Source organism: Sorex araneus, chromosome 6 (genome assembly GCF_027595985.1).
Source record: "Sorex araneus isolate mSorAra2 chromosome 6, mSorAra2.pri, whole genome shotgun sequence".
In the NCBI taxonomy this organism is placed as follows: Eukaryota; Metazoa; Chordata; class Mammalia; order Eulipotyphla; family Soricidae; genus Sorex; species Sorex araneus.
The window spans coordinates 146,144,709-146,428,896 of NC_073307.1; the positions used below are offsets into that span (position 1 = coordinate 146,144,709).

The window sequence follows — 284,188 nt, forward strand, 5'->3', positions numbered from 1 at the left end:
CCTCCTTTACTACGTTGCATTCCCTCTGTCCAGTTATTCTCTAAGCCGCAGATAAGCAAGCTCATCCTGTATTTGCCCTTCTGACACTCAACATGGTATCTTTCAGTTCCGCCCAGGTTGCCACAAATTGCATGATTGTATCATTCCTTGAAGCTGCGTAGCCCGGGGCTGTGTGAAGATGCTTCATCTCCAGGACCCATTCATCTGTTGAAAGGCATCATTTCAGTAAAGGCGTTTCATTCCCCTCAGATGAATGTGCAGAGAGCATGGGAGCACCGGTGTCTACAAGGGCCGCCACCAGACACCCCAGATTCCTCCTCCATCCCACGATGTGAGAGGAGGGTGCCTGGTCGGGTCCTCCTGAGGGTTGGGGGATGAGAAGGGTTCAGGGTGGGGCCCTCCCCGGAGCTGCTGGTGACCCCAGCACCCTGAGCTGGGATGAATAAGCAGGTGGGAACAGCCAGGAATGAATGGATCCAAGGAGCTGCTGCATAGGAGAGGAGATTGGGGCCTTTCTGTAGAAATTTGACAATTTCTAATTGTCTAAAATCTGTGCGACCGCAAACAGGCTGTCTTGGACTCTTGCTTGTACCCACAATCCTGTGGGACCTCCACCCCCCGTACCGTATTTCACCTAATATCACAGTGCCCAAAAAAACTGCTTAGGATGTGGAGTTCTTGCTAGTGTGAGAAAGATTTGGTACAGGGAAGGTGGTGTGAGTCATGGGTGTGCAAATGACTGTATCAACGTAGAGATGCAGCTTGCATCCCAGACCCACTGAAATAGTCACAGCTCTTCACAGAGGCCTGGAGGGCAGACAGGGCCAGGGCCAGGGCCAGGGCCAGGGCCAGGGCTGAAGTCTGCCTCTCTGGCAGCAGGAGCATGATGGAGAATGCCCAACCGTGACACGCTGCACGTTCAAGCAGGGCTGGCGCCCCGGACGCTGAGGGCGGAATGGTCGTGGGGAGGAACAGAAAGCAGACAGGTGCTGGAGAGGGGGCCGTGGAGGGGACCAGGCTTGGGAAGTCGTGCTAACCCACCTCCCAAGCCAGCAGACTGGCCGGCAGGGCAGGGCGGGGCCGGGGCAGCTGATGCGGAAAGCAGGAGATGCAAATAACCATGCCGGAATGAGCCCAGACACGGCTGCAGCCTGCAGGACCCGGGGCCAACATCCGCTTCCTGCTGTTGACTCTGTGCTCTGCAGGCTGGAGATATTCTCGGGGAGGCTGGGGAGATGGCTCGGCAGGCTGGAGTATCTGGGGGAGGCCCAGGTTTGATCCCCAGCACCACCTGGTCCCAGAGCACCCCCGGAAGAGAACTCTGAGCACTGAGAATGGAGCAGCCTCTGAACACTGGCAGGCAGAAAAAGAAATACTGCTTGCCCTGCACACTGGGTCAATCTGGTTTGATTCTTAGCACTGCAGGGGGCCACCCTTGGTCCCCCACATCCCTTCTCCCCCCTCCCTGAGCCAGAGTAGTTTTAGAGCACTGCCAGGTGGGGAAAAAAAATGGTACTTGCCTTGCCTTGCACTTTGCCAAGCCCAGTTTGATCCCCGGCACCCCCAAACGGTCTCCTGCGACCCACCAAGAGTGTCCCTGTGCCCAGAGCCAGGAGTAAGTAAGTCCTCAGCGATGCTGGGTGTGGCCCCCAGACAAATCAACAAGACCCTGATACTCTCACGGGCACGGCGCCATGGAGGGCACGTAGGAGCGAGAAAGGGCTTGCAGCATTTTTTGAATTCTGAATGATCTCACACAGCAAAGTTCTGTAGACGAGCAACCCCTCCGCGGCGAACACACCATCCGTGAGGAAGCCTTGAGGGAGGGTCCCCGGTCCGGGTGCCCCCGGGCCCCCGGCTCCCCAGTGGGTGCCCGAGCCGGTGTGGAGCCACCCGTGAGGGCCGGGGTGTTGGAGATGAGGCTGCGTGGAGCAAGGCCAGCACCTCGACTGCCGTCTGCCTCTGCAGGAGCGGTGTGGGGCGCTCGGGAGGAGAAAACACAAATTAAGCCATAAATATGCCGCTGACACTGTTCCTTCAGAAGGGAGGAAGAGCCTGCCAGTCACGACCTGGAAAATGAGATTCACTCATGCCATCTGCGGGCGGGCGGGCGGGCGGGCAGTTGGTTGGTCGCTCGGTGCAGCTGGAAGGAGCAGCCCCCCGCACCCCCCACCCGGGCAGTCTGTGCGGTGAGGGGCACAGCTCTGCAGCTGCAGGGGCTGAGGTGCTCTCGCCCAGGCCAGAAGGCTGAGTGGCACCCCGTGCTGAGGCCTCTCTCCCGGTCCATAGAGCGAAGAGGCAGGAAGAAGGGGGGTGGGGTGGGGTCAGACCCATCTGGACTAGGGCAGCCAGACCCCAAATCCAATCAGACTGTTTGGCCTTGAGTGATGCCTCCAAGTTCCCGAGGTTCCTGTTCTTTACCTGGAGGGGGGTGTGTGTGAATGGCTGGGGGGAGGGGGTGTTGGGTGGGAATCAGCAAGTGGCTGTTTTATGAGTCAGAACTGTGGCCCAGAGAGGGCGAGCGGCTTGCCTGAGGTCACACAGCCAATTCAGGGACCCAGGCTGGATCAGAATCCGCCTGAAGGGATGGGTCTGGAGTGTGGCACCACCAAAAGCCAGGCCTTCTGCGGTGTGGGGGGGAGCGGCTGGCCCGGAGCTCTATGGAGGGCGTGCCAATTGCCAGGAAGGCTGCTCGCGTTGGTCACAGCAGCAAAGGCAACCCATCTGCGCCCTGGAGAGGCTGGCTGGCATCGCGGGGCGAGAGGGCATGTGCATGGTGAGCATCTGTGCGCATCTGTGCGTCTGTGTGTGTACGTGAATGTGTGTGCCTGCATGTGTCTGTGTGTCTGTTTCCGTGTGTCTTGGTGTTTGTGTCTGTGTGTGTCTGTATCTGTGGTATATCCCCTGTGTCTGTATCTGTGTGTGTTTATGTTTTGTGTATCTCCGTGGGGTGTGTCCGTGTGTGTGTGTGTGTGTGTCTGTAACGTCTGTGTGTATGTGTATCTGTACGTGTCTGTGTCTTTACAGTGTGTCTGTCTTTGTGTGTGCATCTGTGTGTGTGTCGACAGTTGTGTGTTTCTGCCTGTGTCTAGGTGTGTGTGGAGATGACAGTGTGCATGGGCACGGCAACGCCCCTGAGATCCTGTCGGTAGAAATAAGGACCAGGGGAACTGGTCCACGGTTGGAAGCTTGCCCCAAGTGAGAGGGCAGAGGACGGGGGCAGTTAGGACAGAGAAGGGACCGCTATGACAATGAAGTTGGAAATGATCGCTCTGGACAAGAACTGGGTGCTGGAAGGGTTGTACGTGATAACCTTTCGGTAAAAGTATTGCAAACCACAGTGAGAGAGAGAGAAAGAGAGAGAGAGAGAGAGAGAGACAGAGACAGAGACAGAGAGACAGAGAGAGACAGAGACAGAGAGACAGAGACAAAGACAAAGACAGAGAGAGATACAGAGACAGAGACAGAGAGAGACAGAGACAGAGAGACAGAGAGAGACAGAGACAGAGAGACAGAGACAAAGACAAAGACAGAGAGAGATACAGAGACAGAGACAGAGAGAGACAGAGACAGAGAGACAGAGACAGAGAGAGAAACAGAGACACAGAGAGATACAGAGACAGAGAGACAGAGACAGAGAGACACAGAGACAGAGAGAGATACAGAGACAGAGACAGAGACAGAGAGACAGAAAGAGACACAGAGAGACAGAGAGACAGAGAGAGACAGAGAGACAGAGAGAGATACAGAGACAGAGAGACAGAGAGACAGAGACAGACAGAGACAGACAGAGACAGAGGGACAGAGACAGAGACAGAGAGACAGAGACACAGAGAGAGAGGTGTCTGCCATAGAGGGAGGCTGGGGAGGTGAGGAGGGGATGGCAGGAGGAAAACTGGGGTCGTAGGTGGTGGGAAAGGTAGACTGGTGAAGGGATGGGCATTGAAACATTGCATGACTGAAACCTGTGTATCTCATAGTGATTCAATTAAAGAGAGACACATACACAGAGACACAGAGAGAGACAGAGACAGAGAGAGGGAGAGACAGAGTCAGAGAGTCAGAGGAACAGGGCGCATCCTGTGCCCCCGTGCCCTGGCACACAGGGTGAGGCTCCCCCCTGCATTGCTCAGCCCCGACTCCCTCCCCGACCCATCCCCCCTCTCATCTCCATCAGGCGAGGGGAAGGAGCTCTGTAGACCTGTCTCTGTCTGTCTCTGTCTGTCTCTGTCTCTGTCTCTCTGTCTCTGTCTCTGTATCGCTCTCTGAGCCTGCATTGGGCCCGGCACTGCTTTGTGTTCGGTTGTTCCTGAGGGCCCAGTCGGGAGATGGTCTGGGGCAGCTCGAGCCTGACGGTTCTGTGTTTCTGCCTGGTGGTGCTCAGGGGTTTGCGATGCCGGGGGTGGACCTCAGGGCCTCTCACATGCTCACCCTTGCTCTGTCCTGGCGCCCGCTCCTTGACCCTAAAGCCTGCCTTGGCCTCAGGCCTGTATAGCCACACCGGGTGCGCGACTGTTTCTCAGACACATCCAACACCTTCCAACCCCAGGCCCTTTGCTCGGGCTGCTCCTGCTTTCCTACCACACCTGTATTGGTTCGAGTCCTGCTCATTTAACTGATTTATTTGGTTTTGTTTGGGGCCCATACCTGGTGGTACTCAGCACTTACTCCTGGCTCTGCATTCAGGGGTCACTCCTGGCGGTGCTCGAGGACCATGTGGGATATCTGGCTCAGTCGCCTGCAAGGCAAGCACCTTCCCGGTGCACTATCACTCCGGCCCATTTTTTGCTCATTTTCTCATTTTCTTTAAGCCTCCAGTTTAAAGAGCACTTTAGAGCGGGTGTCCCCAGGTCGGGAGGGGCCCTTTCTGGCAGCTCCTCGACACTCTCCGTGTCCCTCCGATCCACATGCTCCTCCTGAGACTCCTTCTGAGACTTCCTGCCTCAGTTCTCAGCTGGCTGGAGCCCTGTTTCGTTCCCAGCCTCTCCCTGCGAGACCACCCCTCCCCCACCCCAGCGTCACACTCCAGAGTGCTGAGTCAGCAGCTTGAAAGATGATTTGCCGCCCGCCCCCACCCACCCAGAGTTCCCCAGGACCCGGGGTGTCCTCAGCTGCTCTGCCAGGGACACTTGGGCAGCCAGCTGAGTCAGAGCTCTGCCCCTGTGTTCCTTCCCGTCGGGGTAGGGGGGTTGGGGAGGGGAGGGGAAACCTCCCAGTGAATTCAGGGTGGTCACTCGGATCCCAAGTAGGACCCTTGCCTTGCCTGCAAGAGGAAAGGAAATGAAGTGGAGGTGCCTTGTTTGGGCCACTCTGCTGGAAGGTTCCACTTGAGGTGGGGGTAGCTGGATCCCCTGATTAGCCAGATGCCCCACGTGACCAAGAGACAGAGGCCAGCCACAGAGGGGAATTGGGGTGGCCTCTGGGAAGGGGAAGGACAAGCCCGCTGCAGCAGAGAGACCCAGAGGGACAGAGGGGCGGGAACCCCCAGGGGGCCAGCAGGGCTGGGGAGGTAGCCAAGGGGACTTGGGCAGGTTGCCCTCTGTTGTGGCTGAGACCAGTTGGGGCCAAGGGAGTCATGACCTCCTGAGCTGGTCATGCTGGTCCAGTGGCCTGTGAGGGAGCGGTGAGACCGTGCTGCATTTCCATGGAAACCTGTCGCTCTTCCTGTTACTAACCGGCCTCCTCAGGTCTCACATCTGACATCCTCTGGCCCCGCTGACTGGCTTCCTGTCCTCAGGGAGTGGACTCGCTTCCCCTTCTGCTCAAACCCTGAGCCAGCTGTCAGGGAGGAGGCAGGAGGGAGGCACGCAGGTAGCACATGCAAATACACACACACACAGATACAACACATGTGCACACACAATGTACACAAATGCACATAAACCAGCACATTCACACACAGGCACACAGGCACAAACATGCACACACGTAGGCATGCATATGCACCCAAGCATGCAAACAAAGGCAAGCAAATACATAGGTGTGCACACAGGCACCCACATACAGGCATGCGCAAGATCAGGCATGTACATACACACTCAGGCATGTACACACACACTCAGCCATGCACACACAGGCATGCATATGCAATCCAGCATACACACACAGACATGCACATACACAGGCATGCACAAACTCAGGCATGTACACACATACTATCAGGCATGCACACACATTCACGCACACATACAGGCATGCATATGCACTCAGGCATGCAAACACAAGCATGCACATACACAGGCATGCACAAACTCAGGCATGTACACACATACTATCAGGCATGCACACACATTCACGCACACATACAGGCATGCATATGCACTCAGGCATGCAAACACAAGCATGCACATACACAGGCGTGCACCCACTCAGGCATGCACACATACTCAAGTATGTACACCCAGGCATGCATAGGCGATCCAGCATATACACATAGGCATGCACACACTCGGGCATGTACACACAGGCACGCATACGCACTCAGGAATACAAACACAGGCATGCACACACACTCACGCATGCATGGACACACAGACGTGTCCATTTACTTGCTCTAGCCCAGCCACCCGGCCAGCCGGGCAGTCACAGCGCACGTCAAGGCCCGGGCTCAGGAAGCAGCTGGCTTCCCCCTCGCACACCTGCGGGAAGCAGCAACTTTGTCGGAGCCCAGGGGGCGGCGGGCAGCCCACTGCCTCGGACAAAGGAGCTGGCCTGAGACGCTTGAAGCCACCGGGCCGAACACTGGCACAGTGACAAGTGCTTGGGGCGGAAGGAAACGACATCAGCCCCCCCACACACAATAGCTCAGGGAGCGGCCGCTGTGGGGTGCGAGAGGGCGGAAACCCAGGCCATACCCCAATCTGCACAGGCGCGTGGACATCCGGGTGCGCACACGGCCCCACCTGGGGAGGTCGGACCCGCCCCCCAAAGGTGCTTGCGAGTGAGACAGACACACGCAGAGCCGCGCGCGTGCGCGGCTGACGTGTGAGGGGGCCCGGGCAGCGCGGGGTCCACGCGGACGACAGCAGACGCACACGCACGGCTCCGGAGAGGGGGCGCGCCAGGATGCGGGTGCAGCCCCCTCCTTTCTGCCTGGATAATTGCGCCGGAAAATAGCAACACCTGCTCCCCGCCACGTCAGCCCGCAGCGTGCGCGCGGCTCATTAAGCCTTCACAGGAGCCTGGCATTTCCCTGGCAGCCCCGCTGCCGGCGGCGCGGCCACCCGCCCACGAGGCCTTTGTGATGCACCCCGGGGCGCACACGGTCCAGCCTCTCTCCCCCTCCTCCCTCGCCTGGAATGACCCCCACCCTCTGCCAGGGCCCAGGCTACCGGGAGTTCGAGGCCCAGAACCGGAGCGGGAACCCCCCACAGACTCCCTGTGAGGACGGCTCTGCTCCTCTCCTCCCCCCCACCCCACCACCCCGCCTCTGCCCTGTCTGTTTGTTCCCCCTGGACACAACTCTCCGCAGCTGATGGGCTCCTCCATCTAGTGCTTCTGTCTCCACTCCAGGATCACCTCCTCTGAGAAGCCTGCCTTGATCCATCCACCTGGCAAAAAAAAATGGCTCTCCCGGCGGGGTAGATGCAGCAGTTTCCTTTCCCATGCTGGTGGTTCTGTCCTGGCTGTTAGAGTTGGCCCAGGGAGCCTTTCAAAACTCCCTGCATGCCGGGCCTTGCTCATCGCCAAGGACGTGGGTCTTGCTGCAGGGCGGGTCTGGCTGAGAGCAGGTAGCTGTGCCAAACCTTCCTCAGGGTTTTCTTTGTCAGTGCCAGGGATCGAACCCAGGGCATCACGCTTGCTGAGCCCACCCCCCGGCTGCCGTAGGTCCCTCTGATGCAGACTCAGGATGGGGAGCTCTTGGCCCACACACAGTTCAGCTGCTGAGGGAGGAGCCAGCCCCTTCTTGATGGCTGCTGTGTAGCTGGACCTACCCACAGAGCCCCAGGACGGTAGTGGACACGTGTGTGCAGGTGTGGGCGAGAGAGAGCATGGGTCCCTGCACGCATGGGCTGGACCATACGGGTGCAGGGGTGAGGGCACGATGGCTGCGGGTAATGCCAAATACTGTTGGAAGGCTTTGCCGGGGAGAACTCCTCTCCTGGGCCAAGAGTTCTACGGTGTGGCAGTGTATGCCCCCCCACTCTCCACCCCCCCTGTGGTACAGAGGGGGAAACTGAGGTCCAGAGAGAGAAAAGAACCCTGGACCCTGGAGTTCTTTTCTGGACGGTGCCTTCAGAGCCAGCTTTGACTCTCCTTGGGGCGGGCCTGGAGCAGCATGTTCCAGGACCCCCTTCTGGCTCCCCGCATCCTTGTTTTTTATTTTGTTTGTTTTTTTGCTTTTTGGGACACACCCGGCCATACTCAGGGGTTACTCCTGGTTTTGCACTCAGGAATCATTCTTGGCGGTGCTCAGGGGACCATATGGGATGCTGGGACTTGAACCCAGGTCGGCCGCGTGCAAGGCAAATGCCCTACTCATTATGCTATCACTCCAGCCCCACTGCAGCCTTGTTTTGCCACCTCCGCCGCGCATCTATCTGGTCAGAGCGACAGTTGGCACCCCCCGAAGCGCCCGCCCCCCACAGACTCCAAGGCGCCCTTGAAAGGGGCTTTTGTGGTTCCCCACAGGGCGGGGCATGCAGGGTTCCACTGCTTCCCTGGGGGCCGCTGTTCCCTGCCCTGAAACTCGAACACGTGTCTGCGGTCAGGACTCTGCTCCCTGCCTCCGCCGTCCCTGGGAGTTTATCGGAGCCGCTTGAAACACTTTCCCGGGAACGTGAGAGAGGCAGTCAAGTGCGGAAGGCACTGGCTTGTCCCACCTGGGGTCCCCTGAGCGCTGCCAGGAGTGGGCCCGGAGCACATCCCTAGAGGCCTCCAAGCCAGAAACAAAGTAACAACGACGACAAAAACTCTGTTTCCTCTTTGCAGGGGTGCATGAGAGGCACCTCCTTTGGAACATCCCGGGCCGGTGGGTGGGTGAGTAGCGGGAGCCCAGGCTGGGCGGTACACAGGTGACCTTGGCAGGCGGTCAGGGGCAGAGAGGACGGCCAATGCCTTCCCCTGCGTCTCGGTGTCCCAGGGGCTGCGCTAAGGGACGTGGACACAGATGGTGACATTTGGAGGCCTGGCTTACCCCCCCCACCCGCCCCGGAGGCCCCCCCCCGGCAGCCCCTCCCCCCACCCGGAGGGACTGCGGGCTCATTCTGGACACCTTTGGACGCCCGGAAACAGCCCGCGTGCGTCACCGTGGACCCTGCTCTCACGTGTCGCTGCTCTGGCAGGCGGGCGCTGTGTTCTCGGGAGTGAGATTTACCGCCGAGCAGGAAATGGTTAGGCAACAGGCGAGGTGGGGCGGCGAGGAGCAGGGGGCCGGGGTGCGGGGGAGAGGAGAGAGAGAGAGGAACACCGCGTGTCCTCGGTTGAACTCACCACCTGGCCTTCAGGGGCCGGGCCGCGCTGGTCCGCCCCTGCGGGCTGCTCCCCCCTGCCCTGCACGCTCTGGAAATGCCAGCCTGGGGGGGACTCTGAGCCCCAGCTCTGTGAGGACATGCAGGCCCCGTCGGAAGGGCACAGCTCTGGGTGGGGGGGACTGGGAGAGCTTTGAGGAATGTGTCTCCGGAGACTCTGCAAGGCTGCTCTGGGCAGTGGGGGGGCGGGGGGCAGCCAGGCTCCAGCGGGACCCCCCCAGGAGCCCATCTCATGCCTCGGCTGAGTGCAGCGACCCCCCCCCCCAAGAGATCTCCAGTGTGTCCACGCCAGCCTGCCCTGAGCCACACTAGCCCGCGGTGCCTTGCAGGGGTCCCTGGGGGAGGTTGGGCAGGTGGGCACGGGGCGGGACGTGGCCCATTTCTCTCTGGGCTCAGCCGCTTCCTCTGCTGGAGGTCCCCGAGAGTCGCAGATGGGCAGGCGTCTCCTGCTCTGTTGTTTTGTTTTTGTTCGGGGCTAACAGCTGTGGTACTCGGGGCGCACTCCTGGCTCTGTGTTCAGGGCGCACTCCTGGTGGGGCTCAGGGGAGTACTTGGGGTGCCAGGGACTGAACCCCGGTTGGCTGCACGAAAGGCAAGTACCCTCCCCGAGGTACGATCACCCTGATCGGCATCTCGTGGTCTTAGAGGCCACAGCTGTGTAATGTCTTCTTTATTGCTATCTTTTTTTTTTTTCCTCTCGGAGAGCCTGGCAAGCTACTAAGAGTATCCCACCTGCACCGCAGAGCCTGGCAAGCTCCCCGTGGCATATTCGATATGCCAAAAACAGTAACAATAACGGGTCTCATTCCCCTGACCCTGAAAGAGCCTCCAGTCGTTGGGAAAGACGAGGAAGGAGAGGCTGCTAAAATCTCAAGGCTGGGGCCCACTCAAGTAAATTGATGAACAACGGGATGATGTGACGATTACTATTTTTTTTAATTTTAAAAGTTTTTAATTTTTTTTTAATGAATCACCATGAGATACACAGTTAGAATTGTTCCCTATTGGGTTTTCGTCATACAATGTTCCAAGACCCGTCCCTTCACCAGTGTATGTTTCCCACCACCACTGTCCCCGGCTTTCCTGCTACCCCTGCACAACCCCCTCCCCAGCCGGCCTCTGGCCGACCTTTCTATTTCTTGTTTGTCTGGGGACCACACCCAGCGGTGCTTGGGGCCTCCCCCTGCTCTCTGCTCAGGGGTCTTTCCCAGCAGTGCTCGGGGGGCCACGCATCGATGGGGATTCAACCTGAGGCCCCCCTCTTGCAAAACCTGTGCCCCAGCCCTTGGAGAGGCGCCCCACCCCCAGAATGACCTCTCTTGGGAATCCTGTCTCCTCCTCCTCCTTCTCTTCCTCCTCCTCCTCCTCCTCCTCCTTCTCTTCCTCTTCTTCCTCATCTTCCTCCTCCTCCTTCTCTTCCTCCTCCTCCTCCTTCTCTTCCTCTTCTTCCTCCTCCTCCTTCTCTTCCGTCTTCTCCTCTTTCTCCTCCTCTTCTTCCTCTTCTTCCTCATCTTCCTCCTCCTTCTCTTCCTCCTCCTCCTCCTCCTTCTCCTCCATCTTCTCCTCTTCCTCCTCCTCTTCTTCCTCTTTCTCCTCATCTTTCTCCGCTCCTCCTCCATCTTCTCCTCTTCCTCTTCCTCTTCTTACTCTTTATCCTCATCTTCCTCCTCCTTCTCTTCCTCTTCTTCCTCCTCCTCCTTCTCCTCCATCTTCTCCTCTTCCTCCTCCTCTTCTTCCTCTTTCTCTTCATCTTCCTCCTCCTCCTCCTCTTCCTCCTCTTCCTCCTCTTCCTCCTGCTCCTCCTGTGCCTCCTCCTCCTCTTCCTCCGGCTCTTCCTCCTCCTCCTCCTCTTTTCCTCCTGCTCCTCCTCTTACCCCCCAGATCTGGAGGATCCCTTCAGAAGCTTTTGCCAGAGTTCTTTGAATTCTCTTCCTTCAGGTCTGCTTCCCCGGGTCAACTCTGGGCCCATCGTGAAAGCAGCAGATATGGCGGAACAGAGGTTCTCAAAACTCAGCTAACAACAGTATTCCCGGGAAATGCAAATTCTCAGCCCCTCTCCCAGCCTAACTGTCTCGGCCCCTGGTAGGGAGAGGGGAGGTTTGGGGGGTGCCGCCCGGACCTTACAGCCAGGTCCCTGCATGGCTGCGTGCTGGAGCTTCCAATCACCTTGCAGGAGGAAAGTACCAGTACCCGGGCGCCGAGCAAAGAGGACACAATGCAAGTAACATCAACAGCAAACGCCCCCCTGAGCCTGCCTCTGGCCACTTGTGAGGAAGTGCTTCATCGACCCCTTATGTGGGTGGAGAAAACTGAGGCCCAGGCTTGCCCATGGGTAGAAAATAACAGCTGGCTGGTGGGTCAGTTGCAAACAGGCCGCCGGTGGGTGGCGATTGAACCTGAGGGTGTCTGTGGGGGGAGGACCCACACCCCCAAGGCAGCAAGCTTCTCCTCGGGGACCCACCTCCAAGGTATGACTTTAAAAGGTCAAGAGGGCCTTTGGGACGAAGGTCACGTGTGCTCTCTCAGAAGCAAAGGCTTCCACCCCTTGGTGGGGGGGAGCTGCGGGTGCTGGCTCCTTTCTGATTTAGCCTCTGTGCGCCAGGCTGGAGAGACAGAACAGCAGCTGAGGCTCTTGCCCTGCATGCAGCTGACCTGAATTCGATCCCTGCCACCCCTCAGGGTCCTTCAAACCCCACCAGGAGTGACCCCTGAGTGCAGAGCCAGCAGTGAGCCCTGAGAACCCCCAGTGTGGCCCCCAAATTTAAAAATCAAACCTGTGCATCTCTTCATTCAGCTTTCCCAGACCCAGGCCCCTGCCTTAGTCTGGGTGGGGACTTTTCTACTCCTCTAACAGCCCCCTCCCCTAGCAGCTGTCCTGGGTGGAACCTGAAGACTCTGGGAGAATTTGTTCACATTCTGATTTTTTTTTTGGGGGGGGGGTGTCACACCAGGAGATGCACAGGGGTTATTCCTGGCTCTGCACTCAGGAATCCTCCTGGCTCAGGGGACCATATGGGATGCTGGGACTCGAACCCGGGTCGGCCGCATGCAAGGCAAACGCCCTACCTGCTGTGCTATGGCTCCAGCCCCAAATTTGCTCACGTTCTGAACAGTGGAGATTCTCCTGCGGATTTGGAAAAGTTCCTCTGAATGGCCTTTTTGATTTTGAGAGCCACACCCCGTGGTGCTCAGAAGTCACTCCTAGCAGTGCTCCAGAGACCGTGCGTGCCAGGGACGGAAGCCGGACTCCCTTGAGCCCTTGAGTGGAGGAGCTGTAGTGCTAGAACCCAGGCGCCCCAGGCTTGGTGAGGAGGGGACCGTTTCTCTCACTGCCCAGCAGGGCGAGGGCTCAGGACAGCTCCCACCCGCCTGGTCCTGCCGTTCCCCAGCCCCAGTACACTAAAGCTCTGTCTACCTCTTAGTTAGGCTGGGGGCCAGTGCTCGCGGTCTCTTCCTGGCTCTGCGCTCAGGGCCCGCCGGTGCTCAGGGAACCGTAGGCGGTGCTGGGATTTGAACCAGCATCGTGGCTGCCCCAACCACATGCCGGGCCAGTGCCCTCATTCCTGGACGGTCCCTCTGCTCAGGCCCCGACTTGAGGAACACGCTGAAGCTCAGGGCCGGGTGGGCGGGGCCTCTGCCTGATTCCACGTCCCTCACGCCCAAGCCCAAGAACAGGGTGTGTGTGTGTGTGTGTGTGTGTGTGTGTGTGTGTGTGTGTGTGTGTGTGTGTGTGTGTGTGTTGGGGTGAGGGGGTGCTCTGTGTGCAGCCAACATGCTGGCCAGGGTGTAGGACCCCACGTGGCCTCTGGTTTCCTGCATACGTTCACATCTGGTGATAGTCTTTCCTTCCCTCTCAGGGCCCTGCCGGCTCCGACCTGTTCTCCTGGGCAGCGGTGCTGGCTGGACTCTCCCAGCAGGGACCCCCTGCGGGGGCCGGGGGGCTCGGGGACTCGGGTTGCTGCGGTTTGTTTATGATTTGGAGATCAAAGGAGCAGGAACATTGGAACCAGACGAAGCCAAACAGAACACACGGGGTGGTATGTGTGTGTGTGTGTATGTGTGCGCAGAGGGGCGGGGGGGGGGCGGGGGGGCTTCCAGCCCCGTCCCAGCTGGCACTGGGGCTCCAAGGAGGAGGAGGAGGAAGAAGCAGCACGTGGTCTGTGTGGGGGGGGAAATGTTTGGACAAGGGGGAATGTGTGGGCCTGGGTCCAAGGCCTGCGGGTCAGGGGGTGCCTCCTGTGAAGGGGAGGAGTCGGCAGATCTCAGGGTGTCCAGGAGAAGGGGAGAGGAAGCAGGAAGGTCTGCGTGGAAGGGAGCTGTCTGCTTTGTGTCTTGTGCACAGCGACCACCAGGCGCTTGGTGACAGGAAGAACAGGGGACACAGAGGTGGCTCATGAACCGCGCACAGGCTGTGCATCCGGAAGCCCAGCTCCTTCCCCGGCAACACTGGGCATTGTCAGGAGTGACCCCAAGCACGGAGCCAGGAGGAGCCCCTGAGTACTGTCTGCTTTGGCCCAAACAGTAACGAGAGAGGGAGGGAAGGGGGAGGGGGTAGGAGGGGTGAGAGGGGGAGAGAGAGAGTACTTCTTTCATTAGTACTTGGGCCATACCAGACAGTACTCTGGGGCTCCTCCGGGCCCCGTGCTTGGGTCACTCCTGACAGTGCCCAGTGGTGCCGGGGAAGGAGCTGGGCTTCCTGGAGGCGCACAGATGCCCCCACCCGGGACTCTGACAAAGCCTTGGACTTGATTTCCCTCCACGTCCCTTGTCAGGGACCCCCACAAAACAGCAGCTGCAGACTCATCCCAGGCTTGCCTGACCCCAGGATTCAGCCACGGGGGCCAGGACAGAGCCTGGCACTAGCCACTGAGCTGGCCTTGTGGGGGAAGCGGAGAGTGGCCACTAGCAGCTGGACCGGAGGGAGGGACCTGTCCTTGGTGCCTGGGAATCAGGGCTGCCCTGGTGACCCCAGAGCCCGGCACGGGGAGCCCGGCCAGCTTCAGAGCCTTCAGACGGTCTCTCAGCATCGGCCCGTGCCCGCTGGGCGCCTTGCCCAGTGGCCGCGGTCCATGCCAGGAGGCCCTGGGGGCTGAGGAGGAGGAGGAGGAGCCGCCGGGGCAGGAGCTCACTGTGTGCCTGAGGCCTCTGGGGCCGCCCAGCTGGACAGTGCTCCTGGGGTGCAGCCCCCAGTCCAAGAGAAAGAGCAGTGACACCCCTCCCTCTTAGCATGACTACGGCCACTCAGCTGGGTGTTTTGGTCTTTTTATATTGACTTAGGGCTGGGGAGGGGACACTGATGGTTCTCAGCCTGCTGGACCCAAGGAAGTGATATTATTCAGGTTCTGCAGAAATTCATGGACCACCCCAGAACTGAGTCTCCGGGGCCGTACGTGGAGATGCCCAGGGCCTTCCAGGGACACACCTGGTGACACTGGGGCCAGGAATCGAACCCGGACACAGCAGAGGGGAGAGGCAAGTGCCCTTAACCACTGTACTCTCTCCTTCCCCCAGCCCCCAGGGTGGAGTGGATGGGGGTGGGGGTGGGGGGTGCCTGTGACTTCCTTCAGAATTTTATTATTGTTGCATCATCGGTGTCTGTCTGGGAGCGATAGTCCCTGTCACTCAGAGCGAGGCTGCGAGCACGCACGGAGTCGGCGGCCCGGGCAGCTGCGGAGGCGGGAAGGGTCTGAGGGAGCACAAGGTCCTGGCGACCAAGGAGGAAACTGCCCCCGGGGCGTGGACAGAGCAACTGGTGTTCCGAGGGGGCAGAGCAGGTCGCCTGCAGAGGCAGGGACGGCGGGGGAGGGGGCCGCCTGCCCTCCTGCGTCTGGCTGAGGCGCAGGGAGCTGAGAGCAGGCGAGGTTGGAGCCGGCGAGCGGCAGAGAGAGACTGTTGTACCACAGCAGAGCTGAGAGGCAGATGGAGCCGCCCAGGACCTGCTGAGTGGGAAAATAAAACTTCTTCATCCCTGTGTCTCCTGGCAAAAGATTTTCACAGTACTTTTTTTTTTCTTTTCTTTTAGCAGGCTCAGGGGTTTGTTTTTTTTTCTTTAAAGGAATCCAAAGTATGGCTTTAAGATCCTTTATTTATTTGTTTGTTTATTGTTTGTTGGGCCACACCCAGCAATGCTCGGGGGTTATTCCTGGTTCAGCACTCAGAAATCACTCCTGGCAGTGCTCAGGGGACCATATGGGATGCCGGGGATCCAACCCAGGTCGGCCGGCCGCGTGCAAGGCAAATGCCCTACCCGCTGTACTATCGGTCCAGCCCCGATCCTTCATTTGTGACCTCAGAATAATTTTAAACTAAACCCATTAGGCATCCTCGTACTAAATAGGGCTTCCAGGGGCCGGGGAGAGAGTGCAGTGGGTAAGGGGCTTGCTTTTGCAAGCACCGCCAGCACCGCCAGGTTTCCCCAAGCACCCCCAGGAATGAACCCCGAGTGCAAAGGTAGGAATGAGCCCCGAGCACCACCAGAAGAGTTCCCACTTCCGTCAAGAGTGGGTTTTGGGGGCTGGAGCGATAGCACAGCGGGTAGGGCGTTTACCTTGCACGAGGCCGACCCGGGTTCGAATCTCAGCATCCCATATGGTCCCCTGAGCACTGCCAGGAGTGATTCCTGAGTGCAGAGCCAGGAGTAACCCCTGTGCATTGCCGGGTGTGACCCAAAAAAAAAAAGTAGGTTTCTAAGGAACCAGGGAGATAGCTCAGGGGCCACAGCTGCCTTCTTTGCACGTACAAGGTACCAAGTTCTGTTCCCAGCTCAGCACCTCCCGGAGCACTGCCCGGCAGTGCCACAATAAAAGGTGCCAAGTTGGTGTGGGTTGTCAGGCAGCAAAACCTGGACTGAAATAGCTGCCACCACGTAGTAACCATAATGACTGCAGTGACCGCTTCCCCCAGTGCCCGGGGCAGGGCCCCCAGAGAGGGGAGCGGCAGAAGGAGCTGTGGGTGCCGAAGGCAGGGGAGCTGGACCGTGTGGCTCCCTCCTTCCAACCTCCTGTGAGCAGGGAGAAAGGGGGGAACTGAGCACCACTTCTGGGTTTCCCACTTGGAACCAAACCGTTTTGATGCTTGGGGGTGGGAGGGGGGTTGTTTTGCTGATGGTGTCATTCCGGAGCGTTCAGCTCTCTGAGTCGGCTGAGACCAAATCCAGGAATGAATCATCCTCCCTGCCAAATTGCAGCCACTGAGTTTTCTGCCAGTCTGGGTTTCTGTGATTAAAATTAATCCATTTAATGAGAAAGATGAGCAGGGGAGGAGGCGGGGAACTAGAGGCGAGAGGCAGAGGAAGAAGGCTTGCACCAAGGCTGAAAGATGTGGACTTGGGAGAGAAAAAAAAAAGCAAAACAGATTGCTCAAGGTTTCTGATACAGCAGTGGAGGTGTGGAGTGGATGGAGGAAGTCAATTCTCAACCACGCTTGGACAAGAAGTTGAGGCTGTTAGTGCTGAAGCTTACCTTCCACTAAATAGGATTTGCTTTTGTGCCTCTCCTCTTGCAGTCAGTGAATGGAGTGGCCATCCAGGTCTCAAGCAAGCTACCAGCATCCCCAGAATCCCAGCTGGCCCTGGGAATACCCTTAGCTGGTTAGCTGATTTTTCATCTTCATGCTATTAGGGTATCCCAAAGAGGAATCAAAAGAGCTATGCTGGGAATATCATGTCTCACTCAAGTGAGAAAAGGAATCCGGAGTTCTGACCTCCATCGACAGTCAAAAATCAGGGACGCTGGGGCTGGAGCAATAGCACAGCAGGTAGGGCGCTTGCCTTGCACGCGGCCGACCCAGGCTGACCCAGGTTCAAATCCCAGCATCCCATATGGTCCCCTGGGCACTGCCAGGAGTAATTCCTGAGTGTAGAACCAGGAGTAACTCCTATGCATCGCTGGGTGTGACCCAAAAAGCAAAAAAAAAAAAAAAAAAAAAATCAGGGACGCTGTCTCGTTTGCCAAGGCATCAAAAATCAGATGGGCCGGTCATGTAATGCGATTCAGAGATGACTGCTAGACTAGAGCTGTTACAGACTGGATTCCACGGGACGTCAGAAGACCTCGTGGCCGCCCTCCAACTAGATGGTCAGATTTCTTTGTCAAATCTATGAATGAATGATTTGAGGCTCTTTCTGTTCCTGGAGTGAGCAGGTATCATTGGGCTACACTAGCTCGCGACAGGGACAAATGGAGATGTTACTGGCGCCCGCTCAAGCAAATCAAAGATCAATGGGACTACAAGTGATGCTCGAGGTCTCATGGTCACAAGACGGCTGCTATGGCAACAGAACTCAGGCCTGTGCTTCAGAACGGTGAACAGGAGTTCCTCTGTGGGCTGGGAAAGTCTGAACTCTTTACCAGGTATCCAGAGCTTTTCTGAAAAGCCCCAACTACACACACTCCACCACGGCTTGGCCACGTCCCTTCCAGCAGGCTGTCAGCCAGGTCTACGGGGCCACCTCTACCTGGGAAATAGGGCTTGTCACTTTCTCACTGCTCGAGAATGTCGGAAGGGTAGAAATAAGACCGCAGTGTCTGCCATGGTGGGGAGGGTCTCTGGCAGGTGAGTGAAGTGTCGGGGAGGAGGTGCAGTCCGGGAGAGAGCTCAAATGGTGGGGAGTGTCAGCCTTGCATATGTGGGGATGTCTATTCCCAGGTGAGTGGCTGGGCCCCCCCACCCCTGGGGACGACCCTACTGCAATGCCTAGAGACTAGTTTTTGCTGGAACCAGTGGGGCCATAGTAGGCCCCCCCGTAGATGTTCAGCTCAGGAGCAGGTGTGGAGCTGAAAGCTCTGACCTATTCAGCTTCCTGGTGGATGATACTGAGCCCGTCTCAGTTCTCGGATCTCAGTTTCCCTTCCTGTAGAGACAGCTGGTGTGCCAAGTGCCCCTGCTGGCTGAGCCCCTCCCCTAGGCGAGCTCCACGCTCAGTCCTCCCCCTGCGCCTCGTTCCTTTCCCATGATCATCGCTGGGGAAAACTGAGCTTCAGGTGAGATTCTGTTTCTTTATTGTCATCAGGAACATCCTGGACAGTGCTCAGGGTACCATGTGGTTCTGGAGACCAAACCCAGGGCCCACATGTGCCAGGCGGGTGCTCTGTTGTGTGAGTCACAGCCCCAGTGCACAAATGAGGCGTTTAAAGGCATAGGCTGGGGACTGGGAGGTCCCTCGGGGCTTCAGGGGTACTGCCAGGTACGTGCAAGGCCCCAGGTTTCACGCCTGCTGTCACACAGTTGGCCCCCTGAGCTCAGCTGGGCATGGCCCTGGGGTGCCCCGGCACCACCAGGCTGGACCTGTGGCGTATCACCAGGCACGAGCACTGAACCATGGGCCAAAACCACCAAGTACCACCAGGAGTGGCCACCTAGCCCCCGAGCATTGCTTGGGAGACCACAAAATAAGTAAATACATAAATAAAAATAGAAGGTAAAATGAGGTCTCAGGCCGGTCAGTGAAGAGCAAGGACTCAAACCATGTCTGCTTTGCTCTGGCTGGACCCTAGCCACTACGCAAAAAAAAAAAAATTGTATTTAAAAAAAGAAGACTGTTTTAGGAGGCCAGAGCAATAGTACAGTGGGGAAGGTGTTCACCTTGCATGTGGCTGTCCCCAGCATCCCATATGGTCACCTGAGCACTGCAGGAGGAGTTTCTGAGTGCAGAGTCAGGCCCCCGAGCATTGCCAGATATGGCCCCCAACCCCTAAAATTAATCAATGAATGAATGAATCAATCAATCAATCAATTAATTAAGGCTTTCAGAGAACAAGCAGGTTTGATCCCCAGCATCTCTGTATGGTCCCCCAATATCAACAGGAGTGATCCCTGAGCACTGAACCAGGAGTGAGGCCTGAGCACCGCTGGGTGTGACCCAAAAACAAACTAAAAAGAGGCAGGGGGGTGTGGTTGGAAGGGCTGAGTGTCCCCTTTGCTCTTTCCCCTCTGGCCTCTGTGCTTCATCTCCTGGTGCCTGCGACGTTCCCATGTGTGGGGGTGAGACACAGGCGCCTCGAGTCGGTTGCAGGTTCTCTGCCGGCCGCAGGGCAGGACCAGGATGGACGGAATAAATAGTCCAGGGGCCTGCGGAGGCTTGGAGAGGCCTGAGGGGCCGCCTGCCTGCGTCCACCTCCTGGGGCTGGGTCATGGGAGGGTCTAGAGAGTTCCTCGAGGGGGGTGGGGTCGAGGGAGGATGAGGAAGCCGGAAGAGCAGCAGTGGACAGAAGAGCAGCAACGGGGGTCCCCAGATGGGCTCCGTTCACCCCACAGGAATGGGGGCGCCCGTGGGGGTCTCAGGGTCCCGGCAGCTGAGGCTCTGACGTGGGGCTATAGAGGCTCCGGTCTCGCTCCCCCACCCTTGAGGCCAGAGGGCTGTGGCCCGGGAGGCTGCGGGCGGGGGTCCCTGCTGGCCCCTTCTCCCCCAGCGCCCCAGAGCTGGCTCCCAGGCCATCTCCCTAGGGAGGCCCAGGGCAGGCGGGACCCGAGCCAGGGGCGGCCGCCGGAGCAGGGAACCCCCACCTGGTGGAGGCAATCTGCCCATGGAGGCCGGGGCATGTGCCAACCCGGCCAGCAGCTGTGCCCGAGAGAGAGCCTGGCGGGGGGAGGGGCGCAGGTCTGGGGAGCCTCGTGCCCCCGTGTCCAAACCCACAGGCAGAAGGTCTCGGGGAGGTCCAGGCTGAAAGGCCTCTTGATTTTTTTTTAATTATTATTTTTTTGCTTTTTGGTTCACACCAGGCAATGCACAGAGGTCACTCCTGGCTCTGCACTCAGGAATTACTCCTGGCGGTGCTCAGGGGACCATATGGGATGCTGGGAATCGAACTCGGGTCGCCTCGTGCAAGGCAAATGCCCTACCTGCTGTGCTATTGCTCCAGCCCACCTCTTGATTTTATTAATCTGATGGTTTCAGACAATTTTGTGTTGGCGTTGGGACTCTATCCGGCGGTGCTCAGAGGTTACTCCCGGCTCTACACTCAGGGGTCACCCCTGGCAGGGCTTAGGGGGCCCTATAGGATGCCAGGAATCGAACCCGGGTTGGCCAGGGGCAAGGTAAATACCTGACCCGCTGTACAGTCACTCCGGGCCCCCTTTTGACTTGATTAATCCAATGTTTTCCAGTTTTTTTATTTTTTTAAATAAAGCTGTTTGTGTTGTTCTTGGAACCCTTGAAAATAAGAGGGTTTTCCTTGGGGGCATCTTTGAGATGCGGGTAGGTACAAACCCTTCCCCGGCCCCGCAGCCTCAGGAATGCCAACACTCGTTATGGCCAGTGCTGGGGACTGAGGAGCCTGGACTTTGGAGGAATAGGGAGTGAGGCCCCAGGACACTGAGGGCTGGACCACACCCCCCAGGAGGCCCCTCCAAGGCACCCCCCCAACAGATGGCCAAAGTCAGGTCTTGGGGTGATGGGAAGGCCATTTCCGCCTAGAGGGGAGGAAAGGGTTAAAGTCACAGCTCATTTTTGAACCCCTGGGAACCACAGAATCATCCCAGGGCCCTCCACGCCAGCCAGGCACACACTCAAAGCTGAGACAGGCAGGGTGCAAGTACCAGGTCCAACCCCCTGCCAGGCTGTGTGACCCCAGGAAAGGCGCGTCACCTCTCTGAACTTGCCTTTCCCCCTGATCACTGCCCAGCCAGCCACACTTCCATCGGTGATGGCAGGGGTGTGTGTGGGGGGGGGGGCGGGAGGGTAGGTGGGGTGATGGTGATGATGGCAGCCATGACAGTCACCCCCACACCCCCCCCACACACACACACCTAAGTCCTTCCCACAGAAATCTTGGGCCCGGGGCCTGGACGTTTGGAGAAGCAGCAGAAGATCTGGCGGTGTCTGTGGCATCTCCTGGAGCAGGGAGGGACCGGCAGACTCCATGCGCCTCTCGAAGCCCCGTGCTCCCCTGCTTGCTGAGACAGGGCCATGGAGACCTCTTCCAGTGTCCAGGGCCCCGGGGTCGCTGCACCCGGCTGGCTCCCCAGAGAGGAGAGGGCATGGCCACACCCCTGCCGGCCCGGAGGTGGACCCTCCCGGGGGAGCACAGCCCAGAGCACGGGGGCGGAGGGGTGCCCGGTAGGACCTTCACCGTCTGTGTCTGCGTGGCGCTGGGCTCCGTGGCCCACACACGGGAGCCCCCGGGAGTATGAGCCCACCTAGCCTGAGTGTGCCCGCCAAGCTCCGAGGAGCACAGAGACGCCTTCGGAATCACACAGGCTTCGGGTCAAACGCTGTGTGCCCCGGAACCAGAGGCCCCCTGAATCCAGTTTCCTCCTCGGCACTCACTCCTCTCCAGGGCCCCGGGACCGGGATCAGAGCAGGGATTGTGTGACGAAGCCCACACGGCCGATGAACGGACCCCAAGGGGCTGCTCTGCGTGGAGGCTGAGCCCACCAGCCAGGGCAGGGGTGGGGTGGGGCGGAATCCCCCGGGAGCGGAGTCACAGGCTGAGCAGCAGGAAATTGCCGGAGACAACCACAGCCCTGAGGACCATGAAAGCCTGGAGGGAAGGGGTGTGTGTGGGTGTGGGTGTGGGTGTGGGGGGGCGGGGGGGTTGCTTTATTGTGGTCTGGAAGCAGAGCACTCTCTGGATGTCTGCTAAACCAGCCCCGGAAACCAGGGTCAGAGCAGAACCCAGCTGGGAGTTTTGCAAGGACACGACAAGCCTGCTCCCGGCGGATGGGCAGGGAAGGGGAGCAGGCCCGGGTCCCCGGTGGGGGAGAGGAGGGGGGGTGGCAGCCCAGGGGTGGGTGGGTGCTCTGTGCCCTGCTGGTGTCCGGGGGGGCCCATCGACAAGAGGGATGAATGACTGAGTTTTGCCTCCCTGCTCCTTCCCGCCCCAACCCCTTGGAGCCTCAGTTTCCCCACCTGAGAGAAAGGAGAGCAGCCCAGTCAGGCAGAGGGCAGAGAGAAGAGGAGGGCGCGTCGGGGGCAGAGGCAGGGGCTGGCACTGAGAGGCGGAGTTCTCGGGGCCACGCCAGGGCCAAGACTCCCCTTGTGAGCTTCTGCCTCTGCCTCTGCTTGGCTCCTGGGTTCCCTGGGGGTCCTGGGTGGCAGGCGGCCCTTGTCAGGGGCCGGAGGCAGAGCCTCTGGTGGGAGCAGGGGCGGTGGGCCAGTGAGCCTGCCCGAGTTAGTCAGGCCAGGTGGCATGGGCGACGCCAGCGGGCGCTGCTGCCGGATGGATCGAGGAACAGAAACGCAAAACAGGATGTGGGAATCGCAGCTCAACGGCACATCAGAGTGTGTGTGTGTGTGTGTGTGTGTGTGTGTGTGTGTGTGACTCGATGATGCTCCCTAGAGGGAAGGGGTGTGTGTGGGTGTGTGGGGGGGGCGGGGGGGGGGAGCAGAGGGAGCACCATTGAGTCACACACACACACACACACACACACACACACACACACACACACCCCAAAACACTCCTAGACACAATTCTTGGTTGTCTATCAGAACCACGCACATAACTGGGCCTCGTGGGCAGAGACAGCGTCAGGACCCCCCACCCCACGCCCTGCTCTTAGGCACCCCCCCCAAGCTGGGGGGAGGGGGAGAGGAGGTGTACAGCGGACTCAGTGCCTCAAAATGGACTTCTCTGTTCCCGAGCGGGACTCAAGGACCCAGAAACTTAGCGCAGGGGGAAGGCGCTCGTCTTGCCACCCTGGTGAGACCCCCTCACTCCGCAGATGGTTCGTGTGCAGAGCAGGAGACACAAACAAGCCAGACACAAACAAGCCAGCAAAATAAACAGGGCCAACCGCCCCCGCCCCCCCTTCCCTGCTTCTCCCAGGACCAGGCGGTCACTTACTCCCCCAGCACCTGCGCCAGCCCCCAGACCTTTCGCCTTGGCAGTGCCCTGGAAGGGGGGTCAGTTCTTTCCACCACCCCCCCGCCCGCCCCCAGCTCCCCAACTTCACGCAGCCTCTTGAGAGGCTGACTCTTCTCGTGCAAACTTCCGCAGGAAGTCATCCCTCCGTGGCCCTTGGACCTTCCTTGCGTGCCAGGTGGGGCACTGGTGTCTCCTGGCGAGCCCCTTCACCTCCCAACACCCTCGTATACCCCGACATCTGACCCAGAGCTCCGCGTAAGCAGGCACTCCAGGCACCTTTGCTGCGTGAACAGTAATGGTTCCTGGAAACGGGGTGCAGGCAAGAGAGCACTGCAAGAGAGCACTGCAAGAAAGCACCTCCCCCAAGAGCCAAGACCGTTTCCCACAGCAAGGTTGGGGTGGGGAGGTGTCTCCCCCACTAGGCTGTGATCTGTGGGGAGTCATGGTGGGGGGGGAGGGAGCAGAGGGAGCACCACCGAGTCACACACACACGCGCGCGCACACACACACACACACACACACACACCCCAAAAACTCGGGAACTCTCTTGAGTGAATGAATGGGCAGACAGCCATTTCTTCCACCTCCTGTGAGTTTTTTTTGGGTCTCGAGGGGCAGGCGGCGGGGAGAAGAGAGACAGCAGAAGGCATCACTGGGACGACCCGAACTAAGAGTGCAAACAGGGTATCTCTAGCCAGATCTGATGCCATCCTGGACCAAAGCCTGAGGGTGGTGACATTCCCAATGTGGCTGGCATGAGTGTCAGGTTACAGCAAATGACAGAACTAAAGAGGGGGGGCTGGGGTTGCTGCTCTATATTTGGTGCTGGCATGTCCGCAGAGCCAGCCAGAGCCTTCTGGCATGTCGCTCCCACACCTGCTCACAGTCAGCTGGGGCCAGAAGGGCGCCTGCACCCCCAGATGGTCCAGGCTCCCACAGGCAGGAGGTGGAGACCCCGGGAGGCCCCAGCCTTCCAGTTCCCATGAACTGAAATCAATGCCACCTGGGGCCGGGAAGGGGAGCGGCAGCTGGCAGAGACCGGGTGGCCAGAAGGAGCTGCTGGCTCCTCTGCTGGGGACAGATCCCACCCAGAATCCGAGGTGGGGATCTGGGGAGGGGGAGAGGGAGACATGGGCAGAGAAAAAGCAAAGAGAGGAGGACAGTGTGCAGAGGAGGGAGGACTCCGGGGGTGGAGTGACCAGGGCAGCCCCGAGGCGTGACTCAGAGAAGGATGCTCTCTCTCCAGACTTAATTCTTGCTACCTGTGGAGGACATCTGGTGTTTCTGTCTCCCAAGCAGACACTTCCCTCCTTCTGGAAACGTCCTGGCTTTCCTTTGAGAATCCGCCGTCTCCGGGCTCAGCTCATCATCATCACCATCACCACGATGGAAGTGGGGTCAGGGGAGGTCAGCCAATTGGCTCAAGTGGAAAAGATCTGTGCTTTCCCAAATGCAATTAAAGCCGGGGGAAGGCTGAGACGTTGGCTGAATGAAACCAACCCAAGGAAATCGGAACCAGGTGAGGGAACAAGAAAGACAGAATCCAAATGACATGGAGGGCCTGGATCCAGCCGTACCTGAAGCTCCTGCCCTGCGTTCCTTTAAAGACACGTGGCAAAAACTCTTTGAACTGAATTTCTGGAACTGGCAAAGAACTCTACCCAAGACATATACAACTCGTGGCAAGTCATTAAACTGACACCACCATCTCTCCCAAGCCCCAGATTATTCTTCAATCTGATACCTCAACCAGAAATGCCATCTCTGCCTCCCAGCATCATACTGAAACCCTACTCTACACAACACTGAAATAACATCTGCCTTAAGGAGACTCTCAAGACATTGGAGCAGTTACCTTATCTTCATGGGGCCAGAGAGAGTGTTCAATGGGTTGAGCCCTCTAGCACTTTGCATGTGGGTTCAATCCTGGCACCACATGGTCCATGAGGACTGTCAGGAGCAACCTACATCACGGAGCTAGGAGTAGCCCCAAGCACAGTCAGGTATGGGCCCCCCAACAAAAACAGAACAACAACAGAAAAACTCCACAGCCAATAGTGTGGTTTTTATGATGGGGCCACTGCAGTCGCACTGTCTGCACCACTGAACCCTCCACTCTGAGCCCAGCACGGGGGAACTGTGAGCCTGATCTCACTTCATCTCACACCCACCCCTTGAGGTGGCACCTTTACTATCTCCATCCCACAGTTAGGCACCGATGCCAGGAGAGTAAGATACCGATCATGTCTGAGGTCAGAGGCAAGAGGTCACTCTACCCTCAGCCCCTGGTGTTGTGTCTGCCTGCTGGCGTCTCTGGTCCTCTAGTTGCCACGGTGAATGATAGGGAAAGTGTCAGATACAGAGAGGAAGCAGTGAAGTCACTCTACTTGGGGTTTGGCTTGGGGTATACTGCCTAGAAATTGGGAAGCTTGGGAAAATTACTCCTACTCTTCTGGGAATTTCCTAGAATTTCCTAATGAATTGCCATTAATGATGGCAGGGTGGTGATAATGACGGTGCTGGTGATGGCGATGAGAGTAGAGGTGATGACAAAGGTAATCAGTGGTGGTAGTGATGATGTCATGGTGGTGGTGATAGTGACAATGATGGTGATGTTGGTGTAGGTGGTGGTAGTGATGACATCATGGTGGTGGTGATGATGGTGACAATGATGGTGATGGTGGTGAAGGTGGTGGTAGTGATGATGTTATGGTGGTGGTGGTGATGGTGACAATGATGGTGATGGTGATGAAGGTGGTTGGTAGTGATGATGTGATGGTGGTGGTGGTGATGGTGACAACGATGGTGATGGTGGTGTAGGTGGTGGTAGTGATGACATCATGGTGGTGGTGATGATGGTGACAATGATGGTGATGGTGGTGAAGGTGGTGGTAGTGATGATGTTATGGTGGTGGTGGTGATGGTGACAACGATGGTGATGGTGATGAAGGTGGTTGGTAGTGATGATGTGATGGTGGTGGTGATGGTGACAACGATGGTGATGGTGGTGTAGGTGGTGGTAGTGATGATGTCACGGTGGTGGTGGTGATGGTGACAATGATGGTGATGGTGGTGTAGGTGGTGGTAGTGATGATGTCACGGTGGTGGTGGTGATGGTGACAATGATGGTGATGGTGGTGTAGGTGGTGGTAGTGATGATGTCACGGTGGTGGTGGTGGTGATGGTGACAATGATGGTGATGGTGGTGAAGGTGGTGGTAGTGATGACATCATGGTGGTGGTGGTGATGGTGACAACGATGGTGATGGTGGTGTAGGTGGTAATAGTGATGATGTCACAGTGGTGGTGGTGACGGTGAAAATGATGGTGATGGTGGTGAAGGTGATGGTAGTGATGATGTCACAGTGGTGGTGGTGATGGTGACAGTAATCATGATGGTGGTTAGAGCGATGGTAACAACGCTGATGGTGATGGTGGTAGCGACGATGACATCATAGTGGAAGTGGTGATGGAAGTGATGAGGGTGGTAATGGAGATGATGCTGTGATGGAACAGAGGTGACGATGATAGCAGTGATAGTGATGATGGCAGTGATGGTGGTGGTGGTGGGTGACGACTCCGGAGGCCGTGATGCTAAGGGTGGTGAGAGTGATCATGAAGATAATGATGATGGTGATGATACCGGTGGTGGGGATGGTGGCTATGACAGTAATGATGGTGCTGATGCTGATGGCGATGGAGGTGGTGGAAATGAGGATGTGATGAGGTCAAGGTGGTGGTGGGCATGGTGTTGGTGATGGTAAACTACACCTATGAAATGCATCTTCTTAGCCATTCCCAGTGGGCTGTCCCATGGCATTGCAGCCCCTCATGTTACGGTGCAGTATGACCCAACACACCCTTGGCCTAGCTCCCACAGCCCTTGGCAACCACGTCCACTGTCTATGAATCCAATGGTGCTGGGTCCCTCGTGGGGGCGAGGGTGGTGTTATCCTGCTGTGAGCAGTCTATTCTAAGAAAACAGTGTCCTCAGGTTCATCCATGTGGCCCCTGTCCAGAGTGCTTTCCTCTCGAAGGCTGGCACTCCATTATGTGTATTCACATAGCAGATACACCATTGTTCATAGCCAAGCTAGAGCCAGCCTCTGCAAAGCTCTCAGACACTGGGATGGGCAGCGTGGCCAGCCAAGCCCTCAGCAGCCCTGTTGGGCAAGGAGTTTCTAGAGATGGCCAGCCACAGGACAGGCTCATGTCGATCGAGCCCAGCATCTGCTCGCTTTTCCCTCTCAAACCATCCCCTGGGGAGAAAGAGAGACAGAGAGAGGAAGAGAGAGAAGGCAAATTGGCAGCATCTCTCCCAATTCTCAGGTCTGCGTGGGGTGAGGGGATCCCACGGTAAGCACATTCTAAACTCCCAACTCCTCTCCCATCTGGGGACCGTCTGCTCCCAGCCAGGAGCTGTGCTGGGGGGCCGGTTCCTCAGCTCCCCAGCTCTCCTCTCCACTGCCAAGAAAACACCCATCTGGGGAAGGCAGCACCCAGCGTGGGCAGGAAGCACCCCCACCCTCACCCCCCCACCCCAGTGAAAAGGCTGAGTGGCAGCTTCTCCGAGGGCTCTGCAGGGCGTCCACACAGTGGAGAGAGAAGATGAAACACCCTGACGGGTTCTGGGAGTTGTCCGAGAAAGCCGGGAGGATGGGGAGTGGGGTGGGGGAGGAAGGTGCCCTGCAGACCTGCTGCTCCGGGCCAGAGATGGAGGGCGCTGGGGCTGTGAGACGCACCTGTGCAGACGCACGGGCCGTGCCAGGGTGGAGGGACGCGTGGGAATCCCTCGTGGTCTGCTGGCAGTGCCTATGAGAGTCTGCAAGCCCGGGATGGCCCAAACCACCGCCTCCTCCCTTGGACTAGTCAAAAACTTGGCATCGAATGGGAGCTTCCTGGCCCAGCTAGGTAGGGAGCTGGAGCAGGACTGGGGGGACTATTCCGAGGTGCCGCCAGTGATGACGGAGTTCGTAAACTCCTCTCCAAACCTACGCCCCTAGAATCCCACTTGCCCGCCTTCCCTAGGGTGACCAGGCCAGGAGGAAGCGTGTCTATTTCTCCGCCCACTCAGGCACCACGTGACTTGAAGGAGCCAATGGGACGTGAGCGATCTGAGTAGGGGGCGGTCTAAAGGGCTCTAAAGGCGCTCCCATCCCTGGGCTTGGTTGATCTCATTCTCTTTGCCATCTGTCACCAGGACAACCTGTCCAAGCAGCTGCCAAGTCAGAGGATGGAACCAGTTGACTATCCTGAGCACAGCGTCGGGCCCGGGGCTGCATCGGAACCAGCTGAGCAGAGGCCAGCGGTACCCATCTGGCCGCCAAGCCGGCGGTGGAGGCGAATAGCCTGGCGCAGCCACCAACACTGAGGACCATGGCGGCAGCGCCCCGTGCCCACCACTCCACCGGGGACAGACGTACCTGAGCCTGGCGAAGGCCAGTTCCCTATGAACACACGCCCGGTGCCGCCCCGTGAATGCAGGAACAGGCAGGGAAATGCACCCACACACCCTTCCTGCTTCCTGGAGCTCAGAGGGTGTGTGTGGGAGGGGTCCCAGGCCTGGGTCAGCATCTCCGCAGCCCCCACCAGGCCTCAAAGCCAGTCTGAGTCAGGAGCCGGTAAGGGGTAGGAAAAGGAGGGGTGAGAGGTGGAGGGTGGGCATGTAAATTAAAGTGGGAAGCTTAGAGGCAGGACTCCGAGGGACACTTTGGAGGAAGCTGGCAAAAGTGTAATCTGTCATAAATCACACAGGGATGGCAAGAACCGAGCAGGAGAGCACATCTCATCAGGTTGCTTGAACAGGAACGGAAAAGGGGCCCAGGGAACAATTACTAAATGTCTGTACGGAACTAAAGCCAAGTGTGTTCATTCCTGAGCCTACCAGTTCTTGTGTATGCTAGCCACCAGTGTATATGTTAGGTGGGAGATGTTGGCCTTAGAAGCATGTAGCTCCCTTTCCCCCTTGGGTCACACCTGGTGGTGATGCTCAGGGGTTACTCCTGGCTCTGCACTCAGGAATAATTCAGGAATGGTGCTGGGGGACCATGTGGGATGCCAGGGATTGAACACAGCTCAGCTGCATGCAAGGCAAATGCACTACCCGCTCTACTATCTAGTATCACACACGAAGCATGTGGCTCTTAACTAGCCTATAAAAGCCCCTTGTAGACTTACAGCCTTGGTGACTCGACCCAATGGTGGCAATAACCAGGCCGAGTCCACGCACCTTATTATACTAGACCCCCTCCCTCATGCTGCTCGGGTGCCCACGGTCTCTTGGTTTTCTGTGGCTCCAGCACATATTTGGTACTTGGCTGTGGTTTGGCTGTAGGGAGAAGGAGGGAGAGCGGAGACTTCTGCCAGGGCCTGTGAACCCACTCTGGAGTACAGGGGAGCAGCTCCTGTGATTGTCATCACTGTCACCATCATCATCCCCATCATCTCCTCTCCCCTGCCCCCCACCCCCTACCCCCATGCAGAGGGTAGGCTGAGAGACCAGGCCGGCTCAGGAGCACGGAGCACAGTCGCAATGCACTGGAATCCCTTCCCTGCTAGAGGAGCCCCCCAGCCCCAGGTGATATCTGGAAAGCTCAAGACCTGGACGGTCTCAGATAAGTGATTTCAGACTCTGTTAAGGCGCTTGCCTTGTGGGCAGACAACCCCAGTTCCATCTGTGGGACTGCATCTGGCCCTTTGGACACCTCCAATAGGGGCCCCTGAGTTCAGAGCTGGGAGTAAGCCCTGAGCACTGCTGGGCGTAGCTCAATTTCTTACCTACCCTCCCTCCCTCCTTCCCCCCTGCCAAAAGGGAATTTTTTTTTAATGTTTTAAATTTTATTGAATCACCGTGAGATAGTTACAAGCTTTCATGTTTGGGAGATTGTAACCCAAACAAAAAGGATTTTTTTTTTTTTAAAAAAGTGGACAAAGAAGGCACCATCAGTATGTCAAGGAGCTTCTAGAGGAAGTCTGAAGCCTTCCTACCCAACATGTTCCCCCCAGTGCGATTTGGAAGCTCGAGGCTGCCTCCCTCTTGCTCTCCCCATTGTACATCGAGCAAGGGGGCCCCGGAGGTGGCGGGTGGTGGCGCCTGTCCTAAGGTGACAGGGAAGAAGCTGGCCCGCCGTCCCGCATCCTGGACACCCACCCTCCGGCCTCCATTTTCACAAGGAGCACGTTCCTCCTCCTCCAAGAGCCTCTCGCCGCCACCCAGCCCACTTAATTGAAGCCAATTATTTCTTATAAAAGAACATAGAACTCATCAATTCCTGCCTTTGTCCTGACAGCAGGGCCCGAACAAAGAGCACCAGCTGTCTTTGTCCCCAGAGCAACTCATTAAGGACCAGCTGAGCTCGCCCCCCTGGGGCAGACTGCGCCTGCCAGGGGTGCCCTGGAGTGGCCAAAGCCAGCCCCGGAACACTGCTGGACAGCTCTTCTTCCGTCATGGAACAGAAGCTTCCAGAAGGCTGACAGGCTGCGGGGTGCAGGGCGCTAGAGAGGCGGGAGCCTCAAGCACATCCTTCTCGCCGGACCTGTCCGTGGCCTGGCCTAACTAAACCTTGGGGACAAACCCAGGAGCTTGCAAATTAAACCTGCGAGTGCTTGGCCTGGCTCCTGCCAGAGACAACTATATTTGTGGCCGTTCATGACGGGAGCCTCCTTGTTTTCCTGAAAGCACCGTATTTTTCCTGAGAGGGGAGGAAGCACAGGGGTTAAGGTGTTTCCTTTGCATGCTGCCTGCCCAGGGTTCAATCCTGGCATCCCGTAGGGTCCCCTGAGCCCCGCTAGGAATAACTAGTGATCCCTGAGCGCTGAGCCAGGAATAACCCCCGAACACTCCCGGGTGGGGGCCCAACCTCCTCCCTCGACAAAACAAGCTTCTACATGTTTTCCCCATAGCACTTGCTGGGCCCGGGGAGAGCATTTGTCGTCCCCCCCCACTGGAAGATGCTGAGGAATTAAGCTGGAGATTGCTCTCTGACTTCTCTGCCGGTCCTCACAGAATGACAGGACGGAATTCGTCGAGTAGAGCTGTCCACGCCACGGCAGGCCCAGCGATGTCCGCCAGAGTGTCCCCTGGGATGGTTGAACAGTAAACATAAGGCGGGGCGGGAGCAGGGCTGAAGACCCTTCAGAGGCTGCAGGTCGGGTGAGGAGGCAGCGGGGTCACTCCCGTTCTGGAATAGGCCCAGTGACATCAGCCAGGGCAAGCCTCAGCTTGAAACGGGTGACCTTGGCGTGTCCCCTGTGACCTTGAGCGTGTGCACGAGCTCTTGGAGCTGCAGCGTCTCCGTGGCGACTCAGTGGTAGAGCTTTGTCCTGGCCTCAAAGGCCTGTGGAGGACAGAGTATGGCAGGCAAGATGCAAGACAAGCCTGCTGGGCTACTTACGAGCCGGCCAGGGAGGAACCGACACTTAGAAAGGACCACATGGGGCCGGAGTGATAGTCCGGTGGGTACGGTGTTGCCTTGTCCGCGGCTGACCCGGGTTCCATTCCCAGTAGCCCATTTTGTCTCCCGAGCACCACCAGGAGTAATTCCTGAGTGCAGAGCCAGGAGTAACCCCTGAGCATCACCAGGTGTGACTCCAAAAATAATAATAATAATAAAAGGAGCAAGCAGGCTGGATCAGCCAGGCACCAGCAACGCCAGCCAGGAAAGGGAAGTACTCACACCCACTTCTGACAGATGCCGTGTGTAGGATAACATGGGGTTTGTCCTTTTAGCCTTGTCTTAGGGAACATAGTTTACCTTAAAGCAATGTCCTTTCTGTATGGACACAAGAAGATAATATTGTGCTTGCAACTTGGGAGTTGATTGACTCCAATAATATTTACTCCTGCGCATCTGCTTTCTTAACTCAGTTGTCCTCAGTTTCTAGTACCCCAAAAGCAGGGTCCCGACTAGGGACAGGACGGATCCAGGGCAAGCGGTGAGTTATGTGCTACCCTGGCATCGAGATGAGCCAGACTCAGGAGAAGCAGAGAGAACGAAATAAACTGATCGAGCAACCAGTTTGGTCTTCTTCCTTCCGTCGCCTGCCCTCGACCGACAGCACACACAGCGGTTCCGGAGCACTGGATGCAGGCAGTGAGACAGAGCTGTCCGGAGAGCCCAAGAGTACACGTGCCCCTCTGGCGCGCTTTAGTTTTTTACAGCCGTGCCCCTGGGTGACCATGCAAGCCTCTCACCCCGTCCAGCCTCGGTGCTTGCTCTGGGCACAGTGATGCCAGTGAGAGCAAGCGAAGGTTAGCTGTGATGGAACACCCCCCCCGCCCCCGCCTACCAAGGGGCCGAGCTTTGCAGATACATCCCACCCGTCCCAGCTGGCAAATCGTTGCCCGGATGAACAGCTTCAGTACCTGTATAGATCAGAATCATTGCGTCATCTTACCGATGACCACAGAGGTACCTCAGCAACCTTCCCAGCAGCCCTGCAGGGCACCTCATATCAGATATGATTGAAACGGGGTTCAGCCAGGCTGAAGAAGCCACTTGTCCGAGGCCGACTAAGCAGCAATCAGGAGGGCACCCGTGCAGCAAGGGAAGTCAAGATCTGTGCATCTTACCACGGTCCCTTATTGCGCCCCACACACTCCCTCCAATGGGCAGGAAACTCCCTACCTCCACCCAGCCCCGTCAGTGCTGTTAACTCCTCGAGAGGAAACCAGGGCCAGCTTCATGGAGGAAGCAGCATTTACGTCTTGAAGGCTGAGTCCGACAAAACGAGATGAAGCTCTTGCTAATGGAGAGGAGATGGCTCTGGGCTGGCGGGTTCGTACCTTGCCTGTATGAGGGCCTGAGTTTGATTCCGGGCACCACAGACCTTTGCCTCCACCTCGCCTCCACCCCACTCCCCCAGCCCTGTCCCAGCAGACGAGGCCCTGGTGGCCCCCAGCACCACTGGAACCAAGCAGTGTCACATGACCGGGTCAAACACTGAACAACCCGCCTGGCTTGGTCAGGCACTGCCAGGGGTAGACCCCATGCTCCCCCAACGTTGCTGGTGAGACCCCAACGCTCCCACCCCACCCCCAAATCAGTCGGGCGCGGGCGAAGGGAAGCGCAGGAGAAGGACAGTTAAAAGGCCCAAAGGCCAGGAGGCCAGCTTGAAGGGACCACCTGGTTCTCTGACGGAATGGGCGGGGTCCCCGAACCTCAGAAGGCACAAGGCTGGGGCTGGAGCAGTAGCACAGCGGGTAGGGCGTTTGCCTTGCACGCGGCCGACCCGGGTTTGAATCCCACCATCCCATATGGTCCTCTGAGCACCGCCAGGAGTAACTCCTGAGTGCAGAGCCAAGAGGTAACCCCTGTGCACTGCCAGGTGTGACCCAAAAAGCAAAAAAAAAAAAGGAGGCACAAGGCCGTCTTGTCCCTTGAAGCCTTGAGTAGGGCCACCGCCCCACTTCCCCCCACCAACCCCCACCCTGACCTTCTGGGCCCAGTGTGGGCTGACACCATGGCACCTCCCCTGGGCTGGTGCCTCACCCCGCACCTTGACTGCTGCCCAGGCCCACCGGCAGAGCCCACGAAGCCTCAAGGGGAGGGTCCTCACCCCGTGACCCCAGACTCAGCACTGCACCCTGGTCCCAGCGCCCTGGCCTCCAGCCACCCCCAGGCTGATGCCCCCACTTGTACCCATACATCACCAAAGGCCCCCCAGGGGACACTTCCTCCAAGAAGCCCTCACCTCTAGCCTCTCCCTTCCTGGGTGGGTCCCCTGTGGTGAGTGTCCTAGACTTTCTGGCCCAAGCAGCACCCTCATGTCCTCCCTGGGGGCCGCCCCTGTCCCACTTTCAGCCATTTTTAGGGGCAAAGACCAGATCCCAGGAAAAAAACAAACAAACAAACAAACAAACCTTTCTCACTGGGCAGCTAGCTTCCTCCTCCAGGGTGAGCCGATCTCCACAGGAGAAAGGACCGTAATTGTTTGGTGTGTGTCGGGGGTGAGCACCCTGCGGTGGTGGCGGTGGCGGTGGGTGATCTGTTGTCACCAGCTCTCATTCATTACTGTGCAGAGCGAGTCCTTGGACAGGAAGCAGGGGGCGCGGAGGTTAGTAATAATGACAAATCTCCTTTATGTTCCTTTGGGGCAGCGGGCCCCGGGGCTAAGAGGTGACTCAGCTGCGGCACTGATCAATGGCCTCATCACCTGGCACAGAAATAAGGCCTCACTTGGGATTCGGGGGGCGCGGCAGGGGCAGAGTTTTAGTCCTAAAAGCAACAGCAACCCAGAAAGTTGGAAGAAATCCTCAGCCTTCCGAGAGGCCCGGCTGCCAGCCAGAGCTTTCCCGACAGTCAGAGTCTCGGCTCCCACTTGTCATGGGTGGGGGGCGGAGGGGAGATGATTCCATCAAGGCGGCCCCCGTCCTAGAGCTCCAAAGGCGCTTGGGGCTCTAGGCAGAAGAAATGCATCTCCCCAGAACCACAGACGTGGAGTCTGCCCCGCAAACGGGCTTCCTTTCGAGTGGTTTCAAACTGCCTGTAAGGCCAAATGCAGTTGTGGGCTATAGACCAAACACGATGGCCACTTACTACCTGTGTTGCAAGCCGTAACACCCAAAAGGAGAGAGAGAGAGAGTAGAAGGGAATGAACCTGCCATGAAGGTGGGAGGTGGGGGGGTGGGGGCGGGGATGGAGTGGGGGTGGCGGAGGGCTACTGGGAACATTGATGGTGGAGAATGGGCACTGGTGGAGGGATGGGTACTTGATCATTGTGTGACTGAAACGTAATCATGAAAGTTTGTGTCTGTAATTGTATCTCGTGGTGATTCATTATATATATATGTATGTATATATGTATATATATATATATATAAGCAGAGTTTCCTGCCCCCACTCCTGGCTGTCTTCACTGGGGCCCCTCAGTGGGGGGCAGGTTGAGTTTCTCATCCCACCCTGAGCAGAGCGCCGGCAGCTGAAGACCTCCAGAACCCAGCCACAGCCATGCTCAAGGCCACTCTCCACATGCTCAGACGAACCTCACGCATGAAGGAACTGGCAGAGGAACCCAAGTGTGCGGGACCCGGGGCTGAGATCTCCAAGCCTGCTCAGACCAGGACCAGGCCTCCTCCACCCAGATCCCCTATTTTCCTGTAACTTGGCAGTCATACCCACAAACTGCCCCCGGCGTCGTGTAATTCCATCACAGCCAAGATCCAGAGACTATAAAACAAAGCTCCCAGAAGCGAATGCAGCTGCAAGCAGCCTCTTATTGTATAGTTCTCACTCTGGAGAACCCAGCAAACTACCGAGAGTATCCTGTCCACATAGCAGAGCCTGGTAAGCTCCCCGTGGCATATTTGATATGCCAAAAACAGTAACAACAAGTCTCACAATGGAGACGTGACTGGTGCCTGCGTGAGCAGAATCAATGAAAAACGGGACAATAGTGCTACAGTGCTATATATATAAAGACCAAACTAAGCTCTTCTGAGGCCTCCTGCCCAGAGCACCTTCACTCCCCTACAGTCCGGGTGTTGACACCAAGTCACAGCTCAGGGGATGGAGAGCTCACGTCTTCCCCGGGGCTCGAAGAACCCGCGGCCCCATGAACAAGCATGTGGTGTTGGCTCAGTCTCGGGCCTTAGGAGTCAGCTCAGCTTCTCCGTGGGCTGGAGACCCCGACAAGGGCACAGGTCCTCATGGAGAGATGCCACTATTTTCACACAACTATTTTCACTTCCCAAAGCATTTCTTGATCATTCCGTTAGTGGTGGTGAGCAGCGTTAAATAAATTATTGTGGTGGGGCTGGAGCGATAGCACAGCGGGTAGGGCGTTTGCCTTGCACGCAGCCGACCCAGGTTCAAATCCCAGCATCCCATATGGTCCCCTGAGCACCGCCAGGAGTAATCGCCAGGAGTAATTCCTGAGTGCAGAGCCAGGAGTAACCCCTGTGCATCGCCAGGTGTGACCCAAAAACAAAAAAAAAGAATAGAAAAGAAACAAGGGGTTTGGGAGGAGGCAGGCTGTGTGCTCCTTGCAGGCCACCCTTGAGATCTGAGTCCGTCATTGGGGCCAGACCTGCGGAGTCTGAGCGTAGGGCTGTGTGTCTTCCCGCAGGGAGAGATGGGGTCGGTCCCTGTCCTGCCGAGGATGGCCGACTCTTCCCGGGACTGGAGAGGCACACCGCGTGGGGGTGCATAGGAGGGGGCTCCTGGCCTGAGGGACTCCGTCTTCATTGCCCTCCTCTTCGTTGTCCCAAGGCACAGTGGAACCCATTAACAAGTACAGCCCGTGAACAAGCTGTTTAGCTCCCCGGAATCATTCCCTGCTCCCCACCCACCATCGCGGTTGTCCCCCAACACCTCAAGTCGCCTGTTCTCCGTGCCACAAACCAGCTTTGCCACTAACCAGCTTGTTCTGTTCCTGTAACGTGCCTCGCTGGTCCCAGCTCCCGAAGCCCTGTCCCTGTTGTTTCCATTGTCTGACTAGCAAGGGACTTTTGACTTCATAAACGCGTCCCTGACTTTATACACTCTGGTATATACCTGTACCCGTGGTCACTGGCTTCTGTCATAGAGGCTCCAGATCGGGCCTCTCTGAGCAGTGCTCATCCGTGTCTGGTGAAAGTCCCTTCCAACACGCAGTAAGCAGTGTGGACGGGGCGTGGCGGGGAGTGGGGGTGCGGCCGGCTGCCGTGCTCAGGCGTTTCCTCCGTGAGCTTGTGGGGAACCCTGACTTCCTGCCACTCTTCCTAACTGTGAATAAAGGGGAACTCCCGGGTGCCCTTGGAGTGACCTCAGTTCCAGGGCAGGGCCAGCACGTTGCACAATACCTCCCTATGGTTCTGCACAGCATCCGCGGGGACGGAAGCACAAAGCCAGGCCCGGCTTGGGGAACAGCAGAGCGGGCTCAGGGGTGCAGACTGAAACCCAGTCTGGAACAACTTTCTAACTGTCTCATGGGGATTCCATTTTAAAAAACTAATTAAGATATTAAAAAAAAACTGATGAGGGGCTGGAGCGATAGCACAGCGGGTAGGGCGTTTGCCTTGCACGCGGCCGACCCAGGTTCGAATCCCAGCATCCCATATGGTCCTCTGAGCACCGCCAGGAGTAACTCCTGAGTGCAGAGCCAGGAGTAACCCCTGTGCATCGCCAGGTGTATCCCAAAAAGCAAAAAAAAAAAAAAAAACCTGATGAGGTAAGGGCTGGAGCGATAGCACAGTGGGTAGGGCATTTGCCTTGCACGTGGCCTACCCGGGTTCGATTCCTCCATCCCTCTCGGAGAGCCTGGAAAGCTCCCCGTGGCGTATTCGATGTGCCAAAAACAGTAACAACAAGTCTCACAGTGGAGATGTTACTGGTGCCCACTCGAGCAAATTGGTGAGCAACGGGATGACAGTGACAGTGACAATGATGAGGAAAAGCCTCAACCAGAAGCTGGGAATTTTCTTAAATTTACATATTTGCAAAAGGGGACCTGAAGGAGAAGAAAGGATGGATGGGCTGACTCCAGCCCCTGAGCTGGGCTTTCTAAGAGACAGGCTTCTCCTCAGCACACAGCAGTGAGGTCCCCGTCCGTGCAGGTATGTGAGCAGGTGTGCGATGGCTGAAGAGGGACTGAGGGTCAGCCCAGCTGACCAGAGGTTCCAGTGGCACTTCGACCCTCCCCGCTGCAACCTGCCATGCCAAGGAGTCACCATGCCTGGGGGCGCTTGGCTCAGAAGGGAGGGACAGGGGCTGGAGCCATAGCACAGCGGGTAGGGCATTTGCCTTGCACAAGGCCGACCCGGGTTCAATTCCCAGCATCCCTTATGGTCCCCTGAGCACTGCCAGGGGTAATTCCTGAGTGCAGAGTCAGGAGTAACCCCTGTGCATCACCGGGTGTGACCCAAAAAGCAAAAAAAAAAAAAAAGTGGGGAGGGACAGGTTACCTCACTTTCGGGGGGGGGGGCAGCACCAGCCCCCTCTCAAGCATCCCCGAGCACCCTGGTCCCATGACTTCATCTGCCCTCGTTGGTCCCCTGAGCAAACCCACTTCTGCCCAGGGTCAGGATCTGCCCCTTGTCCTTGCTCCCTATTACCATCCGCTGTGCCCAGTGTCCTCAAAACCTTGTGTGTTGTACTACCACACTCATTCATTCATTCATTCATTCATTCACTCACTCATTCACCCATACAGACCTCCCCGGCTTTCCCTGCGTTTAAGATAAAACCAGGGACCCAGAGAGATAGCACAGCGGGTAGGGAGCTTGCCTTGCACGGGCTGACCCAGATTCAATCCCCTGCGCCCCCTTAGCTGCCCACCTCCCCACTGCCCCGCCACGCCAGAAGTGAGCCCTGAGCTCAGAGCCGGGAGGAACCCCTGAGCACCGCTGGGTGTGGCTGCCCCAGACCCAAACAAATGAACTAAATGACATAATATAAAAAACAAATTGTGGCCGAGGAGATGGCTCCAATGTTGTCCATGCGGGGGGGAGGGTCGGGGCGGGGCTGGCTTGCATTCCAGCACCACACCGCGCCCAATTTCCACCTGGAGGGACCCTGAGAACCAACTGGGCCCCGACACCGCTGGATGTGTCCCCAAATCCATTCCGAACCAACCACGCAACCCGACCCTCCCGCTGGTCTCCCAGACCCTTCCTGAGCCCAGCCAACCCGAAGCCCCTCTGCCCCCCACCCTCCCTCCTTCAGCTGCACGCTCCCACCTCCGGGGGCTTTGCCCAGGCTGCCCCCCCCTACTGAGGAAGTGACCCTCCCCCATCACACAATACAGTTTAAAAATGAAAGAGGAAACAGGGGCGCAGCCAGGACGCCCTGAAGCTTGAGCGAAGGCTCAGGTCCTGGGCACTCGGCCAGACTTGCTCTGGGCTGTTTGTTTGGTCGTTTGGTTGATTTTATGTTGTCGTTAGCAGAGATGCCCATCAATGCCCCGAGCCTGCGTCACTCCCGGTGAGCTCAGTGGCCAGCAGCAGGACCACACCAGGTGTCCACTGTCTGGTATTCTGCGGTGCTGGCCGCTAATCCACGTCTCACGCATGTGCCCCTCTTTTGTCCCTCAGATCCAAACCTGGCCCCTGCACGGCCAGCGGCCCTAGAACTGTGGGACAGGGAGAGGGGCTTGAGGACACCGGCCAGGCCCCAAGGAGGGGGCCTCCGTTTCCTGTTGCCAGGCGCAACCTGGCCCCACAGGCACAGCCCAGTGCAGGAAGGAGCTGGCTGCACGGGCCCCTGGAGGAAGCAGGCCTGGTCTGAGTGTTCCTGGCAGGGTCTCTCCGGAAGGGCTGGGAGGGACGTGTAGAATCAGCATTCTGAGGCACGCCAAGGCTAATCACAGATAATCACGGCCTCGGCTCTCTTCTCGGGCAGAAGGTGCTCACAGCCCGATTATGGGTAAGAACAGCTGCTGACAGAGGCCAGCCCCGGCTGACCAGGGCCACAGCCTCCAGAGCCACGCTCGTCCCCAGCCCATGCCCGGGGCTGGCACCTCTTTGCACCCCAGCTGGGGCCCTCTTCTTTTTTTTTTTTTTCTATTTGGGTCACACCCGGCGATGCACAGGGGTTACTCCTGGCTCTGCACTCAGGAATTACCCCTGGCGGTGCTCAGGGGACCATATGGGATGTTGGGAATCAAACCCTAATCGGTCGCATGCAAGGCAAACACGCTACCCGCTGTGCTATAGCTTCAGCCCTGCTAGGGCCCTCTCTTGCAAAAGAAACAAACAGCTCACTGCATGGTCCTGGTGGTCTCAGGGGCCCCTGGGACACAGGAGCGACCCAGTCATGCTCCCATTGTGCGCCAGAATCACCAGCTAGGCTCCCCCGCAATCCTGCAGTTCCTTACTGTGCACCCCCAAGCGGGGAGAGAAGAAGCAGCCGCGTTGGGTGAGAGTTTGGGACTCGGCATCAAGTCAATCCTTTATGGACCTGTCCCGTACACGCTCACACCGATCCCGGGACAACGCTACACATTTCCAAGCTTCTGAGGGAAACACAGACACCTAGAGAGGTTAGGTGACATGCCCAAGGTCACACAGCAAAGGAGTTCAAAGCGCCAGCCCCCCACCCAAGTCTTTCCACGTCCTTTCCCATCTCCTGCAACACGTTCAAGGGTGCAGGAAAGCTCAGCGCGGAGGCAGCACAGAACTGGGCGCCGGCTGGGTGGGAGAAAGCGACCCGGTTCCTCTGTAGACCCTGGAGAGAGAGTGGTGCTGTTGGAAGCATGTGCCAGGAAACTGCATTAGGGGACTGTATATGTGAATGCATGTATATGTGAGTGTACATACATGTATATGTATGGCTGTGAATGTGTATGTGTGAAGGGTGTGTAAATGTGGATGAGTGTGCATATATGAGTGTGCATGACTATGTATGTGAGTGTGTATATGGGAGTGTGGGTAAATGTGTATCTGTAAGTGTGCGTGTATATGGATGGGTGGGGGTGAATGTGTATGTGAGTGTGGGTGAGTGTGCAAATGTGAGTGTGTACATGCGAGTGTGCACTTGGGTGAGTGCAGTTGTGTGAGGACAAAGGTGGGGCAAACACACAGCAGGCGTTGGGGTAACCTGGTTCTTTTGTGGCAAAGACTGAGCAATAAAGGGCTCTCTTTTTTCTTTTTCTTTTCCTTTTTCTTTTCCTTTTTCTCTTGGCTTCTGGGAGGCGTGCAGCTGTGCTCAGGAGCTATGCTGGCCAGTGATGCCAAGGATCAAAGCCAGGCCCTGAATCTGAAAAATCTGTGCACACTGCCCCTTTAGCTAGCTCCTTGGTCCCTTGAACCTTGAGCCCCTTCTCCCCTGCTTCTAGATCATTCCATGAAGCCACTGGCCATCTCATGCTATTCCCAGCAAGGTGCTAACAACCAGTGGGGCTACTCACTGCCTCAAAATTCCTCCCCAAGGCTTGTGTGCTTTGTATGCCAGAGCTCTGGGCTTGAGCCTCAGAACCACATGGCTCCCACCCCCAACCCCCAGCACCCTCAATACTGAGCAGGAAGTGACTCCTGAGCACTGAGCCTGGAGTAACACCCCTCCAACACCTTCCAGAAATACACTCAGAAAACATTGTTCCCGGGGTTGGAGCAATAGTACAGCGGGTAGGGAATTTGCCTTGCACGCAGTCGACCTGGGTTCAATTCCTAGCATCCCATATGGTCCCCCAAGCACCACCAGGAGTAATTCCTGAGTGCAGAGCCAGGAATCACCTCTGTACATCGCCAGGTATAACCCAAAAAGTAAAAAAAAAAAAAAATACATTGATCCCAAACTACCATTGAGTTTTGTCACCTTTTCCCTCCCCCCTTCTCCTGCTGTGCCAGCCACAGCTTTGCTCTCTGTCACCAAGTGCTGACCACCTGCCTGGCCCAGTGGATCAGGAAACCGGCAGACGGACAGATGGACGGAAGGACGGGCGTGAAGCTAAGGCCAGCCTGTGGGAGATGAGGGGAAGGGAACCCTCAGAACATCTGGGGGTGGCTGGGGTCCCAGTGGCAGGAGATGCTCCTGTTCGAGAGCCTGGAATGTTCCAGAAGCTCCTGGGACAGGTGAGTGTGGACACTTGGGAGGGGGACCTTGAGGATTCAAACCAAGGGGAAAGGTCTTCAGAGCCCCCCTAAACTGCCCTGCTGTGTGTGGGCGGGGAGAAACGAGAAGGAAAAGGCTGAGCGGAGGTCTGGGGAACTGAGTTAGGAAGGATCTGCATGAGACATTCGCAGCCACCCCCAACTTCCAGCCCGGAGAGTTCTGGAAACTATCTTGGGAGTTCGGGCTCTGCATCCCCAAAGTGCTCCACGTGGTGGTGAGGGATTTAAAGAAAGCTGCTAGATTTCACGCTCTGCCTTTGAATCCCCCTGGCCGTTTAAGTTTCCTGCGGATTTCAGGAGGGGCTCTTAACACCCCTCTCCAAAAAAGCAACAACTACTACTCAGAGGTTTCCCCTGGGTGGAGGTAACTGCAGCTGCATGAGGAAGCAGGCTGATCGGAGCCCCTTTTCCTCTTAAGCTCTCCAGTCTGTTTATAGCAAACTCGGTTCAGCAGCTGCCTCTGAGCGGGCCTGAAACGTCAGGTCCTGTTTACAAGCGTAAGTCGTTAATGGCACATCCTCCAAACAGTTTACATTGTGTTTATACATGTGAGGTTTCGACTGAGGGTTTCCCTGGGGAGAGGGGAGGAGCAGGGGGTGACTGGGGCAGAGACAGGGTGTGTGTGGGGGGGTCGGGGGATGTTTCTAGAGTTCCAGCAACTTCCGTGTCTTGACCCCCAAGTGGCTCACTGTTTTCTGGGGCCTTTTTGATAGTTCAGCAAATTTCCCCCCAAAAAAGCACACGGGCATCTATTGCATTTCCTGTTTGAGTCATTTGCCAGTTTTTTGTTTTAGTTTGATTTTTAGTTGGTTTTGTGTATGTGGGGGGGGGCAGGGGGAAGGATTTTTGTTGTTGTTTTATGTGTCTTGCAGGGGGCCACGCCCAGCAGTGCTCAGGGCTTACTCCTGGCTCTGCACTCAGGAATCACTCCTCCTGGCAGTGCTCAGAGGACCATATGGGATGCTGGGGATCGAATCCAGGTTGGCTGTGAGCAAGATAAGCACCCTACCTGCTGTACTCTCTTTCCCGCTCATTTGCCTTTTTTTTTTTTTTTTAAATAAAATCTCCCTGGGTCCTTAACCAATTCTTATATGTCTGGTAAATTAAATGTGTCTGCTTGGTGAACCTAATATTCCCTGAAGGATTCGACAACCGAGCATAAACTTTGTAAGCTTTCAACTTAAACTCTCCCGGCTAAGTTAATTACCCAGGAAGGCTTTAAGTGGGAACAATTAGACTCTTGCTTAAATAAGTCAAATTATCTTAGCACGACGGTAAAGCACATCACAGAAAAATTTTGTTCTCCAGTTTCGATTCCCACAGGTCTGTCTAGATGGAGCCCCGGGATCCTGAGGGCGGCAGCGACTCCCTCATGAGCTGGGACTTGTTTGGACCCCCGGGGCAGAGCAGCAAGCAGGAACTCAGTTGGTGACTTGCTATTAGGAAAGAAAATTTCTCCAGAATGTTGATTGAATTCTAATCGAAGCCCCAGGGGGCCTCCCTGAACCCGGGTCTGTGTTCTTTGTCACTGCTTGAAGGGGGGGAGCAGAAAACCAAGGGCTCGGTTTTCTCTAGCTCCCAGCCCTGGTCTGGCCACCCTCTCCGGGACACAGGCCCCCTTGCCACCTGTCTCTGCCACCCCAGATGCCACGACCCCACGCAGGAGCCTCCCCATGTGGACCTGCCCTTTTTCCTTTTAAAGTCTAATGACTTCCGAAGCGGATGGAATCTGCTTTCTTGTGTGCCTCTTGGATGTCACTGCTCTTAGAAACGTTTCTGTAAAATGCTATGGAGTTGAATTTCTCCTCAGCTTGGTCACGCTACATCACTTATCTAAGGGGGTGTGGGAGGAGGGAGGGAGGGAGGGGAGGAGAAGGGAGGGGGAGAGGGGAAGGGTGGGGACCAGAAGAGGAGGAGAGGGAGGGAAGGGGGAGGGAGGAGAGGAGTAAATGGGATGGGGGAATGAGGAGGAGAGGAGGGGAGAGGAGAGGAGAGGAGAGGAGAGGAGAGGAGAGGAGAGGAGAGGAGAGGAGAGGAGAGGAGAGGGGAGGGGAGGGGAGGGGAGGGGAGGGGAGGGGAGGGGAGGGGAGGGGAGAAGAAGGGAAAGGAGGAAAAGGAGGGGAGAGAAGAGAAGGAGGGAAGGAAAGGGGAGGGGAAGAAGAGGAGAGGGGAGGAAAGAAGAGGAGTAGAAAGGAAAAGGGAGGGGAAAGAGAGGGGAGAGGAAGAAGAGGGGAGGGGAAGGGAGAGGAGGGTGGAGAAGGAAAGGGAGGGGAAGAGGAGAAGAGGGCGGAGGGGAGAAGAGGGAAGGGAAAGGCAGGGAGAGGGAGGAGGGGAGAAGGGGAGAAGTGAGAGGAGGTAAAGAGGGAAGGGGTGGGGGAAAGGAAGAGGGCAGGAGAGAGGAGGTAAGGAGGGAAGGGGTGGGAGGGGAAAGGAAGAAGGGAGGACAGAGGAGGGGAGGAGAGGCAAAGGTGAAGAAAGAATGGGAGAAGGGAGAGAAGGAGGGAAAGTGGGAGGAGGGGCAAGAGGGGAAAGGGAAGAGTAGAAAGGGTGAGGAGGAGCGGGGCCAAGGTGCAGGGGTGGGAGAGCAGAGCCTGCGGGGAGTGTGGACACTGCAGCCTATTTGGGTCCCGCAGAGGACGCCCACCCTGCTGAGAAGCCCCATCTCAGGGCCAGCGGGTTGGGGTTCGACCCGCCATGTCCAGGGTGCGCTTCCAGGGGAAGCAGGGGGTGGTGCCCCGGAGAGGGCAGGGGTCCCGCTGAGGTCTGGGACGGGCTCTCCCCGCCCCAGCCCTGCAGACGGCCCTTGGCTGAGCTCGCTCGCCCCCGCGGCTGCTCAGCGGCTGTTCTGACGCCTGTGTGGGCGCCTCCACTCCCCCGTCTGCTATTTCTTTCTACGCCCCCAAACGGCTGCACCCCAGCCCGACCCTCCCCGCCGCCACCGCCGCCGCACCCAGCAAGCCACGTGCTGACACAGGTGTTCAGCGAGCTGGGGGAGGGGGGCTCTGCAGATGAGCCTGGGGGCCCCCAAACTGTCCCCAGCAGGGGGTGGGGGCTGGACGGAGGCTTCCTGGAGGAAGGAGCTCGGGCCCAGAGCACCCAAGAGAAGGGATCCAGACTCCAGACAGAGACGTGCCCCCGCAAGGTTCCGGCGGTCACCGGGCCCGGGTGGGGGCGGTGTCTGTCTGAGGCAGGAGCCCCCCACCCGACAGCTCGCAGAAGAAGGGGTGCGCAGAGCCCCGCTGGCCCGCGGCTGCCTGGGAACGCGGCTTGCTGGAGAGCCCCTTTTTGAATTTAGAAACTGCGGGGAAGGTGTGAGCGTGTGGGCAGCGGGAGAAGGCTGAGCAGCCTGGATGCGCACCCGGAGGGGCGTCTCCGGGGGTGTCCTTCTCACACAGGGGAGGCCTGATTTCCTTGGAGGGGTGCCTGGCTACTCTGCAGCCTCCCCCCCCCCTCCCTCCATGAGTCTTTTGCTGCATCAAGAGGACGGACATCTTTTTTTTTTTTTGGCCTCACCGGGTGATGCTCAGGGGTTCCTCCTGGTGGTGCTCAAGAGACCATAGTGGGGCTGGAGCAATAGCACAGTGGGCAGGGCGTTTGCCTTGCACGCAGCCGACACGGGTTCGATTCCCAGCATCCCATATGGTCCCCTGAGCACCGCCAGGAGTAATTCCTGAGTGCAAAGTAACCCCTGTGCATCCCCGGGTGTGACCCAAAAAGAAAAAGAGAGAGAGAGAGAGAGAGAGAGAGAGAGAGAGAGAGAGAGAGAGAGAGAGAGAGAGAGAGAGAGAGAGCACAGGGTGCCAGAGATCGAACCCTGGTGGGCCACTTGCAAGGCAGACCCCCTCCCCCTGGTTCTATCACTCCGGCCCCAAGATGGGGGCATCTTTAACGACTTGGAGTGGTGGTCTTGGAACCAAACCCAAGAAGCCTTTCATTGGGGTGTCTCCCCCCAAAACTGGAAACAGGGGAGTTACTCTGGAAGTATTCAGGCACCCGTGGTTGGATACCAGAGGCCCCCACACCCGGGAGTGTCCCTAGAGGCTGGCTGAGGTGTGTGTGTGGGGAGAGGGGGGTGCTGGGGGTAGGAAACACCTGGACCCTGATGAGGCCCCTCCCTCGGCCTCTAGGGTCAGCAGCAGGGGCCACAGTTCCCGGAGGGCCCCAGGGGCTCCTGAGAAGGGGCAGAAGGAAGGGAGGGGCTAGGGACATGGGCAGCAGCCCCCAGCAGAGGGGGGCCGTGCTTGGAGGGGGGGACTCCCCCAGCCGCCTCACTGGGGGGGCGGGGCTGACCCCTCAGGCTGATTCTGTGACGATGGTGTAGCTCTTAGAGGGTCTTCCACAGAAACGCCCCCAGAACTTGCTGTGTGACATCCATCTTGGGGTTCAGTCTCAGGAAACAGATGCCCCCACCCCCCCCGGGGGGCCGCCCAGGGTGAAGGCGGCGCCTTGCAGCCTCACATACCCTCCGTATGTGGGGGCGAGTCCTGCCAGGGAAAGTGTGGGGACGGGGGGAGCACCTTGGTGTGAGCCCCGTTTGGAGGGCAATGGACTCGGGGGACCTGCCCAGTGTTGCCCTCAGCATGCCCGAGCTGCTTAATCCCCACCCCAGGGCTGGAGCGATAGCACAGCGGGTAGGGCGTTTGCCTTGCATGCAGCCAACCCGGGTTCGAATCCCAGCATTCCATGTGGTCCCCTGAGCACCGCCAGGAGTGATTCCTGAGTTCAGAGCCAGGAGTGTCCCCTGTGCATTGCTAGGTGTGACCCCCCCAAAAAAAATCCCCACCCCAACCCCACATGATTTGTTTATTCTTTTTTTTTTTTTTACTTTGGATCCACACAGGGCAGTGTGAGGGGCTCACTCCTGGCGGGGCCCAGGGGGACCATGTGGGGTGCCGGGGGTGGGGACCAGCTGGGTGGGTGCAAGACGAGCACTTTTCACGCTCTGTCTTACCAGCGGCGTTGGGAGCTCGAACCCAGGGCATCACTCACGAGAGGCTGGTGCCTTCCTGCCGAGCCACATCCCCGCCTGGTTCCTGGTGGTGGAGCCCGAGGGCTCAGGCCCCCAGCCCAGGGCTCCCCGAGGGCCGGGCTCTCAGCTGTGCTGCTCACATCCTGGTCACCGCACCTGCCCAGGATTCCACTGACCTCATCTCCTTGCAGTGCTCACACACGTGGCTGGCCGTGCGGGGACCCTCCCAGCCGGCCCAGCTCCAGCTCCAGGCTGGGCATACGGGGTGGCCCCCCGGGGGGGGCGTGGAACTTGCCACCTTGCCTGTGGAGGGTGGGCGTTTCTAAGTCTGCACAAAGGTTTAGTTCAGGGAGCACCCGGCAGAGTGGGGGTTGGGTCTCTGCAGGCCTGCCGGGTGCCACCCCCCACTGGGCAGAGCTCATCTGGATGGGTGCGACCACTCGCAGGGCAGGACCCCGAGAGCGAGAGGGGGGTCTCGTTTCCGGCATGTGCTTCCGTCTTCCATCAACAAGCCCTGAGAGAGGGGAAGTGGGGAACAAGATCACAGCGTGTCAGGGAGCACCCCGGGGTGGGGTTCCTCCTGCTGTGGGTGTCCCTGGTTCCTCTTCAGGCCTCAGGACGGGCCGGCGCCCGGGGAGAAGCCTCAGGGGCTGCTGGCCACTCCCCGAGGAGGACGCCTTTGCGTGTGTCCACTCCTTCCTCCGAGAAGGCTCGTTCTCGATCCACAGCTGAGCTCAGGCGGCACTTCCTGGGAAGCGCTTCCTCTGTCGCTTCCAAGGTGGCACCACCTGCCCCTGTCAGCAGCCGCTGGAATCACATCCGGGTCACAGCCCCACACGCAGGGCTGCGTGTGCTGGGCAGATGCTGTCACTGTCACTGTCATCCCGTTGCTCATTGATTTGCTCGAGTGGCCATCAGTAACGTCTCTGTTTTGAGACTTGCTGTTGTTACTGTTTTTTTGGTATATTGAATATGCCACGGGTAGCTTGCCAGGCTCTGCCGTGCAGGCAAGATCCTCTCGGTAGCTTGCCAGGCTCTCCAAGAGGGACCAAAGAATCGAACCCGGGTCGGCCACGTGCAAGGCAAATGCCCTATCCGCTGTGCTATCGCAGAAGGACAAATCTCATCCAACTCTTACTCTTCATCTCCTTTCTTTATAGGCAGAGCTTCTTGCTTTTTGGTTATACTTTAGTTAAAAATTGTGTGATTGAGGCCAGAGAGCTTGCATAGGGCTCAAGCACTTGCCCTGAATGTGGTCGACCCTGGTTTGATTCCCCCCCCCAACACACACACACACACACACACACACACACACACACACACACACACACACATATACACACAGCCTATCTGCCGCCCTGAGTGCCACCAGGTATGATTCCCCGAGCACAGAGCCAGGAGTAATCCCAGCACAGCCAAGCCAGGCACAGCCCCAAAGCCAAAAGAATAAGATGAATTAAATAAAAGATGTGCTATTACCTACGGGGGCTTATTTTCTTCTTCTCTTCCTTCGGTTGCAGTGGTTGGGGTCACCCACTCCTGAGGGGGTGCTCACACACCTGACTGTGGAGCACTGGAAATTGCCACCTTATTGGGGGCACAGGGCCCCCCCAAACTGGGATTGCACCTGACATGTGGGGCAGAGCCAGAGATTAAACCTGAGGACTCCAGGAGGACTGGCCCGTGGCTGGGAGTGGGCCACAGGGGCGGGGCGGGTGGGGGGGCAGTTAGACAGAAAAGAGAGCACTGTGACAATGGGTCATTGGAAATGATCACTCTGGACAAGGACAGAGTGCTGAAGGGAGGGGCACCTGTGACAGCAAATTCCAGACCTCAAGGGATTAGTGACAGGCCAGTTCTTCCCGTCTCTCCATCCCCACGGGGCCCTGGCTGTCACACCCCTGAACTGCCTCTAAGTGCCATTGAAGTGCATTAATGACCATGATCCAGAGACTCACAAATGCAGGGTCCTGGCTGTCACACCCACGAACTGCCTCCGGGTGCCACTGAAGTGCATTAATGACCGTGATCGAGCAGCTCGCTGCAGAGACGCCTCTGGACCCTAATTATTTAAAATTTTAGAATTCCAGGACGTCTTATGCTATTCATAACAAGCAATGCAGAATAAAATTATCTAGCATCTGCCTGTGGGGCAGGCTTGCGTGGTGGTGGGGAAATTTGAAATAATGGTGGTGGGAAGGGTGTAAGGGTGGTGGGATTGGTGTGGAAATATTGAATGTAATCCATTATTGTGAACAACTTTATGAAAATAGAATTTAAAAATAATAATAATAATAAAGGATGAGGGGTTGGAGTGATAGCACAGTGGGTAGGGTGTTTGCCTTGCACGTGGCCGACCCAGGTTCGAGTCCCAGCATCCCATATGGTCCCCTGAGCACTGCCAGGAGTAATTCCTGAGTGCAGAGCCAGGAGTAACCCCTGTGCATTGCCAGGTGTGACCATCCCCCAATTAAAAGGATGACAGGAAGGGTGTTGGAACATTGTAAGACTGAAACCCCTTCATGAATGACTTTGTAACTATGTATCTCAAGGTGATTACCACAAGCAAACAAGTTGAGGACTCCCGCCCACAGGCAGACACTTGACCCCTGAGCCATCCCTGGACCCTTTAAACTTTTCTTACACGAAGAAGAACCAAAGGGCCCTAGAGGCGGTACAGCTGGGAGAGCGCTTGCCTTGCATCAGTGGATACAGGTTTCATCCCTGGTACCCCGTCTGGTCCCCTGAGAACTCCAAGCCTCTCAGGCCAGGTCCTCCGAGCAGGGACTTAAAATCACACCAGCCCCAAAGCTGCGTGCTTTCTCGGGCTTCCTCCGCCAGCGTCCTCCTGTGGTCACGAGTGGGGCAGAGGAGAGTAAGAACCCCTCCCAGGCTATCAGAACGGCTAGCGGGCACAGGTGAGCGCAGCCCCTGCGTGCCCGTCTGTGCCAGGGCCCTGGTGGAAAGGAAGTGGTGGTGGGAGGCCAGATGGAGTGAACCAACAGGAACGACTTTGTAACTATGTATCTCTGCTCTCAGCCTGCTCGCTGCTGCTGTGCAGGGCTGGAGCAGGCAGGAGAGAGGGAGGGACAGGAGGGATGGAGGGATGGAGGGATGGGATGGGAGGGACAGACAGGCCCAGGCTGAGCAGGGAGGGAGCTCCACGGGAAAAGCCACGGCAGAGCCGGCAGCCCATGGCAGCTCTGACCTCCCCCAGAGGGAACTAGGGACCCCTCTGTGCCTTCTCCCCCGAGCCCCCAGTCCCTGCGCCAGTGGCACACCCCTGTGATGTTTGTACACTCTCCCCCAGTGACAGAGCATCCCCGGGAGAAGCCTTCGGTCCGGGAATGAATGAATACATGAATAAATGAATGAGTGAATGAGTGAGTGGTGGGGCAGGATCAACCGAATGGCCCTTGGGCTCAGCTGAGACCCCCTAGGCAGCCCTTTGAACCTGGCATGGAATCCACGCACCCTCTGTTTGTTATTCTGCCTCTTTCTGCCTCCATGAAGCCCTCCAGGATGCACAAGCTCCCACCTCCAGGCACACAGATCCTGCCGGTGACGGACACGGAGAGGGTGATGCAGGTTCCCTCAAGCACACTCGAAGCAGAGGTTGCACAGGCACACCCTAAGACAGGGGGCCCCGAAGGCCCGAAGCCCAGTGGGCAGCTTCATGGGGAAAGAGGCCGGGGACTTGGTCCCCGAGAGAGAGCGAGCTGGAGCGGGCGGACGGGCGGGGGGGGGGGCGGGGGTTGCTGCTGCCCGAGGTGGCCATTCTCACAAGCTTGGCAGCGTTTCCTCCTCGGATAATCAGCCGCTCAGCAGGCCCGGGGCAGGGCTGATTGGGGCGGGAGCAGCCCGGACCCTGCCCAGCCCTGGTCAGCGGCAGCAGCAGCAGCGGTCAGTCTGGCTCAGCGGGGTGGGGGGGGACCACGCGGCAGCCTTTGCTCCCTGCCCCCTACATGCCCGTCCTGCCCTCCTGCTGCCCCCTTCCCCAGCCCCGCCCCTCACTCCTCCACCCTCCCTGTCCCCAGCCCAGCTCCGTGAGCTCTGGCCGCCCCCCTGCCCCTCTCCGACTCAGTTTCTCTGTCTTTCGGTGGAGACATGCAGGTGTTCTGTCCCCGGACAGTCTGTGCCCAGCCGCATCCTCACCGCCCTCGGTGGACTATCAGGGAGCCTGAGGTCAGAGGTCACGGGGAAGTGGCCCAAGGGGACCTGTAGGGCGGGTCTGGGGGCAGCTGCTGTTCTCATCAGTCCCCTGTTCTCGGACCGTTGCGAAGGCCCCAGCTGGGCCCAGGTCCCGGTCAGCTCCGGACGTGCGTCCATCTGCCTTCCCTTCTTCCTCAGAGGGCCCCTCGGCATCGGAGCTGAAGGCCCCGGACGAGCGAGGGAGGACCCCCCCTCCCCCCCATGCTCACGACCCAGACCAGGCTGACACGCCACCCGGGGACCAGCCAGACCCCTTTCCTGAGTGCCCTCCTCCCACACGTCCACCTCCTTGGCCAGCTTGAGCCTCTGCCCCGCCTATATTCTTGCATTCTGCCTCCTCCAGGAAGCTCTCCCTGACTCCCCCCAGGGCAGGTGGAAGTTGGGATTCCCCACCTGTTCCCTTCCACTGGGAGTGAAGACCAGGCGAGTTCATCAGCGCCTGCGGTGTACCCCTCCTCCTGCAGGGGAGCCGTAGACCCAGTGGGTCCCCCCAGCCCTGAACAGGAAGGGCAGGGAGGGCTGGTCTCCACGAGGGTGCAGACAGGGCTAGAGCGACAGGACAGGGGGTAGGGGGGCTTGCCTTGCACGCTGCTGATCTGGACTGAGTCCCCAGCACCCAGAGCCCCCACACGGGTGAGCCTTGAGCACTGTCAGGTGTAGCGCCCCCCCCCCCAAACAAAACAACCACGAAAACCAGACTGAGGGTGGCAATGCTGCCTTCCCGCCCTCCTGGACCCCAAGAGGGCATGGGGGTGGGGGGGAGTGAGGTGTCCCCTCCCCAGGTGCCCTGCCTCAGACCAGCCCCCCCTGCAGCAGCTGGAGCTGGGGGAGGAGCTCCATGGGGCAGGGCGCCCTCCTGGGGGTCTGCCTGAGGCTGCCTCTCTGGGGGGGGGGTCTGTGGGCTGTCTCTCCTCTCTGGGTGGGGGTGGGGGTGGGCGAGGTCTGGCTCTCCCTCTCCCTCCCCAGGGCTCACCTGCCCTGGGCCCTCTCTACCCCTCACTCCCTTTCCCATCCTCCAAGACTCTGGACCAGTCTCTGGGCCGCAGCTCCCTTCCCTGCTCTGCTTTTCTCCAGCTGCAAAAATGGGCCAATTACAACCAGGAGGCTGCGGAGAACAAGAGAACAAGGAGGGAGCCAAGAGAGCCGCAGGCTGGGGAGGGGGGAGTGAGAGGGGGAGAGAGAGAGAGAAACAAAGACAGAGATAGAGACAGAGAGACAGAGAGAGGGAGGGAGAGGGAGAAAGATGGGAGAGAGAAATATGGAAAGAGGGGGAGGGGAAGGGGGAGGGGAAGGGGGAGGGAGGGGCAGGAGAGAGGGAGAGAGGGAAAGACAGAGGGAGTGAGAGAGGGACAGAAAGAGAGAGAGAGGGACAGAGAGAGGGAAAGGGAGAGAGAGAGGGAGAGGGAGAGAGAGGGACAGAGAGGGAGAGAGAGAGGAACAGAGAGGGAGAGAGAGAGGGAGAGAGAGAGGGACAGAGAGGGAGAGAGAGGGAGGGAAGGGCAGAGGGGGGAGGAGAGACGGGACAGAAAGGGAGAGACAGAAGGAGAGAGAGGGAGAAAGACAGGGAGAAAGAAATATGGAGAGAGGGGGAGGGAAGGAAAGAGAAAGGGAGAGAGAGGGAGAGAGAGAGAAAGGGAGAGAAAGGGAAAGAGAGGGAGAGACAGGGAGAGACAGGGAGGGAGAGGGGAGAGAGGGAGCCAGGTGAAAGCCGAGTTCAAAGTCAGACCTCATGGTGGGGACAGGGCAGGGCTTCGTGCCTGCTGGGGTGTCCCTGCTCTTGCTTGCTCCTGTCCCTGCCTTCCCTGCTGCTTCTTCCAAGAAGCCCTCCTGGACGCTCCTGAGGGCTCGCTGGGGATGACCCCTCCCCGCTCCTTCCCACTGAAAGAGCCGGTCACTTTGCCCTTCCCTGGCCTGGTCACTTTGCCCTTCCCTGTCCAGTGCCTGCAGACCCACCACTCTCCCACCCGGAAGCTCAGAGCCTCTTCACGGCCACAGCAGGCTGGGCCCCCCCCCCGCCCCGTGCCCAGTGTTCAGGATGGGATCCGGCCAGAGACAGAGCGGCAAGTGTGGGCCCGGTACGGGACAGCCAGTGAGCGACAGAGAAAACCCCCGGGGACTAAGGATGCCAAACCCCCAGCAGCATCAGGAAGACACGACCCCCTCCGGGTCCTGCACCTGCTCACGCTCCGGCCACTAAGTGAGCACCTGCCGTGGGCCAAACAACGCGTGGCTACCGGGCTGGGGTGGGGGGCGGGGGCAGGAGGGCTTCCGGCCAGGAACAGCCAGCCGCACACACAGTGCCGGGGCCACACATGGCTAGTGCAGGGGGCAGAGAGCCGCGGTGTTGTTCAGTAGGACCAGGGTGTTAGGAGAGAAAACCAGGAAGCCGGCTTAGCCAAGGCCAGTGGCACCCTGCCCTCGGGAGCTTCCATCCAGGAGGACTTCCTGAAAGAAGCAGCATGGAAGCTGTTCCAACAGAGCAGGTGAGTGGAGGTGGGGTGGGGGGGGGTAGCAGGTTGGGGAGCAGGAAGGGGAGAGCTCAGGACAGATTTTGTCGAGGGAATTAGAGGCCTGGAGCCCGGAGCAGCAGGAGGCAGACCAGGAAGGAAGGCGGCAGCCAGGTGATGGCCACCGTGACTCAGGAGTCCAGGCTCTGTCCCAGGACAGAGGAAAATCCCTGGGAAGTTTCCACGCAGGGAGGACCCTGGCCCAGGACTGCAGAGAGACACTTCACGGAAGGATGTCCCTGGAAATTCCTTCTGTCAAGGCCAGAAGATGATTTTTTTCTCCTCAAGTCTTTCCCGCGAATAATGTTGTACTAAGTCTATAAATCATCTGGGCCAATAATAATAAAATTTTAAAAAAAAGAAACCAACAGGAAGTCCTGTACTGCTTTTCTTGGCGATGAAAAAACAAGGGAATAAAATAAAAACAGAACTAACCTCCCCCCTCCGCCCCCCCCACCCGCCTTGTCCCATGGACAAGCTGAAATCGGTTTGTTTCCGTTTTTAATAGAAAAAAATGGCTCCGTTTCCTCTCTCGTTTGCCCAAAGGTAAAACGTTCAGAAGTCGAAGCGCGCGTTGTGTTAAAACAGGAGTGAGCGTCACGGGAGACGGCCCCTGGCGCGTCACGGCTCGTGTGTGTGTGTGTGTGTGTGTGTGTGTGTGTGTGTGTGTGTGTGTGTGTGAACTCACTTGCTCCCTGGCTCCGGTGCGTCTCAGAAACGCTTCGGAAGCCGATTCTAACGTCAGAGTCAGCCTCTGAGGGAGACCGCGGGCGGGCTAAGCGGGCGCCCACTCCAGCTGCCGGTGTAAAAGCCCCCACTTGATTATCTGATGTTTCGGGAAGGCGGAGGGAAGCCGCCTCCCGCTTCAAGAGCCAGGGGGGCCTGGGCCGAGGAAGCCCCGGCCTCAGCACACCCCACTGTGTGGGAAAGAACCGGCAGGCTGGGGGCAAGGCGGGGGAGGGGGGTCGTGTAAAGCCAGCAGGGCCGACCCGGGTCTCATCCCCGACACCCCAGACGGCTCCCTGAGCCTGCCAGGGCTGCCCAGGAGTGAGCCCTGAGCACTGTTGGGTGTGGCCCGACCAACGCAAAACCAAAGGAGAGACAGAGGAGGGAAAGGGGGCAAGGACAGGGACAGAGAGAGACTTGGCAGCGCCGCCTGGGCAGGCACGGGAGGGCGGGCTCTGGTCTTGCTGTCCACTTCCGGAAGAGGAAGGGCCCCCCTGCCCCGCTGCTCTCTGAGACTGAAGCCTCACCACTGCAGAGGGGAAAAGATTTGACTTCTGAGTGGAAGAGGAGGGCTGCCTGGAGGAAGAGGCCCGTGCAGAGGAGGCTCTGATTAGCTGTCCCCTCTTTGGAATGGGGAGCTTTCGCCAAAGGAGGGACTTTTACATAAAAGCCACTGAGTGTCCGTCTTCTGTGGGCGCGGGGTGATTCCGAGCATCCCGGGGAAGGAGAAAACACAGATTCTGAACCTGTGACTCTCTCCTCCAGGAGCATTTCCCATGAGAGGAAACGCAAGTGGAGAGACAGCAGTGCAGCCTAGAGGTTAGCGCTGCGGGCACTTGGCCGCTTCTGTAAGGGCAGCCAGGGCAGGGCCCAGCTTCTGAGTCCAGCGGGGAAGGTTTCTGCTGTTTCTGTTGGACCCAAAACACCAGTCGGGGCCAGAGAGATAATGTAGTAGGAAGGTGTGGTCTGCAGGAGGCTGGCTGGGCTAGACCCCCGGCACTTCAGGGGGTCCCTGAGCCTGCCACGAGGGAGCCCTGAGTGCAGAGCCAGAAGTAAGCCCTGAGCACCATCAGGTGAGGGGGGGAGAGAGAAGGAGAGAGAGAGAGAGAGAGAGAAGGAAGGAAGGAAGGAAGGAAGGAAAGAAGGAAGGAAGGAAGGAAGGAAGGAGAGAAGGAGGGAGAGAAGGAAGAAGGAAGGAACGAAGGAACGAAGGAAGAAATGAAGGAGAGAAGGAAAGAAAGAAGGAAGGAGAGAAGAAAGGAAGGGAGGAAGGGAGGGAGGAAGAAAGGAAAGAAAGAAAGAAAGAAAGAAAGAAAGAAAGAAAGAAAGAAAGAAAGAAAGAAAGAAAGAAAGAAAGAAAGAAAGAAAGAAAGAAAGAGGGGGCTGGAGCGATAGCACAATGGGTAGGGCGTTTGCCTTGCACGCGGCCGACCCGGGTTCGAATCCCAGCATCCCATGAGCACTGCCAGGAATAATTCCTGAGTGTAGAACCAGGAGTAACCTCTGTGCATCACCAGGTGTGACCCAAAAAGCAAAAAGAAGAAAGAAAGAAAGAAAGAAAGAAAGAAAGAAAGAAAGAAAGAAAGAAAGAAAGAAAGAAAGAAAGAAAGAAAGAAAGAGGAAGAAGGAAGGAAGGAAGGAGAGAGAGGGAGGAAGGAGAGAGAGGCTGGAAGGGAAGGGTAAGGCAAGTCTGTGAATTCACCTCCCTGCACCAGTGACCCTGACCGGGTGACCCCGGTCCCCCCCATCTCCAGGCTGCATGACCTTCCCCCGTCTCCCGCCCTGGCTGCTCCGGGCCCGTCTCAAACCCAGCCATCTAAGGACACGAGTCTCTGAGCAAGCATGGAGAGCTCCTGGTGTCCCCGAGGGAGGTGGCACGGGCCCGAGCCAGAGGCTCGGGTGGGCGGGGGCTGGCGGGAACCCCCGCTCCCACGCTTGTTCCCCCAGGCCCAGGGAAGCCCCTCCCGGGGGCTGGCCTGCTGGTCTCGGGCCCAGAGTCCTCCCCTGGCCGCTCAGCATGGCCTCGGCTTTGTCTGTCCCTGTTCAGATTATTCCTTTGTCCACTGCCCCCCGGTAGCCGGCCTTGCCAGCTGCTGCAGGGACCCCGCCCGCGCCGGCGGCCACAGCGGGACCCCAGCCACCTGCCACTCAGCCCACGGGGACAATGGGGATCTGTCAGGGGCCCCAGCTCCTGCCCTGGGCCTCGGGGCCAGCTGCCAGCCCAGGGGGCCCCGGGGGGCCGGCCAGGGGGCTGCTCTCTGCTCGGCCCGCGGGAAGAGGGGGCAGCGCGCGGGGTGAGGACATGGGCCTCCAGTAGAAGCGTCCACAGTGCGGCTGGGCCGGCCGGCCCACCCCCGCCTCGCACGGTGCTCTCTCCCCTGCGAGGGGCCGGGCAGCGGGCACAGTCCCACTGCCGTCCTCTCTGTGGTGACGCTCCGGCCACAGGTGAGGTCCTGGCCAGCACTCAAGCCTCAGAGCAGCCGGGCGCGCCCTTCCCGAGGACAGGCCGGGGTTTTGCCCTGGGGCTGGGGGAGAGTTCGTGACCGGGCAGCCCTCGGGGTCTCGAGGGCCACGGGAGCCGCCCCGCCAGCCCGAAGTTACCGCTCTCACCCGCGGGAGAGAAGCGGCTCCTGTGCGCCGTCACGGGGGGCCCTGTGCTCGCAGGGGGCATCACTCGGGGCGGGAGAGAGGGTGCGCCCTGAGGTGTGAGCTTCCGGGGCGAGGCCCTGTTCCAGACAAGGGTTGGGGAACCCAAGGGACAGCTCCAAGGACTCCCCCGGGTCTGAGGTTCCAGGGTCGGGGCGCAGGGCAGGACGGAACTGACTCACCAGCGAACACGAGGGTGGGGAGGAGCTGGAGACCCACTGAGAGTTAGGAGGGAAAGGGGGTGAGGGAGAGCGGGGGAGGGAGGGGGAGGGAGAGGAGAGAGAGACACATCACAGCACACACACTCACACACACACTCTCATACACACACGTACACACACTCATACACATACAAACACACATGCACACACTCACACACACATACACGCACTCATTCACATGCACACACTTACACACACATGCACACACACTCTTGCACACACACGCTCATACACACTCACACATGTACACGCACTCATACACACACAAACACACATGCACACACACACACGCATGCACACATGCACACACACTCCTGCACACAGACTCACACACACTCTCATACACACTCACACACGTACACACACTCATACACACAAACACACATGCACACACTCACACTACACACTCACACACACATGCATGCACACATGCAGACACACTCACACAAACTCATACACACATGTACACGCACTCATACACACAAACACACATTCACACTACACACTCACACACTCACACACACATGCACACACGCACACACACCCCCATGCACACCCATTCACACACACAAATGTACACACACACCAGGGTTCTGGCAGGCCTGTTTTGGGGACTGGGATGCTCTCAGCCTCAGTGTTCTCATCTGGAAAATGGGAGTGAGAAAAGACACCCCCAACACTGGTGCTGGGAAATGTACAATGGTGGAGGGATGGGTGATGAGGCACTGTATGACAAAAGTCTAATCACGAACAGCCTTGTAAGCTTTGTGATCTCATCGATTCAAAAACATTTTTTTAAAGAAAAAAAGGGAAAGTGTTGGCAACGTAAAATAAAAAGGAAGGAAGGGAGGGAGGGAGGGAGGGAGGGAGGAAGGAAGGAAGAAGGAAGGAAGGAAGGAAGGAAGGAAGGAAGGAAGGAAGGAAGGAAGGAAGGAAGGAGGGAGAGAAGGAAGGAAGGAAGGAAGGAAGGAAGGAAGGAAGGAAGGAAGGAAGGAAGGAAGGAAGGAAGGAAGGAAGGAGGGAGGGAGGGAGGGAGGGAGGGAGGAAGGAAAGAAGGAAGGAAGGAGGGAGAAAGGAAAGAAGGAAGGAAGGAAGGAAGGAAGGAAGGAAGGAAGGAAGGAAGGAAGGAAGGAAGGAAGGAAGGAAGGAAGGGAGGGACAGCCCCAGCCTGGCGGGGTCAGGGGTGGAAGCCAAAGGGGATGGAGGTGGAAGCACCGACGGGGTGTTTCCTGCTGCTGGGCGGGGCGCCTTGCTCTCTGGCCCGTGCAGTCAGCAGCCCGGGCTCCAGGCGGTGGGTAACACATCAGGCCTTACTCCGCGGTGCCGGGCACCCGTCACAGGTGCAGAGCAGGTGACCCTGCGCTGTCTGCCGGCAGCTCTGGGGTCTGAAGGCGCTGACCAGACCCTCCCCACCGGAGAGGGTTGGAGCCCACCTTCTCCCAGCTCTGCAGGGCTGGGTCTTCTTTATCAAAGACAGGCACCACGAGGTGAGCGACTCTTGCCCCCCCCTCCCTTTCTTACCTACTTCCTCCTCCTTCCTTCCTTCCTTCCTTCCTTCCTTCCTTCCTTCCTTCCTTCCTTCCTTCCTTCCTTCCTTCCTTCCTTCCTTTCCTTCTCCTCCTTCCCTTCCTCCCTCCCTCCCTCCCTCCTTCCTTCCTTCCTTCCTTCCTTCCTTCCTTCCTTCCTTCCTTCCTTCCTTCCTTCCTTCATTCCTTCCTCCCTCCCTCCTTCCTTCTTTCCTTCCTCCCTCCCTCCCTCCCTCCTTCCTTCTTCCTTCCTTCCTTCCTTCTTTCCTCCCTCCCTCCCTCCCTCCCTCCCTCCCTCCCTCCTTCCTTCCTTCCTCCCCTCCTTCCTATTTCTTTCCTTCCTTCTTTTTTCCTTTATCCTTCCTTCCTTGCTTCTTCCTTCCTCTCTTTCTCTTTCTTTCCCTCTTGTGCTCAGGGACCACTCATGGTGAGGCCCAGGGAGCCGACTGGAGTGTGGTGTTTAGGGATCTAAGTGGGGCCAGCCAGGTGCAGAGCGAGGGCTGTATCCATGCCGCTATCTCTGCAGCCCCTGGTGGGCCCTTCCGATGCGCCAGCTTCCATTCCTTGTCTTGTTCTCTCCTCCCCACAGCCCTCAAAGAAGGGAACATTATTCCCACTTGACCTGGGAGGAAGCAGGTGCAGGGAAGAAAGGAACCACCCCGGTCACCCAGGAGGGAGGGCGTCAGACCACCAGAGCCAGTGCCACCTCCCGCGGCCGTGCATGGGTCTGCACTTAACTCCCCCCGGACTGATGGTCAAGTTTCTCTCCCTTTGCTGCCTCTTGAGTCGGGGAGTAGCCGGGGGAGGGGGGCTTTGAGGTTGGGACCTTGGCAATCGGACACCGTCCAGTTGCTGAACACCCATGGCTGGCCAGCCACTGAGCTTCAGTACCTGCCCCTGAATTTTGATGGAGGCCTCTGGGTGACTGCATCCCAGCTGGAGGGGGCTGGGGCTTGCGGGGAGGGAGGGGAGGCTGGAGAGCTATGATCCTTCCCCGGGAATGCAGGAGTGGCGGGGCGGGCAGCATCACGTCACAGGCCAAGGTGCCAGGGAAATGCCAGAACAAAATGTGCCGGCTGAGCCGCGGAGACGGAACCGTGTTCTGGCCGGCCTGAGGCGGTCCGTCCGTTCCCCCCCCCCCCGCCCTTCCCAGCCTCCGGCACGGGTGACTAGTCACACGGCAGTTCTCTTCAGCACCATGGACAGGACCCAAGATTCCAATCCAGGTGCCCCCTGCCAGCCTGGGCGTGCCAGGCCCACTGGCCCCTACCTGGGTACTGGGAGGAGGTTGGGGCTGGCGCCCGCCAGTGTCAAGACAGATGACGCTCCGACTCCCCAGCCCAGCTTGGCCTCGACGCTGGACTCCAATGCCCGCACCGGGCTGTGGTCGGGCCGCACCGTCGGACGCCTGGAAAGTGCCCATGAGCATGAGCAGCCCTGGAAAGGCGAGGGACGCCGGGAACTGGCCGTTCCAAGACGGAGGAGCCGGGTGGGGGGGTTTGCTGGGAGCTGCGGGTTGGGGCTGCCCAGGGCACGCGGCAGGGTGAGCCCCGTTGACAGCTGCCGGGAACCAGGGCCACCATCTCACACGGGTGAAGAGGACGCGGAAGCTGGGTTTGCACCCGGGTGGTCAGGCTCTAGAGTCTGGGATTGGAGCCCGGGCCATGGTCCAGGGGTTACCGAGCAAGTGCCCAACTTAGGTCTGAGCCCCAGTGCCATGGTATGTCACGGTCCCACCTGGGAGGGCCCTGAGCACCGCCAGGTATGAACTTGGAGGCTCCCCCGGCACCCCCAGGGTGCCCAGGTGCCCTCAGCACCCCAAGGCCTGCAAGCACCGCATCCTCAGACCCTCACATTGAGCCGCCGGCCCCCATGGGCTAGGAACTGTCAGCTCCGAGCACCGCTCAGGGGCTTTCACCCCCAAGGCAGACTCCACAGCGCCATCTCTGAAGACCACGGCGATGCAGGAGAGGAGGGGGAACGCTCTGGAATGCTCCAGGGGCAGGTGGGAGATTCCGAAGAGGGGACCCTTGGGGAGGACAGAGAGAGTCTCATGCACAGGCAGAGAAAGGGGGCACCCAGCCCCGGTGCCGTGGGAGCAGGGGTGTGGGGAGGAGGGGGCAGGAGAGGCCAGTGGGGCCCCCAGGCGGAGAGCCCTGGGCTAGGCTAGGGACTCGGGGTCCATTCTGAAGCACAGCGGAGATGCTGGCTTCAAGGACTTGGGGGGAAATGTTCTGTTCCCACAAACCTGGATGGAACCGGGCCATCAGAAAGAGGGGTGGTGTCTGGTACATTGGGGGCTATACAGGAGCATCGGAATGAAGGGGGTGTTCATGGGGGAGGGTCTTCACACCCCCAGGGGAGGGAGTGTGAGAGGCCTGAGGGGGCCCGTGTGCAGGCCAGACCCCAGGGCCCCCTGAGGAGGGCACAGCCCTTCATTCATACCAGGAGTGGGACGCGGCTGCGGTGAGCTCTCTCCGGGCGCCCTTCTGCTCACTCTCACCCTCACCCAGCCCTGCCCGCCCTGGGCCAGGACCCGGGCTCACAGCTCAGAGCAGAAGGTGAAGGCTATGGGCACGAAAGCTCGGGGACAGGAGCCCAGAGAGCCGGGAGCAAGGACAGTGGACACAGGGAGCCCAGGACGTGGGCGGGAGACAACTGCCACCATTGGGGCATCTGCTGTGTCTGCACCGTCCCCCAAGCACTGCCAGGAGCGACCTCTGGGCACAGAGTCAGGAGTCAGCCCCTGAGTAGCACTCTGTGAAGCCCCCAGAGGAAAAAGAAACCCAACCTTTCCTGGGGGGCTGGTGACGGCCATGCAGTGGCTGAAGCTTCACCCGGGGAGACACAAGCTCAGAGACAAGCACAAGAGACAAAACTTCTCTGAAAGCCCCAAAGGTTTCTAAAGCGGCACCATTTGGTAGATTTTTTTTTTTTTTTTTGCTTTTTGGATCACACCTGGCGATGCACAGGGGCCACTCTTGGCTCTGCACTCAGGAATTACCCCTGGTGGTGCTCAGGGGACCATATGGGATGCTGAGAATTGAACCCGGGTCTGCCGTGTGCCGCGTGCAAGGCAAACGCCCTACCCGCTGTGCTATCTCTCCAGCCCCCACCATTTGGTAGATTTTTAAAAGTGTCAGTACGGGGCAGGAGAGAGCACAGCGGTGGGGTGCTTGCCTGGTGTGCAGCTGAGCCGGAGCACAGCCGGCGTGGACCCCTCGACAACCAAAAACCAAAACCAAACCCAAAAACCAAACACTAACCAACAAAAGACATCAATACCACTTACCTTGGGGACACTCATTTAATAAAGCAGGCTTGCTTGTTGACTTTTAAACATTTCCATCCAAAGGCTAAGATAAGATTGGAAAGGGTTTTTTTTTGTTTTTTTTTGTTTTTTGGCTTTTTGGGTCATACCCGGCGATGTACAGGGGTTACTCCTGGCTCATGCACTCAGGAATTACTCCTGGTGGTACTCAGGGATGTACCATATGGGATGCTGGGAATCGAACCCAGGTCAGCCACGTGCAAGGCAAACGTCCTCCCCGCTGTGCTATCGCTCCAGCCCCAAGATTGGGAAGTTTTGAGACGCTGAAATAGAAATTCTGGGGAGACAGAGACAGATTAACAGCGGGCAGAGCCCTGTCCATGGACCCCCGCCCACGGACCCAGCCCTGTGGGTCTTTCAGAAGCCTGTCCTGTCTGTCCCTCTGCTCTCCTGACAGTCATACCAATCCCAGGAGGAAATCAGGCCCAGGGTCAACCCTACACAGAGCAGAAACACAGTGAGGGGGGGTCCCCAATCTGCCCTCATCTTTGCGGCAGGCTGGGCGGGGCCTGAACTTCCTTTCTCCTCCCCTGTCCTCTCAGCCTTTCCTGCACAGGCCACACCCACCCACAGGTGAGCCACACCCGCAGCTACTGGTTGGCAAGGGAGACAGCCCTGAGCGCCAACAACTCATCCATTGGCCGACTGGGGAGACACCAGGGCTCATTTGCATACCCATCCGCCAATCAGCACTCGGCCCCCCTAGAGCTGGGAGCCCGCTCGCTGGGATGGAGTGTCGGAGCATCCCCCACAGCCTTGGTTGCATGCTCTGCAGCCAGACCCACGCCAATTCTGGTGCATTCTCTCACTCGCTGTAGGGGGAGCTGCTGGCTGGGGGTAGGAGGTATGTTTGTTCCCATTTCTCAGAGAAGGAAGCCTCCTGAATGGAAGGGTTTAGCCAGAGTCATGCAGAGGAGAACGGTAGAGAGGAATTTAGATGCAGGTCCGCACGAGCGCTGCTGTCTTTCAGCAGTGGGCCTTTGCTAGGGCAGGCGGGGACCCCACCGCCCTTCTCCAGACCCCGTTCCCCACTGCTGCCTGCCCACGAGGGAGAGGGGCCCTCACTGTCCGCTCTGTTAGGAGGGGCTGTAGCCAGCACTCGGGGCCTGCTGGGGACCCCTGAGTTGGATTCTTTTTTTAAAAAAATTTTATTATATCACCATGTGGAAAGTTACAAAGTTTTCAGGTTTATGTCTCAGTTATAACAATATTCAAACACCACCCCTTCACCAGTGCCCATATTCCATCACCAAAATCCCCAGCATACCCCCCCGCCCCCACCCCCCACCCCCAACTGTATAACTGATGAATTTCACTTCATTTTCTCTTTACCTTGATTATGTTCCATATTGCAAAACAAAACTCACTATTGTTGTTGGAGTTTCCCCCCAAGAAAGACAGCCCTTCTAAGGAAGCATTTGATAATTGGTTTTCCATTAAAAGATTGTATGTTTTCAGTTTTTAGAAAAGGTTTTTAACTTTTTAGAAAAGGTTCGGATGTGTTCCAGTCCTGCAAGCCGGAGCCATGTTAGTTGCTGCTCAGTGTCACCAGGACTCCATCTGGAGAAGGTGTACCGGCTGTACCTCCTCCCTCTGGATCCCCGGTGTTGCTGGCCCGGTTTCGGGTCCGGAGCATCTCTCCGGCCGTGTTGCTCACCAGACTACCTGGCCTCTTCTCTCCCCCTGAGTTGGATTCTGAGGCAGAGCTGACCCACAGGCTTGTCACCCAGGTGCCGGGTGACCCAGGGCTCTCCCTGACCTTTCGAGAACTGGTGATGGCCGGGGCCCATCGGACACAGACAAGGAGACTTGTACAGCCTCTCAGCACCCCCTGGGCTGGCATGCGGCAAGGAACCCCTCCTGGGCATCATGTCTACCGCCAGCTTCAATCCATCAACTCCCAACAAAGGGAAGGGATGGATGGGCACCAAGAGCCTCACTCAGGCTGGGTCTCCCTTCCGTGAGCCGTGACTTGGGACAGCCAAGACACACATGAGTCAATGACAAGGCAGTCAGGGAAGTCCTCCTGGGGGTGGAGGCAGAGAGGGGGGATTCTTAGCTAGCTGGTTGGAAGGGGACACTCTGGAGGGTAGATCCTGCAGGGCAGTGACAGTCGCAAAGGCGGAGAAACACGGATAGGAGCAAGTTCCCCTTTCAGCAGGAATCACCCAGAAGCCAGGTTTCCTTGCTCTGAGCCTAGAGTTCATCTCCGTGGGGAGCCCTTCCCTGTATCTGATGGCAGGAATGCGGAGTCAGGATGGACAGCCTCAGCTGTATCACCGTTGGGGCGCCGGCAACTTTCTCCTGCCTCCTCACCTAGCAACGCCGAGCGCTGGACCAAGGCTCCGGGATGCTCAGAGCCCGGCCTCCATCCAGCGTTGGTCCTTTGGCGCCATCTGGTGGCGAGACTCTGAAATGACTATAGGTGGCCCTCGGGATGCAGGGAAGAGATTCTATGTAGCGCCTGGGGCTCCAGTAAGAGACAGACTAATCTTGGTTTCTTAGCACAAACTCTGTCGGAGACTTGCTGAACTCATCTGTACAAGGTCATCCAACTCTGGTAAGTTGGTTATGGGCTTTCGGGATGAGGGGGATGGCTTCAGGGGTTGGGGTTCATGCTGTGGGAGCCCCAGGTTTATTCCCAGAACCAAATGGCCCCCCTGAGCACTGCTGGGAGCCACCCTGAGCACCAAATCAGGAGGAGCCCCTGAGCACTTCTACACTCAGGTTTAGGTTTTTTTTTTTTTTTTTTTTTGCTTTTTGGGTCACACCTGGCGACCCTGAGCACTTCTGGGAATTGAAAAGCAAAACAAAATATGGGCCAGACGGAAGGAGGAGGTGCCGCCAGCACACCTTCTCCAGATGGAGCCCTGGCGACACTGAGCAGCAACTAACATGGCTCCAGGATTCGGGACTGGGACACATCTGAGCCGCGCGGCCGCAAACCTAAAAACATACAATCTTTTAATGGAAAACTAATTATCAAATGCCTCCTTATTAGGGTTATCTTGTTTGGGGATATAACTCCCACAACAATAGTGAGTTTTGTGTTGAAATATGGAACGTAATCAAGGTGAAGAGAAAATGAACTGAAATTCATCAGTTATACAGTTGGGGTGGGGGGCGGGGGGTATACCGGGGATTTTGGTGGTGGAATATGGGCACTGGTGAAGGGATGGTGTTTGAATACGGTATAACTGAGACATAAACCTGAGAACTCTGTAACTTTCCACATGGTGATAAAATTTTAAAAAATAAATAAATAAAAATAAACAAAAAAAAAATGGGCCAGAGAGACAGTAGAGCGGGTAGGGCCCCTGCCTTGCAAGCAGCTGACCTGGGTTCAATCTCATATGGCATTTCATAGGGTCCCCAAGTACCACCAGAGGTGATTCCTGAGTGCAGGGCCAGGAGTAACCCCTGAGCATTGCTGGTGTGCCCCCCTACAATAAAATAAAGAAAGTAGCCCCTAGAAACTAGACTAGTCATTTGGTGATTATCATAAGGTAGTAGGGACAGATGTTGAGTTATTTATACTACTGTATACCAGGGCTGGGGTGATAGTGCAGCAGGTGGGGCATTCGCCTTGCACATAGCTGACCCGGGTTCAATTCCTCCGCCCCTCTCGGAGAGCCTGGCAAGCTACTGAGAGTATCTTGCTATAGAGTATATATAGAGTATATCTGCATGGCAGAGCCTGGTAAGCTGCCTATGGCGTATTCGATATGCCAAAAACAGTAACAACAACTCTCACAGTGAATATGTTACTGGTGCCTGCTCGAGCAAATTGATGAGCAATGGGATGACAGTGACAGTGACTGTATCCCAGAAAGCTATATAATGTCAATGTCACCTCAATAAAAATTTATATAAATATATAATAACGTATACTATAATATATAAATAAATATATAAACTATTTTAGTTGTGTAGTATAAATTCCTGGACTGGAGCGAAAGCACAGCAGGTAGGGCATTTGCCTTGCACACACCTGATCTGGGTTCGATTCCTCCATCTCTCTTGGAGAGCCTGGCAAACTACCGAGAGTATCCCGCCTGCACAGCAGAGCCTGGAAGACTACCCATGGCATATTTGATATGCCAAAACCAGTAACAATGGGTCTCATAATGGAGATGTTACTGGTGTCCGATCGAGCAAATCAATGAACAATGGGACTACAGTGCTACAGTGCAGTGCTACAGTATCATCATCATCATCATCATCCCACTGATCGTTGATTTTCTCGAGCGGTCTCAGTAACATCTCCATTCGTCCTGGCCCTGAGATTTTAGCAGCCTCTCATTACTTGTCCTTCCCAACAGTGCCACATTGGAGGCTCTTTCAGGGTCAGGGGAATGAGACCCATCATCGTTACTGGTTTTGGCATATGAATATGCCACGGGGAGTTTGCCAGGCTCTCCCATGCAGGCAGGAAATTCTTGGTAGCTTGCCAGGTTCTCCCAGAGGAAGAACTAGGCTATAAGATGTCACGTGGCTGCTTTGTGGCCGCACACTTCCAGGAGCTTGGTTTTATAGTCTCTGGATATTGGCCGTTGGTGGGATTACATGGCACCGGGGGCAGTTTCTGGGTGTGACTACCTGCCTACTGGAAAATGGGGGATCTGGGCTGAAGAGGCCCAGTCCCGATCCAAGCAGGCTTGGAGATCTCCGCCCCAGGTCCCATGGTAGGCTCTGGAGGTCTTTGGCTTCGGGGGCTCTGCTCGGGGCGGGGAAGGAAATTCAACCCACCCCCTCCCAGGGGCCCTGGTGAGGACAGCCAGGTGAGGGGGCAAGAGACTCTGCCTTGCTCTGTTTGGGATCTTGGACTTATAGTCTCTGGATGTTGGCCGCTGATGGGATTACAGGGTGCTGGGGGCAGTTTGTGGATGTGGAAATTGGGCTGAGTTTCCCTCCCCACCCCGAGTAGAGCCCCTGCAGCCTAAGACCTCTGAATCCCAGGCACAGCCATGCTCAAGGCCCCTCTCCACACGTTCGGACGAGCCTCACGCATGAAGGAACCGGCAGAGGAACCCAGGTGTGCGAGACCCGGGGCTGAGACCTCCAAGCCTGCTCGGATCAGGACTCTGGGCCTCTTCCGTCCAGATTCTCTATTTTCCAGTAGCTACAGTACAAATTCCTATTATTTGTATAGTCTAATATAAATTATAAATGTGCATTATATACTAATATGGTATTTCAATAATTATAAATATAATTATGCCAGTACTCTATTACATATAACAGTATATTACATTAATCTCTTATCCAATACTACTTTATATGACAAGCACATTTATGTGCCATAAATTTATATGCACTTCTGCTGTATCTGTTGTATTATAAAAACTGAAACAGAGAAGCTATACCATATACTCATATATTCTCTCTGTGATGCCCACAGTGCTCCCTTATGAAGCAGGGGGCTGACGGGACCGTGGCGGATGCACAATGGTCCCCTGGGGGACGTCGTCGTGTTTGTGAAGAGTCACCCCTCAGAGGAACTCACTCTTCCCCTTACAGGGGTGAGGCCGCTCACACTCAGCGAGGGGCCACAGACCCCTCTGGTCACCCAGCAGCTGGACGCGCCGCTTCATCCCAGGTTCTCTGAGTGGCTGAAGGTCCTGAGGAGCAGAGGCTTCAGCCCACAGTGCTCAGAGAGTCCATCCAAGGATCTAATTCTCTCTAGGAGTTTATTCTTTCTTTGAGGGTCAGAGACACACCCAGCGGTGCTCAGGGCTTACTTCTGGTTCTGTGCTCAGGGATCGTTCCTGGTGGGGCTCTGGGACCATAGAGGGTGCCAGGGATCGAACCTGAGCAGCAGGTCCCTTAATCTTACCCCCCCTACTCCCACCCTTTGCCATACGTGAATGACTGAGCAGGAAAAGGCAGGAGGAGGTGTAGTGTCAGGCTCCAGCCACCAGAGGGCGCGGAGTCCTGCAAAGAAGCAGGTGGAACTCAGCCTTGCCTAGGTCCTCACCCGGCACCCCAGGGGGCTCTCAACCAGGGTGGCTGAGGGAGGTCCAGCATCCCACTGACAATGGGTGGACAGCAGGGCGGGGGGGTGGGGGGGGTCAGCATAGATCTGAGCAGGCTGACAAGAACAAGACCTTGGCCAAGGGCATCCCTTTCCTCATCTACTGGTGCTCCCCCTTGGCTGCTCACTGTGCCCTTGAAGGTGGGGGTGGGGGCCGGGTGGGGGTGAGGACCCTCAGCTTCTCCCACTGACGCTCGGGCACGTAGACGGTGGTGCGGAGGAGCCCACCAGATGCCCGCAGACCTCCCCGTTCCCTCCTTGGACCTCACTCTGAGACAGTCCCCACCTAAAGGGAATCCCAGAGAGAAGGAACGTGCGCTAGGGCCCGCGGAACAGAGGGCGTGCGGCCAGGACAGTGACCACTCGGGACAGGGCAGGTGGCCCACGGGATGGACAGCCCCGTGGGCACCCTGCAACACAGCTCAGCCCTCTGGGCACACCGGGCTCGGCCTCCGCCGCTGCCCCTCTTCCTCCCAGCTACGGTGACCCCAGAGTCGTGGGGGAAACGAGGCCTTCCTGGACACAAGTCACCGGCCAGGTCCCTCTGCCCCGTGTGGGCCGAGCCCTCCCTGTAGGGGCCACACGGACAACTGCAGGGCAAACCGCATCCTGGACTGGCCAGCCTCCCCCGCCCTCTGGGGGAGCCCTAATGCAGCCCTCCTCTGCTACCCGACACCGACACCATGGCTGTGGGTCCACCCCAGGGCTCCAGAGGTCCCTCCTGGCGCGGGGTGGGGGGTGGGTCAGGGCCAGGCAGTGCAGAGACCCTGAGGTCCAGCTAGTTGCTTCTTCCCAGCCTCTCCTCCGGCTGGGCTCACCCATCATTCCCCACCGAGGGTCACTCAGAACAGGCTTCTACAGCCCCAGCCACATGGAGAGGAAGTTCTTAGGGGGTGGGTCACTGCAGAGCTGAGTGGCCTTGGTCTCTGGAGGACCGGGCTTGTGTGCTCCTGTCCCTGCCCGACTTGGGGCGTCCACTTGGTGGGTGGCCCCAGCTGGGAGTCCAGCCGCCTGTTAAATTGTCTCTATTGGGGCTGGAGCAATAGCACAGCGCGTAGGGCGTTTGCCTTGCACGCGGCTGACCCAGGTTCGATTCCCAGCATCCCATATGGTCCCCCGAGCACCGCCAGGAGTAATTCTTGAGTACAGAGCCAGGAGGAACCCCTGTGCATGGCCAGGTGTGACCCCCCCCCAAAAAAAAGCAAAAAATTGTCTCTGCACACACACACACACACACACACACACACACACACACACACACACACACCCTGAGGTCCTGCCACCTCCTGGGGCACGCAGAGGTGCTGCAGGGATGGGTTTCTCTCTGGTCCTGCTTCCCCTAGCCCCTGTGCAGGGTGGAATATACACTCCTCCCCCCACCCCCCGCACCTCTCCTTTGGGACATCTGCCCTGCCCTTCCTTCCCCGGCTCCTCCTTTCCAGAGACTGCAACTGGGACCGGGGCAATCACACAGCACGGGGAGGGTGCTTGCTTTGCACATGGCTGGCCCGGGTTCGATCCCCGGCACCACCTACAGGCCCCCCAAGCCCCGCCAGGTGTGATCCCTGAGCACTGCTGGGTGTGGTCCAAAAAGCAAATCAAAACAAAAAGGAGGGGGAAAAACCAGTGCCAGACCTGGAGAAGCTAGATCCAGATTGAGATCCAGAGGAGAAGGAGAATGAAGTAGCATGGGGGAGGAAGAAGCAGGAGAATCAGAGGAGAATGGAGATGGGAATGGAATAAACTGCAACTGAGACCAACAAGTTGGCTCCGTTCCTTCCTTCGCCTGCCCATCATCATCGCCATCAACCTCCCCGGGGTGGGGAAGCGGCTGGAGACTACCGAACACGGGTGGCGGGAGAGACAGCGCCGCTGCCCTGTGCCCAGTGCCCGGTGCGGTGAGGTGCTCTCCTCCTTGCCCCTTTCTTTTTTCTTTTATTGTGTTTTTATACAACTCCCCAAACATCTCGGCTGGCCGCTTGGTGGCTGTGAATTCTGTGGCCACGGACTTTCTGCAGAAAGAGAAGGCGCGGGGCCAGAGCAATAGCACAGTGGGTAGGGGGTTTGCCTTGTACACGGCCGACCCAGGTTCGATTCCTGGCATCCTACATGGTCCTCCAAGCACCGCCAGAAGTAATTCCTGAGTGCAAAACCAGGAGTAACCCCTGAGCATCGCTGGGTGTGACCCAAAAAGCAAAAAAAACAAAAACAAAAACAAAAACAAAAAAACCCAGAAAGAGAAGGCGCTTGGGAGCTCCACGGGAGAAACAGACCCCTGTCCCGCCAGCCCGGGAGCACCAGTCTGTGCCAAGATGCCTGCTCCCAGGAAGGGGTGCTCCCTGCTCCCTCGGGGAGGACCCTGAGGAGAGATTTCCTTCTCGGTCCTCCAGGCAGGCTGATTCCTTCTAGACCCCCAGGCTCCAGGGCTGGGAACCAGGACGAGTCTGTCGCTGCGGGACCAGCCTGCCCTTCTCCTGGGTGCAGAGATCTGAGTGGTGGGGACGCGGGCCCCGCTGGGTCTAAGCCGTGAGGCGACAGGAGGATGTAACCCAGGGTGAGATGGTTCCAGCAGCAGGACTGGAGTTATGGAAAAGAGAAACAGAGGTGGGCGGGGCCTCCCGAGAAAGCTGTCCTGCAGCCTTCTTACCGGATGCTGTTTTATACCACACCGTGGGGCTGCTCCAGGCGGGGAATGTCTGCTTTTTATAGATTAGTTGGTCCTGGGAGGGGAGGAGCAGGAGGTGTGACCCAATCTGGGGGAGGAAGCAAAATGTGTGTAAAATATTCTAAGTCAATCACATCAAAGGGGTGAGCAATGCTTGTATGGAGGCCAGAGCCACAGCACCGTGAGTAAGGCACTTGCCTTGCCTACGGCCAACCTGGATTCCACCCCCCCACCCCCCATACGGTCCCCTGAACCCACCAGGAGTGATCCTGAGCACAGAGCCAGGAGTATCCCTGAGCAGCACCGATGTTCCCCGCTCTCCGCTACCAAAGAAGGGGAAATGCATATAATAATTTGGATCGACTGTGAAACGTTGGGCCAGTCATGCAGCAATAACAAAATGTGCACAGAGTCATTTAAGCTTGTTGGGCCGGAGTAGTGTGGTCAGTTCTAGAGAGTGGGGCGCGGGGAGAAAATGCATAGGACGAATATCTGGCTGGGTCAGGCTGGGAAGGCAGAGGTGCCTGGGCCAAGTCGAGAACTGTGGGGCAGTGTGGGGCAATGGTTAGAGCAACCAGTCTTCTGGGCACAGCGGGTTCTCTTAGCAAGCAGTGCCTCAGCCTGCCAGGCCTTTGAAAAGGGGCCCGGGGGGTTACGTTCTGCATCCTTCGGGGAGAGGGTCTTGCCAGACCACTTCCCTGTCGGTCTGTTTCCTCCCCTGGAAGCGAGATGAAGCTCTATCTTCAGATCTCAAAAAAACCCAGGCAGGACCCCGTTGCAGAAGGTCGATGCCTCGAGGCTCTTTCTCGGTGGGTCACAGGCTTCCCCTTGGCCCCTTGAGGCCTCCGTACAACAGTGAGTATCGCGAGAGGGTGACACGGAGAGAGCCCAGCGGTTCGAGCATTTGTCTTGCACACAGCTGACCCGGGTTCAATTCCCGTACTTACATACGCCACGCCCCCTGCCTTTTCCAGGCACACTGGGGGGTGATCCCTGAGCACAGAGCCAGGAGTAAGCCCTGAGCACTGCAGGGTGGGGCCAGAACACAAACAAAACACCCCAACAAGCACACACACACACACAAAAAAAACCCAAATAGAGACAGTCTGGGGTGAGGGCAGGAGCGGACCCCCATACGGCCCCCTGCCCCGCCCGCCTTTCCTCACAACCACCCTGCCCTGGGGCTGCCTTGCAAAGCTGCTCCCCTCCCTCGCCTCCCCCCTCCCTCCTCCAGAGCCGGCTCTGGGCTAGCTCAGCCTCGTGTGGGCAGGACCTGGCTGGGCCACAGGAAGGTTCCATCCAGGCAGCTGTCCTGGTTCATAGTAGGTGCTCAGCCAACGCGGGCGGAAGCGGAGTCTCGGCCCACGCTTGAGGCTGGTGCTCAGCCAGACCAGCTGTTTCACTTGAGATGTCGGAACCGCAGGGGAACAGGATGGGGCTTGCACGCGGGTCTCCCGGGTTTATTCCCAGCACTGCTCACCACAGGGAGTGGCCGCTCCCCCCCCCCCGCCAGCACTGCTCCAAGGGTCACCTCCACTGCCCGTTCGTCCTGGTCTTTTACCTGAGGAGACCCCCCACCCCCGCCCCTCCGCCAACACCGGAATCCAGCACCCTGGCCCATTGCGGGAGTCTGTCCTGGCGGTTAACCCCAAGAGCGTCTGGGGCTGGAGGTTTCCAAGACGACAGGGATGGCTCAGGGGCAGAGCACTGGCCTGGCACGTGGGACACTGGGGCTCCACTCCCAAGAGCATCAGGACCAGCCCCTGAGCACTGCCACGCGTGACCCCGAAAGGAACGACTTCAGAGGTCACCCTGCCACGTGCGTGCCTGCGGGCCCCACGGAGCCTGCCCCAGGGCCATGCTGCTGTCTCTGGACGGAGTTCTAGAAGCCGTCACACGCTCCAGTGCGCCCACACGCCTGGTGGCTCGGGGGCAGTGGCTCTCCTTGTCAGGGGATGAGCTGAGGTCGGCAGGAGCTCGGGGGCTGCCTTAAAGTCCTCCGCCCCATCTCCCCACAGTCCTGCCTGCAGCCACAGAGTGTCCCCTGCCCCCTGCCGGCGCCCCTCCCCCAAGGCTTTCTCCAACCTTCACCTCTTGGTTCCCGCGAATGCCAGGACCAACATGTTTTCCTAGCAGGCCTTGCAGCTCACACAAATTTCTTGGAAGTCTTGGGTTTTGTCTTAAAATGACAAGCACTGGGGGCTGGAGCGACAGCCCAGCAGGTAGGGCGTTGGCCTTGCACGCGGCCGACCCGGGTTCGATTCCCAGCATCCCATATGGTCCCCTGAGCACCGCCAGGAGTAATTCCTGAGTGCAGAGCCAGGAGTAACCCCTGTGTATCGCCGGGTGTAACCCAAAAAGAAAAAAAAATGACAAGCACTTTTTTTGGGGGGAGGTGGGGGAATCCACATCTGGCTCTGCACTCAGGGGTTCCTCCTGGTGGTGCTCAGAGGCCCCTACGGGATGCCCGGGATCAAACCCAAGTGCCCTATTCCCTGAGCCGTTGCTCCAGCCCCTTAAAATGACAGATTTGGATGTTCTGCTCCACAATGATATTTTTGGTTGGGGCTGGAATCTAAAAATAGTGCTTCCCATTGCTCCCACCCGGAAAAAAAAACAAGCACGCTCCCCAGTCAGGTGATGATGGGCTTGGTCTGTGCGGCTGGGAGCAGCCCGGCCCCCTGCCCGGACGTGGGCCCCCCAAGGAGCGAGCAGGCTGCTAAGCGGAGAGTTAGCCGCCTGTTGCTTGGCGGCTTTAAAAAAATTTTTTTAAAGATTTTTTTTATTGACTCACTGTGAGATAGACGCTTACGGAGCTGTTCATGATTAGCTCCGTACAGTGTTCCACCATCTAGTGTTCCGCCACCCATCCTTCCACCGCTTCCCAGCCCCAATTCCCAGAAACCAGTGTCCCCAGTTTCCCTCCCATCACCCCCTCCAAGGCGGGCACCTCTCTCCTCTTCTGGACCACGTTATTGTGACGGCAGTTCTGCAGGTGTCCAGCAGAGGGCAGCAAAGCGCCAGCCCCCCGCTGCTCCAGGCGCCCTTTTCTGCTTGATTTCTGGGCACTTACGGGAATGACGTTCAGCCCACGCAGACTCCAACGCCCAGAGTGAGAGTCTCTCCCCTATCTCCATAGCTTTAGTGTTGGTCGAAGCAGTGCATCATTCTTAAACTGTCAACGTGCGCCCTGAGGTCGGCAACCAAACGCTGCAGAGCTCTCTGCGGCTCGGCTCATCGGCGCCCCCTGGCGGCGGCGCTCACACGGTTGCTTCTGTTGCGCTTCCGCGTCCCCAGCGCTTCCAGCTGCTTCCAGCGCACGCTTTATAGAAAATGAAGATTTGTCTATTGCAAGCTTCCCCAGCTCCCAAACTCCACACACACACACACACACACACACACACGCAAACACACACACAAACACATAAACACACGCACACACTCACACACACCCAACACAATCACACACAAACACATACACAAACACACACATACACAAATACACATATGCACGCAGACTCACATTCATACACACAAACACACACAAACACATAAACACATGCGCTCACACTCACAAACACACACAAACACACACAAACACACTCAACACAAACACACACAAACACATACACAAATACACACACGTGCGTGCACAGACACATACAAACACGCACAAACACACACTCAGCACAAACACACAACACTCAACACAAACACACACAAACACATACACAAATACACACACGTGCGTGCACAGACACACATGCACAAACCCACACAAACACACACACTTGCGTGCACACACATATAAACACACAAACACACTCAACACAAACACACACACAAACACATACAAACACAAACACACACACACACCCCTCATGATCTTTGATGAGATCAACACTGGGTTCTTACCTGCCACCCTAGGGTGCCACGGAGCTGCCATCTCTCTTACCCTTGGCTCCTGCGCTCAGAAATCACTCCTCAGGCTCTTGGGCGGCCCTACGGGGTGCCAGGCATGGAACTTGGGTCCGCCACAGGCCACGCCAGTGCCCTCCTGCTGCACTCTCTCCGGCCCGCGAGGGCAGCGTCCTCCTGACGGGTGGGAGTGTCCATCCACCACGGCTTCCGGCCAACACGGTCTTTCCCTAGCCCAGGCGGGACCATGGCCTCGGGCCCCTGGAAGCTGACCAGGCTCAGTGCGTCCTTCATCGCCTTTCGAGCCAGTGGCCAGCTTGGAGCGTGGAGTACTTGTCAGCGGGCTCTGTTCAGGTTCTGCCCCGCGGGAAATGCAGAGATGCCCCCACTCAGCAGCCTGTCTGTGCCTCCCGAGCACTGGGCCCGGAGCCCGGCTGGGGTGTTCTCCAGTCAGGCTTGCCACTGCTGAGGAGGCGTCTGTGATCTGAACAGGGCACTGCTCACCTTGTGCCTGCCGAGAAACGCCCACGGGACACAGCACCCGGCTCCTTCATTAGCTGACTATGAACACTGGCGGGAGGCGTGTCTGGGCCACACCCGGCAGTGCTCAGGGCTCGTTTCCGAGGATACTCAGAGATTGCTTCTGACAGTGCTCGGGTGTGGGGAGCAGGAGCCCCACGTGGCAATGGGACTCAGTCTGGGCTGGAGCGCAGGCAAGGCGAGCGCCCGGGGTGGGCTGTGTGTCAGCACTCGGGGGCGGGGGGGCGTGAGGCCCTCCCCCACAGGCACTGCAGCAGAGAAGATGTGCAAACCTCTGGCGGGGACTTGTGCGAGCTGCCACTCTCTCCCGCCACCCTGCGGCGATGACTCTTCTGTCACACCTAAGAGGGTGACCCTGCAAGCACGTGTGCGGGAAAATAGGGCCGCAATGCTACTGTTGCACTGTAGCACTGTCGTCCCATTGTTCATCGATTTGCTTGAACGGGCACCAGCAACATCTCCGTTGTGAGACTTGTTAGTGTTTTTGGCATATCCAATACGCCACGGCTAGCTTGCTGGTCTCGGCTGTGTGGGCGAGATACTCTCGGTAGCTTGCCGGGCTCTCTGAGAGGGGCGGAGGAATCGAACCCGGGTCGGCCACGTGCAAGGCAAACGCCCTACCTGCTGTGCTATCGCTATCACCCTAGCAACACTACTAACGTGCAGGAATACGAGGGCCGTGGAGATGGCCTAGTGGGTAGAGCGCTCGGCTTCCATTCCATCCCCAGCACCCGATATGCCCCCCTTCCCCTGCCAGCCAGCACTGCCCTGCCGGAAGGAAGTACAGAACCAGAAGTGAACGTGGCCCAACCGCCCCACTCCCCCTGCAAAGTGCCCGTAAATAAAGGGGTGCAAACCTCAACCGCAGTCTGAGCTGTGAGCCCTGGCCAGCACCCCACCTGGCCACGGGCGGGTGTGGCCCAGGGGTTTGATCCCTGGCACCACAGATAGATGCTGCCAGGAGCGATCCCTGAGCAGGGATCTGGGAGTGACCCCTGACAAGGGCGGGCGTACAGTCCAAACAAACAAGCTCGGGGGATCTGGTTGGATGAGAAGCTGTGAAGAGGGAAGATCGGGTTAAGGGCATTTCCATTTGTATATTTACAGATCAAACCCCAGGGTCTGATCCGTAAGCCAGGCATAAGCCAGGCACACTACCGCTGGCGCACGTCCCTGACCCCGGGTTTTCAATATTTTATTATTTTTGTCTTCGTCTTTATTATTCTCTCCTACTTTAGTTAGGTTTAATTTGCTGTTGTTTTTCCAGTGTGTTGAGCTGGAACTGTAGAATAATTTCTTTTCCGTGTCTTTGTCTAGTAACTGCATTTAAGGCTATAAATATTTTTAGGTAGCTCTCAGAGCGTTTTGTTATCCGTTCCCTCATAACATTTTCTAAATGCTGTGATTTGAAAAAAAAAAAAAACAATAGGTCAGTGGGCTAATTGGCAGTATGCTGCTTTATTTCCAAACATTTGGAGATTTTCTAGCTATCTCTTTGTATCAATTTCTAATTTCGTTCCACTCCAGTAGACAGCACAGACTGTGTAATTTCAGTCCTTCAAATGTTTTTGTTAATTGCTCTGTGAGCCATCAGATAGTTTATTTTCACAAATGTTCCACAGGCATTTAAGAATAATATTCTGCAGTTAACACGTATGGTTTATATGTGTTAACTAGGTCATGTTGGTTAATTATGTTATTTATTCCCGTTTTAAAAACTGGTTTGCTTGCCTGGTCTCTCATTGCAAAATGTGATAAAATCTATGACTGACTTTGAATTTTCCATTTCTTCTAAAAGGTGTAATTTTTGCTTTGCAGATCTGAAGTTTTGCAACTGGAAGCATTTGAATTTCAGTTACTTCTTTTTCTGGCTTTACATCTATCTTGGACTCCGCACTAGGTTGTTTTCACTCAGGGAGCCCCAGAGGGGGGCGGGTGAGAACCCTCCCCGCTCCGAGGGACCCAGCCCTGACAGCCAACCTCCATTACTCAACCTCCACCATGCTCCAGGCCGCTTCCTGGACCGCGGCCACGTGACACATTATAAGACACTTCCTATCCATTTTCCATAATTACCACACCGAATTTGATGGAGTTCAGACAGTAGACAACACATCACAGAGAGTAATATTTTGTTGGGAAAGACGAGTGAGGAGAGGCTGCTAAAGTCTCAGGGCTGGAAGGAATAGAGATGTTATTGGTAAATCAATGAACAACAGGATGACAGTGATACAGTGGTATATAATATATATTATATAATATATTATATTTGTTATATATGTTATTACATTATGTATCATAAGATGTTATTATATAGGTCACTAGATTATATATAATATATTATGTATTATATATTATTACATATAATTTGTTATCCATTGTTTTATAGTAATATTTATGATATATTTAATTAGGGGGAAAGGGGGCCAGAGAGATAGTGCAGTAGGTAGGGCACTGACCTTGCACCAACCAACGTGCGTTTGATCCCCAGCATCCCATATAATCCCCCCGAGTACCACCAACAGTGATTCCCGAGTGCAGAGCCAGGAGTAACCCCTGAGCATCTTCCTGGCTCTGTGCAGTGGAGAGGGGTCACTCCTGATGGTGCTGGGGGATGGAATAGTGGCCACACGCGAGGCCAGTCCCTGAACAACTGTATTATCTCTCTAGTGGCCATTAGATTTAAGGACTGTTGGATGTTCTCATGGAACTCTCCGTCTTTCGTCTTCTCTTGCTCATCCTTTCCTCCTTTTTTTGCCCAGAGAATGTAGTGATTGTTAGGTGGCTTCTGTTCACTCCCAGTGTCTGTCTCCTCCATGGGGGGGAGGGTTCTATTTTTAAATACTGCGCCATTATTTCATTTCATTAAAATGTTGTTGTTGTTGTTGTTGTTTTGGGGCCATACCCAGCAGTGCTCAGAGCTTTTTACTGATGCTGCGCTCAGGGATCACTCCTGGGAGTGCTCGGGGGACCATGGGAGGTGGTGGGGATTGAACCTGAGTTGGCTGTATGCAAGTGCCCTACCTGTTGTACTGTCTTTCTGGCCCCTCACTTAGAAATTGCTTAACTCACTGCCACTCCCTCCTGCCTTCCTGAGTGCAGAGCTCGGAGTAACCCTTGAGCATTGCCAGGTGCGCAAAAACAACAAAAACTAATGCCTCACCTCCCATTTCTCTTTAACTCACTCCAGTCCGCCTCAGTAAACCTTGAGCATTGCCAGGTATTATCCAACAACCACCCCCTGCCCCCCCACACACACCACCCAACACACACACACACACACACACACACACACAATTCCTGGTGACTTGAACATCTAAACCAGTGCTGAAATGAGACCGGCATCTTTCTTCAGTTGCATGAACTAACACATTTCCCTTTTGGCTCCAACTCACTTTAATTGTATTTCTGAGAGTGGACAATGGAACTCAGTCCTGAGATGAAAGTCTCTTTCTCACTCTCTCTCCCTCCAACTAGTGATCCCAACAGGACTCAAGTACAAACTAAACACAGATCCCCACAGAGCATAGCGCTGAGGTGACAAGCCTGGTAGCTAAGAAGCCCTCTGGGAACCAGTACTTCTAGCCCCTGCACACAAAGCAGGTGGTCTCGGCACATACCACACCTCAGAGGTCTTTGTTGGCACAGAGAACTTGCCAAGTCAAGTGGGTATTTGACCCCCAAGCCCCCCACAGCCACCAACGTTGATTAAGATGGAGCCCCACCTAAGCTACAAAAATGTAATATATTGTTGGCTATAATCATCACTAATGCTTCTGGATAAAAATACATCAAGCTAAGTTCACGGTATCACTGTATCACTGTCATCCCATTGTCATCGATTTGCTCGAGCGGGCATCAATAACATCTTCATTCGTTCTAGCCCTGAGATTTTTTTGTTTTTGTTTTTGGGTCACACCCGGCATTGCACAGGGGTTACTCCTGGCTCTTCACTCAGGAATTATCCCTGGCGGTGCTCAGGGGACTGTATGGGATACTGGGATTAGAACCCAGGTCGGTCATGTGCAAGGCAAACGCCCTACCCACTGTGCTATCACTCCAGCCCCTAGCCCTGAGATTTTAGCAGCCTCTCTTTACTCGTCCTAAAGCTAAGTTGAATTATTCCTTTTTTTTTTTTTGGGGTCACACCTGGCGATGCACAGGGGTTACTCCTGGCTCTGCACTCAGGAATTACCCCTGGCCGTGCTCAGGGGACCACATGGGATGCTGGGATTTGAACCCGGGTCGGCCGCGTGTAAGGCAAACGCCCTACCCGCTGTGCTATCTCTCCAGCCCGAATTATTCCTTTTATATACCACTACAGTCAACTTGGTTCTATTACAGAGTTTTGTGAGTAGGTTTTCATGGTCTGGGAAGAAGGTGTTGGTCTCAGCAATGGTTTGTCTGAGGGCATTTTCTGCTATAACCTGCTCATGAATCTCAGAGGCGAAGAGTAAGACTTGAAAGTCTTCTTCTGTTTCCTGCATTAACTCTACTTTGGCAGAGGCTCTTTGGCCTGATGAGTCCCATCCATGATGCCCCCCCACCATCCCCGCTCCAACTCATGATCTAAGCACCTGCAATTGCCATTACATTGTGAGAGAGGCCATGCTGGCATGGGGCACAGATGTTTAGTTCCTGAGCACTGGAATAAGAGGCTTTTGGCGCTCTGGGCTTTTGTGGGGTTCCATACAGAGTGCATCCTGCTTCTCCTCATGGCTCAGAAGGGGGACACTCCCCAGACACTTAAGGGAAGCCAGAATGAGTCAGGTGTCCCCACGGGCCTCTTCTGAGGGTTCAGCCACCCAGATGGTGTGTGAATGGCTTCCTTTCTCTCTCGCCACACATAAGCTGCCAGCAGTGTCCGAAACTGAGGAGGTGATGGCATGAAAACATAAATCTGGGGCTGGAGATGTCGTCCAGGAGGGAGTGCACTTGCCTTGCAAGCAGCCAATCAGGTTCGACCCCCAGAACTGATGATGGCTCCCTGACCACAGAGCCAGGAGTAAGCCTTGAGCACAGCTGAGCATCCCCCTGCAAAAAAAAAAAAAACCACTTAATCAATAAGTAAATAAAAATCAATTCCTTCAGAGCGGAGCACACACCAGAAAGTTTGCACTGCACCTCAAACATACCCATTCCTCGTGTGCCCCCACCTCTAACGGCCCCTTCCCTTTGCCCAAGCACGCTGAGCATCTTTTGTGTGTGTGTGTGTGTGTGTGTGTGTGTCACACCCGACGATTCACAGGGGTTACTCCTGGCTCATGCTCTCAGGAATTACTCCTGGCGGTGCTCAGGGGACCATATGGGATGCTGGGAATCCAACCCAGGTTGGCCGCGTGCAAGGCAAACGTCCTACCCGCTGTGCTATCGCTCCAGCCCCACACGCTGAGCATCTTGAAGTGACATTGGCGTCATATGAGAAGGAGCACCCAGGGGGAGCTCCAAGAAAGGGCTGTTGCATATGCTCTGCATGCAAGAGCCCCAAGTTCCATCCTCAGAACCACTGGGAGCAATCCATGAGCACTGTGCCAGGAGTAACCCTTGAACATTTGTTGGGGTGGGGGGGTGGCCAGAAACAAAAGAGAAAAAGATGTTTCTAATCATTCCTCAACTGGAGGGGCCAGTCAGGGATACTAGTGGGGGTGGGGTCATGGCTAGGGGGTTGTGATTCCTAGGGGAGCTGGGAGATTGCTCGACTGTGAAGCACAAAACAGCAATGCTGAGCGGGACCCAGGGCCTCTGATCTGAGCAGCAGCTGAGAGAGGAATCCCTTGGTCTCCCGCCAGGCCCTTCTTCCTTCCAAGCAAGGGATCCCTCAGCTGCTGGGCGAGTGGGCAGGAGAACAGGACGGTGCCTGGTTTAACACATGGCTCAGGTCCCCTTAGCAACGCTTCCCAACGCAGATTTATTTGAACCCTCTCTTGCCGCGAGGAAGGGAAGCGTCTTTAATAGGAGGCAGAGAGAGCCAGGCTGAGTCATGAGGATTAGAGGTGGGAATGCAGAAACGAGGGGCAAGCAAGTGCCAAAACTGTTGGCAATGGGGCTGGGGGGTGGGGGTGGGGGGGTATTTGGCGCCGAGCTTCCTGGCAGGCTGTGCAAAAAAGGAAACTTGATCATCTCCAGAGCTCTTCTTCTTAGTACCAGAGGCGTGCCAGGTCCTCCAGGGACACGCTGTGGGTTTTCAGTGGGTTTTCTCCAGGTAGTAAATTCTGAATGGAATCTCTCCCTGGAGCCTTCTGGGGGGGTCAGTAAGTAAGGCGATACACAATGTCCTTGTTTTATGAAAAACGCAAGAGTGCATCCAAGGTGCCTTTACCTTGCCGCTCGGAACTTGTAGGCTTTGCTTGGGAATGGTTTGTCATAGATGGTGAAGGTGTCCTGACGGTTTTTTCTTGCACAGGGTGGGAGCCTCTTTCACCAAGTGCATCTCATCACTCCTTGGAACCTGCAGGGGAACTGCTGTGTGCTTTTGGCGGGGTGGACTCTGAAAAACTTTACCTCCCTCCCCTATGTTCTTCTGCTTGGCTCCTGTGTGCTATATGGACAGCGGGGGAAACGAGGGTTAAAAATACTTGACTTATGGGGCTGGAGCAACAGTACAGCGGGTAGGGCACTTGCCTTGCACACAGCCAACCTGAGTTTAATCCCTGACATCCCATGTAGTCCCCTGAGCACCACCAGGAGGTGATTCCTGAGCACAGAGCCAGGAGTAACCCCTGGGTATCGCTAGGTGTAGCCCCAAAAATTTGACCAGGAGGCTTAAGTGATAGTATAGCAGGTACTTGCCTTGCACGTGACTGACTCAGGTTCGATCCCTGGCACCCTACATATCCCTTGAGCACTGCTAGGAGTTACCTCTGAACACAGCTGGGTGAACCCCCTCCCCCCCCCAAAAAAAAGACCACCATTGGCCTGAAAAGCTGCAGTCTGGAAAAGGTCAATAATCAGAAATGTCTGAGTCTGACTCGGCGGGTCAGGCTGAACAAACCACAGTTCTATTATAACTAGCTGTGGCTGAGGGTAAGTTTCTCAACATCTCTGAGCAGTTTCCTCATCTGTAAAACTCATGATAATGAGGGCCTGGGAGGTGACTCAAAGGGCTCGCATGTGTGCCTTACCGGAGCAAGCCCAAGTTCCAATTCCTGGCCTCCTGAGCACCCCTGGGGAGCCCCACCCCCGGTAATGGCTGCCTTGGATTACTATTATTAGCCGTAGCACAGCGGGTAGGGTGTTGCCTTTCACGTGGCCAACCTGGGTTCGATTCCTCCGCCCCTCTTGGAGAGCCCGGCAAGCTACTGAGAGCATTCCCCCCTGCACGACAGAGCCTGGCAAGCTACCCGTGGCATATTGGATATGCCAAAATAGTAACAAGTCTCACAATGGAGACGTTACTGGTGCCCGCTCAAGAGCAAATCGATGAGGAATGGATGACAGTGATACAGTGATACAGTGAATATTGGCCAGAGGTTGGTGCCACCCCCCCTTACTAATATGCTAACTCAGTGCCCCAAGGGAAGCCCTGACAGCCTCCCCCCTCCCCAGAGCGTGTCTGGCCCTGGCTCTGCCCCCTCTGACCCAGAGCCTGCTGCTTCCCGTGTAAGATGCTCCAGCAATTCTCCAATGCCTTGTTCCAGATTCTTCCTGGGGCAAGACCCTGATGCCATAGCGGGTGCCGCAGTGAGGCCAGCCCGAGGGAGATGGTGCCCAGTCTCCCTGTGCCATGAAGCCCAGAGGCAGGGGGGGCAGAATTTCACTTCCTGTTCCCCGGTTTCTGAGGTGCTGCAGCATCTGAACCCACACCCACACCCCCACACCATGCGGTCTCCCTGCAAACCCCCGGGCACCTCGGGGCCCTTCGTGCAGCTGGGGAGTTACGATCGCCCTCACAGAGATGAGCCGAGGCCCCCACTGGCCACCTGCAGTCAGACAGGGCTCTCTGGGGGCAGGGACGGAAACTGAAAACCAGAACCATCCAGAGAAATGCCCGTCTTGTCAGCTGCCAGTTCCCGCGGAGAGGGGGCACCGGTGACAGCTACCAGCTTTCCTTCACACAGTGCCCACCTGAGTTTCATTTATTTATTTGTTTGTTTGTTTGGGGGCCACATCCAGCGATGCTCGAGGATGACTTTTGGTTGTGGTCTCAGGAATTATTCCCGGTGGGGCTCTGGGACTCTGTGGGATGTCAGGGATGGAACCTGGGCACGTACCAGGCAATGATCTGCCAGCTGTAGTATCTCTCCACCCCCTCTCTCTGGACCTCTCTGGCCTCATCCCTGCTCCAGTCACAGCTGACTGGTCGCTGAACCTGGCTCCTTCTTGCGCCCCCTCCTGCCCTGGCTCTCAGCAGACACGCCCTCTGTGAAGGACCAGCTCTGAGGAGCCCAGAGCTCCCCTAGACTCCCCCAGCCCAGAGCAGACACACCCCAAGGGCTTAGACAGCGGCAGGGGCCGGGGGGCGGGGAGGAGATGAGTGACTCTCCCACCCTCTCACAGCTCCTCCTCTCTGGGCTCTCTGAATGACCCCTGACACACAGGGCAACAGGCTCCGAGAGTGAAAGCCACTTACTCAAGATCACGCAGCAAGTTAACAAACCAGGATGCCAAGAAGCCCTGCTGGGGGAGGAGGGGGGGCGGGGGCACAAGCAAGCCTGGGGCAAGAGGGACTCTGACCCTGTACAGTGCCCCTCTCCCCAAGCCCCTGCACTCTGATTCCGAAGAGACACCAGCAGGGCGGTGGCGACCTTCCTGGGTAGTACCCACTGCCTGTGTCAGCTCTTGTGGGGCATTTTAAGGGGGTTGGCAAGGGTGCCCCACCTGGCGGTGCCGGCTCAGATGTCCAGGACTGGGAGCTCTCGCAGTCTTGGAAACGGGGAGTAGGGGTGGGTTAGTTATGGCTCTGGTAACATCTCTGAGAGGTCTTGCCACTGGGCTAGGGGCCGTCAGAAGCGCAGGTTTGGGGAACACCATCCCGCAGGCACCCTCTGTCCCTGCAAACCCCATCCAGTATCTAGGCGTCCAGGAGAGCCGTTGAACTTCTATGCGCCTTGTTTTCCTCCCTGCCTTTCAGGCGCTCTGAGATGTGGATCCCCATTTCCCAGATGGAGAAACTGAGGGACCACGCAAGCGAGCGCAGCTTCCACCCTGCTTCTGAGCCTGCTCCAGCACTAGCACGCCCGGTTCTCCAGATCTCAGCCACCGGGACCTTTTGCCACCGCACCAGTTCGCCCGCGCGGTTCGCTGTTCACGCCCTGTAGCCTTTTGGGCATGACTGACCTCTTCAACGAAGCGTCCAGACCCCACCCCCACCCCCAGGACCCCCAGCTTCCAATGGGACGCCTCCGTTCTGCAGCCCGAGTTCGCATCTCCAAGCTGCTGGGCATCCAAAGGGTTAAGCGATCAGGGGCGCGGGGCGGAGCCCCCAAAGGGTTAAAAATATAAACGCAGTCACTGCCCCTGACTATTGGGTTCAAAACGTGCAACTCCAGGACCGACCTGGAAGCCCCCCCTTTATGGAAGGACTTCTTGAAATTGTGCAACTTTTAATTCCGACCCCCAAAAAGGAGAAAAAGAAAAAGAAGCGTCCCGGTTCTAAAGTTCTTTAAAGCCCTTCGCTTTTTTTTTTTTCACCCCCCCATTAATTAATTTATTTTCTCAATTTCTCCGCGGGGCTGGGTTCTAAGACGCAGCCCGGTCCTCTCGGGCGGCGGCGGCTAGGTGACCCCCCTGCAGGTGGGGCGCGGGGCGGGGGCCGCGGGGAGTTCTCCGCCGGGCCGGGTGGGGATGCGGCGGCAGAGTCCCGGCTCCGGCCCCTGAATTGGGGGGTCCGCGTCTGCCCCAAACGCCGCTTTCTTCCGTTTTCCATGTCATTTCCTGTACTAATAAGATGGTGGTCAAAGCAGGGGAGGAGAGCAGCAGCGAGTCGCCGCCGCCGCCGCGCCGAGGCTGGCGCTGAAACTTTGCCTCGCCGGGGCCCAGCGCGCCCGCAGCGCGGCCGCTCCCGCCGCGGGGGCTGCCAGCCGGGGCCGCGCCGCCTCCGCCGAGCCGCCCGCCGGGCCGCCCGCGCCCGCGCCCGCGCCCCGCGGCTGCCGCAGCGTTCCCGGGAAGGTGAGTCAGCCCCGGTAGCCAATGTGGCCATTGCAAATGGCTTCGGAGAGCGCCCGGCACTTGGCCAGCGAGCGCGGGGGGCGGCCGGGCCGGGGGCTGCGGGCGGCGGCGGGGGGCGCCGCGCAGCCGCGGGTGGGTGGGGGGGCTCGGCGCGGCCGGAGCCGGGGGAGTTCCGGGCCCGGCGGTGGGGGAGGCGCTGGCCTCGGGCTCGAGGTGGGCTCCGCGGCGGCAGGTAGCAGCGGCGGCGGCCGGGGCTGCGGGACCGGGGCCCCCCTGCGCCTCCTTCCTCCCGACTCGCGGCGCGCTCGCCTTGTTACAATGTAGCCTTTTCTCGGCGCCGGCGTCCCGCCCGCTGACGGACGTGGCCGCCCACCAATGGTCTGTAGGCTTTGCTCGCCGCCGACGTCCCGCCTGCTGACGGACGTGGCCGCCGACCAATGGAAGCGGGCACTGGGCCCCAGCGTTGGGAATGAGAACGGGGAGACTCGGGTGGGGCGGGGCGAGCTGAGGGGCTCGCGCGGACGCTGGCCTAGTTCTGCGGGCAGCTTTCGGCACGGTTCCTGCCAGCTGATGGACTGGGGCAGCACCTTTGCAGTGCTGGGGTCCCCCGTATGCTCCCTTCCCCACCCCCCAGCCTTCTATGTGGCTGAGTCAGATGCTGCGTCTTTTTGATCTATTGGATATCTGAGTTGCGGGCTAGACTCAGGGTTATCTCTTCCGAGTGCCGCCCGCATCCTCCAGGTATTCCTTAATGCAGAAACTCAGCGGTCAGTGACCTTTCTCCGGTCAAGGCCAGCACGCCCTGGCTAGTAGCTGCAAGCAGAGACGACAGACGTTTTGGTCCGTGGACGGTGATGCCGGTGGTTGAAAAGTTGCTGGTTTCTGGAGTCAGGTTGGGTGGAGGGGGTTAGACCTCAGGTGATGCACGGACCCGGAAGCTAAATACTGAACCTCTTTTGAGGTTTATGGTGTATGGTTTCGAATGGCGGTAAAGGAGAGACTCACCCGTCCTTTGTGCCCGAGCCCCTTCACCCCAGAAAATTAATAAGATCACTCTAATGCCTAGAAACTTGGTGGGGGGGGGGGCGTTCTGTCAATTCTGGGCAACAGAATTTTCCATAGTGCCTCATGCCCCTGGGACCCAAGCTTGCCTTTGCCCCCATTGTCCGGGTGAGGAGAAGGCTGGGGAGTGAGGGTGTAGGTGTGTTAGGAGCCCTGCTCCAGTCCGCCATCCTCTCTGACTCTGGGATCTTTGCCTACTGGGTTCTCTGTGTGATGGGCAAGAAGATTTCTGGGCGGCGAGAGAGAGAGAGAGAGAGAGAGAGAGAGAGAGAGAGAGAGAGAGAGAGAGAGAGAGAGAGAGAGAGAGAGAGAGAGAGAGAGAGAACAGTGGGTAGGGCACTTGCCTTGACCATGGCTGACCCTCATTCAATCCCTGGCATCACATATGGTACCAGAGCCCAGCAGGGGTGAATGATTCCCTTTCACAGAGGCAGGAGAAAGCTCTGGGTACAGCTGGGGTGTCTCCCAAAAGAGGAGTTCTGGGTGGGCATAGGCTTCCCACGGATCACCACCCTCCCCCCATTCTCCAGTAAGGGCTCATGGCATTAGTGTAACAAAAAAAGAATTTTGCCCCATTGGGATTCTTCCCTGCAAAAAAACTGCAACTTTGAACTTGGCACAGTCGCCTTTGACCCCGCTGAACCTTGCTTCTCTGTTCTTCCCGTGAAACCCACACAGCCTGTCTGGCAGGGCAGGTGTGAGATTAAATAGCTGGAGAGGCGTAGGTCAGAGTGTGACGGCCGTGTCATGAAGGGGTCTCCACAGGAGAGACCGCTTTGTGGGCTGGCTGAGTGCACGCTTTGCACTCAGGAGACTCAGGTTCGATCCCCGGCACTGCATGGTTTACTGAGTCCCCCCAGGAGTGACCCTCTGAGCACACCACCAGGTGTGGTGCAAACTGTCCTGGGGGAAAAAAGAGGTTCTCTGTCATGATTGCAAAAAAGTGCTCTCTCTGAAGCACCAGAAAGGGCAGATTGCCCCCAACCCAGCCAGTCCCACTCTAAACTGGCCCCTAAGTAGGTAGTAGCTGGGGCAGAGGCAAGGTCCCTTTCCTGGTGACAAGCTCATCACCAGTGGGTGACAGGCTCCCCACTCATCCTGGGCCCATCACCAGAGGCAGCATGACCATGCTCGGGTGCCTTTCTGACCCGAGTTACATTTCTCATATCTCCTGGAATTGGATTGTTTCAGAGCTTTCTTCAGTGTCATGCAAGTGTTGGGGGTAGTCATGTGACGTGAGGCGATGAGAAGTGGCCCACTCCAGAAGGGAGTCCACCTTGGTCCCCCCAGGGCAGCGCCTGGGGGGAGATTGAGGACAGATGAGAGTCTGTGGTGAACCCCTGCACCTCACAGACTTCACGTCTCACCAGCCCCACAAGGTGGTCGCCTGGTGTCACCCAGGTCCCCTGGCTCTGCCTAGCATGGAGAATGATCCCTGGCACCCAGTTTCTCAGGCAGCCGTGGCACGAGGCTGGAGCGAGGAATTGCTCTTTCCGGGAAGGGAGACAAAGTCCTAAACTTGACCCGGGTCTCTCGGACACGTCGCCCTTTGCTTACCGTGAAGAATTTCGGGCAAACGGGGCAGGAGCGATAGGACGGCGGATAGAGCATTGCACACGGCTGACCTGGATTGGATCCCAGACATCCCATCTGGTCCACGGAGCCCCTCTAGGAGTGATCCCTGAGCACAGAGCCAGGAGTAAGCCCTGAGCACCCTTAGATGTGGCCCCCCAAAAGAAGAAGACTTTCAGGAGAAGACAAATAGTGAAGTAAATGAGTTTTATGAGGAGTGAGGAAGGAAGGAGAGAGAATAATGCACTCCAGAGAGAGAGAGAGAACACAGGCTCCTCCCCAGAGGGGAGGACTCAGGAGACACATCTCAGGTGGAGGTGCGGGCACTCTCCCCCACACCAGGGGCAAGCACCCCGCTGCCTTTGCAGAACTGATTTTAATTCCAAACTGCCCCCAGCTGATATGGGACTTTCTCTGGAATCGAGTCTGTTGCTATGGTGTTGTCAAGAGGAATTGCTTGTTGGAACTTTTGGTGATCCACCTTCTAGTCCTTATCACAACCCTTTGTTCCTGTGGGAACTTCTCTCTGGCTGCGGGTGTATGTGTGTGTGTGTGGGGGGGGGGCGTGTCCAACCTTTCCCCAGCCTGCAATGGCGCCAGCGAGAGTCTTATCAGGACCCAGTTCCTGTGTCCACAGTGTGGATTCAGCCACGACGCTTTTTTTGGCTACCTTCAGGCTAGTGACAGAGTAACTTCTTTCAGTCCCATCTTGGTTTTATGACTTCCTGAGAACTCACTGCCAGCCCTCGCCTCCCAACTTTTCCCCCACCCCACCCCCCCGCCCACCTCAGCCCCCCACCTACCTGCCCCGCTCATAAACCTTGCACGGTCGGTCTCTCCTCTCCTGGATTCACTTGGGGTAAAACGGGTGTCCCTGCTTGTCCCTGGCTGTAGGTCGCTGGCAAGTCCCAGGCAGCAGAGATCCCCAGGTGAGGAGGCAGGAGGCAGCCCTGTTTGTTTGTTCAGCTGCCTCCCTGGCCACGTCGCAGTCACGAGGGATGCCCGGGGACCAAGACTGCCCCCTAACTGTCCTCCTCAAATCCTCTGGGCTCTGACTGCAGCCAAGGTCACCACCATCCTTCTGAGCCCGAGAACTTTCTGAATGGATCCCACACGCTTCTCTCCAGCTTCTGCTCCCCAGATTTGTAGCCACACGGCTGCTGTTTCTCCCCAGGATGCCGGAGAGAGCTGGAGCGTTGCCCTCCTCTGCCAGCCGGCCTGAGCCTCCCAGACAGGGGTGGTCAGCCGGGAAGACCATGTCAAGCTTCTTTAAAACACTGAAGTCTTGGGGCTGAAGCGATAGCACAGCGGGTAGGGCGTTTGCCTTGCACGCGGCCGACCTGGGTTCGATCCCCGGCATCCCATATGGTCCCCCAAGCACCGCCAGGAGTAATTCCTGAGTGCAAAGCCAGGAGTAACCCCTGAGCATCGTTAGGTGTGACCCAAAAAGCAAAATAATAATAATAATAAAAAAAAATAAATAAAACACTGAAGTCTTGGGCTGAAGCATAGCACAGCGGGTAGGGTGTTTGCCTTTCACGCGGCCAACCCGGGTTTGATTCCCAGAACCCCATATGGTCCCCTGAGCACAGTCAGGAGTAATTCTCGAGTGCAGAGCCAGGGGTAACCCCTGTGCATCACCGGGTGTGACCCAGAAAGAAAAAATAAATAAAAAAAAAACTGAAGTCTTGGAGCCGAAACAATAGTACAGCGAGTAGGGCGCTTGCCTTGCCCACGGCTGGCCTGGGTTTAATCGATTCCTGGAACCCCATATGGTCCCCTGAGCGCAGAGCCAGGAGTGAGCCCTGAGCACCCCCGGGTGTGGCCCAAAGCAAAAACAAAAACACTGACCTCTTCCCAGGACCTTTAGAGTCAAGAATCAGCTTAGGGCTTTTATGTTTTTGTTTTCTGGTGGTGGAGAGGGGGTTACTCCTGGCCCCGCACTCAGGAATTTACTCTCTGTGGTGCTCTGGGCACCGTCTCGGGCGCTGGGGATAGAGCCCGTGTCAGCCACGTGCAAGGCAAGCGCCCTGCGCACAGCTCTCTCTGTCTGGCCCGAGAACCAACTTGTTAGCGTGACCAAGTAGTCTCAGAGGGAGGTGGTCTCTGCCCTTGGCCTCACCTCCCACCCGCCCCCTGGGTCTCAGGCTTTGAGGCGCGGTCGCCCGCCGGGACAAGGAACAGCTGTGTGTCGTGATGGAGTTAAGGCCAGCGAAGGGCGTGGCGGGCAGGATGGGGTCCTCAGCATGCCCCCTGTGTCCCAGGGCCTCTGGCACATGGCAGGGGGGTCTCGGCTGTTCCTGCTGTGTGGACAGTGGGTTGTGAGCTGCAGCCGAACATGTCACTTCGGGGCCAGAGCATCCATTCATGGCCCTCTCGAGGGGTCTTGGCCAGGGACAGCTAGGTCCCTGCCTCACTCCCTGAGTGGAGCCCTTTGATGGCCCAGGCTGGACATGCAGCATGAGTGACCACTGAACCAGGGTGGTTTGAAACCTCCAAGGTTGGGAGTTGTTCGTCTACTGTGATGTAGCTTGGCGTGACTGAGACAGGTGCCAGGAGAATCTTCCAGATAGAGAGAGTGTGTGTACACACACACACATACACACACACACACACATGCATGCACACACGCATGCATGCACACACAAACACCTGCATGTGCACATGTACATACATGGGCTCACACAAGCACACAGCACACACATGCACACATTCATACATGTACACACATGCACGTACACACACACAGACTCATCCCCAGAAACTGGGGTGACCTTTCTGAGCCACAAATCACTCACCCCCTGGGAGAACTCCCACCTCTCCTAGGAGAAAGAGGTAGATCCCCAAGCTGCCCTCAGGACCTCCTGGGGACCCCAGCGTGCACCCCTCTCCATTGTCACGTTCCCTCCCTGCCTCTGGTGCCCTGTGCTCTGCCCGTGAATGCCTCTCCTCCTGCTTTTGCCTCCTGCTCCCAGTTTCCACGTCACCTCTTCCAGAAAGCCCTCCCTGGTTAGGTGGGACCCTCCCTCCCCATTCTAGCCTCTCAGAGACCCCCGAGAGCTGTCATTCTCACCGCACCATTGGGCCCGAGGTCTGTGAGGGCAGGACCTGGCCTGTTTGTGACAGGGAGCCGCTGTCAGGTGGCACAGCTTCGGTGAGCCCTGAATATTGAGAGGGGACCCTGCTGCCCTGCAGGGCTGGAGGCCAAGGCCCCCTGGATGGCGGGCTCAGGCGTGGTGGCCAGAGAGCCTGGCCTTCAGGCCGTGGAAGCAGGGCGGCTGGTGCTGACAGGTGAGAAACACCACCCACAGGATCTGAGAAGGAACCCAGGAGGGCAAGAGGGTGAGAGTCAACAGACCCAGGAGCTGTCTGCTGGGCAGACGAGGAGAATCCTGCCTTTTGCTTGTTTGCGGGGAGCTCACCCCTGCGGTGCTCAGGGCTTAGGCCTGCCTGCACTCAGGAATTACTCCTGGCCGGCTCGGGGCATCATATGGGATGCTGGGGATCGAACATGGGTTGGCTGCATGCAAGGTGCCCAACCTGCTGTAACTCTCTCTCCATCCCAGAGTCTGTGCATCTGTCTGGCAGATGGCAGGTGGTCCTGAGAGGCTATGCCACCCCCCCCCGTTTGTGGGAGGGTTATCGAGGACCCCACAGGGCACAGGGCGTGTCCTGGACCCTCAGCCAAAAACAGGGGTCTCCACAGAGAATCTTAGCTCCACTGCACCCAAGGGGAACGGGGGGCTGCCAGGGATGGGGTAAAGGGTCCAAGGTCCCACACTGGGGTGCCCAGGAGTGGGGCCTAGGCAGTCTGATGCCCTCCCCGGATGTCTCGGGATGGAGGGCCGAGAAGGCCTGTGGCCATGCCCCATGAGGGATGAGTTTCCGGCAGGTAACCCCCACTTCCCATCAGGTGGGGGCGTGGGTGTTTCTGGCCCAGAGTGCCTCGTCCAGAACCATCTGGTGCCTCCCCATCCCTGGGGGGTTCTCTGAACCCCATATTCTCAGAGTGGGGCCGGGGAGGGCCTTTCCCTGAAGCTGGCTACAGGGCTGCACCGGAAAAAATCAGCCATGCAGAAAGACAGAAAGAACACACACACACACACAGACACACACACACACACACACACACACACACAACAATGAAGAAAAAAGAAAAATGTGCTGTTATTTTTAAGAAGCCTGTTTCCTATTGCAGATTCTATCTGGGTTGGGGAGACGGCGACGGGCCGGGCGGCTGTGCTCGCTCACTCGCTCGCTCCGGGGGGCGGCTCCTGGGGTGGAGGGGCAGCCGGCGGGGAGCAGGCCGAGTGTGAGAGGGGGGCCTCCTTCCATCCATGGCCTCTGCACACAGGCCACCCCTGGACCAGGCACGGGGCTGGACTTGGGGTGCAGTGCACAACTCTGGCCTCGGAGACTGCAGAACTCAGCGTGGCACCAGGGGAGGGGCTCGGGGAGATGCCGGCGGTGGTCTCTGGGTTAGGGTGGGCTTCCTGGAGGAGCAGCCCTTCCCGCTGGGTTTGGAAGGTTGTGTAGGCGCTGGAGCAGAAGGAGGGGGAGGCATTCAGTTTGGGGTACACTGGTAGTAAGGCAGGGGCATAGGGAAGGGTCTGGGAGAGAGAGAGTCAGAGAGAGAGAGAGAGAGAGAGAGAGAGAGAGAGAGAGAGAGTGTGTGTGTGGGGGGGGGTGGTTCAGTAAGGCAATAGAAGGAGGTGAAGTTCAGAAGAGAAGGGAGGTGAGCCAGGGATGAGCTGACAGCCAAGTCCTTCTCGGGGTCTCAGGGCCTCCCCCAGAACACTGACCGCTTCTGTCCAGGGCCAGGCCCGCCTTCTCAGGACCCACGTAAAGACCCTGGGTCTTGGGCACTGTCGTTCTGGCATTGCACCCGTTTCACCGGCACTTCCTGCCCGTGACCTCCTTGGGGCAGGGTCCCACTCACTGTGCTGTGGTGTGTGTGTGTGTGTGTGTGTGTGTGTGTGTGTCTGTCTGTCTGTCTATCTGTCTGTCTGTGCTGTGTGTGTACGTGTGTGTCTGTGTGTGTGTGTCTGTGTGTGTGTGTCTGTGTGTGTGACTTAACTGATCTTGTTTGGGGCTCCCTTGTTTATCATGGAGGCTTTCTGCCAGCATGAACTCTGCCCTCCGCTGACCTGGGCCTCCCGCGTTGGCAGAGCGAGGGTGCCCGGGCACAGGGCGCTTCCCGTGCTTCCTTCTGGTGTCACCCCGAGGCTCAGTGAGCTGGGATTGCGCACCCCGTTTCCTAGATAAGAAGCTTCCTGGTGGATTCACTCTGGGGCTTCCTGGTTCCTGAGCCCTCCCACCTAGCCCCCCCCCCCCCCGCCCGCTGCTCCATTCCAGCCAGATGGATGAGGAGCCTGGGGATCAGAGAGGTCAAATCACCATCCCCGGATCACACAGCTGTGCTCGAATCTTTCCAAACGCCCAGAGAAAGCCGCGTGTGTGACGGTGTGAAGGAGGTTAAGGCTGAGGGGTGTGTTGCCTGCTCTGTCGCCTGAGAGTCCCAGCTGATTGGCTGGGTGTTCTCAGAATAGGAGTTGAGTTCCAAACTGGGGGGCTCTGCAGCTAATCTCAGGACCCTCTGCTTTCAGGCACCTCTGGAGAATGCCCCACCCGGGAGAGTTGGCATGGGGGGGGGCGAGGTGGTAGAGTGAGACAGACCGCTGCCGGCCCACCTGCTGCCCAGCGTCAGACATGGCAGGAGGATGCTCGGGTTTGAGGACTCTGCAAACCCAGCGCTCAGGGGCTTCTCCCGTCTGTGCCCGGGGGCTGCTCCCTGGCAGTGCTCGATGGGGCGTGTGGTGCTGGGGATGGACCCTGGGGCTCCTGCATGCGAAGCCTGTGCCCCACCTTGGGTCTCCTCCCGCCCCCTTCAGTGTCTTCCTGCAGAGGCCCTCAAACTTACCTGCCCACTCTTCAGAAGAAAAGTTACTCAAGCCCCTCCTGGAATTTTACTTCCCCCCACCCCTTTGCCTTGTGGGGCCACCCCCAGCAGTGCTCAGGGGTTACTCCTGGCTCTGCACTCAGGAGTCTCTCCTGGTGGTGCTCTGGGGACCGTAGGGGATGCTGGGATCGAACCCGGGTCAGCTGTGTGCAAGACAAACGCCCTCCCCGCTGTGCTATCGCTCTGGCCCCAGTTTTACCTCCTCTAACAGGACCCTGCCTGCACACCGGTGGCTCACATTGGAGTGTGGTTTAATTAACAGCTGGCAGCGTCTTTGTGGTCAGCCTGTTAAGCAAAACTCACTCACACCCAGTCCTCACACCCACCATTCTAGCACCCTCCCAGGGGCAGAGACCTCCCGATTTGGGAAAGACTGTTCTAGAACTTTCCATGCTATCCTTACTCTTCTTCAGCCCCACCTGCTCCTCAGGACAATTCAGGACTTGCCCCCCTCCCCCATTTCACCTTCTCCCCAATCCTTCATTCCCCAGGAGGTTATCACGCCATTTTCTTTTTTAAAAAAATTTTATTTAATCACCATGTGCAAAGTTACAAAGTTTTCAGGTTTATGTCTCAGTTATACAATATTCAAACACCATCCCTTCACCAGTGCCCATATTCTACCACCAAAATCCCCAGTATACCCACCGCCCCCGCCCCCCCACCCCAAACTGTATAACTGAAGAATTTCACTTCATTTTCTCTTTACCTTGATTACGTTCCATATTACAACACAAAACTCACTATTGTTGTTGGAGTTTCCCCCAAAGAAAGACAGCCCTACTAAGGAAGCATTTGATAATTGGTTTTCCATTAAAAGATTGCATGTTTTCAGTTTTTAGAAAAGGTTGCGCGCAGCTGGGATGTGTCCCAGTCCTGCAAGCTGGAGCCGTGTTAGTTGCTGCTCAGTGTCACCAGGGCTCCATCTGGAGAAGGTGTTGTGGCTGCACCTCCTCCGTCCGGATCCCCGGTGTTGTTGGCCCGGTTTTGGGTCCGGAGCATTTCTCTGGCCGAGTTGCTCACCAGAATGCCTGGCCTCTTCTCTGTTGAATGTGGCAAGATGGTGCCGATCACGCCATTTTCATGATCCCCATTTTCGTGACGATTTGGGATCATCCTGGGTGTGTGTTCGGGCTACTCCTGACTTGGGGCCGGGGGAACAGTTTGGGGAGGGACAGAGCTCACACTTGAATGCCCAGACTGGACGTTTATTCCTCTGCACCCCAGCCCCGCACCCCTGGAAGGAGAGCAGGGGGCCTGGCCCCACCTGCTGCGCGGCCCTAGGGCTGTCTGGCCCTCTGGGCTGCCTCCCTCGGGTGGGCGGTGGGGATTCGGCTTTGTCCTTCCTCCTCTCAGTTCCCCTCCTGTCCCTGCCCCAGATCCGTGAGGGGGGGGGGCTGTGGAGGGGGCGGGGCGGGCGGGGTGCTGAGCCCTGGCTGCCGGCTCCCGGGGAGCCCCGCCCCCAGTTTCCAGGTAGAAACCAGACCCCGCCCTGGCACCTGCCGGGGGCGGCTCCCTGTCTGCTGGCTGGCCCGCAGCCCAGGACAGAGGCCAAGAGAGACTCCAGCCCCCACGGCTGCCTCCTGGCGCCCATCCAGCCCTCTTCCCCACCCGCACACCTGCCCACCCCAAGACCCCCGGCTTGTTGCTGCCCCGTCCTTGGGAGGCTGGTGGCAGGGCTGTGGGGTGTGAGTCGGCTGCCTTGGGGCCCAGTGTCTGCCACCCCCTTCCCTCCAGGGTCAGTGTCTGGGGCAGGTGAGGGCCCGGGTCGCTGTGGGATCTGGGTGGTTGTCCACCAAGCTGTCCTGCGCCCCTCAAACTTTCATTGGCTGTGAGCCTGGGTGGGAGGTGGCACAAGCTCATTGTGCAGGTGAGGGCGGTGAGGCCGGGTGGTTTGTCGGAAGTCGAGCTGGATTTGGGGTGCTGATGCATCTTTCTTAAGTCTTCTTTGCTCTCGCTTTCCCCCACCCACAAGGATTTAAACCCACACCTCGGTTTACTCCCCGTGCAGTGCTCTGGGACCACACCTGGCATGACTGGGGGGCCCTGTGGTGCAGGGGATGGAATCTGGGAGTCTGGGGGTCCCCTATACAGAGACCAACCCTTTGAGCCAATTCCCTGCCCCTACTTCTCTCTCTCGTTTTGGGGTCACACCTGGAGATGTTTGGGGGCCATTCCCTGGAAGGGGAGGACCACGTGGTGCCAGGGTCAGACCCGGTCTCCTGCGTGCAAAGCATGTGCCCCTCCCCGACTTTGGCCTCTCCTGGGCCCTTGAGGGGAGTGTTTGGGGGCTACTCCTGGAAGGGGCTGGGGGGCTGTCTGTCCCTGGTGGAGCCCCCGCCGACAGAGCAGCGCTTGTCCCCCAGCTGCCTGGAAGGTCTGCACTGCGCTGACCTCAGTGTGGAGTGTGGTCACTGCCTGCCCAGGGCCGGGGAGTGTCCGGGCTGGACTCAGCCAGGGTAGGGCCCTTTGCCCGGCGGACGTGGGGCTTCCCAGCCCCCCTGACCTTTCACTTCTTCCTTCTCCCTCCTTCTGAGCGCCTGCCCCCACGGGGAGGCCTCCTGGGCTCTGACCTGGGCAGTGAGACCCAAGCCCAGCGCTGGCTGGACAGAGAGGGGTGCCGGGGCCCGCGGAGGTCGCAGGGAGAGGCCGGCAGAGGGAAGCCCACCTAGTGCCTGGCCCGTGGGGGTCCGGTTGGCCCTCCCTGCCTCGCCTGCTCTGTACCTCCTGCCCTGCAGCCCTGCGGGAGAGGGGGGGTTTGCTCCCCCCCCCCCCAGGAGGCTCTGGGGTTCCGAAGAAGCCATGGCCGCTGCTCCCTCGCCCCAGCCCAGCTCACTGCTCCCCACGGCCACGTAGTGCGTCTTCTCGATGCTGTCTGACTCAGTCTCACTGCTGGAAGGAACAGGCGGAGCTATTTTGCACGAGTGAAAATGTGAGTGTGGAAAAAGCTGCAGTCTCCTTGATCGGCACGACATTCCCCATCCTCTGTAGGACGAATTGCTCTGTTCTTTCTTTCTCATTGACACTTACGGCCATTAGGGATGGGCTACTCTGTGGTGTGTGTGTGTGTGTGTGTGTGTGTGTGTGTGTGTGTGTGTGTGTGAGAGAGAGAGAGAGAGAGAGAGAATGTGTGAGTCTGTGAGAATGTTTGAGTCTGTATGAGAGTGTGTATGAGCCTATGCGGGAGTATGTGTGTGTGTGAGAGTGTATATGAGTGTGAGACTGTATGAGTGTGTATGTGTGTATGTATGTGAGTGAGTGTGTTAAGATATGTATGCTGAAGAGTGTGAATGAATGTGTGAGAGTATGTATGTGAGTGAGTGTGAATGTGAGGTATGAATGTGAGTGTGTGAGAGTACTGTATGTGTGAGTGTGTATATGTGAGTGTGTGTGAGAGTGTGTGAATGTGAGTGGAGTGTGTGAGTGTGTGCGAGTTTGAGCATACATATGGGTATGTATGTGTATGTGAGAAAATTGTTAGAGTGTGAGCAACCAGGTACGAGTGAGTGCGTAAGAGAATGTGCGTGAGTGTATGAGGGTGTGTGCCTATGACTGAGTGTGAGAGGGTGGGTGTGTACAGCTGAATGAGTATGAGTATGTGTGTGTCTGAGTGTGTGAGAGTATTTGTGTGAATGTATGAGAGTGTGTGACCGAGTATGTATGTGAATGTGTGTGAGAGAAGTGTGTGTGTTTGTATATGTTTGTATTTGTGTGTGTACGTGTTTGTGTGTGTGTGTGTGTGCACAGACAAATGGCTTCATGGAACAGGGATCATCCTGCAAAGTGCTCTTCTCATTTAACCTCAGATCTTGGAACTCTGCCGTGGTTCCACCCAGCAAGCTACCATCATGAAAGGAGTTTTTGTTGTTTTGTTTTTACTGACAAGTGTAGTCATTTGTAGGCAAGACCATTGTATATTTAATCATTCTACAGATATATTAATAATGAGTTTGCGTATTTTTTTTCTCTTCTCAGATTGTGTGTGTGTATGTGTGGGGTCTACAGCCTCAGTGCTCAGGGAGCACTAGGGGGCCCCTCCTAGCAACTGTGTGGGGGTCATTCAATGCAGGGCCCCTACCAGTGAGGGGCTCTACCGCTTGGCACACATTCCTGGGCCCTAAGTCAATTCTTCTGTGTGTGTGTATGTGTGTGTGTGTGTGTGTGTGTGTGTGTGTGTGTGTGTGTGTGTGTGTGTGTATGTGTCTGGGGTGGGGGTGCGTGCCCATTGCTCAAAGGTTACTCCCAAGCCAGTGCTTGGGGTCACCCCAGGGGACCATGTGGTTCCGGGCATGGACTCGGGTCTCCGACCTGCCAAGCCTGCGCTGTTGGGCTACTGGAAGCTGTTTTGTTTAAAGTCTGTACTGCGCCACCGTCAGTCCGTCCCCTGAGACCGCACAGAGCCAGCCGTCCCGCTGTGCTATTCCCACTCCTCCTGGGTCTCATCCTGGCCCCCAAGAGCTGCAGACTGCAGCCTGGCCCCTGGTGACGTTTGTCCTCCACGTTCAGGGGTTTTCTGCCTCGACTCCAAGGCCTGTGGGTGCTCTGGGCTCAGGAGCCGGGGTACCTTGGTTCACCTCCTGGGTCAGCCCCTTCCTGACTCCAGGGAGTTTCTAGGGATGCCACGTGGCCTCCTGGTGTCTTTATTTCCTTCTTTTGGTTTTTTTTGGTTTGTTTGTTTATTTTGTTTTGTTTGTTTTATCCACTCCTAGTGATGCTCAGAGGTTACTTCTGGTTTTTTTTTTTTAAATTTTTGGGTCACATCCGGCAATGCAGAGGGGTTACTCCTGGCTCATGCACTCAGGAATCACTCCTGGTGGTGATTGGGGAACCATATGGGATGCTGGGAATTGAACCTGGGTCGGCCACATGCAAGGCAAACACCCTACCCACTGTGTTACTGCTCCAGCTCCGATCAGGGGTTACTTCTGGCTCCGCACTCCTTGTGGTACTTGGGGACCTTATGGGATGCCGGAGATTGAACCCGGGTCTGCTGCATCCAAGGCAAATAACTTCCCTGCTGTGTGTTGCTCCGGCCCCATCCTAGTCCCTGAAATATCCATGACGATAGAGAGCATCCTAGCCTTGGAGAACTCAGAGCGTGCAACTAGAACGTCCTAGCGCCAAGCTGTGCTTGGTTAAGTCACATCATGACTTGGGGGATCTTCTCTGCGTTAGTGCCAGCCCCTTCTGTGGGCAGCCGCAGCCGCTGCTTCATGCCTGGCCCCTCCCTGTCTTCCCAGAGGAGCTGGCTACTGGGATGGCTGCTCCGGGTGATGGGTCTGGCCCGGGGCGAGAAGCAGGTCAGCCTAACCCTGTCCTGTGGCCAGGAGCTGGGGAAGGTAACCCCACACCTTGGGCCGAGTGAGCGCTCTCAATGGGCCTGTTGTGGCTGTAGATCTGATCTCTTGCCCTTGTGGAGGTTACCGGGAGGCACAGCCTGGGGCCTGTCTCTCCCCAAGAACCCTGGGATGCCTCTGGGCCACAGCTGAGGGTTCCGGCCAGGGCTTGACCCCTGGGCCTGTCCGCCTCGATCTCTCCGGCTCCACACGGCCAAGGCTGTATCACAGATACGGAGACTGAGCCACAGAGGTCAGACGGACTCCCACAGCCACACCGAGCCCCTGACAAGGCCAGGCTGCTGGGCTGCTGACTCGGTTCTGCACTTAAGAGCCCCCCTCCTCCCCACCTCCATGAGAGTCCGGACAGACTGTGTCCAGCCAGGCGGGCACATGTGTGGTCAGTGATCCCAGAGGGTCGGGGTCACCCCTAAGAGGCCACAAACTGTCCCGGTATCCAGGAGTGGTGGCCCCGAGTGTGGCAGCGTTCTCCACGGTGTCAGGGTGCTGCTGTGGGCTGTGGGAGGCAGCTCTCCTGCATGGGGGCCCGGGGGTCTCTGGGTGAGGTCAGCAGCCGGGGGGCTGAGGGGAGCACCGCTACCATATCCCGTCTCTGGCTCCTGGCACACACCCACATCACATCCAGTGTCACTGGTGCCCACAGACACGCACGCACACAAGTGCCGTCTGCAGTGTAGCGGCTGTGTCGGGCGTTGACTTACCCCAGCTCGGGCCAAGGCGAATGAAGGGTGTGGCTGGCCCCGGGCTGCAGAGCTCGGACCCAGACAGACTTGCAGAGGCCAGGCAGGTGCCGTGCGGTAGCGTGGCTTCCGTGATCAGAGTCTGGGGAGCAGGAGGGAGACACGCAGATGCAAGGGGACATTTCAGATTTCTCTTGATAAATAAGAAGGTTGCCACTTTTCTTTCTTGATAGAGAAAAAAGTTGCTCATCTTCCTGTAAGAGATTATCAGCAAGGAAGTGAACGACGAGACTATTTCTGTCTGCTGCGTGGGATCCTAGAAGCCGCTAGTCACCTGGACACACATGCACTCACACACTCACATGGACCCCATACACTCACACACTCACATGGATCCACATGCACTCACACACTCACATGGACCCCATACACTCACACACTCACATGGATCCACATGTACTCACACACTCACATGTACCCATATGCACTCACATACTCACATGTACCCACATGCACTCACATACTCACATGTACCCACATGCACTCACATACATGTACTCAAATGTACTCACTCACATGTACTCATATGCACTCGCACACTCACATGTACCCATATGCACTCACACACTCATATGTACCCACATGTACTCACACAGTCGCATGTATTCACACACACACACTCACCTCATACACTCACCCAGACCCACCCACATGCACTCATACACTCATCTTGTACACTCACATGTACCCACATGCACTCACACACTCACCTGTACCTACATGCACTAACACACTCACATGTACCCATATGCACTCACATACTCACATGTACCCATAGCACTCACACACATATGTACCTACATGTATTCACACACATGCACCCACATGCACTCACATACTCACATGTACCCACACAGTTACATGTGCCCACGTGTACTCACACACTCAATATATTCACATGCATGCACACATTGCATGTACCCACATGCACACATACACTCACCTGTATTCACATGCACTCACACACTCACATGTGCCCACGTGCACTTACACGCTCACATGTACCCATGTGTACTCCTCACACATGTGTACCCACGTGCACTCACATGCTCACATGTACCCACATGCCCTCCCACGCTCACCTCAGACATTCATGTACATCCATATCCACTCACATACTCACACATTCAGTATGCCCACATCTACTCACATCACTCACATATACCACATGCCCTCACACTCATCCTATATCCACACACCCGCACACATCCTCCCACGCACACACACTCACACCCCCTCACCGACTCACCAATTCTTGCTACTCTGTCCCCTCTGCGGCTGTGACTTTTGTCTCGGGGTTCAGATTGCATTTTCTCAATCCCCGCCCCCACTGTTTGATTTTGGTCTTGGAGCCACACCTGGTCGTGCTCAGAGGCTACTCCCAGCCATGCCAGCGGGATCGAACCTGAGCCTCGTTGTTGTTTTGTTTGGGGGCCACTCCCCGTGGTACTCGGGGCTGCCCCTGGCTTTGTGCGTTAGGGTCATTCCTGGCAGCCTGAGGGAGACCCTGTGCTTCTGGGGGCTGAGCAGAGCCTGAGCCCCTCCTTCCAGCTCTCTCGGGCCCTCTCAGCACCCCCCGCCTTTTAAAATCAAATCTGGAGATGTTGGGAACCCTCCAATCTCCTACTTGACCAATTAGATTTGGGAGTCCAGGACCACGTTATGATCTTAAGTCGTTCTGACGCTGTGGAAAGGACAGGGCAGGCTCTGGTGGGGGGATTTTCCAGGGTCTGGCCCCCCTGCAGACCTCCCACCCCTCCACTCCTTCCTGACCCCGGTCGGGAGTCCAGCTTTTGGAGACCACAAGACCAGATTTGATTCTGGACTCGCCGTTTGCATGCTTTGGGTCTGAGTTTCCCTGCTTGTAAAATAGGGGGCGGTGGGTGGGGTGAGAACAACGGTGTGTGTGTGTGTGTGTGTGTGTGTGTGTGACTGTGTAGGGAGCGCGCCAGCCCTCCAGCAGACACACAAGGCACATCCCAAATCGCGTGCAGGGGCCCCCTCGGAGCTTGAGGAGCAGGAAGGTCAGAGAAAGTTCCGGAAGCCTGGCTCACAGCCCTGGAGGCTGAGTCCAGAAATAGAAGGGCCCAGAGACAGAGGCTCTGATGGCCAGCCTGGCCTTCGCCAGCCCCCAGGAGGCCACCCTGAGCTGGCAGCGTGCGCCACCCCCCTCCCCCTGGGACTTTGGGCTGTAGAACAAGTAAGGCAGCCTTGGGGCTAATTTTACCTTCTGGGTTTTCATGAATCATTTCCCATCCGGGGGGTGTGAGAGAGGGAGAGGGCTCATTCAGCTGGACGTCCAGGCACTGGCCGCAGTGAAGCGCCTAGCTTGCGTGCCTCCCGCCAGCCCCTCTGCAGGGCAGATGTCCCTTGGGGCCCCAGACGGGGCCCCGGGAGAATGACTTGCTTCCTGCCACGTCCTGGTGTGTCTTGATTATGGCTGGGAGGGAATATGCCTCCAACCTCCAGGGGCTGGAACTCAGGCGCCAACGGAAGGATCTGGAAGCAGAGGGTGAGGCTGAGATTGTGCGTCTGCATCTGCTGAGGCCTTCCCGACGGAGACGCTATAACCATCCAGGGCGTCTCTCTGTGGCCCAGCGTCCGGACTGTGCTAGAATGTGAATTCTCACTCACACGCTGCCTGAAAATCAAAGTTGGCCATGGTGGGCCAACTGAGGCTCAGAGTGGGGAAGGCATTTCCCCGAGGTCAGTGGCTCTGTGGAAGACTTTGTACTATGGGGCCCGGAAGATGGTTCCAGGGCTAGCACTGGCCTTGCGAGCCTCAGACTGAGAGTTCAAACCCCACTGCTGCCCACATGCGCCAAGGGCAGATCTGCCCTTTGTTATCCTCAGAGAAAGGCGGTGGCAGGGGGCGGAAGAATCTGCAATCATAGTTCGTTGCTATTTCTCACGACAAGCCCAAGGAATATCATGCCCATTTTGTGGATGGGTAACCAAAGGCGCAGTTGGGGGATGGGCCGGGATGTGGCTCAAAGGGCAGAGCATATACCCGGCATGGGTGAGGGCCTGGGTTGGACCCGCAGGTATGCTCAGGGATGGAGGGTCCCTGCTTTAAAGAGAACAGGTGCGGGGTCAGAGATAGCCCAGGGGTCAGAGATGGCGCTTGCCTCGTCTACGGCTGACCTCAGTTTGATCCCCAGCATGGCATATGGTTCCTTGGGGGTCCCTGGGCCCAGATGCCCCCCGCCCGCCCCTGCAAAGTAAGAAAAAAAAAGAGCAGGTGAAACATTGTGTGCAGAGCGAGGCTTGGCACCCGAGGGGCACACTCAGAGCGTTCCCAGGACTCCAAGCTGCCTCCCATAGGCCGGCTACCTGTCCCACCAGGCCCCTGGGGAGTGGTTTTCAGGGTCACCCTGAGGCCCTGGGTGTCCCCAGCCCACCCTCTCACTCCTCCCTTGCACTCATCACAGTGTCAGATTTTATTTACCAGAAACCGTTCTGGGCCTGAGGGCCCTGGAGTGCCCAGGGAACCGTATTTCATGCATAATTATCGTGCCCTGTTTTTTTTTTTTTTTTAATGCCAGCATTTTTTTTTTCAGGGGTGGGAGTGGGGAGGGATGGGGAGGTGATGGCCGTGACTGACAGTGCTCAGGGGCTACTCCTGGCTCTGTGCTCAGGAGTGATCTCTGGCAAAGCCCAGGGGATATGCAGAGCTGGGGATTCAAGCTCAGGCCATCGGGGTGCAAGGCCAGCGTGTCTTAACTCCTGGACGGTGGCTCTGGAACCGTGTTTCGAGCATCACAGAATGCTCACGCCGCACTTTCCTGTAAAATAAGTTTGGCATTAAACCTGCAGTTATTCCTGTGATTCAGTTTAAAAAAATAAATTAATTTTATAATTTTTTTTTCTTTTTTGGGTCACACCTGGCGATGCACAGGAATTACTACTCCTGGCGGTATTCACAGGACCATATGGGATGCTGGGGATCGAACCCGGGTCGGCCGCATGCAAGGCAAACGCCCTACCCGCTGTGCTATCGCTCTAGCCCCTAAAAAATAAATAAATTTCAAAGAAATAAATTAGAAATAAAACCTGCAGTTATGTGCTAACTAAGACAGAGAGAAACTGGGGGCATCTAACCCAGCCCCTCCGACTCCCGAGGCCGGGTTCTTAGGGGACAGGGCCTCCCCGGCACCTCCTCTGCCACCCAGGCTGAGTGTCCGGGGGCCCAGCCCGGCAGGGAACAGGCTGGGACGGCCCGAGCTGCCAGGAGCCCCGAGCCTGAGCCCGGCCAGGTTTTCCGACACACGCCCCTTGCAGGCTCCTGCGACCCCAGAGAAGCTGGACATCCATGGGGCTGGACAGAGAGTACGTGGGCCAGTGTGTGTGTGGCCAGCCCTGCTCGAACCTGGACCCTCATATATCACCAGGGGTGACCCCGAACACAGAGTTTGCCCCTGAGCGACACCAGATGTGTCCCAGAACTTCCACCCTCCTCTGCACCCCAAATAAAAAAGAAGTTGAGCGTCTGCGGTCTTCTTTTGTTTGTTTTGGTTTTTTGCTTGTTTGCTTTTTGGGTCACACCCGGCGATGCTCAGGGATTACTCCTGGCTCTGCACTCAGGAATCACGCCTGGCCGGTGCTCGGGGGACCCTATGGGATGCGGGGGACCGAACCCGGGTCAGCCACATGCGAAGCAAATGCCCTACCTGCGGTACCATTGCTCTGGCCTCGCATCTGTGGTTTTTACACAGAATCTGTTTCTGCGGAGTCGGCAGCTCAGCAGCAGGGTGGGCTGGCGCTCAGGGCAGCTGCCCGCTGTGACGTGGGCGCCCGTCCTTCCCTTCTTGTTTTGGTCCACACACGGTGGTGCTGGGGTCATTCCCGGCAGCACTCAGGGGACCTGCGGTGCCAGGAGTCCAGCCCAGGGCTCTCTTGTGCAAAGCACGTGTGCCTGTTCTTTGAGCCAGACCGCAGTTCTGGGGCATCTTCCTCCCACAGCCCCTCTGCCGTCCGTCTCTGGGGCTGTGGTTCTTCGAATGACCGCTCAGGAAGAAACCCTCAGGAAGTCCCCTTCACTCCTGCATGGAGCGGCCTGCTCCAACCCCTCACTGGCAGTTTGCAAGCCTCTACTGGACCCTGCTGGACCGCTGTCTATGAGTAGTAGAAAGGGTTCCACTTGGATAGACTCCAGCTCTGTGCTGTGCAGCTTTGTTCAAATTGCCGAACCTCTCTGAGCCTCCCAATCCTGCTTGAAAGACCTGTAACACTGTGTTCCCTACGTCAGTGGAATACAATCTGATAAAAAAAATGAGTCAAACAGAATTTAGGCAGAAGTGGAAGCTATAGGGGCCAGAATTATAATCCAGCAGGTAAGGCAAATTACCTGCAGCTGTCCTGGGTGCCCATCCCCGGCATCCCATATGGAGCACCGCCAGGGGCCACGCCTGAGGGCATAGCCAGGAGTAAATCCTGAGCACCTCCAGGTGTGGCCCCCAAAACAAGTCAACTGCAACGGAAAAGGAAGTTACAGACTTAGTCAAGTGAGAAATTGAGGCATACACGTGGACTTCAGGCCCAGCTGGATCCAGGCGCTCACACAGTGTGGCCCGGGCTTGGCCCAGCCACTGTCTCCTCTCTCGCGGTACTCACAGGCAGACGGGCGACCGGTTCCCTGCAGACCTACACCCACGTTCTGTGTTTTCCATGGGTCCCTCCAGTTCTCCCAAGCTGCAGGTCACGGTCAGGGCCGGGGCTCTGGAGTCGAGCTTATGTGAGGCCCTGGTTGGATCCCTGTTTACCAGCAACTGGGGACAGTACCTGACCCTTGGGGGCATGAAGTCATGTTGCGAGTGAATCACAGTGGCTTCACAGCGCATGTTGAGCACTGGGCACTGAGTCGCGCACTGAGTCGCCGCTCCACCCCCCCCCGCCCCACACCCCTGCTGGTTTGGACAGACGGTGATTACAGAATGAGGGAGTGTGGGCCTGCTTCTTTGAATCACCCGTCCTCTGCCCCCTTCCTGCCCGTGCCACGTCACCAGGACGTCTTTCTTTGGGGCTGTGCAGCACCCCGTGCTTCAGGGGTTCTGCTCTAAACCGGGGGTGCAGGGAGGTGAGGGGAGTGGGCTCCGAGCTGGCACTCGTGGAGGACCAGCCTCCCGGGGCCCCTTGGACTCGGGCTTTCGGAGGGAGTCAGGAGGGAGCGGGTGGGAATCAGGCCGTTGAGCGTGTTCGGGGCTGTCGCTACAATGTGCTGGGTGTTGAACCCCGGCCTCCTGCGTGCCGGGCGTATGCTCTGCCCCCTGAGCCGTCTCTCTGGCTCCACTGCTGTTTGATGAATGACCAGGAAAGGCCACACCCACACACAGCGTCCCTCGGCACGCTGCTAACCATGGCCGGGACTCAGCAAAGAGCAGGGTCATGTGCCTGATCGTGGGCGAGCCCACCCTGGGGCCCCCTGGGCAGGCTGGAGGGGTGGCAAGGGCAGAGCAGGCTAGCCAGCAGCGCGGGGGTCAGGGTAAGGGGCTCAGCCCCTTTCGTTGCCAGCAGGAGACAGACACTTCCCCTGCTCAGGGCAGGAGCTTCTGTGCAGGGGCCCTGTCACGGTCACACAGACCCTCCTAATCAGGTGTGGGGTGACCCGCTACAGAAGTGGTACAGGGTGGGGGAGATCCCTATAGCCCACCCACAGCACAGAGGGCAGTGATGCTCGGGACCCCTGGGAGCAGCCTTCCACCTCCCAGATATGCACACACAGCACACATACATATGCACACATGTACACACATACATGTACACATAACATTCACACATGCATGCATACATATGTTGCACACACAGCACACACATGTACATATGTACACATATACATATACAAGTGTACACATGCACACATGTAAACACATTAACACACATACATACATGCACACACATGCACACTCACATGACACACTTGCACACACATGCACACATGCACACACACAGGCATGCACACTCACCAGTTTAGTGAGAAACTCAGTGAGCTCCTTGCTCCTCCCTTACCCCACAGTCCTGGGAGTAGCTGCGTCTCCTCTAGTGCTTTCCTGTGAGCACGTCCCTGTTGTCTGAGGAGACGGGTGCGCCCCAAACACAGCTGGCTCGTTTGCTTCTGAGCCACACCCGGTGGTGTCAGGGCTCACTCCTAGCGGGGCACAGGGGACCCTGTGTAGTGCCAGGGATCAAACCCAGGTTGGTCTTGTGGAAGGCAAGCGCCGTACCTACTGTGCTATCTCTCCTGCCCTAAAACATGCATGGAGCTTAGGTGCTGGCACCAGAGAGGGTACAGAGTCTGTTACAAACAGCGACGCCGTCCTTCTAACAGCCTGAGCAGGTAGGTGCCGTTGCTCTCCCCAGGCACAGAGAGGTTTAGGAACACCCTCCCCAACCCACAGCAGTAGGCAAGGCGTTAAAGCAGGAGTCCGGCACTGGAATCCTTGATTTCAGCCACAAATTTCTGACCTCTTGGGTATCTGCATGCCCTAGTCTCAATCTTTCTTTCTATTTTTCTTTTTCCTGAGTCACTGTGAGATACACAGTTACAAAGTTGTTCACAATTGGGTTTCAGTCATACAATGTTCCAACATCCCTCCTTTAACCAGTGCACATTTCCCACCACCAATGTCCTGTTTCCCTCCTGCCAACCACCCCCAGCTGACCTCTATGGCAGACTCTTTCTCTCTCTCTCTCTCTCTCTCTCTCTCTCTCTCTCTCTCTCTCTCTCTCTCTCTCTCTCTCTCTCTCTCTCCCCCATGTCCCATGTTGGGCACTGTAGCTAGCAATACAGGTACTGAAAGGCTATCATGTCTATCCCTTTACCTCCCTTCAGCACTCAGTTCTTGTCCAGAGTGATCATTTCCAACTATCACTGTCATAGTGGTCCCTTCTCTGTCCTAACTGCCCTCCTGGCCCCCCCCCCCCCACCCCGCTACCCCTTTTTGGCAAGCTTCCCACCATGGACTGGTCTTCCTGGCCCTTCTACTGCCTTTCAGTATTAATCTCATACTTTTTTTTTTATATCCCACGAGTGAGTGCAATCATTTTACGTCTGTCCCTGTCCTCCTGACTCATTTCACCCAGCACGATACTCTCCACGTCCATCCATGTAGAAGCAGATTGCATGACTTCCTGACGGTGTGCAGGATTCCATTGCGTAGATGTACCATAATTTCTTGATCCAGTCATCTGTTCTTGGTTGACCTCAATCTTCGTCCCTACCGTGCCACACGATGTGCACTTCCCTGGGACCAGGCAACATTTGGGTGGTGGGAGACAGTGACAAGGAAACAGGTGGACAGCTCTTCTCCCCCCCCACAAGGTCTGCATTCCAGTGGAAAGACACAGAGACTCTCCATCATATCTGTACACGGGATCCGCAGAGTCCATGCATGTGGCAGGGCACAGGGCCCTGGGAAAGGCTGTGGATGGGGGTAATGTTTATCTCAGTCCCCAGGATCCTGGAGACACCCCGAAAGTTACCCCAGTGGACTGAGCACGGGCTTTGTATGAGGAGACTGGGAGCTTCAGCCCCTGGCGGGGGTGGAGGGGCTCCAGAACAGGGGACCGCCCCTGAGCACCCACAAATGTGTCTCAAAAGCAAAGACAAAAAAAGTAAAAATTGGAGGAGCCTGAGCAGGCCCACGGGTCCCTGGGGACTGACGATTCAGGCGGACGGAACAGCCAGTGCACAATTTGAGATAAGAACGCGCCCGTTGGCAGGCTGACAGTGGCGGGGGTGGAAGATGAGGACCCCAAGGAGAATGGGAGGTCAGGGGGCAGGCTGTGTCCAGCTGGCTGGCCACCCAAGAACTTTGCTCTTTGCTTTGCATCACGTGGGGCGCTCTGGAAGCTGGGGCCTGTGTGTGGGGTGTGTGTGTGTGTGTGTGTGTGTGTGTGTGTGTGTGTGTGTGTGTGTGTAGCACTTGGCTTGCCTTTAGTTCTGACAGATTCAGGGAGCGCAGGGCGGGGTATGGTTGGTAGGGTGGGGTGGGACAGGCACCTCGCAGAGGGTTGGGGGGCATGGAGGATGGGATGGAGCTACCCACTTGCTTCCTTCGTTGAGACAGCTGCTGTTGTGCGGAAACGCGCCTGTATTTAGCCAGCCTACAGATGGGCACGGTGCGTTCCTGGCAGTGCTGTGAAACTGAGCTGGCATGTCAGAGAAATGCCTAGAAGCAGCACCCCCGACTGAAGCTCCTCCTGGAGATCAGGTTTATGCTCCCACCAGCAATGCAGGTGAAAGGCTCTAGCCCCACCTGATTTACTCCTTTGAGAGCTGAAGCATCCAGAAGACGGATGATTTCTGGAGGTGAGATTAGAGGTGCAGAAGGGGCCCCTGTGGGCCGAAACACCTGATTCACATTTAGGAGGTTCTGGTCTCACCCCCAGCAACACCAGGAATGAGCACCCAGCAGGGAGGACCCCCACCCCGACCTCAGCACCACTGGGTATGGCCCCAAAATCCAAAAGGAGTGAAGTGCAGTGGGCAGAGTGATAGTACAGTGGGGAGGGCCCTTGCCTTGCAGGCGGCTGACCCGGGTTTGATTCCTGACATCCCATAGGGTCCCCTGAGCACTGTCAGGAGTAATTCCTGAGTGCAGAGCCAAGAGTAACCCCTGAGCATTGCTGAGTGTGACCTCAAAACCAAAAGAAGGGCTGGAGCAATAGCACAGCGGGTAGGGTGTTTTGCCTTGCACGCGGCCGACCCGGGTTTGATTCCCAGCATCCCATATGGTCCCCTGAGCATGGCCAGGAGTATTTCCTGAGTGCATGAGCCAGGAGTAACCCCTGTGCATCACTAGGTGTGACCCCCCCAAAATAAAAGAAAGAAAATAAAAGGTGAGGTGCAGAAGGAGGGGAGATCTGGACCTATAAACTCAGCCCCTTAGCCATGTCGAAGTCCCATCTGAGAAGTTTTTCACCAGGTCCGTTTCTCATTCTCTAACACTCCCTGGGGACCCACGACCTAATCCGACTTGCAGATTCTGTACATTAGCACAGATAGAAGCCCAGTCCTCCTTCCGGTGCCCGTGGCAGGTCGAGTCACCTGTGCTTCTGTTCCAGCATAAACCCGGGGTTTCCAGGGTCCCCTCTAAAGGTTTTGCCTTCACTGGAATTCGTCACAGGTGAGGTTTCACAAACCCAGGAGACATCTTTTTTTTAAGGATATGGGAGTGAGGTTTGAGCAGGCTGGGCACAGGGCTTACCCCTGGCTCTGTGGGTCACTCCTGGCTGGGCTTGGGGGACCATATGTGGTGCCAGCGATTGAACCCCGGTGGGCACATGCAAGGCTGCACACTCTCTTGGGCCCCATCCCAGGAGCTTTCTGAATCTGATTGGTGGAGACCTAGTCCCACCCCTTCCCAGAGTCAGTGGGCGGGGCTCAGAGTACTTAACGCCCTCTGACCTCCTGTTCTGTGTTTTTGGGTGCTGGTTCCTTCCTGAGGTGATCCCATTCCTCTGCCCCACACCACCTTTCTCTGCATTGAAAGGAGCCCCCGTGAATAGCAAAAGCCCCTGCGTTACTCAGGAAATTCTCAGTGTCTTTAGTCCAATCTATCTCTTTTTAGGGGGTGGGAGGAGGGGGAGGGGAGGCAGGGTCTCGTGGCAACTCTCTGCCAGCCAGGCTGAGGTTCAGCGTGAGGACCACGGAGGCGGTGCTGCTCGGGCCCTTTGGTGCAGGGGGTTTCTTGGGCCACCACACGCGGTGCTTGGGGGCATCCAGGATTACACCCAGCAGGGCTCAGGGGGCCATGTGGTTCTAGGGATGGAACCTGGGTCCTCACATGCAAGGCCTGTCCTCTCCTGACCCCACATCTCTTTTTCTGGGGGCTGGGCAGGGATTGGGTCATACCCACTGGTATTCAGGGATCACCCCTTGCGATGTTGGGGGACCATATGCAGACCGGGGGGTTTGCATGTAGCATGTAAGACAGGCACCTTACACCTGGTCCTAGCTCACTGGCCCCCAAATCCCTCTTTTCTTAGCCCTCACCTTCCTTCTGCCTCGCCCAGGTGGCGCCACTTGCGACCACAATCCTCCCCTTTCCTGGGAGACGCCCAGGTGTGGGCCGGAGGGGGCGTGGCCAGCAACTCCGCAGAACCGGGGTTCCCAGGCTCCTCCCTGGTGTCCCAGACTCCCAAGCCCGCTGCTGCGGATGGTCGCGGTGCCCCATACCTTCTGCCCCTCCGGGGCATCTCCATACTGGATTCTTCTCGGGGAGGGGACAGGGGATGGGGATCCAGGTCAGCCACCCGCTGTGGCTCCCAGGAAAGCGACTGGGCATTGGCCGGCGGGAGCCTGCCTGTGCTTGGCCTGAGGTCATGGACTCCCGGCTCCAGTCACCCAGTTTTAAAAGCCCCTGGGGCTGGAGAGCCAGTACAGGGCTTCAGGGACTGGCTTTGTTCCATCCCCATCTCCCTGGTCGGCCCAGGTCACCCAGCCACTGTGGGGCCTAAATAGCACCAAATCTTCAGTCCCTGGCATTGAAGCCCCTTCCCCCCCCCCCCCAAAGAAGAGAACCTGCAACCCCTGGGATAATCCCCCCTTGGGATAATCCCCAAATAAAACGAAACAAAAGATAAGGGAGTGGAAGAGTCCCATGGCTTGACCCCCGTGTGATCACTGGCACCGTCTAAGCTCTCCTGAGCACCACCAGGAGTGAGCCCTGAGCACTGCCCGGGGAAACCCAAGGCCGGAGGGATAGCCCAGGACTTAAGGTGCTTACCTGGCACAGGGGTCCATGCAGGTTTGGTTCCCAGCACCACATTTGGTTACATTTAAGCACAGAGCCAGGAACAAGCCCGGAGCACAGCTGGGTGAGGCCCCGAGTTCCCACCCCACCCCCACCCCGTGTCCCTTCCCTTGGGAGTCTTCTTGGCTGACACTGGGTCCACAAGCGCTGCCTCATCCAGCTGCTTCCAAGCCCCACCAGGGCTGGACTCACCCTGTCACCTTTACAAGGTTCTGCAGGAAGGACCTCGCTGGGAGTGTTGTTGCTCCAGCCTCCCGCCAGCTGCACTCCAGCTGCACCCTGGAGGCGCTGAAACCTGATCTGCTGTGCCCCAGAAGGGAGCCTCAACCAGGGAGACCCCTGCTCGCCCAGCTGCAAACGGGACCCCTGCAGATATCTCCCCCTGATTTTTTTTTTTTTTTGCTTTTTGGGTTACACCCGGTGATGCACAGGGCTTACTCCTGGCACTGCACTCAGGAATTACTCCTGGCGGTGCTCAAGGGGACCCTATGGGATGCTGGGAATCGAACCTGGGTTGGCCACATGCAAGGCAAATGCCCTACCCGCTGTGCTATTGCTCCAGCCCCTCCCCCTGATTTTTAATAGCCCCAAAATCCTTATAAAAATAACTCAGGTGGGGCCAGAGTGATAGTACAGCAGGTAGGGCTCTTGCCTTGCATGCAGCTGACCTCAGTTTGATCCCCTGCATCCCACATGTCCCCTGAGCACCGCCAGGAATGATTCCTGAGTGCCGAGCCAGGAGTAAGCCCTGAGCACTGCCAGGTGTGGCCCCCAAGCCAGAAAAAATGAATAAAAATCCAGAAAAACCCCAAACAAAAATAATGCAGGCAGGGCCAGAGAGATTGTAGATAGGGACTATGGGTAGGGCTCTTGCCTTGCATATGGCCAACCTGGTGCAATCTCTGGCATCCTGTACCTACAAAAAATAGGTCTAAGGGGCCAGAATGGTAGTATAGCAGTTAGGGCATTTGTCTAGCACGTGGCTGACCCAGGTTCGATCCCCGACATCCCGTATAGTCTGCATATAGCCACCCCGAGCACCTCTAGGAGTTATTCCTGAGTGCAGAGCCAGGAGTAACCTGTGAGCAGCGCTGGGTGTGGCCCCAAAAATAAAACAAAAAAATTAATTATAAAATAGTGCACCCATTATAGAAGCATGGCTTGTCCTGTTTTCCGTGGCCAGGTCAGAGACACGCAGCATCTGCCGCCTTTCCCGCTTCTGCCACCTCGCTCGCTCGGCGTGATTTTGCCTGTTCAAAGCTTTGCCTACATTAAATCATGCCTGTGTGTTGTGTGGCATCTCGTGCCTTTTCTCAGCATTGTGACTCAGGTGTACTCTCTCACATGGCGCTGGCTGGATTGGTCCTCCTCAGTCCTTCGTGGGACTCCAGCCACTGAGCTACAGTTTTCCAGCTAAAGATCTTAAGGTTATTGGGGGCTGGAGCGATAGCACAGCAGGTAGGGCATTTGCCTTGCACGTGGCCGACCCGGGTTCGAATCCCAGCATCCCATATGGTCCCCCGAGCACCACCAGGAGTAATTCCTGAGTGCATGAGCCAGGAGTAACCCCTGTGCATCGCCGGAAAAACAAAAAAGGAAAAAAAAAAGATCTTAAGGTTATTGCAGAATTCTCTCTCCTCAGTGGGACCAATAAATGCGTATGCCAGATTCCTCAGCTTTTGCTTTGAATGGGAGCAATTAACCACTATGTTATCTCTGGTTATTGTGTAACTTGTCAGTTTGAACCAAACTAGGAAAAAGGGGATGGGGAGATAGCATAGCTGCTAGCTTGCTTGCTTTGCATGACCCCGGTTTGATTCCTGGCTTGACATATGATCCCCTAAGCATATGTCAGGGGTCACTCCTAAGCACAGAGCCAGGAATAGTCCTTGAACACCGATGGGTATGGCCTAAGAAATGGGGGGGGGGGAATGAGTACAATGAAGGAGTTGTTATATAATGCGTACAGTCTGTGTAGCACTGTAGCACTGCACTGTTGCCCCGGTGTTCATCGGTTTGTTTGAGTGGGCACCAGTGACGTCTCCATTGTGAGACTTGTTGTTTCTGTTTTTGGCATACCGAATATGCCACGGGTAGCTTGCTAGGCTCTGCTGTGCGGATGGGATACTCTCAGTAGCTTGCCGGGCTCTCCAAGAGGGACGGAGGAATCGAACCTGGGTCAGCCGCATGCAAGGCAATATGCCCTACCCGCTGTGCTGTCCCTCCAGCCCATAGTCTGTGTAGTAGATAGAAATCTTTGAAACTGGAAATTGTCAAGGCAAAATCAGGGGACTTTCATGGAAAAACTCTAGGGTCCCTAGTGAGTGGTCAGTTGGTAGGCCGACTGATTCAGCTGTCCACCAGATAGGCAGCAAGTGCCGTTTCTTCGGTCTGGGATTGAGTATTTGGATTTCCACTTCCTCTCAGCATCTAGTGACAACTGGTAAAGACAGAAGGATCTTAAATAGTGTCTTCGCAGCATTTTTTTTTTTTTGGTGGGGGGTGGAGGCACACTTGATGGCACTCAGGGCTTACTCCTGGCTCTGCCAAGGGTCACTCCTGGTGGCCTTAGGAAACTGTACGGGGACTGGGATCTGGGTTGGTTTTGTGTAAGGCAAGTGCCCTACTGACTGTACGGTCACTCCAGCCCCCTTTCCAGCAATTTCTAAGTGAAATGAGTGCAAGGAGTTCCTTGAGGAAACTTGCAGGCCAGGAGCTGGGTCATGGGATGCATGTGGCACATATAAAACCATGTGGGAACCCGAGACTCCATTCCCAGCACCACAGGGTACCATGGCCGGTGCGGCAGTCACCCCCGCAGTACTGAGCCGTAAGTAGCCCCTATGGGCAGGAGAGATAATACAGCAACTAAGATGCTTAGCTTGCATGCAGCTGACCTCAGTTTGATCCCCAGTACCACCGAGGTCCTCCCAGCACTGCCAGGGCACCCTCCTGAGCACAGAGCCAGCAAAAAACAAAAACAAAAACAAAAAAAACCCTGAGCATGCCCAGTATGGCCCCTAAACCAGACACCAAACCCAAACCCAACAACAAAGAAGAATTTGTAAGAGAGCTTTGTTTCCTCATAAATCAAAAGAAAGCAGAAATCTTTCACACACTCCTCAACAAATCACCCGTGATCTTCATATGTTCCCACCCACGCCTCTGCGTGCACGTGCTCTGTGAGTAATTTTTTCCCCCTTGGTTTTTGGGCTGCATGCTCTGTGCTCAGGGTTCACTCCTGGTGGAGCTCAGAGGACCTTACGGGATGCCGGGAATCCACCCACGGTTGATGCCAGGTCGGTTGCATCCAAGGCAAGCGCCCTGCCCACTGTCCTATCTCTCCAGCCCCATCTATTATTTTTCCTTATGTTTCCATATCAATGAGTATTTCTTCTAAAGCCTTACTTTTTTTTTCTTTTCGGATCACACCCAGAGATGCACAGGGCTTACTCCTGGCTCTACAGTCAGGAATTACTCCTGGCAGTGCTGGGGGACCATATGGGATGCTGGGAATCGAACCCAGATCGGCTGCGTGCAAGGCAAACGCCCTACCTGCTGTGCTATTGCTCCAGCCCCTAAAGCATTACTTTTTTGTATACTTTTTTTGGGGGGTAAGATGCCCACCCTGGCATGACTCATGGCTCTGTGCTCGGGGATCTTGGCTGGTGGTGCTGGTAGTGCTCAGGGAATCACACGGGGTGCTGGGGATTTGAACCAGGGCTGGTCGCATGCAAGGCACACTCCTGTCCACTCTTCTATCTCTCCGGCCCCTTCCGTAGCGCATCGCTGGCTAATATCTCACGGCAGAGTGGATGTTGCTTTCCTGTCTGCAGGTTAGGTAGTTTCCTGTTGTAGCTGCTAAAAATAGCCGTGCAGAGGACAGCCTGGCGGGTGAATTTTTATACACAGCTTAATTAGGTGCTTCCGATAAATTCCTGGATTGGGGATTGCTCCCACGGAACTCTCGTTCCTCCCCAGGCTTTTGATCTACGTTGCCAAATTGCCCTCCAGAAAGTTTACACCAATTTATACCCTAACCGGGATATTCCTCCACAACTCTTGCCAACTCTGAGTGTTATCAGGGTTTTTCATCATTGCCAAGGGAATGAGAGGAGAAATGATATTTATGTGTTTTAATTTGTATTTATTTGGGTATTAAAGGCTTGTGGTTTCCCATAAAGCCGATTGGCCATTTGTCTCTCTTTGTTGGCAAATTGCTTTGTGGCAGTGTTTTGTTTTGTTTTTCCCTCCTCTCTACCTGGCAGGGCTCAGGGACCGTGCTGTGTGGGATGGAACCCAGGGCTTCCTCATGTGAAGTGTGTGCTGGAACCCTCTCTCAAGCCTGCTTTTGTCTTTTATTCATTTTTTTTTTCTTTTGGGATTGGCAGCTTTGCAGTACAGCTTGGCTGGAAGTTTTTCCCCATGAAGGATATGAACTGCTGGCAAAGGCTCTCTTTGATTTACTTAGATTTTCAGTTTCAGAGCCATACCCAGCGGTGTTTGGGGTTACTCCAGGCCTGGTGCTGGGGACAGGTTTGGGGCCTGCTCAGCCCACTGGGCCACTGAACTAACTCTCCAAGCCTGCAAATGTCAGAATGTTCCTCGGCATGCTTGCCTGATACCTATTGCACTTTAAAAACAACAGAAGCAGGGACTGGAGTGATAGCATAACGGATAGGGCGGTTGCCTTGCACTCGGACAACCGGGTCTGATTCCCAGCATCCCATATGGTCCCCTAAGCACCGCCAGGAGTAATTCCTGAGTGTAGAGCCAGGAATAACCCCTGTGCATCGCCAGGTGTGACCCAAAAAGAAAAAAAAAAAACAGAAGAAGCAACTGAGAGCAGGAATGAACGCAGATGCTGGGGACTGGGCGGTGCAGCCGGCCGGGAACTTGTACCTATGCTCTGCTTTCAGTCCCTACACAGATGGGGAAACTGAGGCTGGCCTGGTTCATTCTCCAGCCTGGGAGTGCGAGTCCATTAACTAAACCCATGGCTCTTAAGGCTTCTATGAATTAAAAAACACTTTTCATTTTTTTTTGCTTTTTGGGTCACACCCGGCGATGCACAGGGGTCACTCCTCACTCCTGGCTCATGCACTCAGGAATTACTCCTGGTGGTGCTCAGGGGACCATATGGGATGCTGGGAACCGAACCCCAGTCAGTCGCATGCAAGGCAAACGCCCTACCCGCTGTGCTATCACTCCAGCCCCCAACACTTTTCATTTTTGAGGAGGGTGGGGGTCGGGGCCACACCCAGCAGTGCTCAGAGGTTACCCCAGGCTCTGTACTTAGGAGTTGCCCCAGGGGGGTCCTTGGGGGACCCTACTCCTGCCGAGATGGAATCTGGGCTGGCCGAGTGGCAGGGAAGCCCCCTAAGTCCTGTACTATCTCTGCAGCCATCAGTAGCCCATTTCAAATAAGCTTATCTTTTGTTCGCCACAAAAACACCAACATATGTTGTTGATATTTTTACCCACCGAGTTGGCTGACTTGGCTGGTGATTTAAATGCAGCTACCGCTTCCATAATAATTCCAAGTTTCCCCCCCACCCACGCTCCCTTGATTGTTTGGAACTTTCAGGTGGGGCCAGGGAGACGGCTTGGCGGCTACAGCACGTGCTTTGCATGCTGGAGCCCCAGGTTCGGTCCCCGATGGTGCCTGGTCTCTCAAAGGTAACCAGGAGTGATCATCCCTAAGCACCCCAGCTCCCCAAACTCAAAAAAAAAAAACAACCCATGAGCTAGACCTTTTCTTTTTCAGGGAGGGCAAACTGAGGCTTGGAGCAAGGCAGTCACTTGCTCAGGGTCATCAAACACCTTTGATGGCACCACCAAGGTAAGAGCCAGGGCTCAGGGTACCCAACCTAGGTCAGTGTGTGACTTGGGTCACCGCCCCTGTCCCCCTCAGCTCCCTAACCTCCTGCTCCTTTGTTAATGGGGCGGGAGGGGGCGTATACTGAGGATTCGGTGATAGTGCCAGAGCAGACCTGCAGGGTCTCCCGTGCCAACCTCGGGTCACCCAGCACACAGACGCCGATCTGCTGGCCAGGCTGGCTGCTGGGCATTCCAGGACCCTGGCCCGCTGCCAAGGGTGAAAACAGAACTGCAGGCTCCTGCGTGGCTCTCGTCCTCCTCTTCCTCCTCCTCCTCCTCCTCCTCCTCCTCCTCGGGCTGCGTCTCATGGCTGGGTTTGCAGCGTGCCTGATCTTAGCGCCTGCAGACTCCCAGGAGCCAGCCAGGAGGACAGCTGCCAGCAGGCCGGCCGGCCGACCGACCCCCTCCTCCCTCACGCCCCTCGTAGGGCGGGCGGCACCGCGGCAGCCCGCAGAAGTGGCTGTTGGAGCTCGTCCTGGCTCCCTGTCTTCCCGTGCCATCTCTTCTCCAACGCAAGTTCCGCTGGACCTGGCCTGGCCCCTCTCTTCCCCCGCCCCAGCGACCGCCAGCACAGGCACGGGGAGGAACTTGGAGCACACACAGGTCCTGCGAGACCCCGTTTCTTGAACGGAGCATGGAGAGAAGAACCTGTGTGCGGATCCCTGAGAGACAGGGGCCCGGCGTGAGACGGCTGTACCCCACCGCGTCCCCCCCCCCCACCTTCTTGCTTACACAGCCGGGAGGCTCAGGCTGGGGAAAGGAAGCTAGACGGCCAGCCAGCTTACTGATGGCGCCTCTCTCCATGAGTCTCTGGTGGTTTGACTGTCCTGGGGAGGCGGGCGGGGGGTGGTGGAGGTGGTGGTGGTCCATATTTGTGTTCTAAATGATCAGAGACTTTGCTAAAACCAGGATGGATGAAGAGCAGGGCCCAGAGCAGGGTGCTCTCGGGGCTGAGACAGAACTCAACGTGTTCCTCTGAGTGGATGGTTTTCCTGGGCCATGACGGCTTAGAGGAATGTCGGTGTGCCTTTTCTTTGAGGCGGGGGCACACTTGGTGGCGCTCAGGAGCTGCTCAGAGTTCAGTGCTCAGGGTGGCCCTCCCAGGGGTGCTCCAAGGACTATGCCATGCCAGGGATCAAACCCAGACCTCCCACGGGCAAAGCCTGTGCCCAGCCTCTCTTGTCTGTCTTCTCTGCCCACCGCCACTTTTCTCTCCTTCCCCCATTCATTAAAATCTCTTACTGCTGCCTCCTTGTCCTTTCATTGCTCTGTCTCCTGTTTACTCTCTCTCTCTCCCCACGTGCCGTCTCTCCTCTCTTCTCTCCCTGCTTGGCCTCTGGCCTCTGAGTAGCCAGCTCAGAGATTCTGCATTAATCCATGAATATTGGGGCGTGCAGGGGTTTGAGGCCACACCTGGCAGTGTTCAGGGCTGACTCCTGGCTCTGTGCTCCGAGATCATGTCTGGCAGTGCTCAGGGAGCTACAGAAGCACCAGGGATCGAACAGGGGTAGGCTTCATGCAAGGCAAGCACCCGGCCTGCTGTACTCTCTCTCTCTCTCTCTCTCTCTCTCTCTCTCTCTCTCTCTCTGCCTCCAGTATGTTTCGGTGAGTATCCCTGAAGATCTGCAATGCTTGGCTCTCACGTGGCTGGGCCCGGCTGTGCTCAGGGGATCCTGGACATCCTCACTGACTCCTGGCGAGCAGGAGTATTTGCATTTGAGCCAGGAAGACACGGAGGCCGGGTGAGTGGCAGCAGCCTGCCCTGGTCACACAGATGCACTTAAAGTAGGTTCTGCATATGTGGTCGCCGTGGTGGCCAGGCCTCAGGAGCTAGTCTCTCCCTCTGGCTCTCCCTGGCCCTGCCCCCTCTCAGGCCAGCCTCATGCCCACCTTGCCTGGCAGAGATCACCGAGAGAATCCCACGGAGAAGACATCCCAGACAGTCACCCCCTTTGCTGTCTTCCCTTTGATTATCTCTTAGAGCAGATTTTTCTCTTCTTGGGGGGTGGGAATAAGGGTGTTGGCCCACACCCGTCAGTGCTCAGAGGCTATTCCTGGCTCTGTGCTTAGGGATCACTCCTGGCAGTGCTCAGGGGATCACGGACGTTGCTGAACTGCGTGCAAGGCCAGTGCAGTCGTGCCTGTACTATCTCTCCTGCCCAGAGTAGGGGGATCCCCAATGGGGCCAGCGTGGCTTACAACAGGCATGGGCAGCAAATATGGACACGGGTCCATGGGCCATGGGGTCATTTGACAGATATGTATTGAGCGTAGGCTATGTGAGGGCAAGGCTGCCAACAGGTTAAGACTGGCAAGGCACTTGGGGTGCAAAATTTAAGGGGGCATTAGTAGGCCGGTTGGATCCAGTCCTGGGTGTGCATGGCCCTGAGCGTGAGCACCTCCTTCAGGGCGAAGGCTCAGCACCCTGGTGGTCTCCAGTGAGCCTTGATGGCCACAGGGTTAGTGGTGGTCAGCCTGGCTTTTGGGCAGCCCCCCCGTTCTAATACAGGGAGCTACTTTTTTTTTTCCTGTTTGGGTCACACCCAACGATGCTCAGGGGTTACTCCTGGCTTTGCACTCAGGAATCACTCCTGGCGGTGCTCAGGGGACCATATGGGATGCTGGGAATCGAACCCAGGTCGGCCGCGTGCAAGGCAAATGCCCTACCCGCTGTGCTATTGCAGGGAGCTACTTTTTATGACTTATTCATGCCAGCATTAGACCTTCCTAAGTGTAACACAGGGCTTGGTGGGGATGCAATGGGACTGCAGAGTGTGTGTGAGTGAGTGAGTGAGAGTGTGTGTGTGTGTGTGTGTGTGTGTGTGTGTGTGTGTGTGTGTGTGTGTAGGGTGGCTTCCCCAGGGTGCTGTGGGGGCTTCTCTTGGCTCTGCACTTGGGGGTTTGTTCCTGTCGCCCCAGGGACTGTACTGTGCAGGAATCTCTCCAACCTCCTGCCGGCAGGGCATGAACTCCAGATGGTGGCTGATCAGCTTTCTTTCTTTCTTTTTCTTTTCTTTTTTTTTGGGGGGCGCACATCTGGCAAGGCTCAAGGGTTACTCCTGGCTCCGTACTCAGGAATCACTCCTGGCGGTGCTCGGGGGGCCCTGTGGGATGCAGGGGACTGAACCCAAGTCGGCCTCATGCAAGGCAAGTGCCTTTCCCACTGTATTATTGCTCTGGCCCCGCTGCTCAGCTTTCTTCACTAGCAAGTCCATGTTCAGAGATTGTGCTAGCCACCTCCAGAGTTCCCTCTGTCGGGTCAGTTCAGCAACACCTGTAGACAGAGAGCTTCCAGTGTTTTCCAGCTAAAGGACTGGAAGCACAGCGCAGTCAGATGAACCACTGGATTAGTGAGCGAGGGCTGCGTGATAATATGATTTAGAAGGAAAGCCTTCTTTTTCTTTGCTTTTTGTCTTGGGGCCACATCTGGTGATGCTCAGGACTTATTCCTGTCTCTATATTCAGGCTTCACTCCTGGCAGGGCTCGGAGGACCATAGGCAGTGCTGGGAATTCAACCAGGGCCGGCCTTGTGCAAGGCAAATGCCTTAATTCCTGTACTATCTCTCTGGCAACGTAAGGAAAGTATTTCTTGATCATCCTGATGGCCAAAATATATTTCTTGTGTATATTTGCTCTCCCTTCAGGGTTGCAGGCTCAATACTTTCTAAACCCTGGGGGTTTCTTAAGCAAGAGGCCTTTTATATGAATGAGACAACTTTGGAAGGCCCCTCAGGGATGGGGACTGATTGCCAGTGACACCCACCTTGTGATTCCAGGCTTAGAATCTCTATTATATTCTCTTTCGCTTCTTTTTTTTTTTTTTTTGCTTTTTGGGTCACACCCGGCAATGCACAGGGGTTACTCCTGGCTCTGCACTCAGGAATTCCTTCTGGCGGTACTCGGGGGACCATATGGGATGCTGGGAATCGAACCCGGGCCGACCGCGTGCAAGGCAACGCCCTACCCACTGTGCTATTGCTCCAGCCCCTATTCTCTTTCTCTTTTTCCTTTTGGTGCGGGATGTGCACCCATCAGGCTCTGGGACTGGGCAGTGCCAGGAATCATGCGGTACTGGAGACTGAACCCAGGGTTCTCACATGCAAGGCACCGGACATTAGCCCTTGGCGTTCTCTGAGAGCTGGATTTTCTACCCCTGCCCGCCATGACCTCTGGGGAGCAGGGAGGGGCTGGGGATTGTGGTCAAAACACCAGTGGCCAGTGAATCAGTCTCGGCTGTGTCATGAACATGCTAGAAGAGTGTCAGGTTCCGGGCCGGTGGGCGGTGGAGAGTGGGAGGGCTGAGCCTGAGCCCGAAGCCCCACGCCCCTGCCCTGGGCATGTCTTCCGTTGGCTTTTCCTGTATTTTATCCTTTGATAAGGAACCGGGTGGTCTGGTCAGTGAAGCACTTCTCTGAGTTCTGGGAGCTGCCATAGCAAATGACTCAAACCCATAGAGGGGGGCTGTGGACCACCTTTTTTGCTGTGGTTTTGCTTTGGGGCCACACCAGGCAATGCTCAGGGGCTTCTGCTATGTTCCTGGCCCCAGGATGGGCAATGTCTTAGGACCATAGGACGGGGTGTTTCCCCAGCCATCAGCTTCTACTGCAGGTAGAAAGCGTCTGCAGGGACAGCCTTTCCAATCCCCTGCTGGTAGTTGTTAGGAAAGAGGGACCCCTGCTCCCCTCCCCTCCCCTCCCCTCCCCTTCTCTCCCATAATCTTCTCCATTTCACTAGTCCTGTTTCCAAATACCATCACCCACGGAGTGGAGTGGGAGTGTTGCCATATGAAGGGGGGTAGGGAGGGGACTTGGACAGGGGGACATGGCGCCCAGGATGCAGAGCCCATCAGTGGCCACGGGAAGGTGGGCAGTGATGGGTCCTTGGGGGCTTGGGAGGGTCCTGATCACTGACTAGCCCCTTCTGGTGCAGGATGTGTGTGGATGAGCTTGAGGGGAGCGGGGGCGGGGCTGGAGGTGGGGGAGTGTTTTTTTTTTTTTTTGGTTTTCGGGTCACACCCAGCGATACTCAGGGGTTACTCCTGGCTGTGCACTCAGGAATCACTCCTGGCGGTGCTTGGGGGACCATATGGGATGCTGGGAATCGAACCCGGGTCGGCCGCGTGCAAGGCAAATGCCCTACCCGCTGTGCCATCGCTCCAGCCCCCCCTTTTTTTTTTAGGTGGGGGAGTGTTTTAGGGATCCCAGACAGGTCCATCTGCCCTATGACCTCACCTGCAGACCCGCCTAGGGAGATCACCCCAAGGCGACGACCCCCCCCCCCCCAGAGGGATGGCTGAGGGTATGGCTGAGAAGTACACCAGGCCCGACATAATGCACGGATTTGGGGGTTCTTGAGCTCCCCAGAGGAGAAGCCCAGGCTCAGATCAGGACTCCATGAGGAATGGCTAACTTTGGGCAAGTCTCTGGACATCTTGTGGCCCCAGGTGCCTGCCTTGCAGTGCCCCACCCCTGCCTCCCTCCTGGGGCCCACCCCCTGCGGGCAGGGGGAAAGCAGGCGGTTCCCCAAACACCCAGCAGGGAGTCCTTAGCAGCCGCCCCGTCCCTCCCCTCCCCCACTCCTCTCGGTCCGCCCTAGACCAGGCAGGTGAGGGGAGAAGGGCCCCCAGGTGGGCTTTGCGGGGTGCACCCCAGAGAGGTCCGGGAACCCGCAGCTGTCCGGCCACGGGGGGCCTCTGAGGCGGGCCGGGAAACAGCCCGTGGGGGCGGGGGGGGGTGGGGGCCGCGGCTCGCCCCAGGCCGCGCGCTCGCACGCCCGCCCGGAGCCCCCCAACGCGCGTGGGGGCGGCGGCCCGCGGGAGGGGCTGGAATTCCTCGCAGGCGGGGCCCCTCCCGGCCGCCAGCCAACTGCGTGCCCCCGGGGCCGGCAAGAAGCCACATGCCCCCGCAAGGAATGCCGGGGCCGGGGGCGGGGGCCGGGGCCGGGCGGGCGCGCCGGGAGCGCCCCGCCGGGAAGGTTGGTGAGCCCGCGCCCGCCCGGACCCCCGGAGCCCCGCGCCCGGCCCAGCCCGCCCGCCCCGCGCGCGCTCACCCCCGCCCACAACACCCCGCCCACCCCCGCTGGCCACGCCGACGGGACGTTCCGGGGGGCCCGCGCGGCCCGGCCAGTCCGCGCCCCCTCCGCGCGCCCCCCGGCCCCCGCAGGCTCGCAGGAGGGGGGCCGGCCGGCCTGTTCCCCCCGCACCCCTCCCTCCCTGCCGCCGGCGGCTCTGGGGCCCCGGTGGGGAGCAGGGGGCCGATTAGCCGAGGCGCAGGGGTGTGGCCAGCGGGGCCCCGGGTAGTGAGTCACACGCGCCGCTCGCCCAGTCCCCGGGGCCCAGCGCGCTCCCTGCCCGCCCGCCCGAGAGAGAGCTGCGCGCTGGCCAGGAGCGCGCCAAGAGTGACCCCGGGCTTGGCATGAGGACCCTGGGGTGCCGAGGGAGGGGCTGACGCCCCGGCGCGGTTGGTGGAGGAGGGCGGTAAGCTGAGGGTCGGGGAGACCCCGAGAGAGAGAGAGAGAGAGAGAGAGAGAGAGAGAGAGAGAGAGAGAGAGAGAGAGAGAGACAGAGAGAGAGAGACAGAGAGAGAGAGAGAGAGAGAGAGAGGAGAGAGAGAGAGAGAGAGAGAGAGAGAGAGAGAGAGAGAGAGAGAGAGAGAGAGAGAGAGGAGAGAGAGAGAGGGGGTGGGGCTTGGAGTCAGGCTTGGCCCACCCGGGGACCCCCTGAGCTCTGTCTGTACCTGCTGTGAGCTGGCAAATCGGGCCTGGCTGCATTCCCTGGCAAGCCCTGGGGCCTGGGGTGAGGGCTGCTGGACGGCCAGGCAGGAGCGTCCCCCCTGTCCCGGTCCCCCCATCCCCAGCCTCCTGTCCCGCCCCCACTCCCCTTGCGCCCCAGCTGAGGCCACCCCTCCCCGCTGCACCCCCTTAAGAGTTGCGCAGAGGCCCCTGCTGGCTCCTCATACCTTGGCCGCTGGTCTTGGGGTCCCAGCTCAGATTCCTACCCCCGCGTCCAGGCCTGAGCTGTCTCTGACAGTCCCTCAGCTCCCGACCCCAGGGGGCTGGTGGCTTCAGAGTCCCCAGGACCAGCCCCGGATAGAAATGGCATTTCCTCTTGGCCAGGCCACAGCTGTTTTTGTTGTCTGTGTTCTCCAGCGCTTCCTCTGGGGATGGCAGGGAGGGTAAGCAGACTGGCTGCACAGGACTCCCCCCCCCCCCCCGCCCACCCCAGCCCTGCTGCCCCTCACCCCCACTCACCCCTCTTCTCTCTGATCTTCCTCCCGTGCCCGTCCCCAGGACAGAATGACTGAGAACATGAAGGAGTGCTTGGCGCAGACCAAGGCGGCCGTGGGGGACATGGTGACGGTGGTGAAGACGGAGGTCTGCTCCCCGCTCCGCGACCAGGAGTATGGCCAGCCCTGGTGAGGCCCCGGGTGGGGATAGGGGGAGCGGGCAGGGCTGGGCTGGGGAGAGGGGACGTGGGGAGAGACCCTCAGACACCGTCACCGGTCCTAGCCCATCTTCCCTTCACCTGCCCCAGGCAGCCCCCGAGACTCCGCCCCCGTGAGCACGGGCTGCTGAGAAACCCGGGCTGGGGGGCCAGAAGAGGTCCCGTCTCGGGGCTCCTGCCTGGCCTTACTGGCCCTGCCCTGGCCACGCAGCCTGGATGGGGCTCCGGTGGCTCCCCGCTTCGTCCTCACTGATGGCACGTTTGCTTTCTTCCTTGGCTGTCTGGGCAGCTCCAGGAGACCAGATTCCTCGGCCATGGAAGTGGAGCCCAAGAAACTAAAGGGGAAGCGTGACCTCCTCATGCCCAAAAGCTTCCAGCAAGTGGACTTCTGGTGTAAGTGGCCCTGGGCCCCCCCCCCCCCCCGCCTGAGCTCGCCTTCCCCGGGTCCCTCCCCACCCCCCCGCCCCCCAGTTCTGCACCGACTCTTACCTTCCAGGCACAAAGTTCTGGCCTCCACTGAGCCTCACCCTCCCGTCCTTGAGCTGGCTGTGCTTGATCCCATTTCCCAGGTGTGGACGCTGAGGTTCGCAGAGGGTTAAGTGAAGTGCCCCGTCTTGGGCCTCACAGCACCCGCCCTCCCTCACTCACGGTCACCACCACCGGCAAATCCGGGCCCATCTGGCTCTCCAGTCCTGCTCTCTGATCTCTCAGACGGGAAACAAAGGGCGCTCCTGGCCTCCTTAGCTTTGGGAGGTGTGTCCAGGGCCTGCTGAAAACCCAGGGGCCTGTGGGATTCCCAGGGGAGTCAGCCCGGGAGTGCCCCGAAGGGGACAAGCCACTGCTTGCTGCCCTGGACAGGAGACTGGGGAAGTGGGGGTGGGGGGTGTCTCTCTCCCCCGCCCCCGCTGAGGCTCTCTCTCTCCTCCCCCCTCTCCAGTCTGCGAGTCCTGCCAGGAGTACTTTGTGGATGAGTGCCCAAACCATGGGCCCCCGGTGTTCGTGACGGACACACCGGTGCCCGTGGGGATCCCGGACCGGGCCGCCCTCACCCTCCCGCAGGGCATGGAGGTGGTCAAGGAGGCCAGCGGGGAGAGCGACGTCCGCTGCATCAATGAGGTCATCCCTAAGGGCCACATCTTTGGCCCCTACGAGGGACAGCTCTCCACGCAGGACAAGTCGGCCGGCTTCTTCTCGTGGCTGGTGAGTGGCCCCCCTGCCGCCTCCCCCAGGCTGGAGCAGTGCTGGGGAGATGGCACAGATGGACAGAGGGAAGGAAACCTGCAAGGGGAGAGCCAGATCCCCCGGGTCCAGGTTGCTGGACGACCCTCACTTCCAGACCCGGGGAGAATGGATCTGACTGTCCCCCTGCTCCGCCGAGTGACGGGGAGTCTTGGTGGCTGTGGGCCGCGCAAGGCGGGCAGCCGAGCTGGCTGGTGGGTTGGCGGTTACCCGTGAGCCCTCGTGTGTGGCTGGCTGGCCCCTCTCGGCGTTTGCGAAGGGTTTTCCTGAGCCGCCCTCTGGAGTTGGATGATGGAGTCTGAGGCCAAGCTCTTGGGCTTCAGAGAGGCCGCCCCAAGATGAGCACAGGCTCTGGGTCCTTCGATCCCCGGCGTGCCTTGCCCCCCCACCCAATACCCCTGGAAGCAACTTGCAGGGCACAGAATTGAGAGATGCCCCTGGCCTCCAGTGTGGCCCCCAGAACCAAAGAAGGAGGAGAAGGAGAAAGCCGTGGACCTGCACTCAGGGGATCCGACCCGGGGGTTCTGTGCTGCTATGGGGAAGAGCCGGACAAGTGGACCGCGGAGGCGGCTGTGCCCGAGGGCATGGGTCCCGGCCAGAGCCCAGCCGCTCTGCTGTTCATCCGTCGTGACCTTGGACAGATCCCTTAGCCTCTCTGTGCCGCTCTGGGACTGGGGAATCCTGACTGGGCCGGGAGAGACCGGTCGAGTCGGTCTGGAAGGTTCTGAGGGTCTTCCTGGCCCGGCTCTGGACGCTGTTGCCCCACTGAGGGTTTGGAGTAGGGGTGAAGCCGAGACTCGGAGAATGGGGGGCAGTTCCCGGAGCTGGGTGGGAATGTTCTCCGCAGATGCAGACGCTGCGTGAGAGGGCCTTGGAGGAAGTCTGTGTAGTGACAACCATATGGTGTGTGTGTGTGTGTGTGTGTGTGTGTGTGTGTGTGTGTGTGTGTGTGTGTGTGTGTGTGTGTGTGTGTGTGTGTGTGTGTGTGTGTAGGACCCAGAGTGCAGGATAAGAGGCTGGGCCCAGCTCCCACTGGCCTTCCGGGGCCCCAGAGCCCTCTGGGTGTTCCTGGACCCAGGGGATGCTTTTCAAGCCCTGGTGTAACTCGGTTAGACGCGGGGGGGGGGTGCAGAGTCGGGGTTCTAGGTCAGAGGCTAGTGTGGGGCTGCTCAGGTAACACAGGGAGTGGCTTAAATTCAGATACTCCAGGGATGCCATTGAGAGAGATTTAGGGGTGGCGGGGGCGGGGGGGAATGCCCAGGATGCATTTGAGGGCGGGCTATGGAGGTGGGGTTTCCACGGCTGGGTGGCTCTGGGGGTGAAGCTGGCTGAGAGAGGGGAGCGTGGGCAGGGAGAGGAAGGCCTAGCTGTTGGATGGACAGCTCTGCCCTGTGCCCAGCAGTTAAGACCAGAGGGGAGGTAGTAGTAACTTTTTTCTTTTGGGTTTTTGGGTTTTTGGATCACACCCAGCGATGCACAGGGGTCACTCCTGGCTCATGCACTCAGGAATTACTCCTGGCGGTGCTCAGGGGACCATATGGGATGCTGGGAATCGAACCCGGGTCGGCCGTGTGCAAGGCAAATGCCCTACCCGCTGTGCTATTGTTCCAGCCCCAGTAGTAACTTTTATAAATGTCTTTTTTTCTGGTGGGGCCACACCCAGCAGTTGTTCAGGGGTTACTCCTGGCTCTGCATTTGGGAATTACTCCTGGCAGTGCTCAGGGGAACCGTATAGGATGCTGGGGATCAAACCCAGGTCAGCCGTGTGCAAGGCAAATGCCCTACCCCCTGTATTAGCTCTGCCACCCCCGGCAGTAGTTCCAGTAGGACTGGTGGGAAATTCCTGTAAACAGGTGCCATGGATTTGAAAGCCACGGGCTCGGGGTAGGGAGACACGTTCATGATTCATTAAATACTTGGAGTTGTCTTTGGGCTGTCCTCAGGGTTGCTCGGATCTTACTGGGAGCTCTATTCTGAGGGATTTTTGAAGCTTTGGGGCTCGAACCCAGGATTCCTGCATGCAAAACATGCCTTCGGCCTGTTGAACGATCTCCCTAAGTAAATTTCTTCTTTAAATGTTAGGGCCATACTCAGTGGTGCTGGGGGCTACTCCTGGGTACAGTGCTCCTGGCTGCACTTGGGATTGTGTGGGGCGGGGGGGGGGGTATCTAACCCAGGGGTCTTTTTTTTTTTTTTTGCTTTTTGGGTCACACCTGGCGATGCACAGGGGTTACTCTTGGCTCTGCACTCAGGAATCACCCCTGGCGGTGCTCAGGGGACCATATGGGATGCTGGGAATCGAACCCGGGTCGGCCGCGTGCAAGGCAAACGCCCTACCCACTGTGCCATCGCTCCAGCCCCTAACCCAGGGGTCTTACATGCAAAGCAAGTGCTCCAGCCATTAAACTCCTCTTGCTGTTTGGGGACCACACGCAGCAGTGCCCAGGGGCTACACCTGGCTTGGTACATGGGGGTTGCTCCCTGTAGTACTCAGGGGGACCATGTGGTGCCGGGGATCAAACTTCCCACTTACAAAATATGTGCTCTCCCCGGCCCTTTCTGCCGGGACTAATTTTGCCAGGCCTGACGATGGCCTTGGGAGCTCCAAAGTGGACCTGACAAGCTGTCAGCCCTGCCCTCCTGGATCAGACTGTGTGTGTGGTGGGTAATGGGAAAATGAAGAAACCGGATAAATGCATGTAAGAGGACAACTCTGGAAGGAGGAGCAGAGCTGTGAGGCTGCAGAGGGACCGTCAGGGAATTGAGGGGATGCTGGCAAGGGCTCCCACCCAGACCACAGGGTGATGATGGCGGGAAGCGTCACCGGGCAGAGGTTGGGAGGGCCCGTGGGTGGTGGGCACACGTGGCCAGGGCCCGGGTCAGCAGGTAGCAGGCGTATCTCAGCAGCAGAAGGAGGCCAGGAGATGCCTGGAGCTAACCCAGGGGCCTGGGAGAGACGGACCTGGCCACCCAGGGCCCCGTGGGCCAAACAGGGACTTTGGTTCTTTAAGAACATAGTAAAGGTTCTGTGTATGTTCAGGAAGGATGACCTAGGCCACAGGCTGGACACTGGTGTCGGGAGGGTGGGAATGGCCCGGAATTGGCTGCCCATAGCCCTGCAAGAGGGCCGTGGTCGTGCCCTGGGATCCTGGTGGAGATTTGGGCTCAGGTGCAGGCAGAGACACGGACTCCGAGCTCTGGGCTGGGGGTGGGGGATGAGAGATGCGACTTGGAATTTAGATTCCTCCATCTAAGCCAGGGAGGGAAGTGCGGGGCCAGTCCCGGCTCCCTTCCCTCCAAACAGGCAATGGTACCTTTACTCTGGAAAAAGAAAACAAAACAAAAAACAAAACAAAACAAAAACCAGGGAAGCCACACGACCCCCAGGGTTCCGGAAGGACCCGAGTCTTGATTTGGGATGCATTGGGTTGGAGGCAAGCCAGAGTATCAGAGTGACCTAGCTGAGCTGGGGTCAGGGTGGTTTGGAGACGTTCCTTTATGTGTCACCCATGCACAGGTGGGCAACGGGGCAGCGTGAGGGGCTACCCCAGGGGAGCTTAAGCTTAAGTGGTGGGAGGGCCCAGGACCCAGCTAAGAGGAACTTCAGCCCTATTTGGGGCCCCCAGGGGCCTCAGTCCTCCTGCAGGGGGTGCCAAAGAGCAGCCTTCGAGGGAGCAAGGCCTGTGTGGCGGGTGGGAGAGATTCCGGGACGGTGCACTTGGGCATCAGGCAAGAGAGGGGCACGGAGGGACCCCCGGGAGGAAATGCCAGGCAGGAGGTCACTGGCCAGTCTAGCAAGAGCCGTGGCCCCATGTGGGGCTCGGGCAGGAGTGCTTTTCCCCTCTCTCCCTGGGACATTTGGGAAGACTTTGCGGTCTGCCCAGCTCTGGGGCGGGGAGTTGGGGTGGGGGCGTGCTCTGCTACTGGCCTCTCCAAAGCAGAGACCAGGGGTGCTGCTTGGTGTTTTGGAGCACTCAGACCGGGCTGTTCTGGCCCTCGGGGTCCGCGGCTGCCCACCCCGGGTGAGAGACCCAGCAGCTGAGCGAGGGCTAGTGGCCTGCAGTCAGTGGCCTGTCATTGTCAGAGACTCAGAAACATTCACTCTGGCTCCTCTGGGGTTCCTGGCTCAGGACTTCCAGAAAGTTGGAATTTCCTGTTTGGAAAGTGAGATTTTCCTTTTGTTATGCTAATGAGGCAGCTGGGGGGTGGGGGGGATCCCCCAGGACAGGGAGTCTAGCAGGACCTGCACAGCCCTTGGGGAGGGGACTTGGGCCAGAGTGGGGAGGTTGTCGCTAGGCTCATGCATCCATCCGGCCAGTCCTAAGGGTTCTGGAAGGCCCTGGGGAACTGAGTGTGTGGAGAGTTGCCGGGCTGGTCAGTGCTGTCCTGGGGAGAGCGGCCGGCTGGACACTGTTCGCAGCTGTTGCCTTGAGTGGCCCTTGCACCCGCCCCTTCCTGATGCCCGGGACCCGGAAGGAACATGTGTCTCAGCCCATGCGCTGCTTCAGCGACTGTGGGATCTTCTGCCCAGACCAGCAGCGGGTCTGTGAGAAGTCGGTGGGGGAGGGTACCTGGGAAGGGCAGTGTCAGAGATGGAGCAGCCTGCGGCCCCCTCCAGGTGTGCGGGGTCGGAGCTGAAAGGCGACTCCAGACACTCTGCTGGTGCCCAAGGGTGGGTGTGTGGGAGCCCCCGGGAAGAGGTTGGAGCTGAGGTCAGGAAAGAAACCATGACCCTTAAGAAGTGGGGGGGGGGGGGGAGGTGAGGGCCAGAGGGAGCTTATTTAGAGGCCAAGGAGAGGACTTAAAAAATTCAGACACTGGGGCCCCAGTCCAGTGGGGAGGGCATTTGCTTTGCACGTGGCCAACCCAGGTTCAATGCTCGAGCACCGCCAGGAGTAATTCCTGAGTGCAAGTCAGGGGTAACCCCTGAGCATTGTTGGGTGTGACCTAAAAAAAAATAATAAAACAAAATTAAAAAAATACAGGGCTCTGACTCCTCCTATTAAAAAAAATAAAAAGAATTCAGGCATGATGGGGCTGGAGTGACAGTGCAGTGGGGAGGGTGTTTGTTTGCCTTGCAAGCGGCCAGCCTGGGTTTGATCCCTGGCATCCCGAATGGTCTCCCGAGCCCGCCAGGAGTGAGCACTGAGCAGAGAGCCAGAGCTAAACTCTGAGCACTACCGGGGGTTAGCCCAAACGCCAAAATAATAAAATAAAATTCAGCTGCGAATGTCCTCTCGGCACCACGTGCGGGGGGTGCTGGGAGGAAGTGGTCTGATTGCTGGACCCCAGCCCAGATTCCCTTGGGGCCTCGGGTACCAGCCCAGCACAGAGGGGGTGTGAGGCCGGCTGTCGGTCCCACTCTGGGCTGTTTACATGGAGCGAAAGTGCCGAGTGACACACGTCTCAGACTGGGCTCCCACGGGGAAGCGCGGCAGAAGCCGGGCCACTACGGGTGGTGAGGGAGTACCAGGCCCCTTGGTTTCCAGGGGCCAAGCAGGAGGTGGGCCTGGAAGGTGGGTGGAAGAATGCCAGAGGACACGGGGGCTCTAGTCAGGGGACAGTTTCGGGACGGGTGCGGGGGGCCTTGCCCAGGGAAGGGCCGCGGGGACGCCCGCCCCTCTCCTCACCCTGGGCCAGCCCAGTGAGCCAGAGCGGCTGCTGCAGTGAGCATCCTCTGTTGGCAGGTGGGGGGAGGGAGGGGAACATGGCAGCCTGGCCACAGGGCAGCCTGAGGTGCAGGGGTGCGGCCACAGACTAGCAGAGTCGCTCCGGGGTGCTTGTCCAGGGCTCTGGAGCTGGCTGGTGACGGGGCAGCGCGGGTGTGACTGCAGCCCCGTCCCCCAGACCACGGGCTTCCACCTCCGCATTCCCAGAGAAGGCTGGACAGAACAGGAGGCTGGGAAATATAGGGGTGTGTGTGTGTGTGTGTGTGTGTGTGTGTGTGTGTGCGCGCGCGCGTGTGCGTGGGTGTGTGCATGTATGTGGGGGCTCTGTCAGGGCTTGGGCAGAACAGGAGGCTGGAAAATGTGTGTGTGTGTGTGTATGTGTGTGTGTGCGCGTGCGCGCGTGCGTGGGTGTGTGCATGTATGTGGGGGTTCTGTCAGGGCCTGGAAAGAACAGGAGGCTGGGTAATGCAGCTGTGTGTGTGTGTGTGTGTGTGTGTGTGTGTGCGTGTACACGTGCATGTGTGTGGGTCTCTGTGCATGTGTGTGGGGGCTCTGTTGAGGGCTATATCATCTCAAGGCTCAGGAAAGCAGAGCCTATGTTTCTGAGTAGGTATGTATTGACGTACTGTGTCTGTGTTTATGAGATTGTGTGTAGCTGAGTTGTGTGTGTGAGTGGCTGTGTGTCTCAGTGTGTGCTTGTGTTTGAGTATGACTGTATTTATCTGGGTGTGGCTGAGTGTATATGAGAAACTGAGTGCGTGTGTGAGTGACTGTACCTGAGAATGTTTGAGTGTAAATGGCTGTATATCTGAGGATGTCTGGGTGTGACTGTGTATTTGAGTGTGTGTGGCTGTGTATCTGAGGATGTCTGAGTGTGACTGTGTATTTGAGTGTGTGTTGTTGTATATCTGAGGATGTCTGAGTGTGACTGTATATTTGAGTGTGTGTGGTTGTATATCTGAGGATGTCTGAGTGTGACTGTATATTTGAGTGTGTGTGGTTGTATATCTGAGGATGTCTGAGTGTGACTGTGTATTTGAGTGTGTGTGGCTGTATATCTGAGGATATCTGAGTGTGACTGTGTATTTGAGTGTGTGTGTCTGTATCTGAGTGTCTGAGTGTGTGTGACTGTATGTATCTGAGTGTTTCTGAGTGTGTCTCAGTGTGCCTGTGTGTGAGGGACTCTGTGTGTGTGTGTGTGTGTGTGTGTGTGTGTGTGTGTGTGTCTTGGTGTGTCCTGTGCTGGGTTGTCGCAGGGGGAGGAGGAGGAGGAGCTGGGAAACTGAGGCAGAGGCCTCCAGGTCTGAGTTTGCCCCAGGGTCGGTCTGGCCCTGCCTCCTAGGGAACTGCATTCTTGGCTCCCAGAGGGCTGAGTGCGGGTCCTGCAGGGGGGCGGGGGAGGGGGGACACGCTGCCTTCCATCCTCCACCAGCACCATCTCCCTGCACTGGGCTGACTGAGCACAGAGCAGGGAGCAGCCCTCAGCTTTGCAGGGTGCGGACCCACCCAAAGAGGGCTACATTTCCTTGTCCAACCTGTCCCTGAGCCCTCCTTGATGTCCTTTCCCACCTTCTGCCTGCTCCGGCCCCCGCCCCCCTGCGAGCACTTTTCTCGCCACCCTCCCAGCATGTCCTGCTCGCAGAGCCTGGCTGCTGCTGAGTAGCACTTCGGGCGTCTGCAGCTCTGACTCGGCGACTCTGTGCTCCGGCCTGGGCCACACTGAGGCCTGGTGACACCTGTGAGATGGCCAGCCGGGAAACTGAGGCGGGGAGAGGCCTCGTCCTCCCACATGCAGTGAACAGTGAGTTGCTGGGTCTGGGGTAACAGGCTGGACCCAGCCCCTGGCTGCCTCCTGGGCCTCTCTCTGTTGTTGTTGTTATTATTATTATTTGCTTTTTGGGTGAGACCCGGCAATGCACAGGGGTTACTCCTGGCTCTGCACTCAGGAATCACTCCTGGCGGTGCTCAAGGGACCATATGGGATGCTGGGAATCAAACCCAGGTTGGCCGCGTGCAAGGCAAACGCCCTCCCCGCTGTGCTATCGCTCCAGCCCCCTCTCTCTGTTATTACGAAGGTGGGGAGGGATGACAGGAGAAGCCAGGGACTGACCCACGGAGCCACACCAGCTGGCCGTGGTGACTGTGCTGTTCGCCTGTCCTGCCCTGGTCATTGTCCACCGTACCCACGCCAGCCACTGAGTGCAGTGTAGTGGCCTCAGGGCCTGAGGTGAGCTGCACCCCTCCTAGCCCCCCCTCTGAGGTGCTTAGCCTCCTGCGGGGGGACTTCCACACACTCACTCAGGCTGTTTGAGCAAGAAAAGCCCCCTCCCCTGCTCTCGCCTCCCAGGTAAACTCCCCGGACCCCGGTGGGGCCTGCCAGGCTGATCCCCGAGGCCTGCCGCTCGCCTGGGCCACAGAGGGTTTCAGTTTCAACTTCTCACTTAGTGCTGTCTCGTTCCAGAAAGATCTCCGCAGCCTAGCAGGACCCATAAAATCTAACTTGAGAGCCTATTAAAGCTGGGAGTGGGAAGACGGAAAAACAAGGGTGGGGGCTTCAGGGAGGGGGTGGTCCCCAGAAAGGGCTGAAAACGCAGACCCCGGACATGTAGCAAAGCAGGCTTGGCTCTGTGGGACCATCGTAGTCCCTGGAGGAAGGGTCCGGGGTGGGCTCAGCACCCGGCACATGCTGTCCCTCCCAGCGGTGTGTGTGTTTGGGTGGGGGGGGTACCCAGGGAGCTCTGGGGCCTGAAGTTAGACAGGAGAGTCTGGGGCCTTCATAAAGGGGACTACAGTGATGGGCTTGCTCCTGGCGGTCAGTTGGGGCAGTACGGGATGGGAAGCTGAACTGTGAAATCAACTCACAGCATCTCCATTCCAGCTGCCACCAGAAAATGGGATTTTTTCTTTGACCTTGAAATCTGGGGGTGCAAAGCGCCTGATCTGGCTTCCAGAACAGGAAGAGGCGCCAGGCGAGGGGACCAGAGGTGCTTGGGCAGTGTCTGGGTGTCAGCAAACTCTCAGGATGGATTGGGGGCCCCGAAGCAGGGGCAATTCCTGATGGTGCATTTAATCTCTTTGATTTGAACTCAGTGAAAAATATATTTGTTTTGTTTTGTTTTGTTTGGGGGCCATACATGGTGGTGCTCAGGGCTTACTCCTGGCTCTTCACCCGGGGTTCATTCCTGCTGGGTTTGGGGAACCATATGGGCTACCCCAGGGATTGAACCCAGGTCAGCCGCCTGCAAGGCAAACGCCCTCCCCACTGTACTGTTGCTCCGCTGTCAGTGAAAAATTTTATGAACAATTGTGATTCTGTGTGTGTATGTGTACGCATGTGTGTATAAGAGAGAGTTTTTTACTTTCTTTCTGTTTCTCTGGCACATGTTTTTCACATTTGAACTGCTCTGTCATCAGGATGAACCTTGCAATCATTAATAGGAAAGCTCTGACCTCAGTGCCCGACTGCCAGTGGTACAAAAGTTATGGGTGCCAGCTGGAGAGATTGGGCAGTGTTTAGGGCACTTGCCTTGCACATGGTTGACCCCAGTTCCATCATGTATGGTCTCCTAAGCACCATCAGGAGTGATTCCTAAGCACAGAGCCAGGAGTAGGCTCTGAGCATCCCTAACTCCACCTCCCAATCCCCCTCAGAAAAGTTTTTGGGGCTGGAGCGATAGTACAGCAGGCAAGGTGCTTGCCTTAGCACATGGTTGAGCTGAGATCCATCCCCAGCATCACTTATGGTCCCCTGAGCCCTGCCAGGAGTTAGATCCTGCTGCTGATCCCAGGCACCCTGTCAGACTCCCCCTCCAGCTCTGCAGGGAGTAACCCCTGGCATCGCCAGCTGGGGCCTCAGTGGCCCCCGCAGTGCCATAGAACAGGATAAGGTGCACCCAGCCCCGCATCTAGAGAACCTGACTGCTGGCCCCGTGCTCCGCTGTCTGGCTACGCCTGTGTGCAAGCACACATGTCCTGGTTTGTGTGTGCCCTGCACACTTTCAAGGTGCACTCTGGCTTTCTGGGGCCCTCGCCTCTGTCTCCGCTCCTGGACGGCAGCAGCCACAGGCAGAATGGGAGCAGACGGCAGCACCCAGCGAGGCAGGATTCTCAGCCCTGAGATTTCCTGTCATTGCAAATAAAACTTGAATTTTCCTCATGTAAGAAAAACACACCCATGAAACGATATACTTTCCCCACCCCAGATTGTTAAAAATATGCAAAATCCAGAGTTGCATATGCAAAAATATGCAAAAACAGATGGGAGGGACTGGGGTTTGCCAATTGTGTGCCAATGTCAGGGTCCGGGTATTTGCCCACTGAGGCTCGCTCGCCTCCACCCTGCCCTTCGGGGATTTCTCACTTGCTCTGGAATGTGCTGGATAACTCTCCTCCCATGTGGTAACCGAATAGTCCTGCATTTTGCCTCCTCTGTCTTACCCATCTGTGTGTGGTTGACCAGCAGAAGTGATGGAGGGGCCCTGGATGAGTTGATGGGCACTTTCCCCACCCCCCCAGTTTTTGAGTCAAATCCAGTGATTTCAGGGGTGAGTGTGCGCTCAGGAATTGCTCCTGGCAGTGCTCCGGGGACCATTATGGGATACTGGGGATTAAACCCGGGTCTGGCACATGCAAGGCAAATATCTGATTCACTCACTGGACTCTCTTTCCAGCTTTCATGAGCTCACTAGAATATGATGTTGTCTTTTTTTGTACTTAGTGTTAGAATAGGGCATTGGTTATTTTTTTTTTGGGGGGGGGGGTTGCAGGGGTTGTGATTCTTTGCAAAAGTGCAACCGGCTGAGTGCAGATGAGAGCACACACTCTATTGGTGGTCGCTGGGTATGCCCACCTCACCAGAAGTTCAGGTCCTGGATTTTGGCCAAGGGGGTGAGGTGACATGGGATATCTGGCTCCTTTTCCCAGTGGAGTTAGCAACCATTTCACCTCCTCTCCCTCTCCCTCTCCCTCTCCCTCTCCCTCTCCCTCTCCCCCTCCCCCTCCCCCTCCCCTCCCCTCCCCTCCCCTCCCCTCCCCTCCCCTCCCCTCCCCTCCCCTCCCCTCCCCTCCCCTCCTCTCCTCTCCTCTCCTCTCCTCTCCTCTCCTCTCCTCTCCCCTCTCTCTCTTGTTTCTTTGTCCCTCCCCTTCTCTCCTCTCCTCTCCTCTCCTCTCCTCTCCTCTCCTCTCCTCTCCTCTCCTCTCCTCTCCTCTCCTCTCCTCTCCTCTCCTCTCCTCTCCTCTCCTCTCCCTCTCTCCTCCTTCTCCTTTCTCTCTCTCTTGTTTCTTTGTCCCTCCCCTCCCCTCCCCTCCCCTCCTCTCCCCTCCTCTCCTCTCCTCTCCTCTCCCTCTCTCCTCCTTCTCCTTTCTCTCTCTCTTGTTTCTTTGTCCCTCCCCTCCCCTCCCCTCCCCTCTCCTCCCCTCTCCTCTCCTCTCCTCCCCTCTCCTCCCCTCCCCTCTCCTCCCCTCTCCTTTTTCTCTCTCCTCTGTTTCTTTGTACCTCCCCTCGCCTCTGCTCCCCTCTGCTCCCCTCTCCTCTCTTATTTCTTCCTCTTCCTCTTTCTCCTGGCCCTCCTCATCCTCTCTCTCTCCTCTCCTCTTCCTCCCTCCTGTCTCTCTCATTCTTTCTCTTTCTCCCCTCTCCTCTTCTCTATTTCTCTCTCTGCAGCATGAGAGGTGCATGATCCTGACCCGTGGTTGTAGCAGCATCTGATGCCCTTGTTTGATAACTCTATTCTTGGATCGGATATTGCTCATGGCTTGAAATGATTTTTCATCATTCCTTCTACGTTTATTACTTGACATTCTGCTGTTTGAAAAGGGTCTAAGGAATGTGAGACGGCACAGGGGTTAAGGCTCTTGCTTCACATGCATCCAGTCCCAGTTTGGTTCTATCCCCAGTACCCCATCTCCTCCCGAGCCCGCCAGGAGCGATCCCTGAGCACAGAGCCAGGACTAAACCCTGAGTACAGCAGGGTCTGGCCAGAACATCTCTCTGAAGTAAAAGTATATCCTCTGCCTTTACCCCCGTGTAAAAGTGCCTTTATTGTCAGTATGGATCTAGGAATTATTTCCCTTTCCTCTGAAGTACGCATGCCAGCTCTGTTTGTACTGCTGTGTTCTGTGTCACGGAGTTGACCTGGACCTACCCAGCCCCTCGACCCTACCCAGAACCATGTCCTGGGCCCTGTCCTTGTCGTCAGACCCTGTTCTGGATCTGGCCCTGGGGAGCTTGTTCAGCTTGCTCCCCTTGTCACTGGAACACTTTCACTTTGCGTGTAAGATGTCCCAGCCATCTCTTTCTTCCAGGAGCTGATACGAGAGAACTGAAGGTGGTTTCCCGAAAGCCACGGCTGTGGACACAGTCATTGCTTCTGGGGTGTCTGCCTCTAGCTCTCAACTCAGTTTTGGGGATGAGTTGAAGCCAGAGTCAGGAGCTGATGGAGTACAGGATCCCAAGTAGGGCACCCGTAGCTGGACATGGGCTGGGGGGAGCAAGTACAGGAGCTGAGGACAAACGTTCATTCCACCACTGTCTTCATCCTGTTTCATTATAGCCTGAGAGTCAAGCATCACTGTATCACTGTATCACTATCATCCCGTTGCTCATCGATTTGCTTGAGCCGCCACCAGTAATGTCTCCATTGTGAGACTTGCTGTTACTGTTTTGGGCATATTGAATATGCCACGGGTGGCTTGCCAGGCTCTGCCATGTGGGCGGGATATTCTCAGTAGCTTGCTGGGCTCTCCGAGAGGGATGGAGGAATCAAACCTGGGTTGGCCGCGTGCAAGGCAAACACCCTACTTGCTGTGCTATTGCTCCAGCCCAAGAGTCAAGCATACTGTTTGCTTTTTTGGGGTGAGGGGGCACCACCCCAGAGGAGTTTGGGGGCTATTCCTGGATCTGTGCTCAGGAGTGATCCCCACAGATGCTCAGGATACCACAGGTGGTACCAGGGATTAAACCAGCTCCAGCCACGTGCAAAACATGTTCCTTCATCCTTGTACTATTTCTTAGGGACTATTTTTACAGTTTTCAAATTGACATTAGATGCAGGTTTACACTGAAGTTACGAGGTTCAAGTCTCAGGGGCTCATATATATATATATATATATATATTTTAGATGACTAATTCATTAATTTTATAATTGAATCACCATGAGATACATTTACAAATTTTTCAGTTTCAGTCATACAATAATCAAACACCCATCCTTCCACCAGTGCACATTTACCACCACCGGTGTCTCCAAGTATCCCTCCCGCCACCCTATCCCACCCTACCCCCTGCCTTTATGGCAGGCACTTTTCTTTTTACTTTCTCTACTTCTTTTTTTTTTATTAGTTTATTTTTAATTAGAGAGTCATCGTGAGGGTACAGTTACAGATCCATACATCTTTGTGCTCATGTTTCCCCCATACAAAGTTCGATAACCCATCCCTTCACCAGTACCCATTCTCTACCACCAGTAAACCCAACATCCCTCCCCCCCTCCCCAGTCCCGTCTCCCCCCACCCCACCCTGCCACTATGGCAGGGAATTCCCTTTTGTTCTCTCTTTCTGATTAGGTGTTGTGGTTTGCAATAAAGGTGTTGAGTGGCCATTGTGTTCAGTCTCTAGTCTGTATTCGGCCCGCATCACCCTTCCCCCACATGACCTCCAACCACATTTTACTTGGTGGTCCCTTCCCTGAGTTACCCAGAATGAGAGACCAGCCTCCAAGCCATGGAGACAATCTCCTGGTACTTATTTCTACTATTCTTGGACGTTAGTCTTATAGTCTATTATTCTATATTCCACAGATGAGTGCAATCTTTCTATGTCTGTCTCTCTCTTTCTGACTCATTTCACTTAGCATGATACTTTCCATGTTGATCCACTTATATGCAAATGTCATGACCTCATTTTTTCTAACAGCTGCATAGTATTCCATTGTATAGATGTACCAGAGTTTCTTCAACCAGTCATCTGTTCTAGGGCACTCGGGTTTTTTCCAGATTCTGGCTATTGTAAACAGTGCTGCGGTGAACATATAAGTGCATATGTCACTTCGGCTATACTTTTTGGCTTTTCTGGGATATATTCCCAGCAGTGGTATTGCTGGGTCAAATGGGAGCTCAACCTCTAGTTTTTTGAGAATCGTCCATACTGTTTTCCAAAAGGGCTGAACTAGCTGGCATTCCCACCAGCAGTGTAGAAGGGTCTCAGGGGCTCATATATTGTGTGTAGGTGTGGGGTGTCCTCACCAAGGACAGGGTGCTTCCCAGACAGTGCAGAAAAGGACCACCAAAGTTAAAAGCCACTTCCTCCACTCCCCCTTTTGGTTCTTGTGCACCTTGAATTACACAGTTACAAAGTTGTATCATGATTGGGTTTTAGTCACACAGTGTTACAATACCCATCCCTTAACCAGTGTACATGTCCCACCACCAGTGTCCCCAGTTTCCCTTACACCGCTGTCTCCTCCTACCTCTGTTGCAGACATTTTTCTTTTCTCTCTCTCTCTTTCTCTCTCTCTCTCTCTCTCTCCCTCCCTTTCTCTCTCTCCCTCCCCCCTCTCTCATGGTTTGCAATACAGGTACTGGAAAGTTATCATGTATATCCCTTTCCCTACTTTCAGCACTGATTTCTTGTCCAGGGTCATCATTTCCAACTGTCACTGTCATAGTGGTCCCTTCTCTGTCCTAACTGCCCTCCCTGCTCTCTGCCCCCTTGTGGCAAGCTTCCAACCGTGGACCCATCCTCTTGGCCCTTGTTTCTGTTGTCCTTGGATATTAATCTCATACTATGTTTTTTCTATGTCCCACAGATGAGTGCAGTCATTCAGTGTCTGTCCCTCTTCCTCTGACTCATTTCACTTAGCATGATATTCTCCATATCCGTCGTATATAAGCAAATTTCATGACTTCATTTTTCATAATGGCTGTGTAATATTCCATTGTGTAGATGTACCATAGTTAACTTGATCCACTCATCTGGGTTGTTTGGAAATTTAAACAACACATATTCTTGCCTCGCAGAATGCTGCAGTCCTGCAACCTTGGTTTGAATCCCTGATAACCACATACGGTCACCTGAGCACTGCAGGGCATCCTGCACACAGAGCAAGGAACTGCACCTGAGAACTTCTGGGTGTGCCCCCACTCCCAAATAAAAGATATTGACCTATAGTAAGAAAATCCATTACTGGGACTGGAGCGATAGTGGGTAGGGTGTTTGCCTTGCACGCAGCCAACCTGGGTTCAATTCCCAGCATCCCATATGGTCCCCCAAGCACTGCCAGGAGTAATTCCTGAGTTCATGATCCAGGACTAACCCCTGTGCATCACCGGGTGTGACCCAAAAGCAAAAAAAAATTGTTAGCTATGCCTATAAGCCCCTCTAGCTCTTAAACCTTTAAATCACTAGCTCTTGTTTTGGATTTTTTTGGTTTTGTTTTAGGGCCATCCCCGGCAATGCCCAGGTGTTACTCCTGGCTCTGTACTCAGGGAACGCTTTTGGCAGAGCTTGGGAGACCATCCAGAATGCCCAGGATTGAACCCACGTTGGCTGCATATAAGGCAGATGCCCTACTCGCTGTACTATCACTCCCCCTAACTCTCTAGCTCTTAAGCAGCTGTCAAACCAAAACGGAATTAAAAATGAACAAGACTGAAACCTCCATGATTCACATCCACAGTGTCTTTATAGCGTTGGGATGATGTCACAATTCCAGACGGTAGGGACCACCACCTGTTCTGGTACCAGCGAGGCATGGTGGCTCTTCCTAAATGGTTGAGCAGCCAATCAAAAGACCATCTCATTGGGTGAAAATGACAGGTCTGTTCTGCGCGCATGTGTGTGTGTGTGTGTGTGTGTGTGTGTGTGTGTGTGTGTGTGTGTGTGTGTGTGTATTCTGGACCCAACTGATGGGCAGGGACCCCCAGAGTTGCTCCTCTCTTGCTAAGTGGCAAGGAGTGAGTTCACAGACCCAGATTCTTTTGGGGGTTGGAATGCTTGTCATTTGGTTTGTACGTGGCATCATTATTTTGGAGATTTTATTATTATTATTATTGATTAAATAATTAGAGATTATTTCCTGCATCTCTGTTTGGAATCTTGGGAACTCTTTCGTTAGCGGGAGTGTCCTGCATTGTCTGGGGGGTGTCTCTGCCAGAATGCCCGGGTACAAGCGCGTCTTGCATCTGTCACCTCTGTCTTAGTCCCCGGCAGAGAGGAGGGGTGATCTGTCAAGTGAGCAGGCGCTGTGTGACCCGCTCCTCCTGAGCTCGGGCCACAGAGCCAATACCGACAACTTTGTGACCACGTCACATCTCTCACAACACCCTTGAACAACTCGGGGTTTTAGGGATTCCACTTTCCAAGGGGTTGACAAATCAAAGTGTCACATTTTGTTTCTTTTCAGGGTCCTCCCCAGCTGTTATACGTCCCCAGCAGTGCTGGGGGTGGTGATCTTGGGCCAGGAATTGAACCTGGGGCTCTGTGTATGCCCAGCGTCCACACCATCCCTTTGGGTCATCTCCCCAGCCTCCTGAGTATAACATTTGATCCACCACCCCAAAGCTAACAGCTCCCTGTTGACCCAGAGCGTTTCTGGTAATGACAGTGGTTGATAACACACTTTGTCTCGTGGTTATATTTTCTGCTGTATAATGGTAGTGGAAAGTAGGGAGACGAGTGTGTTAAGAACATCCTAATGAAGAGAAAATAGACTGGCAGTCCAGGATGGTATTTATTGGGGGAGGGAAGCCCACCTGAGTGAATCTAATCCTATCAGTTGACACTGTAGTATTCAGTTCTGGGGTCTCTAGGGGAGAATGGACCTGGGGGTGCCCACCTCCCTCAAAATGTGATTCATCGGGGTTGGAGTAATAGCACAAGTGGGTTGAGCATTTGCCTTGCACTCGGCCAACCCGGGTTCGATTCCCAGCATCCCATATGGTCCCCTGAGCACTGCCAGGAGTAATTCCTGAGTGCAGAGCCAGGAGTAACCCCTGTGCATCGCCGGGTGTGTCCCAAAAAGAAAAAAAAATGTGATTCATGGAATGTGAATCTCCTGTCAGTTTTACCCAGTGAAATGGTCTTTCGATTGACTTTTCAGTCATTTAGAAATAGCCACCGTCCCTAGCTACTCAGAATGCTCGGCCTACAGTGCTGCCATGTTGGCACTTGGGTACTGGGCTCCCTCTGAGTCAACCTCCTTCCTGAGAAGCACAGGAGAGGTGGTGGGCCATACCAGGACAGGTGGGCTGCAGGCAGTTTGCTGACTCTGGCGTGGGGGTCATTTCTGCCTGCTGTGAGTCTGTGGGTCAATGAGCTGAATGGATTGGACTCTGTCTGGGCTCCTGGTGGAGAGTGGGTCTGCTGTGTGTGTGTGTGTGTGTGTGTGTGTGTGTGTGTGTGTGTGTTCTGGACCCAGTTGATGGACCGGGACCTGGGGGACGCCCCACTCCTTGCCGGGCAGAGGCCACCCTTGCGAGCACTTTTCAAGCCTGTGCTGTATCATGTGTGAACATCCCATTGGCCACACAAGTGAATGGCTGCACCCAAGGCTGTGTAGTTCAGGAGCACAACCTGTCTGTGTGGCTAAGGTGACAGGGCAGGACGGAGGATGGCCTGGGATTCAGTCCCCACACACTGTCCTCAGAACAGTATGCGCGGGGAGCAGAAATCTCATGGGGATCTATATATTGATTTTGGGGGACAAAAATGGAAAATCAAATTTAAAAATTCTTGGGACTCTTGCGGGCTATAGAGATAGCTCAGGAGACGGGCAATGGACGTTGCACAAAGGAGGCCCGTGTTTCATCCCTGGCATTGCCAGGTTCTCTAAATGACTGTAGAGCACATAACTGGGGGGAGCCCCTGAGCACCGATGGGGGAACCCCCAAACGAAACAAGCCATGAAGCAGAAATTCTCCAGATCTTGAGAAAATACCCAAAGGACTATTGCTCCAAAGGTGATATTAGTAATAGGCCCGAAGGCTTGGGAAATGCTAGTGCCTAGTAAACTTTCTGATTGTAATAATCGGAGGCTGCTGGTTCTCTGGTCTTTGAAAATTCCTTCAGCTGTGGGCTTGTCTGAGTGACACCCCTGGACCCCATCTGTGTACCCCTAAGTCCTGGTGGGACTTAGCATTATGTATAGCATTATACAATACTAAAGTTTCAACACATCTTCAGGTTTTTTGTGACACACCCTGCCTTGGCCAACCCGGGTTCGATTCCTCTGCTCCTCTCAGAGAGCCTGGCAAGCTACGGAGAGTATCTCGTCCGCATGGCAGAGCCTGGCAAGCTACCCGTGGTGTATTCAATATGCCAAACACAGTAACAACAAGTCTCACAATGGAGACATTACTGGTGCCTGTTCCAACAAATCAATGAGCATCGGGATGACAGTGACAGTGACAGTGACCCTGCCTTGGGGTTCAGGGCACTCTGTGGGGCTGGGGGGGTCAAACCTGGGCCTACCACAGGTGAAGCCCACGCTGAGCCCTTTGAGTGTTCTCTGCCACTAATTGATTTTTATATCTGAGTGGGGGGAGGGGGCCACATCTGGCATTTCTCAGGGGCCACTCCTGGGTCTGTGCTTTGGGCTTGCTCCTGGATCAGTGCTCGGGACACATCTGGCAGTGCTCAGGGAGCCACACGGGGTGTGCGGTAACGCACCTTCGACTTCTGTCCCTCCCCTCCTCGCCCTCAGGTTTTGGTCTCTGGCATCTTTGGCACTGAGTTACATCCTGTACCACAATGCTCACCTGTTTAATTCCAGGGCTGGGGCTCAGCTGTCTCATAGCAGCATTTGCCCTGCTTGCACGAGGCCCTGGGTTCTAAACCTGGCACGGCAAAAGAAATGAATTTGTTCAAGGGCATGATTCCAGCGTGGGCAGGGTAGTTCCAGGTACATTCTGGGTCCCCTCCAGTCCCCGCTAGAACGTTTGTAGCACCTCTTGGGGAACCCCCAGCGGTCGCCCTCCCACCGCTCCCGACGGCTCCCCCCTCAGCCCTCTGCCCACCCCACCTCCCGCCCCCTCTCTGTGCTGTTTCCTGAGCTGAACTGGTGTGTAGACCAGCGCGTTGCAGGCTGGAGTCTGTCACTTGGCTCCGTGTTTTGGGGGTCCCAAGGGAGGGAGGTGGCATGGATCTGTCATGGCCTGTTGCCTTCCTTTCTGCGATGAGTTGTAGGATGGCCACGTTCTGTTGGCCGCTGGCCACAGGGTGGACGGGGCGGTGTGGCTGTCACAGACAGTGATAGTGTTTGCGTGCAGCTCAGCCCACTGGCCCCGGTGGTCACCGTCACCTTGGTTTCCTGGTGGTGGACCTGCCCAACTGGTTTTCCAGGCAGGGCGGCTGTGGGGCTGAGTTCTCTCTCTCCTGCTGGCACACATCGTTTTCTGACAGATTCCAGTGCTTCCGTGGGTGTGCGAAGGTCTCTCTCATGTGGGACATCCAGTTTCTTTTCCTGCTTTTTTTTAAAGGGGGGCGTGTCATACCCAATGGTGCTCAAGACTTACTCCTGGCTCTGTGCTCAGGGATCACTCCTGGCAGGCTCAGGGGGCCTTATGGGATGCCGGGGATCGAACCCTGGTCGGCCACGTGCAAAACAAATGCCCTACTTGCTGTATTATAGCTCCGCTCTTTTTTTTTTTTAACCTCCTTTGTGTTCATCATTCTGGTTCTTGGGGGCAGGGCCACAAGGATGGATGATTAGGTCACGCCCTGTCCCATTCTGATTTTGAGGGGGTACTGCCTCTCACACCAGCCCTGGCTCCCACTGTCCTTGGCCACACTCCCTGGGAGATCTGTCTGGTCTGTAGCACAGTCTTTTTTTTAAATTAAATTAAATTAAATTAATTTAAATAATTAATTTATTTTGTAATTAGTGAGTCACAGTGAGGGTACTGTTACAGATTCACACATTTTCGTGCTTGTTTTTCCCTCATGCAATGTTCGAGAGCCCATCCCTCCACCAGTGTCCATTCTCCACCACTTATGAACCCAGTATCCCTCCCACCCCCCTATCCCATCCCCCCACCCCACTCCGCCTCTGTGGCAGAGCATTCCAATTTGTTCTCTCTCTCCTTTTGGGTGTCGTGGTTTGCAGTAGGGGTATTGAGTGGCCATCATGTTCAGTCTCTAGTCTACTTTCAGCACGCATCTCCCTCCCCGCTCAGGATTTCCAATCACGTTTTACTTGGTGTTTCCTTCTCTATCTGGGATGACTTTCCCCCAGCGTGTAGCACAGTCCTTGCACCTGGTCTCAGGCCCCCAGCCCCGCCCCCGGCCACGCACACCTTCTCCTTTACAGTTTTGCAGCCTAGATCTCTCGAGCCTTGCTCCAAGTCTGTCCTGAAAGATGTGACTGAGAGACAAGGATGCTCAGAAGCTGGTCCTCGGGTCCTTGCTCAAGGACATGACGTGCCCACTTCCCCAGCTGCCCAGGCTCATCGTAGGAAAGAGGGGCCAGGTGCGATACCTGTGACGCCGGAGAGATAAGCTCTTGGGTCGGTTCCCACCGACATTGCCTGATGCCGCCACCGCAGCCGGCAGGAATCTCTGCACTGTTGTCTCCTCTCTCCCGCTCTGAATTTCTCGTCCATGAATCAGGGCTGTCACCCTGGCATGAGCCACCCTGGATGCTCGTGGGCTTGCTGTGTGCCACTACAGAGCTGGCACTGAGCGTCTCACCTCCAGGGAGCCTGACCCGGATGGGTTAGGGGCAGGGGGTGACAAATGATAGTGTGTCGGCTGTGGGTTTCAGGCTGCACAGTGGCACATAGACTCATCTGTTACCTAGTTTCTGGGGCCTTTTGGAAATTTGACTGGAGGCAGTCTCAGAACAGTAAAAAGGAAGGACTATTCCATGGGCTCCCTCCGTTATTAGGTCAGTGGAGGTGGGGGGCATTTTAGAGTCACCTGTAAGCTTGTTCTCGTGTACCGATAGTCACAAAATGCTGTGCGCATTGAATTGAGCTCAGTTTGTTTTGTGGTGTGGGGATGGAACCCGGGGTCTCCTGCGTGCAGGGTGCATGCTCTCCCGCATAGCTTCAGCCCCAGCCCCTTCCCCCTGCCTTTTTAAGCGTCACGTGACTGTAGTTTTGGTGATGGTGGTGGTGCTGCTGCTGGGGTTGGAACCCAGGGCTTCTCACATGTGAGAGGGGGACTTTGCCCCTGAGCCACCCCGCCCCCACCCCGTCAGCCTCTGTGCATATTCTGTTTAGTTTTGGGGGGGCACATCTGGTGGTGCTCGGGTACCGGCAGGGCTCTGTGCTCAGTAGTGACCCCTGGCGGTGCTCAGGGGGATTGCACGTGGTGCCAGAGATCAAACCAACATTGGCTGTGTGCGAGGCAAGTGCCCCGCCTGCTGTTCTGCCTCTCCAGCCCTCTGTGGCACCTTTAAAGGACACCCCACTTCCCCACTTCCTGCCAAGGAAGCCTTTCTGGATATCCCAGGTTAGGAAACCAGGGCTTGAACAATCTCAGAGGCCTCATGTTTCAGGGCATGAGTTCAAGTTCGAGTTGAGGCCGGCCTCTCTTATCTCTGCATTTAGTTAGCTGATGGCGCAGGGGCTGGAGCGTCCAGGCGATGCTGTCTGCCTCCTGGGATGGGCATGGGGGACCTAGAAAGCCAGGGGGTACGGGAAAGTGCCTGAGAAGGGCTTCCCAAGTCATTCGTGCCACCACATTGCTCTCAGGGGCGCTGGACTCAAACCCAGAACTCTGGGTGGGTTCCGGAGTCCCTGGAAGGTGTGCACACAGGGGTGAGGATCCGGCTCTGCAGCCTTGGGTTATGGCGGGGTGGGGGGGGGCGGCGGAGAGCCTAGGGGAAGCAGGCCAGCAGTCTGTTCCCTGCTCAGAAACCTGGCTTCAGAGAGCACTTAGCTCTGACTCGAGCTGGTGAAGCTGGCAGCTCCCAGAGGCTGCTGGACATTCCCGGTGTGTTCTGACCACAGGAGGCAGTTTTGTTTTGTTTTGTTTTGTTTCTATTGAATCACTTCGAGATACACAGTTACCAAGTTGTTAATAATTAGGTTTAAGTCATACAATGTTCCAGTACCAGTCCCTACACCAATGTATATTTCCCACCTCCAGCTACCCGACCCCACCTCCAAGCCTGCTTCTATAGCAGACACTTCCCCCCCCTCTCTCTCCCACCTCCATTGCCTGTATTATGGTTTGCTGAAAGGTTATCATGCATATCACTTTACCTCTTTTCAGCACTTAGTTTTTGTTTTTATTTTCTTTTTGGGTCACACCCGGCGATGCACAGGGGTTACTCCTGGCTCTGCACTCAGGAATTACTCCTGGCGGTGCTCAGGGGACCATATGGGATGCTGGGAATCGAACCCGGGTCGGCCGCGTGCAAGGCAAACACCCTACCCACTGTGCTATCACTCCAGCCCCTCGCCATTCCGTTCTTGTTCAGAGTGATGGTTCCCAACTTGCCATTGTCACAGTGGTCCCTCTCTGTCCTGACTCCCCCACCATCACCACTTGTGGTGAGCTTCCTACCAGGGGCCCGCCCTCCTGGCCCTCCCGGTGCTTGTTCCTGCTATTCTTGGGGATCAATCTCATACCACGTTATTTTTGTTTGTCTATTTTTCATATCCTGCAAATGAGAGTGATCATTCTGTGCCTGCTCCGGGGAGGAGGGCTTGTTCATGGGGGTCGCATGCAGAGCGTGGGCTGTCCTGGCGGGGGCCAAGTCTGGGCTCCAGGGTGCTTGTGCCTTTGCTCTGTGGCCTCACGTCCTATTCTTTCCCGATGACCCTGGCTGAGCCTCAGTGTCCTCCCCTGTGAAATGGGGATAATATTCACCACTTTGTCTCAGAAATGGGAGAATTCACAAGCCAGGACTTGGCACCGTGATATCACCCTGGGAATGGCAGCGGATGGTTGGTGTATTTTAGCGATTTATTTCCCACGGTCAGAGATCACATTTGGTCTCCAGGCACCATGGTTGACCCAGGGGACCAAAATTCATGCTTTTCTATTCATTTTGGAGGATTTGCCTGCCTAGAATCAGACCGTCTTAGTCTGTGGCAGAATTGGAACATTCATTTTGGTCAGATGTTCATGTATTTCCAAGGATCTGGGGAAATCCTTGATTGCACGTCATATTCCTGGTACTTACTTGTTCCCAGTGAAGAGAAGCTCACCTCTGCACCAGACTACTAATCCCGTGCCAGAACTCAGCTTTATAGTAGATCTGGTATCTTTTTTTTTCCTCTATTGGTACTAAAGTTTTTTTTTTTAATTTTTATTCAATTTTTATTGAATCGCCATGAGATACAGTCACAAAATTGTTTATAATTGTGTTTCAGTCATATTGTCACTGTCATCCCGTTGCTCATCGATTTGTTCGAGCGGGTACCAGTAGCGTCTCTCATTGTGAGACTTATTGTTACTGTTTTTGGCATATCCAATACACCACGGGTAGCTTGCCAGGATCTGCCGTGCGGGCTCGATACTCTCGGTAGCTTGCCAGGCTCTCTGAGAGGGGCGGAGGAATCGAACATGGGTTGGCTGCGTGAAAGGCGAACGCCCTACTGCTGTGCTATTGCTCCAGCCCATTCAGTCATATAGTGTTCCAATACCTGTCCCTTCACCAGTGTACATTTTCTGCCACCAGTATCCCCGGGTTCCTTCCTGCCAACCTTCCAACCCCCAAGCCTGACTCTATGGCAGATATTCCTCCTCCTCCTCCTCCTCCTCCTCTTCTTCCTCCTCCTCCTCTTCCTCCTCCTCCCCTCTTATTCTTCCTCCTCCTCCTCCTCCTCTTTCTCCTCCTCCTCTTCCTCTCCCCTCTTTCCTTTTGGGCATTATGCAATACAGGTACTGAAAGGTTATCATGCATATCCCTTTACCTAATTTCAACACTCAGTTCTTGTCCAGAGTGATCATTTCCAACTATCATCATCGTAGTGCTTCCTTTCCTTCCCCACCCCCCACTTGTGGCAGGCTTCTGTCCATGGACCAGTCCTCTTGGCTCTTGTTTCTACTGCCCTTGGGTATTAGTCTCATGCTATATATTTTTTTAGCATCCCGCAAATGAATGCAATCATTCTATGTCTGTCCCTCTCCTTCTGATTCATTCCGCTCAGCATGATACTCTCCATCTCCATCCTTTCATAAGCCAATTTTGTAACTTAATTTTTTTCCTAATGGCTGCATAGTATTCCATTGTGTAGATATACAATAGTTTCTTTAACTAATCATTCTGTGCTCAGGCATTTGGGTTGTTTCTAGATTCTGGCTATTGTGAATAGTGCTGCGATGAACATAGAAGTGCAGATGGTGTTCCTGTTGTGTGTTTTGGACCCCCCACCCCGTGTATATTCCCAGAAGTGGTATTGTTGGGTCATATGGAAGCTCGATGTGTAGTTTTTTGAAGAATGCCCACATTGTTCTTCAAAAGGGCTGGGCCAGCCAGTGTTCCCACCAGCAGTGAACGAGAGTCCCTTTGAGAGCTTGTACTTTTATCTGTTTTTTTTTTTTTGGGGGGGGTGGGCAACACCCAGTGGTGCTCCAGGGACTGCTCAGTGCTGGGGCTGGACCCCTCGGCCAGCACACCCCAGCCTGCCACGCTGTCTCTCTCTGGCTGTGGGGCGCGTCCGTCTGAACAGCCCCGCACACATGCTCCTGGCCCGTGGGCATCAGTCGGTGCCCATGCCTCGTCAGACCTGCCTCTCGCTCCTGGTCCTGGTCCTGCCCTCCCCACACTTACGGATGCCTCTGCTTCCTCTGGACGCTGCTGCCCCAGGCTTGGGACTTCCTGTCCGGCTGGTCCAGTCTGGGTTCTCCAGGTCTCTCTCTGCAGGGTCCAGGGCCTGGCTGCTCCCAGGAGGTGGGGCACTGACGGGCCAGGTCATTGGCCAGAAGGGACAAGGCGAGGGAGGTTGCCAGGAGATGAGACTCTGTCCCCTCCCGGCCCAGATGAGAGGCTGCAGCCTGACCCCGCTCCTGTGAGCTGGGCCCTGCCGTGCCAAGTGCCCTGGTGTGCCCCTGACCCCGCCCAGGCCTCAGGGACTCTGCTCCCCAAGAAGGATCTCAGCTGAGTGTCCACCACTGGGACTCCAGAGGTCTCATGCCTCGCCCCTTGGGCTCTGTGTTGAGTGAGAGCAGAGACAGGGTCCACTGGGACCCCTACCCCCCACTACTACATTAGCCCCAGAGCCCATTCATGTGGCCACCCCCCTCCCCTGGGGATTTTCTTTGGACTGGAGATTTGGTTTTTTTTATTTTGTTTTGTTTTGCTGCTTTTTTGGTCACACCTGGCGATGCACAGGGGTTACTCCTGGCTCTGCACTCAGGAATTAATCCTGGCGTTGCTTGGGAGACCCTATGGGATGCTGGGAAGTGAACCTGGGTTGGCCGCATGCAAGGCAAACGCCCTCCCCGCTGTGCTAATCGCTCCAGCCCCTGGACTGGAGATTTGGCTTGGGGCCACCTCACTGGTGGGAAAGATCGGCCCAAAAGGGGTGGGAGAGGTCGGTCAGGGTCAGGGGTTAAGGCACTTGCCTTGCATGAGGCCAACTCTGGCTTGACCACCGGCACTACACATGGTCTCCCGAGCACCAGGGGTTCATCCTTGGGTACAGAGCCAGAATTAAGCTCTGAGTAGTAGTCCAAAGCATCCGCACCCAACCTCCAGACCTGTGTTCTGCAGCTGAGGTCTCAGGGCGGGGCCCCTTCTCCCCCACCCCCCACACACTCCTATCAGCCCCTCAGTCTTGGTTAACTGGTGAGGCTGGTGGAGCGCCCCCTTGTGGACTTGCAGTGCTAGTGCTCCATCTTGAGCTCATAATGCTGGAGCTCGCCTCTCAGCACCCGGTGCGGTGCTCCCAGTCGCCCTTTGCGGAGTCCCTTACAATGCTTGTTATAGGGGGTGCAGCTGTTTACCCTCTTCCACAGCTGGGGAGACTGAGGCATGGCCCGGGGAGGACTCAGCGCAGCGCCCCTTGCTTGTCGTGTGTGAAGACAGACAGCCCCTCCCGTGGGGGCCCCACTGGTGCCCCAGGGCTCTGGGGACGTCTCTCCCCTGGGGAAGATAAAGATTATGGAGGGGGTTGCATTGTGATACAGGGTGGGCTTCTGTGAGATTTTGGGGGGTGTCTCTGAGGCGGGGGCATCACCAGGGGCCCAGGGGAGGAGAGTGGAGGTTTTTGCTCTATCAGTGTGGCCAAGAGCGGCCACCAGCTGTGTGTCCCACCCCAGGTGTGTGAGGCCACGGCTGCCTCCCCCACCAGGTGGCCAGAGTGCAGGGGGGATTGGCGCTATCTCTTCAACTTCCTTTGCTCATTGAACCTATGCCTAGACCTTGGTGGCCAGTTTATTTGTTTTTTGATTGATCAGTTGAGGGAATTCCCCCCACCCCACCCCCGGCACTGCTTGGGACCACTCCTACTACTCAACCAATTGGACCAGGCGGTTCAGTTCAAGGGCCCCAGAATGTGGGGTGCTGGGGACCCCTAGGACCACCCTGGCAGTGCTCAGGCCACATCAGGCGGTGCTGGGGGAACAGGCAGGGTTGGGGGGTTGGGACTTCTGTTCCTGGCTGCCGAGCCATCTCCTGGGCCCCTACACTGGTGGGAAGCATCGTGCTTGGGCCAAGACTTCCAGGGGCCAGGACAGGCACTGACTGATTCGTGGGGGAGGCCAGCAGGCCCTCTCTCTTTCGGTTCTCCACGGATGATAACTGGTCTCGGGTACCCTTGTGAGTAAGATAACAGTGGGCCAGGGGCTGGAGTGATAGCACAACGGGTAGGGTGTTTGCCTTGCACGCGGCCGACCCGGGTTCGAATCCCAGCATCCCATATGGTCCCCTGAGCACCGCCAGGAGTGATTCCTGAGTGCAAGAGCCAGGAGTGACTCCTGTGCATCGCCGGGTGTGACCCAAAAAGCAAAAAAAAAAAAAAAAAAAAGATAACAGTGGGCCAGAGAGAGACAGGACAGCGGGCAGGGTGCTTGCCTTGCGCATGGCCGATCTGGATTGGGTCGGGTCCCTGGTACTGCCTATGACCCCCGGAACCCAGACCAAGCAGTGATCCCTGAGCGCAGAGCCAGGGGGAGGCCCTGAGCACTGTTGGACGTGCCACAAAACACAGACTAACAACAGGAAGCCATAAGCTTTGAACATTTGCCTTTATAAAATGTGATCCTCTTGACTCATCAGTCAATAAAAAATATTTTTATTGACCGATCTTTATGTATCATCACTTCATTTCATGATATCATTATTTAATTTCATTTTTGGTTCTTGGACTTGCCATTCTATCTCTTCGGTCCCTGTGATTTAATTTTTAATTGTGGTTGCAATCTTTTTTTCCTTCTTTAAATGGTGATTTCAGGGATCAAACCCAGGGCCTCACAACATGCACAGCCGGTGCCCATAGGTCAGCCCCACTCTTGGCCCAGTAATGGCCACATCGAACCTCCCATTCAGTAAAGTCCACACAAGGCCCTGCCGACTCTCCTGCTCAGTACCTCCCCCCAATACCCCCCCCTCGTTTCCTGTACAGTGACGTTTAAGTCAGCATGCTTGCTTTCCCTTGCCTGTTACTTAAGTCCTCATCCAAGAACTCACTCACTTAGCCCGAAGCCCCCAGCCCCATGCCTGTGCCACAGGAGGGCCAGGCCGCTGTCCTGGACAGAGTGACCAGATGCTTTGCTTGTGTTCACTCCCGCCCAGCAAGGGAGACAGGCACCAGATGGCCCAATCCACAAGGGAACACCCTTCCACCAAAGCACATCCTGGGATTCCGTCTCAGATGAGGTCCTGAGGGTCTGTTGTGGGGGACAGGTGCAGGGTCAGGCTGGTGTCGGACTAGGAGGTGGCGGAACTGAGACCCAAGATATAAGAAGGAAGTAGTCGGGCTGGAGATAGGTTGCGGCTGACCCTCCCTGGTTTGATTCCCATCACTGCACCTGGTCCCCTGAGCCCCCGACAGGAATAAGCCCTGAGCACCACTGGGGGTGCCCAAAAACAACCACAAAAAAAAAAAGAAAGAAAAAAATTTTCAAAAAAGGGAGAAGTCCTCCATAAGGTCTCAAAGGAGGTTTCCCCCAGGGCTCTGTGTCTGAGCTTCCCAGAGCTGTGAAAGTAGTTTTGTGCCTTGTTTTTAGGGGAGATCCTTCCAGAACAAAATGAGCAGACCCCCACCACCTTTAGGAGAACCTTGGAGGGACCCGTGGCCGGAAGGAGTGAGGAAGGGAGTGTAGTAGGAGCAGAGGTGGCCTTCAGCTGCATTTAGGGCTTTGTTAGAGGCAAGAGGAGAGAAATGTGGGATGACTGTGGATGGGCCGTTTGTGTAGGACCTGCTGATGGTCTGCAGCCTGGTTCCTTATGATTTCTGAGTGCTTGAAGTGAGTCAGGCTTTTTTCAAAATTGTTTCTTAAGGGAGCACTCACAAGCAACCTCTCCATAGTCAGGAAGAGGGGTATGTGTGTGTGTGTGTGTGTGTGTGTGTGTGTGTGTCTGTGTCTGTGTGTGTGCATGTATATGTGTGTGTGAGCGAGAGAGAGAGACAGAGACAGAGACAGAGAAATTGTGTGTGTGTATGTGAGAGAGGGAGAGAGACAGAGACAGAGAGAGGCAGGGTGGGGGGGGGGGTCGAAGAAAGGACTAAGAATGTCTTAAGAGGAGTCAGCAGAGGCCGGGGCAGTAGTACAACAAGTAGGTTGTACTTGCACGTGGCTGACCAAGGTTTGATTCCCAGCATCCCATATGGTCCCCTGAGCATCACCAGGAGTAACTCCTGAGTGCAGAACCAGGAATATCCCCTGAGCATTACCAGGCGTGGCCCCAAAAAGCAAAAACAAACCAAAAAAAAAAAGGATGAACCATCTGAGTAAACCACCAAGGATGTAATAGTATAGAAAATTAATATTTAAAAGGCAGACTGAAGACTGGGGAAGTAGTACAGAGTAGCGCGCTTCTCTTACATGAAGCCAGTACCACATATGCGCCCCTCTCAGTACCCCCAAGACTGATTCCTGAGCAGAGAGCCAAGAGTAAGCCCTGATCACCTCCAGGTGGGACACAAAACAATTCCTTCTTCGTGTGTGCCTTAAAAGATGATGACAAACGATACTGCTCCAATTAAAGGAAAAATAATAAAGTATTCAGAAAATGAATTTAAAATACCTGCTTAGGTCCATATCTGGAGTATGTTGGACTGACAGGTTCAAAATGGAAGTAGCCCAAATGGCTGAAATGAGGCAGGGTGTAGGTCTTCTCTTATGAAATGCTGCTGCTTCACCTAGTTCTAAAGAAACCCAGTTTCAGTTCTTCCCAGTGCTATCTCCATGCTAGGATTATCCTCATAATTAAAAGCCAGTAGCTAGAGCTCCAGCCGTCACATCTGTATTCCAGGCAGCAGAGTGGGAACTATATCACTGTCTCTTGAAGAAGTTTTCAGGAGGTGGACATCTGGCCCTTCTGCTGTTGTCCAGGACTTAGCGGAGAGAGGCCGAGGTATATATTCTATTCTTATAGGTAGTTAGGAATGTCGTTACATCCAGGTGTAAAGTGATAGATGATCCAATCAACCAATATAGAATCTCAAAGTAATAAAGAGAAGGGTATTATTTCTTTTTTTGGTGGGGGAGGGAGCGCGGAGATTGGGCCACACCCGGGATTGCTCAGGGGTTACTCCTGGTTCTGCACTCAGGGGTTATTCCTGGTGGTGCTGTAGGGACCATATGGGATGCTGGAGAGTAAAACCCAGGTGGGTCGTGTATAAGGAAATGCCCTACCCACTGTACTATCTTTCTGGCCCCAGAAGATCATTTCTTAAGTGAGTTATTGCTTTTCAAATTTAAACCTTTGCTCTTGGAAAGACCTCCTTAAGAGAATAAACAAGTCACAAACTAGGAGGAAGTATGTGTAAGTCATATATGTATGGCAAAAAACTCAGATCCTGTATATAGACATAAAAGATTTTAGCAGACACACCACCAAAGAAGACGTGAGGCTGATAGAAGCCCGGGGAGAGAAAAGCACACAGTTAAAACTCAGTGAGGAGGTTCTGGTTTCGTGCTAAAATGGCTGTAAGGGAAGAGTCAGTCCCAGCAGGGGTTTGACCAGTCAGAATTCCCATGCTGCAAGGCGTGGAAGGTGAAGGAGCTCTTCTGGAAAACAGTATTTTCTTAAGTAACACAGATATTTACTATGTGACCAAGCCATTCTACTAAGCCATTCTCCTGAGCCATTCTACTGATTGCCCGAGAAAGTAAAGTGTGTGTGTCTAGACAAAGATTTGTACGTGAATTCCCCCATCAGCTTTGTAATAGCTAAGCACTGGATTCCGACCCAGATTCCTGTGGATAAGGAGACACTGGGACGGTCTTGACAGTGAGGCTCATGCTTGTATCTTGATTGTGTCAGATACAGACCCTTGTCAAAACGAACCAAATGGTACCTTACATGACCGTTACATTTTAGTACAGCTCTTAGGGAAGGGAAGAGACAGAACAGAATATTATAGGAGCTGGAGCAAAAATACAGTGGGTAGGGTGTTTGCCTTGCATGCAGCCAACCTGGGTTTGTTCCCTGGCATCCCATATGATCCCCTGAGCACCACCAGTAGTAACCCGTGAGCATTGCCAGATGTGGCCCCAAAACCAAGAAAGGAAAAAAGGAATATTATAAAACAAAAAGATTGGTGTGAAAACGAACTTAAAATTATGGGAATGCAAATTTATTTTATTTTTTACATTTCATTGCACTGTAAACAATGGTCCCTAAAATAAAAAGTTTAAAGGTATAAATAAGAAGTACATATTAGAAATAGAAGGAAATATTGGGTATTATATACTTGGGACCACACACTGTCAGAGAGAACTGGTGAATTGGAAGAGAGTTCTGAGAAAGTTTCCCAGAGCACTGTCCAGAAAGATGGACAGAAATAAGAAAGGGAGAGAAGATGTGGGGAATAGGTAGAGCTACTCCTCAGCCTGTTTCATTGAAATTCTCTAGGAAGAGACTGAGAAACTGGACATAAAGACATAGGGCGTTATTGCTGAAAATTCTGCAGAACTGAAAAAAGAGATTTATCCCCACCAAATAACACAAAATTAAAATAAAATTTTAAAAGGTTGATCTTCGCTTCAAAAATTACACAATGAAATAGAAAATCAAGAGTAGATGGGCAGGATGGGGCTGGAGCAATAGTATAGAGGGTAGGGCGTTTGCCTTGCATGCGGCCGATCCGGGTTCGATTCCCAGCATCCCATATGGTCCCCTGAGCACCACCAGGGGTGATTCCTGAGTGCAGAGCCAGGAGTAACCCCTGTGCATTGCCAGGTGTGACCCATAAAACAACAACAACAAAAAGAGTAGATGGGCAGGAGGGATAGTTCAGTGGGGAGGGTACTTGCCTTGCATGCGGCAGACCTGGGTTTGACCGTGGCATCCCTTATGGTCCCCCAAACCCCACTAGGTGTAGTTCCTGAGCACAGAGCCAGGAGTCAGCAGCTCTGAGCACTGCCAGGCATTGCCCCCAAACCAGAAAAATGTTAGTGCAGATGAGTGAGTCAGAAGAGAATAATGTGAGATCCACCGTTGGTTGCTTATGAGCCTGTGAGCACTGTTTTGGGTAGCTTCAGAAGCACTCAGAGAAAACCACATTTACTCTGCCCCACCTTTTGTACCCGGCTGAGCCCTGATGCAGGACGGTGATGGAATCTCAGCATTTTCCCATAGAGAAAGGGGCCCCACCTGAACCCTGAGGTGCTTCAGCATTTGGGGGTGCAGAGAGCTGTCTTCTCTGATCATGCCATACATGCCCTATAGTGGGGCAGGCCCGCAGAACCCAGACGCTGGAGGGGTTCACTTTGCTGCGGAGGACCCTTGGAAAATGGGGAAGGTGGGGGGCAGGGGGTGATGTCACTTCCTGTCCCACAGCAGTGGGTCCTGAGATCTGTGCCCTCTGGCCTGGCCCAGGAACCTGGGAGACATAAGCGCCCCCACTAAGGGTGGCCCATTGTAGACGTGAGCTCTGTCTTCCAGATTGTGGACAAGAACAACCGCTACAAATCCATAGACGGGTCCGACGAGACGAAAGCCAACTGGATGAGGTGAGTCCCACTCTCTGTACTTCCGGTTACCTGCCAGCAGGGGCGGGGGAGGCCGCTGGGGAGGGGGCTCATGAGGGCTTTGCTGATGTTTTCCTCTGGGGGCTCCCCCAGGCTTCCCTCACGGGGGCTCTGGAGGTGGCCTGTGGCCAGGCTTGTGGTTCTGGGGGCCCCTTGAGATTTCATGCTGGTCAGTGTGGCTAGAAAGCCAGGCTCCTGGTAGTGTCCCTACATGGGACGGGCATCTTTCAGCCCAGAGAGTGACCCCCCTGGCCGGGCTCCTGCTGTGGTGGGGGCGGGGGATGTGTCCTGCTCAGGGCTGTCTTTGAAATGCCCCTAAAACAAGCTCCCAGCCGTCCCAGGCTGTTCCCGTCGGTGCTTGTGACCCAGGCTTGAGTTGACTCACAGGTGATGTCCCCATCCCAGGCCTCAGGGTCAGCCGGAGTGAGTGGGGTACTGGCCCCCGTGTCCCGGTGCTCTACTGCCCATGGGCCAGTGTGTCTGTGGGGAAGGTCCCATTGGCCTTGGGGTCTCCTTACTGGACCCCCGGAATCCCGAAGTCCCAGGGTTGGGGATTGGAGCAGGGTTGGGAGGGAAGGGAGAACAGGGAGGGCTGCACCCAGGGGTCCATGCGGCCTGTGCACTGGGGCTCCTGCCACGTCTGAGAGCCATGACCTTGGGGGGCAGGCGCAGGGGAGCTGGGGCCTGGAGGGGGAGCAGGGCACATGCCGTCTTTAAACCTTGAGGCTTTCTAGGATGATGCAGGGGTGTGGGGCTGCGGCAGGGAAGAGCATGATGCGGCCTCCACATGGCCCCCGAGCACCCACCAGGCAGGCCCGTCCTCTCTAGAGTGCTTGGGGACAGCTGGTCTCAGAGCCACGAGCAGGTGCAGATGCGGGGGTGGTCCCAAACTCTGCTCCCCCAGGCCCTGCACACGAGTCTGGCCCATTATTGCCAGAAAGGGGTTCCAGGAGCCTCCAATCACACTTGGCAATGATGCCAGCACCCTCTGGCACTCCCCTTCTGGTCACAGCGGGGGCTGCTGCTAATGGGGTGCTGGAAAGGGGACCCAAGTGAGGTGCTGCTGAGGGCCCGTGCAAAGCGAGGCCACGGAGGGACCATGTGATCCAAATGAGTGGTGGGGACAGCTGAGTGGCAGCTCCCACCTGACTCGGGGCGGGGGGCGGGGGGGCAGGAGTGTGCGTGCGTGTGCAGGCCGGGGCTGGCTCGGATCTCTGCAGCCTGCACAGCTGGTTCTGGTCCGCCCTTGCACTCCGTCTCAGCTTTCAGCTGGGGGGCCCAGGCTTCCCCCTAGCCCGGAGGAAAGAGGCTTCTCCTCAGCACTCATGGCGGGGTCATCAGGCGCCCACGGTCAGGGCTGGGCTGGGCTGGGGCCCAGGTGATGGCAGTTTGGAAGCTCTCCGCAGGGGTTGGCCCTGCTGCTCCCAGTACTGTGTCACCTCCATGCTGCTGTGGGGGAGGGGCGGAAGGTGGGTGGGGGAGGGGTACTGGGCCCAGCAGCATGGCACAGGGGCTTGCTCTGAGTCAGCCAACGGCGGCAGAGGCAGGACTTAAAACATCTCAGCCTCGGGGCCGGAGTGATAGCACAGCGGGTAGGGCATTTGCCTTGCACGCGGCCGACCCGGGTTTGATCCCCGGCATCCCATATGGTCCCCCAAGCACTGCCAGGAGTAATTCCTGAGTGCAAAGCCAGGAATAACCCCTGAGCATTCTGGGTGTGACCCAAAAAGCAAAAAAAAAAAAAAAAAAAAAAAATCTCAGCCTCCCCAGCTGGGCTTCTCCGTCCCAGTGCTCGAGGGCCTGGCAGGGGCCGCTCTGCAGGTGGGTGCTGAGCTTGGCTGCCCTCATCTTCCTGGCCCCTGGGTCCGCTTTGATCCCGGCTGGTAGGGGAGCCATCTAAGACTCGCTGTGTGGAGGGGGGCGGGGGCTGTGGAGATGGCCCTGGGGTGGTAGCTGGGCGGGCACAGAGCCCCCCTGCCTCCTGAACACCCGGCTTTCATCAGGCACAGCCAGAGCTGCGGGCCTTGGGCTGACTGAGTGGACTGGGGCATTTTCTTCAAGTGATGGCTGGGGCATGGCCTGGGTTTCAGCCAGGGCCCCCGAAGTGGAGAAAGTGAGACACAGAGCTCAGGCCGTGGTACCCGGCGGCTCTGCAGGGAAGGCACCATCACCCCAGCCTCCCTCTGGGGGCAGCACATCCCCCCCGCAGCCGCCCAAGAGCCAGAGGTGGCACATGGGACTAGAAAGGGGCAGGGTGCAGCCCAGGGCAAACGCTTTCTGTGTCACCCCTCCCCCCCACTGCGGGGTGAGGGCCATGGTCACTCGTGTCCCTGGGTCCATCCCTATCTGAAAGTGTAACTCAGACTTCCGAGAGATGATGCCAACCCCTGACCCCATCAGGAGCATTCTCTGTTCCCATCTAGGCTTTCTTTCCACCCTGGGACCCCCCGGGGCGGGCAGGTCACTCGTGTCCCTGGGTCCATCCCTATCTGAAAGTGTAACTCAGACTTTCGAGAGATGATGCCAACCCCTGACCGCATCAGGAGCATTCTCTGTTCCCATCTAGGCTTTCTTTCCACCCTGGGACCCCCCGGGGCGGGCAGGATCCTCCTTCCCTGCGGTGGACCTCACGCTGGCCCTGGGTGCTTCCTCCACCCTGAGCATCTCCAGGGCCTTAGCTCTCTAGGGTCCCACCCAAACCAGCGCCCTGGTGCGCGGGGCTCGGTGTCAAGGCCTGGCCCTTGCTGTGCGGGCGCCGTGAGCCACTGAGCATCTTCCTTGTGGCCCCTCCCGTGTGGAGTGTCAGCACTCTTGTACTTCATTTTTCCTTCCTTGTTGTCATGTGAGGTGGCCGCAGTGGTCACTCCCACTGGCCCGGAGGGGTTTCCAGCTGGTGAGATGTGAGGGCTGGCGGGAAGGTGCCCGCGTCCCGCACTCCCTCCTCTTCCCGCCACCCTGTGATGTAGCGGAAGAGTCCCTTCCCGTGATCGGAGGTGGGTGCGGTGGTGGTGGTGGTAGTGAGCGAGCGAGTGAGGGCGCCCCTGGGCCTCCTGGCTCCCCAGCTGGGGGCTGGCGATGAGGCCGGAGGAGGCCCGGCGGCTCTGACGTCCTTTACCCCATTGTGCTTTGTGGGATATTCAACCCAAGGACCGTGGCGCCCCTGGCCGAGCGTAAGAGGAAGCCCAAGTTCTCCAAGGAGGAGCTGGACATTCTGGTCACGGAGGTGACCCGCCACGAAGCGGTTCTCTTTGGGAGGGAGACCATGCGGCTGTCCCACGCGGACAGGGACCAGATTTGGGAAGGCATAGCTCGGAAAATCACCTCCGTCAGCCAGGTGCCCCGCTCCGTCAAGGACATTAAGCACAGATGGGATGACATGAAGCGGAGGACCAAGGACAAGCTGGCCTTCATGCAGCAGTCTCTTTCGGGCCCCGGGGCCGGCGGCCGCGCCCCTGCCATCATGCTCACCGCCCACGAGAGGGCCATCGAGTCTGCACTGCTCACAGCCACGTCCGGGCGTGGCTTCCCCCGGGCGGAAGTGGACGGCACGGACAGCCCTTCCACCAGCTGTGAGTACCGCCCGACGACACCCCCTTCACCCACTCCCCCCCCATCTGTCCCTCTCTGTCACCCCCATGTCTTCTTTCTCCCATTTGTTTTCTCCCAGTTCCTTTCCCTCCCTCCATCCTAAAACATCCCCTGGACACTCCCCCCATGGGGCCCCCCCCCCCCCCCGAGCCACTGGGAGGACCTAGCCCAGCCGCTACGCCCTGTCAGGAACTCTCTGGACAGGTGGGAATAGCTCGCCTGCCCGTCGGTTGCTGTGTGGGACCCTTGATGGCATGAAGGCGTGTCTTGGGTCCAGACGGCAGGGCCGAGTGCGTGGGGTGCAGCGGGGCGGCACACAGGGTCCACGCTCGTCTGTGCTTCTACAGCCTGGAAGTCCCTGGAACTTTTTTTTTTTTTTTTTTGCTTTTTGGGTCACACCCGGCAATGCACAGGGGTGACTCCTGGCTCTGCACTCAGGAATTATCCCTGGCGGTGCTCAGGGGACCCTATGGGATGCTGGGAATTGAACCCGGGTTGGTCGAGTGCAAGGCAAACGCCCTACCCGCTGTGCTATCGCTCCAGCCCCAGTCCCTGGAACTTTGAAGCAGATGCCCCCCTGGCTCCCCTGCTGGGGGACTCTGGCAGGGGAGGGGCTGTGGGGGTTTGGGGAGGACCTGTGATTCTGGAGCATCACTGTCCCTGATGGAGGGACGCGTGCAGAGATGACAGCCAGGCGAGGGAAGGGTAAGAGTTAAGCGAGCCGGTGGTGGCGTGGAGCTGCGGAGGGCGGGGGCGGGGAGCGGCAGGCTGGAGAACAGCATGTACAGGGCCCGCATCAGGAAGGCGCTTGGCACGTTCCAGGAACCGAGAGAAGCCAGGGAAGCCCGGGGCAGCGGGGGAGGGGCCGGCCGGCCGCCAGCCAAGTCTGCAGGCCCGGGCCCCACCGAGGAGGAGCCCATCTGCGCCGCTCGCGGGCTGCGCCTCCCAGCGCCTCGTTCCTGTGGGATTCGCCCGCTCCCACTCTGGGTGGCCCTGCTCTCCCCCTTTCTGTCCCCCACCCCCATCCCGCGAGGCGCTCCCAGCCCCTCTCTCTGTCCGCACTGGTCCCTCCTCCCCCTCCATCCTGTTGTCCCCCTGCACCCCTCCTCCCCAGCTACTCCCTGTGTCTGGGATGGACTTGGAAGCAGGCGAGCCGGCTGGCTGAGCCCAGAGTTCCCCCCCAAGACGGGGCGCAGGGCTCACGTGCTGGACTGCACCCACTTCAGCTCTGTGCACACACACGGGCCCAGGGAGCCCCGGGCCTCGCAAGCCAGGGTGCTGCTTGTTCCCCGCTTGGCTGAGGCTCCTGACAGGTGGCCCGTCAGGTTCTCAGGACTCGGGAGAATTGGGGAGGGGGGGTTTCTCACCTGGCTTTCTCATCCAAGAAAGTCACAGAGATACAGTCTAGATACAGAGGTGGCCCCCGAGCTCAGGCGGTACCGGGACTCGAACCCCCAGGTCTTCCAGCCTCCTGAGCAGCCATGCGACATCTCAGAGGGATTCCATCCAGTTAGGAATAAGAACCCCGAGATACTCCCTACTTCCTGCGCTGCTCACACCCTCTCCGTCTCCCCCGGACGGAAGGAGACGAGTTTACCCGGGACCCCCTCCAGGCAGCCCCCTTTCCCTAACTAGGAAGAGCGGTGAGAGAGGTGAGTCACATGGCTGGGGAACCCCAAAGGAAGCCTGAGTTGGGGACACTGCCTCGATGCAGCCCGCATGTAGCCAGTCTTTCCCCGCTCACTGCTCGAGGTGGGTGAACAGCACCGCCTCAGCTACAGGCCAGGAGGGCAGCCTGTGCCTTTATTTCCCCAGCCTGCCCACTAACGGCTCCCTGGCCTGCGTCGCCCTCGAGCTGACCCACTGTGTGGGTGCTGAATCCTGTGATGGGCCTGAGGCGTCCGTCTGGGCCGGGTCCACGGGCTCCTGGCTGCTCAGGCAGGGGGCCAAGGCGCTCTTGCCCTGTCCCCCACTGGCCTGTCCTTCAGCAGCTGGGGCCCCTTGTAGCCTCCCAGGTCCCGCCTGTTGCCAGCCTCCTGCCCCAACTTATTAAAGTTACAGATTCCAGCCCGGCCACCAGGTGGCCCCCGAGCTACTCAGAAGCTGCCTCCTGGCGCCTGGGAACCGGGGTGGTGTCCTGGTGCCTCTTTATTTCAGCCCCGGGGCCTCCATGTCTCACCTGTTTATGGTCCTCACAGCCCTCCGAGGTGGGCAGGTGCTCAGGTATGTAGGGAGAGAGGCAGTGATGTTTGCTTTGCAGTGACTGAGTCCAAGGAGAGGACGAGCAGGACCTCTGGGCTGCCCTCCTAGAGTGCTGCTGCTCCTATGGAAAGAAAGAAGCCCGGGTCCTGCCCACACCCTGCTCCCCACAAGGCCACCTGGACTCCGGGGACTAGCCATGTCTCCGTGAGGGGTGGGGAGTGGGCGTGTGCCAAACGGGGCTGGGGGTGTCAGGGCAGCAGGGGGATATTGAGGTGATCTGGGCCCAAGCCCAGGGCTACCCCCTTTCTCCTTGTTGTAATCACATGCTCTTCTTTGTTTCTATCCCCGAAGATGACGAAGATGAGGAGACCCCCGGGCCCTCGAGACCGCCTCTGCGGGTACCCCTGCTGCGGTCACCAGAGGAAGAGGCCCGCCTGGCCCGGTCCACCCTGCTCCGCTCCTCCTCCTCCTCCGACCAGTCCGAGATGGTGGGCCCCAAGCCTGAGGCCCTGCCCCGGCCGCTGCCCCAGACCCAGGCCTCGTGCAGGACCCCTCGGCCGCACCCCAACCCACCAGGCCCGAGCCTCGACTGGCAGCTCCTCCAGATCCACGCGCAGCAGACGGAGGCGTTCCAGCAGTTCTGCCGGGAGCTGGTGGCCGTGCACCGGGACGTGGCCGACAGCATGCACGCCGTGGGCCGGGCCGTGGCCGAGCTGAGCAGCCACATGGGCCAGATGAGCCAGACCCTGACGGAGATCCGGGACAGCCTGCGGGCCGCCCAGCTGGGGGCCGCCAGCGCTGTCCCCGTGAGCTCTGCACCGCAGGCCGAGGCCCCACCAGCAGACTCGCCCCTGACCCCCCCGGTACCAACCCCCACGCGGACTACCAGGTCTCGGAAGAGAAAGCTCCACTGCTGAGCCTACGCGTTGATACTGGAGAAGAAACCGAGGAAGGGTCTCTGGCCTGGAGACCGGGTCACCTCTGGGATCCAGGATCCCTGTGGGAGAGCTGGGGGCTTGATGGCTCCCCGCCCAGTGCTCCATCAAGACAGACCCCCAGCTGCCCTTCTTCATCTTCAGCAGCTGCTTGAGAGGCAGGAAAATTGCACCGCTTCCTGCTTGCTCGGCCTGTGGGGTCAGCCTTCTCTTGGTCTGCACCTCTGGGCAGCAGGCCCGGCACGGGGGTCTGGAAGTCGCAAGAGTGGGGCACCTGGGAAAGGAAGCCTGTTTTCTGTACTCCCCCGGGCTGCTGCGTCAGGCCCTGGGCCTGCTTGCCCTGCTTGGAAGGCCAGGCCCGAGGACGGGCGGGTGCAGCCCTGGCAGGGCTCGGAGCCCCCGTGGGGTGGCGTCCCTGGCCCTGCACTTGCGCTTCCCGCGTGCGTGTGCTCAGCTACCATGCTTGCCTTTGGTGCGGGGGAGGAGAAGCGTGCGGCCCGTGGAAGAAGACCACCGGGTGTTCGTAGTGAGAGCCTTCTGCTCTGCCCCACGTGCTCGGGTGCTCCTGTCAGGGTGCTCGGGACAGCGGAGCAGCAGCCAGGCCGAGTACTGTTCTCATCACTCTGCCATTGTCATCTGCATTTCCTAGAGTGACAGCTGCTGGTCAAGGCCAGGCTGGCAGCTTTGCAGCAACCCCTCAGGGCCAGCTGGGAGCAGGGTCGAGGGGTGGAGGGTGGGAACTGGCTGTGGTATGTCTCCTCTGAGTGGCAGGCAGCAGTATCGAGGGACAGTCGCCCCTCCAGCCCTGGCTTTGAAAGGAACCCAGACCCCAGCGGGGCTCCTGTTCTCTCCCAGGTGCCAGCATGCCTCGCCTCTGCTTGCTTGGGCTGTGAATGCGTTCCTCGCCACGCCTCTGGCTTCCGTAGGGGTCGAGAGCTCAGGGAGAGCTGGCTTCTGAGAGGCAGGCGGCCGAGGCAAGCTTCGCACAGATGTGGGAGCAGCTCCTGGTCCTCTTTGCTCCTGAACTGAAGCTAGCCCCAATCGAAACTCTTTCCCCACCCTCAGATGCCACCTGCCCCTGAGTGTCCCCGCACCAAACCACCTGCCCAGGGGATCGTCCCTGAAGGCTGCTTTGGAGCCCACCCTAGGCTTTGTCCCGTGTAGGAAGGACAGAGGGCAGCCACAATGCCCTTGCGCCTGGCCCCCCGCATTCTGTGGTTCTTCGGGGGCTCCTGCTCCCCTAAACCAAGCCCTTGCTGCCCAACAGCCTGGTGGCTTGATTATTGCCTGGCACTGCCCTGCCCGCTGATGCCGGAAACAAATTGCCTTCCCCAGTATTTTTGTTCCGATGGCAATAAAAAAAAATTGATCTCACACTTGGAACACCCCCAGTCTCCAGGATCTTTCTTTGGTGTGTCTTCTCATTCTTCGCTGCCCATGGAAACCTCCAGACCCCCCAAATCAGGGGTTAGATGGCCGAGAAAAAGCTTGTTGACAAGAGGGGCACTTGTCCCCATCATGCTGGCCGTCAAACACGGGGTGAGGCCTCCGAGGGCAGGAAAGGGGCTGGGGTGATTTCTCTGCATGTCAAAAGTGAGATCGATGTTGCCGAATGCATTGTATCTGGTAGTCCTCCAAATTTAGTGTCCTGGAAAGAAAAAAATTCCCTGGCAGAAGATTCCAAAAGGATCTGGGGTGCCTGTCTGTTAGTTTCCCTCAGGGATCCTCCTGAGGCACAAATCTCCACTGTTATCTGGAGCTCTTGTGTCCCGACAAGGCCCCACCTTCCTAGCCCAGAGATTCCTCACAGACAGGAAACACTTCCCTAGGCTCCCAGGAGGGATCTCTTCAGTCTCAGGTATAGGCTGTCCCAGGTAGGCCACCTCTCATACCCTCACTAGGGAGCCAGGCCCTTTCTGGAAGATTCCAGCTTGTCTCTCTCCTTTTGGGAAGTTGCAAGTTCTGGGTCTTCTTTTGCTGTTCTTGACCAAAAAACAAAAATCCCAGCAAACGAAAAGCCAAACAGCAAAACCCAGACTCGGAGCTGTGTCTAGAACCTAGATCCACGTCACTTCTGCTGCGGTCTACGCCCTCAGCTGGCACTGCTGTCAGCCCTCAGGGCCTGGGAGCCAAGGGGTCAAGTTCGAAGTGAAGGGAACCCCGAGAGGAAGAGGTCTGTCCACATGGAAAGGATCTCCATTTCTTTTTCCAGGCCTCAGGGGGAACGGAAAACAGTGGAGGCAAATGTAGGGGAGCGATATGTTCCTTGAGGCCATCATCATGCCAAAGATTCAAAGAAAGCTTTTGTGCCAACTGGTGGCTACAGACCCCCATGCCCCCTCCCTCTTACACCCTGCCATCTCTTCCCTCTTCACCTCCACAGCCCATGCAACTCGCTCTCCAGTGGAGACATAGCAGCAGAGGGCATCCGTGCTCTTGCCTTGGTCTGTCTGTGCTGACAAGGTGGGATGTCCTGGGACTGTCATGATAGTTACTTCCTGAGCCAGTTAGAAACTGGGGTGTCCTGTCTAAAGCCCCAGAAGTGAGGAAGGAAAAACCTCTCTGTGCTAATATAGCCAAGGTCCAGAGTTAGCTGGGAGTCTGGAGTGAAAACAATTCTCATTTCTCATCCGTGGAGGTTCCATCTAGTCACCCCATGCCACTGAATGAGTTCAAGCTTGGATAGCAGACTGTGACAGGTTTTCCCTCCCGCTTTTACACTTTAGGTATTTTTTTTCCTCCAATGGGGAGATTGCATGCCGGAAACTCAACCAACAGAGAGGGGTGTCACTTCCTGGGACCTTCCTGTTCCACAGAAGACTCATGCACTCACCTGCCACTTTGGTGCAGGACATGAAGGGTGTGTCGTGTGGGGACAGAGGTTCCTAGGAATGCGTTGAGCCATTCGTCATTCTTGCACAGTATTTAATACAGGGGGACTTAATTCAAGGGACTTAGTGTGGGGATTTAACTGACTTCATTTAGCTTTCCTTGAAAAAAAAAATCACCCAGTGTGGACCCCTCAGGGCCAGAAGAGTTTCTTGGAGAGTCCCCCTTTCTATGTCCTTACCTCAAAACCCAGTTTTAAAGACAAAAGGATATAACCAATGCTGAACATATTTTGATCTATGTATGAAGGTACTTTGTGATCAACACTAAACTTTGGGGTCCTCCTGCTAAACATCAATTCTGCTCGAGTAGGAAAACTCCAGGAGGTGGGGAGGGAAGTTGACGAGTCTTGAGTAAGGTCTGTTGACCTCTCAAAATTCATTCACAGAAATCCCTAATGGCTTTATGTTCTGCATCTGTCCTTTTCTCTTGAAGTTGCGTGCCAGGGGAAAGCCATCCAGTGTTTAGGGCTTGATGGTTGTTTAGAAACAAAAATTTTCAACAGCAAGATCTGCTCTCTCGCTTCCCTTGTGCTCTCTCTCAAGTGGTGCTTTAGAAATGAAGGGACGTTGACAGTCTGTGTGGGAGTGGGGAAGGTTGGCTTTACTTCCGTTCTGTTGTTCTGACCACAAAGTGATCAGTTTAGAAGTTAGGTCCCAGAGTGTCACTGCATTGGGGACTGGGAAAATACTTCACACTTTCCTAAGAAAAGGTGAGCTCCTATCTTGGGAGAGTTGAAGGGGATTAGTTGTTTGGGAAGACTTCTCTGGACGGGCGTTCTCCTTTCCCTCCCCACGAAGTTACTGATTCATAATGTATTGACGGGCTAGAGCGATAGCACAGTGGGTAGGGCGTTTGCCTTGCATGTGACCGACCCAGGTTTAATTCCTCCGCCCCTCTTGGAGAGCCTGGCAAGCTACCCAGAGTATCTCGCCCGCACGGCAGTGCCTGGCAAGCTACCCGTTGCGTATTCGATATGCCAAAAGCAGTAACAACAAATATCACAATGCAGACATTACTGGTGCCCGCTCGAACGAATCGATGAGCAACAGGATGTCAGTGATACAGTGATACAGTGAATGTATTGACTGGTGGTCCTGGTACTCACCCATTGTCTTCCTGGCACAGAGAGACAGGGACTCATGCTGGGGCACTAACATGAAAAACACAACTATCTGGAGGCTAAGATCTTGGGTATCCAGATATCATCAAGCTGGCCCAGTGCACATCACAGGCTGGAGCTCATGACTGCTCACCCAGGGGCCACTGACTTGCCAAACCAAGAGTCCACTCTCCTACCCTCATTCCTACTTGGGTGGGAAGGCAGCGTCTCTGCCCTCCTCTGGCCATGAGAGATTGGTCTCTGCAGTTACATGATCCCCTTTGTCAGGTCATAGCTTCTTCCAGGCTGAGTAGAGCAGGGACCTGGATGGAAACAGGCAGGCCGCTACTAAGCACACTCTGCTGGGGCAGGATTCGTGGTGGCTCAGGATGCCACTGGCTGTCAGTATCACCAGCCTGCATTGAACTCTTTCGTGCAGGTTTTTTTTCAGGGGTGGATGACAATGGGGTGAGGGTGTGGGGAAATCTGAGAACCACGGCAACTTACCAACTAAATCCACCTAGAACAGAGAGACCATGTTAAAGCATTCATAGCATTCCTTTCAGCAGTTGACCGTGGCTTGTCTTCACAGAATGATGGAACCAGGGTATAAAAGTTCCCAGGCCTCCCATTCTCACTCTGCCTTCTCTCAGGCCTTCTGTCTAGGGCATAAAAAAAATTCTCCAAAACCATTTTTCTATAGATGAGTTACACTCCATGGCATAAATGTACCCTAGTTATGAAACCATTTACTATGTGACATTTAGATGTTTTTGCTTTGTAAAGTGTTTCATAAACAGTAAGGCAGCCTCACAATGGGCTGTTGAATAGGCACCACTGGTCTACAGCTTATTTTTCTTTTAATTGTGATAAAGTATGTGTGACAGAGGTTACTATTTTAGCCATTGTTAAGTGTATAGCTAGCTCGGCATTCTTTTTTTTTTTTTCTTTCTTAGTTTTGGGTTCCACCTATGTGTATTCAGGGGTGATTTGTGGCTCTGTGCTCAGGAGTAACCATTTGTGGTGTGCTGGGGACTACATGTGGTGCCAAGGATTTGAACCTGGGTTAGCCACAGGCAAGGCAAGCGCCTCAATCTCTGTAATACCTCTCCGAACTTAACACATTTTTATCAATTTGCAACCTTACCACCAACCATCTTTGGGGCTCCTTTCATTCTTCCATGTATAAAGCTCTGGGCCCTCAAGGCACATAGTCTTCCCACTTCCTCCCTTGGTCACTGGCTTGCTACTTTCCATCTCTGGGAATTGTATGGCTCCTAAGTTTCCTTTTCCAGGGAACCCTGGGATTGTTTGCTGTGGCCTGTTTCACTTAGCCTGCATCTCAGGGTGCATTGTCATCACAGCATGTGTCCAAATGTCCCTCCTTTGGATAGCTCTGTTGTTCCTGAGTGTCTGCACCACATTGGGTTTCTTTACCCCCCATCCACACACATTTGCCTTGTGTGCAACTTGTGAATAATCCCACTATGAGCATGGCTGTCAAGGACAGCTTCAAAGCCATGTTGGCCGTTTGTTTCCCCCAAGGATTGTGACAGTTCATTTTTGACTACTCAAAGGAAGATCCACCTCTCATCCCACCTTTCTCATCAGAGGTGTTTTCATCAATAAAAACAATACTGATGGGACTGGAAAGATGTGTTTGTTTTCAAGCAGTGGCACTGAGTACCTCACTTGTTTGCGATCCATTCAGATTTTTTTCCTGTGAATGATTATTTCCCCGAAAAGTTTGGGATCCAACTATAAATCTCTGGGCTACACTGGTTGAATAGACTTTGACCTCGTTACTGTTTTTTGAGACAAAGTATCAAGAAGGGAAGTTGAGTTAACAAGAAATTTCCTAGACAATTGTCAATACAGAGCCAAGAACACCAGATAATTCCACCAGATAATTCCTTTTCGCTCTTTTGTCACCCTCTTACCTTCCCCCCTCCCCGGCCATGAGCTATTGCCTGAGGTGAATGAGGAGGCAGGTTGGATTGGAAACTAGAATGTCATTTCATTCTGAGGTGTTGGCTGGACTTCAAATATTTTCTGGGCATTGCTGAGTTGGTGCTTTTCAGGACAAGGACCAACTGGTTCTAGAGAAAAGAATGGACCTCAAAGCAAATCTCCTATTTATTAGCTGAGCTCAGTCTGCTGTCTTAAAATGACTTTTTTTTTTTGGCTTTCTGGGTCATACCCGGAGATGCTCAGGGGTAACTCCTGGCTCATGCACTCAGGAATTACTCCTGGTGGTGCTCAGGGGACCATATGGGATGCTGGGAATCGAACTCAGGTCGGCCGCATGCAAGGCAAATGCCCTACCCGCTGTGCTGTAACTCCAGCCCTTAAAATGACTTTTAAAAAATGAAGTAAACAGTTTTATGTAGGGAATGTGAAAAGAGAAAGGGAGGGGAGAGAGCAAGAGAAAGAGTGAGCACAGAGATAGAGACAAGAGACAGAGCCCAAATAAAGGAAGAGAAGCACACCGTGGGCTGGGATGGAGCTCACTCCAGTGTAGAGCATCTTGGAATAACTTTGACTTAAGCCACGGTTGCCACCCTTTGCTTGCCTCCTGTGCATACCTTCCTCATCTGCCCCCATCTGCCCCTCTATTTTGAAAGATTTTTATTTGGGGGAGCTTTGGGGTCACATTGGGCAGGGCTCAGGATTGACACTTTGCCCTAATTTTGATCTTTTGCATGTATTGATCTCTTGAGCATCCTTGTCACTAGGTCATTTCTGAAAGGCTTTGTGAGAGACCCAGACAGTTCAAGGGCCTCATCTATACCACCTCTGAGGTCTGTGGGTATCTGGGCAGCCCTGTGGTTAGTTACAAGTTAGTGATAAGTGGCCCAGAGGCGCTGCCCCCTTCATATATGGTTAAATCTTCTGTTTACCCTAACCTGGAAGACAGGCTTAGGAAGGCACTTCAGTCTTAGAAGACAGAACTCACGAGGGGTTCTGAGGATCACCTCAGCTCCCACACAACAACCACATTTGGAACATGGGAATGATTAGTGGGGATTGGGGGGAAGTCATGCCTGGAGGGAACCACTCCTTGGTGCTTGGGTGTGTCATTTAATCATCCATGCCTGCCCCACACCAGGGGTAGCCCCCACCTTCTCACCTGTCCCCCTCATCCCCAGGTACGTGGTCATCTCACGGGAGGAGAGGGAGCAGAACCTGCTGGCCTTCCAGCACAGCGAGCGCATCTACTTCCGCACGTGCAGGGACATCCGGCCTGGGGAGCGGCTGCGGGTGTGGTACAGTGAGGACTACATGAAGCGCCTGCACAGTATGTCCCAGGAGACCATCCACCGCAACCTTGTGAGAGGTGAGCGCCACGGAGCCCCGGGGAGGCCGGTGATGTGGCTCTAGGGACTGGCTAAGGATGCAGGAAATGCAGGATACCCCACCACAGGGACACCTAGAGGGACCTCAGGGAACAGCTGGTGCCAGGACTGAGAGGGCTCTGAGCTGGGCTGTGGCCTTTAGAAATGGTCCCGGATACCCTTCTTCCAGACATCTTAGAGTCTCAGGAAGAGAACAAAGCCTAGCAGAGACATTTAATCACAGTTGCTCCTGTTGGCCCAACTCCAGTGGATAGAAAGATCCTGTAAAGAGCCTCAGAAATAGGTGGCATGGAAAGCACTTACTGTGTGTTCTGGGTCCCACATAATGATCACAATGATAGCATCCTATCAGAGGGCAGGTAAAATTAGATGGTGACATACCTGTGGAGGACAAAGTCTACGCAGAACTTTGTAAATCCTCTATGGTAAAATATTCATAGTAGTGGTCCCATGTGGATGACTGTTGCCATCTTAACCTATTTCCCAGTGGAGAAATTGAGCTTTACACAAATACAGTGACTCACTGAGGCTCCCAGTGTTCTTACCCACATCTGCCTGTGTCCAGGCTCTAAATACTATCTGACCCACAATGTCACATGGCCTTCCAGCCAAAACTAGTATCTCACCTCCTTCTTGCTCTTCCTATTCCAAACAGTCCTAAAGCTGAGTAGAGAAATAACTGTCTTTATTACAAGCAAAGGTTGGAGGGCGGGGTGGAAGGGGCCTGTCTGGGAGATGGCTGGGTGGGTGCATGTACACCCAAGCTCCACTGCAACAAGCTGAGTTGCCTGACAGAGGTTTTAAACACTGCCTGGCCAGGAGCCCTTTGCCTCTGGACTCCATCCTCCATTTTGCCAGGGCAAAGGGGAGCCCCCAGGCTCTTCTTCCAGTGTCCTTCCTTGCACTGAACCCCCACATCCAAATAACCCGTGTCCACTAGGTCTCAGGCACCAAGGCTGTCCCCAAGTCTGATCGGCGATCTTACCAGAAAGAGTCTGTTTGGAGTATGAATGAGATGATGAAAAGCAGGGTGTGGGTGGCCCACTGAAATGAATTAATAAAAAAACAGAACAAAGCAAATTATGGACCCTGAATGCATGCCAGTGGCTGCCTGACTTGGTTACAAGGCATCTGATGATCGGAGGAGCCAGAGAGACTCTAGACATTCATCTCTTGTCCCTCTGTGGATCTCAGGGCTAGGCGAGTGGCAGTTCCTGAGGCACAGACTTTCCTTGCTAAGCTTACCCTGGCTTCTGTGTGACCTCCTGGAGAGGCCTGGTGTAAGAGTCTGATGCATGGCAGGTGCTCCTTGAACCCTGCTCAATGGATAAAAAGAAGCGAATGAAGATGGTCCAGAAGTCGCCAACAGATCCTGCCACCAGAGGAAAAGAAAAATGTGAGAAGTCCTGTCGGCAGACCCAGGTTCCGTCCTGTGGCAATCATCTTCCTGAATTCTTCTGGGTGTGCGATGTCTTCTTTTTTTTCTGTGTCTCCTCCAAAACACTGCAATGCAAGCACATCGTCCTCCTGTCCATCTTCCCTGTAGAGCCCTGAGTCCCAAGGGGAGACCCAAAGAGGGAAAGGTGCTTTTTGAAGGGGTTCCAGGAGATATGGCTGACAAAGGGGAAATGAGCAGGAAATGAAGTAATGGGAAAGTCAGAGAATGGGGGGAGACTGGGAGAGAACCCTAGAACATAGTGGGAGGGGGCTGCTCTGAATGCTGAGAGTTTGGGGGCTGTCATACACATCACTCAGGGCCTTCAGATGAGTGTCTGCTGCCTAGAGCTCAGGCAGATTTTGTTCTCTTTGAGGACTCTTTGACTCAAGTAGCAGAGTCTGCTCTGCAAGGGGAGGTACCTGCTTAATCATGAAATGGCCTTGCTTTGTACTTAGAGGCTGGAGCCCTAATAAAAAGCAGGTGGCACATTATTAGCTTCTAAAAGTAGGGACACTACTTGGAGCCCTGAACTGCTTCCTGAGGAGAGGATGGATGATGTCTTGGTAGTTATCTTTCAAGAACTGAATAAATCTAAGTACATAGATTCAGAAACCGTGTAACTGGATCCACTTTGAAGCGTTACTTTCTTTTGTGATGTTTTCTCTGTATGTGTATGTATATGTGTAATATCTAAGCAAGAATGCCTTACTGATAGCAGGTTAGTGTCCGTGAACACAAACTGCTATGTAAAAGTGCACTGCTTTCAAAGTGCACATGGGCAGGGGTGTTGAGCTATATCTGGTGGTGATCAGGGGCCCATGTGGTGCTAGGGATTGAACGGGAGTTGCCCACAAAGCATCTTAACTTCTGTACTGTTGCTTGTGCCCTCATAATACGATTTTGGGGAGGGAGAGGGGGTTGGTTTTGGCCAACACCTGGCAGTGTTTACTCCTCAGGGCTTGCTCTGTGCTCATGGATCACTCTTGGCATGGCTTGGGAAACCATATGGGATGGTGGGGATCAGACCTGTGTCAGCCACATGCAAGGCATGTGCCCTACTCACTGTGCTATCTCCTCAGCCCACCAAAATATATTTCTATGAATATTTTTTTTCTCTAATAAAAAGTGTAATTGTTAATTAGCAAAAGTATTGTCTTGGGCAGAAAAACAAAAAGGGGTATGAAAGCCTAACCATTGTTAGGGGCTTATGGATCCTAAGCAGTAGTTTTACTCAGAAATACATGGGGCTTATGTTGATCACTTGGAAACCCCCTTCCCCACCTTGACAGCTTTTGCCGGTATAGTTCATTCATAAGTGCCAAAATAATCCCAGAAAGCGACCGTGCATGAAGGTGCTCTAGACATAAGCCTTGTCTTAGTGAGAACTTGTGTACCTGAATCTATAGCTCCCATCATTCACAAGTAGGCAGAAGTGAAGGGAACACCAGGTTGTTTCCTCTCCCCCTTGAAAACAGAGAGATTGCAACCATCTCACTTTCTTTTTGTCTGGGCTAAACTTAAACCCCTCCACCTCCCTGAATCAAGCCCATTTGGGGGCCACACCTGGGCTCAGGGCTTGCTCCTGGCTCTGTGCTCAGGGATCACTCTTGGTAGGCCTTAAGAGGGATCATCTCCATGTCAAGCCCTCCAGTTAGTGAAAAATAGAAGCAGGCAAGCATCTGCCTCTGGTCAGCCCACCCCCACACCAACACCCTCCCATATACCCCCAGCCTTTCTCCTTTACTCATGTCACACCCTCAGTAGCTGGAGCATGGAAGGGAAGAGCCCTCGGTATGCCTCTGATATGCTCAGTATTTGCCCATGTGTTTTTATTTTCTGGCTCACAGCTTGGTACTCAGGCTCATTCCTGGCTCTGTGCTCAGAGCTCACTTCTGGTGGGGCTCGAGGGACCACTTACGGTGCTGGGAATCAAATCCGAGTTGGCCGCCTACAAAGCAAGTGCTCTACTTACTCTACTATAGTTCCAGCCCCTGCCCCAAGTTTTTATGGCATTCAACTCACATGCCAAAAGAAAGGTACGCCCAGGCCTACAGATTCCTATAATGTGCTGAGTCCAGAAAGATCGGCTCATGCTAGGAGATGTGAGAAGCCCTGCAGAATCCCTGGCACTGTGTGGCATGGACCACCCCACTCCCACAGCAGCCCCCAAGAAAGGGAAAGGCCACTGACTCTTGGGTGCTAGAACTGAATGGGCAGGTGTTGCACCTGATTTATAATACTCACAGGTGGCTTTGTTTTTTTTCTTTTCTTATTGGGGTTTTTGGCCCACACCCACCTATGCTCAGGGGTTACTCCTGGATCCGGGAATTACTCCTGGTGGTGCTCAGGGGAGCATATGAAATGCTGAGGATCAAAACAAGATCAGCTGCGTGCAAGATACACACCATACCCTCTGTACTCTCTCTCTGTACGCCCCCCCCCCCGCTTTTGAGTGGGTATTTCCTTGTTTTATAATATCTCTTCATCCCTCCCTATTCAGACCCTCGCCTCCTCCTGGAGATGCGTGGACTGCGGTCTGGGTCTCAGGAGCCCTGGAGACAAGATTGTTTCTTACACACCCATGACAAGACAGACAAGGGGCACCCTGAACATCTGACCGCTTTCTTATGTACTGTACATAGAGGCCAGCGACACCTGTCGGGGACATCCCAGTTGCTCCTGTGACCCCGGCATCTTTCCTCTGAGATTTGCACCCAGGAAGCATTGGGTGTCGGGGATGGGGGGAGGGAAGGGGCCGCTTCGGGCATACTTGCAACAGGGCGAGAGTGTCCCTGACTGGGAAAAGGGCAGCTTTTCTGGGCTCTCGAGACCGCTGTCAGGCCCTTCTGAGGGTCTCCCTTCAGCATCCAGCCTCGGGGCACCCCCACTTCTGCCCACTTCTGGGCCTTGGGCTGTCTTAAGCACTACCCCGTTGACGGCACTTGGCTGGGGAGCTCACCAAGGTCTCTGAGGCCGCTCCCGCGGTAGACGGGGCTAATCTGGCTTGTCAGGGCAGGAGACCTGGCCGTGCCTGGAGAAAGCCTCGGTGGTCAGTGCGGCCGTGCTGCTGTTGGCCTTGGTGGGGGCCGCCGCCTCGGGGCCCTCGGCGCTCCCGCTTCTGCTTCCCGAAGGGTCTGGTCTTAGCACCGGCTCTTGGCTTCCCCATAGGGTCACGCTTCCCGAGGCGCTCGCGCTTCCTGTCAGGCTCGAGCTTCTGCTTCCTCATAGGCTCGGCTTCCGGCGGCTTCCGGCGGCTTCCGGTGGCTTCCGGTGGCGTCCCGACAGGCGCCCGCTTCCTGATAGGCTGACACTTCCCAATGGGCTCGAGCTTCCACTTCCTGACTGGCTCGCGCCTCCTCAGGGGCGGGGCTTGGCTTCCCGCCAGACTAAAGCTTCCGGCTGTGTAGCTCTGGCTGTCCCGAAGGACTGAAAAGGACAGGGGCTCCCCTCGGACTCCAGTCAGGGACGAGGGCTGGGGGTCGTGTGTACCTGTTACTAAGTTGAAGGCGCCATCATATTGCTAGCTGGGGTGGAGGGTGGGGAGAAAGAGGGGGCGCAGAGGACATCCAAACTCACCCAGCCCTTATGTATGATGGGGTGTCATTTTTTTGGAATCACAGACCACCAGGCCCCTCTGAAAGAGCCACCCCAGCCTTCCCCCAGCGCCTGCTCTCCGCTGACAGACGTGATCCGTCATGAAAACCGTCTCTATAAAATGGAGCATTGTCCTCTTCTTCTGGCCATTGCCGGCTCCTCTGAGGGCTCCTGCTCTTGTTCTCTGCCCAGCCCCATGAGGCCAGACCCAGGGCCAGGTGGTGGGCAGCTCTCCTGTAGGGAGACCTGCCTGGTTTTCATAGGTGCCCCCTCTCAGAGCTGTCCCCCCTACTTCCTCACCGCCTGGTTTTCCTTCCTAGGAGAGAAGCAGTTGCAGAGGGAGAAGGCTGAGCAGGCTCTGGATAACCCGGAAGACCTGCGGTACCCCCTTCAGCTCCCGGTGTTGAGACAGGGCAAGAGTCCCTACAAGCGCAGCTTCGATGAGGGGGATGCACACCCCCAGACCAAGAAGAAGAAGATCGACCTCATCTTCAAGGATGTGCTGGAGGCCTCGCTGGAGTCTGCCAAGGCGGAGGCCCGCCAGCTGGCCCTGAGCACATCACTGGTCATCAGGAAGGTCCCCAAGTATCAGGACGATGCCTATAGCCGCTGTGCTGTGCCCGTGGCTCACGGCATACAGAATGTCAGCCGGACCCAGGGGGACGGGGCCTGGAAGATGGCCCCAGGGGCTTCTCAGGAGCCAGGTCCGATGGAGGACGAGGAAGAGGAGCCTGCGTCCTTCAAAGCCGACAGTCCTGTGGAGGCCTCGCTGGCTTCTGACCCCCATGAGCTGCCTACCACTTCCTTTTGCCCCAACTGTATTCGCCTCAAGAAGAAGGTCCGGGAACTCCAGGCAGAACTGGACATGCTTAAGTCCGGGAAGCTCCCTGAGCCCCCCGTCCTACCCGCACAGGTACTGGAGCTCCCCGGGTTCTCAGACCCTGCAGGTAAGTTGGTATGGATGAGACGGTTGTCGGAGGGAAGAGGCTCAGTGGGCAGTGTGCAGGGGGCCTGCAAGCTCCTTGGGAGCCATCTTCGGGGACACGCTTGAAATGGAGCTCGGAGGTGGGCCCCTGCCAGAACCCCCACCTTGGGGCGCCTCTGCCCTCCGTTTGCAGCTCCCACAGGATCTCATCCACCATGTTCCCTTGTACCCAACTCATCAATAAAGGAAGTTCCACTGCTGGAGGGTTGTGTGCTGTGTTCTTAACCCGTGGCCTTTCTCTGATGGACTCAGTTGGGCCCCAAGGCTCAATATTCAATTTTTTTAAAAAAAAAATAGGGCCAACCCCTAGCATTGCTCTGGGGGCCTGGAGCCTCTCCTGGCTGTGGGGTCTACTACCTGAGCTACACCCAGTGGGATGCCATGCGGTGTCCGGGATCAAATTCAGGGTGTTGCACAGGTAAGGACTTGATCTCATGAGCAATCTCCCTGGCCCAATCCAGTTCTAGAGGCCACCATCTTTCTCCCCAGCCCCAGTCAGGGGGTCCTGGGGGAGTTCTCTGGGTCTTCCCAATTGATCGCTTTCCTGAACAGCTGTTCTAACTCCAAGGGTGGTTTAGAAGGACAGGGACCCAGGGTACTGCACACCCACCCTTACTCTGCCTCTTGGCTCTGGGTCTTTGAGACTTGTTTAACATCCCAGCAGTGTTTCTCAGTCTACATCAGCACCTGAGGCTTTCCATAAGCACCTCTTATTTAACCGAGCTCAGAATGATGCCCCCAAGCTCAGAATGATGCATTTCTGTTATTTAAAGCATGCAGCTTCCTTGAGCTGCATTTTGCTCCTGGAATCATTTGCCCATCATCTGGAAGGTAGCATGCCTCCCAGGACCGCAGTAGTTGTGGAGAACAACTCCCTTGCATCCTTGCCCAGTGATTTTGTGATGTTACATGTGCTCTGATCCAACATTAGATTGAAATGGAGTAAAGAGAGTCCAGAATCTCCTGGGGGTATGGGGTATTGTTTATGGAGCCCAGAATCTACTGTAGGTAGAGAAAGCCCAGCTACCATATTCACACGAGGCTGGGAATCCATCTAAGGGAAAGGTATGTCTGTAACACCAACTTGTTTGACAGAGCAGTGCTGGGCTGGAGCAGTAGTACAGCAGGTAGAGTTCTTGCCTTGCATGTGGTCAGCCCGGGTTCAATCCTCAGTATCCCATATGGTTCCCAGAGCAACACCAGGAGTGACTCCTGAGCAGAGTTAAGAGTAACCCCTGAACATTGCCAGTGTGGCATCCAGACCAAAAAAAAATAAAATAGAGGGCAGTGCTTCCCGTTCCTGATGGAGAACTCTGTGTTTTCCCTCCCCAAGTAAATGCCTCTTTCACATCTGTCTTCCAGCTTCTGAGAGCCTGGTCTCTGGCCCCGTCCTCATGGAAGATGATGACCAGGAAGTCGACTCAGCTGACGAATCTGTCTCCAATGACATGATGACAGCCACCGACGAGCCCTCTAAGATGTCTTCGGCTACCGGGCGCCGGATCCGGCGCTTTAAGCAGGAGTGGCTGAAGAAATTTTGGTTCCTGCGTTACTCACCCACCCTCAATGAGATGTGGTGCCATGTGTGCCGCCAGTACACGGTGCAGTCTTCGCGCACGTCAGCCTTTATCATTGGCTCCAAGCAGTTTAAGATCCACACCATCAAGTTGCACAGCCAGAGCAATCTGCACAAGAAGTGCCTGCAGCTCTACAAGCTGCGCATGCACCCTGAGAAGACGGAGGAGATGTGCCGCAACATGACCCTCCTCTTCAACACCGCCTACCACCTGGCCCTCGAGGGCCGGCCCTACCTGGACTTCCGGCCACTAGCTGAGCTGCTAAGGAAGTGTGAGCTCAAGGTGGTGGACCAGTACATGAATGAGGGTGACTGCCAGATCCTCATCCACCATATCGCGCGGGCGCTACGGGAAGACTTGGTGGAGAGGCTCCGCCAGTCGCCCTGCCTCAGCATCATCCTGGATGGCCAGAGTGATGACCTCCTGGCCGACACGGTGGCTGTCTATGTTCAGTACACCAGCAGCGATGGGCCGCCGGCCACTGAGTTCCTGTCCCTGCAGGAACTGGGCTTCTCCAGCACGGAGAGCTACCTGCAGGCACTCGACCGGGCCTTTGCTGCCTTGGGCATCCGGTTACAGGACGAGAAGCCTACAGTGGGCCTGGGTGTGGACGGGGCCCACGTCACTGCCAGCCTGCGTGCCAGCATGTTCATGACCATCCGTAAGACGCTGCCGTGGCTGCTGTGCCTGCCCTTCATGGTGCACCGGCCACACTTGGAGGTCCTGGATGCCATCAGCGGGAAGGAGCTGCCGTGCTTAGAGGAGCTGGAGAACAACCTCAAGCAGCTGCTCAGCTTCTACCGCTACTCGCCGCGCCTCATGGGCGAGCTGCGTGCCACAGCCTCCACGCTCTGCGAGGAGACGGAGTTCCTGGGGGACATCCGTGCAGTGAGGTGGATCATCGGTGAGCAGAATGTGCTCAACGCTCTCATCAAGGACTATCTGGAGGTGGTGGCGCACCTCAAGGATGTCAGCAGCCAGACGCAGCGGGCAGACGCCTCAGCCATCGCCTTGGCCCTGCTACAGTTCCTCATGGACTATCAGTCTATGAAGCTCATCTACTTTCTCCTGGATGTGATTGCGGTGCTGTCACGTCTGGCCTATGTCTTCCAGGGCGAGTACCTCCTCGTGTCCCAGGTGGATGACAAGATCGAGGAGTCCATCCAGGAGATCAGTCGGCTGGCTGACTCTCCCGGGGAGTACCTGCAGGAGTTTGAGGAGAACTTCCGGGAGAGCTTCAATGGGATCGCTATGAAGAACCTCCGAGTGGCTGAGGCCAAGTTCCAGTCCATCCGGGAGAAGATCTGCCAGAAGACTCAGGTGATCCTGGCTCAGAGGTTTGATTCCCGAAGTCGGATCTTCGTGAAGGCCTGCCAGGTGTTTGACCTGGCCACTTGGCCCCGGAGCAGCGAGGAGCTTGTGAGCTATGGCAAGGAGGACATGGTTCAAATCTTTGACCACCTGGAGGCCATTCCCACTTTCTCTCGGGATGTGTGCCGGGAGGGCCTGGATCCCCGGGGGAGCCTGCTGATGGAGTGGCGGGAACTGAAGGCCGATTACTATGCCAAGAATGGCTTCAAAGACCTCATCGGCCACGTGGGCAAGTACAAGCAGCGGTTTCCACTCTTGAATAAGATCATTCAGGTCCTGAAAGTCCTGCCCACGTCCACAGCGTGCTGTGAGAAGGGCCGCAGTGCCCTGCAGCGGGTACGCAAGAACCACCGCTCCCGGCTCACCCTGGAGCAGCTCAGCGACCTGCTGACTATTGCTGTGAACGGACCACCCATTGCCAACTTCGATGCCAAGAGGGCCCTGGACAGCTGGTTCGAGGAGAAGTCAGGCAACAGCTACACGCTGTCGGCCGAGGTGCTCAGCAGGATGTCGGCGCTGGAGCAGAAGCCGATGCTGCACGCCGTGGACCATGGGGCAGAATTCTACCCAGACATGTAAGGAGCTGGCGATGCAGAGTTCACTAAGCTGTTGAATATTTTTTTAATCTCTCTACTCATAAGCTTTGATATATTATATAAATATATATTATATTATATTATTATTATATATATATATATAAACCCACACTGAAAAAAAATTTTTTAAACCACGGTGATGCATCCACCTGAAGCTGCTGGGAGCTTTCAGAGGAAAAGTATTGGAAGTGAACTCTTGTCTACAAAATGTGGCAGCTGCAAGTAGGTGGCGACTCATTTCCACAATGCAGAAGCACGTGCCGGGGCCACGCATGAACACCCCCCCACACACCTCCGACAGCATAAGCTAGCATCACCCTTAGGTAGCTCTTTTTTTGTTGTTTGTATTTTTGTTGGTGGGGGAGGGGCTGTGGGGGTCAAATTAATATTCTTGCCTTTTCTTTCCTTATTTGCTTGGGTTTTCCATGGTGGCCTCAAGGCTTCTGAGTCCATGTGCTCACATCAGATCTGGGAGCCCACCAGACTTGGGATGAGAGATTTCTGTTCTCTCTCCTATGAGGGTTCCCACATTGTTTCAGAAATACAAGTGTCGGTAAACTGTGACATCCACCGCTCCCATCTCTGTCCCCTTTCCTGTCCCTGGGTGGCTGGTTTCCTGTCACCTGGCATGCTGGGTTCTAAAGATATTACCCATTATTTGCCTTTCCACCGAACTTGGAACCCCCAGGGCCAGGAGATAAAAGGAGTTCTGGGTGGGATAAAACATATATTCAGTTCCAGGGCTGAGGGAGAAACACAGGACCTGAGAGGTCTAGACCCAGACAGGGCCACAATCTTTTGGCTAAATTCAAGTTCAGTGAAAAGTATCTGCTCAATAGTTGTGAATTGCTTATGCTCTGTCTTTAAAAATCATCGACGTGTTGAGGTATTTTCTTTTTCCTGTATTAGTCAAGGAAGACCTGCTACTGTCCTGTGGCCAAGCTATCAGTTGCAGTTTATGCCCAAAGGAGAGTCTCTCGCTGGGGTCTTGGGAAGCCTTGCCCTTGACAGGGGATCATGGAAAACTGGGATTAGGATTGTATCTCTACCTGTGAATGCTTTCTTTTTTGAATGGGATAGAAATGTCCTGAGGACAAGAAAAGAACAAGCAGTAGCCTACTCTCTCTCTCTCTCTCTCTCTTTCTCTCTCTCTCTCTCTCTCTCTGCTCTGTCTCTCTTTCTCTCTCTCTCTCATTCTCTCCCTCTTTCTCTCTCACACATACACACACACACCACAAAATATAAGCTTTAGAAATAGCCACTTGCCTACTCCCTGGGGCAAGTCATGGTTTAAGTTAGAGGAGTCTAATCAATACTCTTGTTCATTTAACTACCGGTATACCTCGCAAGGGAATTTTGTTTTTTGTTTTTTTGTTTTTTTTTAAATGTGCGTGAGCTGTTCAAAACTTCTGTTCATGTTCCCACCTCTGAATGAGGCATTTCTGATACACGGAGATCCTGTGTCACAAAGGCAGGACATGGGGCTTGAGGGGAGAAAGATCTGCAGGGTCAGTCCCCCAGGGGCCTATTCCTCTCTGTTGGCAGAGGGTGGGCAAAGGTGGTGTGACCTGGCTACAGGTAAGGCCCTGTCCCTGCCCTGCTTGGCTCTGGCCTTACAAAACTGTGGTGACTTCCTTCCTGCTTGGTTTCTCTGGGCTCCCTCAGCCTCATGCTGCTTCCGCTCATGAGAACCGTTGTGGAAAATGTCATCGACACTGAACATGCCACACTCCAATCCTGACCCTGTCAGACCTTTTGTCCCCTCATCTCCCTCCCCCGCCCCCACCTCCCTGGTCTTGGTGCTAAGAGAATTTTAGAATCATTGCTGCTAGTTAATAGCTTTTCATTATATAAATATATTATATATATTATATATTATATTTTAAACTTTTTGTTTGTTCTCAACAGTGATGTAGCATGGGAAAAAGCAAACAAAACACAAACACACACACACACACAACAAACCACCTGGTTTCCTCCAACTGTCCGACTGCCGAGCCTCATATGCTGCCTTCTTTAATCAATCAATGCACTCCTCCCCTCTTCCCACCTGGGACTGTTCAACCCTGCTTCCCCACCCCACGCCAAGCTGCCCAGGCTTCCCCCTTCTCCGAACCAGGAGATTGTCGCTTGCAGGACTTAGCCAAGGCTGAGGGCCCTTTCTGGATTTCTGAGATCCCAACCTCCTTCTACTTCTTCGCCTGAAGCTGAGATCTCCTGACCTCCCAATCCACCTCTCCCTGTCCCAAAGCAACTGTGATCAAGTAAAAAGTGGGGTGTAGATGGCAGGGTTCCGCCTTTTCCCGTCAGACTTCCTGTCCACTACATTTGCCTCATCAGGCATCCACAGGAGTTTGAAGTCTCACATGAAGATATGAAGATGGGTGGAGACCAGCGGTGGTTTGGGGGAGCATGGGTGGGAGGCCTCTGTTTCTGCCAACAGTTGCCTTATACCTCTTTCCCGCCCACTCTCTTCCCTCCCCTAAACACACACACACACACACACACACACACACACACACACACATACACACACACACTTTAAAATTGCCCTGAGCACTGAATGGGGAATATTTCCTCTGAGGAGGACATAACTCAAATTTACTCTTCATATGAAGGGGGAAACAAACTCCCTTGGGGCCAGTCACTCTCCTCTGGGCACCTGCCCTCTGGGTCCAACGCCGGAGTGGCCATGGCAGGGGGTCCTCTGGACCACAGATGAGGGGCTGGATCTTGGAATGGTGCAAGACCCCTCTAAAACTTGGTGCTCACAATTTCTACTGAATTTAGCCAGGCCTGCGCAGTGTCAGACACCCTCTTGGTCACTTTGCTTGGGGCAGCTGAGGTGACAGGTCTCTGCAGTGCTCATAGAGTCTCTTGTCAGCCTGACAGTTCCCAGGGGGCTCCATGCTTCTGCCCTGTAACTTCTGCAGGGGGTATTCCCACCCTCGGTCCCTGTGGACTCTGCTTGGCTGAACTTTTCCCCTCCTTGACGTGAGGGTGAAAGGCTGTGGCCAGGGACTCCTCGCATCTTGAACAGGGTTGCTTCAGATGCCACACAGCCCCTTAAGGCAGCTCCTGGCTTCCATGTGCCCCCACAGGCTTAGAAGGAAGTGTGTGTGTCTCTGGCTCTCGAGATGTCCCTGGGCTGACGAATGAATCACTTACTTGGGATCCTGGATGTGCAGGAAGTGAGCTCGGCCATGGGGGATGTGGGGACATTGTCAGTAGCAGAATTGTTAGAACAACGATGGCTGTGTCTAGGGCAGAATCTGGGTTCGGCCTGTGTTGAAAATAATTTACTTTGCTTTTCCTCCTTGTGGGGTGGGGATAAGGGTTCATCCATTGCCACCTCCTATCTGTGAAACATAACGGTAGCCCAGCCCTGGCTGCAGCTCTTGCCACGTGAGAACCTCCAGGGTTTGCTTGCCTGCTTGACTATGAGTCCAGGCACCCAACACCAGCTGCTTGTATTTTTTTTTTTTTAACCACTGCCTGCAATCTTCTGTGTGCTGGACAGACCCCTTCACCCTCACTTGAGAAAGGGCAGGCAGAGCTCCAGGGTCTGGGGCCTTGTGTGGGAGCTAAGCCCTGAAGTCGGGTTTGGGGGTCAGGCTTCCGCCCCTGCTGGGGGGTTCTAGGTGAAACTGTCTGGTCAAGTCCTCTCTCCTTGATGTCTTTCAGGCCTCTTATTTGGGAGAGAGTTGTTTTAGGATCTCTGTGTTTGAAAGGGAGGCGGGAAGGAAAGGCAGAAACAGCGGGCCGAATGTTGCATAGACTTCTGGGGAGTCTGCAGTTCCTGCCCCAGCTGGGCTGTGGGGCTGGCCCTGTGGGAACTCTTTAGCGGGTGCCAGATGGGGTTCCCTAAGTTGGCCGGCGGGTTGAGATGGGACTTTGTCCTACATTCCTTTCCTTCTCCCTGCCATCCCTAGGAATAGAAATGGGGTGTCTCCATCTGGCCTCCAGATCTATATTCTGGGTTGATGTCCAGGCCTCCTCCATACCTACTTTTGATCTTGATATTCAGTTGGGGACAGAAGGCAACCCCAAATGCACTTGGTATCCCCGCACACTTTTAAGGGTCAGGGCAGCTTACACACACACACACACACACATATACACACAAACATGCGCATGCGTGCATACACACACCCATCAGTGGCCTCCTTAGACAAAACAGGTGAGCTTGGAGGGATCCCGGGTAAGCCCCAGCACAGGCCCACCTTCTGGGTCCCCAGTTCTAGTCAGAGTTCCTCCCCCCATCATTAAGAGGAAAGGCTGTGTCTAAGGACACGGGACCCTTCTGCTTGAAGAGAGGCACCCCCACTCCCTGCCACCTTCTCTGGCTGCTGTTGGCAGGTGCTTTCGCCCAGTAGTTGGAGCCGTGCAGGTTGGAGGAGCCCCCGAGGTGAGCCTGGTTATGTTAGTGGGGCATGTGCTAAAGGCCCCTTTGAGGAGGAACAGGGTAGGTCCTCCTCTTCGGAGGGGCTGTCCCCCTCCCTCCGAGTGGTGTCGCCCCGGAGATACCTATGCAATCCAGTGTCCCCCCCGAGCGTGCGAAGAAGTGGGGCTGTGTGTGTAGGGGACAAGCGCTGTGGCATATTGTACATATGAGCACCGGCAGCACTACACACACACAGAGAGGAAGAGATGAAATCACGTCTATATATCTATAAATAATAGCCTATATATTTATACATTTCTATGTTTTAAATGGATATAAGAATAGAGTCTATAGAGCTGGGACAGCAATGGGAATGCCTGCCGCTCGGCTGTGTGAAGATGCAGGAGGCAGAACCTTGGCAGGGGGTGGGGGTTCGGGGACAGAAGGGGGGGAGCACAGCCGGTCATGTCTGGGGGGGCTGGCGGGGAATGGGGCCTCCCGCCCTCAGAATGTGGGCGAGGGGAGAAGCTGGGTTCCCGCCCTCTCCATGCACTTTCTCTCCTTTGGCCCAGGCTCTGTCTGAGGTTTCAAGGAGATACTCACGCCCCGAGCCCCAGCAGAAGAGCCCCCCCACCCCACGTGGCCACTGCTGCTAGGCATTAGGACATGGGTCCAACCCCCCAACCCCAGTGGAGGGGCCACTGCATAGCCCCTCACCTCCAGGAGGGAGTCGCCTGGCCCCTGGGACAGGGGGCCCTTGGCTCTGGGGAGGCCCAGGGCATGGCCACCCACAGTTACTCTGCGGTCTAGCTGTCTGGCCTCCGTCCCTCCTGGAGGTGGGCAGCCCTAACCTCTCCAGCCCGCCGCAGGCTTTTCTGCCCCAGGGCAGAGGGCATGCGCCAGCGGGAAGGGTGGAATAGGCCGAGACGCACTCTCGCAAATTCAGTGGCAACTCCAGTTCAGAAGCAGGACTCCGGTCCAGTCCACTTTGCACACCTGGCTACTCAGGACACCGCTCTTCCCTCCCCTATACCCTGCACGGAGGCCCGAGCCCACCCCCTCACCCCCCACTCCTGACGCCCCCTACTGTGGCTGGCAGGTTTAGTTCACATACACTGTTCTGATTCTGTGACCCGAGGCAGCGGCTCAGCCCGATGCCCCAAGCTCATCCACTTCCACTGCGTATGGGAGGGAGGGAGGGAGGGGGGCTCCTCGGCTGTCTCTGCCCCACTCCCAGTGGCAGGGATGCCTGGGTGGTGGGGGTCGTGTGGGGTCCCCCCCCCACTCAGGAGGCACTGGTAACTTGACGGAGGGCACAGGTGCTGCCCTGACAGAATCAGGTTTCTCTTCACATCCAGGTTTCGCTCAATGGCTTCTTGTCCCCTGGAGACAAGGGAAGGAGAGGCTGAGGGGGCTGCAGACCAGGGGAGACCAGGGGAGAGGGGTATACCCCCTGTTCTTTGGCTCTCCAAAGGCACTTATTTCCCCCCACCCCCAACCCCACTGGCCTCCTTTGACCCTGTCCTCCTCCCCCTCCCACCATCCGACCAACGGACCTCAGTCTCGGGCAGGCCCACCCGCATCCCTCCCTGCGGGTGGGGTCTGCTCTGCCAACGCTCACCTCTCCCCCACACACATCAGGCTGGGCCTCCTCGAGCCACCGCCAGCTGCCAGCGGCTCCCAGTTCTAGAGAAACCAGGCCTGGCCCAAGCCTTCCTCTGTGAAGGCGGATCAGACTGGGGGACTAGGGGATGGGCACCGGCCCGGGTAGCAATCCCACAATGCACTGTACCTCAGAGAGCGCCTACAGGGCTCCCGGGCACTCCACAGTCTCACCCTGTCTCTCTGGAAGAGCAGGTGGTCTGCCGGGGTCCTGGGTGCCCCCCGCGTCTCTCTCCTCTCTACCACCACACTGCTCAACAGTTTCATGCCAATCATAAAGGAAAACTGAAGTGGGGGTAGGGAGGGCGCGCCTAGGAGTCTGTTCTCACACGCATCTTAATATGTTAATACTTTCTTTAAGAAAAAAAAAGTAATGTTATTCTTTTTTGCAGACTACGCTTTATAGTACCTGTGTGAGGGGCCTAGAACACTGGATACAAATAGAGCTATGCTGGTTTATCATAGTATGTACACAAAATCTTTCCTTTCCTCATATTATCCTTGTAATGTACGAAGATTGTTAATAAAAGCATTTAAATTTACTCACTGAGATGCTGTCGTTGCCTTCCTTCCTCTATCCCGGGCCTGTGTCCAGGGGGCATGTCACTAAGGGTGCTCTCTTACCAGGCCCCTCATTTGCAAGCGTTCCAGGGTTAACTGAAGAGCTACCTGCTGCCAGGTTGGGAAGGATGCAGGAGCAGTGACAGTGGGTCTCTGTGTTTATCTGTGGTTTCCAGGTTCTTCGATATTTTAAAAAATGAAAATAGTAATAAAGATGGTCAGAGTCAGAATTAGAAAATAGACAAGATTATTGGAAAGTAAGAAGAGAAGGAGACTGTCCAGCAAAAGAGGAACTTAGTATATGACTAAGTGAAGTAGCACTGTATCACTGTCATCCCATTGCTTATCGATCTGCTCGAGCGGGCACCAGTAACATCTCCATTGTGAGACTTGTTACTGTTTTTGGCATATTGAATACGCCACAGGTAGCTTGCGAATGAAGTAACAGGTCCCCAGGCTGGTTGGTAATCAGTGACCATTTATTCTTTTCACATTAGTTTATACAAAAATCGTGAAGGGTGGTGGTACACATAGGTGTAGTTGAACATCACAATAAACAGATATAAAAGCCCTTCCTTCAGGGGAAGTTCTTCTAGGAGACTAACTCAAGAACAATATCTCATCTGAGGGTTCAGCATTCTAGATTACTAGGGGGTGTATTTTTTTCTCCTTTCCTTAGCTCATAATCCATTTAAACAATCATTTAATTTACTTCTTACTAATATTTCTAGTCATTTTGTATAAGTACAGTAAGAAATATATCAAGCTTAAAGGGTGGTTTTTTCTGGGGACATCTCGCTATATATCCCAGACTATAGTCCTCAGGCCAGGTTAATCTTTCCTAACCCCAGAAGGCTCCCTACTCAGTTACTTCTTTTTGGGTCATGACAGAGTTTGTTCCATGACCATGCTCTACTTTTCATGGCACTTAGCCTGTCCCTTTGTAATGCCAGGGTAGCTTAAAGCTCACCCTAGGTCCATCCAGTCCGTTGCCAGGACCCTCCTTTGGGGGTCTTAGGAAGTAAGGGCAACTGAGGTTTAAGTCAAGTAAATATGACAGATACTCAGGAGTAAAAATTATTTAGAATTAATTTACTCCCATGTTACAAAAGCATAGCATCAACTGTCTTCCTCTGTCTATACAAAAAGGACATTGCTAAACCATGCAAAGTTCATAAAGGAAAGAGACAAGCAATATAGGATTATTAGTGTCTGATGGGACTGGGTGTGCCTTAAGGGCACTGTGGTGGGCATAACTCAATAAACCTAAGATCCCTGCAGGAGGAGCTAGGACAAACCAATATTATCCAACAGTCTGGTACAGAATTTATGGTCTTGGGAAAGTGTAGACTTCCCCAGTCTCAGAAAGAGCCCAGTTATTTGCAGGAATGTCTAAAATGTAGGATGGGAACAGCCACTGGTTGCAGGCCTGCAGGAGACAGGGAGGTGATGGGGGGAGGGTAGATCTCCCCATACTTGGCCAACACTGTTGGTGTTGGTGGGCAAGGACGCTGCACCCATATTGTTTGTGATGTGGTGCCCATTCCATAAACACGGAGGCCAGCATGAGGTTCACCCCCAACCCTGCTACTGCCCTCCCACCCCCAACTAGTCTCACTTCCTTCTTCCTCTTTCTCTGCCTCCTTGGGAGTCTAGGCTTGGCCGCCCCCTGGGTTGGTCATTTAGAGCGTCCCTTTATGAGGCTATTCGTCTTCATGCAATGTTCTGTCTCCTTTCCCAGAGGACAGGCAGGGGAGCGGATGCAGAATGGGGTATGAACGTCCTTGTCTGACTGGGTCAGGGACCAGGGTCCTGGATCTGGCCCCTACTAGCAGCCATGTCTGGCCCACGTTCTCAGGGCATCCTTCCTCCTGTGTCTGGCTGGGAGTTGGGTCCAAGTCCGAAGTGCTTGAGGATGTAGGGTAGGGAGGTGCTATCCTCTCCTCCCTGACACTCCCTTCTCCCCTGCAGTAGGGGAGGTGGTGGCAGCAGATAGGAAGGTCCCCACTCAAACCTGCCAGAGTTCATAGACCAGTTGAAAGCTGTGTTCAGAGAGAAGACCATGATCAGTTGACTTTGAAGACCTGTAAGGCTGCTAAGTGACAATTTCCAATGAGTTTAAAAGAAAAGTTAGTAGCACTGCTTTTTCTCCCAGGCCCTGAAGTCACTTTTCTGGTGACTTCAGTTTGTTGGGTTCACTTTTTTTTCTTTTGGGGGAGTGACTTCTGGGCTACACCTCACTATGCTCAGGGCGAACTCCTGGCTCTGTGCTCAGGTGTGGTTCCAGGGATCAAACCCAGGTCACCCTGATACAAGGTAAATGCCTTTACTGCTGTACTATCTCCCTGGTCTATTTCTTTTAAAAAAATGTGTTCAATTCTACTTCCTGGTGTTGCATGCATAGGTGAGATCACCCAGCTGCTGTCTTTCACCTTTTATTGTGTCTCCCATAATTTCCTGAGCTGCTTCTATTTTGCAACATGCAGCAAAGCTTCATCTTTTTATGACTTGCTAAAAAAATTACTGAATAGCAGTCCCTTGTGTATATATATTTTTATGTGAGTCAATCCATTTGCTTTTCCCATATCTTAGCTACTATAAATATTGCTTCAATAAATGCTGGGATGCAGATAACTTTGCCAACTGGGGGGATTTTTCTATTTGAATAGACACCTGCAAGTGGAGCTGCTGCATTCTATGGTCCTAGAGTGGATTTTTGTTTGTTTATGAGCCACACTTGGCGCTGATTAAGGACTACTGGCTGGGTGCTCAGGTGTTGTTTCCTGGCTGTGTTCAGGGAATCACTTAATGCCCAGAATTGAACCCAGGCCTCTGCATGCAAAACATATGGTCCAGCCCTCTATGCCACCTCCATAGTCCTCTGTAATGCACTTTGTTTGCTTGGGGTTTTGGGGTGGGGTCACATCAGGTGGTGCTTGGGGCTCTACTTTTCTATGTTCAGGGATTGATCCAGACATTGCTTGGGGAACCATATATGGTTGTGAGGATTGAACCAGGGCTGGCCACATGCAAGGCAAGTGCCTTATTCCTTGCACTATATATATCTCTTACCTACAATGCCCTTAAACACACACACACACACACACACACACACACACACACACACACACACACACACACACATAAACGCCAGGATCAGGAATGCAGGTTGGAGGTCAAGTGCCTACCTTGCATGTGTAAGGTTCTTGATTCCACTCCCAGCACCATAAAACAATCCAACAAAGAAACAAAGATCAGGATAAAAGTGTGAATTACACATGGTGTTGTCTCTACTCTGTTGCTCCTGGGTCAGTGCAGAGTCTGCCAGCCCCACATGGAGCTGCACCCCAGCTGCACACCTCTGGGGTCCTTTGCTCTGTGCTCCAGCCGCAGGGACAGCACAGCTGGTGGTGTGAGCACATCGAGTGCTTCAGATGTGGAAACTAAGCTGGGCTCATGCTAGACTTCAGGACTGAGGTGCGGGTCTACCAGAGCTATATACCTACTTCTCCAGTGCCTTCAGTGTTCGGCTCAGAGCTTTGGGCCCCTTGTGTTGGTCAATTGTCCTCATCACCACTGCAGCTACTCCATACCTCAGGATGGACTAAGAGGCATTTGGTTCCCCATGGTCCTCTTCCTTCACCCAGAATTCCACCAGGAGAAAGGTGACCTGGAACTTGACCCAGAACTTCTATCCCTGCCAGGATGGAATTTCCCAGACTAGCAAGGGACCCCATCTCTGAGGCACCACTAGAAGAAAGGTCTGTGGTATGTCTACACCATGGAATACTATACAACAGTTTAAAAAAACTCCACTAGTTCTGTGTGGAAATAGTAGACAATTTTATTATGAAGCAAAAACATGGTCATGCCTAACTTAATGGTGAGGATACATATTGGAAAATGAATTATTTGGGGATTTCATCATTATGAAAACATCAGCGTAATGACACCAACAAGAAGGAAAAACTGATGGCACCTCTGGCTTACAGTGTGGCTAGCTGAAGTCCATCTGGACTATCATCAGGATTGTGGCTGACAACCTACAACTGTAATGGGCTACAACTTAGGTGAAGTTAAGAGCTCACATGCATGCTCCATTAGGCTTAGAACACACTTGTTGTGGAGAGAGAAATGTTTGGAGTGAAACACCCCAAGTTCAGGATGTGCTTTCTTGAGTGAAGGACCAAGGTTTTCCTGTGTGCTTCAAATTATAAAGACATATTAAACTTGCCATAGTTCATGGATTTTTTTACGTCATTGTTTCATAAGCTTTTATTTATTCTGGGCCACATCCAGCTGTGCTCAGGGCTAACTCCTGACTCTGAACTCAAGACTGTCTCCTGATGGGGCTCAAGGAATCATATGTGGAGCTGGGGATTGAATCCAGGTCAGCAATATGTGGTGCAATCACCTTACCTGCTGTACTATGGATCCAGCTTTTATTTGGGGGCCACTCCTGGCACTGAGTAGTGTCTTGTATGTGTGTGTGTGTGTGTGTGTGTGTGTGTAGGAGAAACTCACAGTGCTCGAACCGGAACCCACGCCTCCTGCACACAAGCCTTGTTTCAACCCTTTGAGCCATCTCCTGCATCCCGTATACTCATATGACATGAAAGGACCAACTGAAAACACCAAAACACCAGACAGCTGATGCAATTAGACATGATTTATTTATTACTGGAAGTATTTTGCTGCTCCAAAGTACGACACCAGACAATTGACTACAATGTCTCATGCGTCTTCTTGTGCTTCATTTTGTGATTGCAACACACACACACACACACACACACACACACACACATGCACACACACAGCTCAGACCAGGTAAAAACACAGGGGAGAAACGAATAAACGACAAGGATGTGGTCTCTCTTTGGGGATCCCCACCTCAAGGTGGCTTAGGCTGCAGCCACCTGCCCACCCAGACTCCTTTGCACCCCAAGAACTTGCCCCACTGCATGGCTCTTCTGCCTTGTGCTTGCTACAGGGCACCCTTTGGGAGTTTGGGAGTCTGGGAGTGCCTGTCACTTGGTCCACACGAGTCATTATTTCACACTGAAATACATACACACACACACACACATGCAAGGGCACTCAACCAACAGAACTGGATTGGGCATAGATAGGGAGGTTCCCGAGCAGTGAGTGTAGACTCCAATTCTCTATCCTCATTGCTGGACCTATGCTTTCTGGGGCCAACAGCCCAGCCTGAGATGCCACCGCACTTTATGTTCACTTCAGCTTCCTGCCCTTCTTAGCAAACACGCCCTGGCCAGGGGACAAGACGCGCCCTTCTGAAATGCTCACACAGACTCGGCGACTTTCAAGGGGCAGTGAATGGCCAACACACCTGGCTCAGAGGAAGCTGGTGCAAAGGAGTTCTTTGATTTGGCAGTCTGAGAGCCACAGGTAAATGACAAATCACTAAGACCGGGACTTGGTAAACGAACACAGTGCTGATGTTCTTGTCTACAGTTGCATTTCCAGGAAGAGCTAAGAATTGTCAGGAGCGGGGACAGGAATCCAATGTCAGGAATGTCTAAGGCCCATGATGGAGCCTGATGCTGTTGCTGCCACAGTTGGGATCTTGGCTACAACTCTGATTCCGAACGCCCTTGGCAGAGTCTTCTTCCTGCTTCTCCAGTAGCCTCTTCTCAGTCACTCACCCAGCAAAGATTTATGAAAGGTCCATGAGCCAGTGCTCTGTGGGCACTCGGGATACACCCGTGGGCAGGATGGATAACCGCCTGCCAGCCTGTCCCCCCTCTGTGTGTCCCTGCTAAGCTGGGTGATGCTTGACTTATTAGTTGTCATGCAGGGGAATTTGACTTCTACTGGGGCAACTTTTAGTTTGGATTCTGGAAAACAGCAAGGCTGAAATCCAAGAGAAGGAACTTATCCAGAAGCCTTTTCCAAGCGGGGAACAGCTGGGGGTCCAGAGACTGGTCATCAGCATCAAGCCAAATGCACAAACCATGGTCTTTGAAAGGCTTGGGGTGGGGCTGGCGCTTCTCCTAGCACTGTCAGCTGCCAAGATGAAACGTTGAGATGATCTACTGGTGGCCTCAGAACTTGTTTGTAGTTAGGAAGCCTGTAGATTTTGCACACATCACTGATCTCCACCCTCACACCCGCCCCTACCCGCAAAGAGCCATTACATGGCCAGTCCAGTTGTACAGATGGCCCAGCAGAACCCAGGGGTCTTGGCTCTTGGCTTAATATCACATGCACCCAACAGGCTCCTCTTGTAGATTTCATGACTGACATGATCAGTTCTTTGGAATGATAAGGCAGACATCTAAACCCTACTGGCTGCTTAATTACTGACTGAAGGGGTAGTAGGTTCTACAAGTAGGGGAGGGAGGCACATTGCCAAATTCTTCACCCTCTATTTTTTTGTTATCTTTCATCCACTTGCAACAGACAAAACCAACATGGCGCCCACTGGGTCTCTTCACTGGAGGTCGGGAGCAGAGAAGAAAGGGGAAATCTCTAAGGTTGATTCGGGTAATACGGGTGGGGCCAGGGCCCCTAGAGTGCAGAATACAGTCCACGGATGTACTCCCACCTCTTCCGGTCATCAAAGGTCCCCCCACCCCCACCCCAAGTGGCAGAGAAACTGATTTAGGGATCCAACAATATGGAAACTCCAGCAACGCACACGCGTCAGTGCTAAGACCAGGTCTGGAGCATCAACTCACCCAGATCTGAAGGATTAAGAGCCTGAACTGATCAGCGGCCGCCACACTTTGCCCTGATGGCTGAGGTGTCATCCTGTATTAGAACTGGCAACCCCACTGTGTCGGGCATCCCGGCAAGGATGGTGGGAACGGGTCTGGAATGTCACAGAAGGATTCGACCAAAGGACTCACACCTCTGACAATACCACTCGGCCCTTGTGTACCTGGCAGCTTCAAGCTTTCTGCCAAGAATACGGATTGGGAATGTTTGCAAGCTGGCTCAAGAACTGCTGGTGATTCTGCCCATATTAAGGGTGAAAACAGCTGGGTTACAAAGGGTGGGGGTGCAGGGTGGGAGTCAAAACAGGATTTAGTGCTGGTTGAGCTTTTCATCCCACCCCACTGCTAATTTTCCCAGTTGCTCCGGTGTCTGTCATTCTGGGTCAGTGCTTTTTAAAAGCCTCCTTCCTCTTGACATTGGTCATTCCCCCACTTCAAGAGTCCTCTGCTTCCGCCCTGGAACCATGCTGGATTCTGGATTCATTGCCTCTCTTTCAAGAATGTAGAGGAGGACCTACTCCCTAGAACCCGCCTGTCCCACTCCCATGCATTTCCCTGTCCTGATCTTTGTGAGAAACAGGGGGCAGGATGAGAGGGGGGCAGGGGCTTGGTTTCTGCCAAGAGTCTGTCTTCTGGAAGAAAGTCGGAATGAGGATGGGGGCACAATGATGACGAGGTCACAGAGGACAACCAGGGCTGGCCGCTGGGGGGCGCTCCTCCACCTGCGCGGTTACTGCTGCAGCTGGTGCCACATGGCGATCTGCCTCCGCGGGTTCTTGAGCATCTCCTCCCAGTGGCTGCGCTCAGAGCCGGAGGCGTGCAGGCCCAGGCTGCAGTGGCCCAGGGGGCAACTCTGCCCTCCCTCCTCCTGGCTCAGCACCTCTAGCTCCACGCTGGAAGCCCGCAGCAGGTCGTCGGGCAACTCAAACATGATCATCTCGTTCCACACCGGGTTGATCTTATGCTTGGCTCGTTTTGTCTGCTTCTTCTTCAGCTTCTGAGCCTGGTGCTTTAAGGTGACCTTGACAGAGACATCTGGAAAGTGGAGGGGAGGAGGGAGAGAAAGAGAGAGAGAGAGAGAGAGAGAGAGAGAGAGAGGAGATGGGGAAGGGGCAAGAATAAATAAGTTATGTGCCAGGAGGATGCTTCGTTTTGCAACTGGAGACATGATTTGCTCCAGACCAGAAGTTCTCTCTCTCTCTCTCTCTCTCTCTCTCTCTCTCTCTCTCTCTCTCTCTGCATCTCTGGATCCCTGCATCTCCCCGGACTATGCATTTATCCATTCAATAACTACCGACCTGCAGACACTGATTTAGACATGGAAATGTAACTACCTCATAGAACTTAAGCAAAACCGCCCTCACCCTTGGCCCAAGAATTCTGTCTGTTCCTAGCATGGCAGGCCTCTGGCTGCAGGACTAACATTTTATCTGCTCAGTAGCTCCAACTTCCTGTGGAGGGAAAGGGCAGAGTGCCCAGGACCCCTGGTTCATTGCACAGAGAGCTATGCCTTGAGCCCCTACTCCCACTCCGCCAGAAAACCCGCCGACATAACATCATGGGGCTCAGGTAGCCGGGAAGTTACCCTGAGTCAAGGACTGCAGCAAATGTGCTAATCATTTATTCTCTGGGGTGATGGCTTTCATTGCCCCCGGGCCTGGAGAGTGGGTAATTTCAGCGGGGATATCTGAGAGATAAAGGATGAGGCTGGACCTGTCCTGATAGGAGCCACTGAAAATGAGCAGGAAGCAAGCAATTAATTGTCTGGAGGGAAGGACTAAAGCCTTGAATTCTGATGCTTGGTCCAGGAATCAACGCAGGAACAAATTTCCTGATTTTCTTTGCCCAAGATCTTTTGCTCAAACACTCCAAAGGCAATGGAACTTTATTGTTTGCATTCCACTAGAGAAAATAGCTCCCTCCCTCCCTCCCTCCTTTTCATCCTTCTCTCCCTCATCTCTCCAGCCCTAGAATCTATTTCTTTCTCTCCTGCTCCTACCCAAGGCTCTGGGTCCTGCAATCAGACCACCCACAAGGGAGACATTTCTGCTCTGAAAAGTGACCCCTTAACCCCAAACCTTGGAGCCTGGGGTACCCAGAAGGGAAAACCGAGCCTTTCAGAACATTGAAGAGAGGTCTATTTGGGTATATGGGACACAGATGCTTAACGCCTCAGCCCTGGCACCCACACACCTTCTGGTATCACCCACACTTAGCTGGTGTGGGGGTGGTGGGTTGGCAGAGGCTGAGAGGAGAGAGAGCCTGCTGGGGTGCAGAGCCTGGTGGGGGCTGAGATGGGCGGAGGTGCCAGCCAGGGCTTCCCCTGACCCCACGGCTGGTGGTGCCCCTCAGATCTGGGTTCAAGGCTAATCAATTTTTGCAAGGTTAGTCAACTTTCTCAAGGTTAGTCCATTTCCACAAGGTTAGTCAACACTCCCCCACTTCCCCACCCCCGCCACCCCCAATGACCCAGCAGGGGTCACTGGCTTCAAGCACCCAAGTTTCAGGCTGATTCTATTCCTGTTCTATCTCCCAAGCAGGGAGCCTCTAGGATGCAACTGGCCAGGAGAAAATGGATGTGACTTTAATTAATGAATTAGTTTTGGGGGGCCACACCGATGTTGCTCAGGGTTTACTCCCAGCTCTGTGCTTGGGGGATACTCCTGGGGGTGCTCATGTAGAGTTGGACCTGTGGAACGCATAGCATGTGCTCCAGCACAGTGAGTTAGCTCCCTGCACCTTTGACATCCCCTCTTTTAGTTTTTGGGCCACACTCAACAATGCTGGTGGGGACGGCTTCTAGCAGTGCTTGGGGGACAACTGGTGCCTGGAATTGAACCCAAGCACTTCACAAGTGCTCTGTCACTGAACCACATTCCCTGGGCCCAAGAGATAGTACAGGTGGTAGGGCTGGGGGACTTATCTGGGCTGTGGCTGACTTGGGTTTAATCCCCGGGACCCCATATGGTCCCCGGAGCACTGCCAGGAGTGATCCCTGAGTACAGAGCCAGTTATAACCCGTGAGCATGGACAGGTGTGGTCCCCACACAAACAAACAGAAAGACTGAAATATATTCCAGGCCCTGGATGTGTCTTCTGGGAAGTGAGTGTGTCCTGCAAACCGGTTCGTGAGTTTGGGACAGAAAACATAGTTGGGGCTAATACCCTCAAAGCCCAAAGCAGTCACTGTCTACCTGTAGCTCCTCTTTGAGCTTCCTGGTGCTATTTTCCTCTGCAGAGGACTATAAGACAGAACTGAAACCCTCCCAGCAGTCAAACATCTGGTGAATGAGATATAGGGCGGCTTGGACATCGAGCCAGATGTTGGAAGCTCAGAAAAGCATGTTCCTGGAGAACCAAAGGGACCTAGCATTCCTAGAAATATTACCCTCATTAAACTTAAACATTTGACTGTTGGTCTGATTTAGCAAGAAAACCCTCTCTCGATGACCTATGCATGTAGCCTAGTTAAAGAAAGTGCCCTGTCCGGTCCAGCAGGCATCCAACTCTCTGGGTTCCACCCAGCAGCCTTTTCTAATAAAGTTTTCTTGCTCACAGTGGCGTCTAGTCTGGTTTCTGGCAGCTAACAAGGACCAGGGGTGCCCTGGCTCCCCCCTCCCTCACTCACCTTTCCCCAGGAGCTCCTTGGATTGGTTCGCGTGGAGGTTCTTGGCTTTGATCAGCACGACCAGCAGGCGGTTGGCAGCTGGGAGGTAGCTGATGGACAGCAGGACCTCCCCTGCTCCCGCAGACGGCTCCTGTGACACACGAGGAACATGGCAGACCGGTCATGTTTGGGGTGGTTTCTGGCCCAGTAACTTAGCTGGGGGATGCTACACTGGATCTGCACCTTTCCCTCCCCAGGCATCCCCCAAACCCACTGAGGCTGGTGTCTCCACCTGTGCAGAAGGCAGAGGGTTCTATGTGACATGTGATTGAATTCATGTCCTGGACACACAAACGAATCTCGGACTTGAGCAACTTGCTTCAGAGTTGGCCTGGGACTTTGCAATAGGCCTTGTCTGCTGGGCTGCTCCAGACGGGGGCAGGTGCTGTCCCTCCACCTGCCCTCTAAGAGGTCTGGGGGCCGCCATTTTCTAGAAGTCAGTGAGAAGCTCCAGGTATGAGTGGCAGTGACGGCAAATCCCAAGTCTCGAGGGACAGGGGAGGAGTTGGCCCTCCTCCTCGTACCTCCCCCCACCCCCCACCATGGGACTCTGAGATGACCACATCCGCCCACTGTCTACCTAAGCTTCCACATGGCCACGATCCAGAGACACACAAACGAATGTCGGACCCAAGCAACTTGCTGCAGCGACCTCTCCAGACCCTAATTATTAAAATCTTAGAATTTCTAGAGTGTGTGGCTGCTCTTGCGGCCGTGTGACATTATATTCTATACCATAACAAGCGATACAAAACACATTGTCTAGCATTTTCAGCAGGTATGAGGGGTGGTAGGACTGGTCTCAAAATATCGAAGGTAACTAAAGTAGCACACAGTCTAAGAACCGCTGCATGGACAGCTCAGATGGCCCAGGCACTGTGAAATTGTCATTTGTCTATCATTACTCCATTGGCAGAGAGAATTCCATTCCTGCAGGGCTGAATGACTGGGCTGGAGAGGGCCTTGCTGGGTTATCAGAGAAGAGCCCGGCTAAGGGAGGCAGGTACAGCACAGCACAGGCAGCTGTGCTGAGCAGGACATATGGGGGTCGGCCTCCCACATAGAGGCAGAGTGTGTGTGTGTGTGTCTGTGTTTGTGTGTGCACGGTAGTGTGTGTGTCTGTGTTTGTGTGTGCGTGGTGTTGTGTGTGTGTTGTGTGTGGTGGTGTGTGTGTGTGTGGTCTTGTGTGGTGTGTGTGGTTGTGTGTGTGTGTGTGGCGGGGGGGGGCGGCAGTAGCAGATGCTCTCTCTCTACCTCTGCCCTTCTTCCTCACTCATCTGGCTGTGGACGACCATTCAGGAAGCTGTAACCTGCCCCCGCCACCAAAGACCACAGGACACAAGATGTCTCCTCCTGGGGCTGAAGCGATAGCACAGCGGGTAGGCCATTTGCCTTGCACGCAGCTGACCCGGGTTCGATTCCCAGCATCCCATATGGTCCTCTGAGCACCGCCAGGGGTGATTCCTGAGTGCAGAGCCAGGAGTAACCCCTGTGCGTTGCCAGCTATGACCCATAAAGCAAAAAAAAAAAAAAATGTCTCCTCCTGTGATCAGACCCAGCCCCAGGTCTGTGGGCCCAGCACAAACTCTGGCTTGACATCACGTATGTGTTACATGAGTCAATGGATGGTGGGAGAGGACTACATACCCCAGCTGCAGAACTTACTATTCTGTGACAGAGAAGCAAGGCTCCCTCCCTCCCTCTCTTCCATCCTTCCTTCCTTCCTTCCTTCCTTCCTTCCTTCCTTCCTTCCTTCCTTCCTTCCTTCCTTCCTTCCTTCCTTCCTTCCTTCCTTCCTTCCTTCCTTCCCTCCCTCCCTCCCTCCTTCCTTCCTTCCTTCCTTCCTTCCTTCCTTCCTTCCTTCCTTCCTTCCTTCCTTCCTTCCTTCCTTCCTTCCTTCCTTCCTTCCTTCCTCCCTCCCTCTCTCCCTCCCTCTCTCCTTCCCTCTCTCCCTCCCTCCCTGATCCCAGGGCACTCTCTGGAGGTTGGGAGCTGGCGTGGTTGCCAGGGAATGACCAGGCTGGAGTCCTTTGCCTCCCCCTGAATCCAGAGGAGAAGCACCCAGACCCATAAGCCCCCAAAGACTCCTTAGTGTGGGGTTCAAGGGCCCCCGAAGTATGCAGTCGACTGCCCCACACTAGAGAGTGTTAACATCTCCCCAGGCCCACTGTCAAAGGTACCTGCCGGCAAAAAACACCTTCATTTCTCCTCCCTCTCCCGCCCCCATCTCTCAGGCTCTCTATGACTCATTCCTGCTGTCCTTGGAAAGGGGTGTGCTGTGGTCCCTGCTGACGCACATACCACTTTGGGCTGGTTTCCGGTAAGAACTGGGCCGTGGCCAGCACCTCTGTTAACCCCTGCTGGCCTAGAGGGAGAAACTCATGGGCCACAGCAAGCCAAGGCTCTGCCCGCCTGGTTCCAATGAGCCATACACTACCCGAACCAGGGATCTGGGGACTCTCCAGCCACATACCCCCCGACACACAGCCCTTTCTGCGCTTATTACCCAGGGAAATAAGCACATGTGTATTTCCGGTGACATGATATGATGCAACATGACGTCATGTGACGTGACTTGGAGGATGGCCAGATCCCAGCCCCTAAGGGAAAGCGGGCCGACAGCCCACAACTCCCTCCCAGGAGGGCTCGACTTCACCGAAGGGAGTGGTGCCAAGTTCTCCAAATCTGGGGGGCAGAGGGGTGGGTCCCATCTCTGCCCTAAGCTGCTTTGCTATTTGGATAATGCCTCCAAGTGCCCAGCTGGACACTGACTGGTGTCAGGGAACAGCCTGGGCTCAGAGTGGCCGTCCACCCTCATTAGTTTTCAGAGCATGGACAGAGAACAAGGCAAGGGGCAGGCGGGGCGAGGGTGGGGTGGGGGAAGGGGCTCACAGCAGGACCCCCTGGGCCTCAGGTCATGTTCGCCAGTTCCAGGCTGTGGGGCCCACCTCTGTGGGTGTATTAAGCCTCCATCTCCCTGTCTGAAAATGTGGTGGTCACGTCGTCTCTCCACCATGGTGGGGAAGGTGAGCAAGAGCCTAGGTGTGGTTTACGCAGGACAGGTGGCAGGTGGTAAGTGCTAGAACCAAGGCCTCCTTTTAGTCATTTATTACTGGGGGGCTGGGGTGGCGGTTCTGTAAAGGGTCGGATAGTAACGCTCACCAGAATCCAGATGAGGTGAGAGCCTGGTTACCCACAGGATTCCTCCAGGTGCCCTGACGGCAGGCTCTGGGGTGGGGAAGCTGGCCGGGTCCCTTACCCCATCCTGCACTCTGGCCTCCCCGACCCCTCGCTGCTGCCCTGGCCTATGGTAAATGAAAGTGTGTCCCCAAGAAGCTGGTGTGTTCACCTGGGCTTGCCCTGCTCAGTCCCTCAGAGCCTGGCCCAGGTGCCACCACACACTGGCCGGAATTCTAGACCCCTCCATCACAGCATTTGGGCTTCATCCTGCCCAGATGTTCAAGGATTCCACACACGTCAGGAAGGTTTTTTCCTACCATCTCGCTGTTTCTAGAGATAGTAGGAAATGTTCCTAGAACATTACAATTTGGTCTGATTTGGTTTATTAGTTGGGGGAATCTCCCACCTCTTTTTTTTGCCATCTCAATGAATGATAGCTTCCCTAGACTCCTCCCCAAACACTTAGGAATAGTCTACTCTGAAAGCAGGGGAAGCCGTATCTTCATCATCGTCTATCCTTTCTAATGAACCCTTGAGGCATGCTCATTCTGAGAGCTGAAGGGGTTACCTGGACTCATTCCTCCTCTGAAGTGCAAAGTTGGTGAGTGTATCTATTAATTGTGGGACAGTGGTTGAGGCCACACCCAGCTGTGCTCAGGACTTACTCTTGGCTCTGTTTTCAGGGGTCGTCCTGGTAGTGAATGGAGGACCATATGCAGTTCAGGGAAGGACTCTAAAGCTCTCTCTCTCTCTCTCTCTCCCTCTCTCCCTCTCTCTCTCTTTTCTTTCTTTCTTTCTCCTCTCTCTGTCTGTTTCTCTGTTTCTTTCTCTCCCCCTCAGCTAGAAAGGTCTCTCAGACTTGTATACATACTCTCTTTCTCTCTCCTCTTTCTCTCTCTCCTCTCTCTGTCTCTGTCTCTGTTTCTCTGCCTCTGTCTCTGTCTCTGTTTCTCTGTCTTTCTCTCTCTCTCCCCCCCTCAGCTAGAAAGTTCTCTCAGACTTGTATACATACTCTCTCTCTCTCTCTCTCTCTCTCTCTCTCTCTCTCTCTCTCTCTCTCTCTCTCTCTCTCTCTCTCTCTACGTGTCAAGCTGGGAAGGTCTCTCAGGCTTGTACACACACTTCTTCTCGGTCTCTGTCTCTCTCTCTGGCTTGTTCCACCTCAGTCTTGCCACTGCCCACCACCAGTAGGTTTTTGCTCCCTGGGAGAGGGCCCCCTACCTTCACTGAAGTCTTCAGCTCTCCCCACTGGGGGGTGCCCAGGGGCACGGAGGCCCCATCCAGGCCCAGGCGGAGCTCCCCGGCCACGCTGTGGCGGGAGAAGCGGTCACAGGTCCTCAGGGTTAGGGTCAGGGTTGCTGAGGGCAGCTCCTCCTCCGCCAGGGGGAGCACCAGGCCTTCCTCCCAGACGGTGCGCAGCTGACGCTTCTTCAGGCCCGTCTGGGCCTCCACACAGCCTGTCCTGTTGGTCACGCTGCCCTGGACATAGCAGTCACAGCCGCCCTCGTGGTCACTGGTCACAGCTGCAGCCACAGAGAAAGCAGGGGGCGTCTCAGGGACGTGGCTGGGAGAGGCTGGGCCCAGCTGGGTGCTGCTGGGTCAAGGTCACACCCTGGTGTCCACTGGCCCTTGGTGGCTGTACTTGTTGACCTGGGGATGTGCTTCCCAGAGGGACTTCCCTCATAAACTTGCCCCTGTGCTTTTGAGATAGGCTTTTGGGAGAGGCTCCTCAACAATAACTTGAGAAGCAGTTGCTAAAGTTTCCCATGCAGACACAGATCTGAGGCCTCGATGTTAGACAAATCACCTGGTATCATTGGGCCTCCAGTTCCAAATCTGTAAAATGGGGCCATTGTGATGATTGCTAATGACCTGGCGAAGTCTCAGCTTTGCTAGTTAATGGCAAATTAAATTGTCAGGGAGTTCTCCTGCCCCCCGCCCCCACGGACAGATTATCTGGTTATTAGAAAGTGGACAGGATTTGGACCACGCAGACCACCCTCTATGTCCAGCGCAAAGCTCTTTCAGAGACTCGTGAGGTAGAGAAGGTTCTCTGTTAACCCAAACCCCATTTCTCCTTTAGCCTGGGCATTTGTTAGACTACATTTCCCAGAACCCTTTGCAGTCAGGGGGTCATGTGACCAAGTATCAGCCAATGGGTTCTGAGCAGGCGTGTTCCTCTCCTTCCAGCTGTAGCTTCAGATACCGAGGAAGCCTGAGTTGACTATAGCATCACTGATAAGGTGCTGCAATCACCTTCTGGACTCCATTCTGGACAGAAATAACCCGGGCGTGTCTCAGCAGCCCACATTTCAGCCTGTCCCGGTGCTCCCGCAGCCACAGCTGCTGCCGTCCCTCCCACCCGCCCGGTGCTACCAGGGGGAAAGGAACACCCAGAAGCCCGCAGAAGCAAAACCAGAGTAGTACCTTCCAGGCGCGTGACAAACAGCTCCGCCTTCTGCTGGTCGTAGTCCAGGCAGTACTGGAGCTTGGGGGCCTGGTTCCAGCTGGCGGCCTTCTCTGGGTTCCAGGTCTCCATGACACACACGTCCTCCACCACGCCTGTTAGGAGAGGGACGGCCATCCAGAAGCCCCTCCCCACCTACTTTTGGGACCGTGCTGTCCCCCTCTTTGCCACAAATCCAGACCCCCGGCATAGTCCGTGACCACTGTAGGTCATGGGACCGTCCCAGCTCCTGTGGGTCAACAAGACAGGGGCTCTAAAGGAGCTTCTGTGTGACCGCTCTTGACCTTGGACGAGTAACCTGACATCTCTGAGCCTCAGTATCTTCAGGCTTCTAAGGGGAATGAGGCTGGTTCCCCCAGAAGGAGGACAGGGAGAGCCCCAGGCCTGCTCTGCAGTGAGCTTTCAGAGGACGTTTCCTTCGTCTGGGATGGGGCAGGGGGCGCGAGGAAGGGACTCAGGAAACCCTCCCAGCCCGTCTCTAACTTCGCCTCTCCCGCTGGATGCAGTCCCAGCTCCACGGGAGTCATGGCTTGAGATCAATGACAGAGTGAGTCAGAAGGTGCTGAGAGCAAGGTCAGGGTGAGTGATCTTAACTTTAGTACTTGTTTAATCGAGGCCTTAGGGGGAAAAATGACCTCATGCATGACCTTACCTCAAACCAGAAGTTCCTAAAAACCCAAATATTGTTCACTCTGCCTCTGACTTGGGCAGGAAACAAACATCTGGCAGGATCTCATGAGCAACACCACAGTCCAACAGCGAGAGGGTTCAACAGCTGCGGCAGACTCCAACAGATACAAATTGGAATTTGAACAATTTTTTTCCCTAAATTTTAAAAAATAATCCAGCGGGCAGAAATAGAAAGGCCTCTTTAATTTTCAAAATGATTCATGACTGAGTTCCTGCGAGTGGTGAAAAATATCTCCCCGCTGCATCCAAGCAAGGAGCAGTCAGGTCAGGACGTGATCGATGTGGGAAATGACAAGCACTCAAGGCCGCCTGATATCCAAGGACACCACAAGAACAAGCGCGGAAGGGACGGGTCTGGCACCCACAGACCTGAGCACTCAGCCCTCCACCACCACCATCAAAACCAAACCAAGTTGGCAGCAGTTGGAAATGCAGACACAGATTCAGCTTCAAGAAAGGGGACCTTTTGGGCAGAGTAGATAGCTCAAAGGACTGGAAAGCAAGCTTGGCATTCCAGAAGCCTGGATTTGATATCCAGCATTCATAGGGTCCCCTGAACACCTCTGGGATAGACCCTTGAGCACTGGGCCAGAGGGAATTCCTGAGTACCATCAGGTGTGCCGCCTCCTAACCCCAGAACAAGAAAAAGAAACGAAACTTTACATAGCATTACCAGGAGCAGGGAAATGCAAACCCAAACAGTGAGCTATCACCTCCCACAGGTGAGAATGTCCTATATTTTAAAAAAGCCAAGAAACAAACAGCAAGTGCTGGTAGGGATAAGGAGAGAAAGGAACCCTCATACAATGTTGGTGGGAAAGTAAACTGGTTCTGCCTCTGTGGAAACCAGCACAAAGATTTCTCAAAAACTTGGAAAAAGAACTCTGCAATGGACCCAGCAGTTCCATTCCTGGGCATCTATCCCAAGAATCCAACAGAATTCATTGAAAAAAGATATTAGCATTCTGATGTTCTCTGCAGTGCTATCCATAACAGCCCAGATCTGAAAACAACCCAAATTCCCAATAGATGAGTGGAGAAGACATTGTGGTATCTATACACAATGGAATACTATGCAGCTATTAGAAAAGGTGAAGCCTTGGGCCAGAGCAATAGTACAGTGGGAACCTGCTTGGCACAGTCAACCCTGTTGAGATTCCCAGCATCCCTTATAGGACCCCAAGCTCACCTGGAGTGAACTTTGAGCACAGAGCCAGGTGTAAGCCCTGAGCACTGCTGGACGTGCCCCCAGCCTCTCCCAGTCCTCCCAAAAAAGATGAAGTCTTATGATTTGCTCTCACTTGGAAGGAATTGGAGAAAGCAAACTGGAGACGCATACTAAGCAAAGTGAGTCAGAAGGAGAAAGACGAACATCATATTTCATTTCTCTGTGGGACAGAGAATAACCAAGCAAGGGAGAAAACACTGGTCAACGAACACAAATCCTCAGACTCGGAAAATGGAATTAAGGTTATCAGACAGTGGGAGAGTGGAAGGAAGGTCATCTGAACTGTGATAGATGGATGGTGGCACTTTGATGGTGGCCGTGGTGTGGTGACATTGTACCCTTCCAACGTATAACATGTGCATTGCATTTAAAAACTGAAAGAGGCCATAGAGACAGTGCTGTGGGCAAAGTGTTGGATTTGCACATAGTCGACCTGACTTCAATCCCCAGCACCCCACATGGTTTCCTGAGCTGTTCCAGGAGAAAACCCTGAGCACCACTGGATGTCACCCCCAAACCGAAAATAAATTGAAAAAATCAAACCAGGAAAAAAAAAAGAGAGAGAAACTGGGCTTTGAGCTCTCCGAGGAGCTGGCAGGGTGACCCATGGCAGAGGTGTTCCTGTTCACTGAGGAAGCATGAGAAGGTGGGAAGGAGTTCCTGCCTTCCGGAGGCTTCATCGCCATAAGTCAGAATTCCCTCTCCCATTCCCTCTGGTGGAGTGCTCAATTCTGGCTTCCTTTGGGTGTTGAGAAATTAGGGATTCCCAAAGGGAACCCTTCTATGATAACAATTATTCCCACCGAGTCCTCATGCAAATTGTTCCCTGCTCTCTACCTTAAGCTCTTCAGTCTTCAATGGACCTATTTGCAATCTATCTATTTTGAGGATCCTCCTAAGACATGTTCAGGTGACTCCAGTGATACGTGGCCAACCAGGCCATACTCCTCAAGGTTAGGGTTGGAGGATGTGTTGCTGCTCGAACCCTGGAGCTCTGGGACCACCAAGACCACAGCCAGCAGTGCTCGGGGGTCCACACGGTGCTGGGAAATGAACTGAGGCTGGCCATGTAATCAGGCACGTACCCCTGCCCCCTCCCTGACCTAGGCCCAGAGTTTTCACCCTGCTTCTAGCTGCACACCTATCTTGAAGGAGTGGTCCCATTTCCAGTGGGAAGCTGGAGACCTTCGTAATATGGCAACACGTTAGCAGGAATAATGGCCACATCCCATGCCCCATGCCTGCCTGCCTGCCCAGCATCAGACGCCATGCACATTGGGGGTCTCCCTCACCCCCCCATCGTCCTGGTGTGTTGCCCATGGAAGAAGGTGGGGCAGCTTTACCATTCTGAGGAAGGATGAACAGCTCCTCCGTAACCTGCCTCTTGAGGCGACTGTCACAGGGAGCTGGGGGGCTGCTGGGTGCTGCAGGCTCCTCCGTGGTCCGCAGTGCGTAGTCCGCATAGTTGATCACTTCCGGGGCAGTCACTGCTGGCCTGGGGCCATAGACATCTGGGAACTGGAGGAGGGCTCTGGGCTGCACGGGCTCTGTGGACTTCTTAACATTGAACTGCAAGCAAAAATCACGTGGTTTAATCCACGGGGGTGGGGTGGGGGGGTGGGACAGGGTGCGCAGGGCAGAGCGATTGGCTGAATGATCCCAATGACCAGGGGACTCAGATCACCTCAAAACCCATCAGAAGCTGCACAGCCTGGGTCCTGTGGGGCTCGCTGAGAGGGTTGCTCCTGTTCATCCTTCCCCAGTACCCTCCAGCCTCCCATCCACGGTGTGAGGGCGTGGGGGCGGGGAGGGTAGGGGGCTGACATCACAGGGAGTGGATGAGGATGGCTTTGCTCCAGAAGCAAGGAGCCCGGGGTCCAGGCAGGACATGAGAGCAGTGACAGCAGAGACCTGAGGCTCTCACGCTCACAAGTTGATGCCTCCCCTCTGCAACCTCCCATCAGAGTCGCATTGATCGCATTTCGCGCTGTGCAGGCAGCTGAGGTTCTAAATTTGGAATTGGATCTCCAGCAGATCTGGCCTCACCCCATGTCTGTCCCACCGCCCTGATCTCCTTCTCAAAGCAAACACCCAGGGACTTGGAGCCGGCTTCATCGTGGCTATCTACGTGACAATGCTGGCAGTGGTGGCGGGCTACCTAGTGCTGCTGGGGCCCGTGGGGTGCCGGGGTTAGGACTCGGACCCTGGGCCTGTGTCGCATCGCTGATCACTATCTCCCTGCCCCTGTGTTTGTGTCTTGAGGGAGGATCTACCCTTTGGGCTCAGCTCCGGGACAAGGCTTACTGTGTTGTTCAGTCTCCGTAGCACCTGGGGCCACATTTACCCCCCAGTTTAGTTTGTGGGCACTAGGGCACCTCAGGCCCTCACGGCATGTACTTCAGATAATGTTCCAGAATAGCCGGGGAAGGTGTTCTCAACTGTTCATCATTTGTTCGATGTCCATCTCTCCTGCTTCTTGCCTTCCTTCCATAGCATCAGATTTTCTGATTCTCCCACTCCTCATTCCCAGTGGTGGTGGTGATGAGGGGGGGGTGTTCTGGTTCTGGTTCTGTCTGGTCTCACACACACACACACACACACACACACACACACACATCCCAATCCCTGGCTCAGGGATGGCTGCTGGTCCAGAGAACGCCAAAAAGGAAGGCATTTCTCTCCCAGCTGGGCAGATCCTAGTGGCCCTGTCTTGTGACTGCAAGGTGAATCAGCCTGATGCATAAGGCAAAGTGGGGGTGGGGGGGTGCAAGGAGGAGAGGCTCTGATGAAGGGATTGTGATGAAGCCACCGCATGCAGCAGGCCTGAAGTGCTGAAGAGAGCAACTTTCCTTTCCAGCTGCTGAAGCCTCTCTGAAGTGGGGTCTGAGTGACTGGCAGCCGGGAGCTGCCCCAGTAGAGGGTCTGCGGTCTCCACTAGAGAGAGAGACCCCAGAGACTGGGGTCCCGCCCACTCTGAGGGCTGGCCACACCCACCCTGAGGATTGGCCCCGCCCCACCCTGAGCCCCGCCCTTTCCTCCGCCTCTCAGCCCCCGGCCCAAGCATCCTCACCGGCTCCTTGTCCTTGTCCAGGCTGTACCCTACGTCTGTCTTAAGGCCAGCGAGTGTCTGAAGACTAGCTACATGAGCCCCTTCTCTTAGAGAAAGCAGCAGCGGTTCTCTCCCACCCTCTTTACTGCATCGCAAATCCCATTGCCGCCACATCCCCCAAACCCAGTTGGACTTTGGCTTTCAACAGCTTCAGCGGTTTTGCCCGGCTGTGCCGGAGAAGGGAGAGGAGACTGGGAGAGGGCGAAAGGGGCAGACGCGGAGCACCTGGGATTTTGGAAGGAGGGGTGCAGGGAAGCTGACACCTAGACCCCCATCCCACTCCGCGGAGGGTCTATGTTCCAGCCTTATACCTGGGGACCAGGAGGAGAGAGAAGTGGTGGCAGGATTCTCTGTCAGTGCCCCTGAACCCCAGGAAGAAGGTGGAGGAAATGGAGAGGCTGGATGAATGGCGGGACGTGGCTGGGGGGCTGGCACGGGGAGAATCAGGGGTCTGGCGGCAGGCCCCTCAGAGTAAGCAGAAGCTACTCCGAATGTGGATCCTTGGCCTTCCCCTGTCTCACCTGTCCCAGGGTCTTGGGATGCCTCCTCTCGGTGTCCAGAGTGCCCAGACTGTGTCTGGCTTCCTGGGTGCTGCAGCAAAGCACCCACAACACCCACCTCCTGGGGCTTGCAGCAAAGCACCCACACCCCCCACCTCCTGGGGCTTGCTGGGAGAGGCTGAGGTGTGAGGTAGCGAGTAGTGAGGGATACTCTACCCCCTGGACAACTGGATGTGCAGGAGGTAAACCTGCATAGACAGCTCTGGGGACAAGGGCGCATAAACGAGTCCCCGGGGTTCCATTCCAGGGCCAACATGGCACTCTGAGGACTGTCAGATGTGGTCTTGGTGGCCCAGAAGCACCCTTGGGCCTGAGCGTTGAACAGCCAGGCCTGGTTGGCTGAATGTGGCTATACCCCAAACCCCTGCCCACTCCCCAACAAGCACCCAAACTTGATGGCAGGAACTTGACCTAGACACAGAGTTCTCTTGCTTCTCCATCACAGTACCTTCGGCAGTGGTTGTTTTTGGTTTTGGTACACACAGCGGTGCTCAGGACTTATTCCTGGCTCTGTGCTCAGGGATCACTCCTAGCAGGGCTGAGAGAACCATATACTGGAGATTTAATCTAGGTCAGTTGTGTACAAGGCAAGTACCCTGCCCACTGTTTCTCTCTCTGTCTCTCTCTCTCTCTCTCTCTCTCTCTCTCTGTCTCCCCCTCTGGTCCCCACTGCAGTTCTTTTGGGAAGAGAACACAGAGACTCAGGGGTTCTCCTAGGAGCAGGCAGTAATTGGTGAACCCCATCTCCTGCTCTGTCTCCCTGGGTTTCCCCCTCACAGAGAGTGGCACAGAGGCGTGGGGTGGCCCCAGACTTCCTATCATCCAGGCAAAGACAGATGGCATGAGGCAGGGTGGGGGCAGCTGCCATGTCCTAAGCAAACATTTGTTGAGCCCCAGGTCAGGTCCTACGCGATGCATCCGGCGCGCAGAAGAGAGGGAGACAGATGCTCACCTCCCCTTGTGGAGCTGATGCTGGAAAAACAGAAATTAATTACGTAGCTAATGGGCTAGAAATGGACGGCTTAACCTCATCCGAGATGTGAGGCGGCCCATTTGGTGACATGATTAATTTTTACACCAAAGACTGTTGATTCATTTGAGTTCTCAGGACCCAGGAAGTTAATAGGTTGGGAAGTAGGCCTAGGGGGAGAGAGGCAGATGGCTTTGTCCCTTTGACTTGAATAAAGGACAAAAGGAGAGTCGGGCAGTCTTTGGACACTGCCAAATGCTGAGCAGAGTCTGCTCAGGTCAGGGAAGGCCCCTAGAGGGGTCTCCCAAGGAACTTCAGTGCTGTACTTATGCATGTGGAGAGAGCTTGAAACAGACATAGGGATCACCTGTTGGCTCAAATTCACTCACTCTTGGGGAGTTGGGCTGCTCCTCCTGGGGTTCAAGGGCAATTTCTGGCTCCATGCAAAATGTCTGCCCGCAGCCTGTGGACAGCCCTGGGCCAGGGAACTCACAGCCACGGCCCTTTAACCAGGAGCCATTCCCTGGGAAAGGAGCAGTCCAGAGCGTTACGGTAGAACACTAACGGGGGTGGGGGGAGATCTGGATGCTGTAACAGATGATTCATGCATCTGGGAGAATCATACAGGAAGGTGTATGTTATCTATAAATAACGTGGGCTGGAGGGAGAGCACGGGTGATAGCACTTGCCTTGCATGCAGCCCACCTGGGTCCGATCCCTGGCATGACATATAGACCCACACAGCCCACCAGGAAACAGACCCCTGAGTATAGAACCAGGAGTAAGCCCCGAGCACAGCCAGGTATGACCTACACCCCCTGCAAACAAAGAAAAACACGATAGACAACAGATATCCCCATCAAAATAGCTAAAATTAAGGGCTGGGATGCTGCCCGAGGGAGAGTGCACGTCTCAGGTACCTGGAGTCCCTGGGTTTGGTCCCAGCACTGCCAAGAAATAGATAATAAGAGAAAAGAGATAAAAATTGAAAAGGACACCACCAGGTATTGGTGAGATTGTGACATTGGGGACTCTCAGGCACGGAAGGAGGTAAACTAGAAAGTCTGTCTGCATAACTGGCAGTTTCTATCTTTTTTTTTGGGGGGGTCACACCTGGCGATGCATAGGGGTTATTTCTGGCTTTGCACTCAGGAATTACTCCTGGCGGTGCTCGGGGGACCATATGGGATGCTGGGAATCAAACCTGGGTCGGCCACTTGCAAAGCAAACGCCCTACCCGCTGTGCTATCGCTCCAGCCCTGGTAACAGGCAGTTTCTTCAAAGTTATGCTAGTAAGCTGAAAATGGACGACTTAACCTCAGCAGAGATGTGAGGCCTTGTTCTCTCTCACCCAGCCATGCCACGGCTGGGTATTTATCCAAGGGCAAGGACAACCATCTGTCCACAGAATTACCGACCCCTGAATCCCAAGAGTCGCTTTACTCATCGTGCCCAAAAGTGAAGGCAGCTCAGGTGGCCATCGATGGGGGCCGGGGGAGGGGAGGGAGGACAAGCCCCTTCTGACAGGTTCTGACAGAGGGACCCATCACCAAGCAGGAGGAGCAAAGTCAGGGGACACCCAGCAGGAGAGATAATCACAGAGCATGTCGGGGAAAGACTGCCATATGGCTCCCAGCTGAGAAACACTGGCCTAGGGCAGAAACACTCTCAGAGCTGGTACAACTGTCAACCCACAACACGTCCATTTCCATGGGCGCGCATGAGCACACAGTCAGAGACACACTCTCACAAACTCACGCTCACACATTCTCAGACACTCATTCTCTGACACACACTCTAAGATACTCATTCTCACACACTTGCTCTCTGACACACTCATTCTCTCACACACACTCATTCTCTCACACACACTCATTCTCTCACACATACTCATTCTCACACATTCACACACACACACTCTCTCACACATTCTCAGACACATTCTCAGATACTCTTTCTCTCACACACATTCTAAGATAACTCATTCTCGCACATACTCACTCTCTGATACAGTCATTCACAAACATTCATTGTCACACATACTCATTCTCTCTCACACACACACTCTTTCTCTTACACACTCACTCTCAGACACATTCTCTCACAGATGCCCACTCTATGACACACTCATTCTCTCACACACAACACACATGCACTCTCTCTCTCTCTCTCTCTCTCTCTCTCTCACACACACACACACACACACACACACACATACACACACTCTTCCTCTGCCTCCTCTGCGGAGAGTCACAATTATCTCTCCCTAATGTTTGAGCCAAGCTAGAATTTAGCGGAAAGAACCACCACTGTCCTCCAGAGAATGACCATCCTATAGATGAGTGTGATGCAAGAGTAGGCTCTTCTCAGGTTCTTCCCTCCCACCACATAGAAAACTCCAGGATATTATTTGGGAGTGCAGTCAAATTTGAGGTGCAAATAAATACAAAAGCTGATCCCCTGCCTCCTGACACACCCCTCCACTGGGGCCTAACTTGTGGCTCCATGCTACCAGCTTTGCATTAGGCAGGGAGCCCCTGTGCTTCATAACAAACACCCCCCAGACACAAAGAAGCCGAATTCTTAGTCTGAAAAGTCTGAGTGACTCACAGTCTGAGGTCCGCTCCCCTCACTCTCCTCTGATCTTTTTCTCAGTATGGCTCTGCCCATCCGGGTCCTAGTCTACTCCATTCAGTGAGAACTCACGGAACAAGCAGCCTGGGAAAAAGACTAACAACACTTCTTCCCCCTTACAGATGAGGCCACGAGGCCAGCTCAGGAGCAGAAATGGCTCAGTCCTGACTGGGCTGACCCCTCCAGAGGACGATGCCCATCAGTCTGTCCAGTTCTCACTTTCTCACTATGCTTTGCTGCTCACCAACGCTTCACGCCACTGAGCGTGAGGAGCGGGATGCTAAGTGCTGATCCCTCCATAGCAGTGCATAAGAACTGGCTCTGTGTTCCTGGTTCTGTGCTCGGGAGGAGCTCTGGTGGAGCTGGATGGGGAATCGTGCCATGTAGGGGATCAAACCATAATTTGCCATAAGCAAAGCAAGTGCCTTAACCCCAGTGCTATCTCTCTGCCCCCACCCCACCTCTGAGGTGTGTGAGCTTTGTCTGGGGGCAGGTGACACTGACATTCCCAGGCTTGCCGCCACTGCAGAGATCTTAGGCAGAGTCTCATGAATCATCAGGTCTAAGAAGCACCCCGAGGGTGACCATGATGTGAGGGGGTCCTTGTAGTTTGCATGGCCTGCGGGGAGGCCCCATGAGACAGGCCAGGACCATGGAGAAATGGTCTCATGTGCTGAGCTTCCCAGAGACACTACCTCATGTCTCTGGGTTTGATCCTATTGGGCTCCTACCACCAGCAAGCGCCCAACAGATCTCCAGTTCCCAGTAACCAAGATCTGTGTGCTCCAGAGACCAAGATCTCTACTTTGGGACAGCCGCTGGGACAATATCCACTAGGCGAGGCCTCTTTAACAATGGGGAGGGCAGCTGTGAAGCAGCAAAGATGAAATTCACTTTGAGGCTGCAGTGGCCCAGCTTCCGGTCCAGGAGCCAAGCGGTGTTTCCATGGCGACCCAGCCATCCTACAGCACCTTTCATTGTCCCTTCCCACACCTCCTCTTCTGTTCTTAATAAGTCAGTGCTCCCATCCCTTTTCAAAGTCCTTTCCCTCAGAGGCACCTCCTGCCAGGCTCCCTCCCCCTCCTTGACTATTGTAAAATCTAAAAAGACTGGTTTGTTGTGGACCCTGAAAACTCCCCATCTCCTCTCTCCCAGCTGGCAGCCAGTGCAACAGACTAGGTGTGCTGGTGGAACAGTTGCTGTGGGCTGGGGCAGTGCTTCTCCCAACCTGGCAGGAACGAGACACAACAGCGGATACCTGTACAAACTCTTCCTTTACTGACACTTATTAATTTCGTCTCATTTTTGGGGTGGGTGGGGAGACACACTGAGAAGTGCTCAAGGCCTACTTCTGGCTCTCCACTCAGGGGTCACTCGGGGGACCCTATGGGGTGCCAAGGATTAAATCAGGTACGCCATGTTCAAGGCAAGCACCTTCCCCACTGTACTAACTCTCCATCCCCATGGTTTACCACTGGCTCTATGTTCAGGAATCACTCCTGGTGATGCTCAGGGAACCCTATGCAGTAGCTGAAGATGAAACCAGGGTTGGCCTCGACCAAGGCAAGCACCTTAACCTTTGTGCGATATCTCTGGCCCTTCATTTCATTGCTTGCTCCACATGGATGACAGTGGCTGACTAGGTGCAGGCACTCCCTGTGTCATTGTTTGCTATGTAGAATGCATCTTTCCAGTTGGGAAGACAGCAAGAAACCGGGAAGATACACACGCAAGTCAATTTCAGATAAGAATAAGCGCTATTAGCACTCATGGTAATGGAGAGGGAAAGGAGCGACTTGTTCACTAAGAATTTAAAGGTCAGAAAACTCTGAGCTAAAATTGGGTGTGTGTGGTAGTGATGGGGAACCATACCTAGCATTGGTCACATGTGCATACAGGTGAAAACAGCACAGAGTCCATTACCCTTATGCTGGCTCCCCTTGAGAGGGGACACTGAAGGCCAGCAAGATAGTACAGAAGTCACACCTGATCACAGACATCGGAATAATGAGCACTACAAGTGTAGTCCCTCAAAAAAAAAAAACCACTTCTTGAAACAGGCCAAGTCGCTGCCCTTTGAAGCCCGGCAGTGGCACCCACACCCCACAGCTGCCACCAGACAAACAACCCAGCATCACTGTTTCAGGATTAGTCTCGGAGAGACACCAAACCAACAGGAATCCCAGGTACACTGGTTTTGGGGCTGAAAAGTCTGGGGTCTTCTCAGAGTGGGGATGGGCAGCCTCCTCCTCTCCCCTTCCCCGTTCTGTCAGAAGTTCTGGCAGCCACACACATATCCCACAGCTGCCACCAGGCAAACGGCCCCACTTCATGACTAATCTCAGGAAAACTGACCAAACTCCCAGGAACACCGACCTTTGGGCTGGGAACCCTGGGTGCCCTCAGCAGGTGGTGCGGGCAAAGAATCTTCCCAGTTCCTGCAGCTCCTGGAGCACGCGGCCAGGTAGGTGGCCGCATGACGCCTCCAAATTCCACAATACTGACAGCTCGGTACGAGCTCAGCAAATTAGATGGGAAAATAGCCTAAAAGCCAGCTAAGCTCAGTAAGTGAAAACAATAACACAGAAGGTTCAACTGGCACCAAACAACTCAGTAAATCTTCAATGATTTTAAAAACCCCATTGTGAGATATAAAAATTTCACAAACTTTCTTTTACAGAATTATTTTTTTTTTAAATTCCACTTTCCATTTGTTGGAAAAGCAATAAATTATTTTTATTCCCAGACTTTGGGGGTGGTGGGAAACTGGGGACCATGGTGGAGGGAAGGTCACACTGGTGGTGGGATTGGTGCTGGAACGTTGAATGGGCCAAAACAACTGTATTATGAACAATTTTATAAACCACAGGGTTTAAATAAAGTTTAAAGAAAAAATTTCCCAGAATAAAATAAAATAAAAATAGGACATGGAGGTCATAGAGGACACAGACTTAAAGCTGAAGTGACACAGCAAAGAATAACAGAGAGTTGGGACTCAAACTTTGGAATACTACCATGTAGTCCATAGGTGTTACCACTTGTTTTGTTTTGTTTTGCTTTTTGGGTCACACAGAGCAATGCTCAGGGGTTACTCTTGGCTCTAACTCAGGAATTACTCTTTGCGGTGCTGGGGGACTATATGAAATGCCAGGTATCGAACCCAGGTCGGCAGCATGCAAGGCAAAAGCCCTCCCCGCTAGACTATCGCTCCGGTGCCCCACTTGTTATTTTTAATTCTAAATTTTTTTTGTTTTGTATCCACACCTGGTGATGCTCCAGGGTTTACTCGGGCTCTGCACTCAGGGGTAACTCTTGACAGGGCTTTGGGGATCATATGAGGTCCCGGGGATTGAATTCAGGTTGGCGGTATACAAGGCACTCCATCCTCTATACTGCTTCTCTGATCCCAGGAGTTACCACTATATCTGCTGATCCCAGGAGTTACCACTATATCTGCTTCCTCAGAAACCAAATATGTCACGCTCTGTGATTTAAGTCTCTGACAAATGTAACGAAGGTGCCCCATCTCCTCCCCTGACCTTTATTCATCACCCAATCACTCAGCACTAGACTGAGAATGTGGGGTTTTGTTCCTGTGTTTCTGGGCCCACACCTTGCAGCAGTCAGGGCTTTCTTTTGGCTAGGCTATGGATCACTCCTGGTGGTGCTCGGAGGACCATGTGGGGTGATGAGGTGCCAGGGATTGAATTGGGTCTGCCGCATGCTAGACAAATGCCCTATCTGCTGTACTATCGCCTCCTCCAACACTGAGAATCTCTTCATGGGGGGCAAGGCCAGTTCTGCCTCCTACACTGTGCCTGGGGGAGGAATGGACAATGGGTAGAAGAGCATCATACTACCCGCTACGATGGAGAGCTGCGAATACAACACAGACTGGGGAGAAGCAAATCAAACTTTGCCTGCCGACAAAGAGAGACTTGCAGGAAAAGCCAGAAACGCTGAGCTTTGATTGGGCACCACCCAGAGCTTGGACAGCAGATTCACAAATGGGAAAGTGCCACCGCTGGGACTAGGTGACGCCATGACAGTCAGGGGTGTGTCCAGGGCACAGTGGCTACAGCTCAAGTTTGAGGTTGGGTGAAAAGAGGCCGGACAATGAAGACGCTACTCTCCGGGCTCTGATGGCAGAATCAGGATGTTAGAACAGAATTCAAAAACAAAAACAAAACTCTGTGCGAGCAAAAACCACACATGGGTACGGTCCTGCCCAGAGATTAGTTTCCTGTAGGTGGCCTTTCCTTGGCTCCCCTACTCACATACAGAGCTTGAAGGGGCAAGGTGGCTGCCGCCACTTCCTGTGCACCTGATACCATGCTCTGTATTCCCACTTGATGGTATTTAATCTCACATAACCCTACAGACGAGAGGCCAGTGTTTAATTATATGCTCTTATGTGATCAACTGAAGACAAATCAATTCTTTTCTCCACAGAAAGAGCAGGAAATGGAGAGTTGAGGAGTTTTGAAGCTTGTCCGAGACCCCACAGCTGATGTATCACCACATTACACTTGGAACTAAGTTCACCCCCAGAATCCCTGCTGCCGACCTGATGATGACGTTTCAGGATACATTAACAGATCCATTAACAGGTGAAAACAGAACCGTCAAAATCACCGATTTGCTGCCCAGTGCCACAGTGTGAGATGAAAGGTCAGCTCCCTTCCTCACCCACGTGTTAATGATCTACCAGGGGTTTGGGCATCTGCCTGGTTATTGTTCTCAGTTGGGATGTGGCCTTGACATCCTTGGGCAGAAACTGTGTTTCCCTTGAGCCAAAGCAATGTCAAGACAGCGTGGTCACCTCCTCAACCCTTTCAGCACTCCTCAAAGTCATCAGCGCCGTCTCAAAGCTGGGATGATTTCACAGATGACAGAACACACCCCTGGTCGGTAGTTGGGAGCTGACACACACAACCTTCCCACTCCCCTTCTGGCCCCATCCTTCTCTCCCTGCCCAGTCGCTGTAGCTGGGCTGTTGGTAGCGGGTTTCATCTCAGAGCAGTTTTGAACTTTCGGACTTCCCAGTCAATCTCAAACTTCCAAACGTTCCACAACGCCTTTGTGCTGACTATGGATTTAGAAATCTTTCTGGCAGAGCGAGTCTGTGTGTTGGAGGTCTTAGGACTGTATCAGCAGCAATCTCTGAAAGATGGGAACACGTATGTTCCACACTGGCCTCTTGTGGATATAACAACAGAGCTGACTCTGATACTCCAGATTGCTCCCCTCTGTTTCTCATTTGTGGGGATTATGCTTCTTTAGCTGAGTCATGAATTTGGGCTTTGGGGCCACACTGGCTGTATTCAGGACTTCCTTCTGGTTCTTCACTTAGGAATCACTCCTGATGGCACCAAGGGGAACCACATAGGGTACCAGAGATAGAGCCAGGGTCAGCTGCATGCAAGGCAAGTACCTTATTCCAAATACTATCTCTCAAGTCCCAGGAGGCTGTGGGTTTTATTTCTTTGTTTGGACCACACCTGGCAGTATTCAGGGCTTACTACCGGCTTTGTGCTTGGGGATCACTCCTGGTACAGCACAGGGGAGAATATGCAGTGTTAGGAATCGAACCTGGGTCAATCGTGCACAAGGCAAACACCCACTGTACTATCTCTTTGGCCCTAGAAGTTATGTTTTTTTAATGGAGTACTGAAGGCTGAAAATTCTGGTTGAATGTCCATTTTCCCGGAACTGAATTTAGAATCTGTTTCCAGAATTCTACACAGTTTTTTGACTCCATGATGCTTTGATGAAACCATTGACAAAAGCAACACCTGTCAACCTTGTATTAGAAATGATAAAGTACTGAAATTGTATTCTTTAAAAAATCCATTTAAAAAAATGGATCACAACACATTCAAAGTGATTCTTCTAACAATTCTTCTTCCACACATTCGCATTCTGAGAAGCTTTTCTGAGTGGAAGAGAAGGTTCTGTAGAATCATTGGAGCGTGGATGGATCATCCATCAAAGGTGACACTGTGTGGAAAAACAGTACAACGTTGCACAAATCAAAGATACCTGGCCGCTCTGTGCAGACACTGGGAAGCACATTTATTTCTAACCTGGAGACTTTCAACAGCAAAGTTGTAAACTGCGGCTTCAGATAAGACCTGTGACTTTGGTCAAATTCTTCTTTTATTTGGGTTTTAGGCCCAAACCATCTGATTAAACAATCATCAAATTTCTAGTGAAGCAAAAGGAAATGAGTATACACTTGGTGCCTGTCTACTATGCACTCAAACCTCATTCAGACACAGTAGAATCAGAAGAAGCCTTGTTCAAAGGCAGTTTCCTGTCAAATGGTGAGGCAAGACCATGCCTACATAGCAAAAGGAAAGTGCCGGTGCTCCAACTCTCCTGCTTGATACCCATTGACTAAACATGACTAACCAATCAAAGCATTCTTCCCTGCTGTGTTCAGACACAGAGCATTTGTCTCCAGGAAACCACCACCTACGAATTAAAACTTATGTGCAAGAAGAAAGCAATTTTCTACATCTGTAGAAAAAGAGGAAGAAGTAGAAAAGGTAGCTTGAAAGCACATGAAGTGTGTATGACCAAAGACATACATACATAAATACATACATACAAACATACATACAACAAAGACATCTCCTATCAGGGAGGTCAGAGCCAGATTCCTGAAGACACATGTTAGCCCATCGGTCAAGGAAATCTACCGATAAGAGAAGTAAAGGGATCTCCAGAGTCCTGGCGTGGGTACAGAGGGGAGCATGCCTGGGGCATGCTGAGTCTGGTGAACTGCCTGGAGAGAATGGGAAGAGTGAGAGGGGAAAGGCGAAGTCCCACCAGAAAGGGCCTCAAAGTTCTAGGTTATGATCAGCGAGGAGGTTCTGAGGGAGTGGAAGCAGTACACAAAATATTTCAGTATTCAAAATATCCAGCTGGCAGGGACATGCAAGAGTGGCAGGGCTGCAGGTAGGGGCAGTCCCGCAGGGGAGAAGAGATGAACAAGGATGGGAGGGGGTGGGAAGGAGAAACTCAAGATTAACAATGAGGGGCCAGAGCGATAGTACAGCAGGTAGGATGCTTGCCTTGCACGTAGCCAACCTGGTTCTGCCCCCGGCATCTGATATTGTCGCTTTCTGCCAGGAGTGAGCCCTGAGCACCCCTCCATATGGCCCAAAAGCAACAACAACCAACAACAAAATTAACAATGAGAATGGCAGTGCAAGACTTCTCGGGGAATATGGGACAGCTGAGGGGTAGCAAAAAGGGCACCCATCTCCAGGATGAAGCAATTTTCCTCCTCTTTGCTCTCCTCTTCTGAGAAGAAGATGTGTAGGACCAGACCTTTTCTTCTGTGAGGCTTTCAAACAGAAAGAGAGATTTCAGGGGATACCCACCAACAGGCAGCCCGAAGCCTCCCCTGCCTCTGAGTGGACTCAACTGGCAAGCAGCATGTGGCATGAAGGGTGGAGGGCTTCCTTCTCATAGGGGTGCAGATCTCCTCACTTCCCTTCTGTGTCACAGGGGCTCGCCTTCCAACAGTCTACCAAGTGTCACAAAACAGGATTTGGTCACAAAGCCTGTTTTCTCCACATTTACTCTCACACAAACTAGTTGTTGTCAGCTTGTGGCAAGGTTTTTGCAAGGGGAACAACCGGACCCTCCAACCCACAGGGGTGTCTGGTGAGTACAGCAGGTACAAGCCGCATGTCAGGGCCTGGGTCGGACGGAAAAATGAAAGGTGTTTCTAAAGCTGCCAAGAGAGCCTTGTACAGACAGAGGCCTTGACCTGCAATGTGGACACTCTTTGACTCGCTTTTATTTCTGTTAATGATTAGGGTCAGTAGTACTAGTTAGGGCCTACTGCTAGGAGGGTTTTGGAAGGAGCAGATGGTATGTTCAGGCTTGGTTGCCCAGCAGAGTTTCATAAAGCAGATATTTACAAAGGGGGGAGGGGCAGAAATCAACACAAAACAACAGAGAGTATCCTGGGGTAGACCGGCTGGGACAGAGGCTCTCCCTTGACTGGGCTTTCTGGGACCAGTACCTTGGGGGTAAAATAAAAAATGTATACAGTTCCTCTGGTGGAGGGAGTGCAGGTGAGGAGGAAAGAATGATTTATAAAAGTGATTCTCGAACCACAAAGGGGTCATTTTTTAGTACAACCCAGGTTCTGGGCGCTGCCTTACCTGGGTTATTAATCTCCCCTAATAACCAAGTGAGACCTCACAGTTCAGATAACAGATGGTTCACGGAAGCACAGAGAGCTTAAGACACTAGCCTGCAGTCACACAACTACTTGGAGTGCAGACTTAGTGTTCGTCCCCTGCATTTACCTAGTCTGTAAAATCAAATCATTTAAAATAATCACTTGAAGATCAATCTTGGAAGAGACACTAAGCCAGTGACACTCCCAGGTACATTGGTCTTGGACTGAAAACTCTGGAGCCTCCTCGGCAGGGGGCGATGGTGGGAGTGGGCTGCCAAGAAATGTCTCAATTCTATGGCTCCTGAAGCTTCTGGAGCACGTGGTCACATATGCGGCCTCATGACACCTCCAAATCCCACAGTCTTGACAGCCCAGAAGGAGCACGGCAAGTTAGCTAAGAAAGTATCCTAGAAACCCACTGAACTTGGTGAATGACAACAATACTACGGAAGGTTCAATAGCATGAAACAACTCAGTAAATCCTCGACAACCTTAACAATCCAGTGTAAGATATAACAATACACACAGATTTTCTTTCCCTGAGCAATTTTTGGATAATCCTACTTACCCTTTTGTTGCAACAAGCAAAATGAAACTAGTTATTCTGTGCCTGCCAAGGGGTGCAGGCTTGTGGGGTGGGTGGGAAACTGGGGACCATGGTGGAGGGAAGGTCCCACTGGTGGTGGGTTGGGTGTTGGAACCCTGAATGCCCGAAACACCTGTATTGTGAACAACTTTATAAACTGCGGTGTTTAAAGCTAGAAAATCAATAAAATAATTGTTTTAGTGACAACTTAATTGCCGGCAATACTCACTCCACCCCCAGTCTCTCAGCTGCCGTAATTGGGCACAGCCTCCCCAAGGCCTCCCCAAGCGCCCCATAGAGGGCCCCACTATGCCTCGCAAAGGAAGCAGCCGAGCACATGGACATCACTGGTGGGGTTTGAAGAGCTGAGAACACACCTGTGGCCCTGCCCCCCCAGCCCCCAGACTCTGGGTCTCTGGGACCACCTGGCTCGCAGCCCACACCCTCCCAACCTCTGAGGGCTGCAGATTCCAGCTGCTCCTTCTAAAACAAAGAATTCCAGAAAGGACACGTGGCGGCAGCCAGAGACTTAACCAGCGGTGGGGCATCGGCTCTTCCTGAGAACTCGCAGACCTACCACCCATGTTTCACTCTTGTGATTCACCTTTCCTGACTCAAAACGAGACTGAAGGATGCTCTGGCACCTATGACCTTGGTGGCATCTGGTCCAGAAGAAACCACAACCTCCTTTTTTTTTTTTTGCTTTTTGGGTCACACCCAGGGTTACTCCTGGCTCATGCACTCAGGAATCACTCCTGGCGGTGTTCAGGGGACCATATGGGATGCTGGGAATCAAACCCGGGTCAACTGCGTGCAAGGCAAACGCCCTACCCGCTGTGCTATCGCTCCAGCCCAACCTTCTTCTAGGGGACCCAAGTCACCCCCCACCAGGAACCTTCTGACCAGGGATCCTCCAGCCTCCCTCTCTTTTGAAAAATGCAACCTTCCCCCCATCGACTCGAAGTGCATCATTTCAACAAGGCTTTTTAATAGCGACTAAAGTCCCCTCCCCTTTCCTCTCCCTCCCTGTTCTTTTGAGGTCAGCTGGTCAAAGGCCCCTGCTGGTGCCCCCACACCATGCAGAAGCCAGCACACAAGCCCTGCCCTGAGGTGTTTGCTCTAAGGACAGAAGCCCCATGACATATTCACAGCCACCAGACTGCAAGGGCTGGGTCCTGCCTGGCGACCAACTCCTCCCTCCGACTCCTGAGAACTCCCTCCTAGGGCCAAGGAATGCGGGGTCCTGAGCCTACAGACCTTCAAACCTGCCTCCCTCCTCGTTCTGGGCCCAGCAGCGGGCAGAGACCTCTCTCCTAGCCCCAAACACAGCCCTCCCTGCCAAATCTTGCACCCCACCCCACGGAGGTCACCTCACTTGCTCATTGCACTCTCCTGATCCCACTCTGACATGTCTAGCCGTTCTCTTTCCCCCGGTGCCTTCCCATCAGCTTCCGCAGAGCCTCAGGGATGACCTGTCCTCTGCTCAGACACAGCCCTAACCTCTTCACAGCCTCGCCTGTGCCGGGTGCCGAATTCACGTTCTCACCTGGTACTTGACAACCCACTCCCTCAGGCCCACCAGTGTCTGAAGACCTTCGTGGTCTCCAACAGTAATGACGACTTTCCTGGTCTCCTTCCCCGGGTCTTTTTCTGTCTTATTTTGTTTGGGGGCCACACCTCGCTGTGGTCAGGGCTGACTCTTGGAGGTGCTCAGGGGACAATACATGGTGTTGGGGATTGACGTAGGTCAACTGCTTGCAAGGCAAGCATCCTCCCTACTACTGTGCACTCTCTGGTCTCCAATTCCTTCCTGGAAAAAAAATAGGAGCTGAAGCGATAGCACAGCGGGTAGGGCACTTGCCTTGCACACGGCCAACCGGGGTTCGAGTCCCAGCATTCCATATGGTCCCCCGAGCACCGCCAGGAGTGATTCTGAGTGCAGAGCCAGGATTAACCCCTGAGCATCGCCGGGTAGGACCCAAAAAGCAAAAAATAAATAAAATATTTTGCTCTTACTTTTTTTTTTAAAGAACACTAGAAGCCACTGCTTATGGTTTTGTTAACTCTTGGTATCCATCAGGACTGAATCTAGGCTTTCTCCCGTGTGTGTGTGTGTGTGTGTGTGTGTGTGTGTGTGTGTGTGTGTGTCTAAGTATGACATACTTCACTCAGCATCTAAATCACGATGAAACCAACACTTTCGTTCTTGGGAGCCCTGCTTGGAAAAGGGTCCCCTCCAACCCCCAATAAAATGATGCAAGGTGGCACCGGCATGATGGGGCATAGGCTGTGAAACCCAGGAGCTGGAGTTCATCAGCTGCTCCCAGTGCTTGAGGTCCCTCTCGCCCCAACCTCCCCTTCCTCCTTTCCTCTCTGACACCCTCGCCTCTTTGCTTGAGCTCCAAGCAGGGCGTGGTGCATCTAGTGTCATCATCTCTGGCGTCCTAGCTGCTGGCTTTGCAACTGTGGGGTGAAGGGGCCTCCCAAGTCAGCCACGGGACCAAGACCTCCCCAAGGGGTGGGACACAGGGAGCAAGGGGAGCTGCTGTGCTTGGAGCACACCACTCAATCGCTGGGATTCCAGCTCCCTGCTCCAGGTGACAAGCAGAGGCGCCCCTGGAATCCCTGCCCCCAGCCCCGACTCAGGATCCATTCAGCATTTCTCCTCCAGCTCCAGTCCCGTACAGAAGAGATGCAAATCTGGGGCTTAGTGAGAGGGAAGCCGGAAATTCACCAGCTCTGTCACCACCCCCCAGCCCCCGCCCCAGGACGGACTCGGTGTTGCAGAATTCCCAGAAGACTCCCACTCCCGTTTTTCTTATTCATCATCAGAGCTGCAGTCGCCCGTGTGTTCTCAAGATGCTTCAATCTGTCCACAATGGGGCTGGCAAGTGGATGGCAGAGAGAAACCTCCACGGTCTCCGATGATGATGATGATGATGATGATTGTGATGATGATTGTGATGATGATGATGATGATGATGATGATTGTTTTTATTTTTTGGTTTGGGGCCACCCTTGGTGGTGCGTAGGGCCTGGCTCTGCGCTCAGGGATCACTCCAGATGGGGCTCGGTGGACTGTCTAGGGTGCTGGGACTCACACCCGGGTCAGACACATGCGCCATGTGTACTATGGCTCCAGGCCTAAGTGTGTGGATTCTCACACTCACACCAGGAGCCCTTCTGCTCTTAAGACATGGAGTTTTACCCTGCCACATTCAGACCAGACTTTCCTGGATAACTGAGTCACTAGATCCCGGGGTCATGAGTACCGCAACCCAAACTTCAGGGAGCAGTGGGGGTCCCAGGGGTACCAGGAGTGAGAGAGGCCAAAGGCCAAGCCAGGCCAGGCCAGGATCTCCCTGTGAATGAGCGCTGCCCTCCCCAGGGCCCTGGTTGCCCCTGTCTGCTGGCTCTGCTGAGGGGGCCTCCCCACCCCCCACCCCACCCCACCCCCGCCTCCAGTTCCCTCAATTTGAATTTCCCCTCAAGGTGTCCCTGCTGTGGTAGGCCTACTGTTCCTCTCTCCCCATACCCCAGTGATGTGGTGACCAAAACCTTGTCACTCTCTAAAAATGAGAACATGCCTCCAGTCACCAGGTTTCTCTGCTGTAGGTGCCAAAAGGTGCCAAAGAACCATTCTCAGGTCCCCGGAGGAGGAGGAGAGCCCCACCCCAGGACACCCCCACCCGCCATGGGACCCCCCCCCCCCCCCGCTGAGCCAGAGGACAAACTAGGAGGCTGCGACAGGCTCCAGATGTGCAGCTGGAAAGACAGAGATCCAGACTTAGGGAGCCACGTCACGAGCACTTTGGAAAGGCCCAGAACTGGCAGCGGGGGTGTGCGTGCGTCTGCCTGGAATCATCCGCACTCATTTCCTGATGAAACATTCACACCAGCCCCCATGTTGCTAAGCAACCAGCCCAAACAAGCTTGCTGCATCCAATTTCTCTGGAGGGCCCAGGTGGCAGCCATAGCAGCCCCTTGTTGGGGGCAAGGATTTCAGACCTGACTGCAAAAAAACGCCTGCAAGAGACACTCTTTTGTTTTTTTGAGGGTGGTGGGGGGTGCTGGGTCACACTCAGTGAGGCTCAGGGGTTACTCCTGGCTCTGCACTCAGGAATTACTCCTGGTGATGCTCGGGGGGGACTATATGGGATGCCGGGGATCAAACCCAGGTTGGCTGCGTGCAAGGCAAACGCCCTACCCACTGTGCTATCGCTCCAGGCCCTGCAAGAGACACTTTGTGCTACACCTGGGGAGACACAGTGGCTCACGGGGTGCTGTCCAGTTTTCAGTAGCCAGGTTGAGCATGATTCTTGCTCTGCCACTAAACTCACGATTCCTGTGACTGGGCTTCACGGCCCTGGTCTGCAGAGCGGAAACCCTCACTGAGCACATGTCACAGGGCGTCACATCTGGGAGTTGAAGCAGCTGTGACTGCAGTGGCTTGAGAGAATCTGGTCAGCATCAGCTCTGCATCACTACTGATGGCGCGGAGGAACTGGGTCTTCATGGGGTTTGCGTATATAAATAGGAGTGTCATCAGTAATGAACTCTTTTTATTTGTGTGCGTTTGTGGCAGGGGTGTGTGTGTGTGTGTGTGTGGCGGGGTGAGGGGGTTGGCCACGCCTGTCTCCTGGCTCTGCACTCAGGGATCACTCGGAGGAGTCTCAGGGGACCGTCTGGGGTGCCGGGGATTGACTCTGGATCAGCTGCATGCTAGGCAAGCACCTTCACTGAAATATGGCTCCGATCCAGCAATGGGTCCTTTTTTTTTTTTTTTTTTTTTTGTTGTTGTTGTTGTTGTGTGAATTGATAGGTCATTGTCATTTTGACCTGTGTTTCCCTGATACTACGTGATAATGAACACTTTTTCGTGTGCGTATTGGCTATCTGGATATCTTTTTTATGAAATGTGGTAGTGTCTATTCATCTCTTCTTCCCATCCTATTTTATATGGGGTCATAAGATTTTTTTTTTTAATTTTTTATTGTGGAAAGTTACAAAGTTACAAAGTTTTCAGGTTTAAATCTCAGTTATACAATGCTCGAATAAGCAATGGGTCCTTTTTTAAAGGGTCCCCTGACTCCATAGAGGGCAGCTTTCAAGTAGCCCCGAATCGAACGGTCCAGGAGTGGGTGGGGTTAGCAATTTGAGGAGGGAGGACTTGTGTGATCATGAAGGTCCAGGGCAGATGTGGACAGGGCAGGCACCTGAAGGGGGGAATGTTTTACTTTGGGCTGAAGGAGGGTTTCCCCTGCCCTCCTCTTCCACCCCTTCCACCCCCAGTTCACCCACTGGTACCCTGGGTCTGTCGGTCCCTGATCTGGAGATACTGTGTCTGCCCAGTCTTTGCTGTTCAGTGCCAAAATCATGCCCGCTGGCCTTCATCGAATGAGCGGACTGGCTCCAGAAAGGGGGGCTTCTGCTCCAGAGGGTGAAGCCGGAGATGAGGTGGGGCTGAGGGTGACACGTGTCCCCAATGGTCTCCAACTCCTATGAGGAGACGGGCCAGGCCGGCAGAGGGCTGTGGCCCCTTAAGCAGAGCCCATCTCTTGACTCTTATACAGAGAACGAGGGGACAGCCCCAAAGGCCTCCCGGTAATAAAAATGGTGACTTGAGTTGACCCCACTGATGTTCATATCCAGACATCTTAATGCTCTAAAACCTCTCCTGGGAGGCCTCCAAGGGCCGGAGCTTTGGATGCTAGAACCAAAGCTGTCAGGAAGCTTCTGGAAGTTTGAGGGGTGGGGAAGGGGGTGTCTTGTGAAAGGAGCCAAAAAGAGGTGCAAAGCCCTGGGTCATGCTCAGTCTCTCCTCTCCCAAGCTGCTTCTCCACGTGCGCTGAGACCCCAGCCCCTTGCTGGATGTCCCTGCAAGATCAGCAGTGGGAGGTGGAGGGAGTTGGAACCCCCGAGATTCACCCCCCGCCCAGGCTGTGTGCAGGGAAAGGGGAGGTACATTGTGAAAGGTGCATATAGGCAAAGAAAGAAGAAATGAATGAGAGCTGGTGGGAGGGAGGTGTAGAAGGGAATGGGGTGATGGGGAGGGAGGGTTCCTACCTCTTCCTGCTTCCCACTTGTCAAAATCCTTTGCCATTGTTGTTTCTGTGTCACCCTGCCCCCTTAGTAGGCTTAAATATATATATATATATATATATATATATATATATATGAGAGAGACGAGCTTAGAATGAGAAATATATAAAATTCTAAATGTAGTCCTGAGAATTTCTCACATAATTTGACAGTAGTACTATGTGATGTCCTGGAAGCGACATCTTATAGCCTAGTTCTCCCTCTTGGAAAACCTGGCAAGCTACTGAGAGTTTCCTGCCCACATGGGAGAGCCTGGCAAACTCCCCATGGTGTATTCATATGCCAAATACAGTAACAATGATGGGTTTCATTCCCCTGACCCTGAAAGAGCCTCCAATGTGGCACCATTTAGAAGGACAAGTAAAGAGAGGCTTCTAAAATCTCAGGGCTAGGACAAATGGAGACGTTACTGAGTCCACTCGAGAAAATCAATGATCAATGGGATGATAATGATTTTATGATAATGTATATATGTATATACATATATACATATTATATATATATGAGGGAGAACTAGGTTATAAGGGCCACATGCTTCCGGCATCTTATAGCCTAGTTCTCTCTCTCAGAGAATCTGACAAGGTACCAAGAGCATCCTGCCTGCATGACAGAGCCTGGCAAGCTCTCCATGGTGTATCTGATATGCCAAATACAGTAACAATGATGGGTCTCATTCCCCTTACCCTGAAAGAACCGCCAATGCAGCACTGCTTGGAAGAACGAGTGAAGAGAGGCTCCTAAAATCAAAGGGCTAGACGTTACTGGTGCCCGCTCAAGCAAATTGATGAACAACGGGATGTATCACTATCATATATATTACCATATATATCATATGTATCACCATCACGGCCACCAAGAGCCCTGCAAGTGCTCAGCATCACCACAGCTGGCCGAGAGGCACTGTCACCCAAGGGTGGGCCACTGAGGGCACTTAGGGAGTGCCCTGAGTCATCCCAAAACATTTACTGTGCTCCTTCCCCTACCCCCCTACCCCCCCAGCCAGCCCTGGTTGCAAGTGGAGGTGGTAGGTGCCATGTTTGTAGAATCTGCTCAGATTCTACAGGGCCAGGGAGACGGCGTGGGGGTTAAGGCACTCTCCCTGTATGCAGCTCAGCCCAGTTTTATTCCTGGCACTGAATATGGTGCCTCAAGCTCCCCCTCCTCCCCGGAGTGATCCCTGAGTGCAGAGCCAGGCCTTAAAACAAACAACGACCACAACAAAAATCAGCTCAGACTTAAGCCCAGGCATCTGGACATTAGGGTACCTTTTCTTGCCCCCATCTTTTTAAAAGTCACTGTTACTGTCACTGTCATCCCGTTGCTCATCAATTTGTTTGAGCGGGCACCAGTCTCTCATTGTGAGACTTACTGTTACTGTTTTTGGCATATCCAATACGCAGGGGTAGCTTGCCAGGCTCTGCCATGCGGGCACCGATACTCTCGGTAGCTTGCCGGGCTCTCTGAGAGGGGCGGAGGAATCGAACACGGGTCAGTCGCGTGAAAGTCGAACACCCTACCGCTGTGCTATCGCTCCAGCCCCTTTTTAAAAGACATTTATTTATTTATTTATTTATTTATTTGGATTTTTGAGCCACCCAGCGATGCTCAAGGGTTACTCCTGGCTCTGTGCCCAGGAATTACTCCCAGTGGTGCTTGGGGAACCATATGGTCTGCTGGGGATCAAACCCAGGTTGACCATGTGCAAGGCAAGCGCCCCCTACCTGCTCTACTGTCACTCTGGCCCCTGGCCCTCAATTTCTTACCAGGCACCTACCAGGTTGCAATCACTCCTAGGTGCTGGGGTACACATTAGACAAGTAAGCAAGTATGGGAGACCCAGTCCAGTTGTAAGCAGGGCTGGCTGGGAAAGGACGCGGCAGCAGGCTGGGGGGAGACAGCTCGGTTGGGGGGTGGGGGGACCACACTCTCCATAGGCTGGAATCCTGGAATCCATCACCCACAGCGGGTGGAAGAGGGGGCTGGTTCCCTGTGGCAGCCACAGATTTCCCCCCCCCCCAAGAAGATGCGATTTCGAAGGAAGAAACCTTGGGGATAAGAAGGTCCCCTCTGTCCGGAAAGGCTGTGCTGGTCGCTAAGAAGCTCATTCAGGGGCCTGAGAGCCGGCACAAGAGCCAAGGCGCTTGCCTCGCTGACCCTGGTTCAAGCCCCAGCACCAGGAGTAGCCCTTGAGCACCGCTGGGTGCTCAGTCTCCCCGCACCCCGCTCGGAAGCTCATTAGTTCAAGGAGGGCGCGGTTGCATGGAAGAGGGGAGTTGCCATGGACAACTGAGAGGCAGATACCGGTCCATCCACCCCGGAGGGGTGGAAGGGTGAGGTTCCAGCACCCAGCATGGCTAGAATCTGGCTCTAGAAGGTCTTGCTGTGTGGCTCTGGGAAAGTCGCGCACCCTTTCTGAGCCCGCGTTTTCTCCCCACCCAGTTGGGGTCATCATACCCATCTTTCACCGAGTTGCCACATGATTCTGTGCCAAGTGCTTGGAGCACAGCCTGGCACGCGTGTGGGCATCACGTGAGGGGTTGCTGTGACAGGTCCCCAGGTTTACCGGAAGTTGTGGAGGATTGGAAGTCCAGAGAGGCAAGAGCTGGTGTCTCTGAACAGAAGCTGGGCTGTTGCTAAAACAGAGGTGGCCGGGGGCCCAGGTGTCATCGACACTGACGTCTCACCCCTCTGCCTGCCGGTGGGGACGGGAAGAGCCTCGGGAGCCAGCCTGGCAGGGCTTGAGCAGCTGTCCCTCGAGGGGGCCGGGCCAGGGAGAGGCAGGGAGGCGACAGCTGGTCCTTGCAGATGCGCTGCCACTGCTGGACCTTGGGGCCAGCGGGGAGCCCACGCTCCCCTTTCCAGATAGATCCAGTTGCCCTTGCCCCACCCCCAGCCCTCCCACTCCTCCTGCCAGCCTCACTGTCACTTGTCTGGATGGTCAAGGACAGCAGCTACGTCCTTGGCACCCTCGTCGGTGACGGCCACCAGCCACACACACCAGGGCTCAGAGATGCTGAATAAATGATGGGAAGGAAGGGGGAGCCGGGCCTGAGCGGCCTCAGCCCCAGCGGGGAGGCCCCCCTGCAGCCCCCCACTCCTCTGGGGGGGCATTTGGCACTCCCACTCGGAGAACACAGCTGGGGCTCACAGCCTGGGGGTGCCGTCCTTCTAGCCCTCTTCCCAGACCCCTTCTGCGGTGCTCCACAACAGGGAAAATTACTCATCTGCTGCCCAAAGGGGCTCTGGGGACCTGCCGATGCGAGGGACAGACGCACTTCTGTGGGCTCATGACAGCACCGCACGGGGAGGGCGTTTGCTTTGCACACGGCCCACCTGGGTTCGATTCCCGGCATCCCATAGGGTCCCCTGAGCACTGCCAGGAGTAACCCCTGAGCACCGCTGGGTGTGACCCGAAAAACAAACAAACCAACAATAAATAAAAGCATCTCCATCTCTAGGGCACCTGGAGGAGCCCTCGGCCAGCCTCTGGCTGGGGTCTTAGAGCTGCTGGTGGGGGGGGCACAAGCGTCCTTCAGGCCCCCACCCCCATATAGCCTGCCCCTCCCCCGCTGTCTCTGTCACCTCCAGCTCCATAGGGACAGCAGCCACCTCCCCTCCCATTTTGGGGTGAATCTCCTGGTTCCCAGCAAAAGCACTGCTCTCCCCACACCGCCCCAGCCCACCTCCCCGTCCCTCTACCTCCCCATGCCTCAAGATCCCCTCTGGGGCACCCCCTGGTCCCTGCAGCCCCCTCCCACATCCCCCTCCAAGTGCCTGTGCTCCTGGGGCTCACAGCCTCCCGCTCCCCGCGCCCCCCCTGCCCTCATTCTACCCTGGACCCCATTTATTTCCGTCCACAGCCCTCTTGGAGCGCGGGCATTCCTTCTTCAGGTGAGCCCCTCCCCCCCAAAAAAACCCCTCCCGGATCCCTGGTGGATGCGTCCTCTACCGTCCCCTCCTCCCCTCCTCTTTGCCGTGCCCCCACACCCACCCGGCAAAGAACCCTGACGTCCCCGCCACCACCGCAGCTCCCAGACGACCTCCCCTCACGTTAGTCACCCCGGGAAATCAAGGCACTGCCCCTCTCCCTTCTCCCCCGCACCTCCCCCCCACCCCCCGCAAGCTGCTCACCTGTTGGGCCGGCCGGAGCACACCTGGTCTGGCCTTCTCGGGATCGGGCTCCCGGTCCCGCTGCAGCAGCCCCTTTTTGGGGTGCATGTGCCGACACAGGCAGGTGACCCCGCAGAGCGCGAGGATGCTGGTGGCCGTGCCCAGCGTGGCGCCCAGCGCGATCACGGGCACCGAGAGCACCATGGTGGCCGCCGCCCGCCCGCCCGTCGCCCCGCGGGCCGCGCGCGCCTGCAGCTGTCCCCGAGGGGCGCGGGGAGCGAGGAGGGCGGCCCCGAGCGCGTCAGCCGCGCGCCCCGCACGCCCCGCGTCAGCGGCGCCCCCTCCCCGCCCACGTGACCGGGCCTCCGCCCCTTCGCCGGGCCCTGCAGGTCCGGGCCCCTCCCGACCGCCGCACCCCCCCCCCACCCCCGCCCGGCTCCCCGCCCCTGGCCCCGAGGCGGCCGAATGCGAACCTCCCGGGGGGCTTCGGGAGCACGCAGAGCTGGACATCACCCAGCTCCCAGCTCGCCCGCCAGGTGTTGTCCAGAAACGGGCAGGTGCGGCGGGGAGGGGTGAGAAGGCTGTCCTGGGAGGACAGCGACAGAATTCACCTTATCTGCTTTTTTTTTTTTTTTTTCGGGGTGGGGGGAGGATGTGAGGGACTGAGGAACCACACCCTGCGGTACTCAGGGCTTAGTCCTGACCCTGCACTCAGGGATCACTCTGGGCGCTGCTCGAGGGCCCATCTGGGATGTCCAGGACCGAACCGGCTTGGCCCCTGCGATGCCAGCACCCTCCCTCCCGGGTGTGCCGTCACTCCAGCCTGCGAATTTGCTGTGCGGAGATCCTCACCCCTGTTGACAGAGGAGAGATGGTGCTGCGGGCTACACCCCGTCCTCCCAAGGCAAAGGCCAAGCCCATCGGCTGCCTCCCGGGAAGGGGAAGAAAGGGCCCGCTGGGCGGGGCACACCTGATGCGGAAGTGGGGCGCTAAGAGGAATATGCTGACATTGTCAGTGTGCACATACGCACGTGTGTGTGTTTGTGAGTGTGTGCATGTGTTGTGTGCAGGTGTGTGCATGTGTTGTGTGCCTGTGTGAGCATATGTGCGTGCGTGTGTGCATGTGTTGTGTGTGTGCACACGTGTGTGTGCATGTGTGCGCGTGTGTGTGCATGTATGAGTGCGTGCGTGTGCGTGTGCGAGTGCGTGTGTGTGTGTGTGTGTGTGTGTGTGTGTGTCCGGGGGGAAGTGCGGGCAGGGGAGGGAGGGGCTGTGTCGGACCCTCAAACACCGCGTGTCCATGCTTTGTTCTGTGCAGGGCTTTAGTTAATTCCCACAAGCGTTCAGTACACGCTGTGCACTCGGATGAGCGTAGAGCAGCCGTTTCCCAAAGTGGGCGATACCGGCCCCCAGTGGGGTGCTGGTGTGTCTCAGGAGGTGGGTAGTGGCACCCTGGGGTGCCATGCAAGGTACTTTGTTCTCTTAAGCTAGATTTCCAGGGAGGTGCTTTAGTGGCCTTTTTTTTTTTTTAATGACTGAAGGGGGGCTGTGGACCAGGCGAGTTTGGGAACCTCTGATACTGATTTTGTCTCCGTGAGCCGCTGGCCCCCAGCGTGAAGGGGGCTCAGGCCATACCCTTTGTGCTGAGCTGCAGCTGGACGTCTCCTCTGCAGGGCCCCCCAGTGACCATTGCCCACCATACACGAGCCCCCCTCTGACTCAGTTGCTCAGAACAATCCTTTTGCTCTCATACTTTTCCAAGCTGACTGGGTTCTGCCGGGCGGTTTTCAGCACCCCATGCTTCAGGCCCGCTGTGGGCTGGGCTGGAACGACTGTGAGGCTGGATCCTGTGGCCAACACTGGGAGAAAACTTCTCCCCTTCTCCCCAGTCTGTGGCTTCTTACAGGGCTGCCTGGCTCTCGTGAGGGAGGAGCCAGACGCTGGTTTTAAGGCCTGGCTGCAGAATTTATAAAATGTTGATTCTTCGGTCAAAGTCATCCTCTCTCTTCCTCTCTCTCCCTCTCTCTTACTCTCTCCCTCTCTCTCTCCCCTCTTCCCTCTTTCTTTCTTTCTCTCTTTCTTTCTTTCTCTCCCTTTCTTTCTCTCTCCTCTCTCTTTCTCTGTCTCTCCTTTTCTCTTTCTTTCTTCTTCTCTTTCTTTATTTCTCTGCCCCCCCCCGCCTCCCTTTGTCCCCCTGTGGGGCATCAAAAAAAAAAAGCTGTTTCTGCAATGTGATGCTGATGCTACCTCTCGCTGACCTAAAAGCCTCCTTACAAACCTCTCTAGGGAGAAACCAAGAGCCTCTGCTCCATCGGCAGCTCTTTGTAGTGTGACCCGCCTGCCCTTCAGAGCTCTCCCCTCTGCACTTGCACCCCTCCCCTGGAGCACCAGCCACACACATTCTGCAAAGGGAGCACCCTTAGAATCCCTCACCCCTGCTGTGGAGCCAGGGTGCTTTGGGTAACCGTGGCCGTGCAGGACTCACGCAGGGATAAGGCGGGACAGGCCTGGAGTTCCATTTGAGCCGTGAGCACCATCGGACTAGGGTGACTCTTCCTTCGGTCTTTATTTTGTACCAGCTGCATGCCAGGCACGATTTCTTGCCAACTGCTATGCCCCAGTGTGATGTCCCAAGGGTGACGTTATCGTTCTCTCTCATTACCGTTTGCCGGGGAGGCACGTTCTGTCCTCCTGGGTCTGGCGATGTAAATGTTCTGGGGAAAGAAGAGGTTTAATTAATGCTGTCAGTCTGGCTGCCTCCTGGCCTGGCGGCTCCCGTGGGGGACCCCCAGCCCCCTAGTAGGATCTGGGGTGGAGGGGAGGGGAAGGACGGGTTCATGTCTGACATGGCTGTGAATCAGATGCCCATCATGAGAGCTGTCCGTTCCTTGTTCCCTACCTGAACGCCAGCTCAGGAAGAGCCAGGAGGACATGGCAGAGGACTCGGGGGCCGTCTTAGCTACATCTCATCTGAGAGGCCAGCTTTGGGGGGGGGGCTTGGTGTCCAGGCTGGAGCCTTCAGCGGTAACTCTCCAGAAAGGCACAGAAGGGTCTTTTCGGGAAAAGATCGTTGCAGTGGTAAAAAGCATGTGAAGGCCTTTGGAATGAAGTGGTCACCTAAAACACCAAGCCAGACAGCGAGGGAAAGAAGGGTGGGAGCAACAGCAGTGACACTTGGCTGGGAACGTCTGCGCTCTTCTCCCTGGTCTTCAGAAACGCCTTCAGCCTCCCCATGGGAGTCTGGGGAATCCCAGAAGAACCCCACTGCTGGCAGGCTTCTTACCCGGGGAAAAGGGCTTGAAATGTGCCAGGCGAGCACTCCTGTTTAGCAAGCACCGCCACCTGCCTTGGGTGAGAGGCAGCGTCTCGGGAAGAGACAAGTGGGACATTCGAATTCGAAGAGCAGACGAGTTCAGAGAGAACCTGGCAGGATCCCTTCATTTTGCCATTAGGGAAACGGGGGCCCCGAGAGATTGGGGGCTCATCCAAAGGTAGAAAGGCAGGTGTTTAAGATAGAACGAGCTATCTTAACCTCTCCAAGTTGAAGGAGAGGTTCAAATGGGATGTTTAGCTTAATCTGAGACACCCAAGAAGGCTTCCTGGAGGAGGCGGTGATTGGACTGAAATCTGGTGGAGAAAAGGTCAGCACAGGAGAAGGCAGAGAGTTCCAGGGAGAGGACAGCATGCAGGCTGAGCAGCTCTCCTGGAGGTGGAGGGAGGTGGGGAATTTTTAGCTTCTGTTGATTTCTCTGGTATTCCTACTTGCAGCTTGCTCAATTTCCAGTTCCTCACCACCTTCTGAGTGTTTGCTTATTGACTGTGGGCGCTGCTCGGAACTTCAGTAGGAGAAGCTGTGTGTGAACTGAGCCCACAGGGAGAGGCAGATCCCCCCACCAGGGTCTGTCACCCCACAGAGGAAACCCCCTGGGAGCTTTCTAGGCAGCAGAGGTGTGAAACCTTCAGGTTTGTGTTTTGCAAAGATCCCCGTGGCTGCAGCATGAAGAACAGGTGGGAGAGAGATTCAACAATGAAACAGGCCTTCCACGGTGCTGGCTGGGTGGATGCAGGGAAGAATGGGGGATGGATGGGTAGACGTGTGGGTGTGTGGACGGGTGGATGGATAGATGGGTGAGTGGGTGGACATGTGGATGTGTGGATGGGTGGTTGGGTGGATGTGTGGACGGGTGAATGGATGAATATGTGGATTGGTAGAAGTGTGGGTGGGTGGATGGGTGAAGAGATAGATGGGTGGACAGGTGGATAGGGGATGGGTGGATGTGTGGATGAGTGAATGTGTGGATGTGTGGATGTATGAAAGTGTGGATGTGTGGATGTGTGAAAGTGTGGATGTGTGGATGTGTGCACAGATGAATGGATGGATGGGTAGATGTGTGGATGGGTGGATGGAGGATGGGCAGATGGATAAATGTGTGGGTGGATGGATGGATTGTGGATGGGTGAATGTGTGGATGTGTGTATGGGCAGATGGGTGAATGTGTGGACATGTGGATGGGTGAATGTGTGGATGGGTGAATGGAGGATGGGTAGATGGATAAACGTGTGGATGGATGGATGGGTGGATGAGTGAATGTGTGGATGGGTGAATTGAGGATGGGTAGATGGATAAACGTGTGGATGGATGGATGGATGGATGGGTGGATGGGTGAATGTGTGGATGGGTGGATGAGAGGATGGGTGAATGTGTGGATGGGTGGATGTGTGGATGGGTGGATGTGTGGATGAGTGGATGTGTGGATGGGTGAATGTGTAAATGGGTGGATGTGTGGATGGGTGGATGAGAGGATGGGTGGATGTGTGGATGGGTGGATGTGTGGATGGGTGGATGTGTGGATGGGTGGATGAGAGGATGGGTGGATGAGTGAATGGATAAAGAACTATGTTACATCTACACAGTGGAATACTATGCAGTTGTTAGGAAACATGAAGTCATGAAATTTGCTTATGAATGGATGGACATGGAGAGTATCATGCTACGTGAAATGAGTCAGAAGGAGAGGGACAGATATAGAATGACTGCATTCACTTGTTGTATGCAAATAATATATATAGTAGAAGATTAATATCCAAGGCCAGGGAAAACAGGGGCTAGGAGGACTGGCCAACGCAAAGGACAAGAGGAGATGGGGGAAGTTACGTGAGAACAGCCGTCTTACCTACCTTCTGCCCCAGTGTGTGTGGGTGGAGGGCAGGTAAGATACAGAAAGGACCGACATCACAATAACAGTTGGAAACAATCACGCTGGACAAGAATTGAGTGTTATAGGTAAAGGCATTAATCTATTTCAATATCTAGAACTCTTCTTTCCTTGTATCCCTTCTTAAGTAAAATGCCAAAGAAATTTTAGATATTGTGTCACATGAATGAAGCCATTACTAACTGTATTAAGAATACCTTATTAAAATATTAATACTATTGATTATTAAATCAATTAAAATAGTAATAGTTTTAATAATATTAAAATGTTAATACTATTAATAAACACTACCAATATATTTCTAATAGCATTTTTCTAATACTATTAGAAAAATATTAATACTATTAATAAAATACTATTCGTATATTTCTAATAGTATTTTTTCTAATACTATTAGAAAAAAATAAGTAAAGGATATACATGACAACCTTTCAGTATCTGTATTGCAAACCACAATGACAAAAAAGGAGGGAAGGGGTATGGTGCAGGGGGTAAGAGAGGGAGAAAGGAAGAGAGAGAGAGAGAGAGAGAGAGATAGAGAGAGAGAGAGAGAGAGAGAGAAGTGGCATGGGTGGGGGGTGATGGGAGATGGGAGGGAACCTGGGGACAGCGGTGCTTGGAAATGTACAGTCCAGTAGTGGAGGGATGGGTGTTAGCACACTGTACGACTGAAACCTAATCACGAGCAGCTTGGTAAGGGTTATATCACAGTGATTCAATAAAAATCAATCTATCGATTAATTTTTAAAATATCAGAACAATATTTACACTCTGGGGGTTCTCTATTGTTTATTTCTTTCTTACTTGGTCCCCACCTGGCTGTGCTCTCAGGGGTCACTCCTGGCAGTGCTCAGGGCACCGTGTATAGTACCAGGGATGAGCCTCCGTCAGATTGCTGCATGGCAAGCGCCTTACGAGCTGTCCCGTCGCTCGGGCCCCCACTCCAGGAATTCTTCACGCATTCTGGGTGCGCCACCTCGAATATCACTTTTATTTTTATTTATTTATTTATTTATTTATTTTGCTTTTTGGGTCACACCCGGCGATGCACAGGGTTTACTCCTGGCTCTGCACTCAGAAATTACTCCTGGCGGTGCTCAGGGGACCATATGGGATGCTGGGAATCGAACCTGGGTCGGCCGCGTGCAAGGCAAACGCCCTACCCGCTGTGCTATCACTCCAGCCCCTCGAATATCACTTTTAGATGGGCTGGGTAGCCCTGGTTTCCATGGCCTTAGACTTAAGCCAGCTTGGAAGGTGTTTCTGTCCAGCTGGGACGAGGACCTCCCCACAACCCCGGACCCCAGTCACTTACCGCCAGGCTCTTGCTGTGCCACAGATGGGAGACTGCTGCCGCCCAGTGGAAATATGGGGTAATGGCACCTTCTCTCTGTGCTTTACCTCTTGGCTCAACTTCCCTTTTTTTTTTCTTCTACTTTTTAGTCAACTATCTTTTGGAGGCGTCTCTGCCTGAGTTATCTAAAATGCAGGGCTGTCTGCCCTTACATATGCTCACTCTTACTCTTATCCTTTCCCGTCTTACTCTGTTATTTAATAGTTTACATGCTCTTGCTGGCCTGTGTGGTTTGTCCTGTTGATGGCGTGAATCTCCTTTATAGAATCTGGGCCCTGAGCTGGTGAGAATGGGGCTGGCGTTCATGGATGTGGCCCCTCAGCCCCAAGATGCTGCCAGGAACACCATGGCAGAGAATATGTATGTGCCCAGTGGACAGCCAGGAGCCTGGGTCCTGTCCCTCGCAAATCCACTGCCCTCCCTGTCACACGTGACCTCCCATGTCTAAGCCATGACAAGCCAGCTGGAGCCTGGCTCTGTTGAAACAGTTCCAGAGCTGGAGGACTTGGGAGGTGGGGCGGAACCTGGGGCCTCTGATATGTGCCCCGGCCTGAAGGAATATAGCATCCGGAATGGTTAAGCCCAAGCAGGAAGAAGGAGGCAGAGGAATAACGGTTCCCCGGGGGGAGGGGAAGAGAGGAGCGCCTTGGCAGAGCATTTGACTAAGAGAAGCTCCATTTTAACTGGACAGAATGAAGTAATATAGTGGGGTAGAGAGATAGGATGGCTAGTGCAGCACTTGCCGTGGTGCGTGCAGCTCAGCTGACTTGGGTATCATCATCAAAACCGGGATGGTCCCCCAACACCAGGATGGTCCCCCAAACCCTGCCTGAGCACAGAGCCAGGAATAAGCCCTGAGCAATGCTAGTACATGTTTCAGAGGCCAGGTGGAGATTATCACTGTTATTACAAAATATGCATATTTCATAACAAATATATCATGAAATATATCACTGTATCACTGTCATCCCATTGTTCATCAATTTGCTTGAGCGGGCACCAGTAACGTCTCCATTGTGAGACTTGTTGTTACTGTTTTGGGCATGTCGAATACACCACGGGTAGCTTGCCAGGCTCTGCTGTGCGGGCAGGATACTCTTGGTAGCTTGCCAGGCTCTCCAAAAGGGACGGAGGAATTGAACCCAGGTCGGCCACGTGAAAGGCAAACAACCCCCCTACCCGCTGTGCTATCGCTCCAGTATATCAATTTTGGGGTCACACCCAGCAGAGTCCAGGGCTTACTCCTGTCTCTGTGCTCAGGAATCACTGCCGGTGGGGCTCAGGGGACCCTGCGGGGTACTGGGGACAGAACCCAGGTCGGTGCATGCTGAGCAAGCATCTTCTTTATTGCATTATCTCTATGGCCCCTCTGAAAGTGTGTATAGTTTCACCATCAGGATCCAAAAAACAAAACAGGGGCTCCCTAGGTTTAGGCACGAGTTTGAGTCGTCAGCAAAGGCGGGCTGCTCACTTCGCTGGCAGTGGTGCGAGGTGCAGAGGGGAGAAGTGACTGTCTCAGGTCCCCCCACTGCGGCCTCACTGGCTACATGTGTGGGGTCTCTCCAGCCCCTCTGCCCTCACTCCAATTGCTTCGGTTCTTTGCTTTTGGGTTTTCGTCAGGGGTGACCTCGCCCCAAGCTAAGTTGAGGTTTTATTTTTTTTTAACCTTTGGGTATTTTTTTTTTTGGTCACACCAGGCAGTGCTCAGGGGTTACTCCTGGCTCTGCTCTCAGGACTCACTCCTGACAGTGCTCGGGGGGGGGATCCCAGGGGATGCAGAGGATCGAACCCAAGTCGGCAGTGTGCAAGGCAAGCACCCTACCCGCTGTACTATCCCTCCGGTCATTGAGAGGGGGTTTCTATGGAGGAGACTATGGGGGGAGCTATTTGGGGCAGAGACTGAATAACGCTGGAGAAACAGTCTCAGAAGCATAAGCCAAGAGGGTGGCTTTCAAGTTCCCTGGGCAGTGCCGGGCTGATGCGGGTCACTGAGCAAAGGACAAGAAGGGACGGGGACAGTTACGTGAGAACAGACTCGAACCATCCGTGACAGGTACGCGCTGGAGATGTTTGCGTGCTAACGAGACGACAGGATGCAGCCACCCCCTTCTGCTGATCAACAAGCTTGCAAGCGATTCCAGCTAGGAAGATGAGACTTAACGCTGTTCGTTAATGAACACTAAAACAGTGTGGAAACGCTGGTGTCTCGTCCCACGCCCAGAGCTCAGTGTCTCCGCTTGCCGTTCCTGGGCAATCACCCTTCCATTCCCTGCTCCTCTCCCGTCAGAGAATTAAGACTGACGGACTGCATGTGACTGATCTGGTTCAAACCCCGACACTGCGTGTGGTTCCCCCCTCCCCTCCCCGTCTCCCCCAGCAAGTGATGCCTGAGCACAGAGTCAGGAGCAAGCCTTGAGAACTCCCAGCTGTGGTCCACCTCCCCCCAGCCCCCAAATATCGATGGATTGAGTATTTCTTTTTTTTTTTTTTTTGGTTTTTGGGTCACACCCGGCGATGCACAGGGGTTACTCCTGGCTCTTCTTCACTCAGGAATCACCCCTGGCGGTGCTCAGGGGACCATATGGGATGCTGAGATTCGAACCCGGGTCGGCCGCGTGCAAGGTAAACGCCCTACCCGCTGTGCTATTGCTCCAGCCCCAGAAATCCACTCTTGAGGGAAGTGGGAACTCTTCTGGCGGTGCTCGGGGCTCATTCCTACCCTTGCGTTCCTGGCGGTGCTGGCGGTGCTTGCAAAAGCAAGCCCCTTACCCACTGCACTCTCTCCAGCCCCCTGGATTGAGTGTTTCTAATACTAAGGACAGCCCAGGTCTCACTTGTAAAATGTGGAGAGTTCGTCATGAACAAAAGCTTCTCAGGAAGGAGTGAGGGTCATGCCCTCTCGTCTAGGTGGTCACTGTGGGAGGGGGGAGTTTTCTTTGCAGAGAGTCTTTTGCAAAATTGAGATCTTGCAGGAAAATACTCCCTGGAGTGTTGGAGGGATTGTTACAGTGGTGGTGGCTTTGCATGTGACTGACCTGGGTTCGATTCCTAGCAGCCTAGATGGTTCCCTGAGCACTTCCAGGAATAATCCCTGAGCATCGCTGGGTAGGTGACTCAAACACAAATTAATAAAAAAAAGAAATCCATTTTGTTTCTGTGCCATCCTGGAGTTGGCGATGGGGGTAGGGGACAAAGGAGGATGGGGTCAGTAAGCCCCAGAGATGTCCGTCACTTGCTTCCCTCTCCTGTAAGGGTGCAGCCCCGGCCAAGCCTTGCTCGCTCTCTCTCTCTCCCTCGCTTTGGGTTGGCCTTGGAGATGTACGGCCCACAGGAACACACAGGAGCAAGATCGAGCCCGCGGGAGCCTCCCTGCTTCTTCCAGGGCCGCTCGGGAGCTCTCCAGCTCGCAACGTGGGGCTCCAGTTCCCAGTTTCTGGACAAGGACACGGGGAGGTCACAACAGAAGCTCACGCCACTGCTCGGTCAGCTCCTGTCCAGCCCTGTCCAGCCCGAGCCTGTCTCCACATACAGCACCCGGGAGACGCCACGTCCGAGGAGCCCGGCTGGGCCTGGTGAGCCGCAGAGGCACAGAGACTGGCCTGAGTGTGGCCCCAGCGCCTCCGAGGGGGTGGGTCTGAGTGAGGCACCCCCAACCTCTCAGGAGTGGGGATGGTCTGAGTGTTTCCCACCCCCAATGGGGATGGGAGGGATGTGTGAAACTATTGCCCCTTCATTCTGCTTCGCCCAACCCCCCCTGCAGATCCAGGTCCAGATACAGAAGTGTCATTTGAACAAAGGGATCTTTTTTTCTTTTCTTCTTGGGTCACACCTGGCGATGCACAGGGGTTACTCCTGGTTCTGCACTCAGGAATTACTCCCGGTGGTGCTCGGGGGACCCTATGGGAGGCTGGGAATCAAGCCCGGGTCAGCCGTGTGCAAGGCAAACGCTCTACCTGCTGTGCTATTGCTCCGGCCCCAGAGATCTTATTAATTTTATCCATTAGCTGGTTTGGGGCCACACTCGGCAGAGCTCAGGGGTTACTGAGGGTCCAAGAATTGAACCCTCAGAATTGAATTGAATTGGTGCTAAGAATTGAACTGGGTTTTGCTGTGTGCAAAGAAAGTGCTTTGACCCCTGTGCTCCTTCTCTCTTCACTCCCTTTAAAAATTCTTTCTTTTGGGGGGCTGGAGTGATAGCACAGCAGGTAGGGCGTTTGCCTTGCATGCGGACGACCCGGGTTTGATTCCCAGCATCCCATAGGGTCCCCTGAGCACCGCCAGGGGTGATTCCTGAGTGCAGAGCCAGGAGTAACCCTTGTGCATCGCCGGGTGTGACGCAAAAAAAAAATTCTTTCTTTTAATTAGGGTGGGGGAGGGGGGAGCGACAGTAGAGCAGGTAGGGCATTTACTTACTTTACATGCCGCCATCCAGGGTTCAATTTCTGGCACTCCATCTGGTCTTCTGAGCCCCGTCAGGAATGATTCCTGAGCACTGAACCAGGAGAAACCCTGAACACTGCTGAATTTGGCCCAAAAGACAGGGGATCTTTTTACATGTTTATTTAAAATTTATTTAAAATAGAAGCAATCGAGATGATAGTCTTGTTTTTTTTTGGGGGGGGGGAGGAGGTACTCCCCTGGCAGTACTCAGCGGCTCCTCCTGGCTTGCTGCCGGTTCCTGGAGGGCCTCAGGATTTAGCCTGAGCCTCCTCACAAAGCAGGCACCCCTCTCGCCTCATCTAGGCTTTTATTAACCCCTTCAATGGGGTAGGCTCCCCCGGCCCCCCAATTGGGCATAAGAATTCTGGAACATGCTCTGTGGTGTGTGTGTGTGTGTGTGTGTGTGTGTTTCTTGGGTTGGGGGGGCACACCAGGTGGTGCTCAGGGGCTACTCCTGATTTTGTGCTCAGGAGCGACCCTCATCAAATCAGGGTCAACCACATGCAATCACATGCAAGGCAAGCACCTTATTTCCTGTATTATCTTCACTCAGGCTCTGCGCACATGTGTGTGCATGTGTGTGCGCGCACGTGTGTGTGTTTAAACAAAAAAAAAATCAAACTAAGCCAACGGTCCAGAGGTTCCTTCCCGCTTGCTCTGGAGGGCAGAGGAGCGGGCGTGCTGGACGGGGCAGTGTTGAAGGCTGCCGTGTCCGAGGGCTGGGGAGGAGCCCAGAACTGAGCTTAATTGTTGCTGATGTTGAGTGAGTCATAAAAGCTCCATTTCCTGCCTGCACCCCTGGCCATAAAACAACTATTTGTCACAGCCTATAAACACCCCTTGGTGACCGGGGCCTCACTGGGGGTACCAATGGTACCAACGGGACTTCGGGGCTGCAGACTGTGTCAGGAGTGTCAGGAGCATCAACCCAGACAGCACAGCCCCCAGAATCATCTTCCCTCCCCAACCCTCCCAATCTTGCTTCCCCACAGGGGCCTCCAGAGGTCGGGCATCTCCTCCAAGCAGCAGGTAAGCGGCAGACCTCCACATCCTCCGCCCCCCGCCAGTCCCCCGTGAATGACTGGGGTTCTGTGCTGGTGCTTGTGGTCTTTTGTTTTTGTTTTGGGCTTGGGTCATGTCCGGTAGTGCCCAGGGCTTACTCCTGCCTCTGTGCTCAGGGATGATTCCTGGCTGGGCATGGGGTAGGGTTCCCTACCCACTCTACTATCTCTCCGGCCCCCGGGAGACATGGTCTTCAGGGCCTTGCATGTCTGGTCCTTGAAACTTGGTCCCTATCAAATGAGTTTGCCGGGAACCCGTGCAGCTGCTAGTGTGGCCTCTCGACCTCATATCTCTTCATTCTCAGCAATGGAAAACAAATTACCAAATGCTTTCTTTTCAGCAGGTCGACCTTAGGGGGGAGAAACTCCAAATCAATAATAGTGAGTTTTTTGTTGAAATATTGAATGTAATCAAAGTAAAGTGAAAGTAAAGTGAAATTTACCAGTTACACATGCGGGGTGGGGGGCTGGGGAGGTGGGGGGAGGGGAGGAGGTATACTGTGATTCTTGGTGGTGGAATATGTGCACTGGTGAAGGGATGGGTGTTTGAGCATTGTATAACTGAGACTTTAACCTGAAAGCTTTGTAACTTTCCACATGGTGATTCAATAAAAGAATAAGTTAAAAATAAATAAATAAATAAATAAATAAATATGAGTTTGCCGGGAAAAGTGAGGGCACCAGTGGCTGCTAATCCCAATGAAGCCCCACCCTGGCGAGTAGGGCTCACTGAGGTCTCATTTGGGGAGAAGCCCTCTGGGGGTAGATTCTCGAAGGCTGGCCCACACCTTGGCCCTCTCCTCTGTCAGACCCCGTGTCTGCCTTTGTAGATCTCACTGAACACTAACCACCCTCCACCTGCCCCCCGGCATCCTGGTCCTACCATGGGCTTTCCCAGGTACCCCATGCAAGGGGAGAAAAGGTGCACCCCCTCCACACACATACATAATCGCATAATTTTTAAAATCATGACATACACGCATATATATATATTTAATTTTTAAAATTTTATTGAATCACCGTGATATAGTTACAAGCTTTCATGTTTGGGTTACAATCTCATAATAGTCAAGCCTCCACCAGTGCACATTCCCCACCACCAATATCCTGGGTATACTCCCCTTTCCCACCCTCCCCCTGCCTCCATGGCAGACAATATTCCCCATACTCTCTCTCTCTACTTTTGGGCATTATGGTTTGCAACACAGACACTGAGAGGTCATCATGTTTGGTCCATCATCTACTTTTGGCACACATCTCCCATCCCGACTGGTTCCTCCAGCCATCATTTTCTTAGTGATCCCTTCTCTATTCCATCTGCCTTCTCCCCTCCGCTCATGATGCCGTCTTCCAGCAATGGGGCAATCCCCCTGGCCCTTGTATCTACTGTCCTTGGGTGTCAGCCTCATGTGATGTTATTCTGTACTCCACAAATGAGTGCAGTCCTTCTACGTCTGTCCCTCTCTTTCTGACTCATTTCACTTAGCATGATACTCTCCATGTCTATCCATTTAAAAGCAAATTTCATGACTTCATCTCTCCTAACAGCATACACGCATATATTTTTAAAGATATTCTGACCCCACCTTTCCTTGAGCTGGACGGGTAAACTGATGGCTTTCCTGCTTGGGTAAAGATGGAATTCTTGGAATGCTATGTGAACCAGCATTTACAGTCCATAGGAATGGTCCTGCCTGCTGAACAAGCTTCAATTCTGGAACATTCCTCCGAGGGCTGGAAGGAGTCGGAGTCAGCCCCTTCCAGCACTTCCTTTCACGGTTAGGCCCAGAATCCATCAGGAGTGTATGTGTTTGCTTGGATCTAATTCTATTTTTTCTATTTAGTTCATCCATTGACTAGCCTAACTTTTTCCTATTGATTTGCGATGTCACCTCGGGCCAGTTCGATAGAGATTTTCCAGGTTTGTTTCTGGGTTTGCTATTTTGTTCAATTGATCCGCATTGCTGCCCTGGCACCCATATCCCGCTGTCTTAACTATAGATTAGGTCCTTATATTAAGTCCATATATTATACATAATAATGAATTTGAGCTGTAAATCAGTCTTAATACCCTCCAGGACAAACTCTGCTAGTATCAACTCCAGGTCTTTCATATTTATCTTCAGAATCCATTTGTCAAGTTGAATAGAAAATCTCCTGGAGATTTTTATTGGAATGGAATTGAATTTAGAAATTAATTTAGAGGAAATTGACATACTTATGATGTTGAATCTTACCATCTATGAAAATAGCTTATCACTCCAGTATTGTGACCTTTTTCCATGTTTTAAAATTAAATCTTACTGTATGCCACATAGATCTCTTATAAGCCTTTTGTTAGGCTTATTTTTGTTTGCCTTTTGGTGTTGCCATTATAAAAGTAATCATTTTTTGAAGATGACCTTTTCTAGATCTATGGTGCTGGAACATATAAATGCATTTTATTTCTGCTTATTGATTTTTATAGGCAGCAATATGAGCCAAATTTTTATTTCTAATAATTTGTCTATAGATTCTCCTGGGTTTTTCATACAATTTTGTTTCTGCCTGTTCGATCCTTATTTTATCTATATCCTTCGGTTATTATGTCACTACAACATCCAATTTAATATTTCGTGCAGACAGGAATACCATATAGTATTTTCTGATGTAGGTTTTTTTCAGGTTATAATTATTAGAGGTTTATTTGGATTTTTCTATTTCCCGTTTTCTTTCATTATCTTTCTTCACACTTTCTATAATTGCATTGCATTCATTTTTACTTCTGTTTATGTTTTGGGGTCACATCTGGCAGTACTCAGGGGTTACTTCTGGCTCTACACTCAGGAATTACTCCTGGCAGTGCTCTGGGGACCCTCTGGGGTGTCCCTGTCTAGGCACCTTCCCACTGGACTATCACCCTCATTTTCACTTTTGTTTAGAGATTTTTCAAGCTGCTGGAAAAGTTAACGAATTACTGCCATGAGAATCCATGCATTTGCTCACCGTCACTCACCCACTGAGCATTTCTTGTCTCATTAACTACCCACACACTTCCTTCTTACCAAACCCTGCAAAAGTCAGCTTACAGGCATGATAGTTTCCACCCTTCAATGGTCCACAATCAAATCCCAAGAGCAGACTTCCTCTTTATACAACATTATCAATTATCTGAAAACAATGACATTAATTCAATAGCTTTAGCCAACTTCTGGCTCACATGCAAGCTTCTCTAATTAGTCTCAAAATATATTACATCACTTTTTTTAAAAAAAAGAACCTGGAACTTGGACCAGACAAAACAGGGCCTAAAACACTGTCTTTGCAAATGGCCAAGTCTGACTTGATTCCCGGCACTGCATGCTGTCCCCTAATGCTGTCAGGAATAACCCTTGAGCACAGAGCCAGGAGTAAGCCCCGAGCACTGCCAGATGTGGCCTCCAAACAAACAACTACAAAGAAATAAAGCATTACAAAACGATACAAAACAAAACAAAAAAGCTGAAACTCAATCATGTTCCACCCGCTGCAGCTGACCGCTATGTCTTTTTTGTTTCATCCTTCTAGAACAATTTCTCTGATGTTTCTTGGGTTTTGATTGATCTCATTGGTGGGAAGGAGAGAGGAGGGCGGGTTGGGGCCATCCCTGGGGGTGTTCAGGGGCTCTTCCTAGCTCTAAGCTTAGGATTGCGTCTCTGCTGATGCTTGGGGGACCATACGGGGCACCACAGATTTGAACCGGACTTAGCTGCATACAAGGCAAACCCCTTAACCTCTCTGTCCTGTCCCTCGGGCCCCTTGAATCGGCTCCTTTTAAAGCCGTATGCGGTGGACCTCATCCACCCTGGTTCATATCGCAAGAGCTCATTTGTCTTACCGCCGTGCAGCATTCCACAGCGCTTGCATTTTCACAATTTATTTTCTCGTTTTAATGGCATTCGGGTACTTGACGGAATGGTGTCCTCCTCGCCAGCCTTCTTGATAAGCTCCATGTCTGGGATGTTAGTGCACATGTGTGTACATAGGCGTAGGAAGGCTGTTGCTGGGCTCCGGCGGCAAAGTGGCTTCTCTTAACGTTGATGTTACAAACAGTGGTCCAAACTAGCTCTCCCACCCTACGTTCACTCTCACGAACAAGAAATCGTCCCGGTCACCCTGGGCAGTGCTGTTTACCTTTCAAATGTTGCTCATTCTTTTCCGGTTGGCTTAGAATCCAATGTCTTTCTTAAGCATGTAATTCATTCTCATAGTTTTTGACAGAGTTGGGGAGGGTTGTGTTTGGGCCACACCTGGTGGTGTTCAGAGGTGGCTCCCCGTGAGTTGCTTGGGTGTCATTCCTTGGGGGCCTCTAGGGGGCCCCAAAGCGCTGGGGATTATGTATGGGCCTTCTAACATACCAAGCATGTGCATGGGTCCTTTGAGCTGCTTGCTGTTCCCTTCTCTAGAGATTGTTTAACATAATGCAATCTTACCCTTATCACTGTATCACTGTCATCCTGTTGTTCAACGATTTATTCGAGCGCGCACCAGTAATGTCTCTATTCTCCCTAGTCCTGAGATTTTAGCAGCCTTTCCTTACTCGTTTTTCCCAACAATTGGAGGCTCTTTCAGGGTCAGGGGAATGAGACCCATCGTTACTGTTTTTGGCATATCGAATACGCCACGGGGAGCTTGCCAGGCTCTGCCATGCAGGCGATGTATTCTCAGTAGCTTGCCAGGCTGTCTGAGAGGTATGTATATATAAATATATATATATTACTCTCTTACCCTTATATGAATGCATTTATGCCTTCCAAGTTCATTTTGTGCTTTGTTTCCTGGCCTTATAACATGGCTTTCTGTTGGATATGTACAGTATTGAGTAGAAATGATAGCACAGACCCTCAGACCCTGTCTCAGAGCGGATGGTTTATTTTATTTTATTTATTTATTTATCTATTTATTTATTTATTTATTTATTTATTTTTTATTGAATCACCATGTGGAAAGTTACAAAGCTTTCAGGCTTAAGTCTCAGTTACACAGTGCTCAAACACCCATCCCTTCACCAGTGCACATATTCCACCACCAAGAACCACAGTAAACCTCCCCCCCACCCTCCAGCCCCCCAGCCCCCCAGCCCGCCTGTGTAGCTGATAAATTTCACTTTACTTTCACAGAGCTGATGGTTTTCAAGAATTCTCCATTAAATAGAATGTTTCCGGCTGACACTGTGGCAGCTTTTGTTGGATTAAAGCCATTCCTTACCATTTCTAGTTTGCTGAGACTTTAAGTTTTATTAGAAACCGGTATTGATTTAGGGGTGAGGGCCTCCCAAGTGGTGCTCAGGAGGCCTGGGGACCGCCTGAGTGGTTCTCAGCCTATCAGGCTAGTGAGTCAGTGCAAGATGATTCAATCTAACGATGCAAAGCTGCCCAGGCCATGGGGTGCCGGGGAGACACGGGCCACCCCACAGGGAGCCTTTCAGGGCCACCAGGGCAATACTTGGCAATATCAGGAATATGAACCCAGCTCAGGCACATTATAGGCAGTGCCCTCTGCACCGTACTATCTCCTGGACCCAAATTGTTTCATTTATTATTTATTTTCATTGTTATCTTTGAGGTCACACTTGGAGGTACTCATTGGTAATGAAGTCATGAAATTTGCTTATAAGTGGGTAGACTCGAAGAGTATCATGCTAAGTGAAATGAGTCAGAAAGAGAGGGACAGACAGAGAAGGACTGCAACTCATTTGTGGAGTATAAAATAACATCACGTGAGGCTGACTCCCAAGGACAGTAGACACAAGGGCCAGGAAGATTGCTCCATCATTGGAAGCCTGCCTCATGAGCTGGGGGAGAAGGCAGCTGGAATAGAGAAGGGATCACTAAGTCAATGATGGTTGGAGGGACTGGTCGAGATGGGAGATGTGTGCTGAAAGTAGATAAAGGACCAAACATGATGGCCTCTCAGTGTCTGTATTGCAAACCATAGTGCCCAAAAGTAGAGAGAGAGTATGGGGGAAATTGTCTGCCATGGAGGCAGGGGGAGGGTGAGATAGGGGGGTATACTGGGGAGATTGGTGGTGAGGAATGTGCACTAGTGGAGGGATGGGTGTTTGATCATTATGTGATTGTAACTCAAACATGAAAGCTTGTAACTCTCACGGTGAGTTAATCACTGTCACTGTCACTGTCATCCCGTTGCTCATTGATTTGCTCGAGCGGGCACCAGTAATGTCTCCGTTGTGAGACTAGTTGTTACTGTTTTTGGCATATCGAATACGCCAGGGGGAACTTGCCAGGCTCTTCCGTGTGGGTGAGATACTCTCGATAGCTTTCTGTGCTCTCTGAGAGGGACGGAGGAATCGAACCTGGGTGGGCTGTGTGTAAGGCAAACACCCTACCCCCTGTGCTATCGCTCCAAATTCTGGATACAAATTCTGGCTCTGTACTCAGTAGTGACCCCTGGTGGTTCTCAGGGAACTCTATGCTGTGCCATGGATATGAACCTGGGTCAGCCACATGCCAGGCAAACACTTTACCTTCTGTCCTATCTCTCCAGTCCTAATTATTTTAAAAGTGTCTGTCAACCAGTTGTGTTCCCCCCTTTGATATATGGGATGTTTCATTCTTACTGATTAATTTTTAATTTTTTTCTTTTTGCTCCTTTTATTATTTTTATGATGAATTTTAAAATACTAAATTCGTTTTATATTCCTGGAGTAAACATCTGCTAGGTCTCATTTTTTTTCTGTGTTTCGGCTGTTTATACCATGGGAAGGGTTTTGTTTGTGCATTTATAAAAAGAATGGTTTTCCTTGCTGTCATGTCCTTTTCAGCTTTTCGTCTCCTGCTTTTGTTGGTCTCATAAAATGAATTGTAAAACGCCCCTTTGATTTCATTCTCCGGGAACATTTTCCAGGATTGGGTTAGTCCTTCTGTAAACAAAGACTTCTCCAGAAGTCCATTTGGGCCTGAATTTTCTCTCTGGGAAGATGGTTAGAAACAGATTCAATTTACTTAGCAGACACAGGATGAACTCAAAATTTCTGTTTGTTCCTTTTAGTCATTCGACCAGCTTATTATCTTTAAAAATACCTTAACCTAGTTCACTGAAATAAAAAAAAAATGGATTCAAATAAAATTCTTTCTAAGGCTTTCATGTATTTTTAAGGCTGTAAATGCCATAATGATATTCTCCTCACATTAGTCATTTGTATTTTCTCACTTTGTTCTGGAGCAGCTAGTGTACAGAGGTTTATACATTTTATCAGTTGTTTGGAAGAAACGACTTCAGGCTTAATTGATTTGTCTCTATTCTTTCTATTGCATCCCGACCACCACCCCCTAAAGAGAAGCTAACATAAACGTACTCATAGTGAGAAAGAACAGGGACTTCACTGCCAGCACTGTCTTCTCTATCCTGTCCTCCCTGGAACCCCTTACCGCCCGGGAGCAGGGGTGCTAAAGGGGCTTACACACAAAAGTAGGAGGAGGACTCTGTGGTGGGAACACCAGAGCACGCAACACCTCCTGGAATTCAGGATTAGTAACAGCAAGTTGACATGAGAGTCCATGGATTTCTTTAACTTGGAAATAGCTTTGAAACGGATACACGTTTGTTTCTAGTCCAATCATTCAGAGCCAGTGATGGGAACAGGGATACATACAAGGACAATTCTTCAAGTCCTCTCCGTACAGTTACAGGAAAGGTTTCTTTAGGGGTCAAAGGTGGTAGGAGGGAAATGTACAACTGGTGAAGGGACAGGTGATGGAGCATTCTATGATTGAAATCCAATCATGAACAGCTTTGTAACTATGTATCTCACAGTGATTCAAAACATTGTCAACAACAGAAAAAAACACAAATAAATGTCGCAACAGTTGCCACTGCAATGTTTTAAAAATGTATAATTTCTTGGCATTAAGTCCATTCATAATGTGTGTGGCCATCACAACTTCCTAGTTACTGAACTTTCTTTCCCCGAGAGGGAACCCTAACCAGTCATTGCCCACTTCTCTTGTTTTGGACCACTCTCCCTCCATCCCTGATTCTCCCCCCCCCCACATGCATTGACATGCGATGTGTCCAACAAGAAAGCTCTTAGACATGGAATCAGAAAATATTTGACAATTTGTGTATGGCTCTTTCCTGTCATATAACATTTTCATCCACCTTTTTCATCTTGTTTAGCACCTCTTTAATTTTATAGTGCATAATTTTGCATTCATCAATAGCCTACGTATTTTAAAATTTTTTCCAATTTTATTCTCATAAAGTAGTTCACAATATTTCAACACCAATCCCACCACCATTACACCTTCCCACTACCATTATTTTGAATTTTCCCACCACCACTCCAGCCTGCCCCAGAGGCAGATGATAAATAATTAATTTTGTATTGTTTGTTATGAATGGTCTGAGGTGTCGCGCAGCGGCTCCTGGAATTCTAAAATTTTAAATAATTGGGGTCTGGAAGCATCTCTGCGGCGTTCTGCTCTCTTCTGAAATTCATTTGTAAGTCTCTGGATCACAGCCGTTAATGCGCTTAAATGGCGCCCAGAGGCAGTTCATTGGCGTGACTGCCAGGGAACCGGCAGGGCAGGGAGATGGGGGGGAGGAGCTTATTTCTGACTCCACAAAGCCTGGAGTTTACAGTCACAGGTCCCACATACCTGGATTTTTCAGCAGACTCATTCTCAGATGTGAGGGGTTCAGGACAAGCCTGTGAAGGTCGGCCGTGAGTGTGGTGGCGATTGGATTCTGGAGGTTTTTGTCCACCGGGGTTCATTTGGGGCAGGTGGAGGGACACGCCTGCCCCTGCCTCTGAGGTGCCCTGGAGAAATCAGCCTGGTGTGGGGTGAGGAGACATCTCTGCAACGTGCTACTTTCTTCTGAGATTCATTAGTGAGTCCCCTGCATATTTTTTATTTCATTGACCAGTTGATGGATACTTCGGTTGTCGTCAGCTTTTCGCCGTTTAGAACAGTGCTGCTGCATGTGTCTGGACATCTTGTTAGAAAACCTGTGATCATGTCGGGTATTGCTGGCTCACATGACAATGCTATGTTGGACTGCTAATGATTTTCCAGAGGCGTTACTCAGAATGCCTCAGAATGTAAGTGTTCTGATTCTTCCACATTCTGCAGTAGTTTCTATTGTGCTTATTTGGATGCAGGTCGTCCTGGTGGGTGAGAAGTGGTGTCATTTTGATTTGTATTTCCTGGATGGTTGCAGGCAGGATGCATCTTTTTATGTACCTGTTGGGTCTTCGTTTACATTCTTTGTTTACGCTTTTATTTGTTTTGGGGGTCATACCTGGCAGTGCTCAGGGCTTACTCCTGACTCCGGGTGGGACTCAGGAGACTATATGGGGTGCCGGTGAGCAAAAGGGGTGAGTTTTGTGCAAGGCAAGCATCCTACTCTCTGTGCTATTCCTCCAACTTTATCTTCTTTGGAGTAGTGCTTAGTCAACACCGTTGCCCATTTTTTAATTGAGTTGTCTTTTTGTGTGTGGAGGAGATTCTAAAAATTATTAATATGGCCTGGTTCAACTCTCTCAGATAGATGAATTGTAATGTTTTTCTGTTTGGAGATTGCATTCGTACTCTCTTGATGGTGTCATTTGATGCATAAATGTTCCCCACTTTATTTTAACACCATAGTTTACAAAGTTGTTCATGATGATTTGTTACAGGCATTCAATATTCCAACACCAATCCCACCACCACTGACTCCTTTCTTCCACCATTATCTCCATCATAATTTAAAAAAAGTTGACACAGAACAGATTATCTGTTTTTCTTTCTTTATCTGTGATGTTTATGTCCAATCTGAGAAATTGTTGCAACATGTAAAGTTATGCTTTCTTCAGAGATATCATTGTTTTAGCTCTCTATTTAAATTCTTGTTTCATTTTTCATAAATTTTTGTATATGATATGACAAAGAATCCAATTTTCTCACATCTGGCTAGCCAGTTTTCCAGAACCGTTTGCTGAAAAGACGGTCCTTTTCCTCTGTCAGTTTGTTCTGTGCCCCTGTGGAAGATCAATCCACCATATTGATTTCTTGTGAGATTCTCAAATCTGTTCCATCAATCTCTCTGTCTATCCTTTTGCTAATATCAAGCTGTTTTTATGATTGTAGCTTTGCATACATTTTGAAATTAGGAAACGTGATTGCTTTTATTATTCCTCTTAAAAATCATTTGATGGGCTGGAGAGATAGTACTGCTGGTAGGGTATTTGCCTTGCACTCGGCTGACCCGGATTCAATTTCCAGCATCCCATATGGTCCCCCGAGCACTGCCAGGAGTAATTCCTGAATGCAAAGCCAGGAGTAAATCCTGTGCATCTCCGGGTGTGACCTTAAAGGGAAAAAAAATCATTTGACTAGTTGGGGAAGTCTTAGAAATTCCATTTAAAGGATAATCTTTTCCATCTCACTACAAAACAGCAGCTAGGAGTTGCTTTGAATCTGTAGTTTGCGTTGAGATTTGTGCCATTCTAATGATACTTTAAATATATGTTCCTAGGTTATATCTCCATTTATTTAGATAGTCTTAATCCTTTCAGAAGTAATTTTGATTTCTAGTATACAGGTCTTCCCCAAAATAGAGGATGAAGAAAACTTTTTGGGAAATACGAGTAAGGAGAGGCTGCTAAAATCTCAGGGCTGGGACAAATGGAGATGTTACTGGTGCCCGCTCGAGCATATTGATGAACAACGGGATGACAGTGATACAGTGATGAAGAAAACTTTTTAATCCATCACACAAGTCCACCATTATCTGAGTATCAAAATCTGCATTCACCATTTCTTTACAGTATGATGTTGAATGTTATTATTTTGTTTTGGGGCCACACCAGGTGGTTCTCTGTCTTTCTCCTGCATCTGCACTCAAGGGTCACTCTCGGTCTGCTCAGGGGACTATAGCGATGTCTGGGATTGAACCTAGATTGGCGGCGTGGAGAGAAAGCACTCTACCCACTATACTTTTTATGACTTCATGTCTTGGACATTCTAACCAGAGCAATGTAAGAAGAAAAAAAAAGGCATCCAAATTTAAAAGAAAGATGTAAAAGAATCTATTCATCTGGTGGAGGCCTGTGAGTAACAGGTGCACCTTTGTTTTAATGCTTTTATGCTTGAAAGATCATTTCACTGACTACAGAACTCTGCATGGACAATTCTTTTCTCTAGGGACTTTGGAGATGTATAACCCTATGGTCGCCTGACTTCCACAGGAACAAGTGTAGACATCAGTCTATATAATGAATCATCTTTTTGCCCCGCTGCTGTAAGACACCCCTCTGAGTGCCTGTTGTTCTCCACGACCAATTACATAGATCTGGAGCGGGGAGGGGGCGCTGTGAGGACATCTGGGGACCAGTGAGGTTCTATCGTGAAAACACAGACCCCACCTTGAGAGACAGAGCTGGCGGTGCTCAGAGCAGCTGCACCCTGGCTGCTCCTGGCCTGTGCCCAGCTCGTGACACCCATTTCTCCTTGGGTTGGGTGGGGGGCAGACAGGACAGGGCAAATCTTCACCCTGGCTTGCAGGATTGGGACTGTATTTGGAAGGAGGGGCCTTGGCGGGTGTAATCAAGGATCTCAAGATCCTCCTGGGTGACTCAGGTGGGTCCCTACTCTGATAGGGAAGAAGCTCAGACAACGAGGGTGAGGTTTGGAGGGAAGCAGCTGAGAAACGCCTGGAGTGGTCAGGAATCCTCGCAAGAGCCCGTGGAAGGGAGGCTGCCCTGCCCAGCTCCCTTCTGGATTCTGGCTCCAGAGGGCTGGAGAGTCCATTTCTCGGGCAGGGGGTAACCTTGCTTGGTGTATAGCAGTCACAGGACATGAACAAGCTGCCCACAGCCCCTAAGACTGTCATCACCTCCCACTTTTTTTTTTTTGAATGAGGAAACAGAGGCACAGAGCTCTGGCAAACTTATCCCAGGTCCCAGGAGAGAAGAAGGCAACTGGGAATGCAGAACTCGACAGAATGAGCCCAGGCCAAGCCAGCTGCTGGTAGGAGCTGATCATGGACTTGACCTGGTCTCTTCCCCTGGTATATCGGCTCCACACAGCAGGGATTGCGTCCTTCCTGCCCACCGTACCTGTTGGTCGAACCTTGTGACTTCATGAATATTCAAGTGAAAGTTGTTGACTTAAATAACTTAAATATCCCCCCTGTCTGAAACCAGTGAAGCAGCCTGATTACTGAGAGATTTGTGTGCGTGTGTTTTCATCAGGAGAACAAAGAATGTTATAATAAACGACAATATTCTAAAATTAAATATGCTCAAACAAATTCTACACCCCCCCCACCCAAATTTCCATAGACTTGTGAAGTCTTTGGAACCAGGGAGAAAAGGAGGGAGCAAGTCAGAGATGTGGCTTCTTGCTGCCCTCTAGAGACCATAATAGAGAATCGCATCTTACTTCCCTCCTTGATGGAAGAATCTGAGAGTTGGTTCACTTGAGCAGGATAAAAAAATGCAAGCAAGATATTCTCCGTGGTCATTCATTTATAAGCATATTTCACAACTTTATTTTTTCTTAACAGCTACATAGTATGAAAACATGCAGCTGGGATAGAGAAGGGACCACCATGATAAAGATAGTTGGAAATGATCACTCTGGATAAGCACAGTGGGCTGAAAATAGGTAAAGAGACAAACTTGAAAACCTCTCAGTACCTGTAGTGCAAACCATAATGCCCAAAAGGAGAGAAAGAGAAAGGAAAGTGCCTGCCACAGAGACAGGTTGAGGGGAGGGTGGCAGGAGGGAGTTTCGGGGACATTGGTGGTGGGAAATGTGCAATGCTGGAGGGATGGTTATTGGAACACTGGATGATTGAAACCCAACCTTGAGCAATTTCATAAATTTGTATCTCTCGTGACTCAATTTACTCAAGTGGGCACCAGTAACGTCTCCATTTGTCCCAGCCCTGAGATTTTAGCAGCCTCTCCTTACTCATTTTTTCCAAGGATTGGAGGCTTTTTTCAGGGTCAGGGGAATGAGACCTGTTATTGTTACTGTATTTGGCATATTGAATACGCCACGGGGAGCTTGCCAGGCTCTTTCTGGCGAGTGGGATACTCTCGGTAGTTTGCTGGGCTCTCCGAGAGGCATATATATTCATTTCCCAACATCTTTCTCTTTCTTTCTCTTGAGCTTTTCTTATGGTCACAAGCTGGCAGTCAGTTCCATGAGCCACAACCTACATGCAAGATGGGGTGTAAGGAGCAAGGAACAAACATTTCTCTAGCCATTGTGATTTCATCAGGCAGAAATTATTTCCCAGAGGCGCTATAGGCAGCTTCCCCTTTCTCATTGGCCAGAGCGAGGTCACTTGTCAAATTCTCTGGACCAATCACGAAGTTGGGCTCAAGTCTTTGTCCAATGGGACTGTGAAGAGCTCATCTTCCCAGAGAGGAAGTGATCGGGCTCATTCGCACAAATCAAAGCAGAGATCTGTAAGCAAACAAGGATGGGAGACAGGTGCCTGGTGTTGGCCCCAATCACCAAGTCCCGTAGGCTAGAAGCCTTCCTGGCCCCTAGTTCCATGTGAGAGCTTAAATGTGAATAGTTTTTGCTGACTTGCACCTACCCCTAAAGAGTTCTCTTCATCTGAGTTTTGCCTGGTCTGGGGACATTGCTGTAAACCATCTTCCTCAATGTCATTATTGAACCTAGGTCCCGCCTTGGCCCCCCGTGAGACGTTTGAGGACTCATTAGGATACCAGAGACTTTCTCAGGGTCTTGCCAAAGCCCAGCCCGCAGCAGAAGATTCCCTAGGGTGGTTGCACCAACGTCTCTTTTGGCCTCTGAGAGAAGCAGGTGCCACCCCTTGTGTGGCTGTTTGTGACAATGCATCCTGCAGTACTCGCCAAAGAGGAAGCATCCCGGTCACGTCAAATTGGAACAGTTTTGTAGGTGAATTGTGGAGCAGTTTCCTAAGGACTTCCATCTGAGATCATAATCTTCTTGTTGTTAGAAAGAGAGGGAGTTGCAGTTACAGACGCGAGGGAAAACACCATGGAAAAGCCAAGAGAATTCACACCGCAAATAAAAATGGGGTGAAGGGGCCTCAGGGGAGCAGCAAAATCCTAATAACATCCTCCTTCCAGAGAATATACACTGGCTTGGAAAGTAAATGCAAGACTTCCGGCTACTGAATCTCGTGGAGGAGAAAAGTCCTTGAACCATGGCCTTCTTTTGATTGGGAGATTGAGTTTCCTGATAGAGAAGATTTTTTTTTTAAAACATCACTGTATCACTGTCATCCTGTTGTTCATCTATTTGCTCGAGCGGGCACCAGTAATGTCTCCATTTGTCCCAGCCCTGGGATTTTAGCAACCTCTCCTTACTCGTCTTCCCCAATGATTGGAGGCTCTTTCAGGGTCAGGGAAATGAGACCTGTTATTGTTACTGTATTTGGCATATTTGATATTCGATATTTTTAAACATTCTGTACTTAAAAAAAAAAAAGTTAAGGTTAAACAGGAAAATGATCCCAACCTCCACAAACAGAAATGTGCTTCATCCTAACCATCAAGATTTAAACACATATATTTTTAATGTGATTTTTCTGTACCCCAGTGTCTTCATTGTAAAGACAGGCACCTTAGGGTATGCTAGGCTGCGTATCTCTATTTAGCTTCCCTTCCAGGCTTTGGAGATACTGGGAAGCTGGAATCCCATTTCCCAGACACCTTTGCAGCTAGAGGGAGTTACATCAGGTGGTAAAGATGTAGAAGTGAGCCCAGCCGGCGCAGTGGGGGCTAGACCTTATGCAAAGTCCAGAGAGGAATTGGATCCACAGGGACATGAGAGGAATTCTGAAGCTTAGTTCCAAACACCAGGGGGCGTGGTTAGCAGGTGTGGACAGCAGAGGGCGCTCTGCTAGAACAGTGTTGCAGTGAGTTAGGACCTTTGTTTTGTTGTTTTCTTAAAACCACATCCGAGGATGCTTAGAGCTCACTCCTCAAGGGCTCGGGTACCATATGGAATGCCGGCGATCAAACCCAGGTGTCGGCTGCATGCAAGACCAAAGTTCTACCTGCTGTACTATTGCTCCAGCCCTGAGTTAGGACATTTTTAGGGTTCTGTGGATCCAGGACTCTGGCCCAGTGTTGTTTCAGATCTAAAGCATTCAGCCGCAAGTCTCTGGTCCTGGAAGAGAGTCTTTAATATGCTTTACAAACGAGGGCTGGAGATACTTACATTGGTCATGTGCTTGCCTGGGTTCAATCCCTTGAACCCCACAGAGTTCTCTGAGCGGTGATCCCTAAGCACAGAGCCAGGAGTACGTCCTGAGTGGGGTCAGATGTGCCCCCACACAAATAAAATAAAGTAGCTCCTTTACAAGCATATGATAGCACTGTAGCACTGTTGTCCCGTTGTTCATTGATTTGCTCGAGCGGGCACCAGAAACGTCTCCATTGTGAGACTTGTTGTTACTGGTTTTGCATATCAAATACACCACGGATAGCTTGCCAGGCCCTAGCATATGATAATAGATGTGTAATGTGAATTCTGTTGCCTGCTACTAAGGAGTTGGGTTTAAATCACACATGAGATTTTAGCTCAGATCCTGGTGCCGTTCAGTAGTTCAGTAATTCACTGTGTGATTGGTAACATTCTGTAGTACTTGGATATTCCATCAAGGGAATGACAGATTAATCTTTTAGTCTTTCTTAAAAAAACATATCTACACAATTTTATTTTTCAACTATATCTCAGAGTGACAGCTTACTCTTGTCCAGCCAGCACAGCATATGTTTTAGGATATGTCCAGTGGACCTGAACTTAAAACTCCTCTCCCTGGTGCTGGATGTGGAAGTTTGCAAATCTAAGGCAAAAAAAAAAAAATCAAGGTCAGGTTTTCTTTTTCCTTTCTTTCTTTCTTTCTTTCTTTCTTTCTTTCTTTCTTTCTTTCTTTCTTTCTTTCTTTCTTTCTTTCTTTCTTTCTTTCTTTCTTTCTTTCTTTCTTTCTTTCTTTCTTTCTTTCTTTCTTTCTTTCTTTCTTTCTTTCTTTCTGGGTCACACCTGGCAATGCACAAGGGTTTACTCCTGGCTCTGCACTCAGAAATTACTCCTGGCAGTGCTCGGGGGACCATATGGGATGCGGGGAATCAAACCGGAGTCGGCCACATGCAAGGCAAACCCCCTACCTGCTGTGCTATCACTCTAGCCTCGAGGTCAGGTTGTCTAAAGCCCTGTCTGCAGCTCCTTAGCCCTTCCTCTCTGGCGAGCTCTGCTGGCACAGAGCTATGGGGACACCCATTTCTCCTTTCCCCCAGTTCTGCTCTAACCAAGCACCGTGGCTGGGGTTTGCCTGGTCTGTGTATTGATCCCTGACATCTAATGTTTCTCAATCCACTGTCCCACTTGCCTCCTCCTTGTTTCCTGTGCTGGTGCCATCGATGTTGATCCTGACAGACCAAAAGGTGGAAGCAACGGACATGAGTCGACCTGAAAAGTGGACATTGATCAACAGGCACGTGAATCCAGCCTGACAGTGGCTAGGTGTGCTGGGAAGTGGAACCCAAATGTCAAGAGCAGGTTTCTGAAAGCACGAGAGATAGAATAATGGAATAAAGTCCAGTCCGGGGGGCTTTCTGCTCCTGCCCGGGGGTCACCAATGCCTTCTCCAGATTCTGCCACCTGCCCCGGAAACTCTTGCAGGAGAGGAGGTGATGGGTGAGCTGACGTGTTGAGAGATGCTGGACACGGTCTTCCAGATCCCTCGGAGAGGTTCTCCCGCCCCACCCCTGAAAACAAGACGGATGGAAGAGAGAACAGTCTAGTGGAAAGAGCCCAGACTCTCCATCACTTTCCCCAGCGATGCTCAGGGGTTGCTCCCGGCTTTGCACTCAGGAATTTTCTCCTGGCAGTGCTTGGGAGACCATATAGGATGTCAGGGAGGAAACTGGGATCTGCCGCATTCAAGGACAACACCCTACTTGCTGTACTATCTGTGAGGAACTGGCCCAGGACAGACCACAGGACTCTATTTAGCTTTCTTAAGACTCTTTTTACAGGAGCTCACATTGTAGAATAACTTTGTCTATCTGTCCCTGAGAAGGAATTTGGATACAGGCACCCTGGGTCGCAAGAAGGGTGGTGGTCAGACCAGATAACCAGACCCATATCACACGACCCATATCACAAGACTCAGGACTGCCCCCAGAACCTGGACATTCCTGAATATTGGCGCGAATACTGATCTCTAAAACCATAGGTTAAGGTTAAGTGATGTCCTTTTAATGGATTGGTTAAGAGAGTTTGTAATATTACAAATCTATTGGCTATGAAATGCACGGGCTCTGCTGTAATAGCCGGGGAAGGCCTATATAAGATCTCCTTTGGAGAAGCTTGGGGTCTTTTGCCCAACCTGCTGGACCTGCGTGTCCGAGTAGGCGGCTGGACCCTAGCTAGTCAGTCTTACAATAAACCCTGCTTGCTGTTTGCAGTCTCTGGAGTCTCTTTGTCGTTATAGGGAGATCTGGATCCGCGCCCTAACGCTATCCTCCTGCCACTCCATCACTGTCCTTAAACCAACAGTTAGAAGTATTGCCTTAAGCCAGCAGGGCCCATGGTCATTTGCCTATCTAAGCTAATCGGACCAGGCTAAATTTTACATATCAAAAGGGCCTCTGCCCTTGAAGACAGAAGGGGCAAAAGTCTCTAAGGAGGGTTTAATCTCCAGGGGTTATTTCTTCTGGGAGAAAGAGCAGAGATAATCTAGTTTCAGGACTCTGCTTTCACCCAAAGGACTGGCGTTCCAGGCGGAAAGATCCCATAAACGGGATCCTCATCCGGTCCTTCCCCTCAGTCTGACTTAACCCTTTGTTCCCAGCACATCCTTTCCTCTCTTAACAGCAGTTGAGGTGCAGATAACAAGTAAACAGGCATCTCCCCCCTCCCCGCCCCCCAGAAGGCCACGTGGAGATGAGGTGCAACTGGTGCCATTGGTAAGACCTCTCCACGCTGGAGGCAGCCAGCATGTCTGAGATCCGAACTGCAGGTTGCAGTTGTCGCCAAAGGTCTTGCCAGATCCCTTCCAGATTCCCTAGCCAGCTGTCTACTTTGTGTCACTATCCCAGGTCCTGGCAAACTCTCCGGTGCCCTTCCCTGCCACTGTGAGGTGAGGGTTTGGGGAAGGAGACGTGTCTGACCCCCCTGGTGGCATTTTATTGCCCCATTCGGGGACTTCGCCAGGCCATGAGAATGTGCTGTGCCTGGTGACAGGGCTCCTCTCTTCTAGAACCTCCTCTCCACACGCAACCTTGCCATAAGATTCCCCGGCGCCCACAGTCACCTAGTTGTATTCTTCCAGCCCTCCTCCTCCTCCCACCTCTGAACTTTGAACTGTGACCTCTTCTTGAGCAGGACCTTTAGCACAAACATTCTTGCCCGCTCTATGCAGCATCTCTGCTTTTAGTCTTCCAGATACATTACTTAACTTAGTTTTAATTTCTTTTTCCTTTTTCAAGCATGTTTGTTTACTCACCATGACTTATAATGGGCTGGAGGGATAGCACAGCGGGTAGGGCATTTGCCTTGCACGTGGCCGATCTGGGTTCCATTCCTCTGCCCCTTTCGGAGAGCCCGGCAAGCTACCGAGAGCATCCAGCCCGCAGGGCAGAGCCTGGCAAGCTACCCATGGTATATTTGATATGCTAAAAACAGTAACAACAAGTCTCACAATGGAGACATTAATGGTGCCCATTTGAGCAAATTGATGAGCAACGGGATCACAGTGACAGTGATTTATAATACGGATAATGGTGAGGTTTCATGCCTACAAAGTTCTAGTACCCCCAACCCCCAACCCTCCATCAGGATGCCTGCTTCCTTTCATTACTGTCTCAGCACCACCCCCCCCATGTGAGTGCCCTCTCCTCCTGCCTCTCTCTATCCTGGTGGGCTCACTGCTGTAGACCAGTTGTCAGATCCCATTGCCTTCGGCCTTCGTTATTCCCTTACTGTGTTTCTTCATATCCCACGTGCGAGAGAGGCTATTCGATATCTGACTCCTCTGGCTCACTTCTCACGGCATGATTCTCTCTGGTTTCACCCACAAAGCATCACACCACATGATTCCATCTTTTCTTCTAGAGGCAGAGGATTCCATTGTGACTGGACACCATAGTTTCTTTATTCAGTCGTCTGTTCTTGGACATTTGGGTTGTTTGCAGATTTGGGCTACTGTGAGTAGTGCAGCAACGAACACGAGTGTCCTCACGTCATAAGGCCTGGGTTCTTTCCAAAGATGCTTATGAATCCCTTCACCAAAGATTTGCAAAGTGCTCAGTAGCGGCAGACGCCCTAGGATAATGAATGGAGAGGCAGTGGCGTCCGAGGATGGTTTTCACTCACGTTTGGGGAAGTGTGCCACAGATGCACGTATAAGGAGTCAATGGTAGGTTTTCCACATGAAGGCTTTGTAGAAAGCTGAAAAAAATAATGGGAAAATGAGTCTGATGAGTCTGGACGACTGGGCAGAGGGGATGGTGCAACACTGAATCCAGGGGGCCATTGACCAGTGTGTAAAAATAAAAAGAAAAGGGCGCGCAGGCGGCGAGGCAGGCGAAGGAAGGAAGAAGGCCAAACTGGTTGCTCGATCGGTTTATTTCATGTCCATCTCCATTCTCCTCTGATTCTCCTCCTGCTCCTTTCTCCCCCATCCTACTTCATTCTCTCTCTCTCTGCCTCTCTCCCGGCTCTCGGTCTCTCTCTCGATCTGTGGATCTGGCCCCCGTGGATCTGGCCCTGTGGATCTGGCCCCGGTGGATCTGGCTCCGTGGATCTGGCCCCCAACCCACTCTTACCGCCTAGTTAAATCTCCACCGCATGAGGGGGTTGGGGCATACACATAGGTGTGGTCAGCAATAGGGTAAGGTTCTTTTCCCTCAGGGGATGCTTCTCCTAGGACTTAATTCTCTTTCAGCAGGAGGATCCACCCAAGGGCAGAGTCCCATGAATGTGTTTCTCTTCTCCTCAGCCAGCAAACATATAAGAATTCATAATATTAATTATTTTGTATGGACACAATAAGAGATGCATTAAAGCTTATAGAATTGCTCTCCTGGGGCCATCTCAATCTCAGACTACAGTGCTCAGGCCAGATCAGTCTTTCCTATCCCTTGCAGGGTCCCAGTCTCATAATTACTATTGGATCATGACAGCATTTGTCTATGATCAAGCTCTTAACTTATAGTTAAGAATTAGGCACTCTGGCCAGGCCCATCTCGATGCCAGGGTAGCACATAACTCACCGCTTGCCCTGGATCCTTCCCGTCCCACGTCGGGGACCCTACTTTGGGGTGCTAGGAACTGAGGGCAACTGAGGCTTAAGTGGAGAAAGCAGATGCCCAGGAGGGAATAGAGGCCAATTAAGTCTTAAGTTATAAAAACATAATATTGTCTTCTTGTGTCTATACAAAAAAGACATAGCTTTAAAGTAAATTATTCAAAAGGCATAAAGAGGAGAGAAAGGCAATGTTATAATATTCAGTGTCCTAGGAAGTTCTGACCTTACCAATTAACAGAGTTTGATTAAGGGAAGAGCAGATAAACTGGTAGAATTGGTTACAGATAAACAAAAGAATGGGAGTGACTTGGGAGCACTTTGATGGGTGTGACTGATAAACCTAAGCTCCTAGTGGCAAGGGGGAAAGGACAAACCAATGATATCCAACAGACCAGGACCTTAAATACCAAGAAGAATAGCTCCAGAAGAGAAGGGTCAGGCAGAGAGTCCACCCTCCACCCCTCCATTCTTTCCCAGAATGCCCGCCCCCCCAAGAAAGCATAAAATCCCCAGGGCAATGGGTGATGGGTGTGATGTTGGAACAATGCACACAAAAAACCTTTATTAACAGTATTGTAAACCACAGAACCTCAATCAATAGTTTTTTTTTTTTTAAAGAAAGCCATGAGATCATGAGAAGTTTAACAATTCATACGATTCTGTATTTTATCTGTCCGAAAGTGGAATGTAAAGTAGAATGTATAGCTACAATAACTGTCATTGGATGCCTGGCCATAAATATCAGTTTGCTTTTGTCAAGAACAAAGTAAGTCTTGGTCATGAACCAGGAGCAGAAAGAAGGCCATGGGCCTCGGGAGTTAGGGAGAAGAGTGACAAAGACTGGTGGGTCCTAAAGGACCTTTCTCAACTGCCTGAAAGCTGTGGGTTGTTTGCTTAAGCCTTGGGGGTTGAAGGAGAGAAGTGATTTGCATTTTAAGAAGATTCCATCTGCCATAGGGAAATGAGAGAGAGAGAGGGAGAGGGAGAGAGAGAGATAAAGAGAGAGAGAGAGAGAGGGAGGGAGAGAGAGGGAGAGAGAGGGAGAGGGAGGGAGAGGGAGAGGGAGAGGGAGAGGGAGAGGGAGAGAGAGAGGGAGAGGGAGAGAGAGAGGGAGAGGGAGAGGGAGCGAGCACAGGAGAATAGAGAAACAGCAGCAGGGAGCCTGGAGAATGAAGGTGGGTGAGATGTGGGAGTTCTAAACACACTAGGGTGGGAGCTGGAAAGGGGATGGGGTGGGGGGGGACTGATGGTGGAGGCAGGATGCAGGGGAAGCAGAAGGAGGAGGTTGAGTTTCACAATCTGGTTTAAATCCCTGGGTAGACTCTGGGATAATTGGACCAGCTTTACAAAAAGACAATGCTTAGGTATGAACACCAAAGCACTTTCTGTGTAGGAGCCTCGCGTATGTATGTCATCCACACATGTGCGAGTGCATTGCATATATGTGCATGTATGGGCACATGTGAGTGCATGTGTTTATATGCATACATGTGTCAAAAAGCACATGCATGCCAGTGTAAGTGTATGCACACACACGTGTGTGTGTGCACATACGTGTATGGTGGGGCCTTAACAGGCAGACCCCCTCCTCTCCCAGCTGAATGCTCCTAAGTGCTGCAGATTGGACAGGGAACAGAGAGGCAGGCTGGCATGGCAGCAGCAGCCAAGTAGGCAAAGCTTCCCACTGGCATCTACTTCTAACACCTGCCCCTACTGTGTGCTTGCTCCATTCCACACAGAGTTCAAAACCCTACCGATGGATACGTAATCCCCATGACCAGTCTATGAGATCAGAGCACTCAGGAGTCCTCATTTCCCCGGTGAGGTTGAGAGCCGTGAAGGGACACGTCCCGTGGGTGCAGAGCCAGCCTTTGGCCTCGTGCTCCTCGATCTGATCAACCACCTACCGTGGCTTTGGTCAGAGAAGGCTGGGCAGGCAGTGAGCTGCCTGTCTGGTCCCATCACGGCACTCTCCATAAAACACCGACACATGGTAGGTGCTTAATAATAGTCCTGGCTCTTATGGACACCCAGACCCAGGCACGTGCAGTGCCCCCAGCGCCGCCATGCTCTGTGGGTAGCAGGGGGCGTCAGTGAGGAGGAAAGCGATCCACGTGAGACGCCACGGAGGCCTGCGGGTGTGCGAGTCTGTTTCTCTTCACTCCTTGCCACACGCTTCTAGTTAAAGAGTGAAAACTTAAGAAAAAGAGCAGACATCTGCCCACTTTTAACTAGATTTACAGTCTTGCCACTTCCTAGAAAGGGAGGGGGTGTGTGGAAACCCAAAAACCAAATGTTAAAGGCAAGGAAAAAATAGCCCCAAAGGCAAACACTGCAGGGGTGGGGGGTGGGGGGGCTGCAGCATCAAACTGGCAGCTCTAAGGGGACTGAAAAATTACAAATGCCAGGAGACTGGTTTCAGGGCTCGGATACCCTAGGTCAGGACTGACCACGGCTGCCGGGAGGGCTTGAGAAACCTGCAGTGTGAGTCTCAAAGCTTGGGCGGGAAATTCAACCCCAAACATCCAGGCCAGTCCACCAGGCGGCTGGGGGCCGGAGGTGTTGGGAAGGGACTGGGGAGGCTGGGAAGGTGTGTAATGACACAGACTCGCCCAGGGGGCCACGCCCCCCAGTCCACAGGGTGCCGCCCCAAAGGCAAGACAGGGCAGACCGACCCAAGCATGCTCTCCCCATCAGGGAGTCTTGAGCACGTGGGAGTCAGCAGCAAACCAGGCACATGTAATGCCCACAAGAAGATGAAAGAGACCCCCCCCCCCCGAGCCCGAGCTGGACTCACTTCTCCTGCAGAGACCCTAGGAGAGGAGGGGGTTTGGCTCAGTTCTTGTGGCCCCGGGAGGTTTGCTCTTCGGGGAGAGGGGGTACGACAAGTTCACGAAGAGGCAGGTGCCATCCTGATGGAGGGGATGGGACTTTGGGACTTTTCCTGTAGAGGAACAGCCAAGCAACTGTTTAGACTCTGGGGCACCGTGTGGAGAGAGGGTGCTGTTAGTTATGGGGCATTCACAAATGGGCACGCCTGCACTCCCTTCAAGGGTTCTGCGAGCACGAACACTTGGATCACACTATTGACAGAAATAGAAGCCGCAGACTGGGAGAAAGTATTTGCAAAATATGTCCAAAGGAGGAACGGCTTTCCAATTCTTGCTCCTTTTTTTCTTTTTTTGTAGGGGGGTGTGCTTTGAGGCCACACCTGGTGGTGCTCAGGCGTTACTCCTGGCTCCACACTCAGAAATTACTCCTGGAAGTTTCGGGGTACCATATGGGATGTCAGGCATTTAGCACAGGTTGGCTGAATGTAAAGCAAATCTCTCCCCGCTGTACTACTCTACAAGGGGGTCTTCAACTCAACACTGAGGGGCTGGAGAGGTTAAGGCCTTGCATTCTATTGATCCCGGCTTGATCCTAGGTACCCCTTACAGTTCCCCAAATACTTCCACGGGTCATTCCTGAGCAGAGAGCCAAGAGTAGGCTCTGGGCACCTCTGGATGTACCTCCCCCAACCGAAATGAAAACCAAAATCAACAAAATCAACAGCGAGAACACCTACAAGTCATTTTGTAACAGGAGAGGAAGATCTAGACAGACATCTAAGCCCAGAGGACAGACAGACTGATCCATCTGTCCTGGGACTGTACAGATTCTGGCAAGATGTAAGGCACATCTGCCAGGGGCACTCCTGTCCTGAACACTGTCAGTGCCACACACTGGGGCACGGGCAGGAGCCCCCTCTCAGGGCTAATGGGGACCATGCCTAATGGTGCTCAGGGGCTACTCTCAGTCCAGTGCTCAAGTATAGCTCCTGGGGGTCGAACCCGAGCAGGTAAAGCCTGTGCTCCAGCCTGGTGAACTCTCTCCCCAGCCCAAGAATCTGACGATTTCAATTGTTATTGTTTGTTTTGTTTCTCGGCCACACCCAGAGGTGCTCAGGGTTTACCCTGGCTCTGAATTTAGAGATCACCCTTGGCAGAGCTCAGGGGACCATACGGGGTGCCAGGGATGGAACTCGGGGGCCCCACCCTCTGTACTATAGCTCCGGCACCAAGGATGTCGGGATTTCCAGCAAAACTAAATGTGCTCTTCCCCCAGGATCCAGCGATCACCTCCCTTACTCATTGGCACAGGGGCTGGAAACTTGGGCTTCCATCAAGCTGGCACCCACCTGTGTATAACAGTCTTCTTCCTAATTGCCAAAGTTGGAAACAACCGAGGGCTGATCTCCAATAAGCGAGTAGATGAGCAAGTCGTGGTGCATGCAGACCATGGGAGAGAGTTTGGCAATGAAGAGAAACGAGCTCACAGGCTATCAAAGGACCCAGGGGGACCATATAAATAGAGCCGTGTGAAAGAGTCCAAGCAGAGATGCCACACGCTGTCCCATCCTATGGAGAAGACAGTCTGAGAATGACAAGTAGGGAGGCAGCAGGGAGATGGGTGGAGACTGGGTTTGTGGGGCAGAGAGAGAGAGAGAGAGAGAGAGAGAGAGAGAGAGAGAGAGAGAGAGAGAGAGAGAGAGAGAGAGAGAGAGAGAGAGAGAGAGAGAGGGCCGAGGAGGTGGGCCGAGAAGCTGGTCAGTGACTCTGTCCTGTGTGATGCTACCACGGGGACAGCGGCCATCCTATAGGACCATAGAGTTGTGCAAGGACACAAGTCTCCCCACCCCCCAATGGTGCTATGTGTCACTCTCGACACGCAGGAGTGACCAAGTGACCAGGCTGACCGAGAGGCCAGCTGTGGCTGCTCTCCTCACTCCACTCATTGCTCACCCTGGCGGAGAGGGCAAGTGGCCTTTTTGAGGGAGGATGAGTACGAAGAGGTGCAAGAAAGAGACACGCACCTCGGAAGCACTTCAGAGAGATTCATTGTTTATTGTGAGCAGGGTCAACTTTATATAATATCAGGGGCAAGAAACACACATCTTAGGGGGCAATCCAGAACGCACCTGCACAAAATGAGAACAAGGTAAGACAGGATATTGGGTTTTTTTGGCAGGGGCCCTGTTCATTCAACTGTCCCCTGGGGAGGTAGCCGATTGGGGTGGGGGTGGGGGGTGCTCTCTCTTCTCTGGCAGTCATAGGACCGTAGACAGCTCCTGGCACAGTTGACCCAGGGTCAACTGGGTCAGCTTCTGGCAGGAAGTTCTCCCATTTTCTAGACCTGGGCTTGTCTGCGACCCCCCTTGGGCAGTCTCGGAGAGCCCCAGATTCAGGAACCATTTTTCCTCTTGGCTTCTGCCTCTGAGGCAGACACCCGGGTGCCAGGCTTCTTGCCCGAGGAAAAGCAAATGGATTTGTTTGAGGCAGAGCTGGGCTGGCTCTCCTGCCATGGGCACTGAGCAAGGAGAGGAAGTTGGCATTGGAAAGCCAGAAAATAAAGCCCCGGGCAAGGCATGAAGGGTAAAGAGGAGGAGGGACGCAGAGGGTGACTGCAGAGCCCGGAACTGGCCGCCAGGACTTAGGACTCTCCGGCCGAGGAATGACCCACCTCTGTACTCATGGCTTCCCCCGCGGCCGCCGCCGCTCCCAGTCCACGGACAGATTCCTTTGCTTTGCAGCAAAAAAAAATAACTTCCGGGGAATGCTCTGATTTCAAGAGCAGCACCTAGCGTCTGGAGAAAAGCTAGGAAACGCAGGTAATGCGAAGAGAAGTAAAAATACATCCATGATCGACCGCCCCGAAGCGCCGCTCCTTACACCTGCCCCCATCTCCATCTGCTCTTCTTCCTGTGTGAGCTGTATTAGCATCCCCAGCCACCAAACCCAGACGCCGTGGTCATGTGGGGGCCTGGCAGCTGGGGTTCCCATCATGGCAAGGAAGGGAGGCTGGCAGCAAGCCACTGTGGTTGCCCAAGTGCGTATGAAGTGGTCTCTGCCCTCTGCTGGGTAAGGTGCTTATCTTTGCAGGCAGTTGACCCAGAGTCAAACCCCACCCCTGCCTCTGGTTACCTGAGTCCAGCCAGGAGTGAGCCTGGAGCACAGAGCCAGGAGGAAGCCCTGAGCTCTGTCGGGCATGAACCCACCACCTCCTGCTGTCAAAAGAAAAAAAAAATTAAGAACAAATAAACAGGCAATTCCTTAATTAAACGCGACACAGACACAACATGAGCGTGTGTCGGTGAATGCAGAACCTGCGAAACCCAGCACAGCAGATGCAGTGCCAGGAGGGCACCACGCCGCTGTCTCTTGTCTCTTCAGGTGGAAATGTGGGAACCAGTGGGCTTGCATCTCAGCAATTGACGGTCTCGGGACCAGAGTGACAGTACAGCTGTTTGCCTTGTGACTGGAGAGGGCTGAGGAGCCGGGGACCACAGAGGCAGAGCCGCTGGGATGGCAGGGAGTGCATGTGGGGAGGGCCCGGATGGAATCTGTGGTCTGATGCTTTCCAGGCAGGAACTCGAGCCACTGAGCCATCTCCCAGACTCTGAACAATTTCTTGTCTATGTATGTATATTTTTGGGGGACTGGAGCGATAGCGCAGTGGGTAGGGCGTTTGCCTTGCACGCGGCTGACCTGGGTTCGATTCTTCCATCCCTCTCGAGAGCCTGGCAAGCTACTGAGAGTATCCTGCCCGCACGGCAGAGCCTGGCAAGCTACCTGTGGTGTATTCAATATGCCAAAAACAGTAACAACAAGTCTCACAATGGAGATGTTACTGATGCCCGCTCAAGCAAATCGATGAACAACAGGACGACAGTGCTACAGTGCTATATTTTTTTAGGGGAGGAGGGAAGGGATGTCCCAACTGGTGTTTAGGAGATCAAGCGACCCCCTTCCAGGGATTCTCCATTAACCAGGCTAGTGGGTCAAGACTAGGTTCCCAGGATGTGGAGCTATGTGGTCCCACCGTCCCAGGGTTATCTGCAGCTACGATGGAGGTGGTTGAGGGACCATGTCGGGGTCTGCCGGGTGGAGGCCTTAACCCCTGCACCATCTCACTGGGTGTCTGTTCTCAGTTTTCACGGCCACATGACATCTCACTGTAAGGCTCCCAGCACCCTTATTTACCAATCCCTAACGATTGTGCATTTAGGCTGTTTCCCAATTTCATTATTCTAAACACCTGTGATGAACATCCTTCTGGCTAAATATTTACCTGCTTCCTTATTCATTACCCAAATTGCATTTCTTGAGGTGGAATTTCTTGGTCAAAGGAGAGGCGCATTTTCAAGGTTTTGATGTGCTTTGCTTAACTAACCTCAGGAAGCGTTGCAGTAAATTACACCTCGGGGCTGGCTGTTTAAGGAGGCCATGCTGATTTTTACACACGGGGTCTAGAACAAAGCTCTACGCATAGCAGGAGCTTAATAAATATGCATGGATCGTAATTTGAGCATAATGCAGCCCAGCCCTTCCCCCTGCACACTAACCGTGTCTCTGTGAGCCCTCGAGGAGATGGAGCAAAGGTTGGCTCATAAAAATTGAAGAAGGGGAAGGGGTCGTGAAGGGAGAGAGGGGTGAGCTCTTGGGGGAGCGGGCCACTTAATAACACTCTGGGAACGATTACTTTCAAGGAAATATGGGTGGGTGATCCTGGCCCGTTTATGATCATATTAATTAGAATAGAAATACATATCCAAAATAAATTAGAGTCAAAATGATTTAAAATAGCCCCGAGAGAGAGAGAGAGAGAGAGAGAGAGAGAGAGAGAGAGCACAGCAGGTTAGGCACTTCCCTTGCACGTGGCTGACTCAGGTTCGATCCTGGGTACCACCTGCAGTGTTTCCTGGCCCCTGGGCACAGAACCAAGAGTAAATCCTGAGCCCAGTCACAGCCCAGTCACATGAGCCCCTCTGTGCCCAATAAGCCCAGTGTACTTATGCGGAATAAAACTCTGGCACATAGAATTGCCAGGGCTCTGAAGTTCAAGGCCAAGCAACTAAGAACTACTACAGGTAGGGCGCTTGCCTTGCACGCAGCCAACCCGGGTTTGATCCCCTGCATCCCATATGGCCCCCTGAGCACCGCCAGGAGTAATTCCTGAGTGCATGAGCCAGGAGTAACCCCTGTGTATTGCCAGGTGTGATCTAAAAAGCAAAATAAATAAATAAATAAATAAATGAAAATTTAAAAAAAGAACTACTACAGGCTTCCATCTTGGAATTCAAGACCTAATAATCTCTCGGGAGCACAGACTCTTCCCAATCCTCAATGTCCACTAATTCTGGAAAGCCCTCGAGCACAGGTACAGAGATAAAGGGGCACTTTGATGGACACCCCCTCTTCTTTTTTTTTTTACTTATTATTATTTTTACAAATCCTCAGACTAGAGGGCTTGGTTCTTTTGGATAGAAAAAAAAATGATAATCACGGAAAACCAGAAGGAGGTTTGCTGAGCTTGACAATGATTTCTATATTAGGCCTCACAAATGAAAGCCATATTAAACTGGATTTATAATGCCCTGACATCAAAGGAAGAATGAGGGAGAAAAATGTATTAAAACAGGCTAAAATAATCTTTCTATAAAACCTGGCATTTATGAACATAACTCAAAGAAATGCCCTGAAATTAATCTGCGGATTTCAGCCATTTGAAATGTATAGGAAGAATACAAGAATGAAAAGCAGGGAGAAACAAAGGAATGAAATGTATTGACATTCTGGAGTCTCTTTTCATTTAACAGCAAATATTTTCAAGGAACACAAGGCTCTCTCAGTTATTAGCAATTCCGTATTTATTATTTTTTTTACAAGCTACATTCAATTTTGATCATACACAGCAATATGAAAAATCCTCTTTAGGATTACCTGCACAAAATTGCAAAGATGAAAACATTATAAGATTATATGACAGCTTCGAAGCTGAATTACAAATGTGTGTGCCCAGCAGCAGACAGAAATGAGGGAGAAGGGGATGATTAAGTTTTCAATTTTCCCACAAGGACTTGATGTTAATTTCAATTCACTTATGAGTTGCTTTATAAAGGATTATTAAGGAAAACAAATAACCTGATGGTTTGGTGATAAGCAGGTAGTGGAGAATAATTTCCCCGAGAGGCTGTCACTTAGAAGCTGGGTGAGATCCTCAGTAATTCAGTCTTAGTTTGTCATCTGCATATGGGGCAATGACAATGATGTCTTCTGGGAGGGCTCCCCAGAGGAGACAGTTGCTGGCGGAATTTTAGTGTTGGACCCTGGCTAGGAACTCTGCAAAAACCACAATGTTAATGGACATGGGAATAGCAAACATTTATTCTCAAAGTGTCTATAATAAAAACCAAGGACGGAGCCCGAGAGATAAGGTAAAGGATGAGGCATTTGCCTCGCATAAGGTGGTTTGATGCCCCGCACAGTATGTGGTCTTCTGAGCAGTGCACAGAGTTCGGAAGTCCCCGAGCACAGTTGGGTGTAGTCAAAACACCGACCCCCAACAAATCATCAAGGAGTCTTACGTGTTTCTAAGTTCTGTCCTTCCTTTTCATTCTCTCGTGTGGGCATGACGATTGGTAATGAGGTTCTACCGGAGCCTTTTAAGATGGGAGGCATCGATGAATAAGCATTTCGTGGAACCACGACAACACTTCAGGTGCATCATATGATCTTGAACCATATTCACTGACATTCTACTGACAGTATGTGTGTGCTTCTATCTGTCTAGAAATACATGCATTGGGGCACGGAGACACGGGGTTTATCTCGCATGTGACCAACTCAGGTTAGATACCCTACGGGGAGTGATCCTTGAGCGCAGAGCCAGGAGTCAGTCCTGAGCACCAGTGGGTGCGGTGCTCCCTCCCCCAAACTATATGCAGTTACATATCTCAGTCCACATATGCATATGTATATAAGTATCGAGATGTATAGCGATACCTTTTGGGGTGAGGGAGGAGGTTGGGGCCACACCTGGCAGTGCTCAGGACTTGCTCCTGGCTCTGTGCTCAGGGATCATCCTGGTGGGGCTCACACGACCATAGGGAGCACATGCAAAGCAAGCTCCCTACCCGCTGTACTATCTCTCTGGCACCTAAGATACACTTTTATTTTGAGGAATTGACGCCCGCATCCACTGGGGGTGGAAAACGCAACATTTGCTGGATCCTGGTGGGCTGGGAATTCCAGCAGGAGTGGCCACTGCTGCCTTGGGTCCAAAGGCTGTCTGGACGGGGCTGGTGAGACGGGGTGGCCACACTATGGAGGGGGCTCTGCGTTAGCCAGTCTCCCTACTGCAGTGTGAAGCGTACCTCCTGAACTGACAAGCCACACTCAGGTAAGGAAAATGACCTCGCTCCTGAGGTTGGGGAAGGATAAAATGAAGCAATGTGCATGGTGATTGGGCTACCTCAGTATACACTGTCTTTTATTTTTATTATTGAATCACCATGAGAAAAGTTACAAAGCTTTCAGGTTTAAGTCTCAGTCATAAAATGATCAAACACCCATCCCTTCACCAGTGCACATGTTCCACCATCAAAAACCCCAGTGTACCCCCCATCCCCCCACCCCCCCACCTGTGTGGCTAATGATTGTCACTTTACTCTCTCTTTACTTTGATTGGATGTTGGCCATTGGTGGGATTACATAGCGCTGGGGTTAGTCCCTGGGTGTGACCGCCTTTCTACTGGAAAGTGGGAAATTTGGGTGGAAGAGGCCCAGTCCCAATCCGAGCAGGCTTGGAGGTCTCAGCCCCAGGTCCCACACACCTGGGTTCCTCTGCTGGTACCTTCATGCATGAGGCTCATCCGAATGTGTGGAAAGGAGCCTTGAGACTTAAAACCCAAATCCCCTCCGCAAAGTGGCTGCACAACATTTTATAGCCTACTTCTCCGTCTGGGAGAACCTGGCAAGCTACCGAGAGTTTCTTGCCCACATGGGAGAGTCTCACAAACTCCCCATGGTGTACTCATATGCCAAAACCAGTAACAATGCTGGGTCTCATTCTCCTGACCCTGAAAGAGGCTCCAATGAGGCATCATTGGGAAGAATGAATAAAGAGAGGCTTCTAAAATCTCAGGGCTAGGACGAATGGAGACATTACTGAGACCACTGAATTTTACTGAGAAATTCAACAATCGATGGGATGATGATGATGATGATTACTTTGATTACATTCGTATTTCTTTTTTAAAATTTTATTATTTTTTTATTAATGAATCACCGTGAGGGTACAGCTACAGGTTTACATATTTTTGTGCTTGTGTTTCAGTCATGCAATGCTCGAGTACCCATCCCTCCACCAGTACCCATTCTCCTCCACCAATGACCCCAGTATCCCTCCCACCCCCCACCCCATCCCCCCCACCCTGCCTCTGTGGCAGGGCATTCCCTTTTGTTCTTTCTCTCCTTTTGGGTGTTGTGGTTTGCAATAAAGGTATTGGGTGGCCATCGTGTTCAATCTATAGTCTACTATCAGCACGCATCTCCCTTCCCGAGCGGGTCCTCCAACCACATTTTACTTGGTGTTCCCTTCTCTATCTGAGCTGCCTTCCCCCCAACATGTGGGGCCGGCTTCCAAGCTGTGGAGCAAACCTCCTGGTCCTTATCTCTACTATTCTTAGGTGTTGGTCTCCCATTCTGTTATTTTATATTCCACAGATGAGTGCAATCTTTCTATGTCTGTCTCTCTCTTTCTGACTCATTTCACTTAGCATGATACTTCCCATGTTGATCCACTTATATGCAAAGGTCATGACTTCATCTTTTCTGACAGCTGCATAGTATTCCACTGATACACTGTCTTTCCTGTGTACAGAACACAATCCAGAGGCTACAGCACCTAGTTATCAAACAATGCTTAGAGGTGATACTGTTATTTTAGGAGGACGTCTTTGTGTCCTAAGTCATTGGCAGTTAAAGCTTGTTACTGCTCAACCTGATGCAGTGGTCACCAGACAAACTGGGAATGTTGCTGGTGTCACTGTCACTGTCATTCCATTGCTCATCGATTTGCTCGAGGGGTCACCAGTCACCAAAAACAGTAACAACAAGTCTCACAATGGAGACATTACAAATTACATTGAAAAACAAAAGCAGGGAAAAGTTGGCTTTTTTTTTTTTTTTGAGGCGGGGCACACCTGGCTGTACTCTAGGATCTATTCCTGACCCTGAGCTCAGGGATCACTCCTGGGAGCACTCGGGGAACAGATGTGATGCCGAAGACCAAACCAGGGCTTGCCTGTGTGCAAGGCAAGTGCCCCGCCCACAGTACTATCGCTTCAGCTCCAGGGAAAGGTTTTTGTTCGGTTTTATTTGGGGGCCACACCTGGCAGTGCTCAGGGCTTATTCCTGGCTCTTCACCAGTGCACATGTTCCACCACCAAGAACCCCAGTATACCCCTCATCCCACACCCTCCCCGCCGTGTGGCTGATGATTTTCACTTTACCAGCAGGGATCACTCCTGCTGGTGCTCAGGGGACCAGCTGGGGTGTCGGGGATCAAACTCGGTCAGAAGGGGACTGCCCTACCTGCTGTTCTACATTTTTTTTTCTGTGTCGTTCCTTCTCCCAGCCCCAGGAAAGTTTTTGCATAGTGAAATGAGCTGGGCTGCAGAATTTAGTGAATGAAATAGGATAGGCTACTCAAGTTAACTTCACCTGGTCCTTTTTCTTCTCTCCTTAAAGGTGACTCCTACATCTTTCACTGTGTCTGGGGCTGGGCTGAACTCCTTTTGGATGCAGTGCTGAAAGCATTGTGCTTTCCCAGAAACGCCCAGGCCTTTCATGTGTACCCGAGGCCCATCCTGGGCAAGCTAAGCAGAGACACCTCTAAGCTGACACATCTTCATCTCAGCTTCCCCCACCCCCCGACCCCCACTGCGTCCCCAATTTCTTTCCTAAAATATCTCAACAGCCCCATGGGGAGGGAAAACAAACCAACTGGACCAAAAGTTCATCGATGAACTTTGTTCATGAAAAGACACTGTTGAGAGAACAAAGAGGCAGACCCCAGTTTGGGAGCTGATCTAAGCAATGCTTCTGCCTGACCCAGGAAGATTATTGTTATCTACGCGGGCTTATGAGAAAATCCCACAAATGAATTTTTCAAATGGAGTGCAACTCCACAGGGGGGGAAAAAAGAGCCATGACATATTTGGACAAGCTTTTAACAAAGAGGATGGCTAACATTTCCCAGAGACACACAAAGTGCAAATTTAAACATGCATTTTTAAATTTAAATCTTAAAGCGACAAGACTGGGAGCTAAAACTCTCCCCGGCTGCTGGGAGGCGGACAGGGGTCCAGCCACACGGAAGGATTCTTTCTCGCCTGTGTCTCTCTTTTCTTCACCAGGGGCGACCGGCGTTTCCTCTCTTCCACTCCGCACCAAACCCAGTTACAACGGAGCTTGCCGCTAAAAAAGCCAGCATTTCAAAAAAATACAAAATAATGAGGTGGAGAGGGGCAGGCCCGGGGCCACACAGCGCTAGGATTGTCAGCAGTTAATTGAGCCACAGGGGACTGCAAACACGGTGCGCTTCACAAATGACCAAACACAGTGCCTGATCTTTTGAGAGCAGAGCCCGTGGGTGCCACGCGAACTGCAGGCCGCTCTTTGAGGCTGGGAACCAGTGTGGGGGCAGCCCTGCCAGGGGTTTTGGTGAATGCAGGCGGGCTCTGGAGTTGGCGAGGCAGATATTGTTCTCATTAAACTGTAAAATAATTTTCTTTGGGGAATTAGAAAAAAAAAAGTGTCTGTAACAAATGCCCTCCCTCCACCCCGCTGCCCCCGCCCCCAACCGAATTAACAGAGATCACTGAAAATGGGAAATTTGCAAAGCGCTCTCGGGCCTTTGATATCGTGCCCTGGCCTAAATCTACGCACTCAGAGTTATTCTTGTCGGGCGGCTGTGTTTGAAGTTGCTGGGAATGTTAAGCAGAGTGCGTGAGGCCCCGCTGCAGTTCCTGATCAGGAAAACGGAGACATGGCTGTTCTTCACATACAGCTTGACATCCCAGAAGCAGCTTCCAAGATCCCAAGATTTGGAAGCACAAAAGCTTCTTTGCTTGTGACATCCTCTGGAAGCCCAGGCCAGCAGCTCCCAAGCTCCTTCATTTCCCTGGATTTTCCTCTGGGGAGTTGGCAGACCAGAAACTTTGTGTGTGTGTGTGTGTGTGTGTGTGTGTGTGTGTGTGTGTGTGGCCATGGGGTGATTAGGTCACACCTGACCTTGCTCAGTGGCTCTGTGCTCAGGAGTGACCCCTGGTGGTGCTCAGGAGACCATACACTGTGCAGGGGATTTGAACCTGGGTAGTGAATGCCATAGCTATATGCAAGGCAAGTGCCTTACTTCCTGTCCTATCTCTCGGGGCCCCCAGACCAGAAACTTTTTATTTTACTTTTTATTTTTTTATTTTATTGAATCACCGTGAAAAAAATTACAAAGCTTTCAGGTTTAAGTCTCAGTCATGTAATGATTAACCCCCCATCCCTTCACCAGTGCACATGTTCCACCACCAAGAACCCCAATATATCCACCTCCCAGCCCCCCAGCTGAGTAGCTAATGATCTTCACTTTATTCTCGCTATACTTTGAATACATTCAATATTTCAACAGAGAACTCACTATTATTGTTTGGAATTTCCCCCCAATAATCAGGCCTGCTGAAAAGCATCATTTAATAATTTCTTTTCATTGCTGAGAATGAAGACTCTATGAGCTTGTGCAGCCACAACAGCGGCCGCGCGGTTTTGGATTTCTGATATTTTAGCTCAGTTCACAGTCTAGATGCATTTCTGTAAGAAGCCACTCTGGGTGCCAATATGGGTTAGAAGACCTCTTGGATCAGAGTCTTTAGGAGCAGAGGGTCCGTTTCTTGCTCAGCAGCTCCGGATCTTATCTGGGCGGAGAGCGTGCTGGTAACGCCCCTCCATCCCATGGTCGCCTACGAGCCACATCACTGCAAACTCGTACCTCTGGGTTGGGAGTCTTAGTAGGTGGCTCTCACCACGTGGGTATTGCCACCACCGCCATCTTCCTTGCAGAAAGACAGGGTGGAGAGGGAAAATCCCTCCCCGGGTGGCACGGGGTTGTAGCACAGTTCACAGTCTAGATGCATTTCTGTAAGAAGCCGCTCTGGGTGCCAAAATGGGTTAGAAGACCTCTCGGATCATAGTCTTTAGGAGCAGAGGGTCCGTTTCTTGCTCAGCAGCTCCGGATCTTATCTGGGCGGAGAGCGTCAGACCAGAAACTTTTTATCTTAGGGTTCACTGGCCTACAACATGCTGATGGAGAAAATTCAGGGTGGGATGCCTGGAAATTTACATGAAGAAAATACATTAATGTTCATCCATTAAAGGTTTTTTTTTTTTTTTTTTGAGGAGGGGGCACACTTGGTGGTTTTCAGGATTTATTCTTGATTCTGCAGTCGGGGATCTTCTAGTGGTTCTGAGGCACCATATGGGTTACTGGGGATTGAACTGTGTGCAAAGAAGTACCCTGCCCACTGTTCTATCTTTCCAGCCCTTCCTCACTAACTTTTAAGGGAAATTCAGTAGCTCTAGTTGTAAAGCATGCAAAATAAAAAAAAGTAATATAAATCCCTATATCCACCAGTAGAAATGAGATGTTTTCATATTATAGCTACCGTATATATGTCAAAATAAAGTTGTGCCCATCTGAACTTCAGAATTGGTTTTGAAGAACTTGTTACATAGGACATGAATAAAGAAGCATGGCTTTTATTCTGTCTCAATTAAAGATATTTGGGGGTTTTCCCCAGTGGAACTCACTCCAAAGGGCCACACCCAGCAATACTTGACCTGGCAGTGCTGGCCTGTGGGGTTATGCTCAGCCTGGTTATGCAGTATTGGGGGGGTCCTAGAATCACCAGGGGAGGAGGGCCTGCTTCACTGGGGGTCCTACACAGGCCTCAGCTCAAACATATGCTCCCACTCTTTGAACCATCTTCCCACCCCCATTAAAAAATAATAATCATGATAATAGCATCTCAACATAACTGTCATCCTACCTATCTTAGATGTTCGAAAGTATTGTTTGGAGGTGAAAATAGACTTTACTAGCTTGCTGAATCCTTAGCAGGAGAAAAGGTAGAGCTGGCTATGGGTTAGGGCAGGGAGGTCCAAAGTGTAAGACGCTATGCTAAAGGTTTGGATTCTGGTCCTGGCATTGGTGCATAGAACAGGAGAATCCTTTTCTGACACATATAGATGTGTCTTCGCATGTAACTGGACATACTGGGTCAGTGCGTCTTCATCTGGCCACTGCACCTGACCAGGGCATCTCTCTCCTGAAGGCAGGCAGGCAGGCTTTCCCGCAACCAGGCATCTAAGACAGTTGCCCAAGAGAGCCAGACAGGCACTTCCGGGACCCCCAGCTTCTTTACTAGAAGTTCTCATGGGTTCCATGTGTCTAGACTCAGACCCTTCTCAGAAGTCCATTCTTCTTCCTGTGCTCCTTCCGGGAGTGGCACCGGACATTCATCCAGCTGCCCAAGCAGAACCTGCACACACACACACACACACACACACACACACACTCAGACTCCACACTCCACCTCTCTCTCTCCACACACACACACACACACACACACACACACTCAGACTCCACACTCCACCTCTCTCTCCCCACACACACACACACACACACACACACACACACTCCACCTCCACAACCTGTGCTCTCTCACACACACACGTGTGTGTACTCCACCTTTCTCTACATACACATTCTACCTCTCTCTACACACACATTCACACACACTCCACCTTTATTTACACACAGACTCCACATTCTACCTCCACACACACACACACTCCATACTCCACTTCTCTATACACACACACTCCACTTCTCTCTACACACACACTCATGCACCCACTCCCCACATACACTCCACCTCTCTCTCTACACACACATATATATATACACACACACACACACACACACTCCACCTCTCTCCACACACATACATACACACACACACCACCTCTCTCTGCTGCCCCTTTATTCTTCAACTCTTCCCCCAGTCACCATTTTAGGACCCTCATCTCCGTAGGTTCCCCAACAACCACTGGTTGCTTCATTCCTCAGTGCTCCTGGACCTGGGCTGCAAATCCTCAGTGGGTGCTGTGAGTTTATCCTTTGGCATCCATTGCTAGGACTGACTTTAGAAGATATTCAGGGGACCCTGTCTGCTGGACTCAAACGCCCAGCACAGTGTTGATACCTTGAGGGGGTGCTGGAAAATATTCAGCCTGGGGCAGGTGAGAGGTAGCAGCCCCGAAAGGTGCTGGACTCAGCCCCGGGCATGGGGAGGTCCCAAATCCCCATTCGCCACACACAACATGGCGGCACCCTGGGCCTGGGTTTGCCTTCTGTTTCCTGTGTAGCGTGCCATCACTTCCGTTCTGGTTGCTCTGGAGCCCTGGGATGCTAATATTGTAAGATGTCTTTAACCTCTTCTTGCCTCTGCTCCAGTGGCGCTGGGCAGAAGCTCTAACATCAGGGACTGGATGGCAAAAGGGAACGGTTGAGGAGAGGCCATCCCAGTTATGGGTTTGTGGGAGTGGGGGAAGCTGGCCAGTGGGAGGGTTAATTCAGGTTCAGTTGAAAACCTGAGCCAGGGCTGGAGCTATAGCACAGTGGGTAGGGTGTTTGCCTTGCATGCGGCTGACCCGGGTTCAATTCCCAGCATCCCAGCATCCCTGAGCACCGCCAGGGTTAATTCCTGAGTGCAGAGCAGGAGTAACCCCTGTGCATCGCCGGTGTGACCCAAAAAGCAATAAATAAATAAATAAATAAATAAATAAATAAATAAATGAAAACCTGAACCAGAAGCCAGTTCTTATTGGACTGTCGGGAGTAGCAGATTCAAAGTATGGGCAAGGCAATGATGCTCAGTGGTTGGAGCTTCATTGGCATACAGAAAATTAAAAAAATTTATTTTTTTGATTTTTGGGTCACACCTGGCAATGCTCAGTGGTTACTCCTGGCTCTGCACTCAGGAATTACTCCTGGCGGTGTCTGGGGAACCACATGGGGTGCCGGGGATTGAGCCCGGGTTGGCCGCCTGCAAGGCAAACACCCTATCTGCTGTGCTATCGCTCCAGCCAGAGAATTTTTAAAACCACTTTCTTCTTTAATATTCACTTGTTCCAGGAGCCTAGCTGCTGTCAGCGCCGTGGGTGGAACCTACCTCCTGTGTTTAGCTCATTTCCTGCAGGAGAGGTGTCAGGTTGGTTTCCATTGGCAGGGAGGTCTTTCCTTCATGTTCTCCTCATCTGGCAAAGGCAGTGCAAAACCCACTGGAGAGAGCCCTAAGAGGCTGAAAAGGATGCAGTAGACTCGGGCTCCTGAATTGTGTTTTAAAGCACTTCTCTTTCACTTGAAGCTCTTGGCATCCTCAGAGGTACTGTAGATGTGAAAGCAGGTAAAAGTTTTGTCATAGATGATAACTAAGGTGGTCATTAAGTGGATAGCATTTCCCCTAACTTGCAGCTCCGACGGGCAGAATCATCAAGCTCAGCAACCATTTTGGCATTGTGCAGGCACCAGAGTTTCCCTTTGTTCAGACCAATGCCCACACCTTCCCAATCTCCACACTGAATTGGTTTCAGAGTTTTTTTATCTGGTCCATTTATTTGCAGGATGGGGCGGGGTACAGCAGGTCCCCCAGGAAGTGACTAAGAAGTTCATGAAGTCTGTCTCTTCTTCTTTAACCTGTGAGGCTTTCACTTTTGTTTGTGTTCCAGTGGAAGCCAGGGTGAGCAGACACTCCCCACATTGACCCACAGAGTAAGCCGCCATCCGATGTGGAAGTTCAGAGGAGTTTGAGCATTCAGCACGGGTAGCCTAGAAAGGGCATTTCACTGAATAACAGCAACACAACTTTTGTGCTAGTTAAAGGCTTGAAAACGGACTGTTCGGGCTTTGGGTAATTAGCATATCATTTTAGTTATCAATTGATTCGTAACAGACTAATTGGATACCTCAGTCATTTACCTAAATGCAAAGTTCTGCTAAATTGTATTTGTGGGCATTGATCAAAGTTAATGGGTAAAAGAGATTAAGATGAAAATCAAGGTATTAAAGTTTTAATTAGTTTGCCCCCTGAACAATTGCTTGGTGTGTCACAGTGATTGGGTGATTGATTGGCCACTTATGCCTGCCTAGCAAGGATGCAAACCTTTATCACCAGAACTCTGAACATAAAAGTGTTTTTACAAAAAAAAAAAAAAAAGGGTAATGTTTTACTCTGTTATATTTTTCTTTTATTCCTGTTTAACCAAGAATTGAGAAGGAAGGCAACATTTGGGATCTCACAGTTCTTTGTTTGGAAACACTGTCTATTAATAAATGTTTCCCACTCAACATGTTTATTGTGCAAGTTCATTTCCTGCCCCCAATCTTTTGCTCTCCTAAGATCCCATATTTCATCCAGTGGCCCCATCGCACACGAATGTG

At 54.2% G+C, this 284,188-nt stretch overlaps 2 protein-coding genes across 4 annotated transcripts; one reads left to right on the forward strand and one right to left on the reverse strand.

Moving 5' to 3' along the window:
- The first annotated feature begins 84,992 nt into the window (after positions 1–84,992).
- On the forward strand, positions 84,993–188,180 carry PRDM11 (PR/SET domain 11). Of its 3 annotated transcripts, none has more exons than XM_055141698.1 (8): positions 84,993–85,199; positions 124,811–124,935; positions 125,254–125,357; positions 125,902–126,164; positions 157,880–157,947; positions 171,831–172,018; positions 177,390–178,016; positions 179,417–188,180. In XM_055141698.1, the coding sequence occupies exons 2-8, from the start codon at positions 124,817–124,819 to the stop codon at positions 181,579–181,581; spliced, it is 3,534 nt and encodes a 1,177-aa protein (XP_054997673.1). In that variant the 5' UTR covers positions 84,993–85,199; positions 124,811–124,816; the 3' UTR covers positions 181,582–188,180. The 3 variants fall into 3 exon arrangements, with proteins under 3 accessions (XP_054997673.1, XP_054997674.1, XP_054997672.1); XM_055141697.1 differs by lacking the exon at positions 84,993–85,199 and adding an exon at positions 123,711–123,998; XM_055141699.1 differs by lacking the exons at positions 171,831–172,018; positions 177,390–178,016; positions 179,417–188,180 and adding exons at positions 161,113–161,534; positions 164,107–166,438 and having other exon boundaries at positions 85,122–85,199.
- A 4,679-nt stretch (positions 188,181–192,859) lies between these two features.
- On the reverse strand, positions 192,860–232,782 carry SYT13 (synaptotagmin 13). Its single transcript, XM_055141701.1, has 6 exons — positions 232,476–232,782; positions 207,524–207,749; positions 204,223–204,357; positions 203,017–203,318; positions 198,577–198,706; positions 192,860–195,983 (listed from the first exon to the last, which is right to left on the reverse strand). The coding sequence occupies exons 1-6, from the start codon at positions 232,656–232,658 to the stop codon at positions 195,679–195,681; spliced, it is 1,281 nt and encodes a 426-aa protein (XP_054997676.1). The 5' UTR covers positions 232,659–232,782; the 3' UTR covers positions 192,860–195,678.
- Between the last annotated feature and the right edge of the window lie 51,406 nt (positions 232,783–284,188).

What these genes read in the sequence shown, in the direction of transcription:
- SYT13 (XM_055141701.1), bottom strand. Translation starts at nt 232,658, where the DNA reads ATGGTGCTCTCGGTGCCCGTGATCGCGCTGGGCGCCACGCTGGGCACG. An exon ending in GTTCATCCTTCCTCAGAATG is followed by an intron (nt 204,358 to 207,523) that starts GTAAAGCTGCCC and finishes CTCTCCTAACAG; the next exon opens with GCGTGGTGGAGGACGTGTGT. An exon ending in AGCTGAAGACTTCAGTGAAG is followed by an intron (nt 198,707 to 203,016) that starts GTAGGGGGCCCT and finishes CGTGTGTCACAG; the next exon opens with GAGCCGTCTGCGGGAGCAGG.
- PRDM11 (XM_055141698.1), top strand. Translation starts at nt 124,817, where the DNA reads ATGACTGAGAACATGAAGGAGTGCTTGGCGCAGACCAAGGCGGCCGTG. An exon ending in CCGGCTTCTTCTCGTGGCTG is followed by an intron (nt 126,165 to 157,879) that starts GTGAGTGGCCCC and finishes TCTGTCTTCCAG; the next exon opens with ATTGTGGACAAGAACAACCG. An exon ending in ACGAAAGCCAACTGGATGAG is followed by an intron (nt 157,948 to 171,830) that starts GTGAGTCCCACT and finishes CCTCATCCCCAG; the next exon opens with GTACGTGGTCATCTCACGGG.